A 288358-nucleotide genomic window follows, 5' to 3' on the forward strand; every position below is an offset into this window, starting at 1 on the left:
AAGAAAAGGAAGTGTTTACCATCTGAAAATAATTACAGAGAAAATGGAAGAAAGACAACTATATTTAAAGTAAAGATCCTCCATGACAGCATGGGTAGCACTAAGCATCTATGGCCAGATGACTTGTCTGATTTGGTAATAAATTGTGTACACAAACCTTCCACATGACTCAGTCTCTGTGTTAAGGAAACAATCTCAGAATCCTACCAGTCGTTGCTGAGATTAACCTTCACGTGCAGACAGAAAAATGCTGTGGAATTTCTTTATCATTATTATTATTATATTATTTATTCAGTTTTCATCAAATTATTCCATAATATATTTTCAAATTTAGGAAAAAGTTTAGTTCAAACAACAAGAAATTTTGAAAAATGAAAATATTATCATATTTTACGTAATGAAATAAAAAAATGGTTTATGGCACGGAACTCTGTACTGTTTTGTCTGTCTGCTTTACTACATATGTATTATCATATTTCTTTCATTAATCTGTATCCAGAGATTAAAGAGTATAACCACATCGGACTTAGTGGAGAAAGTGCCCTCCATTAATTGGCATATACTTTTTCATATTCAGCCTGTAATAATTTGTATTGAGGATTTTTTTTCCAAGTTTTGCAGGTTCATATTAATGTTGTAATGCAGAAGATGATATATTTGTAGAATAAATAAATCTTACACCTGAAATGTTTTTTATAGATCTTTCAGATATAACTGTCACTTATTTCCATGTCAGATGCCACAGATTACATGCTCTAAACAGAATAGTTTTGCTTATGCAGATTAATTTTCCTTTTGTGTAATAGAATTTCCATTAACACATTTAAATGAAGATAAAATAAATGAAATTCCTCAACAATAAAAAATTTTCACTTGAACATGAGAGCAAGATTTTTCTTTTCTGCAAGGTCCAATTGATTGCAAAATTAAAACCGAAAATCCGAAGACGCTTTGTGCAGTGTCTCTAATATGCCCATCAATCGCGTCATATTGCACTTGTCAGTTACAAGCGCACAATGAATGTCTAAAATATGCCTAGAATAACAGTCTCCCACCAAGCGTGAATTTCATGCTGTCTTTTGATTTTTCCATGCTGAGATGTGCAATGCAGCCAAAATTTATTAATGAATGAGTAATGTGTGCAGTGACACTTTCGTGAGGGACAGAAAAGTGCGGCAATGGTGCAGGAACTTCAAAGCAGAACGTACAGGTGTTCATAATAGAGGTAGTCAGGGAAGGAAGCAAGTGGCTATTGATGATATTATTCAGTGAGTGTATTAGAGGAATTGGGAAGATTGTCAGTTCACAATTTCAGTGTTGAATGATTCATTTCCCGAAATTTTGAGGACAGCTCTCTGTGCCATCATTAGTAAGAGACTTCAGCACCGGAAACGCAGTGACAGATGTGTTCCAGAGATGCTGCCTGACCATCGCCAAACACAGCGAATGAGCACCACATTAATGTTTTTCCAGCACTGCCATAATAAGGTAGAAGATTTTTGGTACAAAATTGTCACAGGAGACAAAAAATGAGTCCATTTTGAAAAGAAAGACAAAAAACAGCAATGCAAACAGTGAATGCATTCTCATTCCCGAGTAAACCAAAGAAATGAAAGTGAACCTTCTCCATCAAAAAGTGTTTAGCTACCATGTTCTGGGACTGAAAAGGAGTTTTGTTGCTGGAATTCATGCAATGTGCATAACCCATCAGTGCAGCCTCATATAGTGGGACTCCGAGACATCTGTGAAGGGCAATTCAGAACAAGTGAAGAGAATTATTGTCATCAGGCTGCGTCCTTTGTGACAATGCTCGGCTGCACACTGCAGATACAACAAAGACACTCCTGGAGCATTTTTGAAGGAAAGTGTTTGGTCACTGCCGTACAGCTCAAATTTGGCTGCCTTTGATTTTCATCTCTTAGCTCACATGTGTTGCTGGTTAGTAGGACAGCATTTTTGCACTGACAACACGCTACAGACCAGTGTAGAGAATTGGCTAAAAGCACAGGTGGTTTTCTTATATGACAAAAGTATGGAAAGCTGAGACCACACTAAGTCAGCAGTGACTATGTAGAGAAGTAGCTGGAAGCTGTAGCTAAATGTTGCAGGTAAAACATATTCATTTTCTCTGTGGTTTCTGTGTCACAGCCTATCTGATTTATTTATTTTTTGTGAGGGAGCCTTGTATTTCTTCTTCAGCCTCTGTATATTCAGCACCTTACCACGCAAAATAACTGTACTGTGACATGCAGCAGTAATACATTTTATAACACTCATGTGCTGTTGCAGACAATAATTTATTTAGACAGTCAGACAAGAAGTGAACATTTTGGTTAACCTGAAATATACAGTATAACTACAATGCTTTTACATACCATTTTTAATTGTTACAATAAAATGCACTAAAACTTGACACAGCACCCATCTTCTTGTGATCGCTGTCTGTTGGCCAGTACATCAAGGTGACTGGCATTGCAAAATTGCATAACAATTGAGATAGACAATACCAATTTGTCAGGATCTGATAACCTCCACAAGAAATGGAGAAATAAATACATGTATGTGAATGTATTGAAAAAACTGGTATAAATACATTGAAATATAAAAAGATAAATATTTACCTGATGAAGCTCAAGCAGAGAAAACCACAGGGTTACTGGTGGCATTTGTGATGCTACAAAACAATGAATATATTATACACTATAAAAGACATAACATTGATATTTGTACACACTAATACATATTCATGTTAATATGTATCAAATGTACTGCATTTGCATGAATGTGTCTGCATTTGCATTGAGCTTACTTCAGCTCCGTCTACTACATACTCCGCAAGCCCTTACACAGTACACGGCAGAGAGTACCTTGTACAACTACTTGTCATTTCCTTTCCTGTACCACTCACAAGTAAAGAAAGGGAAAAATGACTGCCTATATGCCTCCATATAAGCCATTAATTTCACTTCTCATATTATTGGTCCTTTTGCGAAATGTATGTTGGCAGCAGTAGCACCATTTTGCAGTCATCCACAAAGGCTGGTTCACTAAATTTTCTCAATACAGTTTCACAAAAAGTACATCTGCCCTACAGGGAGTCTCATTCAAGATCACAAAGCACCTCCATAATACTCTTCTATTGATCAAATCTACTGGTAACAAATCAAGTGGTTCATCTCTGAATTGCTTTGATGTCTCCATTTAATTCGATGTGGTGGGAATTCCAAACACTCAACCAGTATTCAATAATGGGTCTCCTTAACAGATGAGCTACAGTTTCCTAACATTCTCTCAGTAAACTGAAGGCGATTATTCTCCCTACTACCACTATTAGATGCTTGTTCCATTTCAAATCGCGTGGTAACTTTACACCTACATATTTAATCTATGTGTCAAGGAGCACACTAGCTATGCCATACTTGAATACTACTGGGCTTTTTTTCCTGCTCATCTACATTAACTTACATTTTTCTACATTTATAACAAGCTGACATTAATCAAACCAAACAGAAATTTTGTGTAAGTGATCTCATATCCTCCAACAGTCACTGAACACCACCCACCACCTTCCCATACGTAACAGCAGCATCAGCAAACAGCCACAGGTTGCCATTCACCCTGTCCATCAGATCATTATATACAAGGTATGATCAAAAACAGCAACTGCTGATGCTACAACCATTTGATGTGATTTATCTGATGGCCTGATTCATTGAGATAGGCAGCATCAAGTTGGAACATGTTCTCACTTGTCTGCCAGCTTCCACAGACACTCAAGTGAGGTTGTTTTCACTGTGTCTGTCGTGTATCATGGATTTCAAATAACATGTGAACAGCAAGTTGTGTTTCAAGTTGCAAATAAAGTGCCAAAAAACTCAAAATGTTGAAATTGCTGTATGGCAATAATGCTGTAACTCTGAAGATTGTTTACAAATGCTATTAAAAGCAGAATTGAGTTGGTAGGAGACGAACAACATTTTAGACATCCATTAATCTCAAAAACAGGAGAAAATGTGTAAAAAGCGGCAAAAACTGTTCATTCAGACAAGTGAATAACTATTTGGGATATTAACTGAAGAACTAAACATCTCTGCACAAAGCATTTTAACCAATAATTTGCAAATGAGATGAGTGAGCAAAAAAATTTTTTACAGGCTTTTAATTGATGAACAGAAGGAAAATTGTGTGTCAGTTTTCATAGCATAGAAGAAGGATTGTCTTCAATACAGATCCTGACTTCATGTCCACAATTGTAACTGGAGATGTGACTGGGTGTGACTCTGAGACAAAAATTCAGAATTCCCAATGGAAAACCAGTGAAACTCTTCACACTAAAAACACACATCATCAAAATCAAATATCAAAGTCATGCTTATTATTTCTTTCGATAATGCAATCAAAGCTCATTCCAAGAGGAACAGTTGTAAACACCGAATTTTACAAAAGCATCCTGTCTGCTGCATCCACCTTACCAGATTTAGCACCATGTAACTTCTTGTTCATCCCAAAAATTAAAACTGTGCCTAAAGAAAACATTTTGACACTGTTATTGGCATTAAGAGGACCATGACAGAGCAGCTGAATGCCCTTCCAAAAGAAGCCTTCCAGAAATGCTCCACGTCATGGACTCCAAAATTGTAAGAAGTGAATTCTGCCCAAAGACTGTACTTTGATGGAGATTCAATCAGATTACATGTCAGCTTATTGTTTTGTTCCTAATAAAATTATTCACTGCATTTTTTGATCGCAGCTCATATATAGAAAATAAGAGATGCTCTATCAACTTCCCTCAGGCACACCTGACTATACACTTGTCTGTGATGAACACTCGCCGTCAAGGACAATGTACTGGTTTCTATTACATAAGAAGTCTTTGAGCCGCTCACATACCTGGGAATCTAGTCCATATGCTCTGACCTTCATTAACAGTCTGCAGTGGGGCACCATGTAAAATGCCTTCTGGAAATCTAGGAACCTGTTATCTTTCACCCTTGATTCCAGGACATTGTATCAGAAAAGGGAAAGCTCAGTTTCACACTAGCAATACTTTCTAAATCCATGCTGATTTGTGGACAGAAGCTTTTCCAACTCAAGGATATTTATTGTATTTGAACTTAGAATATTCTCAGCAATTCTGCAGTAAACTGATTTTAAGCATATTGTTCTGTAATTTTGTGCGTTCTTTATTTTACCCTTTTTTATATATTCCTAAAAAAGAATCTGAACCTGACATATGCTTTCGCTTGCCGCAGATGCTTACATCTCGTACTCTATGGTGGTTTATGCTTCCATTCATAGTGTGGAACATATTACTCGATATTTGCCATCATTTCCTAAGTAGAATAACTCTGTTCCTTTGTCTAACAACAGAGACTGGTACAAGATTGGTGAGCCTGTGGTAATAAAAGGATGCCAGGAGGGAGGATGTGGAGCTTGATTCTTATTGGCCCAGGGGATTTTTAACACGCAAAGCAATTGTCACCATCCACTGTGCCCAAAATCTAGGTCAACAGATCGCACTGTGACCCCAAACGCATATCATCATCTGCCTCCTCCTATCAAAGCCGGAGATATGTGTAGGCTGGAGTGTTCTCTGTATCCCAGGTAGCTGTTCCAGTCATCCATTGTGGCACATACATCGTGTGTCCAGAGCAGTTACATTACTGATAAGAGATGGTTGGAAGTGTTGTCTTCTCCTTTGTGATAGGTCACACCAGAATGTTTGGCTGTCAGACAGGTGTCTGTGGATCAGAGTCTGGCAATGTCGTTCATTGTTCAGTGACAAGTGATCGCTACTGGGAAAGGTAATATTTCTGTGACTAGTTTCAAGTGCTATCATGACGTTACAGGGTAACAATTGAGGGAGAACATGGAAAGTGCATATCTGGTACACTGTAGAAACTTTTAAACTTACATTTGTTAACATATCACATTGCGTTTCTCTTTTGATTGTGTTTTGGGAAATGATTTTGATTTTCAGGTACTCTGTTGTATGGGAGAACTTTCTTAGCAGCAGTAATATGTTAATAATGTTTCATTTTCTAGAAGACATACTAGATTTTAGAGGCCAAAGAATTTACTATCACCAAATATATATAACTTTTATCAGCCTGAAGACAATATTCCACTAACAGTCATCCCTAGAGAACTGCACCACACTACATCTTGCCAAAATGTCTTACCTCAGTAATTATGGTATATATACTAAGTAGGATAGCTGTGCTGCTGATGTTCCATCTTACTGTGTTGTATCGACCTTGAATGATGAGGCTCTGGTAATGAAAGGAGCAGGAGGGAAGGGCTTGAGAAAAATTAATAAACCTGATATGAAATTGTTGTTATATGAAATACTCCCATGGTTTCACTGTGATGAATGGAGCATATATGACAATTAGATTTATACTTTGATAGAGGGGGGGGGGGATGGGAGGGGAGGGTGAACTTCATTCCTAATGGCCCAGTGGGTCGCCATGTTTCCAGGGGAGGAGGGCCAGTGACCTCGGCATACTAGAACAATGGACCTTTTGTTCCAGAAAAGATACTGTCATTCAGTGACTTTACCATGTGATGGAGGGGAGGGGTATTATCTTATCTTGTCTTGAGATAAGAGAACAAAAGTCCTTTGTCCCAGAAATGGTGCTTATACACTACTCCTGGCATCTGTTAATAAATGTTTCAGTCTTCTTAACTCATAGCAATGTGCCATAATAATTTAGTTTCTGGCTTTACGGTTTATGACTCTTAACTTCTGGCCATTTCATTGTGGTAACACTTGATTACTTCATGTTCCACACTCTCTGTATCGCTTTCTGGATAACATCTGTAAGTTCTCATTGCATTTGGGTTGAATGTGCCCATGTTGGTTGCACCAGTAGCATTTGGGTTTTGCAGTCCAGTGCTTGATACCATCATCTTTTACACTTTCCCAAAATTGTTATTGTTTTATATTCAGCATTCATGTCCCATGGTTTATCAACAGTGATAACAAAAATTTTGGAAGCTCTTGGTGTCTTCTGCCTTTATGGCTTTTGGTAGCCATCCCCCCCTTGTTCTCAATTATTAACTACATCACAGACAGTTAATTTAGCTTTAGCTTCTCTGGTAACTATAGACCTGAGGTACTGGGATAGGGGTGGTTTTTTAGTTGTTTGGACTATTTTGAACACTGTGTTCATATTTGTAAGCTCAAAATGTCTTATTTACTGGTATAAGAGCATCCTTTGCACCAATGCTTCTGATGTCTGAACTACTATTTGAATTCATCTTACCTGAATACAATATTATACAATCTTCAGAATAATGCCTGAACTACCCCCAAAGTTCCTTCTTTCCTTCAAGTATTTCTTCCTCTGGTGGGTTCTCCTTCAACTTGTCTGCCCTAGGCAAGTTCACCAAGTTTCTACTGGCCTCTTGGGATGGCTTCTTCATAAGTTATTCTGAAATAGAGAAGTTGTGATTTGTTGGAAATGAATAAGGGTGCAAAATTTAAGGATTCAGTTAAAAAAATAATTTATTTTCCCAATAGTTTAATCTTATTCGGAGACATGTCTGACAGTGGCTGTACATCTTTGCAAATCAATGAGTGCACCCTACCTCTCTATATTACAGGCCTTTCCAGCAACTCCTGGTTCTACCTTTTGCAGTCAGAGATGAGAATTCTATTACAGCTGGTTCTGACTAAACTTAGTAGTAGTGGAGCATTACTAGTTCAGCTCCAGCCAGCATTGTTGCCTGATCTCCTCAAAGGTCCTCCCTCCCTCCACTTGATCTAGCATTATCCCCTCCTCCACTCCCCCTTCTCCACGCAATCCTCACCTCTACCCCTACCCTCTTTCCTCCTCCTCTCTAGGCTTATGTGAGTCTGCTCGCTCATGGTCTGTACACTGTAGTGAAAGGATCATAAGGCACCACCAGTTGTAGCAGAGATCAGCCAGTCAGAATAAGAGAGGAAAACAGTATTATCCAGTTCCTCTCTCACATTATCTGAACTCTCATCCTCTACCCACACATGACATGTGGCTCGGCCTGTTACACATTTATGTGGAATAGAATTGCCAATGTGATTTGCTTTTAGGATTGAAGGTATGGTTCATAAACAATAACAAGGAAATAGTGTAACAAATTTTCTTTATTTATTCACAATGTTTACTTTGGTAGCAATTGTTTTGTGTAATATTTGTTAAAAAATGCTTGTAATGTTAGAGACTCAAATTTTCTCACAACATATAATGCTTTTTGACATCAGTTTTTCTCTGGTGGCTTCACGACTAGAAACTTATATACATACAGAGATACTTTTTTCACACTAATACCTGCGACATGAAAAGCTAAAAAGAATCTATATACTATGTTCTCCATGGCAGCGATAAGGTAGTTACTGTTGTCTTGGTAGCTGAAGTGGCCAATAAGTACAATGAGCCATCTTGAAAAAGATAACACATTAGTACTTTTATTTACAATATGTACACTGAATAACTGAGAGATATGTAACTTTGAAATGCTGTAAGGCAGAGTTATATGTAATGAGAGTAATGTTTACAGAAACAAATAGTCTCAAATGCTGACACACTCCTTATAAGACACTGCCATGTAGTATGTTTAGTAGTGTCATGCTGTGTCGGTGTACTGTTTTCATTGCAGTCTTCTATACTAATGTTGATAAGTTTGTAAGCTCATTGAATCTCTGGGGAAAAGCTCTGAATTGTGGTTGCTTAAAAAGAGTGGCTGGCCAACCAGTCACAAGTGGTGAGGCCATGTGAATTTCTTGCCCTCTGGCAGCGTGTACGTCTGGCACCCCCCCACCCCCGCACCCCACCCCACCCCCATCAGAAACAGTAATGGAAGAGTGAGCTCGCCTGACAACATGCCCACAGGAGGTTTAAAAGTGTAGCTGTGAGCAATGTGTGGCACAACATACGTGGTCAGTGAAGATGATTTTGATACCACAGTTATGATACCCTCTTTGATACCACTGTTTTTCAATAGAGACTTCTTTTGATACAGTTATCATTTGTCAATGCAGTTGTTTCAATGCTACAATAATCTTCTTTGATAACACACTTTCTTTTTACATGGGAAATGGAAAATATTTTGTGCTAATATTAATACTTACTGGGATGACCAGTAACATGTGATAAAAAGAAAAACACACACACAGTATATGTGAAGGGAGTTCAATAAGTAATGTAACACATTTTGTCTCAGTCAATTTTGATTGAAAAAATGCGGAATTTGTTGTTGGACATCATGGAATATTCCCACTTCAGGCCCTACAACTTCATGAAGTCTGATAGGTGGTAGCACTATATGTAAGCTTTAAAATGATGTCTATAATGGAGTTGTGTGCCAAGGAGAGAGTTGTCATTGAGTTTCTTTTGCTGTAAATCGAGAACATCACAGATATTCACAGATGCTTACAGAATGTCTATGGAGACCTGGCAGTCAACAAAAGGATGTTTAGTCTTTGGGTGAGACATCTGTCATTGTCGCAACAACATCACGCAAACCTGTCAGATCTCCCGTGTGCCGCCCTGCCAGATGGAGCTATGATCACAATCAACACCTCGCTGCTCAGTTGGGCATCTTTGCTGATAGTGCTGACACGCTTATCCATCATTCAGGGTACTCAAAGTTGTGTACCTGCTGGGTTCCTTGCCATCTAACAGAAGACCATAAAAAGCAATGAATGACCATCTGTGGACAATTGCTTGCATGTTACGAGATTGATCTTGACAGTTTTTTGTTGAATGTCATCACATGCAATGAAACATGGTTTCATCACTTTAAGATAGAAACAAAATGGTAATCCATGAGGTTGCGCCATACCTCTTCTCCGAATAAGAAATTCAAAGCCTTGCCCTCAGCTGGTAAAGTCATGCCAATGGCCTTCTGGGACTCTGAAGAGGTTGTTCAGTTTTATGCCTTTCCTCATGGTGTGACGATCAGTTCTGAAGTGTATCGTGCTACCCTCAGGAAATTGAAGAAAAGACTTCAGCATGTTCATCATGACAAAAATGCAAATGAACTTCTTCTTTTCCATGACGCTGCAAAGCCTCATACAAGTACATGCGCCCAAGAGGAGCTCAAAAAAATTAATTGGATTATTCTTCCCTATCCAATCTACGGGCTGGAACTTGCACCTTCTGACTTCTATCAGTTTGGCCCAATGAAGGATGCACTCCACAACAAGCAGTACATGGATGATGGGGAGGTTATTGATGCAGCAAGACATTGGCTCCAACATTGAACGGTAGAGTGGTACCTTGCGGGCATACACGCCCTCCCAGTAAGGTGATGTAAGACCATCTCACTGAATGGAGGTTATATTGAAAAATATGGTCTTGTAGCCAAGAGAGTGAGAAGTAATATGGTGTATTGGAATCCTGAATAAAACCAACCTGCTTTCATAAAAAGAAAAATGTAATGTATCACTTACTGAATGTTCCTCATATAGGCACATATGGTGTGCAATCAACTCAGAAGTGCACATATTACACATAAACAATATATACCCACACATACAGTGTTCAATAAATTCAGTCACACACCTATTACTCGATGACAAATAGCTCATACTATTCCACATACATTCACACACAAACATATGCTGTATACAAATAAATGCACCCATTCTCTCACTATTATCCAAGTGAATAGTGAGAGTACAGGAGGGCCTTGATGCCATCCTCACAAATGAGCTGTTTGTCATGATAGTGCAACAAATGAACAACTTTCATTTGCAATGTAGGGTGTACCACATGGTCTCATGATTGGATGCTTACTTGGTGAACCTTGTGCAGAGGAGGAGGAGGAGGTACTGCACTGCCAGCATCACCAAGCAGGCATTCATTGTAGTCACCAGTTGTGAGAGCCATTGAGGCCACACGACACACACCCTTTGCCCAACTTTGAGTGGCACCTGTCACTGTACAGCAAATGCACATTTTCAATCTGAGGCCTATAAATTCCATAATCTGTGACCCATTCACCTGATTTTTCATTAGATTGCTGACCTTGTTTACAGGTGTCATGCCATACGGATTATCAGCTGCAAATCCAGACTTATCAAGTCACTTGGGGTGGCACCTTATTACTTCATATGGATCACACCTCTTCACCCAATAGATGAAGCTGTATGCATCCATATAAAGTAACTTTGGATCTGCAAAATGAGTTCTTGCAAACCTGTGATGAAACTGGTACATGTAGGGTTTGGATAGGTATAATAGATACGTACCTACGTAAAAAGATTTTGTGAACTCTGTTGAATCCTTAGCCATCTCCAGAGTGAGGAATTCTTCAGTGAAGATAGTAGCCTATTTAAAATTTGGCCCGGTGATATAATTCCTTGTGCTGTAGCCCCCCTTAGAGTGATAAACTATGTGAATTTCACATAGGTTCCTCAAACTTGCCATTGTCTTGCTAAAAATTGCATTCTATATTACTTTTAAAAACTATTTTCCAATGTCACAGTTTGTGATAGCCCTTAGGTCAGTATCAACATCAATATAGCCCTTCAACCATTGGGTTCCTTCAAGAACATAGCACATGTGACTCTAATCAGTTTCATCCCCAACTTGATGCAATGCTGGAGGTATCTGTTGTGCATTACATATCTCTGTTTCTCCCCAGTATTGTCACCAGCTTGGGGACGGAACCTCCACACAGAACTAGGCACTCCGGACATAGTGGCAAATCAGTGCAAACTGTCATGCTATGCCACTTCTGCCTCCTACACCAGAATCCACAGTCCCATCCTTGAATTCACCTAATCCGATGATTTCTTGATTGGGCAGCCATTGAAACCATCTAACTGGCAAAATTTGTTGCATATAATTTGTTTACATCCAGGCAGAGAATGTAACTCAAATTATTGGATCTTTACATCTACACATATGCTCTGCAAACCACTCTGTAGTGCATGGCAAAGGGTATGTCCCATTGTATCAGTTATTAGAATTTCTTCCTGTTTTATTAACATATGGAGTTCAGGAAGAATGATTGACTGAATGCCTCTGTGCATGCAGTTATTACTCTAATCTTATCCTCATGACCCCTATGATATATAGGGGATTGTAGTATACTTCTTGAGTGACCATTTAAAGCTGGTTCTTGAAACTTTGTTAATAGTCTTTCTCGGGACAGTCTTGGGAGAGTCTTCCAGTTCAATTCCTTCAGTATCTCTGTGACTCTCTCCTATGGATCAAACAAACCTGTGACCATTCATGCTGCCCTTCTCTGTACATGTTCGATGTACCCTGTTAATCCTATTTGGTATGGGTCCCACATACTTGAGCAATTTTCTAGAACTGGTCACATGAGTTATTTGTAAGCAATCTCATTTGTAGACTGATTACATTTACCCAGTATTCTACCAATAAACCACCTGCTTTACTCACAACTGAGCCTATATGATCATTCCATTTCATATCCCTACAAAGTGTTACACCCAGGTATTTGTAAGAATTGGCCGATTCGAACATTTGGTTGGTTGATTTGGGGGAAGAGGACCAAACAGTGAGGTCATCAGTCACGTCACATTAGGAGAGGATGGGGAACCATCCCAGCATTTGCCTGAAGCAATTTAAGGAAATCACGAAAACCTAAATCAGGATGGCTGGAAGCACGTTTGAACCATCGTCCTCCTGAATGTGAGTACAGTGTGCTAACCACTGTGCCACCTTGGTTGATGATTTGAACAGTGACTCATTGATGTGATTGTCATAGGATACTATGTTTTTTTGAGGTGCACAATTTTACATTTCTGGATATTTAAAGCAAGCTGCCAATCTTTGCACCACTTTGAAATCTTATCAAGAACTGACTGAATATTTATATGGCTACTTTCAGACTGATAAATAACTGCAATAAGTATGAAGTTACTATTAATGTTATATGCAAGGTTATTAATATACAACATGAACAGCAAGACTGCCAATTTGCTGGGGATCTTGGATCCCAAATGACAGGCATAACTTGTTCCAACATGTGCCAAAATCAGCAGTTGGTTGCATACTGTTCCCCCAGTGGCTGTTGGAATAGTATCTTCAACATGTTGAATGAGGTCCTCAGGCACCTGGTGTCCTTTCCTGCAGCTTGTTACCATTTTGCTAAGTGGTACCATCATACGCCACATTTGAACTGCCAATGATTAATACACCCCTACCCTACTGCATTTGCCTCCTCTTGACACTGGACAAAACAGGTTTCCCCAAAACAGATGAAATGAGTTCCCCTGGCTCAGTTTCAGTGAAAGACAGTACCTCAGACTTGTTGGTTAGGGTGATCGGTACAACACGTGAGTCCTCCCTGGTCCCCGTCCATCCTGTATAGGATGTCTAGATCTATCAGGGCAATTTGCAGCTGCTTATGAACATTAGCCACCCAGCATTTTAGCTGGTGCATTGTAGTACAGGGAAGTGAAGAAGTAATTTCAAATTAAGTCTGCCGATTATCTTTTAATCTGTTGAGTTAAGAAGTTGCTAATTCTCTATAAGAGTTGAAGAAAATACACAAAACGGGATTTCTATTAAGGCAACACAAAAACCTGTGGTAAAAATTACTAGTTGCCTAAAATGTTTTGAGGTTAATTATAGTTGTTAACAAATTTGAACAAGATTTAATTTATGATAAATGTAGATAATATATTGGCATACTCCTCTTTAAGTGCAAACTAAATCTAATACAATATGTTAGTTAGAATATCTACTATAGTAACTAAATCACAAACGCTGATTTACTATAAATTGCTTGTAGATTATGCAAATGACAATGGCAGCTTCCAAAAATTCTCCAAAATGCACTTTTATTTACATTGATATACTGAGAAATTCGGGGGTGATGTATTCTTTGGCAGTAATTGTGAATCACAAATACTAACTTGCTACAAAACAAATTACATATGTAAAACACTCACAGCAGTAACTTATGAAAATATAATTCTGTAACCGTCCAAAAATTCTCAAAAATAACATATTTCTCATGCAATTATACAATTAAATTAGAAACCAATTGTTTTGAATGTGAATAGCCTACAGTTCCAAAAAAATTTAAAAGAGCACAATTAAGTTAAGCCTAGAATTAACAATCACAGTATGAATTTATCACCCCACTTGTGAATGTTCAATATTTCACAACGTATTACAACACAAATGAGCACTGATACAATCAATGAAAGATTATCAATGCAAACGGTAAAAAATGCGAATCTAGAACTTCATATTGGCACAAAAATCTTGTACATGCGATGTGTTGAGTGCCTCACTTATTCATCAGTTATTTGCCTCGGCATGCCTATGGACACATTGGCAAAGCCACTGTGGATTTCACCTTCAAAAAAAGGATAATGTCAATATCCTCAATAGTTCACTGTTGACACATGTCTTTTTCAACATGGCCTCCCACAGAAGTCCTGGCACATGTGCTAGAAGGCTGGGTCCACCAAGTATGTGGTCATGCATACTGTCGAGGTGTCTGCATTGTGCATTCCTGCCAAACATTCACCGTATGTCCATACTCAGCACCTGTTATAGCACTTCCTGTAAGATTAATGATGAATGCAGTTATGACAGGCTGTGTGGTTTCATTGAGTCTCCATACCAAATCCAGATCATTTTGGAAGACTCTCTTCTTCATCATGAGCTGAAACCTTGCATGATTTAAAATATGCAGCATGAATGATGCTCATATCCTCCAAATGCATTGTTTGAGCAAGCTTCTGAAGCAGTCCACGCACAAAATATAACAAGTCTAGGAAGCAGAATGTAATGTTCTTGGTGTTATGCTTGGAGAATGAGATGTATTTTTCAACACTTTTGGCCAGGATACTAAGCTTGTCATTTTTTAAGTCATTATAAGCCAAGTTCTTAACCGTGAAGTGAGCATCAAATCTGCTCACATCATGGACGAGAATATGTATGTGTTAAGGTAGCTGGTATTTTAAGCTGCATACATGTAGTGTTGCACTTTGGAACTTTCCTGTTAGATGTCAGTGGTCAATGCATGAAGTTTCCATTTGTCTGTATAAAGAGATGCCACAAATATGACAGTCAGCTGCTTTCTTAAATAAATCATCATTTTCCTGGGATATGGTCATGGCAATTTTTGTGCAATAAATCTCAACACCCCCCACAAGTCATTCGAGCTCAGAGAGCAACCACCTCGTAGGATTATCCCCAGTGTATGAATCATGCTTAACTACTTTGCTGCACATTGTGCTCTTCTTCTGGCTTGCTTTCTTCCTCCTTCAGGCCATAAACATGACCTGATATATGACGTTCATTCAAATGAAACATGGTCAGTGTGTCTACTTTTGCCTCACTCGTAAGGAGGCACCACATAACTGTGGGTATGGTGGCGCCATCTATTGGTAGAGAGACTGACGCGTGCACACCGTTTGATGTTGCATAGTGCCAGTGTGGTTTCACGCCAAAGAGAAGGTGATCATACAAGATATCGTCCACTACTGAACATGCAGGTGAGTAAGCAGGAACAATGGGGAGTGATTCAATTTTTGGTGGCAGAGGGAGGTGGAGGCCCTTAAATGTATCAACAGATGAATGCTGTGTATGGTGAGTACAGTCTGAGTTTTTCAGATGTTGTGGAATGGCGCAAACAATTCCTTGAGGGGCGTAAGGCACTGGAAGATGATGCTCATCCTGGAGAAGCTCATTGTGTCATCACATCGGGAATGGTTGGGGAAGTGAATGCTTTAGTCTTGAACAACTGCAGAATCACTGTGGACGAGATCCTTTGGTTAATGGGTATTAGCATAGGCCATAATGCTTCAACACTTGAACTTTCGAAAAATCTGTGCGCAGTGGGTTCCCCACTAACTGACTGCCGAACAGCGCAACACTCGACTGGCACTGTCTTTGTGTCATCTGCAACGTTATCATGAGGAGGAATATGGCTTTTGGTCACATATTGTCACAGGTGACGAAACATGGTGTCACCATTTTGAACCAGAAAGCAAGCGTCAGAGCAAGCATTAGAAACATGTGACTTCACCACTTCCAAAGTAATCAAAGGCCGTGCACACCAGTTCTGGGAAGGTCATGATGCCTTCTTTTTTGACCACAAGGGCCCACTGCTTGTCAAGTTCCTGGAATGGGGAACCACCATCAATGCTCAGTGTTATCAAGCCACTTTAGAGAACCTTAGACGAGCCATCAAGTCGAAACGCCAAGGCGTGTTGTCCAGTGGCATTATCCTCCTGCATGATAATGTGCACCCACACATTGTCAATGTGGTAAAGATGACATTGCAGAAGTTTCAATGGAAAATGCTGGAACATCTATCGTACAGTCCTGACCGTTCACCGTATGACTTTGATGTGTTTGGACCTGTAAAACAAGCTATTTGCAGACATTGATTCGCTATGGATGGTGAAGTGTGTGACTGGGTCCGGGCCTGGGTCCCACAGCAGGCTACTAGCTTCTTCAAGGATTGAATCAAGTGGCTAGTGTTGCAATGGGATAAATGTGGCAAAAGTTTTGACGACAATTTTTGGGTGTGTGTACTGTGTATAACTACATTTTTGAGTTAATGTAACTGTTACTGTCACTTTGCACTAGTGACCAGGTTTTATTTGAATGCTCCTTACACTTGGATTCAGTCTCTCTAATTTAAGTATGATGTGAAGTTTAATGGGAAAATCAATGCCATCAAATTTATAAAATCCACATACTTCATCACCCATACAATATGTACACGGACGCTACATATTTCATGTAATTTCTTTCACAAGCCAGAACTGCAATAATCATAATCTTTTTTTAGGCATTAATATAGCCACATTTAGCAGCTATATCCTCCAGAAGCAGGATGTAGCTAGACCCCTCACATTTAATGTGTCAAAAATATGTGAGTTTATATTGAGTTGGAGAGTATGTGTTACTGAACCCTCTGTCCAGCATTTCAGAAAATTGGCCCTGTACGACTCTCAAGGTAAAAGTTCAGAACCACACAGTAATTAAGGTTCTCCATGATATCATGCCACAATTCCCCCCTTCCCCCAAATTAGACAATGCTTTTCTCCAATGTTGTTTTGGGGGTACATGAGTTCGCAGCACAAAACTGCACCTCACTGGTCTCACATGTTATTGTATGGTAAGTGCGATAACTGTGACTGAAACACTTTCCCTTCTGTGCATTGAAATATGTGGTTGGCTTACTTCGTGTCATTCATGTGTAACATGTTGTTGTGAGTGTTTGGTTACATTTATCAGATTTTACAGCCATCACAACATTAATTTGTAAAACTATGAGGCTTTGCAAAATATGATAAATTTATGGTGAAGAGACAACTTCTTGAGTAATACAAGATCTTAAAACTCTGCGTCCATAGCCGAGTGGTCAGTGCAATGGATTGGCATACAGAGGACCCAGGTTCATTTCCCGGCAGTGCCAGAGATTTTTTCTTTGGGAGAGGACTGGTACAGGGTGCAATCAGCCTCATGAGGACAACTGGGAGACTACTCGACTAATTAGTAGTGATTCCAACATCAAGAAACCTGAGAACAGCTAGGAGAGTAGTGTGGTGACTACATGCCCCTCCATCTCAGGTCAATGACACCATAGGCAGAGAATGACATGGCAGTCAGTCAGGCCTGATTGGCCCTTCTATGGCCAGAATGTGAAACTTTGTTTGACAAATGTGATGTCCTTAGGTTAGTTAGGTTTAAGTAGTTCTAGGGGACTGATGACCTTAGAAGTTAAGTCCCATAGTGCTCAGAGCCATTTTTTTTCTGTTCCTTGGACACTTATTTCAATGTCAGCCATTTTTTCGTTCGTGCGAGGATTTAGAGAAGGAACTGCAGTGCGGTCTTCCTCTGTGAAACACCTTTGGAAAAAGGTATTTAGTATTTCGGCTTTATGCGTGTCATCCTCTGTTTCAATGTCATCATCATCCCAGAGTGTCTGGATATGCTGTTTCGATCCACTTACTGATTTAACGTCAGAACTTTCTAGGATATGGGTGTGGAGACAACCTCATGAATCCATGAACCCTGCATGTCATATGACTCTGACAGGTGACACGTATGTAAGCATCCTGTCAGATCACCTGCACCCATTCATGTCTATTGTACTTCCACGGACTTCAGCTATTCCAGTAGGACAATGCGACACCCCACACGTCCAGAATTGCTACAGAGTGGCTCCAGGAACACTCTTCTGAGTTTAACACTTCCGCTGCCCACCAAACTCCCCAGACATGAACATTATGGAACATATCTGGGATGCCTTGCAACGTGCTATTCAGAAGAGATCTCCACGTCCTAGTACTCTTACGGATTTATGGACAGCCCTGAAGGATTCACAGTGTCAGTTCCCTCCAGCACTTCTTCAGACATCAGCTGTTTCCGTGCCACGTCGTGTTGCGGCACTTCTGCGTGTTCGCGGAGGCCTTACACGATACTAGGGAGGTGTACAGTTTCTTTGGCTCTTCAGTGTATCCGGTCTGTGTGGCACTCAACTGTGTGGTTATCAGCGCCCATACAAATTCCCAATCTTTGCACTGTCCAGTTCCGCCACTTTCTCGAATGACGATGAAATGATGAGAACAATCAAAATACCCAGTCCCTGGGCAGAGATAATCCCCAACCCGGTCAGGAATTGAACTCAGGGGCCGCGAACCAGAGGCAGCAACGCTGGCCACTAGACAATGAGCTGCGGATATGAATTTTGAGGTGGCCAGTTTTCTGAACAGCCAAAATGCCACCAAGTAGTCCACCGTTGGAAAGAAAATATTTCGCAGTGTAGCGCGAATACATTCATCAGTAAAAGTTTTGCTCATCCAGATAAATCATGCGCCAATCGGAATGTCACCCCTGACATTGTTTGTAAACAAACACACAGTTACCTACGAGTAGAACACCGCACTCTTAGCGATTTTCTGATAGGCTACCATCGAAGTGATGCCTGCTCGAAAGAGTAGTGCTTCACTCATCTTACGACATTACTCGTATGAATACTTCAAAAGTGTAGATACCTACTCATATTGATACTTTTTTGATTTTTTTATGCAAATGAATGCCGATTACATATGGTATACTACCTGACTGCTTATTTTATGCAGTCGAAAACAACACATTAAGTGGTACCTTTATTTCTTTATTAATGACGATCCTTAAACATAAAGTTCACCGGTTGGAAGGTTTCCCCAACAGGAGCATTGTGTAAATATTTAGGAGACAACTTATTTCTATTCTGAGTCAGAGTTGCACAAACTTTTGAAAATAAATACCCACGAGGCCCACGTGTTGCAACGACGATGAGTCATTGTTGAGCATATGTATACAAACTTGGGAAAATGACCTTCGTGTGTTCCCATTATGAAAATGAATTTCTTTTTAAAGATATTACAGGGTTTGACAAACAAGTAAATGCTTCGTCACTTTGATGTATTTCCTGTTTCTTTTTTGCGGCGGTGCGCTAGTTGTTAATAATGTTTCCGAAAGTCGTAATCGCGTGTTACAGTAGACGAATCAGGATCTTTCTGTGATTCACTTGGGCTACTTGGTGCTTACGAATCATAAGTTTCAGTTTTTGTGTGGCTCGCCCGCATGCTGCTGGATCTTGAAAATGCAGGTTTGTAAACCTTGGGTCGAACAGAGCGGCAATGGCTGCGTAATCATCTGTTTCAGTTAACTCATACTTTTTCTTCAGTTCACTCAATAAAATGTCCTTGCATTCATCGACAGTTGGTGGGACTGATGCAATACTAGTAAGTTCTGTTGCAAAGAATTAATCATTAGTGTAAATTTGGATTCTGTAACATACTTTTGTCCAGACACTTGTCTTGTGACTTATCCGTAAGACTTTAATAAAACTGTAAGTTGGGTGAGTGTCTATCTCCACAGCAGACACAAGCAAACAGTCGCTTATTACTCGAATATGCGTGTAAAAGGAGTTCAATACAAGTACTTCACCTTCGATACCGAGTAGGTATCTAAAGAATGATTCGATTTTAGAAGTACTTGGTATCGAGACAAAAGCATCGAATACCTTCCTGCCTTTACTTCTATCGGAACATCCCTATGCACACTAAAGGACTGCAGAATTAGTTCAAATGGAATAGTAGAGTGAAATTCCATCATGCCATCATGGACAATCACGACGAACGATCGAGTTCGCCTCATCACTTTCGTCGCAGAAGTCTTGTCTACCAAGGAATTTGCAAGACGTGTACACCAGAGTCAAAGTTATGTGGTGCGAAGGACACGGAATTGGTTCCAATTGATAGGTGGTGCTGTAGACTTACACCGCATAGGCCGTCCACGTTCGACAGGTACACGGGAAGATCGATATCTACGACTTTTAAGTCAAAGGAACTGTGGACTGAGTGGTCCAGAGCCGAATTCGGTATTCCGAGAAGCTGCAGAATGCCTTGTATCGCATCAGTTGTTAGGAGTCGATTGCATGATACGAATCTCCATTCCCGACGATCTCAGCGAGTACCACGTCTTACACCACACCATGGACTCCGTTCCAAATGGCAAGAAATCATTCAGAATGGACACTCCAGGACTGGCATCGGATGTTATTTACGGATGAAACTCGGATCTATTTGTACCCTGACAATCGCAGATAAAGTTTTTAGAGGGAATCCGGTAATATCTAACGCCTCCAACACTGTGACCTACATATGCAACAAGGTGGTGGTGAAGTGAGGTTCTGTGGTGAGATAACATGGGTGGAAGGTATCTTCTCGTGGTTATTGAAAGCAGTCTCAGTGCTCTTGTGGTGCAGGGACGAGATTCTGCGACCAGTAGTGGAATCGTATCGCCAACGTTTTGGTGACAGTTTCTTCTTGATGGGTGATAACTCGTGTATTTATCGTGCTGTTCTAGTGAACCCGTTTCTTCAGCATTCTATGATCACCAGAATGGAACAGCCTACCTGTTCCCCGGACAAGAATCCTATCTAGAATGTGTGGGATCGACTGAAACGAAGTGTTTTTGGACGTAGACAAAGACCACATATTCTGTACAACTTGCGCAGAATAGCCACTGAAGAGTGGGACAATTTGGACTCGGGCTGGCTTGATGGTCTCATCGATGGTATGCCACAATGAATTCAAGCCTACATCCGAACAAGGTGACGTTCCGCCATGTACTGACATTGCTCAGTAGTGCTGTGAAGAAACCACCATGGGAAACAGACGATTCTGTCACTACACAAATGTTTGATTTTCTGATTTGTTGATCTGAACACATTAAAATACGCGCAGCTCAGAAACAATTTTTGTTTTCTGTATTTCGAAATAAAGGTGTGCTGCGAAACTTTTTTATGTGTATTTTTCGAGACGTCATCTCCAAGATTTATACTCGCAACTTAATTTCTCGAGGTTCAAATGGCTCAAATGGCTCTGAGCACTATGGGACTTAGCTTCTGAGGTCATCAGTCCCCTAGAACTTAGAACTACTTAAACCTAACCTAAGGACATCACACACATCCATGCCCGAGGCAGGATTCGAACCTGCGACCGTAGCGGTCGCGCGGTTCCAGACTGTAGCGCCTAGAACCGCTCGGCCACTTCGGCCGGCTTCTCGAGGTGATAGCTGAAACTTTATTACTACCCATCGTAAATGTGAAATACCCAGAGCAGCATGCTCGGAGGTCAGTTGACTGGCAAGTGCGAAATGGCCCTAAGGCACATTTTGTATCCCTTTCTTTTCTTTCAGAGCATCCCTCCTCAGTTGCCTGTCTTCTTGCAGGCAAAGACCTACGGCTGGGAAAATCTCGTGTTCGCTTCTAGAGATGGAGACGCACCTGGTATTAAGCAAATGTTTGTGTTAGATAAGGCAGTGCAACGTCAATGGCCGATCTTTGTGGAAGCCCAGCGACACATGCCGATTCGGCTTCAGATAAACGAGCGTGCCTACCGGCGTCTTGGCGAATGTGGCTCTACAGTTGCAGTGGCGTCTCTTCGCATCTGCAATCATGCCAGGATTTGAATTGCGCGACAAATGAATTACCGCACCACAAACGTAAATAATTTTATTTTGAGACTCTTTAAATCTTGCGAGTGACGCAAAGTTCTGGACTTAACATCTTCAACTCTTCCACCGAGTGTGAATTAACAGTGATGGCAAACGAGCGACTAACCCGTACGCACGGAATATCCAGGCTATGTTACCAAGAGCAACAAAGAGGTAAGGAAACAGATTTCTTAGACTGCCAGATCTCGTTACGGTTTTTTTCATCGTTCTTCGATTTTAGTTTACCCTACATGTTGGCTGACTGTCTTTTTGTTTACAGTTACAGTGCTTGCGATGACTATTCTTCCAGCCTTATTCTTCCAGCCTTATTCTTCCAGTTTAATGCGAGATGAACTCGGTTCTTTCACAGTTATTTTCTATACAAACGTTAGTTTTCTGTCCTTTTAGTACCACCTGTTAATGTCTATATCCATTGCAGAGAAAACACAGCTGTCCTAAATCTGAAATTTAGTTTTAACACCGGATAACTTTCCTAGGAATGATCCAGGGCTGGCGTTAGAATGTGTAAGAGCAGAAAAATAATCCGGTGCCTAACTAAATAGAAATCAATCTTCAATAAAAAGCCTGGGCCCTGGAGGCCCTCACTGAACCTGTGGGACTGTTTTAAGAACACATACGTACATATAACTAGTGGTTAAATTAATACAAAATACTACGGTTTTGCATGGAAAGCACGACCAATACATCAGACACTGCAGAGCAAAACGTATTGTATTATGTACGTGCAAATGTTTTCATATTTACGAACAGATTTAAATTCCATCAACTTATATTACACTTTAATGAAAGCATCAGAAAAAATTAATAAAAGTGAGGAGAGTATTTTAATTATCAAGTAGGTTAATTTTTAGTCATATGGAACGTGTAAGTTAGCGTACATAGTATGTACCAATACGCTTGTAGGAATTTTAAACATCACGCCCTTGTCAGGTTTTGTTTTCGCATACTAACTGAACTGCAGCGCACGTTTTGACAAGTTCAAAACGTTTTCTGGATTCATATGATGATGATACAAGTATTTAAAGCATGTTCATTAGCAAACGAATTGCCTCAAAACTAACTTTTTGTGTGTTGAGTACCTTTTAAGTTACCCTCTAGATAAAAGTGTTGCTTACGCGAAAAGTTTAACTAATTGACATCTACAACTTCTTCATTTCGTCGTTTCAAAACGATTTTCGGTTTGTAGAACATGTGGGCGACACTGCAGACAAAAAAGTTTACATTTCAGACATTTTAAAATGGTTTACGTTTACACTTTCGTTTACTTGAGATGGCGGCCAGCCGGCTGAGCTACTGTCGGTCAGCCTGTACTATGAACTACAGTAGAGCCCCACAGGTTGAGAGAAACTTTTGACAAACCGATATTACAGCACCGAATACGCCGAATCCGTGCAAGTGTGGACATGCAAAAGTTTGCTTTGTTTGTACAGCGTTATTTGTATTGTCGTTACTCATAAGTCAGAAGTAGTCAGAATCAGTCGAGTTGAATATCTGCTGCACGCTCTCCTTTGGTTCAAATGGCTCTGAGCACTATGGGACTTAACATCTGAGGTCATTAGTCCCCTAGAACTTAGCACTACTTAAACCTAACTAACCTAAGGACATCACACACATCCATGCTCGAGGCAGGATTCGAACCTGCGACCGTAGCAGTTGCGCGGTTGCGGACTGAAGCGCCTAAAACCGCTTGGCCACCTCGGCCGGCACGCTCTCCTTTGCTTCGGAGTAGTGTAGGAAGTTACGTTTTTCTTATTGTTGCATCACACAGTTTTAAGAGTTTGTTTATAGTAAAAACAAATGATCCGTATGGAAAAAGGAGTCACAGTGCTTCATCCGGTTATCAAAAACGAAAGCGTAAGGCTGAAAAAGACAATACTGCTAATAAGGGACAGACTTTGTTACCCTTTGTGCCATTCGCTAACCAGCGGTGTCGGGGGAGTCAGATGAACGTGGAGATGACGTTGAGGCTTCAATAACTGATACTGAGCAAGATCAGGATTCTCAGAAACAAGATATATCTTTAGTTAGACAGTTCCTCTTATAACTGACTAGATGCAGTGCCTGGCTTTGCCCGGATGTTTAATATTTTCCATACAAACTGGTTCAAATGGCTCTGAGCACTATGGGACTTAACATCTATGGTCATCAGTCCCCTAGAACTTAGAACTACTTAAACCTAACTAACCTAAGGACAGCACACAACACCCAGCCGTCACGAGGCAGAGAAAATCCCTGACCCCGCCGGGAATCGAACCCGGGAACCCGGGCGTGGGAAGCGAGAACGCTACCGCACGACCACGAGATGCGGGCCATACAAACTGATTGACCCTCTGCGTTGTTGATATTCACAGTGAATGCAAGCTGCCTGGGAAACTGCTGTCGTTTTAAATCAAAGTCTATATTGGAATCATTGTGTATCAACGGAATGCCACGAATGAGTACGTCTCTACCTGCGGCGTTCATAAAAATCAGGTTCTAGACTTCCGGTTCTGACTTTCGCAACAGTCAAATAAGATATGCGGCCGTAAATGAGTTCAAAACTTTCGCTTCCGGAGAAAGTTGAGTTGTGCTTTGTTATCAGTATTAGATAAATAGGACTTCGACATTTCCGTTAAAATTCGGTAGGAACTAAATGATTTTATATTAGCATTTTTAATTCATTTCTTCAAGCATATTTTCGCAAACTTTGTATTTTCCCTGTATGAAAAGAAGATTAGTTGCGCTATCTGTTGTTACATTTTGCAATAAGTGTCTCATTATGTTTTTGGAAAATTCGTCTTCTATTGTTTCAGTTCAGTTTTCACTGTTCATGTACGGCTGTGTTGGAGCACGACTCGAACTGTTGAAACAGTTTACGTCACAGTTAGGGCAATCGCGGATTCTGTTAAAAGCTTTTGATCGGACCGCGATCTAGTGACTTTTGTTGGTACTATATCCACGACCTGCCTTAGTGTTTATAAGGCACTGCGGAATATAATAACAAAAATAACTGAAACACCGATTAAAATATTTTCTAACAACATAAACCAATCAATGAATAAGAGTATAGGAATTACCGTCAGCCAACTACATCGCGTCCTACCTCACTGACACCTTCACCGTTCCAGACGACCCCCACTTCGATTACTCATTGTTTCCGACAGTCAATGAGAGTATCAATACTTCCCTCCCAACCCTCGCTACTAGTTTCCAGCACCTTGACAACATTCCACAGACAGAACTCAATACTACAACAACTGTGTAAGACATTCAACAGACACTCCATCACAAAGCGACATAGCTCCCTGTTAATGACTGCATCACCTACGGACACCTGAAATAATGCCCTCTCTGCTTCCTGGAAATCCTAGCCACCCTTTACAATGTAATCCTGCACAAAGGTTTCTATCCTGAGCCGTAGAAAACCTTCCGAACCCCACCCCCCCTCTTCCTCAAGCCGAGTAAACCGGCCACTGACATTCCGCCTACCATCACATTAGCCTCACCTCTCTGTTTAGCAAGGTTTCTGAGTCCATCCTATGCCGATGTATCCACACTACAACAATACCTATCCGGCCGAGAGGTTTTAGGCGCTTCAGTCTGGAACCACGCGACCGCTACGATCGCAGGTTCGAATCCTGCCTCGGGCATGGATGTGTGTGATGTCCTTAGGTTAGTTAGGTTTAAGTAGTTCTAAGTTCTAGGGGACTGAGGACCTCAGATGTTAAGTCCCATAGTGCTCAGAGCCATTTGAACCAATACCTATCCATTCTTGTCCAGCAGAGTGGCTTCCGTCTCAATTTCTCCGATGGCCAAATCCTATACCTTACTCACCTCCTCTCCCATCATACCAACAACCGCAAATCCGTCATTTTTGTCTCCCTAAATCTAGAGAAAGCTTATGACAATGTATGACATTCCAGGCTTCTCTTTAAGCTCGAGATCTACGCACTTCCCATAAACTATGTCCGCCTCATCGCCTCCTTTCCCTCTAACTGTCCGTCTTACGTCACCATGAACAACACTAATTCCTGCATCTTCCGTCCCATTGCTATTACCTCCAAGGCTCTGACCTCCCTCTACCCTAGCCTCCGAAAATCCGAATGATCCCTCCAGCTCCACCTCAATCAATTCACTTGCTGGTGCAACCAAAAGCTCCTCAAAATCAACCCCATCAAAACCCGGATAATAGCTATAGGCCGAACCACCTGCAGTTTCTACCCCATGTCGTAACTTACCATTTATAAACCGTCCTACCCTGTTAACTAACACTGTAAAATATCTCGGACCAACACTCGATCCGCGACTAACATGGGAGCCTCATCTATTAACCATTCAACAGAAAGCCCACAATAGCCAAAAATTACTAAAACTACTAACTGGCCTAACATGGGGATCATGGGGATTTCACCCTTCCACAACCCTCCACATGTATAACGCCCTCATCCCACCCATCTTCTGCTAGAACAATGTGGCATGGTCTTCGGCTCCTCCCAACTTGTATCACGCCTTACAGATCCTTGAACGTCATGCAATCCGCATAGACTTTACAATCCGCTTGCCCTTCTCCCATCTGCGTCGTTAACCAGCTTACAAAATTCACCAGCCTATTCGTCCTGCTTGAACACCTCCGAATACCCTATGTTACCCGTAAACTCGACACTACCCACTCCCTAGTTTCCCTGCTGCTCAGTGACGTTGGAACTGTACCATGCCTCTACTACCACACCTTCCACATATTTTCCCAACAAAACTATTATCGCCTTCTCTTACCTGGCGATGAAATCTGTCCTGATATATACCTGTCCTACCAGATCTAGGAGATCCCTACCACCCACCCCCTGTCAGACCTCCCTTCCCCTCCAATCCTCTCGTCCGCAGCTCGTCGTCTTGCGGTCGAGTTCTCACTTCCCGAGCACGGGGTTCCAGGTTCGATTCCCGGTGGTATCAGGAATTTTCACCTGCCTCGAGATGACTTGGTGTTTGTGTTGTCCTCATCAATTTATCATCATTAATGAAAGTGGCGAGATTGGACTGAGCAAAGGTTGGAAATAACCGCGCAGTTGAGCGCCCCACAAACCAAACATCATCATCGTCATCCAATCCTCTCCACTCACTTCTTAAGTCTTAGTTCGAAACCACATCCCTCTGCACTCTTCTTCCATCAATCCTCCAAACATCCAGCCACACTCGTATCCTGCAACACACTAACTTCAAATAGTATGTTCCCTTGAGACTCTTATCCCTGACATTCTACAACCACCAATCTCTTCTCTCATCTGCGTATTTAATCAGTCACCACATGGGCCTTTCCATTTTACTTTATGCAACTGTCTATCTGTTTTTGTACATTCGTGTGTGACACTCATGCCGGCCGGAGTTGCCGAGCGGTTCTAGGCGCTTCAGTCTGGAACCGCGCGACCGCTACGGTCGCAGGTTCGAATCCTGCCTCGGGCATGGATGTGTGTGCTGTCCTTAGGTTAGTTAGGTTTAAGTAGTTCTAAGTTCTAGGGGACTGATGACCTCAGATGTTAAGTCCCATGGTGCTCAGAGCCATTTGAACCATTTTGTGACACTCATTTTACATTCATCTGCGCCTATATTTTAATTACTCACCAAATCAGCCTTTTATATTTTAATTTATGCAATTGACGATTTTTTTATTGAACAAAATGTTTATTTTTGTCAACCGCCATTTCCAGCTTTTATAGCATGTTTTCTACAATTGTACTCTCTCATGGCTGAAGAGCGGCAACTGTATCCGCTGACAGCCAACCCTCTGCCCATATGGGGCAGGGAAAGGGGGGGGGGAGGTGAGGAGGGGGGAAAATAACAAAAGAAAAGAAATTGCAGTCAGTTTACCACGACGTGTTTCATTTATTAGGCACTTAATTTTTCATTTATTTTCTTCATTGTTTCATCTGAATGGAGAAATGTTTCTCCTTGTATATATATATATATATATATATATATATATATATATATATATATATGTGTGTGTGTGTGTGTGTGTGTGTGTGTGTGTGTGTGTGTTTCAAGTCAGATTACGATATCTTATGAAGACAGTGATTTTCCTCTTGTCTTGAAGGTGATAGTTAGCTTCCGACTTTAGCTCGTGTTCATGGGACTGCTGTCGAAGCAGGGCAGATAGGCTAAACCTGCGTTCTACAATTGTTGTAACCAGCGTTGAGTGATACATTTACCATTCACTATTCTGTGTTATTCTCATGGCCTAGAACCCACGCATCAGGCCTACCAAGACACCGTTATTAGTCTTCTTAGAGACGCGAGATTTTCATCGAAGTGGGCGTCCCAGTTCAGAATGCAATATGAGTGGAATCTGCGTGGAGGAGGAATGCACACAAGATAGTGAAAGTGATAGTAACGAAGTCGTTCCATAAACTGAAGATTTTTCATGGCTAGATTGAGGTGGAATGAGAAGCTTTTTGATTTCGATATAGGTCTGTGGACTAAAACAAAGTGCTTCAGCAGTTTGGAGGTAGAAGAAACTGTTAGGCAAGGTCCTGAGGAAACGCCGGAAACAATTCCGCGGGAACTAAAATGTAATGAACCTTTCTCTTAAAATGTGTTTGAGCTCATCTTAAAAAACGGGGAAATTTCAAAAATGGACTGGCTTTATTGAAGCATTGTACTGGTTTGCTTGCCCATTGTTTTCGCGACACATAGATGTCTCTAAGTGTGTATGGCGCAAGGTTACGGCCGGGGGTTATCAAGACGCTAGAAAAAGGCAAAACAAAAAGGGAGTGAACATAAAACAGCGCTGACCACAAAACGTCTTACTTAGAATAGCGTACATTAGAAAGTGCTTTAAGTACTAGTTGAGCCACAGAAAATCATCTCGATCGAAACGCTATAAGAGAAGGGCATTCTTGGGTCGAAGTATTGCATTGCGTTAACGAAAGCGAATCTTTTTCCCGCAGAAAGGTTTAGCTTTGAGACGAGATAGTAATTTAATTGGTTATCGTCAAAATGGCAGTTTTTAGGGCATCTTAGAGTTTTTGGAGAAGTCTTATCCAATTATGCTAGAACATTTAAGAAATGTTGAAGCGTTGCAACAAGGAAGAAAACGCCTTGGTCATCATCCGTCACGCGATTTTCAGAGCGAATTTATTGAAGCAGCGCAGCTGAAGACTTTGTTCGCCAAACCATTTTAACAGAGGTAAAATGTGTATAGACGAAACTTTATGTCGTATAAATGCACCTGTAAGAGAAACTGGAAAGTTATGGTGTACACTGTAGTGACACAAGAGGTCGCTGTTTCACCTGTTTTATTTAACATCGCCTCAGAGTAGATAGATAGAGAATTTAGTACAACTAATCTGTAAGAGATTTAAGTGCAGGAGGTGAACATAGATCTACGCAGATGACGTAGTATTAGTACACAATTCCAAAACAGAATTAATCAGGATAATGTAAAATTATTTCACAACCACTGAGAAAACAGGATTACGTGTCAATGAATAAAAGGCAGAATAAGTAAGAAAATCCGAAGTATTGCACCTTTGGTAGCAGACTGATTCACTTTCAAGACTATTGACCGCTTCAAGTACTTTGGGAGTCTTTTAGTATGAAGAATAGTACGGATATAGAAATAGATGCTCATCTAGCAACAGTGGATAAAACACTTTTTATTTTTATGAAAATCTTAATGAAAAGAGCACTCAGTGTTGACTTCAAAGTTCGTTTGTATCAATCGACTAAAATACCGGTAACATTACACAGTTGTGAAGCGTTAACATTTCGAATGAAAGATGAAGAAAAACTTTTAATATTCACGAGAAAAATAACAAGAAAAATATTTGGACCGACATGTGACGAAAACAACATGGACTGGACGATAAGAAAAAAATGAAGAATTAATAAGCTGCACAAACCACGTAACATCGTCGAAGTGCTACAGGAGAGAAGTTTGAACTGGGCCTGCCATAGAGCAAGGATGGTGGAGAATAGACTATCTGAAATAACATTCGGTAGGACAACAGACGGTGCGAGGTGAAGAGGAAGACCCAGAAGAAGGTGGAGAGATAACATCCGGGAGGGCACAGCGAGGACGAACATCAACAAAGAATGCACAAACAGTGCGCTCGGCAGAAAGAAATGGAAGAGGCTCGTAGAGCATCCGTATGGTCGCTAAGATCCTTGCCACACTTAAAGTAAAGTAAGTAAACTATAATAAATACTTTCTCTGTTATGGTAGATGCAACTCTTGATGAAGTCCAAAGAGAGTAAAATGTTTTTATACAGTCCTTGCTGAAGAAAATCAACTTAGAATTAAAGACTGGTTACTCGACTTTGTTGACTGTGAGCAGAAGACTGATCGGTCAGTTGCTACAATGAATTGCGATGATCTGAAACGTTGTGGCTTGCATCTTCCAGACTGTAGTGGGAAGGGTTATGACAGTGGTAGAGTATCTACGTAAGTGACATCTATCATGGAGATCAAGCGCATATACATGGTGGTCCATTGATAGTGACCAGGCCAGATATCTCACGAAATAAGCATCAAACGAAAAAACTACAAAGAACGAAACTCGTCTAGCTTGAAGGGGGAAACCAGATGGCGCTACGGTTGGCCCGCTAGATGGCGCTGCCATAAGTCAAACGGATATCAACTGCGTTTTTTAAAAATAGGAACCCCCATTTTTATTACTTATTCGTGTAGTACGTAAAGAAATATGAATGTTTTAGTTGGACCACTTTTTTCGCTTTGTGATGGATGGCGCTGTAATAGTCACAAACGTATTAGTACGTGGTATCACGTAACATTCCGCCAGTGCGGACGGTATTTGCTTCGTGATACATTACCCGTGTTAAAATGGACAGTTTACCAATTGCGGAAAAGGTCGATATCGTGTTGATGTATGGCTATTGTGATCAAAATGCCCAACGGGCGTGTGCTGTGTATGCTGCTCGGTATCCTGGACGACATCATCCAAGTGTCCGGACCGTTCGCAGGATAGTTCAAAAATGGTTCAAATGGCTCTGAGCACTATGGGACTTAACATCTATGGTCATCAGTCCCCTAGAACTTAGAACTACTTAAACCTAACTAACCTAAGGACATCTCACAACACCCAGTCATCACGAGGCAGGGAAAATCCCTGACCCCGCCGGGAATCGAACCCGGGAACCCGGGCGTGGGAAGCGAGAACGCTACCGCACGACCACGAGCTGCGGACCGCAGGGTAGTTACGTTATTTAAGGAAACAGGAAGTGTTCAGCCACATGTGAAAAGTCAACCACGACCTGCAACAAATGATGATGCCCAAGTAAGTGTTTTTGCTGCTGTCGCGGCTAATCCGCACATCAGCAGCAGACAAATTGCGCGAGAATCTGGAATCTCAGAAACGTCGGTGTTGAGAATGCTACATCAACATCGATTGCACCCGTACCATATTTCTATGCTCCAGGAATTGCATGGCGACGACTTTGAACGTCGTGTACAGTTCTGCCACTGGGCACAAGACAAATTATGGGACGATGACAGATTTTTTGCACGCGTTCTGTTTAGCTACGAAGCGTCATTCACCAACAGCGGTAACGTAAACCGGCATAATATGCACTGTTGGGCAACGAAAAATCTACGATGGCTGCGACAAGTGGAACATCAGCGACCTTGGCGGGTTAATATACGCTGCGGCATTATGGGAGGAAGGACAATTGGACCCCATTTTATCGATGGCAATCTAAATGGTGCAATGTATGCTGATTTCCTACGTAATGTTCTACCGATGTTACTACAAGATGTTTCACTGCATGACGGAATGGCGACGTACTTCCAACATGATGGATGTCCGGCACATAACTCGCGTGCGGTTGAAGCGGTATTGAATAGCATATTTCATGACCGGTGGATTGGTCGTCGAGGCACCATACCATGGCCCGCACTTTCACCGCATCTGACGTCCCCGAATTTCTTTCTGTGGGGTAAGTTGAAGAATATTTGCTATCGTGATCCACCGACAACGCCTGACAACATGCGTCAGCGCATTGTCGATGCATGTGCCAACATTACCGAAGGCGAACTACTCTCTGTTGAGAGGAATGTCGTTACACGTATTGCCAAATGCATTGAGGTTGACGGACATCATTTTGAGCATTTATTGGATTAATGTGTTATTTACAGGTAATCACGCTGTAACAGCATGCGTTCTCAGATATGATAAGTTCACAAAGGTACATGTATCACATTGGAACAACCGAAATAAAATGTTCAAATCTACCTACGTTCTGTATTTTAATTTAAAAACCTACCTGTTCCCAACTGTTCGTCTAAAATAGTGAGCCATATCTTTGTGACTATTACAGTGCCATCTATCACAAAGCGAAAAAAGCGGTCCAACTACGTACTACACGAATATGTAATAAAAAATGGGGGTCCCCGTTTAAAAAAACGCCGTTGATATCCGTTTGACCTATGGCAGCGCCATCTAGCGGGCCAACCACAGCGCCATTTGGTTTCCCCCTTCAAGCTAGACAAGTTTCGTTCTTTGTAGTTTTTTCGTTTGACGCTTATTTCGTGAGATATTTGGCCCGGTCACGATCAATGGACCACCCTGTATTAAGCGGTGCTCTATCATTCGATCTTTGTGACACCCACACTGCGGAGAGTTGCGCGGATTTAGTGAATTTTTTTTTTAATTTCTTCGAAAATAGATATTTTTTTCGTTCTTGTTCGCAAAGATGAAAAGTTTTAAAATAAAATACTGGATCGTCCGTTTACGAGTTGTCGGTAACGAGATGGTCTGCACGCACAAATGCCGTCCGTACAAATGCTAAGAATATGTCTGTATTACAATGATGGTTGAAATTGCTTATAACTTCGTTTTACTCCAAGGCAAGTAATGAACTAAGGCGCATTTAGAAGTATCTGAAGTCATTTCAAAGAGTCTTGATGTGTTCATTGTAACACAAGGTATTAGCTGCAATAAATATACTTAACGATCTGCTTCAAGCAAGGGAAGCCACAATAGACGTAGAAAGTAGCAATATCAAAGGTCTAGAGGAATAATTTCATAAACTGAGAAATAGTTGGAATTACTATTTACGCGGAAAGTCGCAAGGTAGCAGAAATTTTGGAATACCACATGACTTGAACGAATCGTCGCAATCAGGAACGGAAGGGCGAAAGAAAAGGTGTTGTAGACTAAACATCAGAAGAAGATTTAAACTGAGCCCAGAGAACAGTTTTAAACAAAATTTTTTAAAGTTATTCTAGATGCAGTTCTAGGTGACTTAACCACAGTGACCGAAAAAATCGAAACACCAAGAAGGAGTTGCGCGCCGTAAATGAAAGTTGGTAGGCGTGTTTCTACACGTGAAAGATGACGTATATTCAAATTTCAAGTCAGTCGCATAAGAGTGGTGCTAGCAGCGCCACTATGAGGATGAAAATCAGGTTTGCTTTAAATACACGCTGTAATGGTTGTGAGCGTTAGCGTCTTGTGAGATCGTACGTGGTGAGTTGATGTTAGTCAAGAATGGCTTTAAGGTGAGAAGGATGCCATTATGAACGCCTCACTGAGTTTGAACGAGGTTGTGAACAGGGTTACGAAAAGCTGGATGTTCCTTCTGCGATACTGCAGAAAGACTTGGCGGGAATGTCGCCACTGAACGTGATTGCTGGCAGCGGTGGTAACGAGAACGTACGCTGTCAAGAGGACTGGGCTCCGGATGGTCGAGTGGCACTAGTCAGAAGAAAGGCCATCTGTTCAGCGTATGGCTGCGGTGCGTCGTACTGCACCCGCAGGAGCAATTTGAGCAGGAGATGGCACCACAGTATCACAAAAAACTGTTACAAATTCTGATTTGATCCATTATAAATGGTTTTTGAAAGCCTGCGACTGTAGATATAATAGGTTTGTTTATAAATAAATAAATCTTCTGCTACCAGTCACGATTTTTCTTTATTTTACTATTCGCACGACGCGTTTCGAGAAATAATTCCCATTTTCAAGTGCGTTTTTTATGTGTGTTAAGCCATTTCTTTTGATGTTGTCAGTGTGTGTGAGTCTGCTTCATTTTGTTGACTTTTACTGTAATACATAAGAAACGCGATTTTTAGTTGGGTATCAATTCTTTCTGTGAGGTTAGTGGCTAAAGTTTGAGAACAATTTGTACTTACAGTTTTCTAATGGTCCATTTGTGTAGAGTCTCACACACACTTAACATCATACACAACTTGTACACTTTACACATCGAAAATATCTTATATAAACAAAACAGTTACAAAGATCTTCTTACAGGTAGTTCACAGAGATAACATTATAGGTCTTCCACAGATTATGATATGCTTTTGTACAGAGGTTATTTATCTTAACAATTTGGCTTATGAATTACTTATATTGATTTTACAGTTGTGCTTATTTCTATGTTTTACTATTTTTATTTAAGTATATTATCGAAACATCTGAAGAAATTCACTGATTCACTTTCAAGTTTTTCATTTAATATTTTATCTTCATATTTTCTGTGATGTGAATATATCTCCAGTTCTTCAAGCAAATCCATTTTATGTCCTTTATTTAGTCGGTGGAGTACTTTGACATTTTGCTCTATTTTTCCAATTGGGTGCCCTGTATTATGTATTTGTGTTGCTATTGCTGATGTAGTGTGTTTGTTGTGTGTGTATGCTCTAATGTGCTCTGTGTACCTGGTGTTTACCTGTTTGTTTATATAAGATATTTTCGATGTGTAAAGTGTACAAGTTGTGTATGATGTTAAGTGTGTGTGAGACTCTACACAAATGGACCATTAGAAAACTGTAAGTACAAATTGTTCTCAAACTTTAGCCACTAACCTCACAGAAAGAATTGATACCCAACTAAAAATCGCGTTTCTTATGTATTACAGTAAAAGTCAACAAAATGAAGCAGACTCACACACACTGACAACATCAAAAGAAATGGCTTAACACACATAAAAAACGCACTTGAAAATGGGAATTATTTCTCGAAACGCGTCGTGCGAATAGTAAAATAAAGAAAAATCGTGACTGGTAGCAGAAGATTTATTTATTTATAAACAAACCTGTTACAAATTGTTTACTTCAACGACACCTCCGAGCCAGGCGTCCTGTAGCGTGCGTTCCACTGATCCAAAACAACGGCTATTTGTGGCTTCAGCGGCGTCAGGCGAGAGTTCACTGGAGGTTAGGGTGGAGGTGTGTTGTGTTTTCTGATGAAGGCTGGTTCGCCTCGGTGCCAGTGATGGCCGTGTGATGGTTAGAAGGAGGCTAGTTGAGAGCCTGCAACCACACTATCTGCGTGCTAGACACAATGGATCTACACCTGGAGTTTTGGTCTGGGGTGCTAGGGTGCTATTTCGTACGACAGCAGAAGCACTCTCTTGGTTATCTCACGAACCCTGACTGCAAATTTGTATACGTCAGTCTGCTGATGAAACCTGTTGCGCTGCCATTCATGAACAGCATTCCAGGATTTTACAAGAGGATAACCGCTCGCCCACATACCGCTGTTGTAACCGAAGTTGGTCTGCAGAGTGTCGACGTGTTGCCTGGGCCTCCTCGGCCATCAGAACTGCTCCAGTCGAGCACATAATTGTGGGACATCATCGGACGACAAATCCAGCATCATCCACAAACAGCATTAACCGTCCCATTATTGGTGGTGGTGGTGGTGTGTTGGGGCTTATGGGCGCTCAACATCCAGGTCATCAGCGCCCTGACACACATTAAAAGGAACGAATGTGGACAGACCTAAGAAAACTAAAGCACGCACTCAAAGAAGCAGGAAAAGAAGGAAAATGCTACATAAGAACGTAAAACCTAAGGAAAGGAGAAACATAGCAACAAGAATTTCACAGGAAATTGTTATTGGCTGGCCACTTACATAAAATATGGGCGAGCTTGTCACACAGTGAGCAAATTAAAATCCTCTCCCTAAAATCTTTGTAAAAACATTTGACAGGGCTCAGAACTTTAAAACTTTAACCACATTCGTCCGAGTGTTGCCTAAAAGAGATGGCAGGTCCGCTGGCAAGTCAGCCGCGACCCCCTGGTCAAAAAATAAAACGCAAGCCAATAAAACGTGGCGCACAGTGACCTGGACGCCGCAAGCACCACACATTGGAGGGTCCTCTCGCCGGAGCAGGAAGCCACGCGTCATAGGGCTGTGGCCTATTCGAAGCCGAGTGAGGAGAACCTCGTCCCGTCGATGGGGCTGAAAGGAAGTACACCACACACGCGTTGTGGGCCTGACTATACGGAGCTTATTGTCAGCCACTTCCAGCCACACATCCTCCCACCGACGCATGACCCGTGAGCTCAACAGCGAGGTGAGTGCGTGCAAGGGGATAGCACACTGAGATACTTGTGGGGCGAGACACGCCTCCTTGGCTGCGAGATCTGCCCTTTCATTCCCAGCAATGCCGACATGCCCCGGAACCCAGCGGAAAGCTACAACCTTCCCCAGTCGCTGTAGTCGGAGGAGGGCATCCTGGATGGTCTGGACAATTTTGTCTGCCGGGTACAAACGTTGCAATGAGTGAAGGGCACTGAGTGAATCGGAACAGACAAGAAATTTAGGAGAGGAAGAATGTCTCATGTGCTCCAGTGCCCGCAAGATCGGAAACAATTCTGCATTAAAGACAGTAAAAGTCTGAGGCAGTCGGACCTTGAGGACACGATATGGAAAAACAACTGAGCAACTAACAGAATCCCCTCGTTTCGACCCATCCGACCGGCTTGAACTCCATCACACAAACTGACATCCGGCACCTGTATAACACAACGCAAGCATATTTACATTCTTGCATTCAACATTCTGGCAGTTACACCGTTTGTTAATGTACGAGCATTTCACGTTTACAATGGTTTATCTGGCGCTTACAGTAACCCGTCAACAGAACACAGCATGTTCTTCTCATTGGAGAAACGTCTACAGACGTTAAAGTAACCTCTGGCGTGCCACAGGGGAGTGTTATGCGACCATTGCTTTTCACAATATATATAAATGACCTAGTAGATAGTGTCGGAAGTTCCATGTGGCTTTTCGCGGATGATGCTGTAGTATACAGACAAGTTACAGCATTAGAAAATTGCAGCGAAATGCAGGAAGATTTGCAGCGAATAGGCACTCGGTGCAGAGAGTGGCAGCTGACCCTTAACATAGACAAATGTAATGTACTGCGAATACATAGAAAGATGGATCCTTTATTTTATGATTAAATGATAGCGGAACAAACACTGGTAACACTTACTTCTGTAAAATACCTGGGAGTATGCGTACGGAACGATTTGAAGTGGAATGATCATATAAAATTAATTGTTGGTAAGGCGGGTGCCAGGTTGAGATTCATTGGGAGAGTCCTTAGAAAATGTAGTCCATCAACAAAGGAGGTGGCTTACAAAACACTCGTTCGACCCATACTTGAGTATTGCTCATCAGTGTGGGATCCGTACCAGGTCGGGTTGACGGAGGAGATAGAGAAGATCCAAAGAAGAGCGGCGCGTTTCGTCACAGGGTTATTTGGTAAGCGTGATAGCGATACGGAGATGTATAGCAAACTCAAGTGGCAGACTCTGCAAGAGAGGCGCTCTGCATCGCGGTGTAGCTTGCTGTCCAGGTTTCGAGAGGATGCGTTTCTGGATGAGGTATCGAATATATTGCTTCCCCCTTCTTATACCTCCCAAGGAGATCACGAATGTAAAATTATAGAGATTCGAGCGCGCACGGAGGCTTTCCGGCAGTCGTTCTTCCCGCGAACCAGACGCGACTCAAACAGGAAATGGAGGTAATGACAGTGGCACGTAAAGTGCCCTCCGCCACACACCGTTGGGTGGCTTGCGGAGTATAAATGTAGATGTAGATGTAGCTGTAGATCTTGCAATGTTAATCACGTAAATATTTTACTTAAACAAATGTATTCCCAAAATGTCATCACTCTACTGTAATTATTTTTTGGTGCCGCGTTTTTTTCCGTCAGGATATAAGTTATTCCGCCATAGACGACATGATGGACACATATGGTTTTCTATGAAACTACTTAAGCCTAGATGTTTGTAGTGTAACAAGAGCGCGTAGAAAGCGCCATCTTTGAACAGCGTATGTATGTCGTGCAGGTAGCCGGAACGGGAGCCTGTAGGCGCAAGCATAGCTCTCCAGTACCTCGCGTGGCCTGCCCCAGCGCTCTCAGAGACTGACTTGCACTTAACGGGGTTTTCTGGACTAGAAGTTTAAAAAAAATCGATTTTTGTTGCATATTTTGATACCTTATACTGTGGAGAACACGCATTCGAAACCGTTTTGCCAGCAAACTATTGCATATACGCTACTGGCCATTAAAATAGCTACACCACGAAGATGTGCTACAGACGCGAAACCGACAAGAAGAAGAAGCTGTGATTGCAAATAATTAGCTTTTCAGAGCATTCACACAAGGTTGGCGCCGGTGGCGACACCTACAACGTGCTGACATGACGAAAGTTTCCAACCGATTTCTCACACACAAACAGCAGTTGACCGGCGTTGCCTGGTGAAACGTTGTTGTAATGCCTCGTGTAAGGAGGAGAAATGCGTACCATCACGTTTCCGACTTCGATAAAGATCGGATTGTAGCCTATTGCGATTGTGGTTTATCGTATCGCGACATTGCTGCTCGCGTTGATCGAGATCCAATGACTGTTAGCAGAATATGGAATCGGTGGGTTCAGTAGGGTAATACGAAACGTCGTGCTGGTTCCCAAAGGCCTCGTATCACTAGCAGTCGAGAGAGGCATCTTATCCGCGTGACTGTAACGGATCTTGCAGCCACGTCTCGATCTCCGAGTCAACAGACGGCGACGTTTGCAAGACAATAACCATCTGCACGAACAGTTCGACGACGTTTGCAGCAGCATGGACTATCAGCTCGGAGACCATGGCTGCGGTTACCCTTGATGCTGCATCACAGACATGAGTGCCTGCGATGGTGTACTCGACGACGAACCTGGGTGCACGAATGGCAAAACGTCATTTTTTCGGGTGAATACAGGTTCTGTTTACAGGTCGCATCCGTGTTTGGTGACATCGCGGTGAACGCACATTAAAAGCGTGTATTCGTCATCGCCATACTGGCGTATCACCCGGCTTGATGGTATGGGGTGCCATTGTTACACGTCTCGGTCACCTCTTGTTCGCATTGACGGCACTTTGAACAGTGGACGTTACATTTCAGATGTGTTACGACCCGTGGCTCTACCCTTCATCGATTCCTGCGAAACCCTACACTTCAGCAGGATAATGCACGACCGCATGTTGGAAGTCCTGTACGGGCCTTTCTGGATACAGAAAATGTTCGACTGCTGCCCTGGCCAGCACATTCTCCAGATCTCTCACAAATTGAAAACGTCTGGTCAATGGTGGCCGAGCAACTGGAACTGTTGTATCGCGTTGAAGCTGCATGGGCAGCTCTACCTGTACACGCCATCCAAGCTCTTTGACTCAATGCCCAGGGACATCAAGGCCATTATTACGACCAGAGGGGGGTGTTCTGGAACTGATTTCTCAGGATCTATGTACTCAAATTGCTTGAAAATGTAATCACATGTCAGTACTAGTATAACACATTTGTCCAATGAATACCCGTTTATCATCTGCATTTCTTCTTGGTGTAGCAATTTTAATGGCCAGTAGTGTAGTATGACAGTTAGGTGAGAGATGAGAAAACTTGGACTTCATGGTCAAATGGCTCTTCATAAGCAACACATCATACCGTAAATCCCTAACGATGCCCCACTTGGTATAAGGAGAGAAAACATTGGACGATTGAACAGTGGAAAAACATTGTGTGGAGTGACGAATCACAGTACACAATGTGACGATCCGATGGTACGGTGCGGGTATGGCAAATTCCCGGTAAAAATCCTCTGCCAGCGTGTGTAGTGCCAACAGTAAAATTCGGAGGCGGTGGGGTTACGATGTGGTCGTGTTTTTCATGAAGGGGGCTTGCATCCCTTGTTGTTGGGTGCCTGGAGCACTTCGTAAATCTCGTTCGAGTGCACCGACTCCTACTGGGCCACGTAGCTGGCTTCTTTACTGTCAGTAGACGCGCGGTGCTCTGAGCGTACAATGCGGCCCACGTTACCATGCGGTCTTGGATGCCTTGCCACGGTTCGCGCGGCTCCCCCCTTCGGAGGTTCGAGTCGTCCCTTGGGCATGGGCATGTGTGTTGTCCTTAACGTAAGTTACTTTAAGTTAGATTAAGTAGTGTGTACGCCTAGGGACCGATTACCTCAGCAATTTGGTCCCATAGGAACTTACCACTAATTTCCAAATTTTCCGCGTCGTCGGTCGGAGACAGTCAGACCTGTATACGAAGACCTATCGAGCGACACTTTTCTGGAAAGATGTGTTGGCGCGAAGACTCAAAACTAACGACTCGCTAAATTCGCTGATTTGGGCGCTTTCGCCGAAACACATATATTCCGGTAAAGAAGTAGTCGAAATTGCAAACAATTGGGCTACACTTGTCGTCAAGACGGCTTCATGGGTCATGCACAGACAATGAATGCCATGAGCATTCAACTTGGCAACACAGCGTTCAAATTTTACAGAAGGCGCAACGTGGACCGCCTTGTACGCTCAGAGTTCCGTGCGTCTACAGCCAGTAAAGAAGCCGGATATGCGGCCCGGTACGAATCGGTGCACGCGAACGAGATTTGCGAGATGCTCCAGGCATCACAGACTGATGGTAAGTCCCAAAAAACCGAGGAAAACCCTTCCCAAAACTTTAAACGCGATTTCCTAAAAGTCACTTCTTTTTGATGGGTGTTTGGATTGCCGTAAGACTACTCTGCCGATCTTGGCGCTGTAGAGCTCTCTAAAAGTTAAATAATTTTCAAAATATCGATTTTGATGTACGTTTGAATGCCCAAAAAAGTCGATTTTTCTTACTTTCTTTTCAAATGGTCGACTATTGTGAAAAAATGACATTTTTGGGTGGTCTGTCGCAGACCACCAAATTACGTGAACCAGTTCCACCTCCCCCCCCCCCCCCTCCGGATTTTGGCGCTGTGGAGCTATTTTTGCAGAGAACTGAACTGGCTATGGTCGGAATCTCCAAAAGTTAAATAATTTTCAAAATATCGATTTTGATGTTAGTTTGAATGTGCAAACAAAATCGATTTTTCTTACTTTCTTTTCAAATAGTCGCCTATTGTGAAAAAATGACATTTTTGGGCGGTCTGTCGCGCAGACCACCCAATTACCTGAACCAGTTCCCCCCCTCCCATGCTGATGCACGGCGTGGATTACGAAAGATCTTCGGCGCTGTTTTGTTTAATAACCCCTTAATATTTTTTGAGAAAAAAATTTAATCGAGGTAAAGGACAGATGAAGAAAAGGATATAAGCGTTGTTTGACATATATTTTGATTTCACCTCTATACCAGAAGACGCCCTTCAGCAGGTGCTAACAGCGTATGACGGACGGCGGGTGTCGTGAATTCGGAAGCCCAGGACCCTAATCAGCGACTCAGTGTACAGCCAAGGAGGCGGTACTCGGGTGTGTCGCAGGCAGGGGAAGGCCCTAGCCCGTCTACATCTTCAGCAGTCACGGGGGTAACCCAACGACAGTGGCAACTTGTAATGGCTAACGTCCAGCACAGCCGGCTGACTGCGGTCTCGGAGGCGAAGTCCTCTGTTGGCAGCAGGCAGCACCTCACGATTCGCCAACCAAGTTATACAGTAACTAGCGAAACTCTCACTCCACCGGAACCAGTGATGCAAATGAGGTGACCAGACACTGAGGCTTCTGAAATGATCGTATTTAAGCTGGGCGTAACATAATCTTGGCTGACAATGCGGTCATTTGCCCTCAGACGTGTCTGCGGACTTATTCCCATCGTGGTGCCTCAATTATTGTCAGTTCCCCTTGTCTTCGCGCTTTACGCCAGTGCTAGAATGCAGTGAAGCGGCTGAGCTCGGAGATTACATGTCATGCTGCAAGGCTCGCAGAATGACACACTGGATGTTGTCATACGACACCGTTTGCAGTCCTTGATTACGGCTCAACTTACGAGCGGCGCCCTGCCTTCCGCATCATTGGCATTCTCTGCGTGCCCAGATACCGATTGTGACATGCGGCATGAGCCGAGTCTGATTCTCTGCTGCCTGCGCCAAGTAATAACTACAACAATTCATGTGCGCACCCAGGAGTTGGATCTGCTGTGTACTATCCTCCTTTCTTCAAGTAACGCAGATTCCACGATTTCCACAGAATAAGTCCAGGTAGTTTCCACTTTTCAGAGCAACTAGTGTCAATTACTCTGACAAATGAGGACACAAATTTTCGACTTGCTGCTTTTCTTTACAGTAACATAAGTTGGTGAAAGTATCTGAATGACATTAAGAATGTCACCAAGAAAAGTTTACAGTAAGACCCCCTTCTATGATACTGTATTCGGTGTGGTACATATATAAATAATGGCTACAAATTAATAAAGTTAGGATAGTGTTTCTACAACTGTTCGATTTCGCAAAGTAATATATGATTCAGCTTGAGGAGTACTCAGGGAAAATACTGGATCGTAAGTGAGATCAGTCACCATCGATGGTCTAACTGTGAGTGGTGAACTCTGCGTAAGGGTAGACAATGTGTTCGAAGAAGCGGAAGAAGCTCATGACGTTAAGGAAAATCCGGTCCTTCTCGGCTTCGTCCAGTTGCTCGCCCAGGAGTAGCAAGATTTTAGGTCTGTGATCTCTTCTACATCAGTCACAAATGTTTCTGAAATCAGGGGGGCATACACTGAAAAACATCTAGTCAGCGTCATCAGCTGGTGACACCAAGCGTCTTTTTGTTCCGGTAAGTTTTTCATTTCCAGTTTTGGCTTGTATCGGCAGCAGATGAAAAAGAGAAACACGAAGCAGCTCTGCACTACGCGTAGCAGGCCATAGCCTCGCGTGTGGCACGACGCTCACACAGTAGTCACGGCCAACCTCCAATACATCTCGTGTATTTTCTTGAGAACGGAAAGAGGTATCGCTCTACTTCCAACGTTAAAAACAATTTCGAGATGTTAGCTAAATTTCGCACTTAGCAATGTATGACCTAAAACCGACCAAAAGAACTGGCCAGTGACTACATTCTTCTATGTTTCTGGTGTTAAACAGCAGTATACTATTAATTTCTTGCTTTCACTGTATTTCAGAAGAAGTTAGATTTCATTGTGAATCTGTTGTATAGCATTCAGCGATTTCAAGTGTTATGTTATAACTCTTGGCCCTGTGAACTAATGTTTCATGAACGGTACAGATCTACAGTAGTTTCTATTTGATTAGCTCATGTTCTATAAAATGCACGTAGCGTCTCTCCTGTTATTTTACATATAGTAAGTTAAACACTCAACAATTCCATTTTTAACTTTTATTATATTTGACGTGCACGTCTGGTCAATAAGCAATGGGTCATATGTTTCGTTTTTTTAATTACAACTGTTTTCGTCAAATGCTGTTATATGCATAATCTTCATGTATTGATATCTTATATAGGTCATCTGTAGCTCGAGCCCTACATTCTGTTTAACGTTTTTAAGTCTTTACACACGCAACTACATATTTTGTTTAACAATCACATGCCTGGATTAGGTGAAGTTTCTTCTTTTCTATTTACCTCTCAAAATATATCCTTAGTTGCTGAGCCTCTACTGCCTTTTAGCTAAGGAGTTACATTGATAAAGAAAGTTCTTCATCACTATTACATAGATTTGTTACCAACATTCCTTAAAGCCAAATTTGGGTACATGGCTGGTTATGCTGTGGTTATTTACACCCCTCCACTTCGTTATTGTATCAGTATTATTGATATACTAGGCTCCTAATTAAGCACTTTTTACTGACTTTATTTACATATGGCGTTTTCCTCTAAATGCATCGATATTTTACAGTAATGGTTCATTTCTGTAATTTTTTTTATCATCGAACTGGGGACCTAGAAACGATGGAGAGGCTTCGTCCCCGCCGTAGCCACAACAGGCTACAGCAGTCCACTCACCCCACGGCCGCCCCACACCGAACCCACAGAAGATAGGTTAAGGAAAGGCAAACCTCCGTTTATAGCAACTGTAGACTTAGAGAAAGCTTTTGACACTGTTGACTGCAATACTCTGTTTCAAATTCTAAAGGTGGCTGGGGTAAAATACAGGGAGCGAAAGGCTATTTACAATTTGTACAGAAAACAGATGGCACTTATAGGAGTCGAGGGACAAGAAATGGAAGTAGTGGTTGAGAGGGAGTGAAACAGGGTTTTAACCTGTCCCCGATGTTATTCAGTCTGTATATTGAGCAAGCAGTAAAGGTAACAAAAGAAAAATTTGATGTAGGAATTAAAGTCCAGGGAGAAGAAATAAAAACTTTGAGGTTTGGCAGTGACATCTGTCAGAGACGGCAAAGAACTTGGAAGAGGAATTGAAGGGAATTGACAGTATCTGGAAAGAAGGATACAAGATGAATATCAACAAAAGCAAAACGAGGATAATGAAATGTAGTTGTTTAAATCAGGTGACGCTGAGGGAATTAGATTAGGAAAAGAGATACTTAAAGTAGTAAATGAGTTTTTCTATTTGGGAAGCAAAATAACTGATGATGCTGGAAGTAGGGAGGATATCAAATGTAGACTGCCAATGGCAAGAAACGCGTTTCTGAAGAAGAGAAATTTGTTAACATGAATACAGATGCAAGTGTCAGGAAGTCCTTTCTGAAAATATTTGTATGGAGTGTAGCCGTGTATGGTAGTGAAACATGGACAATAAACAGTTTACACAAGAAGAGAATAGAAGCTTTTGAAACGTAGTGCTACAGAAAAATGCTGGAGATTACATGGGTAGATCACGTAACTAATGAAGAGGTACTGAATAGAACTGAGGAGAAGAGAAATTTGTGGTACAACCTGACTAAAAGAACGGATATGTTGGTAGGACACGACCTGAGGCATCAAGGGATCACCAACTTCGTACTGGAGGGAAGTGTGTGAGTGGGGGGGGGGGGGGGGGTAAAAATCGTAGAGGGAGACCAAGAGATGAATACAGTGAGCAGATTCAGAAGGTTGTAGGTTGCAGTAGTTACTCGGAGATGAAGAGGATTGCAAAGGATAGAGTAGCATGGAGGGCTGCATCAGACCAGTCTTTGCACTGACGACCACAACAACATGACGAAAACACTTTGTAAAGATCTTTGACCTACTCCTCAATATTTTGTACAATTGTAACACTTATACCTCTGATCTCCTCTTCAGTACTGGCCTGTTTACGCATGTTATTATTACTTTTGCCTTTAAAATTTCTGTGTGTTGTACTGGAATTCGTGGCATGCTCTACATATGAGACGTGGTCATTATTAAAGTAATGAGAGATGTGAGGTTGTGGTTTTAACTGTTTTAACCTTGTAAATATTCATGTATATCTTGTACTTCCTTGGAAAAGAATTTGTACATTTCCTGTATACTACAGGTTTAATTTTTAATGTTTGGATAGAATATGGTCTGTGACTGAAACCAGTCGATATTTGGGTTTTGAGTAAAAAAGCAGCTGATAGTCAAACATGCATTTTATACACTACATCATCCACTGGAAACTTTTCAAAATATGCCTCGTAGTATACTGAATTGTGAAGTATCGGAATAACTATGGACAACTGCTAAAAGAAAACAAGTTCATGTCAAGCTGTATTATGGGAGTATAAGATGTGACAAAACTTTTTTTGCCGAATAGTTTCCTTACAATCGAATGAGAAAGCCTGCATAGCGAAGAACACAGACGAATCTAAAAACTGTGGATTATAATTATTTACGCAAAAGGTAAAACCTTTACTGAGAAACTAGGTACACAGACTGATGCAGCGTTGCTTCATGTACATAAAACAATTTTTTTGAAGGCACTTATGATGACTAGAAATTTATATCGTACAATACAGTTGCTTGGAGCAACCAGCACTTCCTGTTGCATCGGGTGATACGTTAGAGATAAGTGTCGAAGTTGTATCACTGTTATCCCACTGTGTACCAGTAAATCGTTTCACCTGCTTCCATCAGTAGGGATTTCTTCTGTGTAGTTATCGTAAGACATTGCGTATCGTATCGCGTATTGTATTGCCTCAGTGGTAACAGCACCTAACATTGCAAGTATCTCAAATCTGATCCTCAGGCACAGAGTCCTGACACGATTCAGTCTTGTTAAATTGATCTTTAAACTCACAAACATATTTCCTGCTTCTGCCCTTTCTTTCTCCCCCTTGGGACAAGATGGTTCCACCACAAGTGGCGACGAGCCGTCATCCTCACCATTCGCTACACAGCTAGCATCACCGATAGCTCCCTGATTCCTCTACATTCTCCGTAGTATCTACCTTAAGATTATCGTCTGCAGTTCCACTCTGCACGACGCAAAAATCAATAGCACATGTACTTCCCTGTATCTCGGGTTCAGGGTCTAACGCCTGAAAACAACAACTATCAACACTCAATGGCGTAGATAATACTGCACCTAAATCAATATCACTCATCACCTCCACTTACTGTCCGCCCGTATAGCTGAATGGTCAGCGTGACGGACTGCCGCCCTAAGGGGCCAGGGTTCGATTCCCGGCTGGGTCGGGGATTTTCTCCGCTCAGTTACTAGGTGTTGTCTTCGTCATCATTTCAACCCCATCCGGCGCGCAGGTCGCCCAATGTGGCGTTGAATGTAGTAAGACCCGCACGAAGGCGGCCGGACTTGTCCCGTAAGGCCAATGACGCCAAACGCTCATTTCCATTATTTACCTCCATTTACTTCCGTACAACATACACTTACTTCGTTTGGCACTTCAGACTTCGCATTTCCACAAGATATTTGAGCTGACACTTATACACTCCTCTCTATTACTTCCACAATGTCAGTACTGTTCGTATCAAGCAAATTTTGCTTGGACTTTCAACCTTCGATTCCTGACACCTGGTCTCAGACGAACACTTTTCAGTCGTAATTCCTCCTCACAATGACAGCTTGTGCTATTGCTCTCACGTTTTTGTATCCACCAACCACCTCATTACTTTCCTTCCCTCTCTGTTTCCTCTAAAGCTACCTCCGCTTGCTTCTGACAAGCAGTGCCACTATCTCAGCGGTTCCCAGCCATGGAGATAAAATGAAATTTTCTGAGGTGTGAAAACTAAATGATTCGATTCTATTTCAGCCACGAAACTAAATTATTTTTAAAACATCATCACTATTTTCTAAGCCACTGATACTGGTTATATAAGTTATAAACATTTACTTTTTTTCAATTAGTAATGTTAATGCAGCGGAAGTTACAGGTTCAAAATGTTCAAATATGTGTGAAATCTTATGGGACTTAACTGCTAAGGTCATCAGTCCCTAAGCTTACACACTACTTAACCTAGATTACCCTAAGGACAAACACACACACCCATGCCCGAGGGAGGACTCGAACCTCCACCGGGACCAGCCGCACGGTCCATGACTGCAGCGCCTAAGACCGCTCGGCTGATCCAGCGCTTACAGGTTCCTCACGTAGTCCACCCGCTACACATTTGTGCTTTGCCCCGCACATCGCAGATGATAAAAGACATTTAAGTATCAAATGCTAAATATCTCAAGAAAATAGCTTTTCTTAGTTGTAGAGAGTGCGTTCAGTAGTCAAAGAAATTGCTTCATTACTCGCTTCGAAAAAGATAAATGAATTAAATGACAGCACAGCGCAGTAGTAACAACATAAAGGCCACTATAGTGCTGTACACAGTATTATTATTATTATTATTATTATTATTATTATTATTATTATTATTACTGTTACTATTATATTTTATTGGCTGTGGTCCAATTACTGCCATTTCAGAAGTAAGGAGTGCAGCAGTCAAGTGATTTACAAACAGTAAGGACAGTGCACACATTTTAACTAGGTTGATTTTAAATGGGGCTGCAATGTGCCGATCAAGCAATTGCCGCAATGGACAGGAGTAATGCAGGTTCAAATGGCTCTGAGAACTATGGGACTCAACTTCTGAGGTCATCAGTCACCTAGAACTTAGAACTACTTAAACCTAACTAACCTAAGAACATCACACACAGCCATGCCCGAGGCAGGATTCGAACCTGCGACCGTAGCAGTCGCGCAGGTCCGGACTGAAGTGCCTAGAACCGCTCGGCCACCGCGGCCGGCGATGGTCGAAGTAGAGAGGATATAAAATGTAGACTCGCAATTGAAAGGAAAGCGTTTCTGAAGAAGAGAAATTTGTTAACATCGAGTATAGATTTAAATGTCAGGAAGTCGTTTCTGAAAGTATTTGTATGGAGTGTAGCCATGTATGGAAGTGAAACGTGGACGACATTAATTTAGACAAGAAGATAATAGAAGCTTTCGAAATATGGTGCTACATAAGAATGCTGAAGATTAGATGGGTAGATCACATAACTAATGAGGAGATATTGAATAGAATTGGGGAGAAGAGGAGCTTGTGGCACAACTTGACTAGAAGAAGGGATCGGTTGGTAGGACATGTTCTGAGACATCGAGGGATCACCAGTTTAGTATTGGAGGGCAGCGTTGAGGGTAAAAATCGTAGAGGGAGACCAAGAGATGAATACACTAAGCAAATTCAGAAGGATGTAGGCTGCAGTAGGTACTGGGAGATGAAGAAGCTTGCACAGGATAGAGTAGCATGGAGAGCTGCATCAAACCAGTCTCAGGACTGAAGACCACAACAACAACAACAACAACAGCCAGTAGATTATGGTCAGAGTCTACATCTGCCCATGGAAATGTTTTGCACTTTAAAACCTGGTTTCGTAATCTCTGACTTACCATTAGGTAATTTATTTGAAGCCTTTCGTTATCTGCAGGTATGTTCTATGTATACAAACTTCTTTGACGATTTTAAACCAATTGTTAGCCATGACTGAATTGAGTTCGGTGAAAAATTCTGCCACGCAGCTTCCGCTTCTGTTCCACTCCCCCAGCCCATGTTTTCCTGTTTTTCCTTGCCTTTCTTTCCCTGTTACCGAATTCCAGTCCTCCATCACAATTAAATTTTTGTCCTCCTTAACTATTTCAATAATCCCTTGTATCTCAAAATATATTCTTTCAACCTTTTCATCTTCTGCAGAGCTAATAGGCATATAAATTTGGACTATTTTGGTGGGTGTTAACTTGATGTCTTTCTCGGCTACTATAGAGCGTTCTCTAAACTATTCATAGTAGCTTACCAGTATTCCAACTTCCTTATTCATTGTTCGACATACTCCTCCATTATCCCTATTTGATTTTGTTTTGATAACCCCGTACTGACCTGACAAGAAGTCCTGCTATTCCTGCAACCGCGCTTCCCTGGCGCCCACTATATCGAACTTATACCTATTTATTTCTCTTTTCAAATTATCTAACCTACCTACGCGATTAACAGATTTAACATTCCACGCTGCTCCTCCTGAGTAGTCGCTACTCTGAGATACTTATGTGGGACTACTTTGCCTCTGGAATATTTACACGAAGACTGCCATCATCATTAAGGAGACATTGTATGTCCTATGCGAAAAGTTAAATTATCGAATTTTGTGACCCATTATCTTGGAAACTTTTTAAGACACCAACTTACAATTTTCCATAATTATTGAATTCACCTTTCTACATACACTGAACTAGAATTATTACTAAAATTATATTATGGGGCATGTTATCTTTTTTCTTTAAACACTCGATTTTTTGACAGACTTTTGTCAATAAATGGACATAAAACCAAAAAATCCTTGATATTTTAATTAGTCTAGTTCCGTATATGTTGAATTTCACACTTGACATACTGTGAAAATTTCATGTCTCTATCAGCACTTTTTTAGAAAATGGTTCATTTATTGCAAAAAATGTAGTTCAGAGATATTGAGGTTTAAAACTTTCTTTATTACAAATTCTTATATAGACTTACATTTCTGCATCTTTTATGCACTAGAATTGCCCTGGTACATAGTCTGTGACTTCTTCAGTGTCACAACAGCCCAGTTCTTGCCGCTTCCATTTCTTTCTTGCTTCTTTTGTCATTTGCTGAGCAACTAACTCTGCTTCACTTACACAAAGCTCATCCATTTCCCGCAGTCCTTTAACTGTGTTCTGTCAAAATCTATTACAAGTACATTAAGTAAGCAAGAAAGCGTCACAGAGATCCTTTCAAGGATTAGTTAATGTTTGCTCCGACACACGCAAACAAAATCATTCCCAGGTTTTTCGAGGTCTTCCTACATCTCTTTTCCCATTCAGCTTGTAGATCAGGCTCTTTTGGGGAATTCTGTGACTTGGCATTCTCAGTAGGTGTTGTCTCTAATCTTTTGTCTCAAATCTTCAGGATAGTTTTGAAGTTTTTAACTCATGTTGAAAGTGTTTAGTAACTCTATTCTAACAACTTCATTTCTAATCACATCTCTTCTTATGCAGCGCTTCGTCCTCCTCATGAACTTCAACGCTTAAAAAAAAACAGCTTTCACTTCTGTAGGACAGACAGCATCCGCCATCACTTTACAGAATTCTTTTGTTTTGAATGTTTTGCTAATGGTACCACACACAGCTTGGAATTTGTGTATTTTATTTTCAGTAACAGAGGCAAAACCAAAACTTACAGCAGAACTTAAATAAGAGATATGAGATACTTGTTGCTAAACTGAATTTTCCGAAATTATTTTTGATTTGAATGGATATTTTCTTCGAAATTCCTTATTTTCGTTTTATTACTACAGATTGTAAACCTTTATTTTTGCACATTTCTTTCAACTGGTATACTGCAGTTTGGAGGTTATCTTCATTCTTTTGAATAATAATAACGATAACGTCTGCAAACAGAACTAAATTCAGGTATTCTTCATACGTTTTCTTAACTCCTTTGTTTGCTTTACATTTCCGGTTACGAAGAACGAAGTCAATGTAAATATTAAAAAGGGTAGGTGATAGTCCACACTCTTGTGTTACATCTTGGTTAATAATTGTTTCTTCTACTTGATTTGTATCCGTGTTTATTACAAACATCATGATAGTAAAATTAGAGAGACTGGATCTTACACGGAGGCTTACCGTTGATCTTTCATTCCGCGAACCATTGCGACTGGAATATTACAAGAGGAAAGGGACAGTGTTACATGAAATACTCTCCGTCACGTACCTTAATGTGATGTAGATTAAGCCATCTTCCCGTTACATTTAGGTTTGGAGCCTGAGAAGAATGATTGCTTAAACGTTTCTGTGCGTTCTGTAATCGTGTAATCTTGTCTTCGCGGCTCCTACGGAAGCGGTACTTGGGCTTTGCAGTATGTTCCTACATTCCTAACTTAAATATGGTCCCTGAAACTTTGGAAGTACGTTTCACAGAATAATCAGCGTCTATATTCAAGTGTCTGCCAGTTCAGTTTTCTCGGGCTCTCCGAGTCGATCACCAATGCGTCAAGAACTTGTGACATTTCTAGCTGCCCCCCTTTGTCTACATTCAATATCCCCCGTTAGTCCTAACTGGTACAGGTCCCGCACGCTTGAGTAATACTGAGAGATTTTGTAAGCAACCTTCTTTGTAGACTGATTGCATTTCCCGAGCATCTTGTCAATGAACCAAAGTCTGCCATCTTCTTCCCTGAGACTGAGGTTAGGCCTACGTGATTGTTCCATTTCGTATGCCTATAAATTGGTAACCCAGGTATTTGTATGCGTTGACCAATTCCAATTGTGATATTGCAATCATGGGATAGGCCCCTACTACTTTTTTTCGTTTTGTAAAGCATACAGTTTTACATTTCTGATTATTTAAAACAAGTTGACAATCTTTGCAGCGCTTGAAAATATTATCAGGATCTAACAGAATGTTGTGCGCTAAAAGATAGACAATTCAAAGGAGAGCTTATCACGGTCCCTTAGAGGCGCCCCAAATCCCCAGAAACTTATCAGTGACATCTGTTCCGAGTGACATATTACGTCAGCGTGGTTCGTGAAATAGTTGAATGTTCGATTATGGAGAATGCAGTTTCCGATGTGTGTCATATCAACGAAGGGCAGTTGAGTTCGCTCCCGAAAAATTGCTTTCATTACGAAACACTCTTTGCTAATTGAGAAAGTAAATAGAGAAGAACCATTGGCCACTTCTTGCAGATAAAGAGAATCGCTCACTCTGATGTGATGCTAGTGATCTCGGTGTGCTATGGTTTAGCGATGTAAAGTGATTTCCGACCACATTCCTATTATTTAACCGAGGATATGAAAAGAAGAGTGGCAAGAAACTTGATGGTTGAGAGGCTGTCATTTCCATAATGTACAACCTGCCCTTCCCTCTGCTCTCTCTCCCTGCGATAGATGATATCTAAGATCAGATTATCAGAGAAACTTCCCTCGCAATCTCCACAGACCTGGCATTACACGCCCCCCAACTTGTCTATGCGACACAAGATCACAAAATTATTAAAATCGCTGCTCTTCAAAAACCTTTTTGAGTCCCAATAACACACAAAAAAATTAATTTTAGAAGTTTTCACAAAATGAATTTTTATTATCGTAGTAAACAACGAATACAACAAATAAACAATAAGATGTTTTAAGGAGGAGGTTTCACTTTGGAACCACTGGGACATGCAGTTTTCAACCACCCATCATTTCATGAAATATACTTGAAAGCAGTTTCACATTTTTGCTAGACATAACCACACATCTTAAAATTTCCATGCAACCATAATGCCTAAAACAAATTACACTTCTCAACAAGCAAAACTAGGCCTAAAATTTAATAAACGTATATCAAAAGTACATACTGCTCCAGAGATTTTATTTCGAAACCTCTCCTAAAATAAGTAGTACAAACTCAAATTTACGTTACAGTAACTTAAGATACCCGTAAGTTTCACTGCAATAATCTCCCAAATATGATCACTACGAAGAAAAGCACGTCACCGTCTCCTGTAATCACGTAGCACAATCTCCACGGCTACCGTTGCTCCAAATGCTGTGACTGCTACAATGCACTAGATTCGTAGAAGTACCTCATTGTGTCAATAGACGCGTCCCTGTCTTGCAGTAGTATTGGTGATTTCATGTGAAAGCCTCTAGTACTTACAAAGATTTAATAAAATGGTGGTTTCAGGTAGAAACCACTGGTAGAGTGCGCGCAGAATAATACGGCCAGTAGATGCGCAGTCGTCAGGGCAAACGTGGATAGAGCGTCAGTGGTGGAGGTTGCAGGCAGATGGTCAACACACTGTAAGGAAAATTCTGAGCTCATGAAGATAAGTGTCGTTCTAAACTGAAGCCTATGCTCAGATTTTACGTAAATATTAAGTGGTGCCCCTCCACACCCACACTTGCATGGTAACCATCGAAGAAGATCAACTGTCAGCTCTGCTTTGGTTAGTGTCTAAAAAGAATTCCGCTGAAAATACAACAACGGCAGCGATTTATTTTCGCCTCATGTTAACCATTTGTAACTTTCAGAGAAGCGTCATGAGCGGTGAATTTTGAATAAAACTTACACTTCTCTTGTTGCCATGTTGAAATTTGCTTCTTTACCACAATATACGTCGTGCAGATGCAGTTGTGAGAGAATTCTGAAACAGTGGTTTATTAAGTTTATTAAGTGAGGAACTGAGGACAAGTAAAATCAATAGATTACGAGAAAGCACTTCCTTGCTATAAAAATAATGTGTAATTTCTTCATATTAACAGAATATTCCGTGGTTCTTGGTAGAACAATATTACAATAATAAATGAAAAGCACCAGTTTGCTTTTGTTCTACAATATTATTTTTATTGCTAACCGGTTTTCGGCTTACAAGGCCATCTTCAGGCATTTACTGAGTATTATCACCAAAGAAGTTAAATGTTAGCAGACAACATTGGAAGAGAAGTAACACATCTAGAGTGAAGTAGAAACATACAGTGAGTAACATCTTTGCAGTGAAATAGTAAAAACTGAACAGTACATAAATAACAATGGAGTTGACAGGAAAACCTTTAGCACAAAATAAGAATAGCATGCCTACATAACAGTTTCTATTGATAAACAAAACTATTGAAATAAGATAAAATTAGTACTAGGCAAGGCTGCATCAAGAGGTATGAAACATGGAGAGTAATACACAACCAATTAAAAAAGAAGAGACAGTTGTCAATGTAAATACAGAATACACGAGGAACTTAAGCCATATCAATACAATAAACAGAAATTAATAAATGCAGGAAAATTGAGGTGTTTGAGGGAACCTACAGTTTGAGAGTGTGGTGGTACTGCATTTTAACATTAACAGTATAATCAAAGCAGTGGCTGTATACCAGTTTACATTAAATAAATGAGCAAAGTAAAATATGAACAGTATTTGATTAGACAACTACAAGTGGAGTTAAACATGGACAGTAATACAAGTACAAGTTAAAATCAAACCCTTAACTATTGAAACTACAGCATATGTGGAATACAAAGACAACTGCAACAAATAAAACAACTTAATGACTACAGGAAAATGGGAATATGTAGGAAGAGAGAGTGTGGGAAGCAATGAACATCAAAGATGATTATATGAAGTTTAGGAGAGGGGAAGTGTTGAGTTGTGTCTGCAGACAGTGGATGGGGAAGCAGGTGGGGCATAGAGGAGGGGTATAATTTTCCGTTTTTGTTTCCTGTGCAAGAAATGGTGTACTATACCATTTCTAGGTCAGGTATCACAGACTATAGCCAAAGCACTGAAATCCTGCAAGTATAGGGTTTCCTACTATGTCAGGAACACTACAGCCCAGTGTGTTTTTAATAGCAAAGATAAGATCCAGTTATTAGCCAACATTGGGGTATACAAAATCACCTGTTCTGATTGTGACAAATTTTACATTGGTCAGTCAGGCAGAGACATATCAACTAGGCTGGCTGAACATGAACGCAGCTGGAGGTTGCAGAATTCAGACTCTACATTTGCTGAGCATGTACTGAGTGAGGGTCACAACTACCAGCCAGTGTCCCATGTACTTCACTTAGCAAACAAAGGCCATAAACTCAACCTGCTGGAAGCCCTGGAAATTAACAAACATCTTGCTCACAGTCCAGATCTCATCCTAAATGACCAGACACAACTCAACACTTCCCCTCTCCTAAACTTCATATAATCATCTTTGTTGTTCATTACTTCCCACACTCTCTCTTCCTACATATTCCCATTTTCCTGTAGTCGTTAAGTTGTTTTATTTGTTGCAGTTGTCTTTGTATTCCACATATGCTGTAGTTTCAATAGTTAAGGGTTTGATTTTAACTTGTACTTGTATTACTGTCCATGTTTAACTCCACTTGTAGTTGTCTCATCAAATACTGTTCATATTTTACTTTGCTCATTTATTTAATGTAAACTGGTATACAGCCACTGCTTTGATTATACTGTTAATGTTAAAATGCAGTACCACCACACTCTCAAACTGTAGGTTCCCTCAAACACCTCAATTTTCCTGCATTTATTAATTTCTGTTTATTGTATTGATATGGCTTAAGTTCCTCGTGTATTCTGTATTTACATTGACAACTGTCTCTTCTTTTTTAATTGGTTGTGTATTACTCTCCATGTTTCATACCTCTTGATGCAGCCTTGCCTAGTACTAATTTTATCTTATTTCAATAGTTTTGTTTATCAATAGAAACTGTTATGTAGGCATGCTATTCTTATTTTGTGCTAAAGGTTTTCCTGTCAACTCCATTGTTATTTATGTACTGTTCAGTTTTTACTATTTCACTGCAAAGATGTTACTCACTGTATGTTTCTACTTCACTCTAGATGTGTTACTTCTCTTCCAATGTTGTCTGCTAACATTTAACTTCTTTGGTGATAATACTCAGTAAATGCCTGAAGATGGCCTTGTAAGCCGAAAACCGGTTAGCAATAAAAATAATATTGTAGAACAAAAGCAAACTGGTGCTTTTCATTTAGTATTGTAATTTCTTCACTGATGTTGTTCCAGAACATACAGCATTTCTCTTTTCACTAGCTATCGAGGGCCGGGAAAAATTACATTATTTCATCGAAAATGTCTGTAGCTAGCGGAATAACATGGTAGATAGTGAAATTTCACATAATAGCATTATGGAAAAATGTTCTCCTCCTTGTATGTTGCCGGCCGGGTGGCCGAGCGGTTCTAGGCGCTACAGTCTGGAACCGCGCTACCGCTACGGTCGCAGGTTCGAATCCTGCCTCGGGCATGGATGTCTGTGATGTCCTTAGGTTAGTTGGGTTTAAGTAGTTCTAAGTTCTAGGGGACTGATGACGTCAGAAGTTAAGTCCCATAGTGCTCAGAGCCATTTGAACCTTGTATGTTATCATTTGCCAAAATCTCATTTCGATATCTCAAACCATTTATGAAATACGAGCAATGTAATGGATATTTCATTCTGGCTTTATCACTGGCGAGTGCGAACGCAAATGAATACGCTACAAAAGCCCAATTTTCTCGAGATTCGTGAAAGATAGAGACCTCCACCCAAGTCTAAAGAAAAATTAAATACTTTAGCTTAATTTCATATGCAGCAATATATTACATGCACCAAACGCAAAATCATAGTGACTAGATTTTTCATTGTCAATGTTTTCGAATTTTGCGCAGTCTTACTCAGCTGCAAAAATCACAATAGCTATGACCATTAACGAAATGGTGGGCAGTTCGTAATGAACCTGATATATAAAGCTGTAAGTAAGGTAAAAATGAAATATTTTTACTGAATAGTTTCTGTAAAATCGTGTGAGAAAGATTACAGGGCGTGCACCTCGATTCTGTGACCGCAGCGCGTTGCCAACCGGCCGAAAGTGGCCTGTGTTGGGCTTCCCTGCCCAGCAAACGAATGGAATTGCCCAGCGCTTCGGACGGCAACTGGTTTCTGTACATCGACTACTGTATCCCGAGTGGACTCTGCTCAAAAGTTCAAGGATGAGATAGATAAAATAACATAACATACTAACAACTCGGTAGAAATGGACTAAAGTGCGAGAGCGTGTAGCCAGATGTCTCCCAGTTGTGCACTGAAAGCTGGATGCCACATGGCGGAAGGTAAGCGCGACTAAACCGAGTCCTGCAATACGAAGCACTTGAAGAAACGGTTGAAGACTGTGTGTCAATTAGCAAGCAGTTATGGTGTACTGTAATGGTGTTGTTCATTATAATAAGGATCAGAACCAACATTTGGATGACTTCACGAAGGAAGAATCACTGGGAAACTGGAAGAGTGAAGCGTGATGAGTGTAACTCAAGAGTTTGGTACTGCTCAAAGCCTTATTTCTTGTGCATGGGGAGCATTTCAGACTATGGGCACTGCTGTCCAGAGGAGAGGAGGTGCTCGACCATGGTCAACTACATAGTGCAGTAGGCAAGAGGGGCCCATGTCAAACAACAGGTGCAATTTCAACCACAAGTCACGATTGACAGTGGCATAGTGACTCCAAGTGCGTGGTCTCTTTGGCTAATAACCAGCACTTTGTGTTCCATCGACACCCGCACATCAGTGACACCATCCGAGATGGTATTAAGAGCATAGGAACTGGACCAGGGAGTGGGGTCATGTGCTCTTCTTGACTGACAAGTGAGAGCAGATACAGTCTGCGTAGTGTTTCTGGACATACCCTCATATAGCGAGAGATGGGAATGCGTAATGCACCCAGCAACAGTGTCAGCATGATCGTTTTCGTAGCCCAAGTGTTACGTTGTGGGAAGGCATAATGTTGCAAAGGTGTACTGACTTGCAAATCTTTGAACATGGTACACTCGTCATTATGGTGACACTATACTCCTACCCCACGTGTGTCCTTTCAGGAGAGCGTTCAGTCCACACTTCATTTTTATGGGTGAGAATGCACGACCATTTAGAACAGCGCAGACGGAGCTCTTGAAAGGGGAGGATATTCGGCGAATGGACTCACCTGCCAGATCCCCTGAATTAGGTCCCATCGGGCATCTGTGAGATGTGTTGGGGAGATGTATTGGAGCATGTGGATGTGCACCAACGACCATCCGGCAGTTGCCAACCGTGCTGGTGGAGGAATGGAATGCCCTACCGCAAGAACTCCTTACCAACCTTGTGGCCAGCATGTGGACATGCAGAGTATGCATTGCTGTCAGTAGTGACCACACATCCTATTAAGAACATTGCCCACAGATTAAAACCGTGTGCCGGACCGAGACTCGAACTCGGGACCTTTGCAAAGGTCCCGAGTTCGAGTCTCGGTCCGGCACACGGTTTTAATCTGCCAGGAAGTTTCGTATCAGCGCACACTCCGCTGTAGAGTGAAAATTTCATTCTAGAAACATCCCCCAGGCTGTGGCAAAGCCATGTCTCCGCAATATCCTTTCTTCCAGGAGTGCTTGGTCTGCAAGGTTCGCAGGAGAGCTTCTGTGAAGTTTGGAAGGTAGGAGACGAGGTACTGGCGGAATTAAAGCTGTGAGGATTGGGCGTGAGTCGTGCTTGGGTAGCTCAGTTGGTAGAGCATTTGCCCGCGAAAGGCAAAGGTCCCGAGTTCGAGTCTCGGTCCGGCACACGGTTTCAATCTGCCAGGGAGTTTCATATCAGTCCACACTCCGCTGTAGAGTGAAAATTTCATTCTAGTAACATTTCCCTCCTTTTTTAGTGTCCAGGGGACCCACATTTTCTTAATTTTATTGGCTTTTTGTAGCAAACAAGACAGCCAAGGAGACCATCATGTATCACGTTGAATTCAGTGTAATTATTGTCTTTCAATAAAAGTGTCGTTTCTGTTTGTCTTATTTAGTATTGCTTTCAGTCTCCTTCTGTACTATACTGTAACAGTTCTTTCTATGTACGGTCCAAGTTTCATCGAGCTGTGTTACTTGTGTTACTGTGTTACGCATCACGTGTAAGTTACTTTCCTTCTTAAGTTTTGCACACCAGTATACTACTCTTCGTGGGGTAACTGAACCACTAATTTCTCACTTCTCTCTTTTTTAGTCATTGTCTATGATCATCGAACATTCCTAGTATAAAGAAATGAAAACAAGATAACAAAATAGCTCTTCAATAATAAGTTAATTAAGATCGTTTAGCAAAAAAAAATAATTTCCTCTTTGGTTTCGCAGGTCTGTATCACTAATGTAAGGATACAAGACTTTACAGAGAGACCAATTCTTTTCAATGGACTATTCTGCAATTCTTCTGACAAAAAACTGCTGCCGGTATTTACCTTAGTATATCAAATTGTGATATCTGACGGCAATAATTACCGTTTTTATGTAAATTTCCTTTCCTTTTCATTTTGTAAAAATGCTGCAGATAACTGCAAGCTTTAGGTTGTAAATAAGTAAAATTCACTTTAAATAAAAAATAGGCCTACTCAATTCAAATTATTTTCCTTTCAATAAATTCTCCTCAAATCAGAATTTATTATTACCTTTCGGATACGTATGTTAATTGAACTCCATTAGTGCATTAACACAATGTACCATGAACTTTTCGTTTTCGCAGTCAGAAAAACCTAAACTTTTTCCTCATATGTGCTACATAAGTTGATCAGATTGGTTATCATTTTAATTCGTTTTTATTATCACGTTATGTAAAAATGAGGGTCTTGACAATACACCTGCATCTTTTCACCGTTCCTGGCCATCAGCTCATAGATCACAATGAATGAACTAGGAAAATCCACATCAAGGGAAAAAGACGAAACTATGTTGCCATGGTTCCCCGTTATCGCCACGTGAATCAAGGAAATTATTTGAAATATAATTATCCTAAATACTTTGAAATTTTAAAATATTAATTTTATCTGTCGTCCTTTAAACGCAAAAGATATCAACATTATTTGGCAGTATTTATGAGAGTACATATCCCCTTCCCTAGCTTAATGACACAAGCCTTTAAAATCAATTTTCATAACTGTATTACATACCAGCAATGTTAGCTAGCTGCATGAATTTAACGACATTTCCTTCAAACCTATTGGTCCAACGTTCCAAGTCTCCTTTACCACCTCGTATGCCACCTACAGATGCATTACTTCATTTCATCCAAATATGTATGTTATGACATAAGTTGCTTTAAACACGTGGATAACTACAACAGGAATGTAAGTTACAATTTCCTTAAAACAAGTTATTAATATCTTTACTCATTATGGATGAAGTTCCCTCAAATATCGTTATTTACATGTTATTTACAGTCGAAACAAGGCCCCGGGAGTAGACAACATTCCATTAGAACTACTGACAGCCTTGGGAGAGCCAGTACCGACAAATCTCTACCAACTGGTGAGCAAAATGTATGAGACAGGCGAAATATCCTCAGACTTCAAGAATATAATAATTCCAATCCCAAAGAAAGCAGGTGTTGACAGATGTGAAAATTATCGAACTATCAGTTTAATAAGTCACGGCTGCAAAATACTAACGCGAATTCTTTACAGACGAATGGAAAAACTGGTAGAAGCCAACCTCGGGGAAGATCAGTTCGGATTCCGTAGAAATGTTGGAACACGTGAGGCAATACTGACCCTACGGCTTATCTTAGAAGCTAGATTAAGAAAAGGCAAACCTACGTTTCTAGCATTTGTAGACTTAGAGAAAGCATTTGACAATGTTGACTGGAATACTCTCTTTCAAATTCTGAAGGTGGCAGGGGTAAAATACAGGGAGCGAAAGGCTATTTACAATTTGTACAGAAACCAGATGACAGTTATAAGAGTCGAGGGACATAAAGAGAAGCAGTGGTTTGGAAGGGAGTGAGACAGGGGTGAAGCCTCTCCCCGATGTTATTCAATCTGTATATTGAGCAAGCAGTGAAGGAAACAAAAGAAAAATTCGGAGCAGGTATTAAAATCCATGGAGATGAAATAAACGCTTGGAGGTTCACTGATGACATTATAATTCTGTCAGCGACGGCAAAGGACTTGGAAGAGCAGTTGAACGGAATGGACAGTGTCTTGAAAGGAGGATATAAGATGAACATCAACAATAGCAAAACGAGGATAATGGAATGTAGTAGAGTTAACTAGGGTGATGCTGAGGGAATTAGATTAGGAAATGAGACACTTAAAGTAGTAAAGGAGTTTTGCTATTTGGGGAGAAAAATAACTGATGATGGTCGAAGTAGAGAGGATATAAAATATAGACTGGCAATGGCAAGGAAAACGTTTCTGAAGAAGAGGAATTTGTTAACATCGAGTATAGATTTAAGTACCAGGAAGTCATTTCTGAAAGGATTTGTATGGAGCGTAGCCATGTATGGAAGTGAAACATGGACGATAAATATTCTGGACAAGAAGAGAATAGAAGCTTTCGAAATGTGATGCTACAGAAGAATGCTGAAGATTAGATGGGTAGATCACATAACTAATGAGGAGGTATTGAATAGAATTGGGGAGAAGAGAAGTTTGTGGCACAACTTGACTAGAAGAAGGGGTTGGTTGGTAGGACATGTTCTGAGGGATCAAGGGATCACCAATTTAGTATTGGAGGGCAGCGTTGAGGGTAAAAATCGTAGAGGGAGACCAAGAGATGAATACACTAAGCAGATTCAGAAGGATGCAGGCTGCAGTACCTACTGGGAGATGAAGCAGATTGCACAGGATAGAGTACCATGGAGAGCTGCATCAAACCAGTCTCAGGACTGAAGATCATAAGGACAACAACATGTATACATTCACATCTTTATAAGTGGTTCATATTTCCAAGATTGACATGTGGTTCAGCATAAAGCTTTCAGTGGTAATCTTAAATCGGTACTGCATTCTACTTTTATTTTTAGGCTAACCTACGTGCAAGAGCTAACATCGTTCTTCAGTTTTAAACACCTAAAGTTTCGAAGTTTATGTTACTGGTATTCAGTATTGTGTACACAGGTGATGTGCTTGTATTGCAGAAATCTATTCCTCCCATTTCTTAGCTAGAAAATAATATACCTTTTTCTTAATTGCTTTATTACAAGCTTAGTCAAACGCAAATGCCGACAGCAAAAACGTTAGGTAGGCTGTGTTACCACTATGCCGACCCAGGGGGTGTGGGGTTGGCTACATTATCAGAATGTTGAATAGCTGAGGGCTGAGGCTGGGTCGCAGGCCGATGAACGCCCAGAAACAAGTGGCTGTCAAAATCAATAATTTATTTTCTACTTGTACATCAGCAGTGCGTCAATACGGGGAGACGACCACACTCCTACCCCACAGAAAGAGCGCCGGTTCCTAGCCATGCAGCTGCTAGTCACTGCCCAGCTGGCTGCAACACGTGCTTGTGCCCTGCTTTGCTGACACCTGCACTCAGTGCCTGGCATGCATCCCTGATGTGTGAGCCATAGCACCACGGTCAGTGGCATGTAGAGAAAGACAATAATCTTGAAGAGGTAGCGACATCTCAGCCTGCCCATGGGCAGGCTGGAGTCTGCCTCATACTGGAGTGCGTGGCACCAGATCTGGACAGCGGACTTAGTGCATGAAGCTAGTACTGCAACAGAGACTCGAACCGGTATCTGCTACTGGCAGATCCATGTCGCCTCCTTATCTGGCGTAGTCTCATAGTTTTAGTAGATCACTGGTCTGCGAATGAATCTGTGACAAAATCGACAGCTATTTATTCCAGACAGTAACACACCTGTTACACCACCGAAACCTAAAATGGAGAAATCTGCTTGCCTGCACTGCTGTGCAGTGCCAATGTGTGGGCAGATTACACCAAGTCAGCCTAGCCTGTCTCGTAATAAATCAACATTGTTGTTGCCTTAACCCAAATGACAATATGCTGTGCTCACCAGTTATCAGTGACTAATGAAATTTTTAACCCCACCTTCTCACAGATTTTGCCCTTGAAACGGTACATCTACACATCTACATTTATACTCCTCAAGCCACCCAACGGTGTGTGGCGGAGGGCACTTTACGTGCCACTGTCATTACCTCCCTTTCCTGTTCCAGTCGCCTATGGTTCGCGGGAAGAACGACTGCCGGAAACCCTCCGTGCGCGCTCGAATCTCTCTAATTTTACATTTGTGATCTCCTCGGGACGTGTAAGTAGGGGGAAGCAATATATTCGATACCTCATCCAGAAACGCACCCTCTCGAAACCTGGACAGCAGAGTCTGCCACTTGAGTTTGCTAAACATCTCCGTAACGCTATCACGGTTACCAAATAACCCTGTGACGAAACGCGCCGCTCTTCTTTGGATCTTCTCTATCTCCTCCGTTAACCCGACCTGGTACGGATCCCACACTGATGAACAATACTCAAGTATAGGTCGAACGAGTGTTTTGTAAACCACCTCCTTTGTTGATGGACTACATTTTCTAAGGACTCTCCCAATGAATCTCAACCTGGTACCCGTCTTACCAACAATTAATTTTATATGATCATTCCACTTCAAATCGTTCCGCACGCATACTCCCAGATATTTTACAGAAGAAAATGCTACCAGTGTTTGTTCTGCTATCATATATCATACAATAAACGATCCTTCTTTCTATGTATTCGCAATACATTACATTTGTCTATGTTAAGTGTCAGTTGCCACTCCTTGCACCAAGTGCCTATCCGCTGCAGATCTTCCTGCATATCGCTGCAATTTTCTAATGCTGTAACTTCTCTGTATACTACAGCATCATCCGCGACAAGCCGTATGGAACTTCCGACACTATCTACTATGTCATTTATATATATTGTGAAAAGCGATGGTCCCATAACACTCCCCTGTGGCACGCCAGATGTTACTTTAACGTCTGTAGACGTCTCTCCATTGAGAACAACATGCTATATTCTGTTTGCTAAAAACTCTTCAATCCAGCCACACAGCTGGTCTGATGTTCCGTAGGCTCTTACTTTGTTTATCAGGCGACAGTGCGGAACTGTATCGAACGCCTTCCGGAAGTCAAGTAAAATGGCATCTACCTGAGAGCCTGTATCTAATATTTTCTGGGTCTTATGAACAAATAAAGCGAGTTGGGTCTCACACGATCGCTGTTTCCGGAATCCATGCTGATTCCTACAGAGTAGATTCTGGGTTTCCAGAAACGACACGATACGCGAGCAAAAAGCATGTTCTAAAATTCTACAACAGATCGACGTCACAGATATAGGTCTATAGTTTTGCGCATCTGCTCGACGACCCTTCTTGAAGACTGGTAGTGGCGCTTCACGGTGAACAACCACGTAGCATCCCAGATGTGATCCATTGGGTTCAGATCAGGTGAATTTAGTGACTAAGACATCACCTAAGTTCACTATCATGCTCTCAAACCACTGATACACGAATCTCTCCTTGTGGCATGCACATATATCATACTGTAAGATGCCGTCACTGTTGGGGAAGACATCAAACATGAATGTCCAGGCAGATGTTCATATAGTCCACAGAAGTCAAAGTGCATCTGCTGACTAAATTGATCCAATCGAAATCCAGGTGAATGTCCATCATAGGATACAACTGTCTCCACAACATTCAGAGCACTCTACCAATCGTTCAGTTCCTCGATAACGGAGAAATCTGCTCCTTGCTCATGGACCCACTTGAGAACTTCTCTGTGAACTTCCTCATCATCGCAAAATCTGTGACTGCTGCACTCAGTTGCTTGGGCATTGTCATCTGTGATCAGTGTAATGGCATTCCTTCCTGATCAGCATCATCCACGTCTGTGTTGCCTTGGTCAAATTGTGTACTGTAACGTGGTCCTTTTTCCTCAAAACTGTCAAGCAATATATTTTGCGGCATAATATTCTCATCCTCTTGCTCAATGTAGTCTCACTTTTAGGCTGCATCACGGCTACAGACAGTATTCGGTATGTCCAGAGACCGCCCAGCTTATTGCCTATTTTCTTCCCTTGAGGGTTTGCTATTTTCTGCAGATCTGAAAGCGTCCAAGCTGGCTGGGACGAGACAGGTGGTTACTTGAAGGGATCGGGGAAGTTATCATAAAGTTGCAGTGCTGAAGCCTCAGTCACAGCGCAGGTAGCAGAGGAAACAATTCACTTCGCTCCTGACCCCGCTCTCCATCAGGTCGGGAGGACCGCCTAAGAAACAGTATTGTTGGCACTTGGGAAAAACCTTTTAGAAAGATAAACATCTAAGTCAGCTGCAGCCTGTCAAAGATGCAGTGGCGTGAGAAACGTCGTTGACCCAGCAGTCATGCTGTGGAAGAAAGTTTCGTTTAAACTTTTGGAACAGACAGCCCCAGTGGTTTATTCTACACTGAAGAGCCAAAGAAAATGGTGCACCCGCCTAATATAGAGTAGAGCGAGTGCCGCAATACGACATGTCATGGACTCGACTAATGTCAGAAGTTGTGCTGGAGGGAACTGACACCATGAAACCTGCAGGGCTGTCCATAAATCCGTAAAAGGGCAAGGGGGTGGTTGCAAGGCATCCCAGATATGCTCAACAATGTTCATATCTGTGGAGTTTGGTGGCCAGAGGAAATGTTTAAACTCAGAAGTGTGTTCCTGGAGCCACTCTGTAGCAATTCTGGACATGTGGGGTGTCGCATTGTCCTGCTGGAATTGCCCAAGTCCGTCGGAATGCACAATGGACATGAATGGGTGCAGGTTATCAGACAGGACGCTTACGTAGGTGTCATCTGTCAGAGTCGTATCTAGACGTATCAGGGATTCCATATCACTCCAACTGCACACGTCCCACACAATTACAGAACCTCCACCAGCTTGATCAGTCCCCTGCTAACATGCAGGGTCCATGGATTCAGGAGCTTGTCTCCACATCCGTACAGGTCCATCTGCTTGATTCACTTTGAAACGAAACTCGTCCAACCAGGCAACATGTTTCCAGTCATCAACAGTCCAATGTCGGTGTTGACGGGCCTAGATGAGGCGTAAAGCTTTGTGTCATGCTGTCATCGAAGGTACACGAATGCGTCACGGCTCCGGAAGCCCATATCGATGATGTTTCGCTGAATGGTTCGCTCGCTCACACCTGTTGATGGCGCCGCATTGAAATCTGCAGCAATTTGCGGAAGGGTTGCACTTCTGTCACGTTGAGCGATTCTCTTCAGTCGTCGTTGGTCCTGTTCTTGCAGGATCTTCTTTCGGCCGCAGCGATGTCGGAGTTTTGATGTTTTACTAGATTCCTGATATTCACGGTACAGTCGTGAAATGGTGGTACGGGAAAAATCCCCACTTCATCGCTACGTCGGAGATGCTGTGTCCCATTGCTCGTGCGCCGACTATAACACCACTTTCAAACTCTCTTAAATCTTGAAAACCTGCCATTGTAATAGCACTAACCGATGTAACAAATGAGCCAGACACTTGCTGTCTCACGAGTATATAGGCGTTGGCGACCGCATTGCTGTATTCTGCTTGTTTACAAGTGTAAGCTCTCCTATTTGTAAGCTTCGGAATCAACCGTTGAGCGGGAGAGATTTTCTGGCCTACTCCCCATGCCTCAGTACTATTGATCAGTAATAAAGAAATCCACCGGAGTGTTCAACCTTCTTATAAAATTATTACTGGACGGAACTCGAAATGTCTGCTAGTAATGGCTGGCGAGATTCCGGCTCTGGCAGGAACAGCCAAGTTTCAGAACATTAAGTTAGAGAGGACTGGGCGTGAGTCGTGCTTGGGTAGCTCAGTTGGTAGAGCACCTGCCCACGAAAGGCAAAGGTCCCGAGTTCAAGTCTCGGCCCGGCACATAGTTTTAATCTGCCAGGAAGTTTCATATCAGTGCACACTCTGCTGCAGAGTGAAAATCTCATTCTGGAAACATCCCCCAGGCTGTTCTTTCAGGAGTGCTAGTTCTGCAAGGTTCGCAGGAGAGCTTCTGTGACGTTTGGAAGGTAGGAGACGAGGTACTGGCAGAAGTACAGCTGTGAGGACTGAGCGTGAGTCGTGCTTGGGTAGCTCAGTTGGTAGAGCACCTGCCCACGAAAGGCGAAGGTCCCGAGTTCGAGTCTCGGCGCGGCACACTGTTTTAATCTGCCAGGAAGTTTCAAAAATCGTTCTAGCTTCTCTGTTGGCAGAGATTTCTTTATTCCAAAAGCACTGTCCCAAAAAATTAGCGCTCGTCCGTTCCTGGTCACTTCCTCGGCCCAAATCCAGGCTCGCAGAAGAAGAGTTAAAATGACCCAGACTGCTTCTTAGTGGTTTGCCAAAATACAGCACTCTTAAACAAAGAGATACCTCCGCTTGGTGGAAACTCCGATATCATTGCCGAATAAAGTGGTTTATGATGGGTACCGTAATAGGCAATTCCTGCCTAATACCTGAAGATGAAGATAAAATGGTTTATAGTTCTTTATGGAAATGTTATGAATAAATGAAAAACAAGACTTTTTAAGGTCCTCTGCAACAAATCAGAGCCCCGTCCTTGCTCTTGTAGTCCTTGGTCACGTTCACGATTCTCATAATCATGTTTTATCTGTATCATCTCATTCACCTGTGCCAAGATTAGATTTTACAATTATAATCCTTTGTCAAGTATTAAATGTTTATTCAGCTATATCAGTGGCTAATTCATATGTTGATGCTCTACAATGATAAATTTGATAGTCTTAGTGACCACTTAGTTCTGTTATGGACAGATTATCCGTCCTTTTAGTAACATACTTACGTCTGTGGTGTGGTACCAATAGTTTCATGCTTGAATCGGCCACCCGTATTAATTATCGTTTCAGCAAGACTTTTCCGTTTTCACAACACTATCATTTCCTTAAAATGAATTTGCCTGATCTTATGGGATACTTCCCTACCCTGTAGGTTGTAATAGTTCTGGCTTTACAGCCATCATATTCAGCTACTGGAAGCTGTTCTTAGAGCAGCTGAGAAGGCAGCAGTGGGTAGATGACGTAATGTGGTGTGAGATATCGGTTACGGGCGATTTATTCGGTATGTTTATCATGAGAAAGGCCGCCTAAATCGTGGTTCTTCTCCGCGATTGGCTGCTGTGTTCGGAAAGTGCGAAGAATGGAAATTATTTGTGATTTATAAGGTGGATTATAATTGTGCAGTTTCTTGTATTCTGCTAATACAAAGCGAGTGGCATGAAGTAAAAAAAAGGAAACAATTCAAAATTTAATTATTTATGCAACACCAGTTTCTCGCTAATAGTTTATTACAGCTTCAAGATAACGGATTCGCGACATACTTGCTGTTTTCTGCGCAAGAGACAACAGTTACAGAAGACTACAAGTTGGTGAACATTATTCAGAACTTACCCATTCCACTCAAGGCTTTGGAAGCAACTAGGCACCTCACGTGTACTGTAAACTTAGTACAAATGAGACCAGTGACACGTCATCTACGGCAACACGGAGAAGGTATGAAGGGAGAAAATTTCGATGGAAGAGATTTATTGTACACACATAAATCCCTCTCGCCATCTGTGTCTCTCTTGCACTAGCCATAAGGTCTCCAAAGATCAGCCCACAGCAACTTAGCGGTATGCTAAACAGCACAACCAACACCCCACAGTACCATTTCATACAGCTGGTCGTGACGCTGTATTTGGTCCATATACCACATATTTTATGGTGAATCTGCGTACAATGTAGACGTTTTGCCCACAGGAACCGTACCGGTACTGTCCTACGGGCTTCGAGTTTGGAGTACATTTCCAGTTGTTGCGCCATTTCATTCCCACACTGTAATGCACCTGTTTACCGAACTGCAGTAGAACTGTGTCTGCAGAAACTCAGAACATATATTGTCTTCTGACAATGCACTATTCTTGTTGTTCAGTAGTCTGAACGTGGGATCATATGTGTAGTTTACTTTTTTAAGATCTCCTCGTGAAAGATACACAAAATGACGAAACGACCACTCTATGGGCACAAGTTCACTTGGGAAGCCTTATAATGTCGGGAAGATGTCTAACTGACATACTCCAGAACGTAATATATACACTGAAGAGTCAAAGAAACTAGTACACCTGCCTAATATCGTGTAGGCCCCCCGCGAGCACGCAAAAGTGCCGCAACACGACGTGCCATGAACTCGACTCACGTCTGAAGTATTGCAGGAAGGAACTGACACCATGAGACCTGCAGGGCTGTCCATAAATCCATAAAAGCACGAGATGGTGGTTGCAAGGCATCCCAGATGCGCTCAACAATGTTCATGTCTGGGGAGATTGGTGGCCAGAGGAAGAGTTTGAACTCAGAAGAGTGTTCCTGGAGCCACTCTGTAGCAATTATGGAAATGTGGGAGGTTGCATTGGCTTGCTGGAATTGCCCAAGTCCGTCGGAATGCACAATGGGCATGACTAGATGCAGGTGATCAGACAAGTGCTTACATACGTGTCACCTGTCAGAGTCGTATCTAGACGTATCAGGGTCCCATATCACTCCAACAGCACATGCCCCCACACCATTACAGCGTCTCTACCAGCTTGAACAGTCCCCTTCTGACATTCAGGGTCCACGGATTCAGGAGGTTGTCTTGATACTCATACAGATCCATCCGCTCGATACAATTTGAAACGAGACTTTTCTGACCAGGCAATATGTTTTCAATCATCAACAGTCGAATGTCAGTGTTGAAAGGCTCAGGCAAGGTGTAAGGCTTTTTGTCATGCAGTCATCAACTGTACACGAGTGGGCCTTTGGTTCCGCAATCCACATCAATGATGTTTCGGTGAATGGGTCGCACGATGACACTTGTTGATGGCCCAGCATTGAAATCTGCAGCACTTTGCAGAAGGATTGCAGTTCTTTCACAACGGACGATTCTCTTCACTCTTTGTTGGTCCCGATCTTGCCGGATCTTTTTTCGGCCGCAGCAATGTCGGAGATCTGATTCAGATGGCTCCAAGCACTATGGGACTTAACATCTGAGGTCATCAGTCCCCTAGACTCAGAACTACTTAAACCTAACTAACCTAAGGGCATCACACATCCATGCCCGCGGCAGAATTCGAACCTGCGACCGTAGCAGCAGTGCGGTTCCGAACTGAAGCGCCTAGAACCGCTCGGCCACTGCGGCCGGTGGAGATTTTATGTTTTACCCGATCCCTCATACTCACAGTACACTTATGAAATGGTACACTCATCGCTACCTCAGAGATGCTGTGTTCCATCACTCGTGCACCGACTACAACACCACGTTCAAACTCACTTAAATCTTAATAACCTGCCGTTGTAGCAGCAGTAACTAATCTGATAACTGCGCCAGACACATGTTGTCTTATAAAGGGTGTTACAAAAAGGTACGGCCAAACTTTCAGGAAACATTCCTCACACACAAAGAAAGAAAATATGTTATGTGGACATGTGTCCGGAAACGCTTACTTTCCATGTTAGAGCTCATTTTATTACTTCTCTTCAAATCACATTAATCATAGAATGGAAACACACAGCAACAGAACGTACCAGCATGACATCAAACACTTTGTTACAGGAAATGTTCAAAATGTCCTCCGTTAGCGAGGATACATGCATCCACCCTCCGTCGCATGGAATCCCTGATGCGCTGATGCAGCCCTGGAGAATGGCGTATTGTATCACAGCCGTCCACAATACGAGCACGAAGAGTCTCTACATTTGGTACCGGGGTTGCGTAGACAAGAGCTTTCAAATGCCCCCATAAATGAAAGTCAAGAGGGTTGAGGCCAGGAGAGCGTGGAGGCCATGGAATTGGTCCGCCTCTACCACTCCATCGGTCACCGAATCTGTTGTTGAGAAGCGTACGAACACTTCGACTGAAATGTGCAGGAGCTCCATCGTGCATGACCCACATGTTGTGTCGTACTTATAAAGGCACATGTTCTAGCAGCACAGGTAGAGTATCCCGTATGAAATCATGATAACGTGCTCCATTGAGCGTAGGTGGAAGAACATGGGGCCCAATCAAGACATCACCAACAATGCCTGCCCAAACGTTCACAGAAAATCTGTGTTGATGATGTGATTACACAATTGCGTGCGGATTCTCGTCAGCCCACACATGTTGATTGTGAAAATGTACAATTTGATCACGTTGGAATGAAGCCTCATCCGTAAAGAGAACATTTGCACTGAAATGAGGATTGACACATTGTTGGATGAACCATTCGCAGAAGTGTACCTGTGGAGGCCAATCAGCTGCTGATAGTGCCTGCACACGCTGTACATGGTACGGAAACAACTGGTTCTCCCGTAGCACTCTCCATACAGTGACGTGGTCAACGTTACCTCGTACAGCAGCAACTTCTCTGACGCTGACATTAGGGTTATCGTCAACTGCACGAAGAATTGCCTCGTCCATTGCAGGTGTCCTCGTCGTTCTAGGTCTTCCCCAGTCGCGAGTCATAGACTGGAATGTTCCGAGCTCCCGAAGACGCCGATCATTTGCGTCGAACGTCTTCCTGTCGGGACACCTTCGTTCTGGAAATCTGTCTCGATACAAACGTACCGCACCACGGCTATTGCCCCGTGCTAATCCATACACCAAATGGGCATCTGCCAATTCCGCATTTGTAAACATTGCACTGACTGCAAAACCACGTTCGTGATTAACACTAACCTGTTGATGCTACGTACTGATGTGCTTGATGCTAGTATTGTAGAGCAATTAGTCGCATGTCAACACAAGCACCGAAGTCAACATTACCTTCCTTCAATTGAGCCAACTGGCGGTGAATCGAGGAAGTATAGTACATACTGGCGAAACTAAAATGAGCCCTAACATGGAAATTAAGCGTTTCCGGACACATGTCCACATAATATCTTTTCTTTATCTGTGTGTGAGGAATGTTTCCTGAAACTTTGGCCGTACCTTTTTGTAACACACTGTATAGGCGTCCCAAATGCAACGCCTTATACTGCCCGTTTAAATATCTATGTATTTGGATACGCATGCTTTTTTGGCGCTTCGGAGTACAAGAAAAGGAGCAATAATTACACTGGAGAATGAACCACTCATATTTTGTTGCCTTCCCTCATTGTGGTTTCAATACGGTAGATCTGGGAGCGAAAACCTCTCAGTTCCCGCGGAAAACATTGTTGAAAACTAGATATGATATTGTGGTCTGCACTTATTTCCAACTTGATATTTTAAGCCTATGTTTTGAGGATGTTTTTCACAACGCGTCCTGGGTCTATCACTCAGATCACTGTGAAATGTTTCAGGAACGTTTATTTCAACATTCTCAGTGACCACGTGTTGCCCTTTCTTTTGCATTTCATGACGGATAAGCTGTCAACACTCCCATTTTCCAGCAACTAACAGTGCTGCACACTTGCGTTCCTCGTCTAATGAACTCTTTAGCAGCCTATTGCACCGCAACTGGCTCACTAAATCACCCGCTATTAATCCTGTATAAAATTCATGGGACTACTTGGGACATCTTGTAAAACCCAATAATTAATACCCATGCAGTCTGATAGCTCAGTGGAATCTGATCATCAAAGATTTGCTTCAGCTGGACATGGCATACCCGAAGAAACATGTACGCTCTCTTGTTCGCCGAATTGAGGCCATTATCAAGGCTAGAGTCGGAGAACACGGTATTAGCATGACGGCTAATTAATGGGGGAGTAATCTTTCGTTCTTTGTGCGTATTTACCAGTGTGCATGTGACGTTTCAGACATCTACTAAAATAGATGAAAAAATAAGAAGTAAACCAAAATATAAATATAAACAGTGCTCGATTGAAAATGTGATACACTGTGTGATCAAAAGTATCCGGATATCCCCGAAAACATACGTTTTTTTTTTCATATTAGGTGCATTGTGCTCTCACATACTGCCAGGTACTCCATATCCGCGATGTCAGTAGTTATTAGACAACGTGAGAGAGCAGAATGGGGCGCTCCGCAGAACTCATGAACTTCGAACGTGGTCGGGTGATTGGGTGTCACTTGTGTCATATATGTCTGTAAGCGAGAGTTCCACTCTCCTAAACATCGCTAGGTCCACTGTTTCCAATGTGGTAGTGAAGTGGAAATGTGAAGGGATACGTACAGCACAAAAGCGTACAGGCCGACCTCGTCTGTTGACTGACAGGACGGCCGACAGTTGAAGAGGGTCATAATTTGTAATAGCGTTACATCTATCCAGACCAGTATACAGGACTTACAAACTGCATCAAGATCCACTGCAAGTAGTTTGACAGTTACGTGGGAGACGAGAAAACTTGGATTTCATGGTCAAATGGCTGCTCATAAGCAACACATCACACTGTAAATCCCAAACGATGCCTCGCTTGGTGTAAGGAGCGTAAACGTTGGACGACTGAACAGTGGAAAAATATAGTGTGGAGTAACAGATCACAGTACACAATGTGGCGATCCGATGGTATGGCGTGGGCATCACAAATGCCATGTAAAAATCCTCTGCCAGAGTGTGTAGTGCCAACAGTAAAATTTGGAGGCGGTGGGGTTCCGATGTGGTCGTGTTTTTCGTGGAGGGGGCTTGCACCCCTTGTTGTTTTGCATGGCACAATCTCAGCACAGGCCTACATTGATGATTTAAGCACCTAATTTTTTCCCACTGTTGAAGAGCAATTCAAGGATAGCGACTGCATCATTCAACATGATCGATAAACTGTTCATAATGCATGGCCTGTGGCGGAGTGGTTACTTGACAATAACATCCCTGTAATGGACTGCCCAGCACAGAGCCCGGACCTGAATCCTATAGAGCACCTCTGGGATGTTTTGGAACGCCGACTTCGTGCCAGGCCCACCAACCGACATCCAAACCTCTCCTCAGTGCTGCACTCTGTGAAGAATGGGCTACCAATCCACAAGAAACCTTCCAACACCTGACTGGACTTACACCTGTGAGAGTGAAAGCTGTCTTCAAGGCTAAGAGTGGGCCAACATCATTTTGAATTCCAGCATTATCACTCGAGGACTCCACGAATTTGTAAGTCATTTTCAGCCACGTGTCCGGATACTTTTGATCACATAGTGTACATACTTCATCAGCACCTCAGTACACAATCATACCAATACCTCACATCAGAGAATAAATATACCTGTCATGTCATCATAAACAATCCTATCCTAGGTATACCATTCATACAGCAAAACAGTAGCGCACTCTTATGTTGTTGTTGTTTGCCTCATGAACAAGCACCCACCACTCTGCTCACAGTTCAGTTGTATCATTATACATGTAGATGCCTACATGAATCCATTACGTGAGAGTATGTGAAACTCTCATATTTGGATTTCCAATGTGTGCAATTGCATATCAAAAATGGTTCAAATGGCTCTGAGCACTATGGGACCTAACTTCTGAGGTCATCAGTCCCTTAGATCTTAGAACTACTTAAACCTAACTAACCTAAGGACATCACACACATCCATGCCCGAGGCAGGATTCGAACCTGTGACTGTAGCGGTCGCGCGATTCCAGACTGTAGCACCTAGAACTGCTCGGCCTCTCTGGCTGGCAAATTGTATATCGTTTACGCAATCTCTGTAAAGCCTACAAGTTGACCTTCTAGATGTAATTGCTATATTACTCTATTAATTTTGTGCATATTCTTTGCATAGTGTGTAACAGGTGTAAGCACAGGTATTTTTATATGTGTTATTTAAGTATGTATACACATAAGTGTGTTGGTTGTTTTTTCTCTGTGTTAAGCAATCTGCCCGCAAACACATCATATAATTTACTACTTGATGTTTCCGGCATGGTCATAACTGCACCACTATGTAAATGGACTACGCCTGCAGTACAGACTAACCATTTTGTGTCCATGCATCCACACTTCAATACCTGACGTGCTGCTCAGGATAAAATAAGCATTGATGGCTTGCTCTTGTCACTTGTACTTGTGGCTACTAACCAACCTAAAAACATACTGCTCTGAATAACTGTAATTATTAATGTGCAAATGTCCACTCCCGGTAGCTTAGTGGTCAGCGCGACAGAATATCAATGCTAAAGGGCCCGGTTTTGATTCCCAGGTGGGTCGAAGATTTTCTCCGCTCAAGGACTGGGTGTTGTGTTGTCTTCATCATCATCATTTCATCCTCATCGACGCGCAAGTCGCCGAAGTGGCATCAAATCGAAAGACTTGCACCTGGCAAACGGTCTACCCGATGGGAGGCCCTAGTCACACAACATTTACATTTTTTTAATGTGCAAATGAAGTAAATATTGTTGTAATGTTATTCAGTACACTGTCTTCAGTCATCAATAAAAATACCTTTACTGATGTCCAGTACACCCTGTATTTTAAATTACAATATAGACCATTTATACAACCTTTTAATTGTACAGAATTGCTACGTATGTTAACCAAAGCAATGTTTACATATGTAACTGTGAAAAATTCTTGCATCAAGACTGAACTAATCACTGAATATAAAGTGTACCTCTGTAGGAGTTTGGAACAACAGAATATTATTTTAACACTTTATACTGATTAGTATGTTTGGCCTAACACCTGTAATTGATAGACATACAGAATAAATGTATATCATAGCTGAAAGTGATCTGAATCTGTGCAAAATAAATAAATACTCACTGTTTCTTGAATGCATTCAACAATGTCTGAAACCGGCCCTAAGGATGATACGGCTTACCTATGCAACAATGGAAACATAGCTAGATCCTGCAGTGCATGTCTACCTTGATAACAATCATCTTCAATAAGATGAGCTGGAAAAATCACACTTTTTTCGATAGTACACAAATAAATCTCACTAGGTGCAATGCTAATAATACTTAAAAAGTTCTGAACAGGCAAGTGAGATGTGAAGGCTCAATAAAAGTAACATGAAAACCATAGTAGTTTTTTTGTGTATTAACCATGAAAGACTAACATGAAAATAATTAGAAAATTTGCACTGATTATCATTTTTATTAACAATTACTGTAATTTGATTATAAAAAAGAAAGCTCACGAAGCGAACATTTTTGACAGAACTTTCTCTTACATTCAGTACTTTAAAAAGAAAGCGGCAAAGAGTGATGTGATGCTTTCCTTATTTCATGCATATTATGAAATGCTTAAACCGATAATGTTCTAATAGTCAAAACACAAGTTACAACATTGAAAAAGCTTTTACTGACAACGCTCCCTAAACATGACATTAAGTTTCCTGCAATATGCGAATGTATAGGCAGATATTACTTCATCTGATATGTTCCAAGCTGTAGCAACTGCATTCCAAAATCAAGCCTCCACACAAACACAGCCAGGACAAAACTTTCAAGTCTACCAATGCTGGACAAAGAATTGCTTGCCAACACAAACTGATTATGCTACAACAATATAAATTTGGGCATCCAAATAGTCTCCACTATACCTGTACTCAGGAAATATACTTTCTGTGGCAAATACTAGAAATAAAACTGCCATCCCTCATACTATAGGAACCTTACAAATTGCTCTCTTTTTTTTTAAAGAAAAGCACTTCCTGCTGTGACTCTCATTAACATTTCCCCAAAAATTGATGGATAAGGTCAGCTTTCCCCTTGGCAACCAGTAAAGCAAAAGCTCCATCTTCTCCCAGTTACGCTTCTTTCTCTTTTGAGTTCTCTTTGAATTATGCTATTTTCTGTTCCCTCATTATCATTGTTTTCCTCATTCCTCTTTCTCTTCCTTTTTCATCCTTTTCTCGCATGTCCATTGCTGATAGTGGTCATAGCTAAAATCTGCTTTACCGTCATTTGTATTTAGTGTTGTACTTATCTTGAAAGAATATAATGTTTATATTTATCAGTGCAATGCTAATTTATAAATGCTTCTATTTCCCTGGGCCAAATTGTGGAACTAATTAAAAAGTTAAAGTAGATAATTTTGTTACATTGATTATTTGTCGTAGGCATTAATGTTTGATTTCTGTTACAGGCTTTGGCCCAACAAAAGCAGCCTCGTATGTAATCATGCTGTGTTTATTAACACTTCCTATTCATTCTGATCCTTGTCTCACCAAGAAAACTTGCTCGGAATGTATACAGACACCAGACTGTCTGTGGTGTTCTGACCCAGTAAGTATTTATCATCTAAGAAAAACTACGTTCATAGAAGATTTAACAATATAGCTAGCATATTTAAAAGATAACTAAATGAAGCAATACTAATTAGTAAAGTATGAGGCTTCTTAGGTAATGTCAGTGACAAGTTCGATCTATCGTCATCTAAATGGTTCCTTGATAAGCCACACAGCATTTATAACATGTAATTCACTCTTCATAGCAGTGCTAGTTATCAGAAGCTAGAACCACCTTCTGGCTGTGTATTCAAGTCATTTTGAAGTGGTTTTTTGTCAGGAAGGGAAAAACAGAGCAATGGAATCGATAAGGAAGCATCATAATAGCAAAAATTGTAATCTGTCGACATATACAATAACAGAATCAAAAATGTTACAGTAAATATGAGGCCCATTTATTAGTTATAGGGAATGTGTGGTTACAGACTGCCACTGACTTACTGGGAAATGTTCTCCTAGTTGGTACGAATGTATTTGAAATGTAAATTTTACGGTTAAGTAAACAAGATCAGTTTTTCCAAAACTTCTCTGTAAACTAAATAATAGCCCTATATACAAACTAGACTGCCAAATCAATTCAAATTACAAGCAAAGTATGAGAGTATGCATGTAACTGAAGAAAACACCAATGACAGCGAATTTAATAAGTACTTATTTTCAGTTCTGCGAGGTAATGATTATTATGTGTAACTTTTCCATGAGCTGAGTCCACTGGTTGAGTATGAAAATACAAGGCTACAGTGGTAGACTGGCCAACAGCTCATGACACTGTTATCTCGCTAGAAAGGAGAGTCACTGGCAGGGATGAACTGGGCGATGGCTGCTCTACGGGACGGCCACTGTGGTCCGCTCTCAGCCAAAAGAAGCTGAATTCAGCAAGTTGTAAACCAGCATTCTGAGATGCAGTGGAAAGAACACTTTATAAAAAGATAGGGATATGCATATGGATAGACAAACATGAGATACTCACAAGGAACCCCATGAGTGCGAGGTTGCAGAAGGCCCCACGTATTGTCTACCATGGAACAACAGTACTAGCTACTAATGGAAACAGGAAGCAGGACTGGACGACTGGAGGTATCCAGTGGTGAGCATAACATGAGCTACAGAGCTGAATGACAATGTAAACAAATGAATTTTACTTGTGTACAAAACAAAAAACTGGGCTGGCAGCTGGTCACCATAGGGTCTAAGTCAATGCCAATCATGACAAAGGACAAACAACATGATCAGCTTGACTGTTCTCTTAAGTATGGGTATCTGCATATTCTAGCAACACTGCAGGCTACAGAAGTTCCTGGAGGAAATCTTGTCTTCTGTTTGAACTTTTCTGTGATGTCTCGACAAGTGGTATAGCGATAAATGGTGTATCGTCTGAATGCAACATCTGTTATTTGAGACAAGTTATTGCCAAAATTTTTATATCTCGTAACAGTTCTGTCCAAAAACGTTTTTACCACAGGTCTCTTGACATACTGTCTGCTTCTGAATACCACATGCTCCAGAGCTCTCCAGGATCCTTTTGCTGACACCCAAAAGCAACAAGTACAGTGACGCTGGTCTCCTTTGCCCTTTGTCGAAAGCGCCAGTTACCACTCATTGCTCTACAGAGTATAAACTGCTTTACTCCTGTTGAATGATGCATCACAAAAAAATTCAATTGCATTTCACGCTTGACAGCAACGCAGGCAGAGGACCTGTTTTAATATGATGAGTATTGTTTTAATACTGTATTACATTAATGTGAAATACAAGAATATGGTTCCAAATTAATTTTGTAATTTTTGATCAAATTTAAATACCTCGCCACATTGTTTAGCATTATTATTATAGCTTTATGTCTCATTATTTTCCTTTTGGAGACGATTCTTCAAGCAATGATCTGAAACAAAATGTCTTTTTCCACTGATCTTTTATGGTCTTCCAGAGTGGAAAAACGCATGTAATTGATATATATGAGTGTTACCTCCTGACGGCCTAAAAGGCAACATTAGAAATTACCTATATCTAAGGCATTCAATTAGATTTAATCCACAGCTCCCCATTTTTGAAGCTTTGTGTCATGGAAGGAGGTTGTTAACGCTGATGTCACAATTTCAGCATAGGGATAGCAAAGCTAGTGACATTAGTTTCGCTTATGTAGCATACAGCATGTGAAACATTGAGGTATATTTGCAACGATTACAATTTCCACAAAAATCGACTAAACACTTATAAGGAATTCCTTGTGTGCGAGATACCCCACATATTGACTACCACAGTATTGGCTGCTAGTGGCAGGAGTGGGACTGCAGGTATCCAATGGTGAGCACAGCATGAGGCTATGGAGCGTAGTTGAATTGCTTAGCCGACGAGTCTCACAAAAATGAAACAATGGAAAATCCATGACGGAATATAACAATATAATGGAAAGGATAATTGCTACTCACCATATAGTGGAAATGCTGAGTCAGAGGTAAGCACAGCAAAAAAAAAAAAAAAAAAAGACTGTCACAAAATAAGCCTTCGGCCAACAAGGCCTTTGTGGCCGGCCGGAGTGGCCGAGCGATTCTAGGCGCTTCAGTCTGGAACCGCGCGACCGCTATGGTCACAGGTTCGAATCCTGCCTTGGGCATGGATGTGTGTGATGTCCTTAGGTTAGTTGGGTTTAAGTAGTTCTAAGTTCTAGGGGACTGATGACCTCAGAAGTTAAGTCCAATAGTGCTCAGAGCCATTTGAACCAATTTTTTTTTTTTTTTTGGAACAAGGCCTTTGTCAAAAATAGACAAACGTACGTGTGTGTGTGTGTGTGTGTGTGTGTGTGTGTGTGTGTGTGTGTGTGTGTGTGTGTGTTGTCTATTTTTGAGAAAGGCATTGCTGGCAGAAAGCTTATTTTGTAACAATCTTTTTTTGTTGTGCTTATCTGCGACTCAGTATCTCTGCTATATGGTGAATAGCAACTATCCTTCCCATAATACAGTCTCACAAAAATGTTGCAGTACTAGTGGAGTTGATACAAAAGAGAGTAGTGGCAATGATAAACAAAGCAAACGTTGCATTATATCTACTACAACAGCTGCCAAAGTTGACATTTAGAAAAATGAGAAAGACGTGCCAGACGAAATACTAGCATTACTTCAAGGTGTCAGTGGAATGTGTGTTGTCATATATGCTCAACTGTGCAGACAATGTACGTGAGGAGTACAATACAATGTTGAGGATACGTGTTTAACAAGTGAAAGTGGAAGTGATATTGACACAGGTGTCGAGCCATCTCCAGTGAAACATAGTAAAGAACAACAATTGTTGTCCAGGGAGGGGGTGCTAAACATAATTACGTACATGGAAGATCATCTGCTGCTTAGTAAAAAATAAGAAAAGATTATGAACAGGTTTCAAATACTCAAGTCTGCAACAATATGACAACATAGTGCATAAGAGAAAATGTGGATATTCAAGGGAGGACAAGGTGTACTTGTTACAAAAACTGGTGTTTGGGCATTTCAAGGATGCCTGATATATTTTATAAAATATCCATGATAGTGATCTATTACGTTATGCACATCAAATTGCAGGCGACATAGATTACAGTGACTTTAAGGAAAGCATTGAATGGATGAATAACTTCAGACAATGCTACAGAACTGAAAGACATAAAGTAACGAAATTTCAAACAATGCTTCAACTTGACGATGCACAGCATACTGTGGAATTGCCCCAAAAATTTGTGGATGAGGTAAACAAACTTATCCTTTCATGGTGTAAGGAATTTGTTTTCAGCTCTGACAATCCGAATTTTAGGAAAAAATGTGTATGAAATTAGAAGTTCCAAGAGAGTTGTATCAAGATTAATTTACATCAATTCCATAACACATTCATACACAAATATGTCGAGTGTTAATCTGGCTGGTAAATTGGCTGGAAAGTTATTTCCAGTGCTGTGAAAAGTCGGAGGCGCTGGCCCCTACAATTCTTTCTCGTTTCCGTGATGTTGCAAGGGCAGTAGCGAATATTTATGTCACAGCAAACAAGAATGGGAAAATGGGCATAAGAGAACTACAACTATGGTATGAGCACTGCTTTCAGCCAATAGCTGGTCAAAATGACTTGCTTTTGCTTGATTCCTGATCTGTGTATAAAAATCATATTCCTTTAGAGCATGTTATCCCTCCTGAAAAGTACGTGACATTGCAATTCATACCACCAGGAACAATGAGACAAACTCAGTCTCTGGATGTTTGTTTTTTCCATGCCTACAAATATATTATCGCACTGTCTGAAGCTACACCTTAAAGAATAGCCAGTTTCACAATTAGATCCATGAGATATTTATTTTCTGTCACCCTCCTGGTGCACATGGTGAGTCATTACTTGTCATAATTGTTAACACAACGCTTCCAAATGAGCCTTACTAAAGATTGAACTTGCGACCTCACACTCAAGGGATCCCTTGTCAGAACAGAGAGGAGTCTGCTGGATTCAAAGGAGGTTAGCAGTAACTGATATGTAAGTTGTGTAAGCGGTCCCAGGATTGCCTCATTAAAATTAATTTTGTAGTGGGGATCAAAACTGACAAGTGCCTACATGCAACTGTTATCGTTGGCCAAGACGTGAAATCAAATTCATTGTTGGAGAGAATTTCCGATTTCTTTCCCCACTGTAAGAGTGAAATGTGTATCACTGGTTAATCACAGCAGATTTTTTGAGAGAATGCAGATTGCTAGTATGAACTTGGAACATCCACAGTGAGTAGCTAAAGAGAATCCACTGTGTCAGAAACAGAAAAAAATTTTTAGAAGAAGATGATATGAACACTTCATCTTAGAGCTTCAAAGAGGGAACACTTCAAATGCACTTCAAGCAGGCAACCCTTTGGGTGATGGTCGTTTTCAGTCTCTGTTTCAGGGTGAATCACAGATGCTGCATCTGAGCTTGTTACTTGAAGCTACTATTGCAGCAAATCTCTGCATTTGAGTGTTAGAATGATGGTAAGCATGTGCATTGTTTGCACAGGTCATGATGTGGACATGAAGTTATTTGTTTCAGGTTAGGGTCTTGCTTTTCTGAGTTAATTCATGCACTCATCTAGCTGAACTCAACGTGCACTTTGGCAAAGGTATTGGTGTTCATTTGTGCTTTTATGGGTCTTTCCTTTAGTCTGTTAACTAATTCAACAAACATTGGTGATTTAATGGACATAGCAAATTGTATAACATTATTAGCACTTCCTTTGCAATTCCACCACCCTGTGCCAAGGTATTATTGTGTAAGTCCAATAATCCATTTAAAATCATTGTGAGTTTAATATTTACTTGTATAATCTGTTCAGTGTTTGTAGTCAAGTCCATGTGTTCTAGCAATAAAACAGGACTTTATTGTAACCTTTAGTTTAATTCCATAGTCTGATGAGATCCTGTCTCATTATTTCTCAGCGATTATTGACTGAAATGCTACACACTTCACTTTTGAGAAGACTCTGGACATAAAACTCAAAAGAATCGAGTCACGTGACTTTAAAGCAACTACTCGACCTATCCAGTTTGGACCATACGGGGGAGTGAGAGGTCTTACATCAGCAACAAAATGTGTTGGTGTCCCATCATGCATGTATCACATTCCCCAGTCAGGGACCACAGGTGAAAGTTGAGTCCACTATGATGGGGATTTACTTGAAAAGTGAATATTTCAGATAAATTTGTACTTCCTGGGACAACATTTACTTACCAAAAGTGGCGACCTGAAGCCACGCATTTGCAATTACCTCACAAAAACCTCATTTGCAGTCCCATGTTTACTATAATGCTTTTGCTTTTGTTATCGTTCTTTGTCCCCAGTCAGTTTTCGCTATTAATTATGATACACCTTACATTTGCCAGACTTCATAAATGTATAACATAGCATGCCAGGGTGCATTTATGTGGTGCAACAACTGCTCATGTGCAATATTTTTGGGCTTGCATGAGATACTTGTTTGCTCTCCTTAAAGACACAGTTATTTGCAGATAACTTTATAACTGCCAAAACCACAAGTCAATTTTCATTTGATTATTGATCTGCCCAGTCTCATTTTACACGGCTTGGTGTGTCATAGTTTGACATTCTTGGTCCATTAAATTTGTTTCTGTATCCTATTCTAAAGTCCACATTTCATCACTTGTAATAAATGTTTCAAAGTATGAGGATCATAATCAACCTACTTCAAATCATCGAGGGACATTTAGTTTCTGTTGTCCTTTGTTCCTGAGAAAGGTGCTTCGGAACCATTTTTGCATAGAGTTTTCTCATTTCTAATTCATTTTCCAAAATCTAATATGCGGTGATTTCAATCAAAATCCTCTGTTTTCCAATTGTTCTTGCAGTTAATAGACGATCATAATGCTCAGGTTTCCTGATTCCATTGGTACTTTAATCAGTTCTTGATCTTACTGTTTCTCTGTTTTAAAGCTTGTCTTAAGTCAATTATTGAAAACTTTATATTAGTTAGTTCCGCCACAAAAGACTGAAACGCTGTGTGTTATACATGGGAGATAAAGAGACTGAATACCCTTTGTCTATGTACGTAGTGATGAAAGATCACTGAAAAACTTTACTAAGAAGCCTATATTTTTCTCCCATATACAAGGACAGACATCATGCATAACATTTTTTGGGAAGTTTTGCAGAAGAAATTCAATATTCAAAATTAACTCCATCACAATCTTTATCGTCTATTTCAAAATCAGTCAACAAAACGGCCCCTGAACACCTACATTGGGAGTTGCTGATCATCACCCCATGACGGATGGTACTAGAATGGTTCATGCCTTACAAAACCACTTTCTGCTTCAACCAAGCTGCTCACTTCCAATATACAAATATACACTGATCAGCCAGAACATTATGACCACTGACCTACTGTCGATATAACCTGTCCACGAGATAGCAACAATAACTGCTACTCAGACACAAAATGGTTCAAATGGCTCTGAGCATTATGAGACTTAACAGCCAAGGTCATAAGTCCCCTAGAACTTAGAACTACACTACTGGCCATTAAAATTGCTGCACCAAGAAGAAATTCAGATGATAAATGGGTATTCATTGGAAAAATATATTATACTAGAACTGACATGTGATTACATTTTCATGCAATTTGGGTGCATAGATCCTGAGAAAGCAGTACCCAGAACAATCACCTCTGGCCGTAATAACGGCCTTGATATGCCTGGTCATTGAGTCAAGCAGAGCTTGGATGGCGTGTACAGGTACAGCTGCCCATGCAGCTTCAGCACGATACCACAGTTCATCAAGAGTAGTGACTGGCGTATTGTGATGAGCCAGTTGCTCGGCCACCATTTACCAGATGTTTTCAATTGGTGAGAGATCTGGAGAATGTGATGGCCAGGGCAGCAATCGAACATTTTCTGTGTCCAGAAAGGCCCGTACAGGACCTGCAACATGAGGTCATGCATTATCCTGCTGAAATGTAGGGTTTCGCAGGGATCGAATGAAGTGTAGAGCCACGGGTCGTAACGCATCTGAAATGTAGCATCCACTCTTCAAAGTGCTGTCAATGCAACAAGAGGTGACCGGGACGTGTAACCAATGGCACCCATACCATCACGCCAGTTGATATGCCAGTATGGCGATGATGAATACACACTTCCAATGTGCGTTCACCGTGATGTCGCCAAACACGGATGCGACCATCATGATACTGCAAACAGAACCTGGATTCATCCGAAAAAATGACGTTTTGCCATTGGTGCATCCAGGTTCGTTGTTGAGTACATCATCGCAGGCGCTCCTGTCTGTGATTCAGCGTCAAGGGTAACCGCAGCCATGGTCTCTGAGCTGATAGTCCACGTTGCTGCAAAAGTCGTCGAACTGTTTGTGCAGATGGTTGTTGTCTTGCAAACGTCCCCATTTGTTGACTTAGGGATCGAGACGTGGGTGCATGATCCATTACAGCCATGCAGATAAGATGCCTGTCATCTCGACTGCTAGTGATATGAGGCCATTGGGATCCAGCACGGCATTCCATATTATCCTCCTGAACCCACAGATTCCGTATTCTGCTAACATTCATTGGGTCTCGACCAACGCGAGCAGCTATGTCGCGGTACGATAAACCGCAATCGCGATGGGCTACAATCCGACCTTTATCAAAGTCGCAAAAACGTGACAGTACACAATTCGCCTCCTTACACGAGGCTTCACAACAACGTTTCACCAGGCAACACCAGTCAACTGCTGTTTGTGTATGAGAAATCGGTTGGAAACTTTCATGTCAGCACGTTGTAGGTGTCACCACTGGTGCCAATCTTGTGTGAATGCTCTGAAAAGCTAATCATTTGCATATCACAGAATCTTCTTCCTGTCGGTTAAATTTCGCATCTGTAGCACGTCATCTTCATAATGTAGCAATTTTAATGGCTAGTAGTGTACTTAAGCCTAACTAACCTAAGGATATCACACACATCCATGCCTGAGGCAGGATTCGAACCTGCGACTGGAGCGGTCGTGCGGTTCCAGGCTGAAGCGCCTAGAACCGCTTGGCCACTCTGGATGGCAACTCAGATACAGGCATGGTGCATGTATCAGTGAGTGTGCTGTCAATATGTAGACTGGGAAAGGTGCGCAATCTATCTGAGTTTGACTGAGGGCAAATTGTATGGCACAGAGGCTTGACATGAGCATTTCGGAAACTGCACTACTTTTTGGGTGTTCAAGGTGTGCTACGGTGAGTGTTAACACATGGCAAAACCAAGGTTAAACCATGTCCAAACGTCGTGGGGTTGGGCGACCACACCTCATAACATATGTCGGACGTTGTAGGCTGGGCAGACTGGTAAAACAGAACAGGCAGCGAACTGTGGCAGAACTAACATCAGGCTTTAATGCTTGGCAGAGAACAAGTCTGTTTGATCACACAGTTCATCAACTACCCATTAAGTTTCCAAAGTTAACACCATGGCTTCGGCAACAACAACTGAAATGGATACGTGACCATCAGCACTGGATGTTCGCACAGTGACAGAGCATTGGTTGGTGTGATGAATCACGATACCTTCTTCATCATGCTGATGTAAGAGCACAAATCCGTCGTCTTCCAGGGGATCATCTCCTTGACACCTGCACTGCAGGATGGAGACAAGCTGGGAACATTCACATGGGATCCATGGTTCCAGTGGAGCTCGTGCAAGGCACGATGGTGGCCAAGGAGTATTGTACAGAGGTTGCAGACTATGAACATCACTTCATAGTGATCATGTTTCCCAATGGCAAGGTAATAAGTGATGTCACAAGGCCAGGAGTGTGATTGAGTCATTCGCAGAACACAGTGGCGAGTTCCTGTTGATGTGCTGCCCCCCAACTTGCCAGATCTAAACCTGATTGAACTCATTTGAGATGTGACAGAACATGGCATCAGAGCTCATCGGCTCCTCCCTGGAATTTATGAGAAATAAGTGACTTGCCCTATGTACAGATATAGTGTGAACTCCCTCCAGCAACCTACCAAGTCCTCATTGATTCCATGCTATGATGCATCACCACTGTTATCTGTGCCAAAGGTACTAGGTAGATAGTCATCACGTTCTGGCTGATCAGTGTACTGTTCCAAAGACTGGCCTAATCTATTTAAACTGTACACAAACTGGAAAATAAATTCCTAAGTTTCGTATGGGACTCGTCACTACTGCTGTGGAGGCCGAGCTGCCACTGTCAAGGCTGAGTTGACACTATCATTACAGTAGGCCGAGTTTGTGAGTTTGTGAAATGGCTTCTGGTGCAGTACACCACTAAGACAATTTCTCCCTGCAACTGTTACACAGCTATACCCCTGGGTCAATTAACAGGATAGGAGAACGAAGGTTCTTCAACACTCCAACAAATTAGTAACAAAGCCACACAAATGAGTTAAAAGGTTCACTTATCTTTGTGACTTGTTGAATAGTGAAGTCTGCAGCACTGCATGTAATATAACACCAAAGAGGACCTCAGTGGCTAAGTGCAAATAATCGTAGGCAAACTTCACAGTACATACCAAATGCAATTTTACAATAACCATCTGTTCTCTTCTAAGAGTTCACTAAACAACATTCCCTGTCTAAGTCAGACCTGGACGATGATCTATAACCGAGTGGGCGACTGCTGGTCTTCTGTGTTCCGAGTAGGCTTCTGTCCATTGTCGTCCAGTCACTGGCGGATTGTACTTGGCTGGCAATTGGCCGAGGTGAAGTCGATATTTCATCCTCAGCGCCACCCATGGCGCTGGTGGAACTTGCACAAATGACTAGTCTCTATGGCACTGACACCAGATCGTGTCTTTGTGCCTGTGGTGCTTTTGGCCAGGCTGTGTCTTATTCAGACGACACAACACTAAGATTTAAGTTCCATATACAATTCCAAACAACTATTTGTAATGATTATATTACTATTGTTACAGCACTATTTTAAAAAGTTAATTTTTATTTTAGCATAGGAAAGTAATAAATGCATGTATATTACACCAAGTTTCAACTCTATATTTCCTCTCATTGCTTACAGTAGTTTGAATTACTGAGGATTTATCCTGCTGAATGGAACTTACAAGATTCTCTCTAGGATTATTTACAACAGGCTAGTTCCATACGCAGAAGAGATTCTGGGAGAATATCAGTGCAGATTTCGACCTAAAAGGTCAACAACAAATCAGATTTTTGTGCTGTGGTAAATACATGAAAAGGCATATGAGTGTAATATTGAGCTTTATAACCTCTATGTAGACTTCGAGTGGGCCTTCGATAGTCTTGATAGAGCAGAAATGCTAAATGATTTGCTACTGCTTTTTAATCTGACTCTTGAAGCAGTCATTCAAAAGCTTCAAATGTCCAATTACACTGGCACACAGTCAACCCAGATGAGTGCATATGCTGATGATGAGCAGTTATTAGTATAAGAAGAGTCTCACTAGAGAGAACAATAGGTGACCTGAAAAAAGCCATATTTCCTAGAGACCTGCTTTTAATGAAAAGGGGACTAAATACATGAGCTTCACCAGGAAGTGAAACAATAACTTGTATAAACTATCAGCAGCTGATTTCAGTTTTGAACATGTGTAGAACTTTATCTGGGGTCTAATATTAATAGGACAAATTCCACATCAACCAAAATAAAACAGTGCATCCTAAGTCATAATAGAAGCTTCCAGAAGTTTAAGAAATTATGAGCCTCTGAGTTGTAAACAGACAACTGAAACTTCAGATTTATAGGACCAGTTGTTACCTATGGATGTAAAACATGGACACCAACGAGTTCTGACGGAAGTAGCTCAGGATATTTGAACGAAGGATACTGTGCAAGATCTATGGGGCAGTTCAGGAGAACAATGGTTTCTGGAGATCCAGAACAAACACTGAGCTGGATCGCCTCATACAAGGAGCTGACATTGTAAGAACAATAAAGAAAAGGAAATTGGCCTGGCTTTGACATGTCCTTATGATGGATAATGGAGAAACAACTAAAAAGGTTTTTGAATGGAGACCAGCTGGAAGAAGACAGAGGGGAAGACCTTGAAAGTGGTGGATAGATGATGTGGAAGGAGATATAAAATAAATCAGAATTAGAGTATGGAGGAGAACTGTGCTGGAGAGATGAGATGAAGCAGTCACATATCATTAGAAATAAAACAGTCATTAAATTTTGTTTTTTAGATCAAGCTGTACCTGCCCTTACATCCACAAATAATGTTTTGTTCTAATTAGCTCTCATGGAAAATTAATTTACAGTCAAACTCTGCCCATTGCAGTTCGTAACTATCCATGCCATTTGCAGTAAATTGTAATGCCATGTATGATAAATTAGACTTTTTTTTCTTTTTGTGACGTAATTGACCACAGGAGTGACATCCAAGAAGTTAAAAATGAACTATTAAATTGCCTACTGGCCAATTTGCTGCTCTAAAACAGCTTTCAGCAGCAAAATCTATTGCAATCACTTAAAAAAAAACATGAGTTGAGTTATTGATATCCGTAATGAATGACTACAACAGATTAAGTTATACTGAATTTTGGAAAAAAAAAAGAAATACACCTAACTTTGCAAATTCACAGCTTCCCTAAGGTGTCCAGCTGCTATGGTGATCAGCAACAGAAAAAAATGAACTCAGTTTATGCCATGCAGCCAGCGGTTTAATCTACATAATTTTAAATTAATTTTATTTGTACAGGTCATTATTTATATCGTATAATTCTTAAACATGTGAGCAGCATTATGTCGATGGTATATGTGGATCTCTCAACTGACATTGTACAGGGGATAGGCAAAATAATGTGAACACCTGTACTTACTTGGGAATGGTTTATTAATAAGGGGTTGGACCCCCATTTGCCCGTAATACAGAGGCAAATTCTTCATGGAATACTGGCATATAATGATTTTATATTCTTCAGTGGAATGTTATACCACTCTTCAGTCAGGACCTCTTCTAACTCCTGTAGTGATGAAGGAGGCAGAAACATGCTCCAGAGTCTGCACTCCAATACTGCCCACAAGGGTTCAATAACGTTGAAGTCTGGGGACTGTGTTGGGCAGAGAAGAGGCTGCAGTTCAGTTGCGTGCTCCTCATACCCTGGCTGTGTGAATTGGTGCATTATCATCCTGCAATATGAGATTATTGTTGGGGAATAACATCTGAATCATGGGGTGCACCTGATCACTTAAAATGATCACATAATCGTTGGCTGTAACACGCCCTTTGAGAGAAATTATGGGACGAACAGGAGACCATGACATGGCTGCCCACACCATCAAACTTCCACTCCCATGCTTAACCATTGGAAACAAGCAATCAGGACTGTAGGCTTCTTTTCGCATTCTCCAGACATAAACTCAGCCCAATGTCGGAAATAACGGAAACATTGACTTGTTAGATCATATATGTGTTTCCACTGATCACCCGTCCAGGATTTATGTTCCTGAGACCATATTTTATGCTTCTTTGCATTGGTTGTCATCAGTAAAGGTTTTGGTATAGCAGCTTGTCCATGAATATTCACTGTATGGATTTCTTGGCAGTGTTTATAGATACAGCGTCTTAAATATGGCTATTGAACTCTGCAGTCACTTAAGCCACCATAGTTTAGTGTTGTTTTGACACAATTCATGTTAGCGTGTCATTTAGTTTTGATTCACGCCCTCTATTATGTTTACATGATGATGTCTTTCCATGGTTTATGTAGGCTGTCATGATTACTGAAACAATTGCTCTTGAAACATTCAATAAGTTGGCTGTTTTGATTACTGATGCTCCAGTTAATTGGGCCCCCACAATCTGTCCTCTGCAGAACTGTATTAAGTCTTTCGCTGCACAGCGACCTCAGCCTCTGAAAGCAAATACAAAGTGTGCACTACTTGTAAACAACCTGCACTTCTGCCTAGTCCATACTGAACATGCACAGTCCAGTGCAAAGTGCAACACTACTGCTCACATTATTTTTCCTACCCCTTTATCTCAAGGGTGCATCACTAGGGTGTATAGAGTGCAGGCAGGGAGGGCAACTGGCCCTTACCCCATACCCTCCTTCTCACACAAAAAGTCATTTTCGCAAATTGAATTTACATCCTGCCCTGAAACATAGGCAGATATATCAGTTCTATATCAGTTCGACAAAAGCGAGTATGCACAACGGATATTTGCTAGATACAAATGTGCCTATACCCATTCGTCTATTTCCGTGCTACTGCTTGCTAATGGTAGTCATTGCACGCTATTACTATTCAACACTTGCCTGACAGAAGCTGCATTAAAGCACAAACGTGGCAACATAAAAACAACAAATAACATTTATTAAGAGTGTATGTCCAAATGGTACTTTACTTTGATACAATATGATGCATGGCAGTTGATGTCTTTAACCTAATACATTATACACTCCTGGAAATTGAAATAAGAACACCGTGAATTCATTGTCCCAGGAAGGGGAAACTTTATTGACACATTCCTGGGGTCAGATACATCACATGATCACACTGACAGAACCACAGGCACATAGACACAGGCAACAGGGCATGCACAATGTCGGCACTAGTACAGTGTATATCCACCTTTCGCAGCAATGCAGGCTGCTATTCTCCCATGGAGACGATCGTAGAGATGCTGGATGTAGTCCTGTGGAACGGCTTGCCATGCCATTTCCACCTGGCGCCTCAGTTGGACCAGCGTTCGTGCTGGACGTGCAGACCGCGTGAGACGACGCTTCATCCAGTCCCAAACATGCTCAATGGGGGACAGATCCGGAGATCTTGCTGGCCAGGGTAGTTGACTTACACCTTCTAGAGCACGTTGGGTGGCACGGGATACATGCGGACGTGCATTGTCCTGTTGGAACAGCAAGTTCCCTTGCCGGTCTAGGAATGGTAGAACGATGGGTTCGATGACGGTTTGGATGTACCGTGCACTATTCAGTGTCCCCTCGACGATCACCAGTGGTGTACGGCCAGTGTAGGAGATCGCTCCCCACACCATGATGCCGGGTGTTGGCCCTGTGTGCCTCGGTCGTATGCAGTCCTGATTGTGGCGCTCACCTGCACGGCGCCAAACACGCATACGACCATCATTGGCACCAAGGCAGAAGCGACTCTCATCGCTGAAGACGACATGTCTCCATTCGTCCCTCCATTCATGCCTGTCGCGACACCACTGGAGGCGGGCTGCACGATGTTGGGGCGTGAGCGGAAGACGGCCTAACGGTGTGCGGGACCGTAGCCCAGCTTCATGGAGACGGTTGCGAATGGTCCTCGCCGATACCCCAGGAGCAACAGTGTCCCTAATTTGCTGGGAAGTGGCGGTGCGGTCCCCTACGGCACTGCGTAGGATCCTACGGTCTTGGCGTGCATCTGTGCGTCGCTGCGGTCCGGTCCCAGGTCGACGGGCACGTGCACCTTCCGCCGACCACTGGCGACAACATCGATGTACTGTGGAGACCTCACGCCCCACGTGTTGAGCAATTCGGCGGTACGTCCACCCGGCCTCCCGCATGCCCACTATACACCCTCACTCAAAGTCCGTCAACTTCACATACGGTTCACGTCCACGCTGTCGCGGCATGCTACCAGTGTTAAAGACTGCGATGGAGCTCCGTATGCCACGGCAAACTGGCTGACACTGACGGCGGCGGTGCACAAATGCTGCGCAGCTAGCGTCATTCGACGGCCAACACCGCGGTTCCTGGTGTGTCCGCTGTGCCGTGCGTGTGATCATTGCTTGTACAGCCCTCTCGCAGTGTCCGGAGCAAGTATGGTGGGTCTGACACACCGGTGTCAATGTGTTCTTTTTTCCATTTCCAGGAGTGTATGTAAATAACTTTGCTGTCTTTTGACAGTCTATGATATATAACAGATAGTAATGTTGCAGGTACTCTTAACAGTCCAAGTTCTCTGTAAATAGCGACTGCTATGTCGAGAGGTAGTTTTCAGAGTACTGTGCTGAGTGGGCTGCAAGCACTAAACAAAATCTTCACCTGAGCCCACACTACATCTGAAACCGAACTTATTCCTCAACAGCCGATCATTGTTTTCAGGTCACTATACTAAACTATTTTATATCATTTGCTTGAATATGTTTTGAAGTGACAGTGGCTGGCAATATTGCCAAGTTGTCTTTCATGAATTGAGTGTTGGCAATACTGGCACTGTAATTATTGCACTGAATTTTATACTTCATTGATTATAAGCTGTTGTATAAGTGATGCCGGTAGTTAGTCAGAACTTTAGTTTTAATGCGTCTCTTGAAGTGTTAGTATCTGTGTGTTTAAGTAAATGAGAGTCAAACAGTGGCAGTAGTCAGAATACTGAGAACAACAAACATTAAGTACAGTACGAGTAGCATTGTAGTACCGTTAGCCAATCTTTTGGAAAGCCTTAAATATATGAATAAAGCAGTTGCAATGGTATTCATCAATTTAGAGAACAAAAATTGTGATTTGCTGTACTATATTTTACTAACAAATTTGTTCACTTTATACTTGTGTAGCAAATGCTACATAACTCGATATTCTCTGATGTGGTGGCAATTAACTCATTTTCTTTTAATGCAAGAGATATCATATTTCATGGAGAACATTTAACTAATTGATAACTAACAGAGTAAGATCAATTTGTCACATAAATGCATCTCTTCCGTTTTGTAAACCCTGGTTACCAGTTTTGTGGAGGCCGAGTTGCCACTGTTGTAAAGGTAGGCTGAGTTTGTGAGTTTTTAAAACGGTTTCAGGTGCAGTACATCTCTAAGATAATTTCTCCCTGCTACTATTACACAGCTATACCTCAAGTTCAGGTAACAGGATAGGATCTCTAAGATAATTTCTCCCTGCTACTATTACACAGCTATACCTCAAGATCAGGTAACAGGATAGGAGAGCGAAGGTTCTACAACACTCCAACAAACTAGTAACAAACTCACACAAATGAGTTAAAAGGTGTATTTAACTTGGTGACTAGCTGAATCATGAAGTCTGCAGCACTGCCTGTAATATAATAGCCGGCCGCTGTGGCCGAGCGGTTCTAGGCACTTCAGTCCGGAACCGCGCTGCTATTAAGGTCGCAGTTTCGAATCCTGCCTTGGGCATGGATATGTGTGATGTCCTTAGGTTAGTTAGGTTTGAGTAGTTTCTAAGTCTAGGGAACTGATGACCTCAGATGTTAAGTCCCATAGTGCTTAGAGCCATTTGAACCATTTGTAATATAACAGAAAAAGGCCCTCGATGGCTAAGTGCAAATAATCGTAGGTAAACTTCACAGTACATAGCAAATACAATTTATAACAACTATTTGTTCACGTCTAAGAGTTCACCTCCTCTGTCTAAGTCACCCTTGGATGATGATCTATAACAAATTGGGTGAGATCTGCTCTTCTATCTTCCGAGTAGGCTTCTGTCCGTTGTCGTCCAGTCATTGGTGGATTGTACTCGGCCAGCAATTGGCCAGGGCAAAGTCAATATCTTCAACCACAGTGCCACCTGTGGTGCTGGTGGAAATCGTGCCAAGTGGCAAGTCTCAATGGCACTGGCACCAGCTCGCATCTTTGTGTCTGCGGTGCTTTTTCCCTGGCTATGTCTTTTTCAGATGACATAACTACAATAAATTTTGTATGGGTATTAGACACCATAAAACTGCAAAAACTCCTGTACTAGTATTCACAATTTTTCATTGAACAGCTATGGTACCACTACATAATCTTTCTAGTTAAAAAATCATTACTGTGGAGAAGAATGGAAACAGCCATAGGACAGTGGGAAATGGCCGACAGTATTAAGCCTGCCTACACTTGTTCTTGTTGGGCACTGTAAGGCAACCAGTTTTGGATAGAAATGAAGCTAGCCTTTGGTGCAATAGGAGCTGTGTGTATATAGTGCCCCACGATTATGGAGAAAGAGCAGCCATTCATAACACTTAATGCTGAGCTGACAATAACCCAGGCAGAATTAGCATGTGGGAGATCTATGGCCTGCAGAGCAGCAAAGTTAAGAACAGAGTAGATGACTGAATTATGATCAAACCTGCCACATCAGGCAAGAGGTTCACGAGATGTTGCAAGTCTGCTAGTAGTCTAGATGTCTCAGACAGCTTCACTGCTCCGGAGATTGTAGATGAAAATTTACGGACAAGCCAAGCACTCCAGGAACACATAAGATAAAAAATACAAGCTAACATTAGCAGTAAGTAGAGGGATAAAAAGACCAAGAAAGCCCTGCTAGTTAGTAATCATGAGAAAGGTATTAACAGTGTTTTAGAAGGTTCTTTACAGTGACAGTATTGGTTTGCCTATTACTTTAAGAACAGAAAGCAGAAGGTAATTCTCCGCAATATTGAGAGTGGTAGTGATGTTCAGTCCCAATGGGGCACTGTTAAGTGGGGCGTTCCCCAAGTGTCGGTGCTGGGGCCACTGCTGTTTCATATTTATATAAATGATATGCCTTCTAGTATTACAGGTGATTCAAAAATATTTCTGTTTGCTGATGACACAAGCTTGGTAGTGAAGGATCTTGTGTGTAATATTGAAACAGTATCAAATAATGTAGTTCATGAAATAAGTTTGTGGCTTGTGGAAAATAATTTGATGCTAAATCACAGTAAGACTCAGTTTTTACAGTTTCTGACTTACAATTCAACAAGAACTGATATTTTGATCAGACAGAATGGGCATATTATAAGCGAGACGGAACAGTACAAGTTCCTAAGCATTCGGATAGATAGTAAGCTGTTGAGGAAAGCCCATGTCCAGAATCTTGTTCAGAAACTAAATGCTGCTTTATTTACCATTAGAACAGTATCTGAAATAAGTGACACTTCAACACGAAAAGTAGTCTACTTCGCATATTTTCATACGCTTATGTCATATGGTATTATTTTTTGGGGTAATTCTTCTGATTCAAAAAGGGTATTTTTGGCTCAAAAATGGGTTGTTCGAGCTATATGTGGTGTAAGTTCGAGAACCTCTTGTCGACCCCTATTCAATAGTCTGGGAATTCTGACATTGCCCTCACAGTATATATTTTCTTTGATATCGTTTGTTGTTAGCAATATTAGCCTATTCCCAAGGGTTAGCAGCTTTCACTCAGTTAATACTAGGCAGAAATCCAATCTGCATGTAGAATGCACTTCCTTGACTCTTGTGCAGAAAGAAGTGCAGTATTCTGCTGCATCCATTTTCAATAAGCTACCACAAGAACTCAAAAATCTTAGCAGTAGCCCAAACTCTTTTAAGTCTAAACTGAAGAGTTTCCTCATGGCTCACTCCTTCTATTCTGTCGAGGAGCTCCTGGAAGAGCTAAAAAATTAAGCAAATTCCAGTGTTACATTGTTGATTTTCTTTATTTAAACTTATGACTTGTCACCTGAATATGTTTTTTTATATTTCATTTTATCTGTTTCTAATATCGTGTTATAATTTCATGTATTGACTCGTTCCATGACCATGGAGACTTCTCCTTAATTTGGTCCCATGGAACAATAAATAAATAAATAAATAAAAAATAAATAAAGACAGTATTCCATGGATCGTCCCTCTCATTATAAACTATTTTACTACCCACATAGCTTCCCAATTCACTCTTCAGCCATTTAAGGGGACCCTTATCTGCATTTATTCATCCACTCATTCAGTTATTCATTCTGTTTATACATCCCATCCAAAAGGAGAGCCTCTAGTGATATGAAATGAAAGACAGTCTAGATTAAAAAAGAGAACACGTCTTAAAATTTACACTGTAAATGGCATTGACAGTAAACTATCATTATACTACTTGATAATATTTGTGCTTCCACCTGCTAAATAAACCCTAGTAAATTAGCCCAAAACCATTTATTGTAGAGGAAAAAATCTGCTGTACCCTTCATGTATAAAATAGCTGGTGTTAATCGCCCATTGGTAACTTAATATTTCCTTAGTTATTGAGAGGAAGTAGTAGCCTACATTGCTGTAACCGTGACAAGAAAGGTCACAGGGTTGCCACTAACGAAAAGGTGTTGGGACTGAACGGGAGCAGCCCGCAAACAAACAAGATGGACGAACGGGAATGGAAGGACAAGCACGACGACAGACTACCAAGCCAAACACCAAGTTCAACAACAAAGTATTAAGCAACGGGGTCACAAGAGATAACCTCATTAAATCAAAACAATGCCCACTCGTAAATGGGAAGTAAGCACATGCAATGTAAACACGATGTCTGTAAGTGAGATATCAAGTGACTCAATGCGAATATCAGACTGCTTCACTGAGTGAGAGGCAGCTGCCTAAATACATGACAGCGTATGTCGTTATTGGCTGCTAGGACCATGTGCTCCACGTAGATGCCCTCACGATAGACTTGGGACCAGAAGATTGCGCAGCCACGGCTTATGGTGCGACTGCTGCAGAGACCTCTAGAGGTCATTGAGTTCCATGTCATCTGACGCGGATTCAAAACCTGCGGCACTCTGTACCAGATACATCTGCACAACATAGGCTTGTTTACAATGCATTACTATTTACCATTTACAATGAACACCTATTATCAAATGGGTGAGTCAGGAAGAGAGATACATGCTTTGAGGGGTGATAGTATTAGTGATTCTCAACACAAACTGTCACACAGACATATGTCGTATTCCGAATGGTTTCTGAGATAGAAAACATTTAATTTAGATTGTTATTTATTTTCTGTATTATTCAAACACTGTCATTGTTTACGATGTACCACAGAGGTGCAGAGGAAGTTGTGACAAACAATTTGATACAGGACACTTGTGAGCTATCAAGTTGGAAAACTGCCTGAAATTGGCCTACAAAAACTACCTAAGCTACAGCGCACATGCGTCTTGCAAGATTTTCGGTATTCTCATGATCTCTTTGTGCAAACTATTAGTTGTAGAGAAAAATGAATAGGACCTTTTTTCTAGAAACTTAAATGTAGTTCTATTTTGTATCACAATACATTGTCACTGGAGGGTTAAGTTTTTGAGTTATTTAAGAAAACCATACAAAACTGATATTGAATTAGTTCTATCTTGGAAACAATTCGGAATAAGGTGCACGTCCATATAAACTTTTTTGTCAGAATCACTGATACTATCATCCTTCACAGTGTTTATCTTTCCTCCTGACTCATCTTGCATAGCTTTGACTTAGATAATCAGAAAATTTATGGAACCAGTGGCTATCGCAGATTCAAGGGTAAGGATAAAGTAAGAAAAAATGGGTTGGAATGCGGTGACTGGCAGCAGTTATTTTTTGACATCACCTTTGAATTAATATTAGGCTCCTTTTTCCCTAAGCTATGCCATGTATGTATGGGTGGTGTAATTTTTTATTGTGTGTGACAGGTATTTCTTTTGTGCATACTGACAATGTGTATTGAAAGTAGTAATAAAAGTTTGTATTTATAAAAATATATTGTACAAAGTAAAAAATAAATAAATATATTATTTGTTTTTCTTGATTCTAAATTTTTCTCTGGCAGTTAACTAGACATTTAGCTCTAATTTTTTTAAGGAAAAAATAAACCTGCATCATTGCTCAAAACTCATATTAAACTGTAGGTTTTCTTATGACTGGCTGTTAAGTGTTCTCAGGAGGTATGAAAGTCGAAACAAATTTATCAGTAGATATAATGCTACGGTAATAGTAGTAACAATTTACAGCACATTGCATAAATACTTCATTAGGACACCAATAAACATCAATCTAAACTGTCCGATAAAAATAATGAAGCATCCAGACGATATGGTTGGCTGTCAAAATAACTTCGTACACATACATAACATTGGCAGGTATGTACATGATTAGGGTTCTAATTCTCTGTGATAGGTAGAGTGGCAATCAGACTGCATTACTATTGTTTGTGTTGTTACCTGGCTTAGTAGGCTATGTAAGAGGCGTTAATGATGTCAGACATTGAGAGACATGGAGACGCAGCATCATCATGTGAGACTTTGTTATCAGCAAGTGACAGATTTTGAAAGGATCTCCACTGTGTGTCTCCATTCAGTATCAGATTAATGGGGTATTTGGATGTAACAGAGGCTCAATGCTGAACGGAATGGGAATGTGAGGGCAGAAATACTCATCGTTGAGGTTCTGGTTAGCCACATCTGACTATCTCAAGGGAGGATCACTGTACTAAGTAGCAATTACATCATAACACTTTCACATCTGCACCTACCATCTGAGAACAAGTAATAGACACACTGTAATATTGTGTGTTGTCCTACACCTTTGGTCGGAGACTAGCTCCAGCTGGACAAGGGAATTACTCCCCCTTGCATGTTGTTGTTATTGTTGTGGTCTTCAGTCCTGAGACTGGTTTGATGCAGCTCTCCATGCTACTCTATCCTGTGCAAGCTTCTTCATCTCCCAGTACCTACTGCAACCTACATCCTTCTGAATCTGCTTGGTGTATTCATCTCTTGGTCTCCCTCTACGATTTTTACCCTTCACACTGCCCTCCAATAATAAATTGGTGATCCCTCGATGTCTCAGAAGATGTCCTACCAACCGATCCCTTCTTCTAGTTAAGTTGTGCCACAAACTTCTCTTCTCCGCAATCCTATTCAACACCTCCTCATTAGTTATGTGATCTACCCACCTAATCTTCAGCATTCTTCTGTAGCACCACATTTCGAAAGCTTCTATTCCCTTCTTGTCCAAACTATTTATCGTCCATGTTTCACTTCCATACATGGATACACTCCATACAAATATTTTTAGAAACGACTTCCTGACACTTAAATCTATACTCGATGTTAACAAATTTCTCTTTTTCAGAAATGCTTTCCTTCCCATTCCCAGTCTACATTTTATATCCTCTCTACTTCGACCATCATCAGTTATTTTGCTCCCCACATAGCAAAACTCCGTTACTACTTTAAGTGTCTCATTTCCTAATCTAATTCCCTCAGCATCACCCAATTTAAATCGACTACATTCCATTATCCTCATTTTGCTTTTGTTGATGTTCATCTTATATCCTCCTTTCAAGACACTATCCATTCCATTCAACTGCTCTTCCAAGTCCTTTGCTGTCTCTGACAGAATTACAATGTCATCAGCGAACCTCAAAGTTTCTATTTCTTCTCCATGGATTTTAATACCTACGCCAAATTTTTCTTTTGTTTCCTTCACTGCTTGCTCAATATACAGATTTAATAACATCGGGGAGAGGCTACAACCCTTCTCACTCCCTTCCCAACCACTGCTTCCTTTTCATGCCCCTCAACTCTTATAACTGCCATTTGGTTTCTATACAAATTGTAAATAGCCTTTCGCTGCCTATATTTTACCCCTGCCACCTTCAGAATTTGAAAGAGAGTGTTCCAGTCAACATTGTCAAAAGCTTTCTCTAAGTCTACAAATGCTAGAAACGTAGGCTTGCCTTTCCTTAATCTAGCTTCTAAGATAAGTCGTAAGGTCAGTATTGCCTCACATGTTCCAGTATTTCTACGGAATCCAAACTCATCTTCCCCAAGGTCGGCTTCTACTAGTTTTTCCATTCGTCTGTAAAGAATTCGCATTAGTATTTTGCAGCCGTGACTTATTAAACTGATAGTTCGGTAATTTTCACATCTGTCAACACCAGCTTTCTTTGAGATTGGAATTATTATATTCTTCTTGAAGTCTGAGGGTATTTCGCCTGTCTCATACACCTTGCTCACCAGATGGTAGTGTTTTATCAGGACTCTCCCAAGGCCGTCAGTATTTGTAATGGAATGTTGTCTACTCCCGGGGCCTTGTTTCGACTCAGGTCTTTCAGTGCTCTGTCAAACTCTTCACGCAGTATCATATCTCCCATTTCATCTTCATCTACATCCTCTTCCATTTCCATAATATTGTCCTCAAGTACACCGCCCTTGTATAGACCCTCTATATACTCCTTCCACCTTTCTGCTTTCCCTTCTTTGCTTAGAACTGGGTTTCCATCTGAGCTCTTGATGTTCATACAAGTGGTTCTCTTATCTCCAAAGGTCTCTTTAATTTTCCTGTAGGCAGTATCTATCTTACCCCTAGTGAGATAAGCCTCTACATCCTTACATTTGTCCTCTAGCCATCCCTGCTTAGCCATTTTGCACTTCCTGTCAATCTCATTTTTGAGACGTTTGTATTTCTTTTTGCCTGCTTCATTTACTGCATTTTTATATTTTCTCCTTTCATCAATTAAATTCAATATTTCTTCTGTTACCCTAGGATTTCTACTAGCCATCGTCTTTTTACCTACTTGATCCTCTGCTGCCTTCGCTACTTCATCCCTCAGAGCTACCCATTCTTCTTCTATTGTATTTCTTTCCCCCATTCCTGCCATTTGTTCCCTTACGCTCTCCCTGAAACTCTGTACAACCTCTGGTTTAGTCAGTTTATCCAGATCCCATCTCCTTAAATTCCCACCTTTTTGCAGTTTCTTCAGTTTTAATCTACAGTTCATAACCAATAGATTGTGGTCAGAGTCCACATCTGCCCCTGGAAATGTCTTACAGTTTAAAACCTGGTTCCTAAATCTCTGTCTTACCATTATATAATCTATCTGAAATCTGTCAGTATCTCCATGCTTCTTCCATGTATACAACCTTCTTTTATGATTCTTGAACCAAGTGTTAGCTATGATTAAGTTGTGCTCTGTGCAAAATTCTACCAGGCGGCTTCCTCTTTCATTTCTTACCCCCAATCCATATTCACCTACTACGTTTCCTTCTCTCCCTTTTCCTACTACCAAATTCCAGTCACCCATGACTATTAAATTTTCGTCTCCCTTCACTATCTGAATAATTTCTTTGATTTCATCATACATTTCTTCAATTTGTTTGTCATCTGCAGAGCTAGTTGGCATATAAACTTGTACTACTGTAGTAGGCGTGGGCTTCGTGTCTATCTTGGCCACAATAATGCGTTCACTATGCTGTTTGTAGTAGCTTACCCGCACTCCTATTTTTTTATTCATTATTAAACCTACTCCTGCATTACCCCTATTTGACTTTGTATTTATAACCCTGTATTCGCCTGACCAAAAGTCTTGTTCCTCCTGCCACCGAACTTCACTAATTCCCTCTAGATCTAACTTTAACCTATCCATTTCCCTTTTTAAATTTTCTAACCTACCTGCCCGATTAAGGGATCTGACATTCCACACTCCGATCCGTAGAACGCCAGTTTTCTTTCTCCTGATAACGACGTCCTCTTGAGTAGTTCCTGCCTGGAGATCCAAATGGGGGACTATTTTACCTCTGGAATATTTTATCCAAGAGGACGCCATCATCATTAACCATCCAGTAAAGCTGCATGCCCTCGGGAAAAATTACAGTACGGCTTTAGTTTCCCCTTGCTTTCAACCGTTTGCAGTACCAGCACAGCAATGCTGTTTTGGTTAGTGTTACAAGGCCAGATCAGTCAATCATCCAGACTGTTGCCCCTGCAACTACTGAAAAGGCTGCTGCCCCTCTTCAGGAACCACACGTTTGTCTGGCCTCTCAACAGATACCCTTCCGTTGTGGTTGCACCTACGGTATGGCTATCTGTATCGCTGAGGCACGCAAGCCTCCCCACCAGCGGCAAGGTCCATGGTTCATTGCATAAGCTGTCATTAACCATAACACTAATGACTGTGCCTGAAGTTGTTCTGTGACCAAGAAGCATGGACTGCTAACTAAGAGGCATCTCATTGTGTTCGGTGATGAATCACGGTTCTGCACTACCAAAGATGAGCGTTGTCAACGAGTAAGGTTGTGACATCATTGGAAGTTCCATTCTTCCATTTTTTTTGGATAGACATGGCAGTGTTACTCCTAGTGTCATAGTGTGGGGAGCCATCAGTTACGATTGCAGATCATGGCTGGTACAGATTGAGAACTCTGGTGGCACAAAGCTACATCATGGACATCATCTGTCATTGTGTGGTACTTCACATGCGACATTACCGTGGTGCCATTTTTCAACAGAACACTGCTCAGCCACACATGGCATGTGTGTCCATGAACTATCTGCATGATGATGAGGTACTTCTTTGGCCAGCAAGATTCTCAGATCTGTCCTTGATAGAATGTGATCAACATGGACATCAACTTCATCCCAGTGTCAGTATCTGGGATATTAAAGACTAGGTACAGCAGTTGTGGGGCCATCTTGCCTCAGGAGAGGATAAATGGGGTTATGACACTCTTCCCAATCGAATCAGTGCAGATACATACAGGCCAGGGATGGTGCAATGTCATACTGATAAATGGGCTCATACTGCCAAGTTCTTTGTATGTTCGATTCAATTTTGTAATCTCTGAAATAACATCATATACCCTATCAACCCATGAAGTTTCATTACATTTTGTCCTCCCCTTCTCGGTGCTTCTCTTTTTTTTTCAGGTAGTCTAATCTCCTATATCATTTGTAGTTTATAGCTAATGAGGTAAGCCGCAAATGAACCAGTGCATGACACTGTGAGATGTTATATACCCTTTCACTAGAGCTATGAATTATTGCTTCTGTAATGTATTTAGATAAAGATATATAATTCTGGAATACACTGCACATGCAAGAATGTGTCACATTTATCAGCAACATTTTACTATTTACACATCAGACATGTATGTCAAGCAGTAGTAGATAGTGGCATGGTATTTGTCTCTTTACAGAGTATACAAAGTTTCTTACTTACACATGAATTGTAAGATACTTTTCACTCAGACGCAGACAAGATATTTTTCCTAGACCTCATTTATTTTCTAGAATTGTTTGATTTAAAATGGGCTTATTTCCACATAACAGTAAGTACTTACAATGTACTACTTAGGACTTACAACTCCAGGAAAGTGTTACTTCATATTCAATATCAAATCTATCTCAGTGGGTCAGTTTTGCAGTAAATACATTGAATTGTAGTGTAATTTCACTGTACTGTAGTTTTTAAGATCCTTATTGCATGTGAAATGTGCAAGAAAACCATTATAGTGATGTAACAACTTTCTTTGATACATTTTAAAATTGAGTGTCCTTTTCAACTTCAAGTTTCTCTGTAAGTGCTTTAGTAATTCTGTGTATAAAAATTTTTCATATATGCATACTACAGTACTGGTTGCACAATTATAGACACTCAATGGAACCCACCGATGTTTCAACAGTTCTGTTGGCATGGAGATATGTGCAGATGATTTCATCTTCAACCCACAAAATAAAATTGTAGTAACATCAGGAGATGTTCTGAGCAGTTTCTCACCACAAAAGATCTCTGCAGAGCTTAGAGCAAGTAAGTGTTAGTTATTAACTGCTTTGAATTGAAAATGATATGTAGAGCTTTGTGACAGTTTCACAGCAGAATGTTATGATACTTAATGAATCTTGTTTGTTTTCTTTTACTCAAATTTAATTCCATTGTGAAATAAAGTTCTATTATGCCCTCACTTACAGAATGTCAAGAAGATTAAGATGATAGCAACATTAGTTTTATATGTGTAGTAGTAGTAGTTAAGTTTACTGCCTGACCAAAAAAAGTGAAACCCAAGAATAGTAGGAGAAAACAAATTTGTAGTTCATGGTGTGAGAGAGTATGTGGAGTTATTTCAGTGATTACCAAACTGAGGCATATTTACAAAGAACTTGTGAACATGTGCCCACTTATCAATGTGAGGCTGCACACTCTCTGCCTGGGTGCAAGATCTGATTTGATTGGGAAGTGTGTCACAAAGCCATTGTATCCTCTCATGAGGCAATCTGGCCCACAACTGTTGCAAATGGTCAGTGATATACTGGCACTGAGATGGAGTAGATGTCTGAGCTGGTCCCACATGTTCTATTAGAGGCAGATCTGGGCATCTTACCAGCTATGTGAACACCTCAACATCACGCAAGCAGTTCATAGACAAGAAACACCATGTGTGGATCGGTATAGCCCTGTCACATGCGAGGTGACACAGGAGGATGGAGGATGTCCATGATGGACCATATTGTTATGCTGTCAGAATTCCTTCAATCACCACCAGCCATGACCTCAAGTTATACCCAACAGTTCCCCTCACTATGACACCAGGAGTGGCACCACTGTGTCTGCCCAAAATGTTAGAAGAATGTGACCTCTTCCGATGTTGCCACATACTCATCAATGATGGTTATCCAGGGTAGTGCAGAGTCATGATCCACATCTGAATGAAATACAATGCCATTCATCAGCAGTCCATGCTTCCCAATCACAGCAGCACTTCAAATGCAGCCAGTTCTGTTGTGGTGTTAATGGCAATTATGAATGTGATGGTAATTCCCTAGTCCAGTTGCTGCTAGTCCCTGATCAATGGTGTGTGATGATACAGAATGTTACAAGGAGTCCATTACTTGTTCCTGAATGCCAGGCACAGGTGTGAAGGGGTTATGGTATGCTTGGTGCACAACAGAGTGATACTCCCTGTGGTGGTTAGATGTGGTTGACTAGAACTCACGTTCTGTTTCAGTCCAACATTGATTTGCTGTCAAATCAAAATGCCCCACAAATCTGAATGTTGCTCAAGTTGATCTGCTGACCAGATGGACACCTATAATAAGGCCCCTGGCAGTCTCTGTCAAGTGTTTATAACACAGTCTCACATGAGTATGTGGCATCTTCCACATCCTTCACCGTGATCACTCAACATGTGATGCCATTCATACCCCTTATATACCCTACCAAGCCTGGTAACAATACTAAACATGAACAAAACTAATGCACCCTAATGGCCATTCTACCTGTAACAAAGGAGTGCAGTTCTAATCATTTATATACTTGCTAATGGTGTGTGTTTGTATGAAGCTACGTTGACATCCAGACATGTCTTCTGGGTGGCTAACTTATTGTATCAGGCAGTATATTTTATTTCACGTACTGTTGATACAAAACCATCCACATCAGCATGTGTGAACTAGTATCCTTTCAGTCTGTCAGACTGCTAAACCATCAGTTTGTCAGCGAAGTCTGAATTTGTATATAAGTCATCTACTTTCTTTAGTTTCTTTTTTCTCTTCTAAAGGTTTTTTTTCTAGCTCTGTGTCTCCACATATGTTTATCTTTGACATACCATAGAGTTTACATACTTGTTCCAGGGCTTTTTTCAGTCTTGGAAGCACCTCTGCAGCTCACTTTTCATTAAAGTGCTTGCTTCACTTAACACAAATATGGCTTTATTCATAAACTCTGAACAATAACAGAAATGTCTCTCATGACTCCACACATGACAAGACAAAATAATCACACAGAACAACTGATGTGTGTGGTACAAACTAAAATAACATACTGAGGGTGAGTCAGCACTGCTTTGTACATATATAGGCGTGAATCACTGGTAGACAGCACAGTGAAAACCATGCCATATGAATGCTTCTTATAATCAGTCTCTAATGGTCGATCCATGCTGCTACATTTGGTGGTTGACTTAAATACACACACTTGGCAACACTACTCTCAGTGCACTCAGTCACATGCTCTGGTAGCAGGATACAGCACACTTGTCCCTCATGCAAAGAGGGGGTGCCCACATGACAGAGGAAACGTCGGCAGCCTGCTGAGAGACACATTCATCAGACCCAGAGTGGTGGCAGCAAGTGCTGACGGTGGGGGCAGGATGATGTGCCAGGTGGGCATCAGAGCATAGAGATGGAACGCACAGAGACAAGGGCATGCCTGAGGGTGGTGAGACTGCACAGCACCCAATAACAGCACCAGGGATGAAGGTGCCATCGCCATCTCTGCACCATCAGCAGCAGGCAGGTTCCAGTGCGGACAAGATGGGGCTGGACCCACCAGCAATAATGGCTGAGGCTATGATGGCAAGGAGGCCGGTGGACATCGCCTGACCAGAATGGCAGGCTGCAGCAGTGGACCTTAGGCCAGAGATGGACTTGCACCAGGAAGCTGGAACTCCAGGATGCCGCACATGGAGGAGGCAGCCAATGGGACAATGGTGCCTCCACAGCATGCAACAGTGGACACGAGGCAGATGGTGGCAGGACAGCCTATGGAGAGGGGAACCACACTCACAACCCCTTAGCTTCTGGTGTTTAATGGGGCCACAACTGATAAAAATGGCACACCACCAGCCCAATGGGCATATCAACAGCACAAAGATGGTGTCCCTGGTGGTGGACAACAGTGGCTGGTATACACTTAGGCCAGTGACCTAACCCTCATGTTCACACCAGAAATGCTGGTGTGAAGCAGCTGGACAAACATGACTGTGGCAGGTGTGGTGCAGGCTGCAGAGGGTGGAGGAGAGTGCATAGCTGTCGGTCATGTAGCAACTCCGTTGGGCTCTGCTCCCCCATAGGTGTGAAGCAACAGGTGCTCAGAAAATGGAGAAGGGTGAAGTCTGGTGAAGAATCCACAACAAACTTTTTCATTTGGGACTTGAAAGTTCACACTAATCATTCTGCCTTGTCATTTGATTGAGGGTGGTATGGTGGAGCCCTAACATTATGAATACCATTATGGGAACAAAAAAATTGAAATGTGTGAGAAACCAGCTGGTGAGGTCTTCCATGGACAACAGCAAAACACTGTCAAAAACAGAGAGGCAGTACTAAGGTGAAACTTGGAGGCATACAAAAAACATGAAATTTCTGGAGAGCATAGACTATGGCAAGAGCCTCTTTGTCCACCTGAGAGTAATGCTGCTGGGCTAGAGAGGGAGAGATTCAGAGGCGAAAGCAACAGGTTGTTCAGAGCCATCAGCATATATGTGCACTAGGACCAAGCAGAGGCCATACTGAGAGTCGTGAGTTACCAAAATTATGTGCTGGTCCAGAGAGAATGTAGCAAAACAAGGGGCTGAGAGAAGTTTAGATTTCAACATTTGAAAAGCAGGTTTGCAATCTGGGCTCCAACAAAAAGGTACCTTCTTGTGTAACAAGGCATGCACATACACTGTGAGCTATGTGACAACATGTTATATTGCCCTGCTGGTACAAGCCGTTGTGATGAGGAAAGACAAACTGCACATAGGGGTGGAAATGGTCTCCAAGGGTAGCTGCATAGTTGTGTTGATCTATTGTGCTTTCTAGAATAACAAGATCGCCCAGGGAATGCCAGAAATACATTCCCCAGCCCAGAATTGTTGCACGTGTTTGCTTTCAAACATGTCATGCGGTACATGACGATGGCCATCTTTCCGAGTCATCTGAAAAGGCACCATGTTTTCACTCAGTGGACATCCAGTTGTGGTACTGGCATGCAATTCCTAGCCTATGGTCAGTATGGATGCTTGAACCAGGTGCCCCCTGTGGAGGACCATATCAGCAAAGTTCACTGAACAGTCATTGAGGAGACACTGTCAGTAGCCCCTTGGTTCTTCTGGCTGGTTAATTGCTCAGCAGTTGCAGGTCTATTTGCTCATATGTATCTCCACAGCTGTCATTCCTCCCTTCATCTATGGCCCATGGTGCAACACACGTGCCTGGGCACCAGTTTTGAATAGCACCATTTTGCCATGCACAGTATCCTTTAACCACAACATCATGCAAATGGTTTACAAACTTAGAAATTTCAGAAATGCTCCAACCCTCAGCCCAAAAGCAAACAGTCATGCCCTTCTGGATGGCAGATAAATTGCTCAGTGATGCTACCTGTTGCCTGGGAGTGGTTATTGCACATTGACGGCAAACATAGGCTCTGATCACATTCATATGACTGGACCTTGTATTTGTCATTCAAGCTGCCTGTTTTCTAGACTTCTTACCAAATATTCCCTAGGTAGGTTGTAACTGCCTGCATTGCAGCCTAATCTGTAGGTCTGTATCTTTTGTTTACCAATTCAGGACTTGAGTTTACTATGATTCCTTTCAATACTGACATTGATATGACATGCCATTACTAATTTTTCTCACAGTGTAAGAACAATGTGGGAAGATGTTATCTATGACTGTGTTCCTGTTTTTCTCTGCTCTATTTTAAGTGCAATGTGTGTCTCAAGCAAATCTTTTACTGTCCTCTTTTCCAGAGAGTCAATCAGAAAGTTCATATTGAAGTGACCACATGAAATCAGCTTGGTATTTCACTTAATGATTGGACTTAGCAGAGTTGCATGCCACTTCCAAGTTTGCTTTTGGTAGTTGAGAGTAAATATCTCTTTAGCTGCTTGGCTACTTTGCTTTCAATGAGTCTCACTGAGTTTAGAATTTTTGTAACTGCACGTTTTGTTGTATGCCAAACTTTTTCTTATCAAGCTTTATCTTGTTTTGCGACTTTTCCCAACATTTTTTTCAGAAAATTGCCCACATTTCTTGATTCTTCCTAACTTTTGGGCATTAGTACATTTTAGAGAATAGATATTATAAATAATATATCCCTATACATCTTTTTATTTAAAAGAAAGGTCTCGGTTCAAACTAACAGCTCTTTTCATTGAAACAATAATCAAAGGAGGAATTATATACAAAAATACTTTAGTGCAGAAAATTGTATTCCAGAGCACACCTAGTCAACAACTTGCCAACTACTACAAAAAGTTACTACAGGTAAAGTACAGTTTGTGTGGGGTCCAAATGATTTATTAGTAGCCAAAAATTCTAAATTTTTGAAATTTTCAACAAAGTCAGTCTTTGTACACATTTTTTAAAGTTTCACATAATGATGGTACTTTGGCACATTCACAGTGCATTAATGGGATCTATGTACATAAGCACTGTAAGCCAACAATATTATGAAAAGATTAGATTGCTACTCACCCTAAAGATGACTACATTGAGTCGCAGACTGGCACTACAAAAAGACTGTGACACATTGAGCTTTTAGTCAAAGCCTTCTTCAGAAAGGAAAAGAAAAATGTACACCATTCAGCAAATACACCTCACACACACGACTACTGTCTCCAGCAGTTCTGTCCAGAATGCAGCAGTGCAGCATTGGACAGAAGCAATAATCTGGAACGAGGCAGGGAAAGGGCAGGTGTAGCAGGGTATAACTGGGGGAGAGAAGTCACTACTGCCTTGCGGAACATACAGGGACTAGATTGTGGCAGGACAAGGCTGACAGGAACAGCATCAGGAGGCTGTGGAGAGAGGCAGGTGGGGGGGGGGGGGGGAGGGGGGGGGGGGGGAGCAAAAAAGAGAGGAACAGAAAGGGGAAAAGACTGTTGAGTGCATTGGTAGGGAGTTGCACACAATGAGGGTGAGGGAACATGAATTGAAAAGAAAAGATGATTTGAGGAGTGGTGAATGTATTGTAAGAATAACTCCAATCTGTACGGTTCAGAAAAGGTAGTGGTGGAATGGAGGATACCGATGGCCAAGGTTGTGCTGGATGCTATGCCACAGTGTGGTCCACTTTGCTCAGGGCCTTAGTTTGGCAGTGGCCATTCATTCTGGTGGACAGCTGGTTGATAGTCATGCCAATATAAAAAGCTATACAATGATTGCAGCAGAGCTGGTATACGACATGACTGCTTTCACAGGTGGAATGAGAGAGGAGGGCATCTCTTGTCATGGGAAATATGCTGCTGTCAGTTTGCAGGTCATGATCTAAAGAGAATCTCAAATACACTGGCAGACCAACAACATTAAAGATGTTATATAAGGAATCATTTGTGTTTCACATTGCTACTTACAGTGTGTAGTCTTGAGTGAGGATGGTTACAAGCTGTCAGTTGAGTGATTTTGATGAAGGGCAGCTGACTGATCTGTGCCAGGTAAAAAGGTCACCACTGCTGTGAGTGTGACAGAAGTGGAACAAAGTGACTGAAGAAAGCTCATTAAATGCAATGAGCAGTTTGAAGACACCACCTAATAAGGAGAGAATGAGATGTACTGGAAAATGACAGTTATGCTAAATGCGGATTAATGTTTGAGGCATGTATCACTACCAGTCCAAGAACATAAATGAACATGTGCATGGTATAGTCAGTTTCTGGGGGAATGGTATTGTGCTGAAATGATGATGATGTTTAGTTTGTGGGGTGCTCAACTGCACGGTCATCAGTGCCTGTACAAAGTCCCAATTTTTACTGAATCCAATTTTTACACAGTACAATCTAGCCACTGTCATGAATAATGATGATGATGATGAAATGATGAGGACAACACAAACACCCATTCCCCAGGCAGAGAAAATCCCCAACTTGGCCGGGAATCAAACCCGAGACCCTGTGTTCCAGAGGTAGCAATGCTAGCTGCTAGACCACGAGCTGTGGACATTGTGCTGAAATACTGGTTTATCTACTACGCAATGGGCCCTAGCTTCATTTTCAAATTTTGCAAATTGTTGAGACACAGCAGGAAGGCATTACATGAATGAACTGGCTTGTGAATTCAGGAGATCTGAATCCTGTAGAACCTGTGTAGGTCTCCCACAAGAAACTTGTTAGGTATGAGATACTATCCTTCAGATGCTACAAGACTTTGGTCATGGACAGAAATCTATTCCTCTAATTATACAGTATATTTCACAAAAGGTTTGGTAATCATGTCAGTGTGCCCAACCTAGAATTTCAGCACAGCTATTTTCATATAGTAATGCTGTATGCCAACCATTGCAACAAAAAACATAAGTATCAAAAATTTTGTGGATTTTCAGAATAGTATCTTATGTTTAACACCAACTGATTTGAGAACTGTTTTTACCTCTTTATGTGCCAGCCAGCCAAAAGGAGAAAGAAATGTGAGGGAAAATTGATTGATTTGATTGTAGAAGCATAAGGTGAGGTACTGAAGGAGTATCTTTGTCATTGTACTCACATTAAAAAAATTTTTGCATCATCTCGGTTCCAAGACTCTGGAATCTGTACAGAAAATTGGAATAGAGATCAACATAAACATCATTTCCTCCCTTTTTACTGCTCATGAAAACCACACATTGCATGTTATACCACCATACAGTGAGACCTTCAGAGGTGCAGGTCCAGATTGCTGTACACACCGGTACCTCTAATACCCAGTAGCACATCCTCTTGCATTGATGCATACTTGTGGCATACTATCCACAAGTTCATCAAAGCACTGTTGGTTCAGATTGTCCCACTCCTCAATGGCAGTTCGGTGTAGATCCCTCATAGTGGTTGGTGAAACAGCCCTATTCAATCTATCCCAGACATGTTTGATAAAGTTCATGTCTGGAGTACATGCTGGCCACTCTAGTCAAGCTATGTTGTTATCATAAAGGAAGTCATTCACAAGTTGTGCATGATGGGGGCATGAATTGTTGTCGATGAAGATGAATGCCTTGCCAACACACTGCCAATCTGGTTGCACTATTGGTTGAGGGATAGCATCCACGTATTGTACAGCTGTTACTGCACCTTCCATGACCACCAGCAGTGTACATCTGCCTCACATAATGCCACACCAAAACAGCAGGAAACCTCCACCTTGCTGCACTCACTGGACAGTGTGTCTAAGGCATTCAGCCTAACTGGGTTGCCTCCAAACACATCTCCGACAATTGTCTATTTGAAGGCATATGCGACATTCATCAGTGAAGAGAACATGATGTCAATCCTGAGCGGTGCATTCAGCAAGTTGTTGGGCCCATGTGTACTGAACTGCATGGTGAGGTGGTTGCAAAGGTGGACCTCAGCATGGGCATCAGGAGTGAAGTTGCGCATCATGCAGCCTATTGCACACATTTTGAGTAGTAACACGACGTCCTGTGGCTGCATGAAAAGCGTTATTCAACATGGTGGCATTGCTGTCAGGGTTCCTCTGAGTCGTAATCCATAGGTAATGGTCTTGGGCGGCCTGAGCGAGGCATGTCATTGACAGTTCCTGTCTCTCTGTATCTCCTCCATGTCCAAACAACAACACTTTGGTTCACTACGAGATGCCTGGACACTTCCCTTGTTGAGAGCCCTTTCTGTCACAAAGTAACAAAGTGGACATGATTGAAACATGGTATTGACCATCTAGGCACGGTTGACCTACAGACAACATGATCTGTGTATCTCCTTCCTGGTGGAATGACTGGAACTGATTGGCTGTTGGACCCCCTCCATGTAATAGGCACTGCTCATGCATCTTTGGGTGGGTTTTATGACATCTCTGAACAGTCAAAGGGACTGTGTCTGTGATACAATACCCACAGTCAACATCTATCGCCAGGACTTCTGGGAACTGGGGTGATGTGTGTATATCATGGTAAGAAGAATAAAGTCATGAGCAACTAACTGGGCTATGGTTATTGATATCAATCACCTGCTCATCCTTCATGACCACACACCCTACCACTGCTCACACTGAATGAAATCACTTGTACATTTGTAATTGATTCAAGTTTATGTTAAATCCTCAAGTGCTAGCATTATCAAACCCTGGTTTCTTACAGTGAGAAGTACAGAAATTAACTTTTGCTCTTTATACAGCACATGTAATGAACAACATGTACAACACTTCTTGCTTCATTTTTATCTTTTACATTGCAGATCAGAAGCATTATATAAATTTTACCTACGAAGTGCAGAATTTGCCACTAGATCTCTATGTACTGATGGATCTGTCTGGCTCAATGACTGATGATAAAGATAAATTATCCAGCCTTCAGCAATCACTAGAAGAATTTATGAACAACATTACATCAGATTACAGAATTGGATTTGGCGCCTTTGTGGATAAACCCACAGCACCATACATCAGGACACACGAGGACTGGTAAGAATATAGAAGTCATGTCTGAGAAGCTTGGTGAATAGACTGGTATCTAAATGGCAATGATTGTGGCTTGGCTACATCACAAGATTGAAAAACAAGTGGTTGATGGAGGAATCATAGAATTGTAACAGAAAAGTGATATAGAGAAGCTGAGGAAATCTCAAGTGAAACTGACCTGCAGTCTCACAAGTATTTACTGAAATTGGATTGCACCTATTCCAGCCAAGTAATCTTGGAAGTATTTAATGTTCTCTCTGCCAGAAAGAACCAAAATTCCTGAACAGTAGAGGTGTTAGCAATGAGAGATTTGTATTTTACTTCATTTTACTCTTAAGAATAAAGAACAGAAATTTAAATCTTCAATATGTTCTTCATAACATTCAGAATTCCCATTAGCTTTGCATGCACTGCTAAGTGTGTTATTTTTCATTACTTTTAAGGATAAAACATCCATGCAGAAATCGAAGTGTCCCTTGTGATCCAGCTTATGAATTCAGAAACCACTTGAGCCTACAAAAAAATATCACGTTGTTCACTGTAAGTTGTTCTAAACATTTTACTTTCTGTACAGTGTGTAAATAGATCTGCATCTTTACCCATTGTTAAATACATTTTACAGGAAACAGTTCGAAAAGTGAACATGTCTGGGAACTTTGATGCTCCAGAAGGAACTTTGGATGCAGTCCTCCAGGCTGTCACATGCACAGAACGCATCAATTGGCGCAACAACTCTCGCAAGGTGGTGTTGGTAGCCACGGACAATGGATTCCACATAGCTGGTGATGGCAAGGTCTGAAACATGTTTTCATTTTGTGAAAGTTGTTCTCGAGCAGTAATCTGTACTAATGACCATAAAACAAAAGTTCTTCAAGATCTGTTGTGCTAACCAAATAAGTTTTATATTCAACATACAGGTGGCAGGAAGAGAACCACCTACCACAGAAAATAGTGGCTCTTATTGAACTAGCTTTCTAAGCACATAGCAACTAATCAGTTCTGTCAAAGAGCAAATTGGAACTGTGACAAAACAGTGTTGGCAACAGAGATAAGTGACAGTTAACAATAATTTATTAAAATAACTTTACTTAAATATGATGATGTTGACGGTCCCTCACAAGGTTGTTAAAATTCAGTAACTATGAAACTGGTTTATTCCTGAAACCAGTGAATAATGACTACTTAAACTAGTAAAATATCCAGTCTTGCTCTGCTGGCAGTGAAAGTAGAAGTGTCTGGCACTATCTTCTGATACACACACACTGCGGGACTTAGCAGGTACTGTGACACTACGAGACACTGACAGAGTGGAGCTGTGTGCACACTCAACCCTCGCAATAACAAGGCGAGGGGGACTTTACATCCACCTTTTAAAAATATTGCAATCTATTCAGGTACTTTACTTTTTAAAATTTTCTAAAAAATATTTATTGTCTTTAATGAAGTCTTCTTCCAGATTCTATTATGGTTTTACATTTTTCGTTTAAGCTTAATCAGAAAATTTGAGTTTAAGGGAGGTGGCCATAATGTCTCTCCCCCTTGTTAGTTGATGTGACTTCCCACAACGGCCTTCTTACTCCACAAATAATAGCATTATGTGACTTTAGAACACATGGAAATTATATTTCTCTGGGTTGACAGCAACACTGGTCTCAACAATGATTCATTTTCCTTTGGTTTTTTATTGTTTCCTGTTTACTGACACTTAGTCCAGTGTTAGAAACAACTGGGATTGAAAATATATCAACAGTCCCTTACTGACAGAGAAATATCACAGATTTTGGAAGACTCTGCAGATTCTCAAATTGAATTTGATGAAACTGATGAATTACTGAATGAACCTGAAGAGGAATGTGTTGTGCACGAGGATCTGAACAGTGATAGAGCACCTACAGACACTGAAGATGAACTCTGGGCACCTGAAACTGATGATGCAGCTTACAAGGTTATGACAAATATATTATGAGTACTGGAAAAATTTATAGCTCCAAACCTCCTCACATTAGAAGTTGAGTAGCAAAAAACATAGTGACAGAAAGAGAAGGCGTAAGAGATGAAGGTAAAGTAGGAACAATAAGAGAATCATTTCAAAAGTTTTTGTCTCCAGAAATTTTCAACATCATAACAAAGCATACCAATGAAGAGCCATGGAGGCAGAAAATATCTAAGACAGACAGACTTGAACCCATGGTATATATAGAGCTACTTATTATTATGGGGAAGGAAAGTGGCAGTAAGTCATCTGTTAAAGATTTATGGTCCTACACCTCAGGAAGGTTTGTTTATATCATGAGCCAAACCAGATTCCAGCAGCTTACTGAAATAGTAAGATGTGATGACAGAGAGTTGCAAAGCAATTGCTGCAAATATGATAAGTTTGCTGCAATATGAGAAGTTTTTGACAAAATGAATGAATTACTGTCAAAATATTAATCTGTTGGGATGCACACTGTTATTGATGAATTGTTGTCATTGTTCCATGGCAGGTATCCTTTCAAGGTCTTCATGAAGGTAAAACCTGGTATATAAGGTGTACTTATATGCATGCTCACAATCGCTAAAACTAGATATGTTATCAGTATGGAGCCTTATTCTGGAAAAAGAAATGATGATACACAACAATCAAATTCTGCTGCAGCTGTGGTCAAATGCCTGGTGGTTCCTACACATAATTCAGGGCAAAATGTCACCACAAACAGATATTACACTTCAATTGATTTGGCCGAAGATATATGGAGGAATCACAAGCTAACTCCTGTGGGAATATTACAAGCTAATAGGAAACATATACCTCAAGAACTGAAAGACATCTCAAGATGAGAATTATATTCTAGTAAATTTGCTTTCACTGAAACTAGTACTGGAAAATCACAATTGTTTCTTATATCTGCTGTGAAAAACCCAAAATAAATCTTCTATCATCTCAATATTAGGACACTGCAGTTAGTTCACCTACTGACACTAAGAAGTAAACAGTTATAAATTTATATTATAAGGAGACTAAAGGTGGCTTTCACATGATAGATCAAATGGTGATGAAATATTCAACTAAAAGGGCTACAAGAATGTGGCCGCTGTCTGTTTTCTATACTCTTGTGGACATAGCAGCAGTGAATAGTTATACACTATTTTTGTTGAACTTCTTGGACTGGAATAAGAAAAAACTTAATAAGCAACAACTTTTTCTTCAAAAACCGGGACTACAGCTCATGATACCATACATTGAAGAAAGGGCTACAAATATTGCAGGACTGATAAAGCCTGTAGTTTCAAGTGCAGAGGGTATTCTTGGATGGAAAATCAGGCAGAAATTCGGTGCAAAGGAAGCTGATGGAGGTAAAGGTAGATGTCATTTATGTGTTAGCGAAAGCCATTCAAAAGCAGAAAAGTACAACAAAGTGAACAAAACAACCACAAACTGCAACAATTGTAAGAGATACACATGTGGTAAACACAGCAAGTCTGAGGTAGATTCTGAAGAAAGTGGTGAATAATTCTTCTCACAAAACTATGTTATGTACCTAAGCTATTTGTATGTTACCTCAAGTTTTTGTAATATTTTTAATTATAGTAAAGTGTACTTCAGTAGTACTATGATGACTTTTACTACAACTCTTTCTCAAGATAATTAGACTTAATAAATTTAAATGCTGAAGTAAGTGAAAGATACAAAATGCATTTTTGAAAACAGTTTTAAAAGAAATATTCAGGTTCTGGGTCCTGATTATGCATCAATAGACCTTTCAAAAGTATGTTATTAATATAATTCAAGAACAATTAATAAACTTTATTTATTTTAAAATTTTTCTTTTATGGTGGGCACAAAGTACCCCCCGCCATCCCCCTTGGTAATAAACATTACTGAAAATGGCTTGGTACAGCGAGGGTTAAATCTGTAGTTTCAAAATGAATGTTCATTTGCAAACTATTTGCGCGATGTCAGGTGGAAGCAGGATATAGTCCCTGTTATGTGCACCCTTTGTGATGTCAGACCATAATTATGGCAGATAGACAGGACTATGAATTATGTGTGGCAGAAGCATAATATGGTCTGTTATGTACGTCTTCTGTGGCATCTGACCAAAATTATGTGACCTCAAGCTGAAAAATGGCCTTACCTTGTGGTTCCCTTGATGTGTATGGCTGCATACTGTATCTATCAAGGGACACAGGAAGATTAATGAAGAAAGACTGTGCCTTAGTGATGTGTTACAGACTGAATAGTAAAAAGGGAAGACAGGAACAATTTATATGCTTGGCACACCAGGATGTGTCTGTTTAACCTGCCTGAGATAATCTTTGTGAGCACAGCTGCAAAATTTATTTATCCAGACTATCTACTAGGTTTATGTGACACACAGCAGTCATATCATAGTGAAGGAGGATGTCACAGCAAACACACTCACCAGATGCATTTTCTTCACACAATACTCGCTGCTCAACGAAAGTAGTATCTTAACCATTGTGAGTGAACCCACTAGCAGTGTGATAACTTCCTGCTGGCAAATGACTCACAGTTTAGCCTGCAGTGTGATTCTGCCCATTTTTTGATCTGAAGTGCCTGTGGAACAGGATACAAAAATCTGCTGGCATTCAGAGAGGGACTGATGTGATGGTGACAGAGTTCACATCTTAGATGAAGTTTGTTAGGGTGTGAATGACATCACATGATCTGATTTTCTTTCTTTGCACCAGTATCACTTTGAAACATGTCATACTGGTGCCAGGGCATCTTTTAGTACACTCTTTATTACCATGTTCAACATTTTGCACACATTTTGTAGGTTCTTTAACTTAAGGGCTTCAGAGTACCTTATAATCATGGGAAGGTTCATTGAGATTTCATTGTATAAATGTTGACTTAAACTGCATGATTACTTACTCATCACTCAGCATTTATGGATGTTGAATGTCAAGTGACACTCTCAGAATCTACCTCTAGCACCAACATAACTTAACTTTTTTTACACAGTTATCTTCAACTCTCAACTGTCATAGGTCATACATGGCTTCATCCAACCACTGCTTCTGGAGTCTGTCGAATTGGCATGTTCCATTAGATCCACTGGCCATCACAGACTATACTCAAAAGTTTTCAGGCTTGAGAGAGACATATCATTGAGAATGAATTTTCACTCTGCAGCAGAGAGTGCACTGGTATGAAACTTCCTGGCAGATTAAACCTTTGCGCCAAGCCAGGACTTGAACCTGGGACCTTTTTCTCTCACAGAGCTGTGAGGATGGTCATAAGTCATGCTCAGGGAGCTTTGTTTGTAGAGAACTTGCCCGTGAAAAGCAAAGATCTCAGGTTTGAGTCCCTGTGTGGCACACAGTTTTAATCTGCCAGAAGTTTTATGTCAGTGCACAATCTGCTGCAGAGTGACTATTCATTCTGGAAACAGTCTCACAGGCTCTGGCTAAGCCAAGTCTGAGGAATATCCTTTCTTTCAGGAGTGATTATCCCGCAAGTTTTGCAGGAGAACATCTGTGAAGCCTGGAATGCAGGAAATGTGGTACTGGCGGAAGTAAAGCTGTCAGAACAGGTTGTGAGTCGAGCTTAAGATAGCTTAATTGGTCGATCACTTGCCCATGAAAGGCAAAGTTCTCAGATTCAAGTCGCAGTCCATCATACAGTTTTAATCTACCAGGAAGTTTCACATCAGTGTGCTTTCTGCTGCAGAATGAAAATGCTTTCTGGAAACAGTTCCCCAGATTGTGGCTAAGTCTTGTCTCCACAGTCTCCTGTCTTCCAGCAGTGCTAGTCCCACAAGTTTCACAGAACGTCTGTGAAGTTTGGAAGGTAGGAGACAAGGTACTGGAGGATGGAGAGCTTGTGCTTCGGTAGCTGAGTTAATAGAGTACTGGCCCACAAAAGGTAAGGGTGCCAGGTTCAAGTCACATTCTCACATACAATTTTAAGCTTCCAGGCCTGTTAATATAAGAGCACATTTTGCTGCAGAGTGAAAATTCATCCTGGAAACAATCACCCAGGCTGTGGTTAAGCCATATCTCCCCAATATCCTTTCTTCCGGCAATGCTAGTTCCACACGTTTCACAGGAGAACTTCCGTGAAGTTCAGAAGATAGAAGATAGGAGATGGAAGTAAAGCTGTGAGGATGGGCCACGAGTTCTGATTGAGTAGATCAGTTGATATAACAATTGTCTGTGGAAGGCAAACGTAGTGGGTTTGAGTTCCAGTCTGGCACAGAGTTTTAATCTGCCAGAAAGTTTCAGTGCCTGTGTTGTCTGACAAAGTTGCCCTGCCTGCATCTGGTGGACAACATTACATTGTCAGTCATTTACACAGTTCTTGAGTCTTCTTTCTCCACCAGATATCTATATCTGGCACTGCGCCAATGATATGCCTCAAAATGTTCCAGTAACAAATAATGGTTTCTTATCTTCTTCCTTTATAGTAGTCATGGCCTTCAGTTTTAAAGTAGCACTAGAGTAATCATTATTTACATGGCTTTATTTTAGGCTTATTGGAGATATAGTGTAAGTTCATAGTCTGTTTCATACTGAAGTATGTTCTGGATGTGTCAGTAATCTATTGCTTCATCATCAGCTTTTTCTATAGCAATAACACAATTTATGGAACATAGTACTTTGTAGAGCAACACATAGGACACAATTTTGCATAGCAGTGAACATACTGACTAGACGACACTAATACAGGACACAGAAGAGGCTGAGCACTCATTTGCAATTGCTTAAATAATACTGTTTCCTGGGCAGCCCAGCAGAGCACGCCAGGGGAGTTGACACAGGTGGCTTCTATAAGCTGGCCTGTGAACTGTATGGACACACAATCTCTGAAATAGTGCACGCCGTGAGTGAAGGTACATCTCTCCTCCCTTCTAGGGGATAGGGAAACCACATACAGACAGGCACTGAAAAATACATGGTACAGAAAAAAAGCACTGGTACCGAAAAACCACTTGTACTGTGGAAAAAAGCACTGATCTCACAAGGCCCTGAGATTACGAGTCATGGAAAATACCAATGATGGAGCTGACATTCATTTCATTTCCCAGTGATAATGACTACTGCAGCATGTAGCAGGCAGGCACTGGCGGGTAGGGGCTGTCTGGTACACCATCTCCCCTCTCATGAGAGGCAGTAGAACAGGATTTGGGCCAGCATCTCTTTAGTGACATCCTCATCAAAGTCAATGAAGACATCGGAAATGACAGCCGCACAGAACCTAGCAACACAGGCAGCGAAGGCGACTGTGGCATCAAGTGCAGTGAATGCTGCACTGGCAACGGTGGTCAAAAAGTGGGGCTGAAGGCAGGAACCCCAGACAGTGATCTTCCAGGCAGTGACTACCGCTGCAGCATGAACTGGACCATCTGCAACACAGGAACAGGCATCAGCAGCAGCGGGGGAGGTGATGGGCCCTCCATGCATGGTCACAGCTGGTCAAAGTGTTGCAACATCTGCCCATCAGGAGTGTGGATGACACACAGGCACCAGCCCAGTGGCGCTCAATGATGGCAGGAACCCTGTTTGGCTGGCAGCCAAAACCACGAGCCCAGACAGGCACACTCGGCCAGAACCGTTATGGAGCCAGCGACACCAGTGGACCAAGTGTCAGATGCAGCAAGTGAAGGAGGATCTGTGGGTGGCATCCATGTAGCAGCTCTACCAGTTTCTTGTCCTCACCAGAGTGAAATGGTACAAACTCAAAAAATGGTGTAAAGCAGCTTCAGGAGACCTGCTGGATACATACTTCCGCATCTGAGTTTTAAATGTCCAAACCATGCGTTCAGCCTCACCATTAACTAAGGATGAAACAGGGGAGGTGACATGGCTAACAGGAGGCGGAGATTATTGTTTAATGTCCCATCGACGATAAGGTCATTAGAGATGGAGCACAAGCTCAGATTAGGGAAGGAAGTCATTCGTGCCCTTTCAAAGGAACCATCCCAGTATTTGCCTGAAATGATTTAGGGAAATCATGGAAAACATAAATCAGGATGGCCGGAAGTGGATTTGAACCGTCGTCTTCCCGAGTGCAAGTCCAGTGTGCTAACCACTGTGCCACCCTGCTCATTGATACTGCTGACAGCACTAGCCTGACAAAAAGAAGTACATTCTTGAGAAATAAACAGTGAGCCATTATTAATAACCATGGTATACGCAAAAACCTTAGACAGGGAAAAAATAGTGGCCACTGTGGATGTGGACAGACAACATGCCACATAGGAAAACTTGGAGTAGGTGTCCATTATAGTGAGCCAATACTGATTTAGGAAGTGTTGTGACTCGCCGATTATTCAAAATGCCACCGCGCAATTATGCACGTCCTCTACATGCGGCGCTGTCTGCCAGCCAGGCAGCAGCTGCGCCACCTAAGCGGCCAGCCGAGCAGCGGCCGCTAGACTGAGACTCAGTGTTTAATCGAATGCCGACTTGTACACAGGTCAACTTACTCAGTGACTTATATGTGTGTTGTGTTGTCCGAAAATTGTGTTAAATTTGAAGATATAAAAATTGGCGACGAGGATGGGATTTTTCCTTTTCACCGTTGACTCACAGGGTTCCATGGCTACTGTCGAGCAACTATTGCAAAATCTCCTTGAACAGCAAACGCTTCTAACAGCGGCGATTCGCGATTTCGTCGCGGCGTCAAATGCGAGGCGTTTCTCGTCGTTGGCTGTACCTCCTTTTCCACCTTACGACGAGACGGCGGAAGACTGGTCTGATTATGAAAAACGTCTTCGACAGCACTTCTTGGCATTTCATGTCACGGACGAACAACCATGTAAGTCTCTGTTCCTTTCCTGGATTTCACCTCAAATGTATCGGTTGTTGTCGCAATTGGCTCCTTTGAAGGATCCTGCGTCTTTGTCCTTTGCTGAAATGTGCTCCCTTCTGTCTGTCTATTTTCAAAAGCAAACGCATGTGGTAGCCTCTCGTGTTGCCTTTTATCGTTGTCAAAAACAACCAAATCAGTCCTATCGCGCTTGGGCTGCTGAACTTCACGTCCTCAGTCGAAAGTGTCAATTTGTTACTGACGTTCACAAAGAATCCTATGCCGATTCCATGGTATGGGATGCTATTATCCGGTCGGCGCCCGACAAAAAAGTTCAGCAACGTGCCCTTCAGTTGGCGAATCCGACTCTCGATGAAGTTCTCTCCATTGCGCAGTCTTTTGTAATTTCTCGCGCCGCTGGGGCGCAAATAGAGGCGTGGGGTGACGTCGGGGAAATACAACCTCTGTGCGCTGTTGACGACGCGTGCGGCGCATCCCCGCCGGCCGACGTGGCCGCAGTACGCTCCCACGCGCAGCCGCGGCCTAGCCGTAAACAACCCACTAAGAAACTGCAGCAATATCCCCGGCAACTTCCTTCATGTCCGCGGTGTTTTACAAAACATTCACGCGAGGATTGTCCCCAACATTGGGCTGTGTGTCACAATTGCAAAAAGAAAGGTCATGTGTCTTCCGTTTGTAAATCCGACCGCATACATGATGTTCATGAACATGACGCTGATTCTGAGTCTGTGTTGTCTGTCAATTGCACTTCTTCCCTTTCAGGGAAGTTATTCCTCACTGTACAAATCCTTGGTCGAGATGTTCGCATGCAAGTGGATACCGGTTCTGCTGCCACTATAATTAATTCTCAGACGTATCTTCAGCTGGGTTCTCCACTCCTGTCCCCTGTCACTCGGCAATTATGGACGTACAATAAACAGAAGATTTCTCTCTTGGGACAGTTTAATGCTGAGGTATCTTACAAATCCGTCGTTTGCACTGTTCCCATATTTGTGGTCGACCAGAGCACCGCAGAAAATCTTTTTGGTTTTGATGCCTTTCGCGTTTTTGGGTTCTCCATAGATGACTCTGTCAATATTGTCTCTGATGCTATTTGTTATGCTCAGCTGGATTCCTTGTCGACGACATTTTCGTCCCTTTTTTCTCCTGGGTTAGGCCGTGCAAACGACTTTGGAGCTCATATCACTCTCAAACCCACTGCTCGGCCTAAGTTTTTTCGGGCTCGGCCCATTCCTGTGGCCCTTCGTGATCGGGTAAAATGGGAGTTGGATCGTCTCACTGCTTCAGGGGTCTTGCTTCCTGTCACTTCCAGTGAGTGGTCCTCTCCTGTTGTTGTAGTTGCTAAGCCCAATGGTGATATTCGTCTCTGTGGTGATTTCAAAGCCACTGTAAGTGCTCAATGCCTCATCGACACTTACCCTATGCCCCGTCCTGAAGAACTGTTCACTAAACTCGCTGGAGGACAGTATTTTTCTAAAATTGACCTGTCGGAAGCTTATCATCAACTTCCTCTCGACGCTACTTACCGGCAGTTTCTGGTCCTTAACACGCCTTTCGGCCTCTATCAATACCAACGCTTGCCATTCGGGGTTGCTAGCGCCCCTGCTCTTTTTCAGCGATTCTTGGAACAATTATTGCTCCCTGTCCCGGGGTGTATCAATTACATGGACGACATTGTTGTCACTGGCTCCACCACTGAAGAACATCTCCAAAATCTCCGCACACTTTTTAATGTCTTACAGACTGCCGGTCTTAAGTGTAATCTTCAGAAATCACAATTCTTTCAGGCATCTATCACATACTTGGGGTTTCAACTCTCTCGGGATGGTATTCGTCCGCTTCAACACACTGTTGCTGCGATCGATGCCCTTCCTTGCCCTACATCTGTTAAGGAACTGCAGGCTTTCTTGGGGAAAATAGCATACTATCACAAGTTTTTACCATCTGCGGCGTCGGTGGCTCAGCCGTTGCATTGCCTGTTGCATAAAAACGTGCCTTTTCACTGGTCCGCGTCATGTGACGCGGCTTTCCGGAAATTAAAGACTATGCTGAAACAGGCCCCGTGCCTGGCTACTTATCGACCTGGCCAACATCTTGTACTTGCCACAGACGCCTCTCAATACGGGGTCAGTGCAGTCCTTGCGCACCGTTTTTCTGATGGTTCGGAACAACCCATCGCTTATGCCTCCAAAACGCTCACGGATGCCCAACAAAAGTATTCTCAAATTGAGAATGAAGCTTTGGCCATCATTTATGCTCTTCATAAGTTTGGTGTTTTTCTCTATGGCTCAAAATTTCATCTTGTTACGGATCACAAACCGCTTGTTTCCTTGTTTCATCCATCAACATCACTTCCCGACAAGGCTGCACACCGCCTCCAGCGTTGGGCTCTTTGCTTGTCCCGTTTCAATTATGAGATTCATTTCTGGCCAACGGCTCAACATGCGAATGCTGATGCTTTGTCTCGCCTTCCCATGGGTCCTGATCAGGCATTCGATAGGGACGAACTTTTGTGTTTCCACCTGGATGTTGCCGAGCAGCGGGTTGTGGACGGGTTCCCCATCACTGGGGACAGGCTGGCGGCTGCTACGGGTTCTGACCCTACCCTCTCCCGGGTTTTACGCTGTATTCAGAAGGGTTGGCCATATCGCCCGTCCGCTAAGACTTCTGATCCGTTGCGGAACTACTACACTTTGCGCTACCGCCTCACGGCTAGGGATGGGGTTATCCTCCTCTCCACTGACAATGCTTCGCCGCGTGTTGTGGTACCTGCGTCTTTGCGTGCTTCGGTCTTGCGCCTCCTTCACCAGGGGCACTGGGGTGTGTCTCGCACAAAATCTCTGGCACGCTGTCATGTGTACTGGCCTGGCATCGACTCTGACATTGCACACATGGTCGCTGCCTGCGGCCCTTGTGCATCACAGGCCGCTGCCCCGAAGTCATCTTTGTCACCGTGGCCTTCGCCTGAGAAGCCCTGGGAGTGCATTCATGCTGACTTTGCGGGACCCTTTATGGGTACTTATTGGCTCCTCGTAATTGACGCCTATTCTAACTTTCCTTTCATTGTCCGTTGCACGTCACCTACCACCGCGGCAACCACCAGTGCTCTCGCCCGCATTTTTTCTTTGGAAGGCCTCCCCTCTACTCTTGTTACTGATAATGGTCCGCAATTTGCCTCTTCCGACTTTGCGGATTTTTGTGCTCGTCACGGCGTTACGCATGTCACGGCCCCACCGTTCCATCCACAATCCAACGGTGAGGCTGAACGACTGGTCCGCACATTTAAGGCTCAGATGCGGAAACTTCTGACTTCCTCTGCTGCTGATGACGTGCTTCTCCAGTTCCTGGCGTCTTACCGTTTCACCCCCATGGGCGATCACAGCTCGGCTGAGCTCTTACATGGCCGACAGCCCCGCACGCTACTTCATCTTCTGCAGCCTCCCACCTCACGGCCGCGGGTGCATTCACTTGGCCGGTTCACCGCCGACGACCTCGTCTGGGTACGGGGATATGGCAGGCGGCCAAAATGGAGCCCGGGCCGCATCTTACGACACCGTGGCAGATGCCTGTATGAAATCCAGACGGACGCGGGTGTTGCAGTGCGTCATTCGGACCAGCTTCGGCCTTGGGTGCCAGCAACGCCTGTTCCGAATGCCGCCACACCACCTTTGGCTCTACCTGATGCTCGGGATCTTGGCATCTCTCAATACTCACAACGCAGCCCTTCGGCCTCGTGTGCCAGCAACGCCTGTTCCGAATGCCGCCACACCACATTTGGCTCTACCTGATGCTCGGGATCTTGGCATCTCTCAATACTCACAACGCAGCCCTCTCACCGTCATCGCGATGCCAGCACCAGAACAGACGCCACCAGGAGACGTGCCCATGCAGGAACCAGAGGACCGTCCTCTGTCAGAGTACATCTACTCGCCTCCTCCTCCAACAGACTCCGACACATCGCCCATGTCTCCTGTCATATCAACTGGACTTGCCGCAACGGGCAGATTGGTGCAGGGGGCCCCAGCAGATTCAACCCCTACGTCTCCTGTCATCTCGACCCGTTATCATCGGGGACATTTCCGTCCGTACGGGAAGCCTCCTCCTCGAGACTTTACGGTGAGTCAAACAACGCCTATGGACGTTAGCCATCTCCAGGACACCTCCATCAAGACCAGTGCAACAATTTCAAAGGGGGGAAAAGTGTTGTGACTCGCCGATTATTCAAAGTGCCGCCGTGCAATTACGCACGTCCTCTACGTGCGGCGCTGTCTGCCAGCCAGGCAGCAGCTGCGCCACCTAAGCGGCCAGCCGAGCAGCGGCCGCTAGACTGAGACTCAGTGTTTAATCAAATGTCGACTTGTACACAGGTCAACTTACTCAGTGACTTATATGTGTGTTGTGTTGTCCGAAAATTGTGTTAAATTTGAAGATATAAAAGGAAGACCTACCAAAATCAATATGTAGATGCTCCCATGGGCACTATAACATTGGCCTGGGTGGAAAAGATGCCCGCAGGGCCACCTGATGCTGAACACAGTGAGTGCAAGTGGTGATAATCTGCATAATGACCCCTGGAAGACTGGCCAATACACAACCAGCAGGGGGAAGCTTCAGTCTGAGGGGCCCCCAATGATTGACCTGTAGTAGAAGCTGCAGTACATTACAGAATAAGGAAGTGGGAATAAGAACCCGGAGAGCAGTGTCCTCCATAACTGATGAAAGAACCCTGTCAAACACAGAAAGGCGTTGCTGGTGGGAGAAGTAATTACACAAGGGATATGAGGCATTGTCTGGGGATTTTTTGGCCAATCATGCTGCACGAAAGAGATGACCTGACTAAGTGCAGGACCTGTGGCGACAGCTGATGCTGTTTGGCATTATTGATGGGAAAACCATTGACATCATTGTGGTTCTCAGTATCTAAATAGAAACAAAGCAGCTCATCCAGATTGAATGTTGGATCTGACCAAATCAGAAGGAAAGGTAAGGCATTGGCATTGGGCTCTTGTGCTATCAGCTGGTAAGGAGAGGAGGAGAGCCGACCTCTGCAAACAATGTACTCCCTTGTCTGGCATGGAAGCCAAAGGGCTACAAAGACAACCAATGGCTTATGATCCATGAGTAAATGGAACTTAGAACCATACACGAAGATGTGAAATTTCTTGAGGGCGAACACAATCACTAAAGCCTCCTTGTCAATCTGAGAATACCACTGTTAAGAGAGATTTAAAGTCTTAGAAGCACAAGCAATGGGTTGTTCAGAGCCGTCCGCACATTTGTGCACCAACACCGCACCAAAGCCATGCTGAGCGGCATCTGCAGCCAACATGAAATGCTGATCCAGCTGAAAAGTGGCTCAACAGGATGTAAATTTAAGCAAAGCAAATGCTCAGTCACTGGCTGTGGGCCAGAAAAAGGCACATTTTTATGCACAAAAACTTATGGTAGTATACAACTTTACCTAGAAATGCCAGCAGTTCTTTAATGGAGGTCGGCCACAGCAAAGCCGCAATTGCGTCAACATGGTGACCCAATGGCTTGACCCCTGTGCAAGAAACCTCAAAACCAATGTAATCAATTGATGTCTGAAAAAGTTGAGATTTGGCAAGATTGCACTTGAGACCTACAGACTGCAAAACAGAAAACAATGATCGGAGATTACTAAGGTGACCTTCGGTGGAAGAATGCAAAACAACAATATATCCTAGTTAACTGAAGCAGCCAGGCACAGAGGCTGTCAGCTGTTCTAAAGAAATGCAGAAAAATTGGAGATGCACAACTGATGCCAAAATTTTGTTGCAGAGCAAAAGGTGTATTGAAAATGAGAAGGCACCTAGTGGTCTCATCCAAGGGGTCCTGGAGGTACACTTCCAACAACCTTGGAAAAGAAGTGGCTACGTGATAATTTTGCGAGTGACTCATCCCAGCAGGGCAAAGGATATGTATCTATCCCAGACTGTGCATCAATTGTGTGACACTAAAGACACCACAGAGATGAAGCTTACCTATCACCTTCTCAACAATGACCACTGGTGAAGCCCCACAACTGGAAGAAATAGGCTGAATGACATTGAGTGATGTCAAATGAATGGATTTGGCCTCAACAGAGTTGCACAATGTGACAGACACCTGCCCATCTGACAAAAATGATGGCGAATGGACTCTTTCATGGTAATATGGGCCTGAAATCTGGTAGCACAACCTAAATAAGGGGAAAACAGAGATCAAAACTTAGACCAGGGGGCTCCAGTTGCTGATATGGAATTGATCTGACACTAAATTTACCTCCTCAATGGAGAAACCGAAAGTGTTAAATGGATCCAACAAGAACAGGTCTGTAGTATGGGACTGATCCACTACAAGGAAGGTAAGATGGTGAACAACAGATTTATAAGAGACAGGAGTGTAGCTAACTGACTTCTGTGAAACCTATGTGAGGGAAGGGAAATCCAAGTCCATATATATTTATGTGTTTACTAAAGTCACTGCAACTCCTGTGTCCACTTGCATTTTTAGTGGTTTATTAAATACAAATTATTAATAAACAATTTGTTCAGAGAGATAGTCACTGTAGAGATACAGTTTATGTCCATCAATACTTCTGCACTTACCATGTTTGAAGAGGAGTTACACACCAATTCAGCGTGGGCTTTCTTTCAACACTTGTTGCAGTGCTTTTTCATGGACTTCCCTATCTGGTGCTAGATGAATAATAACATCACATACCATATGATCAGCGTAGGATTCGTGATGGATACTATGATAAATTTACAACTTCTCAAGCCTTGAAATTCTGCAGCCCAGGCTTTGCAAGATTAGTTTGGGCATTTCTGACAACAGTAAAATTCTACATGCATTGCAATGACATCTGTTCTGTAACAGTAATAGGTTGAGAGAGGCTTGCACATTTCATCAAATGATAAGCTGACTGCATCTTGCAAAGATGCAAGTTGGCACAACAACTGATAAACACGTGGCGAAATCCAGGAAAGAAAGAAAGCCCTACACAGGTTTGCATTGTCCATGCGAGGAAACTGAAAATGTGTCTTGTAGGAGTGCCAACTATGAGCTGATTCATCACATGCTGGAAAGGGTGACCAAGTTTTCTACAGCAAGAACAAACACAATTTATGGAACATAGTACTTTATAGAACAACAAGTAAGATACAGGTTGCACATCGCACTCAACACATTGACTGGGCAACAGTAACATAGGGTACAGAATAGGCTCAGTACTCATCTGCAATCGCTTAAATAATATTGTTTCCTTGGCAGCTCACCAGAGCACACCAGGGGGCCAACTCAAGTGGCCACTATATGTGAGCCTGTGAATTGTATGGATGCATGATCTCTGAAAGGGCGTGTGTCAAGAGTGAAGGCACATCAGTTTTAAATGGTAGGTGCTCAGAAATGTTTTGGTCTCCACTCTATACAATCAAGAAACCAGAGGTTGCTATGTACTGCTCTGGGCACTCCCATGTATAAGCCATCATTTTCATCTTCTTAGTATTAATTTACAGGCCAGTTTTGCTTTTGTTTTAGGTGCTCTTTGCCTTGACCACTTAAGCTCCAACTGTATGACAGATGTGAAACCATCTGCAAATGTTATGGATTCATCCATTCATGTCGCCATCATTCTCATTTTGCTTCATTTCTGGATGACTCTTTAAGTACTATGTTACACAGTATCAGTGAAGTGACACCACCTTATTACAATCTTCTGCATGTGTAGAATACCTTTGATACCTCAGCCTAGAACTTCATCTTTGCTCTTATTTCTACAGCCATATGTCACAGAGAAATCAATACATGTTGCCAAAACATGTTTGCTAAACTCGCTGTACTTCTTCCAAAGTTGTCTCTTAGTATATATCTCTGCAACTGATAATCTCCACTCACCTGTTCAGTAGACTGAGCAAGGTGGTGCAGTGGTTAGCACATTGGACTCACATTCAGGAGGATGATGGTTCAAACCCATGACCAGCCATCCTGATTGAGGTTTTCCATGATTTACCTGAATTGCTTTAGGCAAGTGCCAGGATGGCTCCTTTGAAAGGGCATGGCCAACTGCCTTTTCTCACCCAATGGGACTGATAACCTTGGTGTTTGGTCCCCTTCCTGAAACCAACCAACCAACCTATTCAGTACATGATACCTTTTTCTTTAAAACATGTATTAGCATGTTGTTAAACTAACCTGCTCAAAAAACATCTTGCATCACCCTCATGACTTGCATAGTTGATGCTTTTATAAAATCAAATCTTCTCTGTAAATACTCTTTTCACTACTGTAAATCATTATGCACAAGCATCTCTTAAAGGAAGCACAGTAAATATGCATTCTGAGTGCAGTTCAGTAGAGTGTGGAGGCTCCACTTGTGTACAGAACAATCTTATTTGAGTACTGTAACTTACCACTCACTTTCCACAGACAATCACTTAAGAACAAATTTAAAGTAAAATTTGTACATATCTAAAGGCAGAAGCACTAAGGTACACAAATAAAAGGTACAGATCTTGGGTAGCTTTTCAAATGCACTTCCTTTTTCTAGGTGTATGAAAAACGTGCACACAAACACACAGTCGACTGAGCACAATATAGAGACGTGCATGTGCATGTGAGTGACTGTGGGTGTGCTTTTGTGCATGTTTTTCCTACAGCTAGAACACAGAAGTGCATTCCAAAATCCAACCAAGCTCTGTACATTTTGTTTGTGTACCTATCGACAATGCAGCACTTCTGCCTTTCAGTCAGTCGACTCCTTTAATTCCTAAATAATTTGTAATTTTCAACCAGAACTTTCTGTACATTATCTGTACTTATCTAATTCATTTGCAACTTTGTAATCCTTGTCAGAATTCTCATTTCCAGGCATTCATGTGGTTCACATGATCTAAGGCAGTGGGCTCAACTGCCATGTAGAAAATTGTTCGCATTGTATGCATTTTCGATATATTTAATTTGTTGGGACACCATCTATTATTTGCAAAACTTTTTAAATCAGGCATCAAACACAATCATTCCAGGGTGTTTCACTATGTACACTACTGTATGAGCTCCCCCAAAGAACATCCACAAGCAGCTCGATCTTAGAACTCGCTTATATGATGACGTGCTTGAGTTGAGCAGTATCAAGACAGGCTTCTCTGACCTGTTTTTCACCCTTACAGTCAACATTTTGGTGACAGGTTCATCTGTCAAGGCTATTAGCACCACCCAGGGAGCAAGTGTAGCTTAGTAATGCAATGGAGATGGTGAGTATTACTTTCGAGTAAAATAGAGCCTTCTGGTGAGTAAGATTGGATAGTCTCTTGTTAAGCTTATAATTAATGTAGGGTTATAAGAATTTATGACTCTTTCAACATTACAGGACTTTATTTTAGTTTCTGAGTTTGCTTAAACTGCATCTAATTTGTTTTATTTGCTTGTGAGTGTAAACTGTCCCTTTCGGATCAAAAATGTATTTGCCTCACTGAGAAGGTAACTGTTGCTCACAAACATGTACTTCCATTATCAGCTCCAGTGTATAACTTGTGAAAGTGATACACTATGTAGTGCATTGATTTATTTATGGAAATTAGAAATAATATGGATACCACAGGAATATGTCTTGCATTGATTTACTCATGAAAACTGATTAGAATGTTGATAACAGAGCAACACTTGAAAAGCATTTATTATGCACTGTAATGGTTTAGTAAACATAAAACATATATTATCTTAGCACAATGAAACATCACATTTGTTGGCTTAGTTGTATCTTCATTTTTTAAGAAACATTTTACTGGGAAATGATTCACTCTAGCAGAAATTCTGTTTTCAGTGAATTGTAAAGTCCAAATTTGCAGTTACCTATTACTGATTATCTTTTTTACATACTAAATTGGACCTCAATGCAAATAACACAGAATATATCATAATGTAGATACCAATTACAGCAAGAAAACAAAATAGAATAATAAAACACAGAACTGTGAAAAAACACTAAACATGCAATATAATAATCTATTCATTTTACAAGTTTTAATAGCAGGCAAGATAATGTGTTCAAATTATAACATAATATTTTGTTACAGTTAGGAGGCATCATAATTCCAAACGATGGTGAATGTCATTTAGATAGTGAAGGCTACTATTCTATGTCAGTATCACAGGACTATCCTTCAATATCTCTAATTACTCAAAGAGTTCAAGAAGAATCTGCTCATGTAATTTTTGCTGTGACAAGCAATAGAATTGAAGTGTATCAAGAACTGGAGAAGTTATTACTGGGATCAAGAGTTGAAGTTTTATTGGAGGATTCTTCCAACATAGTTACACTATTGCAAAATCAATACAATGTAAGTAATGATGAATTAATAACAAATAAAGAATTCAGTAATACTATTTCATTAGGTCTGTAAACAAAATGTCCATGTCATCATGTAATTCTGTCTTTACAAGTATTTAAGTAAAGTTTTGTCCTGTGTCCATTTTGTGTTACTCTTAAACAATTTTAAATATGTATATTACATTTGTTATGTTTCATCTTACACTCTACTTGTGGGAAAGAAAAATTACATTCCATGGAGAAAAGTGTCACTGTTCACGCTGTGTGTGGCATCAGGCTCTGCACTCAACGTGCAGAAACAATGTATCAGCACTGTAGTCATGTTTTCTGTCGAAATGAGTCAATGTAGAGAACTAAATGAGTTCACACAGATCAGGACTGAAGGTGCCTTTAAATCTGGCCAATCTTTCAGAGACATTTCTCAGAAATTATGTGTACACAGACTCCCTGTTAGCAGTATTACTATAAAATGCTAAAAGGACAGAAGCACTGTATCTGATTGTCACTCTTGTAGTGCAAACACATTGATAGTTTCATAGATAAGAACACATTACTACCACAATTACTACAGAAATGACACTGAACAAGTCAGTTTACAGCTACATATGCATGATATGTCAATATTTGTGACTGCACGAAGCCTATTTACTTGCACTGAAATAGCACAATGGCTTAAATTTAATGAAATAGGACATATTAGTCTTTGACATTAATTGTGTTGCTAGTGAAATATTTTTAAACTCTACATCACAAGTAAACATCTTTGTCTTCTATATTACACATAATAACAGTTGTTAGTTGAAAATTTATCTGCTGATAAGAATGAAATATTCAGAAGATTCTTGTTTCCATTTCATATTGGTTGGCTGCCTGTTACATATTTTATGATATTGGACAAGTGATTAAAGATATTTGGAGGTATTATTGCAACATACCACAATGTCTCAGCAACAGTCATTTAAGTGATTAAGACTTCATTCACAATATTTAATTTTTCTAAACTAAATATATATCAGGCAGATATAAATATAAAATATCTACTTACATGCTTCAACTGCAGTTTTGTAGTCTATATCAAACTCTTATCTCCTTAACTCCAAAAACATCAAGAAAACATATGAATCTTATGGAATATGTTCACAGTCTTGTGTTGAAAATTGTAGTTTAAATTGTAAAGTCTTCCATTTATTACATTCACCAGCAAACTGTTTGTTACATGCAGTATATTTTTTACAGTGACACACACTCTAAGGCTTATTCATTTTCAATTCCAACAACTCATTTTCATTATCTCGTTCACTTTCAATTCCAACAACTCATTTTCATTATCTCTTCATAAGCTCAACCAAACACTGGCGCAATGACAACACACTAAGCGGTACTGCTGTACCAACATTGTAACTGGTCATGTTACAAATAAAATTAAAATGTTGTAGCAACTGACATTTAATGTTACGAGTTTTTGAAATACTTTTCAGATCAGATACATTTTCAGTAATTTACAGTTACACTGAATATACAGGATTTTACAATGCTTTTGCACTGTAAAATCCTGTATATACAGTGTAACTGGTGTTAAGTGCAGATATTTCTATTGGTGGCTGAAGACAGTGTTGCGAAAAACACTCCATCAGGATTTGCTTCACTTGAAAACTAATTATTATAGTTATTAGGAGTAGCATGCCTTTAGGTTGGAAAAGAACTCCAAGTACACGTGGCAAGACCAAGACATTAATGCTTATTTTCCCCTGGGCGGGAGGACAGGTATTGAAGCGTGGACACAAGGATGCAAAATGGGTAATTTATACTAACAAGTGTAGTCCATTTAATGGTGCAGTTACAAACATGCAGAAAACATCAGGTCACAAAGTTTATGATGTGCTTGTGGGAAGACTATTTGACACAGAGAGAAAACAACCAACATACTGATGTGTGTACATATTAAGATACCACAATATAAATATAAGTAATATCTGCACTTTTATCTTCACACCCTGCGTGTGTGTGTGTGTGTGTGTGTGTGTGTGTGTGTGTGTGTGTGTGTGTCCAGTCACAACCACCACCTATGTCTGACATCAGCATCCAGTAACCATTAACAGATTAACAGTGGAGGTTATATAAGGCATGTTGCAGGCCACGGAAAATAGTGCAATCGTTGTCGTAACACAGAAATGGTATGATTTAACTGACGTCCAAAAGGACATAATCTTGGCTTTCAGGCCAAGGGTGAAAGCACTTCTGAAATAGTCAAGTTTGTGAACTGTCTGCATGCCACCATGGTTACAGTAGGAGGTGTGTTCAAAAAGTAAAGGTGACTATATTTTTATGAAAAAATATTTATTTATTCAAAATATTCATGTTGTCCCCTTGAAAGTAATCCCCCTCAGATACAGTACACTTGTGTCAACATTTCTTCCAATCCTCGAAGCAATTCTTATAAGCATTTTTTGGTACAGCCTTGAGTACTTCCAGCAATGCACTTTTTATTTCCTCAATCGTTGAGAATCTTCATCCTTTCATACGTCTCTTCAGTTTTGGGAACAGGAAAAAGTTGCAGGGAGCCAAATCCCATGAGTATGGTGGCTGAGGCATGATTGTCATGTTTTCTTTGGCCAAAAAATCTCTCACAAACAACAATGAATCAGCAGGTGGCTTGTCATCATGCAAAAGCCATGAATTGTTTTTCTACAATTCCTGACGTTTTTTGTGTATTGCTTGTTGCAAACAGTGCATAACATCAAGGTAAGACTCCTTATTAACTGTACAACTTGGAGGCAAAAATTCATGATGCCATGGTAAAACAGTGAGCAAAACTTTTACATTTGATCGAACTTAGTGTGATTTTTTCAGTCCTGGCTCTCTGAGATGCTTCCTTTCGGACAACTAGCCTTTGGTTTTGACATCATACCTGTAAACCCATGTTTTGTCACCAGTTATGACACTTTTGAGCAAATGAGGATCATCACTGATGTCATTCAAGAGCTCCTGAGCGATGTTCATGCTACGGTTCTTCTGATCAAAATTGAGAAGTTTTGGAACAAATCTGATACACGGCTCATGCCTAAAACATCCAAAAAAATTGCATGACAAAAGCTGACCGATATGTCAACATCCTCAGAAACTTCTCTTATGGTAATCCGACAATTTTCCAAAACAATCTTCTTTACAGTTTCAAAGTTATCATCTGTTGTTGATGTGCTGGGGCGTCTTGAGCAAGGTTCATCATTGGCATCTTCTCAGACATGTTAGAAGAGCTTGTACCACTTGTCAACATATTTTTTTACTTAGAGCAGACTCACCGTACACCACTGTCAACGTTTCAAGTGTTTTAGAGCACTTGATTCCATTTTTCACACAAAATTTGATGCAAATGCTTAGCTCCATTTTTATAATATTTGAAAATCACCGAGCACACTAAAATATGTCTAATCTTTCTATCTGTCAAAAACAAACATAGTATGCTGTACACTTGAAACTGTAAAAATATGTTTGGAACTTGCGTACAAAAAAAAAAAAAAAAAAAAAAAAAAAAAAAAAATTATAATAGAATATAATAGAATGTACATATGTACATTGCCTGTGCAATTTGAAAAGTCACCTTACTTTTTGAACATCCCTCCTATACAGCACATGGTAAAACGGCGATATCCAAAACTGGCACTGAGGCAACTGCGGTGCACCATGGGTCATAGAAGACAGGTGGCCTTTTCAGATGAATCATTTTTATGTTCCATCAGACAGATGCCATTGGTGTGTACAGCATTAAACATCTGACAACAAAAACTATACATGAATTATGTTTTCACTGCATTCCCTGGGTAATCTCATCATTCTGGAAGGCACAGTGGATCAACACAAATATCCATCTATCCTTGGGAGTCATGCCTATCCCTGCATGCAGTCTGTTTCTCTCCAGCTTGATGGCACATGTCACATATCTTGCAGAGTATGTGTGTGGTTCAGAGACCACCAGGATGAGTTTGACATACTCCCGTAGCCACTAAACACCCCATATTAAAATCCAATCAAGATTCTGTGGGACCACCTTGATCGGGCTGTTTGTGTCATGGATCCTCACCCGAGAAACCTAGAGCAGCTGGCCATGGCACTGGACTCAGCATGGCTCCACATCCCTGACAGTACTTTCCAGAAATCATTTACCCCCTTCCTACACATCTTGTAGTGGTCCACACTGCAAAAGTTGGTTTTCAGGCTTTTGACAGGTGGTCATATTAATTGTCTGGATAGTACATAACAATGGAAAAAAATTGCAACACCAAAAAAAAAAAAATTAATGTAGAGTAACAAAATTTTGGAAATATGTTTGTCTAGGTAACATATTTAAATATATCTGAAAAGAAAGATGATGAGACTTACCAAACAAAAGCGCTGGCAGGTTGATAGACACACAAAAAAACACAAACATACACACAAAATTCTAGCTTTCGCAACCAACGGTTGCCTCGTCAGGAAAGAGGGAAGGAGAGGGAAAGACAAAAGGATTTGGGTTTTAAGGGAGAGGGTAAGGAGTCATTCCAATCCCGGGAGCGGAAAGACTTACCTTATGGGGAAAAAAGGACAGGTATACACTCGCACACACACACATATCCATCCGCATATACACAGACACAAGCAGACTGCAAGATCACAGGTTAATGTAAGTAAGAGATAAACCATTGCCAATGTGAAATGCTCGTACATTAATAACCAGTGCAACTGCCAGAATGTTGACTGCAAGCATGCAATTACGCATGCATTGTGTTGTACTGATGCCGGATGTCAGTTTGTGGGATGGAGTTCCAGGCCCATTGCACTTAAAAGTCAATACAGGGACGGTTAATGCTGTTTGTGGGTGATGCTGGAGTCATCATCCAATGTTGTAGCATATGTGCTTGACTGGAGACAGATCTGGCGATCGCGTAGGCCAAGGCAACATGTTGACACTGTGTAGAGCAGTTCGGGTTACAACAGTAGTATGTGGGTGTGCATTATCCTGTCGGTAAATCCCTCTGGAATGCTGTTCAGGAATGGCAGCAGACAGGTTGAATCACCAGACTGACATATAGATTTTCTATAAGGATTCTGTTGTCATATGCAATCACACCCGAGACAGTAATTTCAGGTGTAGGTGCAGTGTGTCTGACGTGCAGAGAGGTTGGTTGTAGGCTCTCAACTGACCTCCTCCTAACCAACACACAGCCATTGGTGGCACTGAGGTAGAACCACTTTTAATCAGAAAATACAACAGACCTCCACCCTGCCCTCCAATGTGCTCTTGCTTTATGGCACTGAATTCAGAAATAGCAGTGGTTTGGGGTCAAAGGGATGCACGCTACAGGGCATGTGGCTCATAGCTGTCCTTGAAGTAACCAATTTGTAACAGTTTGTTGTGTCACTCTGGTGCCAACTGCTGCTCAAATTGCTGCTGGAGATGCAGTATCGTGTGCCAGAGCCATTTGCTGAACAGTTTGGTCTTCCTTCTTTGTAGTACCATGGAGCTGTTCAGAGTCCAGTCTTCTTCCAACCATACTTTCTCTTGACCACTGCTGCCAGAAATCATGTACAATGGCTACATTCCTCCCAAGTCTTTCTGCAGTATCACAGAAAGAATATCCAGCTTCTCGTAGTCCTATTACATGGCCTCATTCAAACTCAATGAGGTGTTGATGATGGCAGCTGTGTCACCTTGAAGGCATTCTTGACTAACATCACCTCACTATGTCCAATCTCAGACATAACAACCACTCACAACTTTACAGCATGTATTTAAAGCAGTCTCATAGTGACACTACTAGTGCCACTCTTAAGCAACCAGCGTGTAATTTTGATAGACAACATCTTTCGTAGAAACACCAAACAACTTTTGTTTATGTCTCACAACTCTTTTGTATTGCAATCTTTTTTCTGTCAGTGTGTGTGTGTGCATGTGTGTGTGCGTGTGTGTGTGTGTGTGTGTGTGTGTGTGTGTGTGTGTGTTGTTGTGTGTACATGTGCTTCACCATTGTTGCTAACATAGTTGCTTATTTCTATATAATATAATGTGTCCCATACTGAGTTATACATGCTATTAACTAATGAATGTGCCCAGGTAGCAAGAGAACAATGAAACATTATTAGTCTTCTGTACAAATACAGTAACAGTTTCTTAGAAGGTACAAGCCATCTTCATTATGCTAGCTGTAGTAATTGGCATTGCACTGGTCTGTCCTAGTAGGGTGTCACTAATGTACCTAGGAATTTTCATATGTGGATAAAGTCCATGGCTGATTCACTCGCTATGACTTGGCAGTTTGAAAACAGCATGGAACACAGCAGGTTCCAATTGGAGGGCCTCTGGCATGGCCAGCATAAGGCCTGAAGTGTACTGAATGCTTGGCGTAGGAATTCTAATTGAGGAACCACTTGGTGTGGTCGAAATTAAGCATAGAGAACCATGAACTGTGAACTCCTGGTGTTGATTCCTTGAGAGTGAGCAGGTGACCTTCCATAAAGCTGTTGATGGCACATGACGTATGGAACCAACACGGCATACAGTGAGTGTAGCGTCACTGGGTACCATGGAGGCCACTGCACTTGTATTCCACACAATTGCATTGTTGGCATAATGGACAGGCAGCAACCTACAATGCATCACTGTTGGTTGGTGGCTAGGCTGTAAGGACTGCCAAGGGCACATCATAATATATGATTTTTTTGAATAAAATTACAGGATCTATAACTGCAATAAATTATAGTGTAAACTGTCATAAAATGACATATACATCTTAGAAATATGAAAAATACGAAATTTTTTCACACTAATCTGTCTTGTCAAGTGCATCTACTACTGAGAACTGTAGTGCGAAAAAATTTAATTAGATTGGCAGAACAACATCCATCTAATGACAAATTCAGTACCTCATGCCTCAGAAATCTTTAATGATGTTAGAAAGAATTCTGCTTATAGCAAGTAAAATTGTTGTTTATTAAAACACAACTGGTTTCGTAGTTTCAAGCTGCATCATCAGATGAACCTATGTGGTAAAAAGGAAAGTACGGTGTCACCACATTTTGTGGATATTAAAATTAGTAAAGGAATGTCTAAAATATACTCACAGCATTGAAAGATAATATGCATACCCATTGCTCCTAGCCAAAATTTTCTATTCAGAGAATATCATCAGTACTATGGTGAGTGAAAGGTAATGAAGATGTGCCCCATTCTTTAAAATTTTCCTGCATCTACAAAGAAAAAAGAAAATATTTTATAGTGAGCAGGAGCTAATTTTTTTTTAAAAAAAAAGAGGCCAGATTGGCAATAAAGAATTGTCACTGCTAACATGATTAGGCATGACACATGCAAGTTTCTGTGTGAAAAGAATCAGATGGCAGTGTCTTACCAGTGTGATTCTTTCCACATAGAAACTTGCGGTTGCCATGACTAATCATGATAACAGTGAAAATTCTTTATTGCCAGTCTGGCCCCTTTTTTAAAAAAAGATTTAGCATCTGCTCACTATAAAATATTTCCTTTTTTCTTTTTAGATGCAGGCAAATTTTAAAGAATTAGGGCACATCCTCTTTTGCTTTTTACCATGTAGGTTCACCTGATGACGTGGAATGAAGCTGCAAAACTGGTCATGTTTTAATAAACAACAATTTTACCATCCATAAGCAGAGTTCTTCCTAATACCATGCCTTTCAACAGCTGTGGTTGCCTGGAATATAATTTAGTTTTAAATCTTTAATGAGCTGTTGGACACCATAATTATATTACAGGAGAGCTCCCCTCCCTTTCCCCAGAATTCCACACATAACATGTTGTAAGTGTTATTCTGACAGCATCCTGATGTGGTTGTAGTACTATTACAGAAAAGAAAAGAAAATGAACATAATTTTCAAGAAGTTGTTACATAAGAAATGATCTGAATTGAAAGCTCATTACAATACTCTTACACATAAATTAACACTAAGCTGCTTATTATTGTCTTCCACAACTGACACAGTTACATTTGATTTGATAGTCCTTTGCAAGTTTGATCCATAAGTTGCATCTTGTTAGACATAGGTTGCTTACATTTCCTTATTTTTCGAATTTCCTCCAACAGTTCAACATCATATCAGGACAAATGTCAGCTAACACAGTATCACAGATGTAAAAAATATTCTTAATCTCAGAAAGGCTGAAGGTAAGAGACCAGTTAAATCTTCAAATGACATATGCAGGACAGTGGAAGTAAACATTTACAATAGTCTTGAGGTTTTAAAATTGAATGTCTTTTATAATTAACACATCTTTTTTTTCCATAGTGTGAACAGTGAAATTTTCATAAACGTCACCCAAATAGAAGTTCTACTTCAGCCAATAGAAGTTCTACTTCAGGCGTATAAGGACATTGCTTAAGTAATAGTATTATACAACAGTGAAAAAACAGCACCCTGTAGACAACAGTGATCATGTATGGGTGAGACCTAAAAACAAAGATGATGTGACTTACCAAATGAAAGTGCTGGCAGGTCGACAGACACACAAACGAACACAAACATACACACAAAAAATGTGTGTATGTTTGTGTTCGTTTGTGTGTCTGTCGACCTGCCAGCACTTTCATTTGGTAAGTCACATCATCTTTGTTTTTAGGTATATTTTTCCTATGTGGAATGTTTCCTTCTATTTTATATATATATATATATATATATATATATATATATATATATATATATATATATATATATAAAAACAAAGATGATGTGACTCACCAAATGAAAGTGCTGGCAGGTCGACAGACACACAAACAAACACAAACATACACACAAAATTCAAGCTTTCGCAACAAACTGTTGCCTCATCAGGAAAGAGGGAAGGAGAGGGAAAGACGAAAGGATGTGGGTTTTAAGGGAGAGGGTAAGGAGTCATTCCAGTCCCGGGAGCGGAAAGAATTACCTTAGGGGGAAAAAAGTACGGGTACACACTCGCACACACACACATATCCATCCACACATATACAGACACAAGCAGACATATTTAAAGACAAAGAGTTTGGGCAGAGATGTCAGTCGAGGCAGAAGTGCAGAGGCAAAGATGTTGTTAAATGACAGGTGAGGTATGAGTGGCGGCAACTTGAAATGAGTGGAGATTGAGGCCTGGTGGATAACGGGAAGAGAGGATATATTGAAGAGCAAGTTCCCATCTCCAGAGTTCGGATAGGTTGGTGTTAGTAGGAAGTATCCAGATAACCCAGACGGTGTAACACTGCGCCAAGATGTGCTGGTCGTGCACCAAGGCATGTTTAGCCACAGGGTGATCCTCATTACCAACAAACACTGTCTGCCTGTGTCCATTCATGCGAATGGACAGTTTGTTGCTGGTCATTCCCACATAGAATGCATCACAGTGTAGGCAGGTCAGTTGGTAGATCACGTGGGTGCTTTCACACGTGGCTCTGCCTTTGATTGTGTACACCTTCCGGGTTACAGGACTGGAGTAGGTGGTGGTGGGAGGGTGCATGGGACAGGTTTTACACACAGTGGACTCACAGTGAAGAAGAACTCCAGAATTTCCTCTCCAACCTCAACTCCTTTGGTTCCATCAGATTCACCTGGTCCTACTCCAAATCCCATGCCACTTTCCTTGATGTTGACCTTCACCTGTCCAATGGCCAGCTTCACACGTCCGTCCACATCAAACCCACCAACAAGCAACAGTACCTCCATTACGACAGCTGCCACCCATTCCACATCAAACGGTCCCTTCCCTACAGCCTAGGTCTTCTTGGCAAACGAATCTGCTCCAGTCCGGAATCCCTGAAGCATTACACCAACAACCTGACAACAGCTTTCACATCCCGCAACTACCCTCCCGACCTGGTACAGAAGCAAATAACCAGAGCCACTTCCTCATCCTCTCAAACCCAGAACCTCCCACAGAAGAACCACAAAAGTGCCCCACTTGTGACAGGATACTTTCCAGGACTGGATCAGATTCTGAATGTGGCTCTCCAGCAGGGATACGACTTCCTCAAATCCTGCCCTGAAATGAGATCCATCCTTCATGAAATCCTCCCCACTCCACCAAGAGTGTCTTCCCGCCGTCCACCTAACCTTCGTAACCTCTTAGTTCATCCCTATGAAATCCCCAAACCACCTTCCCTACCCTCTGGCTCCTACCCTTGTAACCGCCCCCGGTGTAAAACCTGTCCCATGCACCCTCCCACCACCACCTACTCCAGTCCTGTAACCCGGAAGGTGTACACAATCAAAGGCAGAGCCACGTGTGAAAGCACCCACGTGATCTACCAACTGACCTGCCTACACTGTGATGCATTTTATGTGGGAATGACCAGCAACAAACTGTCCATTCGCATGAATGGACACAGGCAGACAGTGTTTGTTGGTAATGAGGATCACCCTGTGGCTAAACATGCCTTGGTGCATGACCAGCACATCTTGGCGCAGTGTTACACCGTCCGGGTTATCTGGATACTTCCTACTAACACCAACCTATCCGAACTCCGGAGATGGGAATTTGCTCTTCAATATACCCTCTCTTCACGTTATCCACCAGGCTTCAATCTCCGCTAATTTCAAGTTACCGCCACTCATACCTCACCTGTCATTCAACAACATCTTTGCCTCTGCACTTCTGCCTCGACTAACATCTCTGCCCAAACTCTTTGTCTTTAAATATGTCTGCTTGTGTCTGTATAAGTGTGGATGGATATGTGTGTGTGTGCGAGTGTGTACCCGTCCTTTTTTCCCCCTAAGGTAATTCTTTCCACTCCCGGGACTGGAATGACTCCTTACCCTCTCCCTTAAAACCCACATCCTTTCGTCATTTCCTCTCCTTCCCTCTTTCCTGATGAGGAAACAGTTTGTTGCGAAAGCTTGAATTTTGTGTGTATGTTTGTGTTCGTTTGTTTGTCTGTCAACCTGCCAGCACTTTCATTTGGTAAGTCACTTCATCTTTGTTTTTAGATATATTTTTCCTTCGTGGAATGTTTCCTTCTATTATAACCATATATAAAAACTATCCAATCTCCTGGTTTCTCACCTCCGGAAAGGCAACTCACTCACCCTTCACAACCTTTCCAGCAAACCTCAACCACCTCTCATTGCACACAGACCCAGTCTCTCCCATCTACTCAATCTCTCACTTCCAGCTCCACTCCCTCCAGAACCTCAAAATTCCGATCAACACAATCTGGCACCACAACACCCTAATTCAGTAGTTAACCTTTCCTCCAAACCTCTCTCCCAATCCGAAACCTCTGTCCTATCCAAAGGCCTCACCTTCAGCCCCACTCCCAGATTCAACCAAACTGCCCTCGTCAAAGATTTACTGTCCTACACTCGTACTCTCTGCTGGAAGTATCACTTTGCCACGAAGAAAAATGATCCTAATCCTACCCCTAATGATCCAACTCCCCAAGACACTATCCAAATTGAACCCTGCCTGGAACAGTTCCGTCCTCCGTCACGGCGGGACCCACCTCCTCTTCCTCAAAATCACCCTCTCCAAACCTTCCAGGATTTTCTGACTTCCAGCCTTGCCTCTCAATCCTTCTTAAAAAACCTTAATCCTACTTCCAACAACACCACTGCTGAAGCCCAGGCTATCCGTGATCTGAAGGCTGACCGGTCCATCGTCATTCTTCCGGCGGACAAGGGTTCCACGACCGTGGTACTTGATCGTCGGGAGTATGTGGCTGAGGGACTGCGTCAGCTTTCAGACAACACCACATACAAAGTTTGCCAAGGTAATCCCATTCCAGATGTCCAGGCACAGCTTCAAGGAATCCTCAGAACCTTAGGCCCCCTACAAAACCTTTCACCTGACTCCATCAACCTCCTGACCCCACCAACACCCCGCACCCCTACCTTCTACCTTCTTCCTAAAATTCACAAACCCAATCATCCCAGCCGTCCCATTGTAGCTGGTTACCAAGCCCCCACAGAATGTATCTCTGCCTACGTAGATCAACACCTTCAACCCATTACATGCAGTCTCCCATCCTTCATCAAAGACACCAACCACTTTCTCGAACGCCTGGAATCCTTACCCAATCCGTTACCCCCAGAATCCATCCTTGTAACCATTGATGCCACTTCCATATACACAAATATCCCACACGTCCAGGGCCTCGCTGCGATGGAGCACTTCCTTTCACGCCGATCACCTGCCACCCTACCTAAAACCTCTTTCCTCATTACCTTAGCCAGCTTCATCCTGACACACAACTTCTTCACTTTTGAAAACCAGACATACCAACAATTAAAGGGAACAGCCATGGGTACCAGGATGGCCCCCTCATACGCCAACCTATTCATGGGTCGCTTAGAGGAAGCCTTCTTGGTTACCCAGGCCTGCCAACCCAAAGTTTGGTACAGATTTATTGATGACATCTTCATGATCTGGACTCACAGTGAAGAAGAACTCCAGAATTTCTTCTCCAACCTCAACTCCTTTGGTTCTATCAGATTCACCTGGTCCTACTCCAAAAACCCATGCCACTTTCCTTGATGTTGACCTTCACCTGTCCAATGGCCAGCTTCACACGTCCGTCCACATCAAACCCACCAACAAGCAACAGTACCTCCATTATGACAGCTGCCACCCATTCCACATCAAACGGTCCCTTCCCTACAGCCTAGGTCTTCGTGGCAAACGAATCTCCTCCAGTCCGGAATCCCTGAAGCATTACACCAACAACCTGACAACAGCTTTCGCATCCCGCAACTACCCTCCCGACCTGGTACAGAAGCAAATAACCAGAGCCACTTCCTCATCCTCTCAAACCCAGAATCTCCCACAGAAGAACCACAAAAGTGCCCCACTTGTGACAGGATACTTTCCGGGACTGGATCAGATTCTGAATGTGGCTCTCCAGCAGGGATACGACTTCCTCAAATCCTGCCCTGAAATGAGATCCATCCTTCATGAAATCCTCCCCACTCCACCAAGAGTGTCTTTCCGCCGTCCACCTAACCTTCATAACCTCTTAGTTCATCCCTATGAAATCCCCAAACCACCTTCCCTACCCTCTGGCTCCTACCCTTGTAACCGCCCCCGGTGTAAAACCTGTCCCATGCACCCTCCCACCACCACCTACTCCAGTCCTGTAACCCGGAAGGTGTACACAATCAAAGGCAGAGCCACGTGTGAAAGCACCCACGTGATCTACCAACTGACCTGCCTACACTGTGATGCATTCTATGTGGGAATGACCAGCAACAAACTGTCCATTCGCATGAATGGACACAGGCAGACAGTGTTTGTTGGTAATGAGCATCACCCTGTGGCTAAACATGCCTTGGTGCACGACCAGCACATCTTGGCACAGTGTTACACCGTCCGGGTTATCTGGATACTTCCTACTAACACCAACCTATCCGAACTCCGGAGATGGGAACTTGCTCTTCAATATATCCTCTCTTCCCGTTATCCACCAGGCCTCAATCTCTGCTAATTTCAAGTTGCCGCCACTCATACCTCACCTGTCATTCAACAACATCTTTGCCTCTGCACTTCTGCCTCGACTGACATCTCTGCCCAAACTCTTTGTCTTTAAATATGTCTGCTTGTGTCTGTATATGTGTGGATGGATATGTGTGTGTGTGCGAGTGTGTACCCGTCCTTTTTTCCCCCTAAGGTAAGTCTTTCCGCTCCCGGGACTGGAATGACTCCTTACCCTCTCCCTTAAAACCCACATCCTTTCATCTTTCCCTCTCCTTCCCTCTTTCCTGATGAGGCAACAGTTTGTTGCGAAAGCTTGAATTTTGTGTGTATGTTTGTGTTCGTTTGTGTGTCTGTCGACCTGCCAGCACTTTCATTTGGTAAGTCACATCATCTTTGTTTTTAGGTATATTTTTCCTTCGTGGAATGTTTCCTTCTATTATAACCATATATATATATATATATATATATATATATATATATATATATATATATATATTTAAAAAGAAAGATGATGAGACTTACCAAACAAAAGCGCTGGCAGGTCGATAGACACACAAACAAACACAAACATACACACAAAATCTAGCTTTCGCAACCAATGGTTGCCTCGTCAGGAAAGAGGGAAGGAGAGGGAAAGACAAAAGGATTTGGGTTTTAAGGGAGAGGGTAAGGAGTCATTCCAATCCCGGGAGCGGAAAGACTTACCTTAGGGGGAAAAAAGGACAGGTATACACTCGCACACACACACATATCCATCCTCATATACACAGACACAAGCAGACATTTTATATATATATATATATATATATATATATATATATATATATATATATATATATATATATATATATATATATATATACGTGTGTGTGTGTATATATATAGTTAAATAGAAGGAAACATTCCACGTGGCAAAAATATACCTAAAAACAAAGATGATGTGACTCACCAAATGAAAGTGCTGGCAAGTCGACAGACACACAAACGAACACAAACATACACACAAAATTCAAGCTTTCGCAACAAACTGTTGCCTCATCAGGAAAGAGGGAAGGAGAGGGAAAGACGAAAGGATGTGGGTTTTAAGGGAGAGGGTAAGGAGTCATTCCAGTCCCGGGAGCGGAAAGAATTACCTTAGGGGGAAAAAAGAACGGGTACACACTCGCACACACACACATATCCATCCACACATATACAGACACAAGCAGACATATTTAAAGACAAAGAGTTTGGGCAGAGATGTCAGTCGAGGCAGAAGTGCAGAGGCAAAGATGTTGTTGAATGACAGGTGAGGTATGAGTGGCGGCAACTTGAAATTAGCGGAGATTGAGGCCTGGTGGATAACGGGAAGAGAGGATATATTGAAGAGCACGTTCCCATCTCTGGAGTTCGGATAGGTTGGTGTTAGTAGGAAGTATCCAGATAACCCGGACGGTGTAACACTGTGCCAAGATGTGCTGGCCGTGCACCAAGGCATGTTTAGCCACAGGGTGATCCTCATTACCAACAAACACAGTCTGCCTGTGTCCATTCATGTGAATGGACAGTTTGATGCTGGTCATTCCCACATAGAAGGCTTCACAGTGTAGGCAGGTCAGTTGGTAAATCACGTGGGTGCTTTCACACGTGGCTCTGCCTTTGATTGTGTACACCTTCCGGGTTACAGGACTGGAGTAGGTGGTGGTGGGAGGGTGCATGGGACAGGTTTTACACCGGGGGCGGTTACAAGGGTAGGAGCCAGAGGGTAGGGAAGGTGGTTTGGGGATTTCATAGGGATGAACTAAGAGGTTACGAAGTTTAGGTGGACGGCGGAAAGACACTCTTGGTGGAGTGGGGAGGATTTCATGAAGGATGGATCTCATTTCAGGGCAGGATTTGAGGAAGTCATATCCCTGCTGGAGAGCCACATTCAGAATCTGATCCAGTCCCGGAAAGTATCCTGTCACAAGTGGGGCACTTTTGGGGTTCTTCTGTGGGAGGTTCCGGGTTTGAGGAGATGAGGAAGTGGCTCTGGTTATTTGCTTCTGTACCAGGTCAGGAGGCTAGTTACAGGATGCGAAAGCTGTTTTCAGCTTGTTGGTGTAAGGGTTCAAGGATTCCAGACTGGAGCAGATTTGTTTGCCACGGAGACCTAGGCTGTAGGGAAGGGACCGTTTGATGTGGAATGGGTGGCAGCTGTCATAATGGAGGTACTGTTGCTTGTTGGTGGGTTTGATGTGGACGGATGTGTGAAGCTGGCCATTGGACAGGTGAAGGTCAACGTCAAGGAAAGTGGCATGGGATTTAGAGTAGGACCAGGTGAATCTGATGGACCCAAAGGAGTTGAGGTTGGAGAGGAAATTCTGGAGTTCTTCTTCACTGTGAGTCCAGATCATGAAATTGTCATCAATAAATCTGTACCAAACTTTGGGTTGGCAGGCCTGGGTAATCAAGAAGGCTTCCTCTAAGTGACCCATGAATAGGTTGGCGTACGAGGGGGCCATCCTGGTATCCATGGCTGTTCCCTTTAATTGTTGGTATGTCTGGCCTTCAAAAGTGAAGAAGTTGTGGGTCAGGATGAAGCTGGCTAAGGTAATGAGGAAAGTGGTTTTAGGTAGGGTGGCAGGTGATTGGCGTGAAAGGAAGTGCTCCATCGCAGCGAGGCCCTGGACATGCAGAATATTTGTGTATAAGGAAGTGGCATCAATGGTTACAAGGATGGTTTCTGGGGGTAACAGACTGGGTAGGGATTCCAGGCGTTCGAGAAAGTGGTTGGTGTCTTTGATGAAGGATGGGAGACTGCATGTAATGGGTTGAAGGTGTTGATCTACGTAGGCAGAGATGCGTTCTGTGGGGGCTTCGTAACCAGTTACAATGGGGCAGCCGGGATGATTGGGTTTGTAAATTTTAGGAAGAAGGTAGAAGGTAGGGGTGCGGGGTGTTGGTGGGGTCAGGAGGTTGATGGAGTCAGGTGAAAGGTTTTGTAGGGGGCCTAAGGTTCTGAGGATTCCTTGAAGCTCCACCTGGACATCAGGAATGGGATTACCTTGGCAAACTTTGCAAGTAGTGTTGTCTGAAAACTGACGCAGTCCCTCAGCCACATACTCCCGACGATCAAGTACCACAGTCGTGGAACCCTTGTCCGCCGGAAGAATGACGATGGATTGGTCAGCCTTCAGATCACGGATAGCCTGGGCTTCAGCAGTGGTGATGTTGGAAGTAGGATTAAGGTTTTTTAAGAAGGATTGAGAGGCAAGGCTGGAAGTCAGAAATTCCTGGAAGGTTAGGAGAGGGTGATTTTGAGGAAGAGGAGGTGGGTCCCGCTGTGACGGAGGATGGAACTGTTCCAGGCAGGGTTCAATTTGGATAGTGTCTTGGGGAGTTGGATCATTAGGAGTAGGATTAGGATCATTTTTCTTCGTGGCAAAGTGATATTTCCAGCAGAGAGTACGGGTGTAGGACAGTAAATCTTTGACGAGGGCTGTTTGGTTAAATCTGGGAGTGGGGCTGAAGGTGAGGCCTTTGGATAGGACAGAGGCTTCGGATTGGGAGAGAGGTTTGCAGAAAAGGTTAACTACTGAATTGGGGTGTTGTGGTTCCAGATTGTGTTGATTGGAATTTTGAGGTTTTGGAGGGAGTGGAGCTGGAAGTGGGAGATTGAGTAGATGGGAGAGACTGGGTTTGTGTGCAATGAGAGGAGGTTGAGGTTTGCTGGAAAGGTTGTGAAGGGTGAGTGAGTTGCCTTTCCGGAGGTGGGAAACCAGGAGATTGGATAGTTTTTTAAGCCATTCTAATTTGCGGTTGGCCTGTAGGTGGATGCTCTGAACAGCTGGTGTGGATGTGGGAGAGGAAAGATTGAGGACTTTTATTAAGGATAGGAGTTGACGGGTGTGTTGATTGGCTGAGTGGATGTGTTGGTGAAGGATTAGGTGGGTGAGGGCAATGGATTGTTCAGTTTGGAACTGGTATAGGGACTGATGGAAAGAAGGGTTGCAGCCAGAGATGGGAACTTTAAGCGTGAGGCCTTTGGGGGTGATGCCAAATGTCAGACAAGCCTGAGAAAATAAAATATGGGAGTGTAATCTGGCTAGGGCGAAGGCATGTTTGCGGAGGGAATGTAAATAAAACTTAATGGGGTCGTTGTGGAGGTGTTGTGAGGGTGACATGGTACTAGAAGGTGGAAAGTGTAACATGAGGCTGAAATGAAAATGAAAATAAATATAAAAATATATGGGGAGAGATAAAGGTGAACTAGAAAGCAAATGGAGATCTGGTGTGAAAAAAGGCGAAAAAGAGTTGGTTAGAGGTGGGCTATGTTGATCCTGTGGTGAACTTGTGTAGGTAGACAACGATGTGCATAAAGGTTAGGTGGTTGTGTTGCCGCCAAAACACGTTAAAGGGTGGAGAAATTCGGGAAAATTTCGAAAAAACTACGTGAGGATGTATTAAAAGGAGTGGTTTGGTAGTGGCAGATTATGGAAATGAGGCTAACAATTGTCTGATGAAGAAATAATGACGTTAAAACCTGTGGGAAGCGGCTAAAAATGATCGGTGATGTGAGAAAAACAGAAATGGAAATTAAGCAAAAGTTATTAAAACTAGCTGAAAAGGTTGTTTAATAGCTGAAAGGAACTGTTTGTGAACTAGAAATGGTGAATTTTATAGCAGCGGTAGTGTTGAAAGCGGAAAAAAATTTTTTTTGGTTATGGTTTGGAAGTGGGTTACTTATTATTACGTATTAAGTATTATTGAGTATATATCGGCGGGATAAAATTGTATAGTGGATTACGGTAAAAAGGAGAGGGTGAATACAAAGTGAAACTACTGGCAAAAACAGAAGGAGGAAATAAGACGACAGAAAAGACTTCGAAATGTAACAGTGACAATAACAAACGTAATTGTTGGGTTCAAATTAATGATATGAATATAATAGAGGGAAACATTCCACGTGGGAAAAATATATCTAAAAACAAAGATGATGTGACTTACCAAACGAAAGCGCTGGCACGTCGATAGACACATAAACAAACACAAACATACACACAAAATTCTAGCTTTCGCAACCAACGGCTGCTTCGTCAGGAAAGAGGGAACGAGAGGGAAAGACAAAAGGATGTGGGTTTTAAGGGAGAGGGTAAGGAGTCATTCCAATCCCGGAAGCGGAAAGACTTAGGGGGAAAAAAGGACGGGTATACACTCGCATACACACACATATCCATCCACACATATACAGAAACAAGCAGACATATATATCAGGGAAACATTCCATGTGGGAAAAATATATCTAAAAACAAAGATGATGTGACTTACCAAACGAAAGCACTGGCAGGGCGATAGACACACAAACAAACACAAACATACACACAAAATACAAGCTTTCGCAACCAATGGTTGCTTCATCAGGAAAGAGGGAAGGAGAGGGAAAGACGAAAGGATGTGGGTTTTAAGGGAGAGGGTAAGGAGTCATTCCAATCCCGGGAGCGGAAAGACTTACCTTAGGGGGAAAAAAGGACAGGTATACACTCGCGCACACACACACACACACACACACACACACACACACACACACACACACACACACACACACACACATATCCATCCGCACATATACAGACACAAGCAGACATCCTTTTGTCTTTCCCTCTCCTTCCCTCTTTCCTGATGAAGCAACCGTTGGTTGCGAAAGCTTGAATTTTGTGTGTATGTTTGTGTTTGTTTGTGTGTCTATCAACATGGCAGTGCTATATATATACAGGGTTATTACAAATGATTGAAGCGATTTCACAGCTCTACAATAACTTTATTATTTGAGATATTTTCACAATGCTTTGTACACACATACAAAAACTCAAAAAGTTTTTTTAGGCATTCACAAATGTTCGATATATGCCCCTTTAGTGATTCGGCAGACATCAAGCCGATAATCAAGTTCCTCCCACACTCGGCGCAGCATGTCCCCATCAATGAGTTCGAAAGCATTGTTGATGCGAGCTCGCAGTTCTGGCACGTTTCTTGGTAGAGGAGGTTTAAACACTGAATCTTTCACATCACTATGCGTGAAACTTGCCCGCACGTGTTCAACCGTTTCTTCGCTCACTGCAGGCCGACCCGTTGATTTCCCCTTACAGAGGCATCCAGAAGCTTTAAACTGCGCATACCATCGCCGAATAGAGTTAGCAGTTGTGGATCTTTGTTGAACTTCATCCTGAAGTGTCGTTGCACTGTTATGACCGACTGATGTGAGTGCATTTCAAGCACGACATATGCTTTCTCGGCTCCTGACACCATTTTGTCTCACTGCGCTCTCGAGCGCTCTGGCGGCAGAAACCTAAAGTGCGGCTTCAGCCGAACAAAACTTTATGAGTTTTTCTACGTATCTGTAGTGTGTCGTGACCATATGTCAATGAATGGAGCTACAGTGAATTTATGAAATCGCTTCAATCATTTGTAATAGCCCTGTATATCTGTGTGTGTGTGTGTGTGTGTGTGTGTGTGTGTGTGTGTGTGTGTGTGTGTTCATCTGATGAAGTATTGTGTCAAAAAGCTGAGCAATACTCATCAGTCTACTTTAAAACAAGCCTGTCTCACCTATGTGGTGAACAGCAATCTATCCTGATTCATGTTGTTGTCATTATGTCACACACAGCATGCAAGGCTAATGTTGTCTCAAGGAGACAGACTAAATATGACAATAGGCCTGGAGGTTAATTAGTTTTGTTTAAATGTAATCACCTTGCCTATCTCCTTTATTATTATGAACTTTTCACTTTCTTGTTCAAACGGAGGATGTAGCTTTGTTATATACATTGCTCTTGTCTTCAGCCTGAAGACTGATTTGTAGCAGCCCTTCACATCAATTTATGCTTTGAAAGCCTCTACATCTCTGTGTAGCTATTACAATCTGCATCCATATTAACCTGTGTCTGTTATCATGCCTTGGTCTCTCTCTACATACAATTCTTATATTCCTCCACCCCCACCCCCCCTCCTTACTTACACACACACACACGTGTGTGTGTGTGTGTGTGTGTGTGTGTGTGTGTGTGTGTGTGTGTGTGTGCGCCCATTCCTGCCATTACTAAATTGACTACCTTGATGCCTCAGGATGAGTCCTATCCAACAATCCTTTCTTTTAGTCAAGCTGTACCACAGATTTCTTTTTTTGTTGATTTGTTTCAGTACTTCTTCATTAGCTGTTCACTCTATCCCTCTAATTTTCTGCAGTGCTTTATAGCACCACATTTCAAAAACTTCTATTCTCTTCTTGTCTGAACTGTTTATCATCCATGGCTCACTTCAATACATGGCCACACTCCAGACATATATATTTTAGAAATGCTTTACTTGCCGTTTCCTTCTTTTGCCATAATCATTTATTTTCCAGCAGAATAAGAAAACTCATTTACTTCTTTCAATGTCTTATTTTGTAAACTAATTCCCTCAGCATCACCTCACTTAATTAGAGTACATTGCATTTTGCTTGTTGTAGTTTATCTTATAACTTCTTTTTAAGATACTATCCATTCTGTTCAACTGCTTTTCCAAGTCCTTTTCCATCTTTAACAGAACTGCAATATTACTGACAAACCTCTAGCTTTAGTTTCTTTCCCATGAACTTTAATTCCCTTTCCAAATATGTCCTTGTCAGATTCTTCTCGCAGTATCTCATATCTTCCCTCTCATATTCATCTACTTCCTGTTCCCATAATATTGTCTTCAGCTTTGTTTACCTTGTATAGCCCGTCTATATATTTCTTTTCCCTTTTAGCCTTTCCTCATTTGCTTAGCATTTACTTACCACATGAGCTTTTAATATTCATAAAAGTGCTTCTGTTCTCTCCAAAGATTTCTTTAATTTTCCTCTATGTGGCATATCTATTTCCTATCATCACACATACTTCTATAGTTCTGCATTTCACATCTAACCATTCCTGCTTTGCCATTTTACACTTTGCCTCTAGCCATTCTTGCTTTTCAATTTTGGCCTCTCTGTCAATCTCATTTTTTAGATATCCGTTTTGCCTCTTGCTTGCCTTATTTACTGCATGTTTATGTTTCCTTCTTTTATCAGTTAAATTCAATACCTCATGTTTTGACAAAGGATTTCTACTGGGCTATGTCTTTTGGCCTATTTGATCCTCTGATCCCCTCAATGTTTCATCTATCAAAGTTACCAATTCATTTTCTAATCTGTTCTTTTCCTCTGTTTCACTCAATTGTTGCCTAATGCTTCATCTACCTCTTGTTCTGCCAATTTATCAACCTTCCTCTCCTTGATTTCCTATATTACTGTAGTTTCTTCAGTGTCCTATTGATTCTTCAACAAACTGATGTACCACCAGTATGGCAGTAGGAGACTAGAAAAGACTGATAATGACACTATCAAAATTATACCTTATGAAAACAGGCAGGTAAAAATGCATTGGAGTTTGTTTGAGAAACTGAACACTGTATTCTGAAGTAAATTCTCGATATGTCTTAAACAGAAAGCCTACAACCAGTTTACAGTAGCAAATAGTAATTATCTCTAAGATGACAGACATTCTCAATAAGATATTTACTAGATAACAAGTAAATTAACTTACTTTTCAGTAACAATAATATTTCCATCAATTTTAGGAAATTTCTGCATCTGTTGAACTGAAAGATGATGCAGAGTATGTATCTGTAACATACAATCCGAAAGGACCAGATGGAAGTGTGTCAGAAGGTAATAAAATATCAATGCTGAAGAGTGGTGATATAATCAATGTCACAGCAGAAATTATTGTGAAAGACCCACCAAATATGAATGATTTAATGTGGAAAGAAAATTTTCATATAATGGCAGTTGGTATAAGGGACAGCATTGCAGTGGATTTACAAGTGTTCACTGACTGCCCTTGCAGTAAGGTAAGTGTGACTATAAATTCTTATGGTACAGTTTTATGTGCAGTGGTATAGAGTTTACATATCATGCTAGAGGAGCACATCAAGAAATCTATAACATAGCAGATAACATAGTTGGAAACAACAAGTCCATCAGTACACAACCACAAGAGTGTACTTAGGATCTGACTAGAAGATGGCAACTCATGTTAGTTTCATGGTGAATGATGAAATAGTTTTGATGTCTCACAACAAATGCCTCTGGGTGCATTTGCTACTAGTTAGTAACAACTACATGTTCAAGTTTTCTTTAAAGTGATACTGAACTTATATGTATTTTTGTTTGTGAGGCAGAATGCAATCCCAGGTTACAAAGGTGCTTTTATCCAGAGGATGAGGGGAAGCAGGGGAGGGGGGAGGGGGGCAGCTGCCTTCCTCTGGCTCTCGCTGAGTTATGTCCTTCTGCCCATAATCAGTTATCCCTTAACCCATTTTATAGAATGGTCTTTTACAAAGATTATTAGTACATCACTTCAGAATTTACATGAATTGTGGCAAAAAGCTAGAAACTCGAAAACACATGTTTCATTTTTAAACAAAAGTGATGGATCATAATGCTGTATAATAATAGTACCACTTCATAAGTGAAAAGAACAGGCAGAATGGACCACTGAACCATCTTCCAGACAACATTTTTATATAACTGTGCTACAGGATTACAACAAACATGCACTGTGGCTGTACATGTAACAATAAATCATTCATAACTGGTTGGTTGGTTGGGGGGGAAGGGAGCAAACAGCAAGGTCATTGGTTCCATCGGATTTGGAAGGATGGGGAAGGAATTCGGCCATATCCTTTCAAAGGAACTGTCCCAGCATTTGCCTGAAGCAATTCAGGGAAATAATGGAAAATCTAAGTCAGGATGGCTGGACACACGTTTGAACCATCATCCTCCCAAATGGGAGTCCAGTGGCTAACCACTGTGCAACCTACACTGTCATTCATAATTAATCATTAAAATGTTGGGAAGATAGAAAATATCAATGTGATATCTAAAGTAACCAAGCTCATCAGTTTTTAAGACTGCAGGACGTTACCTTTCCAGTGTTTTTCATCACGTTGTTTAAACATCATGAGCACTAGCTTAGTAGAGAATTTGTAATCAACTATTTAAAAAATCAATGAAGTTATAATGGTTTACCACTCATCTTGCTTTTTCTTTCAGTGTCCCTTCTCGAAACAAAAGATGGTTTGTGGCCTCCAGTGTATTGTTTCTGGAAAACAAATGTTGATGGATATTTTCCCAAATGAAATGGCAAATAACAACAATGCAGCCATAAAATGTTTAATGATTAGGCTCTTACCTTTCAAAGTTATATAAAGTGCCTGAAGAATCAAAGAGCATTACATATTTATTTCTGTAACAGACAAAGTCGAGTCATTTTATAAGCCAAATCAGTCATTTTAATGTTTGCCACAGCATATAAATGGAATTGCAAACCTTGTAATCCTGCCAGATATATTGATGGATCAGTTGATGCAATTATAGATATATCCAGTGAGATCATTAGGTGTGGTGCAGAGTGACACATGTGCCAACACCAGGCCAGGTTGATAAACAACAGAAGCAAATTTGACTGCTGCAGACCATCTCAGCCTCACTTGTCTCAGCTCGCTGATGAATACTATGTGCTCTCCAGTGGACTTATTTATCTCGACGTACCATCTCCATATGTCTTATCAGGAAAAAGAAAACTGGCATTCTATAAATTGGAGCATGGAATGTCAGGTCCCTTAATCGGGCAGGTAAGTTAGAAAATTTAAAAAAGGAAATGGATAGGTTAAAGTTAGATATAGTGGGATTTAGTGAAGTTCGGTGGCAGGAGGAACAAGACTTTCGGTCAGGTGAATACAGGGTTATAAATACAAAATCAAATAGGGGTAATGCAGGAGTAGGTTTAATAATGAATAAAAAAATAGGAGTGCGGGTAACCTACTACAAACAGCATATTGAACGCATTATTGTGGCCAAGATAGACACGAAGCCCACACCTACTACAGTAGTACAAGTTTATATGCCAACTAGTTCTGCAGATGAAGAAATTGATGAAATGTATGATGAGATAAAAGAAATTATTCAGGTAGTGAAGGGGGATGCAAATTTAATAGCCATGGGTGACTGAAATTCAAGAGTAGGAAAAGGGAGAGAAGGAAACATAGTAGGCGAATATGGATTGGGGGAAAGAAATGAAAGATGAAGCCGCCTGGTAGAGTTTTGCACAGAGCATAACTTAATCGTAGCTAACACTTGGTTCAAGAATCATGAAAGAAGGTTGTATACATGGAAGAATCCCGGAGATACTAAAAGGTATCAGATAGATTATATAATGGTAAGACAGAGATTTAGGAACCAGGTTTTAAATTGTAAGACATTTTGAGGGGCAGATGTGGACTCTGACCACAATCTATTGGTTATGAACTGTAGGTAAAAACTGAAGAAACTGCAAAAAAGGTGGGAATCTAAGGAGATGGGACCTCTATAAACTGACTAAATCAGAGGTGGTACAGAGTTTCAGGGAGAGCATAAGGAAACAATTGACAGGAATGGGGGAAGAAATACAGTAGAAGAAGAATGGGTAGCTCTGAGGGATGAAATAGTGAAGGCAGCAGAGGGTCAAGTAGGTAAAAAGACTAGGGCTAGTAGAGCTCCTTGGTTAACAGACAAAATATTGAATTTAATTGATGAAAGGAGAAAATATAAAAATGCAGTAAATGAAGCAGGCAAAAAGGAATACGAACATCTCAAAAATGAGATCGGCAGGAAGTGCAAAATGGCTAAGCAGGGACGGCTAGAGGACAAATGTAAGGATGTAGAGGCTTATCTCACTAGGGGTAAGATAGATACTGCCTACAGGAAAATTAAAGAGACCTTTGGAGTAAAGAGAACCACTTGTATGAATATCAAGAGCACAGATGGAAACCCAGTTCTAAGCAAAGAAGGGAAATCAGAAAGGTGGAAGGAGTATATAGAGGGTCTGTACAAGGGCGATGTACTTGAGGACAATATTATGGAAATGAAAGAGGATGTAGATGAAGATGAAATGGGAGATACAATACTGCATGAAGAATTTGACAGAGCACTGAAAGACCTGAGTCAGAACAAGGCCCCGGGAGTAGACAACATTCCATTAGAACTACTGATGGCCTTGGGAGAGCCAGTCCTGACAAAACTCTACCATCTGGTGAGCAAGATGAATGAGACAGGCGAAATACCCTCAGACTTCAAGAAGAATATAATAATTCCAATCCCAAAGAAAGCAGGTGTCGACAGATGTGAAAATTACTGAACTATCAGTTTAATAAGTCACAGCTGCAAAATACTACGACGAATGCTTTACAGACGTATGGAAAACTGGTAGAAGCCGACCTCGGGGAAGATCAGTTTGGATTCCGTAGAAATATTGGAACACATGTGGCAATACTGACCTTACGACTTATCTTAGAAGAAAGATTAAGGAAAGGCAAATCTATGTTTCTAGCATTTGTAGACTTAGAGAAAGCTTTTGATAATGTTGACTGGAATACTCTCTTTCAAATTCTAAAGGTGGCAGGGGTAAAATACAGGGAGCGAAAGGCTATTTACAACTTGTACAGAAACCAGATGGCAGTTATAAGAGTTGAGGGACATGAAAGGGAAGCAGTGGTTGGGAAGGGAGTAAGACAGGGTTGTAGCCTCTCCCCGATGTTATTCGATCTGTATATTGAGCGAGCAGTAAAGAAACAAAAGAAAAATTTGGAGTAGGTATTAAAATCCATGGAGAAGAAATAAAAACTTTGAGGTTCGCTGATGAGATTGTAATTCTATCAGAGACAGCAAAGGACTTGGAAGAGTAGTTGAACGGAATGGACAGTGTCTTGAAAGGAGGATATAAGATGAACATCAACAAAAACAAAATGAGGATAATGGAATGTAGTCGAATTAAGTCGGGTGATGCTGAGGGAATTAGATATAGATATGAGACACTTAAAGTAGTAAAGGAGTTTTGCTATTTGGGGAGCAAAATAACTGATGATGGTCGAAGTAGAGAAGATATAAAATGTAGACTGGCAATGGCAAGGAAAGCGTTTCTGAAGAAGAGAAATTTGTTAACATCGAGTATAGATTTAAGCGTCAGGAAGTCGTTTCTGAAAGTATTTGTATTGAGTGTAGCCATGTATGGAAGTGAAACGTGGATGATAAATAATTTGGACAAGAAGAGAATAGAAGCTTTTGAAGTGTGGTGCTACAGAAGAATGCTGAAGATTAGATAGGTAGATCACATAACTAATGATGAAGTATTGAATAGAATTGGGGAGAAGATGAGTTTGTGGCATAGCTTGACAAAAAGAAGGGACCGGTTAGTAGGACATGTTCTGAGGCATCAAGGGATCACAAATTTAGCTTTGGAGGGCAGAATGGGGGGTAAAAATTGTAGAGGGAGACCAAGAGATGAATACACTAAGCAGATTCAGAAGGATGTAGGTTGCAGTAGGTATTGGGAGATGAAGAAGCTCGCACAGGATAGGGCAGCATGGAGAGCTGCATCAAACCAGTCTCAGGACTGAAGACCACAACAACAACAACAAGCCTTCATTTCTCTTTAGTCCAAAAAGAATCAGGATCTGTTATATTCTGTGGTTTATCTGTACTTCATTGGTGTTCAAAGAACTTCTGTTGATGAAATAGAAGACACACAATAGTGGGAGTTGGGGTCATTTGGAACTACAGTCCTCTGTGTCTCAGAATAGGACTTACTAGGACACTTTGCTGAGTGGTACAACCAAGGTGGACAAGCAGTTTTCTTAGCTTTGGAAACAACAGCTTAATCAATAGCACAAACTCATCCAGAAGCTGACAACTACACCATTTGTGAGATTTTTTATTATGTACAAACCCACAGGCTTATAATCATGTGAAAAAATTGGACCCTTTGTTTGAACCATCAATACTGCCCTTGCCCATTATTAACTAACTTTTAAGTGAACATTTTGCAACAAAAATGTATATGATGGCTACTCACTTAAGAGTTCCTCCAACATTGTAAGGCAACATCAGACAGTTACATATCATGGCTCGTAGACCTTGCAGGACCTGAGTAGAAAATGGAAGTTTATGTCTTCTTGTGGAAATGGTATGAAGAATCATTAATATGTGAAGTACTGGTCATATTAGCAAAAGTTTTTGCTGAAGCATTAAGACAGTGATATCCTTCTTTAGCTGAATGGTTCAAATGGCTCTGATCACTTTGGGACTCAACTTCTAAGCTCATCAGTCCCATAGAACTTAGAACTACTTAAACCTAACTAACCTAAAGACATCACACACATCCATGCCCGAGGCAGGATTCGAACCTGCGACCGTAGCGGTCTCGCGGTTCCAGACTGTAGTGCCTAGAACCGCACGGCCACTCCGGCCGGCGTCTTTAGCTGAAGTTTTGCTTATTGCCAGGGCTCTTAAGATTTCACAAGCAGCTCAGGCTATCTTTTCCACAGAATATGATATATCAGAACTGTTATCTTGAATAGCAAATGCGACATGATCTAGTAAGCCAGATGTCAAAATGCAAAAGTCTCACGCAGTCCAGGTAGAAATGAAGCAGCCCTGCTTGACTGGTCAGACAACAGGCACTGCATCATGACAGTTTTTGCACTCAGTCTCAGCAATATTTTTTGTGGACAGCCCAGTTATACTTGATGTCTTTTCTTTACATGCTGTATATAGTTTCCTACATTACAATGATGTCTATTAACGATGTTTTTGCCAGGATCGCATAACAGTGGTTGTCAGAATTGACCAAGTCATCATCAGTCGAGTGCAACAGTGAAAATAAACTTCACAAATTCAGTGGCAGCACAGTGCCACCCTACACTGTTAGCAATGGTTTATCATATTCCAATTTTATTCCTTTTTTATGTGGGGAACTCAGTCTAAATTATTAATCAGCCTATTTGTCTCTGATTGGGGCCTCCAGCTTTAAAATAAGTAGCAGCTAAGCTATCAAGTTATGTTCATCCTGAATTTCAGATACTAGGCTGGGTAGTTGTGGAATTAATGTATAAGCAAGTTATCAGAATCCTTCTTTGTAGTGGCAGAACCCTCAGCAGAAAAATAATTTTTGCCTCAATACATAAACACTTTCTGGGTGTTCTATCCAATATTTGTAGATGTGAATCCAATTGCCCCCTTATTTTCTACAGGCTTCTAATTTTTCTGCCCACTTTGCACTAAAACAGTTGGTAATGGTAAAATTTTTCAGAACCCACCCAATACCTTTGGCCTTTCAGGATGAAGTCAGAGTAGAACTTATCACTTAGAGGAGTTATAAGAGCTGTCCCAGATTCCTTATAGCAGTTGGGCAAGACCTTTTAGTTATTGTTCACACAGCAGGTGGTGCATTATGCCTTTGTGGGTATGTCCCCTTCCACATCCTAATGATTTATTTTCAAATTTGGCAGGGGTCATTATGACTCTAAGATTCAGCTTTCAGAAGATTATTTTCGACTGCCTTTGAATGAGGCTTCTAAAGCTATTCTAGTGTTAGATACTCCTTATGACCTCCATTAATATAACAGGTTACCTTTCAGCATTGCTAGTGCACTAGCAATCTTCCGGAAGTTTCTATTTATTTATTTATTGTTCCGTGGGACCACATTAAGAAGAAGTCTCCATGGTCATGGAACGGTAATCAATATTCTAGAACAAACTATTGCCAACATTCCACAATGTGTCTGTTATCTGGGTAATATATTAGGTTGGTACTTAAGTTCATAGCATTTTTGTTTTGCACATTGGTGTCATGGTTGCCATAGGTTTATTTCTCAATTGTAATTTTTTATTTGTAGTTCACTTTTGCTATTTGAGTTTGCATTTTGTCATTTAGAGATAGTTAATGGAGATGTGGACTCTAGAAAATGGTAAACAAAGTGTAAAAATCAGAACATTTCCAACATATTCTGCTGTTTGAGTTTAGTCGAGGGGTGGCAGCAGTAGAGGCACCGGAATCATTTATGTCGTTTGTGAGGATATTGTCATTAGACAGAGCAGAGCAAGAAATTGGTCATCCCATTCTAAGGAGAATCATTTTGACATTAATGACTCTCCACATTCAGGAAGACCTTTGGGGCTTGATGACGGTTGTTTAAACGCATTAATCCATACTGATCCACGTCAGTGTATTCGAGAACTGGTAAATGTGATGAATGGTAATCTTTCCACCAACCATTCCTATCCTTTATTGTTACTGATGACAAGAAATGGTGCTTTTTGATGAACATTAAGGAAAGGACAGGAATGGTTGAGCCAAAAAAAAAAAAAAAAAAAAAAAATCGGCAACTACCTGTACAAAGAAACGTGTGCCACCCACCCATATTCTGCTACACTGACAAAAAACACTATACAGGAGTTGGGTTGGGAAACCATTCGGCACCCACGTTATTCACCTGACCTTGTGCCCCAGGTTTTTTTTCTGCTCTTTATCAAACGAACTTCAAAGAACTTCTTTCCAGATGAAAATGCACTCCAAACATGGCTCAATGAGTTCTTTGTCTCAAAGCCACGTGATTACTACAGTCACAGAATTGAAAAGTTACCCCAATATTGGCAGACTGTTGCAAACAGTGAAGGAGAATATGTTATTAATGACTAAAGTCTCTGTTATGTGTATCTGTTGTGTTCATTAAACTTACAAAAAAATGCTATGAACTTATGCACCACCCTAATAGTAGTGACAAGAAGAAGTCAAGAGGAGCGTATATTGAATCTCCAGCAAATATTTTCAGTCCTCTTGAAAGCCAGGTTTAAGTGCTATTCATCAAAATGCTCCTTCTTTCAGCGTTCTATTAATTATGCAGGATATATCATTAGCCTGGATTGCCTTGAATCAAAGTCAGAGAATGTGGTAGGTATCTCCCATATACCATTACCAAAAACTTGCTGGTTTTTATGTGTGAGGTTACGTATATGCCCAATGTATTCCCCCAAAAATTGTCATGATAGCCCATACATTGAATTAACTTTGTAGGAAAGTGATCCCTTCCCAGTGGTCCACAGATTGCCAACAAGCATTTTTAAGCTGAAGCAATGTCTCCAAACTGCTCCATGCATAACCTTATATCAGCCACATTTTCCAACTGTCAGTCACTGATGTATCGCCATACATAACAGGGGCCATCCTGTTGCATACAAACCCAGATAGTTTGGAACAGTCTTTCACATTCACTTCTAAGATGTTGACCATACCACAACAAAAATTATTCACAGATAGAGAAGAAGGAATTGGCAATTACTTTTGATATCCAGAAGTTATGCGTGGTAAAAAATTTCATCTGGTCTCAGAGAATAAGTCATTGTTGTCCATATTTGGCCGAACGTCAGAGTTTCATGAGTGGATATCTCAGGGGTTACAATGGTGGGTACTTTTCTTATCAAATAACCAGTATTCAATTAATTATCATATATCAGCTTATCACACAAATGCTAATGTGCTGTCAGGATTCCCTTGGAGTGTGGGTCATTAATTTGATAAGGAGGAGACTGTCTAGTTCCAGACTGATTCACAGTAAGAACAGTAGTTTCCAATCACTTCCAGAGATTCTGGAGCAGCCACACATAAGGATCCACTATTCACCAATCATATAAATTGGCTGACTGCAAGCACTTCCTTCAGCAGCCTTTGTGGAATTTAGCTTTTGTTTCTATTCCATGACACCAGGCCCTTACTCTTTCCCAATGCGTCCTGTTGTTAAAACATGATGACTGCCAGGGTTGAGTTGGCGACTCAGGAGGTTCTGCACTTGGTATGTTGCAACTCCTGCAACACTTCCACTGGGACATTTCCAGAATGAAGACTATTGTCTAACAATATGTGCATTGATTAAACAATGGAAAATCCAGGATGGAATGTAACAATTTTAAGAAAAGGAAAGTTGCTATGTACCATATAGCAGAGATGCTGAGTTGCAAGGAGGCACAACAAATAGACTGTCGCTGTAATAGACCTAGATGCGAGACCTGTCCCATACATCTTCCCTCCACCATGTACTCCAGTCCAGTCACAAACATCACCTATCCCATGAAAAGCAGGGCTACCTGTGAGATCAGTCATTTGATCTACAAGCTAAGCTGCAACCGCTCTGCTGCATTCTATGTGGGCATGACAACCAACAAGCTGTCTGTCTGCATTAATGACCACCAACAAACTGTGGCCAAGAAACAGGTGGACCACCCTGTTGCTGAGCACACTGCCCAACATGACATCCTTCATTTCAATGACTGCATTACAGCCTGTGCCATATGAATCCTTCCCACCAACACCAGCTTCTCTGAATTGCACAGTTGGGGACTTTCCCTGCAATATATCCTGCGTTCCCCTAACCCTCCTGGCCTCAAATTTCATTAGTTATTGTTCTCACCCATCCACCCCCTTCCCTGTTCCCATTCCAGCACTACAAGCTCTCATTCCACCATCGCCTATAATCTTTTTACATTACTGCCCATTAAAATTGCTATGCCACAAAGATGACATGCTACAGATGTGAAATTTAACTGACAGGAAGAAGATGCTGTAATATGCAAGTGGTTAGCTTTTCAGAGTATTCACACAAGGCTGGCGCTGGTGGCAACACCTACAACATGTTGACATGAGGAATGTTTCCAACTGATTTCTCACACACAAACAGCAGTTGACAGGCATTGCCTGGTGAAACATTGTTGTGATACCTCATGTAAGGAGGAGAAATGTGTACCATCACGTTTCCGACTTTGATAAAGGTTGGATTGTAGCCTATCACAATTGTGGTTTATCGTGTCGTAACATTGCTGCTTGCGTTGGTCGAGATCCAATGACTGTTAGCAGAATATGGAATCAGTGGGTTCAGGAGGGTAATACAGAATTTCGTGCTGGATCCCAATGGTCTCTTACCACTAGCAGTCAAGATGACAGGCATCATGGCTGTAACGGATCATGCAGCCACGTCTCGATCCCTGAGTCAACAGATGGGGACGTTTGCATGACAACAACCATCTGCACGAACAGTTCAATGATGTTTGCAGCAGCATGGACTATCAGTTCGGAGACCATGACTGTGGTTACCCTTGACACTGCATCACAGACAGGAGCGCCTGCAATGGTGTACTCAACGACGAACCTGGGTGCACGAATGGCAAAACATCATTTTTTCGGATGAATCCAGGTTCTGTTTGCAGCATCACGATGGTCGCATCAGTGTTTGGCAACATCACGGTGAATGCACATTGGAAGTGTGTAATCGTCATTGCCATACTGGCGTATCACCTGGTATGATGGTATGGGGTGCCATTGGTTACACGTCTCGGTCATCTCTTGTTCGCATTGGCGGCACTTTGAACAGTGGACATTTCATTACAGATGTGTTACGACCCATGGCTCTATCCTTCATTCGATCCCTGCGAAGCCCTACATTTCAGTAGGATAATGCACAACCGCATGTTGCAGGTCCTGTACGGGCCTTTCTGGATACAGAAAACGTTTGACTGCTACCCTGACCAGCACATTCTCCAGATCTCTCACCAATTGAAAACATCTGGTCAATGGGGTACACGCCATCCAAGCTCTGTTTGACTCAATGCCCAGGCGTATCAAGGCCTTTATTACGGCCAGATGTGGTTGTTCTGGGTACTGATTTCTCAGGATCTATGCACCCAAGTTGCACGAAAATGTAATCACATGTCAGTTCTAGTATAATATATTTGTCCAATGAATACCCGTTTATCATCTGCATTTCTTCTTGGTGTAGCAATTTTAATGTGTATTGGCCACATATAGATGAGGATGTTGTGTGAGTGGCTCAAAAATGTCAGGGTTGTCAGTCACAGCAGTCGGCACCAAACCTACCAGCCATACCCTATGCCTATCCAGCTTTGGGATCAGATGCATGTAGATTTTGTAGGCCCATCCATGGAGCCATCTGGTTAATTTTGATAGATAAATATTATCATTTCCTATATGTAATAAAAATTCAATAGACTATGATGGAAAATACTACTAAGGCCCTTGCAATTATTTTTTCTAATGAAGGAGCTCCACAATCTCTTTTCACAAATAATGGACTGCAGTTTACTCCCATTGGATTTTAATGGTTTTGCACCACAATGGAATAAGCATGCTACCACATCTCCATTTTACCCTGCATCTAATGACATCATAGAATGTTTAGTGAGAATGTTTAAGAGGCGGATGGAAAAATTTTGATTTCCACTCCTATCTATACTGTACTTATGTCCGTTTTATCCTTAAACTGGGCAATGCCATTCTAAGATCAAAGCCCAGCAGACCTTTTAGATGGATGCTCGCATCTTTCCATGCCTGACTTGGTGCAGCTTCATCATCACAATAAGAAGAAGAAGAAGGGGTATGCACATTTGGACATATGCCTAGCTGTATATGTGGTTCCATCTACACTCAGCAAGGCTGCCAGCTGGTCTTGGTGACCACACTTAAGAAGTCTTATGGACTGGTGGTATAACCAGCTCTCTTTGCAACATTCAGGGCAAACTTTGCCTTTGGATTTGCCACACCAATGGGGACAGCCCTGTTGCCCACTCCTAGGACAGGCTAAAGCAGGCATAGGAACTATAGCCAACATCCCAGGATGCAGATGCCTAGCATTTATGATTCTCCAACTGCCATCCATGACTCCTAAGAATCTGGACCTTGATGACATCATAGGAGGGCCTAAATCTGTGCCAGGTCTGATGTCAGACCCACAGCCCACTCTGGAACCAGAACCAAGGTGTGGTCTCACCTACCATCACCTCCTGCATCTCTGATGTCAGATCCGGGAACTGTTCCTCAGCCACCAGCAGCATCAACAGCCACACTCTGGCCTCTGCAGCAAGCCATGTCCATCTCATTCTCCCCCACTGCAGCTTGGATGGTTCTGGCCCTATGGCCCAACTCAAGGTGGGAGGAATCTTGTAATCCCACACCCATTTCGATGGATCAGTTGATATAATTGTGCATGCGTGGAGTGAGGCCACTAGGGTGCCATAGAGTAATACATCCACTGGTGCCAGGTCACATGGGTAAAGGTCGGTGGCAAACGTAAGTACTGCCATGGCCTGTATTGGCCACATTTGGCTCAGCTCACTGATGTGTAACACATGCTCTCTGGTGGACTTATTTACATGGACCTTGTGATATTTGATTATTTTATAGACACTGATTTGGACTTTGTTTTTCTCTCCTTTGACATCTGGCTTGTACATGGACATGTCTATTTTTCTAATATATGATGATTCTCCATTTGACTGCAGATTGTGCCGTCTGTGAGAGAACCGACACTTTGTGCATGCTTCTGCGTTGGACAAATGTATAGTGTTCTAGTGTTCTCCAGTATTAAAATTTGATTTATTCAGTAGATCTCCATAGTATTTTAATGACTAAGAGGTATTCACCTCCAGAAGTCTTTGTTTCTGTTTAGTTCAAGAAGAGTAAGAATCTATTATATTCTGTGATTTATCTATACTTAACTAGTATTCAATACCACCTGTGTTGTTGAAGAAGCAGACTTGCAACACTAGGTTTTATGAAAGATAAATAATACTATGACCACCATTCTAGTCTACTTGTCAATATTTTATTGCTTGAGAAGGTACACTAAACATACCAGAGTAACAAGTAATAAGTGTGTCATTGTAAGCATCCTTCCTAAGCATATCCCAAGAAAAGTAACTGAATATTGCAAAATTGTCACAGAAGTATCAATTCAGAAATTTCTGGTCACCAACACAACTGCAGTTGATTCGGGGAGAAATGAGAGCTACGGAAACGTCAGTGGGAAAATGGCTGAAACAGTCTGGTATTACCTCATGTGCAGACAGGACAAGATGCTTTGCCCCAAATAGGCAACTAAGGCACTGCCGATAGTGAAAGCAAAGCTCTCTGAATGAAGATCCTCATCATTTCTGGTACATCCTCAAAATGAGAAGTGTGTAGCTGAGATACCACATTGACAACATAGATTCAATGAAGGAAAAAGAACCAAAACAGCAACAGATTTTGTTGATCATTTTCTGAGCTCCCGTAACAGGTATCACAAAACTTGTGGTGTTTTATGACCTCCATAGAGTATGTATTTGTGTTGGTGCTGATGGGTTAGTTATATCAATGTGGAAGGTTAAGGAAATATTAAAATGCTACAGAATTAATGCTATCGAAAGGAAAGTCACGTGATAAAACACCTAATCCCCACAACATCCTGGAGTCTGAGTGACATACCCCACTGTTCTAACCTTCCCCAGCCCATCCCTCTTTCCTCTCCAATGAATGAGCTGATAGTTCTGAAAGTTGGACTAGATTTTGGTATTTCACGTGTTTTGGAAGTGATTGCGATTTTGACATGTTTATTTTCGAGCACTGTGGGATGTTGTAACCCCCTCAATAATGTAATGTGTGGTAATGTGTGGTGTTGTGAATTTATGCGCTGTTCCATATACCATACACATTAGAAAACTTGTGTTAACTGTAAGACTGATAGTTGATCCAGATTTCTCCCAGGTAACTCTGACAGAATAATTTATAATACACTATTTAAACTAGTCCTTATTCACTTAAAACTTCACAGATACATTCAAAATTTTCAAACTGACATCTGCAATAAAATATTATCTTTCAGATTAAATGTACAGAAACATAAATTCCTATATCTGCATACTATATAAAGTAAGCAGCAACAAATATCATTATTAACTGATTATAGGACCAACTACAAAACTATATACAGGTTTCTGTGCTTTTACAACTACTAATCTGTCATTAAAGGTATCCAGGTGTTTGCACTACAGTCCAGGAGGAAACAAACTACAGATATTCTACTGTAGATGTATTTATTCTTTCACATATACTCTCTGACCCTTTCCAGCTAAGAGCCTTGGGTATGTCATATTTTTCTGGAAACAAAAATTTTGTTGAATGTAAACTTACGCCTTATAAATTTCTGGCAGTGGTTTGATGCTTTAAATTACATGAGGAATTATTTACAATGAATATAAAGAATATGTACAGTAAGTACTAGATCCCATACAAAAAAGTATAGTAGTGTATCCACAAAAATGTGCTTTTAATATCTTAGGTTTATGTATCTTCCTAGTAATTGCTCATGCTATGTGTGCATTTTTTTCTTGTGGATCTGTTTTATATTGTCTTCAAAGAGCATACGTCATCCTTTTATTTCCTTTAATATGTTATGTATATTATAGAACAAAACCTGCCAACTTGATCAGGAATACTCACTGACAGTTTGAGCATGCCGTCCCTTATACATTAATTCTGATACTCTTATGTTGTATGTTAGTATAAGTACTTGTTGTACTGACACAATGGTATCTCTCCAGGAATGGCTCTTCAAAAGAAAATGATCAGCCAAAGAATTTCCTTGAACTTATAATGAAAGTATTGGTTAATGCTTTTTTTTAAAAAAATACATGAAACACTATTGTTTGTGATGTGCTTTTACATCCATTTCTAAAATTTATTTCCAATCATTTATAATGCTTTACCATTTTTCCCTCTTCATATGTTAAAGGGCAGTAAAATCATTTTTTTCCTTTTGTACTTTATGGCTAATTCTGTGGTATCTAGCAACACTAAAAATTCTTTCTTGTTTGTTAATTTGAACCTATTTGTTGAGTGATGTTATACCAAACTGTAAGTATTAACATATTTGTTGAATGAAACCTACAAACAGTAATTTTCATTTTACCTTCAGGAAAAGAAGCCTAATGCCTCTGAATGCAATGAAATGGGAACTCTTGTATGTGGGAACTGTGCATGCAATTCAGGTAGATTTGGAGAAAGGTGTGAATGCAATGGTACAGATATTTTAGATGATGAAGAAGTTTGTCGTAGCAGCAACTCCTCTGAAATTTGTTCAGGACGAGGACGATGCATTTGTGGAAAGTGTTACTGTGAAGAAAAAGAGGTAATGGTCTTTCATGTACACCAAATGCTGTAAAATGTCTGTAACATAATGTTTATGCCAGTAACACACATATAAAATATTTGACAACAATAACTCCAACAACAAATCACTGATATCTCAAATTTAATAGTTTCAACTATAATGGGTGCCATTCAGGGTATCATTTAAATTTCTTTTAGTGACACACTTCATAAAAGAAGTACTCGTTCCAAAGGTTGGTTTGAACTATACAGTGCCTTACAGACATGTCCTTTTTTATGTGGTATGCTCTTGCCTCCCAACAACCTGAAAACTGATGCACCCAATCAGTTGTATAGGAATTTACAATTTAATATATACTCCAAACCATGATTCTTTTTCCATATATAAGGCATTGCCAATGGTGAACAAACTCCAACTGTCAGAAATATGTTAGATATAGAGTACTAAAAATAACGTTGTGATTGAAGTGGAGGAAAATGTATTAACATATATTAATATAAGGGGCAGGGAAATGAGACAGTTGGGAAAAAAGTTAGTAAACTGTTTATTATTAAAAAAGTAACCTTTATGATCATAACTACATTTATCCCACTGTGAGACAAGACTGTCAGTGCCTTCATGGAAAAATGTTTGCAGTTGCTTATGCAACCATGATTATCTGAAGCAAATTGACAGCCATGAATGTCTTTCTTCATGGCTCCAAAAATATGAAAATCACATGGGGAGAGATCGTGACTCTATGGAAGATGTGTAAGGGGTTCCCAGTGAAACTTCTGCAAAGTAGTCAAAACAATTTTGACAACATGCACGCCATGAGGGAAGACATTTGTTGTCATCGATTTGCTTCGGTCAAAGAGGTGCATGCTTGGGTACAATCGTCATTCAACAGGCAACTGCAAAGATTTTTCCATGAAGGCACTGACCATCTTGTCTCACAGTGGGGTAAATTTATTAACAGTTATGGTGATTACTTTTGACATAATAAATGGTTTACTTACTTTTTCCGTCTGTCTTGTTTTCAGTTGACTGCAACATATAAAAATCAGTCATCCTGTTATCTAGAGGTCAGCAAGTTATCATACAAACAAATAGACAATGTGACCAGATTGTTACGTACCTGGAGTTTCCATTGTTTAATAGATAAAGTGATACTTTTTAAAATCAATTGATATGTTTCACATCTTAATGAGGTTTCATTTCATTACCCTCATCAGTGAATAAAAATAATTAACTTTTTGACAGTATTAACAAGCAATAAAAAGGTTTAGATAAGGTGCCAGAGTCTTATTGTAAGCAAATCTGCTCCACAGATTGCAGGGCCCTTGTCATACAAAGCCAACTTATCATTTAGTGAAGTGCAGCTTTGGGGTAGTATAGCTGTGCTTTGGCACCACTACTACAGCAGAGAAAGAAAGAGAAATGTAGAGCAACTGCACATAAAACATTGTTCCTGAGTATGTGTTCCATGAGTTGTGCAGCACATGCTCTCATGGTAGTTTTCTGAAGCTTAGAGCCAACTCCAGATTGACCTGTCTACTCTTGTAAGTGCTGTGTATAGAGGCTAGAGCATCTGTCTACAGTGTTCCTATGGAAGAGGAAGAGCTAAGATTGCTCAGATGCAGAGCTTGTGTTCTATCCTGTTAGAGAACAGTAATGCACGGAACCTACAAAAGCACAATTCTGCCATCTAGTGACAATGGTAGAATACATCCTAGGCTGAGCCTTCCTTTAAAGCAGTGTTGTCATCTTGCTGCAAGTTAATGATACTGCATTTGGAATCACAAACTAATTCTTAATTATATTGAACACAGAAATAATTCACTTAAACTTCCTTATGAATAAAAATATATGGTTTTGAATATAATTATGTCATTAGATTTTGAAACTAAGAGGCACCATTTCAATATTTGTGTGTTTCACAGCAGTATGGTTATTGGTACAGAACAAAAAACTAACATATTCACCATGTATTGAGCCTATGCCATCTAGGTTACACTGGTTGAGTACAAAACCACAGTCAAGTATTCATGTTTGTGTAATATACGAGGGCTATCCACAAAGTACATTACGTTTTGGAATTAAAAATAAATAAAGCATTGGAAATTTTTTTATTATATACAGATGAAAGCCACACTTAAATACTACTTTTCTACATAGTTGCCATTTAAATTAAGGCACTTATCATAGCAATGGACGAGCTTGGAAATTCCTTCATCGTAAAATTCGGCCGCTTGCGCCTTCAACCACATGATTACCTCTTGTTGAAGCTGTGCGTCATCATCAAAACGCTGCATAGCCAACCACTTCTTCATTGCTGGGAATAAGTGGAAATCGCTCGGTGCCAGGTCGAGACTGTACGGCGGATGAGGAAACAACTCCCACTTAAAAGATTCGAGAACTTCACGAGTGGCATTTGCCGTGTGAGCTCGGGCGTTGTCGTGAATCAGCAAGATCTTTGAGCCCAACTTTCCCCTGCATTTACAAATGTCTGCTTGTGTCTGTGTATATGCGGATGGATATGTGTGTGTGTGCGAGTGTATACCTGTCCTTTTTTCCCCCTAAGGTAAGTCTTTCCGCTCCCGGGATTGGAATGACTCCTTACCCTCTCCCTTAAAACCCAAATCCTTTCGTCTTTCCCTCTCCTTCCCTCTTTCCTGATGAGGCAACCGTTGGTTGCGAAAGCTTGAATTTTGTGTGTATGTTTGTGTTTGTTTGTGTGTCTATCGACCTGCCAGCGCTTTTGTTTGGTAAGTCTCATCATCTTTCTTTTTAGATATATAGCCTTTAAATGATATTTATAGCTGAATACAGAATTTGTGTTAGTTTGAAAATCAACATAAAATTATATTTATTTGCAGGGTGTTAGTGGTGACTATTGTGAATGTGATGACTTTTCCTGTGAGGTGGTTAATGGTAAGATATGTTCAGGCCATGGCAGTTGTAAATGTGGTACATGCATTTGTGTGTTGCCATGGACAGGAAAAGCATGCCAGTGTTACAATAACACTGATTTATGCAAATCACCAATAACTGGAAAAGAATGTTCAGGCAATGGTCACTGTGAGTGTGGCAAATGTGTGTGTAAGACTACAGATGGACTTCCATATTCGGGAGATTTTTGTGAAAAGGACCCTGTAAGTATGAGAAAGGATGGCAAATATATTTGGTGTTAATGTTAATGTTACTGTATGTGTTCATAGCCACTGCTCAAATTATTAATCCTCTTGCTAGGGGTTGGAAGCTCAGGTCGCCAATTTTCCGTGTTTGCAAGTGTTTTTTTTATTTTTTATTTTCTTCATTTTTTAAAAATCTGTCTTCTCCAAAACACAATGCCTGTTTCCTTTTTTATTCTTTACTCAAAAATGTTTCCACACCTATGTATCATCTTCAGTGATTCTTGTTTTACATCTGAAATGGCATTAATTTTTAAGTTAATGCAGTTGCAGAAATAAAACAAATCTACTGAAATGGCACATAGGTTGTGATGAAGCAATCTGGGATATTTTTTACTTCCCCTTCTGCCTACTTAAAATTCATGTTTTTTCAGTTTTAACTAATTAGCATTAACATACGCGAATATAATCTGCATTGTCATAAAAGAGAAAGTTGGCTCTCAGTTTTAAAGAATATAACACCAGATCTAATTTGTGATTAGTTTTATGGATGTAATTGGTTTTCTAATTAATTTCAACTATCCCCCCCATGAACCATGGACCTTGCTGTTGGTGGGGAGGCTTGCGTGCCTCAGCGATACAGATAGCCGTACCGTAGGTACAACCACAACGGAGGGGTATCTGTTGAGAGGCCAGACAAACGTGTGGTTCCTGAAGAGGGGCAGCAGCCTTTTCAGTAGTTGCAAGGGCAACAGTCTGGATGATTGACTGATCTGACCTTGTAACAATAACCAAAACGGCCTTGCTGTGCTGGTACTGCGAACGGCTGAAAGCAAGGGGAAACTACGGCCGTAATTTTTCCTGAGGGCATGCAGCTTTACTGTATGATTAAATGATGATGGCGTCCTCTTGGGTAAAATATTCCGGAGGTAAAATAGTCCCCCATTCGGATCTCCGGGCGGGGACTACTCAAGAGGATGTCGTTATCAGGAGAAAGAAAACTGGTGTTCTACGGATCGGAGCGTGGAATGTCAGATCCCTTCATCGGGCAGGTAGGTTAGAAAATTTAAAAAGGGAAATGGATAGGTTAAAGTTAGATATAGTGGGAATTAGTGAAGTTCGGTGGCAGGAGGAACAAGACTTCTGGTCAGGTGACTACAGGGTTATAAACACAAAGTCAAATAGGGGTAATGCAGGAGTAGGTTTAATAATGAACAGGAAAATAGGAATGCGGGTAAGCTACTACAAACAGCATAGTGAACGCATTATTGTGGCCAAGATAGATACGAAGCCCACACCTACTACAGTAGTACAAGTTTACATGCCAACTAGCTCTGCAGATGACGAAGAGATGGAAGAAATGTATGATGAAATAAAAGAAATTATTCAGATAGTGAAGGGAGACGAAAATTTAATAGTCATGGGTGACTGGAATTCGAGTGTAGGAAAAGGGAGAGAAGGAAACGTAGTAGGTGAATATGGATTGGGGCTAAGAAATGAAAGAGGAAGCCGCCTGATAGAATTTTGCACAGAGCACAACTTAATCATAGCTAACACTTGGTTTAAGAATCATGATAGAAGGTTGTATACTTGGAAGAACCCTGGAGATACTAAAAGGTATCAGATAGATTATATAATGGTAAGACAGAGATTTAGGAACCAGGTTTTAAATTGTAAGACATTTCCAGGGGCAGACGTGGACTCTAACCACAATCTATTGGTTATGACCTGTAGATTAAAACTGAAGAAACTGCAAAAAGGTGGGAATTTAAGGAGATGGGACCTGGATAAACTGAAAGAACCAGAGGTTGTACAGAGTTTCAGGGAGAGCATAAGGGAACAATTGAAAGGAATGGGGGAAAGAAATACAGTAGAAGAAGAATGGGTAGCTCTGAGGGATGAAGTAGTAAAGGCAGCAGAGGATCAAGTAGGTAAAAAGAAGAGGGTTAGTAGAAATCCTTGGGTAACAGAAGAAATATTGAATTTAATTGATGAAAGGAGAAAATATAAAAATGCAGTAAATGAAGCAGGCAGAAAGGAATACAAACGTCTCAAAAATGAGATCGACAGGAAGTGCAAAATGGCTAAGCAGACATGGCTAGAGGACAAATGTAAGGATGTAGAGGCTTATCTCACTAGGGGTAAGATAGATACTGGAAAATTAAAGAGACCTTTGGAGATAAGAGAACCACATGTATGAACATCAAGAGCTCAGATGGAAACCCAGTTCTAAGCAAAGAAGGGAAAGCAGAAAGGTGGAAGGAGTATATAGAGGGTCTATACAAGAGCGATGCACTTGAGGACAATATTATGGAAATGGAAGAGGGTGTAGATGAAGATGAAATGGGAGATACGATACTGCGTGAAGAGTTTGACAGAGCACTGAAAGACCTGAGCCGAAACAAGGCCCCCGGAGTAGACAACATTCCATTGGAACTACTGACGGCCTTGGGAGAGCCAGTCCTGACAAAACTCTACCACCTGGTGAGCAAGATGTATGAAACAGGCGAAATACCGTCAGACTTCAAGAAGAATATAATAATTCCAATCCCAAAGAAAGCAGGTGTTGACAGATGTGAAAATTACCGAACAATCAGTTTAATAAGCCACAGCTGCAAAGTACTAACACGAATTCTTTACAGACGAATGGAAAAACTAGTAGAAGCCGACCTCGGGGAAGATCAGTTTGGATTTCGTAGAAATACTGGAACACGTGAGGCAATACTGACCTTACGACTTATCTTAGAAGAAAGATTAAGGAAAGGCAAATCTACGTTTCTAGCATTTGTAGACTTAGAGAAAGCTTTTGATAATGTTGACTGGAATACTCTCTTTCAAATTCTAAAGGTGGCAGGGGTAAAATACAGGGAGCGAAAGGCTATTTACAACTTGTACAGAAACCAGATGGCAGTTATAAGAGTTGAGGGACATGAAAGGGAAGCAGTGGTTGGGAAGGGAGTAAGACAGGGTTGTAGCCTCTCCCTGATGTTATTCAATCTCTATATTGAGCAAGCAGTAAAGGAAACAAAACAAAAATTTGGAGTAGGTATTAAAATCCATGGAGAAGTAATAAAAACTTTGAGGTTCGCCGATGACATTGTAATTCTGTCAGAGACAGCAAAGGACTTGGAATAGCAGTTGAACGGAATGGATGGTGTCTTGAAGGGAGGATATAAGATGAACATCAACAAAAGCAAAATGAGGATAATGGAATGTAGTCGATTTAAGTCGGGTGATGCTGAGGGTATTAGATTAGGAAATGAGACACTTAAAGTAGTAAAGGAGTTTTGCTATTTGGGGAGCAAAGTAACTGATGATGGACGAAGTAGAGAGGATATAAAATGTAGACTGGCAATGGCAAGGAAAGCGTTTCTGAAGAAGAGAAATTTGTTAACATCGAGTATAGATTTAAGTGTCAGGAAGTCATTTCTGAAAGTATTTGTATGGAGTGTAGCCATGTATGGAAGTGAAACATGGACGGTAAATAGTTTGGACAAGAAGAGAATAGAAGCTTTTGAAATGTGGTGCTACAGAAGAATGCTGAAGATTAGATGGGTGGATCACATAACTAATGAGGAAGTATTGAATAGGATTGGGGAGAAGAGAAGTTTGTGGCACAACTTGACCAGAAGAAGGGATTGGTTGGTAGGACATGTTCTGAGGCATCAAGGGATCACCAATTTAGTATTGGAGGGCAGTGTGGAGGGTAAAAATCATAGGGGGAGACCAAGAGATGAATACACTAAGCAGATTCAGAAGGATGTAGGTTGCAGTAGGTACTGGGAGATGAAGAAGCTTGCACAGGATAGAGTAGCATGGAGAGCTGCATCAAACCAGTCTCAGGACTGAAGACCACAACAACAACAACAACAACATCCCTGGTTAGTACCTTTTGTTACAGGGTGAAATCAATGATTGTTTTGTAACTTAAATTATATTGTTGATGTATAAACAAATATAATTTCTCAACTAATTGTAAAAATTTTGGGGGAACAACTAATACTAATCTCAAAGGATCTATTTGGCTCTGTTTGAAAACAAGTTACCAAAGCCAGCCCTTAATTAATTCCAAAGTAATTAACAGTTTTGTCAAAAGTATTGTTTGGGTAACTATATATGTCAGTTTCATGATTTAAACAAATAATTCGGCCTAACTCTTGCAGTAGAAGAAACTGTTAAAAAGATGCAATTTTTCAATATATTCAGTTAATTTAATGAGTTAAGTTTTAATTGTAATTTCTGTAAATTTAACTTAAAACAATGTGTAGTTTCAGTACCTATTATTGTGATGATATGTAAGGGTCCAATTTTTGGTCATGAGACAATCAGACCACAGCTGAGTTTCAGATGAGGAACCTGTGTTAGTTAGAACAATAACAATGCATCAACTTAACAGTGAAATAAGTGTTACACCAATAGGCCATGTTTCAAGGCAATGACAGTGTCTGTTCAATTTATTTAAAAGACTGTGAACTGTGTGCTTAGGCTTTTACTGCTCATAGAAGTTCAACAGTAAACTATTGTAGCAGTATGTGGATGTTCGCCTGAAAACTATTAATGAGTCTTATGGAAACTTTAAACAATAGTGTACTGGCCTTATATTAAATGTGTATATGGGGGGTTGTGAAAAGTGAGAGTAAACTGCTGTGAAACACAACAGTGCCTCTGTTGGCTACATCATTTAGTAGACAGTAGTTGCACTTACACCCTTAATTTTTCAGCCAGTACGTCGACACTGGGGACAACCTACAAAATCAACAAAGTAGGCGAACCGCTACAAGGTTTCAAAGCATCTTTTGCTGAAGAACACATAAATGAAAAAAATTATATTTAGCTTAAGATGGTGTGTTTAAAAACCTGAAGCTGGAATTATCACTGTTAAAATCTATTGCTGTACTGGTACTTGCTGACTGATATAACCACTAACAACTATTCATCTTTGTTTTATTTTATATAAATTATTTTTAAATACAAAGATAATAGTCAACATAAAATTCTTAATATTGTCGAATGACATACAGTTACAAAAGTTACACTTCTTAAATAACTTAGAGTATAAAAATTGTAAATGAAAGTGACCTGATTATCAACTGCATGTCATAGTTATGATAACTGGTATCTTATCACTGAAATTTGAAGAGATGATATACTACACCAACTACACACGTCAGCAGCAATATGGATATTTATTATTCCATGTAAAAACTAATACTTCATTTTCTGACATAACTGTGCTTAAAGACATGATGTGTACAGGGGAATAAAATACATGCAACTTCTCCCATGCAGACAGGTCACCAGCAATTAAAGAAAGAAAACCTTGAATTAAAATGATCTGGTCATCCACAATGGACAATGGATTTGGGGTCAACATTCATCCTGCTCCCTCTAGAATACCCAGGTGTTGTGAAACATCAACAAACTTTGGTCACACTATAGAAAAGTACAGATGTCAACACTGTCAAAGAAAAGGTTACAAACTTAATACAGGATAAACAAAAATCAAATGTAGGCCTTGGAACATTCTCTCACTTTATGTCCTCCAATGCTGTGGTAGTGTTGAGTGAGGCATTAAATGTGTATGAGCTTGACACAGTAGCACTCCAAGACATAAGGCAACCAGGAGAGGAATTGGACAAACAAAAAAAACCAAGTAACTCATTCTGCAACAGAGACAGAGACGGAACTAAAATCAAGTTGGACCATAGTGCCCAGTAGAATAAGGGCCAGAATCTTGGACATTAGAACACTAAATGAGGCAGTCTACATGATGAGACTTGAAGGAAAGCTCAAAAATAAGAATGGTATCTCATTATGTATCAACAGGAGACAAGTATGAGAATGGTAGTTTCTATACCACCACTGAATCAATAAACAAAAGAACATATTTGAATAAAACTCAAAATCTTTCTCTGAAAAGTAAATGTGTAAGTAAGTTGTGAAGATTTAGGAAGGCCTTGCTTTGAACCCTACAATCTGTATGGCAACTCAAAGGGTAATGGAACGAATGTGATTAATAATTCTAGTTACAGTCAAGAATCTGAGGGTAGGCAGCACCTACTTCACATAGAAAAACACTTATAAAATTACCTAACAGTGGAAAATCCAGGATGAAATGTAACAATATTATGAAAAGGATAGTTTCCAGAATGAGATTTTCACTTTGCAGCGGAGTGTGCGCTGATATGAAACTTCCTGGCAGATTAAAACTGTGTGCCCGACCGAGACTCGAACTCAGAACCTTTGCCTTTCGCGGGCAAGTGCTCTACCAACTGAGCTACCGAAGCACGACTCACGCCCAGTACTCACAGCTTTACTTCTGCCAGTACCTCGTCTCCTACCGTCCAAACTTTACAGTAGCTCTCCTGCGAACCTGCAGAACTAGCACTCCTGAAAGAAAGGATATTGCGGAGACATGGCTTAGCCACAGCCTGGGGGATGTTTCCAGAATAAGATTTTCACTCTGCAGCGGAGTGTGCGCTGATATGAAACTTCCTGGCAGATTAAAACTGTGTGCCCGACCGAGACTCGAACTCAGAACCTTTGCCTTTCGCGGGCAAGTGCTCTACCAACTGAGCTACCGAAGCACGACTCACGCCCGGTACTCACAGCTTTACTTCTGCCAGTACCTCGTCTCCTACCTTCCAAACTTTACAGTAGCTCTCCTGCAAACCTGCAGAACTAGCACTCCTGAAAGAAAGGATATTGCGGAGACATGGCTTAGCCACAGCCTGGGGGATGTTTCCAGAATGAGATTTTCACTCTGCAGCGGAGTGTGCGCTGATATGAAACTTCCTGGCAGATTAAAACTGTGTGCCCGACCGAGACTCGAACTCAGAACCTTTGCCTTTCACGGGCAAGTGCTCTACCAACTGAGCTACCGAAGCACGACTCACGCCCGGTACTCACAGCTTTACTTCTGCCAGTACCTCGTCTCCTACCTTCCAAACTTTACAGTAGCTCTCCTGCAAACCTGCAGAACTAGCACTCCTGAAAGAAAGGATATTGCGGAGACATGGCTTAGCCACAGCCTGGGGGATGTTTCCAGAATGAGATTTTCACTCTGCAGCGGAGTGTGCGCTGATATGAAACTTCCTGGCAGATTAAAACTGTGTGCCCGACCGAGACTCGAACTCAGAACCTTTGCCTTTCGCGGGCAAGTGCTCTACCAACTGAGCTACCGAAGCACGACTCACGCCCGGTACTCACAGCTTTACTTCTGCCAGTACCTCGTCTCCTACCTTCCAAACTTTACAGTAGCTCTCCTGCGAACCTGCAGAACTAGCACTCCTGAAAGAAAGGATATTGCGGAGACATGGCTTAGCCACAGCCTGGAGGATGTTTCCAGAATGAGATTTTCACTCTGCAGCGGAGTGTGCGCTGATATGAAACTTCCTGGCAGATTAAAACTGTGTGCCCGACCGAGACTCGAACTCAGAACCTTTGCCTTTCGTGGGCAAGTGCTCTACCAACTGAGCTACCGAAGCACGACTCACGCCTGGTACTCACAGCTTTACTTCTGCCAGTACCTCGTCTCCTACCTTCCAAACTTTACAGTAGCTCTCCTGCGAACCTGCAGAACTAGCACTCCTGAAAGAAAGGATATTGCGGAGACATGGCTTAGCCACAGCCTGGGGGATGTTTCCAGAATGAGATTTTCACTCTGCAGCGGAGTGTGCGCTGATATGAAACTTCCTGGCAGATTAAAACTGTGTGCCCGACCGAGACTCGATCTCAGAACCTTTGCCTTTCGCGGGCAAGTGCTCTACCAACTGAGCTACCGAAGCACGACTCACGCCCGGTACTCACAGCTTTACTTCTGCCAGTACCTCGTCTCCTACCTTCCAAACTTTACAGTAGCTCTCCTGCAAACCTGCAGAACTAGCTCTCCTGAAAGAAAGGATATTGCGGAGACATGGCTTAGCCACAGCCTGGGGGATGTTTCCAGAATGAGATTTTCACTCTGCAGCGGAGTGTGCGGTGATATGAAACTTCCTGGCAGATTAAAACTGTGTGCCCGACCGAGACTCGAACTCAGAACCTTTGCCTTTCGCGGGCAAGTGCTCTACCAAATGAGCTACCGAAGCACAACTGACGCCCGGTACTCACAGCTTTACTTTCATATCAGCGCACACTCCGCTGCAGAGTGAAAATCTCATTCTGGAAACATCCCCCAGGCTGTGGCTAAGCCATGTCTCCGCAATATCCTTTCTTTCAGGAGTGCTAGTTCTGCAGGTTTGCAGGAGAGCTACTGTAAAGTTTGGAAGGTAGGAGACGAGGTACTGGCAGAAGTAAAGCTGTGAGTACTGGGCGTGAGTCGTGCTTCGGTAGCTCAGTTGGTAGAGCACTTGCCCGCGAAAGGCAAAGGTTCTGAGTTCGAGTCTCGGTCGGGCACACAGTTTTAATCTGCCAGGAAGTTTCATATCAGCGCACACTCCGCTGCAGAGTGAAATTCTCATTCTGGAAACATCCCCCAGGCTGTGGCTAAGCCATGTCTCCGCAATATCCTTTCTTTCAGGAGTGCTAGTTCTGCAGGTTTGCAGGAGAGCTACTGTAAAGTTTGGAAGGTAGGAGACGAGGTACTGGCAGAAGTAAAGCTGTGAGTACCGGGCGTGAGTCGTGCTTCGGTAGCTCAGTTGGTAGAGCACTTGCCCGCGAAAGGCAAAGGTTCTGAGTTCGAGTCTCGGTCGGGCACACAGTTTTAATCTGCCAGGAAGTTTCATATCAGCGCACACTCCGCTGCAGAGTGAAAATCTTATTCTGGAAACATCCCCCAGGCTGTGGCTAAGCCATGTCTCCGCAATATCCTTTCTTTCAGGAGTGGTAGTTCTGCAGGTTCGCAGGAGAGCTACTGTAAAGTTTGGAAGGTAGGAGACGAGGTACTGGCAGAAGTAAAGCTGTGAGTACTGGGCGTGAGTCGTGCTTCGGTAGCTCAGTTGGTAGAGCACTTGCCCGCGAAAGGCAAAGGTTCTGAGTTCGAGTCTCGGTCGGGCACACAGTTTTAATCTGCCAGGAAGTTTCATATCAGCGCACACTCCGCTGCAGAGTGAAAATCTCATTCTGGAAACATCCCCCAGGCTGTGGCTAAGCCATGTCTCCGCAATATCCTTTCTTTCAGGAGTGCTAGTTCTGCAGGTTTGCAGGAGAGCTACTGTAAAGTTTGGAAGGTAGGAGACGAGGTACTGGCAGAAGTAAAGCTGTGAGTACCGGGCGTGAGTCGTGCTTCGGTAGCTCAGTTGGTAGAGCACTTGCCCGCGAAAGGCAAAGGTTCTGAGTTCGAGTCTGGGTCGGGCACACAGTTTTAATCTGCCAGGAAGTTTCATATCAGCGCACACTCCGCTGCAGAGTGAAAATCTCATTCTGGAAACATCCCCCAGGCTGTGGCTAAGCCATGTCCCCGCAATATCCTTTCTTTCAGGAGTGCTAGTTCTGCAGGTTTGCAGGAGAGCTACTGTAAAGTTTGGAAGGTAGGAGACGAGGTACTGGCAGAAGTAAAGCTGTGAGTACCAGGCGTGAGTCGTGCTTCGGTAGCTCAGTTGGTAGAGCACTTGCCCGCGAAAGGCAAAGGTTCTGAGTTCGAGTCTCGGTCGGGCACACAGTTTTAATCTGCCAGGAAGTTTCATATCAGCACACACTCCGCTGCAGAGTGAAAATCTCATTCTGGAAACATCCCCCAGGCTGTGGCTAAGCCATGTCTCCGCAATATCCGTTCTTTCTGGAGTGCTAGTTCTGCAGGTTTGCAGGAGAGCTACTGTAAAGTTTGGAAGGTAGGAGACGAGGTACTGGCAGAAGTAAAGCTGTGAGTACCGGGCGTGAGTCGTGCTTCGGTAGCTCAGTTGGTAGAGCACTTGCCCGCGAAAGGCAAAGGTTCCGAGTTCGAGTCTCGGTCGGGCACACAGTTTTAATCTGCCAGGAAGTTTCAAAAGGATAGTTGCTACTCACCATGTAGTGGGGGCACTGAATCACAGACAGGCACAACAAAAACACAGTCACAAAATGAGCTTTCAGCCAAGAAGTCCTTTGACGAGAATAGGTAACAGTTACACACACACACACTTGACTCTCTGTGTGTGTGTGTGTGTGTGTGTGTGTGTGTGTGTGTGTGTGTGTGTGTTTTTTGTCTATTTTTGACAAAGGCCTTGTTGGCCAAAAGCTCATTTTGTGACAATCTTTTTGGTGTACCATCTGCGACTCAGCATCCCCACTGTATGGTGACTAACAACTATCCCTTTCATAATATTGTTATAAAATTACCTAGTATTCATGTGGCCAAACAACTCAAACCTAAATCACTTCCTGGTAGCTACCATACGTAAAAGCACAGTAGAATAAGAATATGAGATGTAGTAGATATGAAGTGTAGTAGTAGGTTCAAATCATTTTCTGCCATTGGCACATTCAGAAGAATGGAACAATGGACTGAAGAATAAGAATTCTGGATTTAATGCAAATGTTGATTTGTTGGATGAGAACGCCATTAAACAATAATTCTCAGTAAAAATGCACAATATTTTTTGCTATGTAATGACTTCTATATGTGGGAAGAGGATATAACAGACATGTGATCATACCTCAAAGAAGGAATCCTGGGAAGCCATTAAAGCCATCAAGAAGTGAACAGAAGTCTTGAAGCTGGTCGGATGCAGAGAAGCTGCAGAATGATGAAATAAACGAAATAGAAATAGCTTACCAGCACAGGAGCTAAAACAGTGAAGGAATCAATATGACACAGCTGTTAGGTATGAAAGAGGAAGACCAGGGAGACAAGGAGAAACTCCCCCGAGCAATAAAACAAGAGGAGCTGAGGAAGGTAGAACAACTGGAGACATAAGAAACTTCTTCGAAATGGCCATGAGCTTCAAGAAATTGTACGGTGGAAAAAATGAATTGTTTCAAGACAAAATGGGAATGCTCAAAGTACATGAAAAAAGGTGCTTGAAGGTTGTAAAAATATTTCAGTAACCTGTGGAATACTAAGACAACCACCACAACTCACAGAAAAGAAAAGAGGAGTAAATTCAGAAAAAAAGTTGGTAAGGGATGAAGTTGAACCAGCACTGAAGGAAATTATGAAAGTTTTGAAGAAAATAAAAAATGGAAAGACACCAGAAATTGACTGTAAACAGACAGAGGTTGTAACAGAAGGTTGAATATGAATGCTTGAAAAAGTGCATAAATCAATAATTTGTGTATAGAGAATGGGGAAAATCCAAAAGGATGGAAAATATTAGTCATATGCACAATCCTCAAGAAAGCATCAGATATACTAATTACAGAGTAATTGCACTTCTCAATCTGGCTTATAAGATTCCAAGTTTACTAATACTGAAGTGGCTCATGCCATAAATAAAAAAAAATTAAAAAAATTAAAAAAAAAACACTCTTAGTTTCCAGCAAACAAGTTTTGAAGATGAAGGTCAGCAATTACATACTATAAGTCAAAAATTTGTAAAAAAGATGGAATAATGAAAGAGTGACACATTGTTTCTTGGTGACTTTCAAAGAGTATGTTATAATATTAGAAGCAAGCAGTCTGGAAAAAATGGCGTGTGCTATAGTAAAGTGCAGTTTATCTAGCTGATATGGGTGTGTAGGTCTATAGGTGACAGTAAATGGTGAAATGTCTGATAGACTCAATGTACATTCAGGAAACCAACAAGATGACAGGCTTTCTCTCCTCCTGTTTAATCTGATGACAGAAAGAGCTTCAAAGGAGTGACAAACTTGGGTATGAACATTTGACTAGGCTGAACATAACTATTTGAACCTATGGTGGTGGTGTTTTACGTATAGGCCAGGGTGATCACAAAATTTTAATAAGAAAACTACAAAATTCCACAGACGAAATCATGTCTTCACAATAGAAAACAGAAGATCACATTAGCAAGTGATACCAAAGGAATAAAACATTGATTAAATTTAGTGCTCTGGTAGCAACGACAGCTTTACCCCAGTTAAGCAGCTAGTCAAACTGTGTTTGGATGACATACTGGTATGTAATTCCATGGTGCTTCAAGTTTATGGCAGAGTTCATCAGTCATAGTGGCTGGTTACAGGTGATGTGCCACTTTTACACCAACCCATTACCAGGTTATTTTCAATGGATGATATATCTGGAGCATATGACGGCTAGGGAAATGGTCATCCTGTGTTCAAGTTAAGTCAGCACAGCACAGCACTTGCATTATCTTGTTGAAAGATAATATTAAGGAGACTGAAAATAGCCACTGGCCTTAACATGTCAGAAATGTAAAATCAGCTGTGCAATTACCATATGCAAATCAGAGATGATCCTATTGTGTGGCACCCTATACCATCATGCTAGGTGCTGGACCCATATGAGAATAAATGCAGTCCAGCAATGTTCAATCTCATCGAGACCTCCACACAAGGTAACCTCATGCTGTATGCACAACCATGACTCATCTGCAAAGATTATGTGGTGCCACTTCTGCACCCCACAGTACTGTTGGGCACTCCTCTTCTGTCATGCCTCTTTCTAGTGCCGTGTCAAGGAAACCTGCAACAAGTTCATAATGTTCACAGTCCCTGGGGCTCCAGACATCTCCTGATTGAAGATGCAGGATGTGGCTGTAAAACTCAGCATGACTACATCAACAGTCCTCTCAGGCACCATTCACGTGGGTTGCTGGGATCCAGCTGAGTGTTGAGTATGGCCTCTTGAACCCACTGATCCCATATCTACACGACAGTTTGCGAGGTGCTGTCCAGTGGGAGGAACCCATTGATTCCATATCTATATGACAGTTTGCGAGGTGCTGTCCAATGGGAGCAGCAATATCGCAGAACAATAAACTGCAGTCTCTGCCACTGTTGAAGTCTGCCTCATACTGCTAAATGTTCTTCTTGTTATATGAGGCCTACTACTATCTTGTCACAAACAACAAACATCCAAATGCAGTCTCCAAATGAGAAACATGCTACAGATGGTAGGTAGATTCTCTTTTTCCTGAGTATTTTTGCAGTTGTGCTGAAACACTAATCATGTGTATATCCAAGCATATAGTATACTTCATGCAACTTTGACATTATTGCATGTTGTCTTTAAAGGTATTGCAATATTAATGGCCAGCAGTGTACAAACATGATGTACAAGAGACTCTGGAGAACTCATCAAAGACTTTGATTTTTGCTGATGGTACTATATAGGGGTCTTTCTCATTTTCCTTCACAGGCTTGGCATGTTATTCTGAATTCATCAATGTTAGTGGTAGAAGGTGGCCAAATATCCTTCCTGTTGCCACCTCTTAACCCACAGGATGGAATTTGTGTATGCTATCTGTCTGCATCTAGTGTTATCCCATGTGAAATGTGAGAACTTTTCTAAATGTTTATGAATTATGAAACTGAAGTGGGACATTGTTACCAGCCCAGCATTCACCTAGATGGATGTGGAAAACTTGATGATACTAATATAGCGATAAAGGGACCAAACACATCCATAACAGGCACACCCAGGAACATGTTAAAAAATTTATAACAAATTGAGATGGCACCTATACACGGATGAGTCAACTAAGAAGCACTTAGAAATCACTCTTAGTTATTTGACCTGTAGACAAAATTGTTAGCATATGGTGTATTTTTTTTAAACAATGCTGTCATTTGGTGTAATCGGAAGTGTGCAATAAGACAGTTATGAACATCACACAGAAGCCCCTTCAGGGACTCTGAAATTTTTGCTTGCATACCAATATATTAACTCCATGATAGTACTAGTCATCAGTAATAATACTAAATTTTTGATGAGGTGTGAAATTCAGAATTAGTAGAAAAATTTCTACCAGCAGACATTTGGTGGAAACAGGAAATCCTCAGACATTTCAAAAGCAAAGTAAAAGAGCACCTTATTTGTCATTTCTTTTATGACTTACTAGAATTTACTAGAATATTTGATCTCAGGGGACATAAATTCTGTTAAGATAAATGCTCATATGAAACATATTTTAACTTTACCAGTATACAGATAGCTAACCATGGCATCTCATAATAAATATGAGATAATACATGAAAGGAGCAGCTGAGTAGTATAAGAAGTGAAACAGTAGATTTTTTCTCAGAATAATTGATTTGCTTCTAACATAAATTTCTAAATGAAACTAGAATTAACTTCCATGTTAGTAGGTGAGCACTACTCATAAATGGTTGTTAATATATTTCACAATGTAACCTGTAGTGACTGATTCTGCCATTTATGATATAACTTGACTCATTCTACCTCCCTGACATCTCTCTTTTATGATGGATCGATGGGAGATGATGCGTAAATAAGGGAGTGAATCCACAAGAAGTGTGACATTCACATGCACCAAGGTTGCAGGCAAGGAACTTTTGATATGTAAAGAGTGATGTTTGTGCAAATGGAAGTATCATTGGTGACAGGTAGCTTTGATAATCACAGACATTTATATTGAACTGCCTGTATGGTCATGGTCAACAAAGGAAGGCAACTGGTTGAAATGAGGTGGACCAGATGAATCAGATTTTAGGATGGGTATTGAGTTGCTGAAAGAAAAATCTGAGGGTGTTGTCCTTATTACAGGACTACAACGAGATGACAAAAGTCATGGGATACCTACTAATGTCATGATGAACCTCCTTTCGCCCAGATTAATAAAGCAGCTCGACAGATGGACTCAGCAAGTTGTTGGAAGTCCCCTGCAGAAATATTGAGCCATGCTGCCTCTATAGTTGTCCATAATTGCGACAATGTTCCAGCACAGAATTTTGTGCACAAACTGACATCTCGATTATGTCCCATAAATGTTCGATGGGATCTGGGTGACTAGACTGCAAATGTTAAGTGAAGGTCATCAGCCACTGCATTGTCCATGGTGAGAGATAATGTCCAAAATTAGGCAGTCCTGGCACACTCTTGACAGTGTGGATCTCAGAATATTGAATTCCCTAATGATTTCCAAAATGGAATGTCCCATGCGTCTAGCTCCAACTACTAATCCACATTCAGAGTCTGTTAATTCCCATTGCGCAGCCATACTCATATCAGAAAGCTTTTCACAGGAACCAACTGAGTCCAAATGACAGCTCTGTCAATGCACAGCTCTTCTACACCTTGTCTACATGACACCACCACCACCTGTAGATGTGCATATCGCTATCCCATGGCTTTTGTCACTCAGTGTATATCAAAAGGATGTTTAGAATTACACAAATGTAACTTTGCAGTGTTGGCAGGAGCTGTAAGAAAATAAGATTCATCAGCCATCTTTAGTCTGTCATTCCAGTTATAGTCTCAAAAGATGATTAATTGTTGATATTTAAATAATGGCAGGTATTAAGACTAAAACAGGAGCTACACTAGCTTTTGTTAAAATCCAGGATGTATTATGTTAACTTATAAATTAGAAATGTTATTGTAACTTTTTTATCCTTGTTGTTGTTGTTGTTGTTGTGGTCTTCAGTCCTGAGACTGGTTTGATGCAGCTCTCCATGCTACTCTATCCTGTGCAAGTTTCTTCATCTCCCAGTACTTACTGCAACCTACATCCTTCTGAATCTGCTTAGTGTATTCATCTCTTGGTCTCCCTCTACGATTTTTACCCTCCACGCTGCCCTCCAACGCTAAATTTGTGATCCTTTGATGCCTCAGAACATGTCCTACCAACCGGTCCCTTCTTCTCGTCAAGTTGTGCAACGAACTCCTCTTCTCCCCAACTCTATTCAATACTTCCTCATTAGTTATGTGATCTACCCATCTAATCTTCAGCATTCTTCTGTAGCACCACATTTCAAAAGCTTCTATTCTCTTCCTGCCCAAACTATTTATCGTCCATGTTTCACTTCCATACATAGCTACACTCCATACAAATACTTTCAGAAATGACTTCCTGACAATTAAATCTATGCTCGATGTTAACAAATTTGTCTTCTTCAGAAACGTTTTCCTTGCCATTGCCAGTCTACATTTTATATCTTCTCTACTTCGACCATCATCAGTTATTTTGCTCCCCAAATAGCAAAACTCCTTTATACTTTAAGTGTCTCATTCCCTAATCTAATTCCCTCAGCATCAACCGACTTAATTCGACTACATTCCATTATCCTCGTTTTGCTTTTGTTGATGTTCATCTTATATCCTCCTTTCAAGACACTGTCCATTCCATTCAACTGCTCTTCCAAGTCCTTTGCTGTCTCTGACAGAATTACAATGTCATCGGCGAACCTCAAAGTTTTTATTACTTCTCCATTGATTTTAATACCTACTCCGAATTTTTCTTTTGTTTCCTTTACTGCTCGCTCAATATACAGATTGAATAACATTGGGGAGAGGCTACAACACTGTCTCACTAACTTCCCAACCACTGCTTCCCTTTCATGCCCCTCAACTCATAACTGCAATCTGCTTTCTGTACAAATTGTAAATAGCCTTTCACTCCCTTTATTTTACCCCTGCCACCTTTAGAATTTGAAAGAGAATATTCCAGTCAACATTGTCAAAAGCTTTCTCTAAGTCTACAAATGCTAGAAACGTAGGTTTGCCTTTCCTTAATCTTTCTTCTAAGATAAGTCGTAAGGTCAGTATTGCCTCACGTGTTCCAATATTTCTACGGAATCCAAACTGATCTTCCCCGAGGTCGGCTTCTATCAGTTTTTCCATTCATCTGTAAAGAATTCACGTTAGTATTTTGCAGCTGTGGCTTATTAAACTGATAGTTTGGTAATTTTCACATCTGTCAACACCTGCTTTCTTTGAGATTGGAATTATTATATTCTTCTTGAAGTCTGAGGGTACTTCGCCTGTCTCATACATATTGCTCACCAGATGGTAGAGTTTTGTCAGGACTGGCTCTCCCAAGACTGTCAGTAGTTCTAATGGAATTTTGACTACTCCCAGGGCGTTGTTTTGGCTCAGGTGTTTCAGTGCTCTGTCAAACTCTTCACGCAGTATCGTATCTCCCATTTCATCTTCATCTACATTCTCTTCCATTTCTATAATATTGTCCTCAAGTACATCACCCTTGTCCAGACCCTCTATATACTCCTTCCACCTTTCTGCTTTCCCTTCTTTGGTTAGGACTTGGTTTCCACCTGCGCTCTTGATATTCATACAAGTGGTTCTCTTTACTCCAAAGGTCTCTTTAATTTTCCTGTAGGCAGTATCTATCTTACCCCTAGTGAGATAAGCCTCTACATCCTTACATTTGTCCTCTAGCCATGTCTGCTTAGCCATTTTGCACTTCCTGTCGATCTCATTTTTGAGACGCTTGTATTCCTTTTTGCCTGCTTCATTTACTGCGTTTTTATGTTTCCTCCTTTCATCAATTAAATTCAATATTTCTTCTGTTACCCAAGGATTTCTACTAGCCCTTGTCTTTTTACCTACTTGATCCTCTGCTGCCTTCACTACTTCATCCCTCAGAACTACCCATTCTTCTTCTACTGTACTTCTTTCCCCCACTGCTGTCAATTGTTCCCTTATGCTCTCCCTGAAACTCTGCACAACCTCTGGTTTAGTCAGTTTATCCAGGTCCCATCTCCTTAAATTCCCACCTTTTTGCAGTTTCTTCAATTTTAATCTGCAGTTCATAACCAATAGATTGTGGTCAGAGTCCACATCTGCCCCTGGAAATGTCTTACAGTTTAAAACCTGGTTCCTAAATCTCTGTCTTACCATTATATAATCTATCTGATACCTCTTAGTATCTCCAGGATTCTTCCATGTATACAACCTTCTTTTATGATTCTTGAACCAAGTGTTAGCTATGATTAAGTTATGTTCTGTGCAAAATTCTAACAGGCGGTTTCCTCTTTCATTTCTTACCCCCAATGCATATTCACCTACTATATTTCCTTCTCTTCCTTTTTCCTACACTCGAATTCCAGTCACCCATGACTATTAAATTTTCGTCTCCCTTTATTATCTGAATAATTTCTTTTGTCTCATCATACATTTCATCAATTTCTTCATCATCTGCAGAGCTAGTTGGCATATAAACTTGTACTACTGTAGTAGGCATGGGCTTCATGTCTATCTTGGCCACAATAATGCATTCACTATGCTGTTTGTAGTAGCTTACCCGCACTCCTATTTTTTTTATTCATTATTAAACCTACTCCTGCATTACCGCTATTTGACTTTGTATTTATAACCCTGTATTCACCTGACTAAAAGTCTTGTTCCTCCTGCCACCGAACTTCACTAATTCCCACTATATCTAACTTTAACCTATCCATTTCCCTTTTTAAATTATCTAACCTACCTGCTCGATTAAGGGATCTGATATTCCATGCTCCAATCCATAGAATGCCAGTTTTCTTTCTCCTGATAACGACATCCTCTTGAGTAGTCCCTGCCGGGAGATCCAAATGGGGGACTATTTTACCTCCGGAATATTTTACCCAAGAGGACGCCATCATCATTTAACCATACAGTAAAGCTGCATGCCCTCAGGAAAAATTACAGCTGTAGATTCCCCTTGCTTTCAGCCGTTCGCAGTACCAGCACAGCAAGGCCATTTTGGTTATTGTTACAAGGCCAGATCAGTGAATCATCCAGACGGTTGCCCCTGCAACTAATGAAAAGGCTGCTGCTCCTCTTCAGAAACCACACGTTTGTCTGGCCTCTCAACAGATCCCCCCCCCCCCCCCCCCCGCCCCCCCGTTGTGGTTGCACCTACAGTACGGCCATCTGTATCGCTGAGGCATGCAAGCCTCCCCACCAGCGGCAAGGTCCATGGTTCATGGGGGGAGGTTTTTATCCTTGTCATACGAAAATTAGCATTCATGCAGTAGGTCTGCACATATATCAGAATACTTGTAGACTGCTCTAAAAAATAGGTATTATCATCAAACATATATTTCAGGTTAGTGGTTCCAAATGTGATACTCTAAGGGATTGTGTTAAATGCATGGTTGACAATGAAGGAATCAAGGATCGGTGTGTAAACTGCAACTTCACTTTCACACTGACAGAGAGTGTTGAAGGTATCACAATTTCCATATTTGAAACTAAAATACAGACTTAAAATGTCTATTGTCACTCACAATCTACTGTTTGTGTGTATTTCAGTCAATGAAGAAAATAATGAGGTCCAGTGCTTCATAGAAGATGAATGCAAACGTTCATTTGTGTACTACACAAATGAAATGAATGGGGAAGTAGTGGTACGAGCATCGAGGAATGAAATCTGTCCTCAGAGGGCCAACATAGCTTGTATGTACTGATCTCCACAACTTTAAAATTGCTCATTATTTCAGATTTTTATTTCAACATTAAGTATCCCAGTGTGTGCAGCTTATATATCTACAAAATCGTACACACTGCTGTTAGGCATCCACATCCCCTCACAGAACAGGGAAGTCTGAGGATTGCCCACTTTGTAAAGCAGGATAAGTGGTGACCTGTGATAGATCTGACAACAGAGTTCAGTGATAGTGCAGGCATAAATGTTTTGGAGCACAATATCCAGTGCACATTGTTGAACGTGGTGCTGCACAGCAGATATGTACATGTAAAATGTGATTTATTAGTCTCATTACATACATTGTACAGATAATATGATTGTTGCACAGGAGACACATCAAGTTTAGCAAAAATATAATGTATAATTATTTACAGAATTTTTTTACACTATTTTAAGAATAATGCCAATAAATACAACACTACAATATTTACTATAAATTAACAGTTTACCAAGTTCCTTTGTTGTACACAGACGACACTGCAATATAGCTATTGATTTTTATTGTTCAAAGTGTCAGACTGTCTTCCATGAATTCTTCAATGGTGTAGTAACACTTCTCTATTAAAATAATATGGAGTAAACTTTTCAATGAACCAAGGTCCATTGTTAATATGTTTCTTCCTTTTAATTTGTTATATACTTTTAGGCCCATGTACAGTGGTGCCTGAGCATAAAGCTTTAAGTGATGTAAAGGAAATTTGAAGTTTTCCTTGTGACGAGTACCACAGCTATATGTTTCCATATTGGCCCAATGCCATCATCAATTACAATTGCAGTGACTACGAGGTCTTTGAGATTGGGCTGTAGATCAATGGAAACGTGTCATTTGGTCAAATGAATCATGTTTCTTGTCAACCCAGGTTGACTGTCGTGTTGAGTACACCAATACACTAGCACAGTGTCTGTAAAGTTCGATGTAATTTTTCTTTCAGACATGCAAGCATGCATTGCAAAGCCAAGGCAACCTGATGATAAAATGAAATAAGTAATTCTCTGTGCAGAAATCACATAATTGTGTGATGGGAAGCAGACACTGGGACATATGGAAATTTCAGCCTGTTTGTGAAGCACACCCAGATGGGGTTGGGTTGTTTGGGGGAGAAGACCAGACAGCGAGGTCATCGGTCTCATCGGATTAGGGAAAGATGGGGAAGGAAGTCGGCCGTGCCCTTTCAAAGGAACCATCCCGGCATTTGCCTCGAGCGATTTAGGAAAATCACAGAAAACCTAAATCAGGATGGCCAGATGCAGGATTGAACCATCATACTCCCAAATGCAAGTCCAGTGTGCTAGCCACTGTGCCACCTTGCTCGGTCATGCTCAGATAGCTGAAGCAGGTGATCACTCATGTAAATCAGGAAACCTGGGTTTGAGTGCCAGTCCAGCACAAATTTTCATTTGTTTTCAGTAAATTATATAGCTGTTGTGGTAGCATATTTGCAATTTGTGAATACATCTCATGATTTAATATGGCTATCAATCCTCAGCACTGTCTGTTCCTTTGGATATGTAAGCATTTCTGAAGAAATAATGCATCAAACTTTATTGACACTGCCAAATACAGACACTGGACTAATGTATTTCATATAAACCTTTCATTGATCTTCATCCGTATTATTGTTAGGTCAATTTTTAGGTCATTTTAGGTAATTTTTTTGTAATTTGGAGTTCTCTTGTATCTTCCTGTAATCTATTTAATGTTGGTGTTACTATTCCACAGTTGTTCTATTATTCTCTTACTAATTATGTTTTCTGGTGTTCTGATCAGACGTCCAAAAAATGACATGTGTGTCTTCCTGACTGTGTTTATTACTGGTTCTATTTTTTTGCACACTGTCTCATTTGAAGCTAGTCTCCTATGGCTATTTACTTGATATTGTTTACTTAGGTATGTCCTAATTAATCTTCTTTTTATCTTCACTATTCTGTTAATTTCTGCTGTATTAGCTGTTTTGAAGATGGTTTCAGCTGCATATGTTATTTCTGGCATTGTGACTGTTTTATAAGGTTTTAATTTTGTGTATGTGTTTTTGATAATGTAATTTGCTTTGGTAATTATATGGTATGGTATGATAGCCCATCATACCATACCCATAAAGAGGGTTTTGATTTGGAATTGCAAGGGTTTGGTTCAAAAATATGGGTCCCAAAAGAGAGCATTGCAGCAATGGACTGCTAATGGGATTCAGTGAAACTGTTGGGAGCTGTGTGCTGAACTGGTCAAGACTGGCCAGAATGTTATAGAATCTTCCAGGAGATTTGAGAATGTTCAGTTATGTTATAGAATCTTCCAGGAGGTTTGGAATATTCACTTATGTTATAGAATCTTCCACAATGTTTGAGAATGTTGTAGAATGTCCAGGCTATTTGAAAATGTTCTCAGATGTTCCATTATCCTGTTGTGGTGATGATATGTTCCAGTGATGGTGAGACATGTGTCAGTATATTTTTAGAAATGAAATGTATTAGGAGTGAAAAGCATATTTAACTACACAAAGGAAGAGAATGGATAGACTGAGAGAAAATGTAACAGAATAACATTGAAATTAAATTAGAGGTGAGAATTAATTAGACACTCCGAAAGCAGACACAGAGGTATTGCTGAATAAACAAGATTATGAAGTGAACTAAGCGGAGTTCTAATGTGTGAAGTTTATGAAAGACAGTGACTGCAAGTTTATGAACAGAGCATTAGTGTAGGACAAGTGCAAAGCTGAAAGAGTAGAGAATACAGTGTGGCATATGAAGCGTTCTGTTCTGTAAATAAATGAATAAGTGAGCTACAAAGTATTTTATTTCAGAATAGGGTATTGTTGAATACTTTAGAGAATTTAAGTGTAGTTTTAGCATTCAAGAGTATTTTTGATCATGAAATACTAACATTTTTATGATTTTTTTAATGTTCATTTTTACAGTCTTCTTGAGTGATGTAGTATGTTCTCAGGAAACAAATGAAAATAAACACCAAGTGAAGTGAGTCTTTTTCAACTAGTTACACAGTAAAATATAAAGAGAGGCAATAAAGGGAGGGACAAGAGAAGCATGTGGAGCTAGAGAAACCTCTTATAGCTACAGCGATGGGCATATCTTATGCCTCACCCTCCTTCCAGTGGGACCATCAGTTTGATACTTCTCTCTGCCACCATCTTTACTTAACTTTATGGGCATAAACCCTAATTCTTAGTTTTCTCACTGGTACATTTTTCTCATGCACTTCTCCTTGCTCAACTCCTTCACTCTGAATCCACAACATGAAACTACCTGTCTCCACTTGGGTGAATTTTCTATTATTTTTTATTCTTGTACTCTTACCATGCCCTATTTACTGTTCTAGTTTCCCTGCCCATCTTTCAATTTGTATCACACATCTTGACTTGCTCTGCACCATTCAAAACAACCACACCATAGTAATTTGAGGCTGTAGGTGCTTTCCCACATGTGACTGCATCTGTTTTCTGTACTGGTTCATGTGTTCAGTCATTCATTTATCATATGATGTAGATCATTTCATGAAGAAAAATATCCAGGGCCGTCAAACAAGTCAAAGATTATGTTGAAAAGTGCAGGAGCTGTAAGAAAATCAAATACTTACTAGCTATTGTCAAACTGGTACAGTCTGTTCATACTTTCTGTAACTAAGTTTAACATAATAAAATTAACCAGTACCATTATTTTGAAAGAAAAAATACTCTTACTTTTGTAGATGCATTACACATTTCTTACCTTCCTAATGCTAGCTTAATGATTAATGGAAAATCTCATATAGAGACGTGAAACAAATACTAACAAAGAGATAGAGGGGCTGGCCAGTACTTACCTCAGCTCAGTACAGCCGATAGATACACACAAAACAAAACCGAAAATTTATGTTCCTAGCTTTCGGAACAAATGTTCCTTCATCAGGGAGGAGAGAGGGGAAAGAAAGGGAAGAAGGGAAAGGAGATTCAGTTACTCACAACCCAGGTTATGAAGCAACAGGGAAAGGAAAATAGGGAGGGTAGCAAGGATGGAGGCATGGTTGTCAGAGGGAAGCCAAAGATATTCTACTGTAAGTACTGTGCCAGCTTCAAACCAAAGAGGATGCATACAGAAGTAAAGAGGTATATAGTATAAAGATAAACACAACTATGCAGGATGAAAAGATGCGTGAATGGCTAAGAGGAAAGGGAAAGAGGAGAAGACTGAAGAGTAAATGGGAGTGAGGTTGTTTAACGTAGGTTCAGTCCAGGGGGATGGCGGGATGAAAGGATGTGTTGGAGTGCAAGTTCCCATCTCCGCAGTTCAGACCAAATCTCAACTATAACCACAGTCAAATGCCACATATCGCCAGTCCCAATTCAGTCCTAAACCTCTCATCCAGATCCCTCTCTCCTCCAGAGACATCTGTTCTGTCAAAAGGCTTAACCTTTAGCCCCACGCCTAAATTCAACCACACTGCCCTGGTTAAAGATCTCCTCTCATTCACCCGGAACCTCAACTGGAAATACCACTTCACTACCCAAACACAGCCCCCAAATACTAGACCCAGTGTTGAACCCTGTCTAGAACAGTTCCGACTGCCTTCTCAAAGGGATCCTCCTCCCCTCCCCCAAAACCATCCCTTGCAGACATTTCAGGAATTCCTCACATCCAGTGTTGCCTCCCAGTCCTTCTTGAAGAACATCCCAACCACCCCCAACATCACCCCAGCTGAATCCCGTGCCATTAAGGAGCTGAAAATAGACCGCTCTATTGTCATCCTCCCGGTGGATAAAGGCTCCACAACTGTCATACTTGACCGTGTGGAGTATGTGGCAGAAGGACTGCGTCAACTCTCCGACACCTCAACCTACAAAGCTGTTACCCAGGATCCCATTCCCTCCATCCAGACTGAGCTGCAAAAAATCCTAAGAATCCAAGGTCCCTCACAAGGCCTCACAACGGCTTCCATAGAATTACTCACTCCACCTGAGCCACGTACCCCTACCTTCTACCTATTACCCAAAATCCACAAAGAGAACCATCCTGGCCGTCCCATTGTAGCAGGCTTCAAAGCCCCAACCGAACGTATCTCAGCTCTGGTAGACCAGCACCTCCAACCTATCACCCGCAGACTCCCATCCTACATCAAAGACACAAACCATTTCCTAGAACGCCTCAAATCCATTCCCACTCCTCTCCCACCTGAAACCTTTCTTGTCACCATAGATGCTACATCCCTTTACACAAACATCCCACATACCCATGGTCTCTCTGCCCTTGAGCACTACCTCTCCCAACGCCCACCCGAAGATCTTCCAAAAACCTCGTTCCTCATCACACTTACCAACTTCATCCTCACCCATAATTACTTCACTTTTGAAGGCCAGACCTACAAACAAATCAGGGGAACGGCCATGGGAACCAGGATGGCTCCGTCCTATGCCAACCTCTTCATGGGCCGCATGGAGGAGGCTTTCCTGAAGACCCAACAGCTGCTTCCCCTGGCCTGGTATAGGTTTATAGATGACATCTTTGTGGTCTGGACTCATGGTGAAGAAACACTCCTTAATTTCCTCCATAACCTCAACTCCTTTTCGAATCTGAATTTCACCTGGTCCTTCTCCAAAACCCAAGCCACCTTCCTGGATGTTGACCTTCATCTTGTTGAAGCTCACATCCACACCTCTGTCCATATCAAACCCACAAACAAACAACAGTATCTTCACTTTGATAGCTGCCATCCATTCCACATCAAACGCTCCCTTCCCTACAGCCTAGGTATTCGTGGCAAACGTATCTGCTCCAGTGACGAATCCCTCAACAATTACACCAATAACCTGACCAGTGCTTTCCTCTCCCGCAACTATCCTGCAGACCTTGTCCACAAACAGATCTCTCGAGCAATACATTCCTCCCCGTCCAACAACAATGTTCCTACCCCCAGACCACACAGAAGCATCCCCCTTGTCACCCAATATTATCCTGGCCTCGAAAACATCAACAAATTACTCCGCCAGGGATATGATTTTCTCAAGTCAACCCCTGAAATGAGATCATCCCTTGACAAAATTCTCCCCACACCACCCAGAGTTTCCTTTCGTCGGCCCCCTAACCTCCGTAACATCCTTGTTAAACCCTACAATATTCCCAGACTACCTTCTCTACCCAGCGGTTCCTACCCCTGTAACCGACCCCGCTGCAAAACCTGCCCCATGCATCCCCCCACAACCACTTACTCCAGCCCTGCTACTGGTAAAACGTACACAATTCAAGGCAGGGCCACATGTGAAACTACACATGTCATTTACCAACTGACATGCCTGCACTGCACAGCCTTTTACATCGGCATGACAACAACTAAACTGGCTGAGCGCATGAACGAACACAGACGAACTGTCCGCCTAGGAGATGCCCAATACCCAGTAGCGGAGCATGCCCTGCAGCATAATTCTAGGGACCTAGGAACCTGCTACACCGTATGTGCCATTTGGCTTCTCCCACCCAACACCAGTCCCTCTGAACTGTGGAGATGGGAACTTGCACTCCAACACATCCTTTCATCCCGCCATCCCCCTGGACTGAACCTACGTTAAACAACCTCACTCCCATTTACTCTTCAGTCTTCTCCTCTTTCCCTTTCCTCTTAGCCATTCACGCATCTTTTCATCCTGCATAGTTGTGTTTATCTTTATACTATATACCTCTTTACTTCTGTATGCATCCTCTTTGGTTTGAAGCTGGCACAGTACTTACAGTAGAATATCTTTGGCTTCCCTCTGACAACCATGCCTCCATCCTTGCTACCCTCCCTATTTTCCTTTCCCTGTTGCTTCATAACCTGGGTTGTGAGTAACTGAATCTCCTTTCCCTTCTTCCCTTTCTTTCCCCTCTCTCCTCCCTGATGAAGGAACATTTGTTCCGAAAGCTAGGAACATAAATTTTCGGTTTTGTTTTGTGTGTATCTATCGGCTGTACTGAGCTGAGGTAAGTACTGGCCAGCCCCTCTATCTCTTTGTTAGTAATGCTAGCTTAATATATATACAAGTGCAAAAAAATAAAAGCTATCTAATACACACATCAAAAAAAGGTTTGCACCATCTTTGTTCCAAGAGTTCCAGAACCTGTACAGAAAATTGGAATAGAGATCAACATAAACATCATTTCTGCCCTTTTTATTGCTCATGAAAACCACGCATTGCATGTTGTACCATCACATAGTGAGACCTTCAGAGGTGGTGGTCCAGATTGCTGTACACACCAGTACCTCTAATACCCAGTAGCACGTCCTCTTGCACTGATGCATACCTGTATTCATCATGGCATACTATCTCCAAGTTCATCAAGGCACAGTTGGTCCATATTGTCCAACTTCTCAATGGTGATTTGGCGTAGATCCCTCAGAGTCTTCGGTGGGTCACGACGTCCATAAACAGCCCATTTCAATCTATCCCAGGCACATTCGATATGGTTCATGTCTGGAGAACATGTTGGCCACTCTAGTCAAGCGATGTCATTACCCTGAAGGAAGTCATTTACAAGATGTTCATGATGGGGGCGCAAATTTTCATCCATGAAGACGAATGCCTTGCCAATATGCTTCTGATATGGTTGCACTATCGGTCAGAGGATTGCATTCACGTATCGTACAGCTGTTACGCTGCCTTCCATGACCACCAGTGGCGTATGTCGGTCCCACTTAATGGCACCCCAAAACATCAAGGAACCTCCACCTTGCTGCACTCTCTGCACAGTGTGTCTGAGGCATTCAGCCTGACCGGGTTGCCTCCAAACATGTCTCCAACAATTGTCTGGTTGAAGCATATGCGTCACTCATCGGTGAGGAGAACTTGATCCTAATCCTGAGCGGTCCATTTGGCATGTTGCTGGGCCCATCTGTACCATTCTGCATATGTGTCATGGTTCCAGAGATGGACCTCACCATGGACGTGGGGAGTGATGCACATTTTGTAGCCTATTGTGCACAGTTTTGATTGTAACATGACGTCCTGTGGCTGCACGAAACCATTATTCAACATGGTGACATTGCTGTCAGGGTTCCTCCAAGCCATAATCTGTAGGCAGCAGTCATCCACTGCAGTAGTAGCCCTTGGGTGGCCTGAGTAGGCATGTCATCAACATTTCCTGTCTCTCTGTATCTCCTCCATGTCTAAACAACATTGCTTTGGTTCACTCCAAGATGCCTGGACACTTCCCTTGTTGAGAGCCCTTCCTGGCACAAAGTAATAATGTGGATGCGATTGAATCATGATTTTGATCATCTAGGCATGGTTGAACTGCAGACAACATGAGCCGTGTACCTCCTTCCTGGTGGAATGACTGGACCTGATCAGCTGTTGGAACCCCTCCATCTAATAGGTACTTCTCATGTGTGGTTGTTTACATCTTTGGGCAGGTTTAGTGACATCTCTAAACAGTCAACGTGATTGTGTGTGTGATACAATATCCACAGTCAATGTCTATCTTCAAGAGTTCTGGGAACCGGGGCGAAGCAAAACTTTTTTTGATGTGTGTACCATAACAACAGAGGCTCATTTGCAATGAACACTGGCACTTATCCTGCAGCTAATAGTAATCTTCAATCTCTTGAATCCATGAGAGTGTGCTGAAAAATAATGCCTCCATTGTTTTTATGTGAAAACTCGTAAAGCTTTTTAAATAAAACAAACTTTATTAACATTCTACATCTTTGTTTTTCATTTCGCGTATTTATTTCTCAATGTAGTCACCTTGTCGGTGGACACATTTCTCCACCAAGAGACCAGTTGGTTGACATATTACTGCACATTGTTTGACTTTGTTAATGGAGCCATAACCTCACCTGTGCTTGCATCATTTCATCACTATCAAAATGAAGTCCACGGAGGTGTTCTTTAAGTTTCGGACACAGATGAAAATCGGATGGGGCTGTATGGAGGATGATTGATGACAATGAGCCCACAGAATCAGATTGTTGGAGATGGCGAAGTGTACATGTGTGGCTTGGCACTGTCATGCTGAAGGAGAGGGTGCTCCATCTATGGATTAACTCCATGAATTTGTGCTTTTTTGTGAGAGATTACAACACGTTGTTTTTCATGCACTGATATAATTGTGTTACACACCAACATGTTACATGCCACAATTGGGAGACCTCTAGCACCAAAAGTTTGCAAGTTGCATCAGCAAAATGGGAAATGAGATTGGTAATATTTATGACACATAATAAATCAACCAATACTGAGAACAGAATGAAACAATTTGGAGGCATTACTTTTCAGTCCAAGCTCGTACATAATCAGATAACTTGTAGAATGAGTGGCTGATAATTAAAAATGTTAATTTTGTTTTGAATTTACAGAGATCACCAATTTCCTAGTTTGTCATATAGAGCTTGTTGAGAACCTTAATACAAGAACATAGAAACCCATCCGAACTCTAGGCATGGCAGCAAAGTCTATGTGAAAATTGTTTCTCTGTATTTTATGTGGTTACGTAAACAACAGTTCAAATGATTTTTCTTTTATTTCTATTATTAACTGTTATTTACAGTAAGAAGCACCTTCTGGGAGGTAAGTGTTGTAATTCTGAGAGCTCTGCAAGATGTACACATTTTTACTGCTGAATTTTGTTGAATGAATACTTCCATTACTTTAGCTGCAACACCCCATAAGATAATTCTGTAAGTCAACAGGATGTCAAAAGATGCAAAATAACAAAACACCCCAGTCTTCAGTACAACATGCTGAAACATACTTATGAGTGTAAAATGTATCCAGGTGAGGTTCTTCATTAGTTTTAGATGTTAAATGAATGCATGGTGTCTGTTCTTTTGGACACGACTGAGAGAACATGCACCATACATTTACATAAATGATTTGCCTCGACTGATCACGAACTGACCACCTTCAGTACAGGTGCACAATCACGTTCAACCTCCTGTGAAAATCTCAAACTAGTAAGCATGGAGGACAAGGACTGAGACAGTGGCTAGGTGGTACTCAGTGGGAGTGTGGGTCAGCTGAGACGGGTGCTGAAATAGTCTGCGCAATTGCAATAAACAGTGTCCAGATGGCACAGCAGTTAACACAATTGCCTAGTAGGCAGGAGATCAAGGTTCAAGTCCTGGGCCAGCACATATCTTCGTCATTGCCACTAATTCTATATGAAGTCCCGATGCAGCTGACATCAATTATTCCTTCCCTATCCTTTCGACCCCCTCCATCTTCAATTTATATAATGTTTCACAAGAACAGACACCATGTGTTCACATAACTGATTCACCTCGATGGGCCATGAATCCACCACTTTCAGTGTGGATGCACAATTACATTCAATGTTGTGAGGGAATCTCAAAGCAGCGAACATGGAGGACATGTTCGGGAACCCAGGATTTGTTGCTTACTAGGCTGTTCCGTTAACCACTGCACTGTCTGGACACAGTATTTATCGCAACTGTGCAGACTATCTCCGCACACCTTTCAGCTGACCTACACACCCACCAAGGTGGCACTCGGTGGGTGTGTAGGTCAGCTGAAAGGTATGGCAAGATAGTCTGCATAGTTGCGATAAATACTGTGTCCGTATAGTGCAGTGGTTAACGGAATGGCCTAGTAAGCAAAAAATCCCGGGTTCAAGCGCCAGTCTGGTGCACATTTCACACATCACCACTGATTCTGCATAAAGATCTGATGCAGCTGACATCAATAATTCCTTCTCTGTCCTTTCCTTTCTCCCCCTCCACCTTCAATTTACATAAAAGTTTCAGATGTGTTGGCTCTATCTATCCTGCTGGTCCCCTAAGGAATTTTGCAAATGGTGATTTATTTTTGAAATAGGAGGCTACTTTTATTTGTTTGAAACTATTTAATGTGACTCTTTGTAAAAGAAAGGCTTAAACCATTGGCTGTGAACCATTTGCAGGTCTGTACAGTTATTGTGTGGTCTGTCTGTTACGGTTGAATTTAGGCCCCTGATTAGCATGTTAATGTCATCACTGAACATGAACAGTAATTTAGTCATTGAGAAGTTTATTTATGTTGGCTAGGAACAAAAGGACTTCACTACAAAACTTACTGGACTCCACATTTCAATTGTCCCCATTCTGAGTTTAATTTTATTCATGTTATACAATTTCTCACTTGTACTTTTTGCTGCCCATCATTGACATACAACTGCATCCATGCAGATGTGTCTATCTCCTACTTGACACCTCCTTTAAATGATGAGTCATAGTCTACAATCATCCCATTGTTTGTATTCCACACAGGATTTTCCATTATCTTATTAAACTTTAACAGCTGTTGGACTTCCACTCATTGAGAATGTGATTGGAAAATTAGGTGATGAAGAAACAATGGAATTTATACCACCAAAATAACTGTTGTTAAAGAGAAGTTACCACAGCTGGATAAAGTTGGAAGAGAAAAATAATCATGGCCTTGTTGAATGAATCATTTTGATGTGAAGCCTGCTTCTCTCCAGAGTGCCTCATAGAATGAGGAAAAGGTACACAGCAGAAGGTGATCGATCCATCAGCTGGGACGCTAAGCTCATTACGCCAACTGATGTTATACAAGGGGAGTAGGCCATGTTTCTACCCTTTCTCTTCTACCCGCTGTTACCATTAAAAATTCCACTACACGCTACACACAACCATCACAGTCACCAAAAATAATAGTTGCAGTTGAGATGCAGCTCTCATAATTCACCAAGGAAAGTTTCTCACTGGGTTGTGAGTAATGAACATTTTTCTGATTTAGATTGTTGCACTTTATAGCTAAAAATTCCATAATACTGTACTTTATTTTAGCACAGGAATGTAATGTAAGAATGTATGTTATATTTACAGCTCAAAAAATGAAATTAGAGCTGTTTTTTAAATAGTGTATTATACATTTGATATTGTATCAGTTAATAGATTTTTTAACATTTACCTACGTGCCACATGTAAGCATACAATTTGAAATGGTTATTTCATTAAGACTGTGACAGGATTATTTTTAATTTTGCAGTGATATCTGGAATTTTTCTTGGAGCAACTCTCCTGCTGGGAATCATATGTCTCATTATATGGAAGTTGGTGACCAACTATTATGATCAAGTGCAGTATGCAAAATTTGAAGAAGAAGCAAAAAGAGCCAGAATGAATGCAGTAAGCTATTTATGAGTTTTATATTTCAATTTTCTAATTTATTAGAAATATGTATCCCTAAGCATTCGTGGAAAAGTAAAATAAGACTACTTACTGATGGTACTACAATTCCATTGACATATATGGAAGGTGGCTGAATTTCAAGTTTTCAGAAACATCATCTCTTTCTTCTACAGCTAGAAATAGAGGAGGATAAACAGAAGGGACTGAACTTTCTCCAGCTGGTTTTTCTTCTCTTAAATTTCCTCTTGCATTAACATCTTTCATTTATAATTCTAGAATAATGACAAACTGTTGTGGAAAAGCAAATGTTCAGTCTGCAAGCCTGAAACTGTACTTTTTATGTCAGTAAATAACCTTTATATTTCATTTTACTTCAGAGAGGTGTATTCATACATTCATATTTTCTTGGAAATTTGTTCTATATACTTTTACTTTTGATTTATTTGCTTTTTATATTGCCTCCTGGTATCTGTGGCCTCTAAATTTTTCATCCAATACTGATGCCATTTCCATAAAAAGAAAAGAACATATTACCCTATTCTATATACAAAAGGCATTTACTTAACCACTTATTAGTAAGTTGGTGATTAAGTTTGTAACATTTTTGTTTTGCATGTTGGTGGTATTCTGGTTGGTATAGATTTATTTATTGATCATCATTTTCTATTTCACTGTTGCTATTTGAGTTTACATAATGTCATTTGAAGACAGTGAGTGGAGGTGTGGATGCTAGAAAATGGTATGCCAAGTGGAGAAATCGAAACAGTTCTGACATACTCTTTTGTTTAAGTTCAATATAGGGGTGACAGCAGTGGAGTCAGCCAGAAACATTTGCACCATGTATGAGTATAATGCCACTGGACAGAGCACAGCAAAAGACATTAGTGATTCAGCACATTCAGGAAGAACTTAAAGTCTTTGACGAAGATTGTTAAAATGCATTAATCCACAATGACCCACATCAGTGTACTCGAGAAATGGTAAATGCGATAAACCGTGATCATCCCACAATCATGTGACATTTGCATCCAATGGGGAAGGTTTAAAAATCAAGTGTATAGGTACTGCATGCTTGAAGCCAAAATCACATGTGCATCTCTGCTTGCTCGTTATCAATTGGCTCATGTACAACACTGACCATTCCTGTCCTGTACCATTGCTGGTGATGAAAAATGATGTCTTTATGCTAACATGAGGAATATAAAGAAATGGCTGAGGCAAAACAAAGTGGAAACCCCCCCTTACAAAGACCTGTGTGCATCCACAAAAGATAATGTTGTGCATCGTGTACTATGAACTGCTTCCCCAAGGTGTAACCATCACTACTGACATTTATTGTCAACATCTGAGTTATCTTGCAGACACAGTCCAAGAACAATGACAAAGAATACTGTGTGAAGTTATGCTACTCCACGATAGCACCCACTTTATTCACCTGGGACTGCAGCCTCAGATTTTCATCTTTTCCACTCTCTATCGAACAGTCTTCAAGGAACTTCCTTTCTGAAAAAAAAATTCACTCCAAACTTGGCATGACATGCTCTTTGCTTCAGGCCCCCGTGCTTTCTACAGTCACCGAATCAAAAATTTATCCCACCATTGGCAGAATGTTGTATGAAGGAGAATATACTATTGAGGACAAAAGTCTCTGTTATGTATATTTGTTTTGTTCATTAAAATTATGGAAAGACACTATAAACTTATGCCCCAACACAGTATATTGTCTCCCCTCACCCAATCAAACATGCATAATGCCAGCTGACAAAGGATCAGTTTTCTGACACTCAGCTCTTATCTCTGTAACTGCTTGTCTTTGACACCCTTTTATAATCTGTTGTGTCCTAGCCACCTTTCTTCAGCATTTGAATGAATGAGATTTTCTCTGGAACAGTATTTCCTTTCATAGAGAAGATTCACTTATTATATTTTCTTCTTTAATCCAACAACTGATTGCTTCTGTCTGATGTTTCATTGGCCTTTTCCATTTATTACTTTTGTCAAAGTTCTATGCTAGCTATATTTGAGCATTTATTTTTGTTTGATTTTGTTCTTCATTGTATTTTTTTTACAGTTCAGTAGAAGGCAAGAGTTATCTTGTTGTAAAGAACAAATCTGCCTTGGAACATGATACACTATGATGGCAGATGTTCCAAGGCATTTCTGTTTATATCTGTATCTGCCATAATGGCGTATCAGTGCAATTGTTTTATTTCAGCTTACATTCTTACTTTTGCAGCTCTGCTTCCAGTATTGTGGTAATCAAATATTCTGGAATGTTAACTAGCTCTTTACCAATAAGTAAAGCCATTAATAACCTTGATGGCTGGTGTGAATAGAGCAATACTTTACTAAGAATCATAATATTGGCTACCTTCCTCTGTCCTGGGAACCAATTTAATCATCAAGTTACTGGAGAGGACGTAAGACTTAACACTGAATCTGAAACAAAGTGTACCTAGGCAGCGGTGATTGCAAGTCCAAAAACAGGAAAACATAGAGAACCAAGTACGGATTAAATGCCAAACCTTTGCACCTGTAACACTGAGCCTTTACATCATTTATCAATAAATCAACTGAACTGCATTGGTTAACAAACTTATCAATAAGCAATTCCCAATCTGTGTCAAATTTCTTGGCTGTTCAAAGTGCAACATTACTTTGTTTCATTATCTGATTACACATATTATGTCTTGTCACAGAGAAGGAACTTCAGGGATGTGGAATACATCAAGAAGTACATCACCAGAGAGAATCTTGTCTAGTGTCTCACCATAACTGAGGTCACTTGAAAGACCAGGATAAATAATTTGTCATGGGACAGGTAGTGTCAAATGTAATGATAACTTTGACAACATTTCTTCATCTTGCTCTTCCTCCTCCCTCTCTCTTTTTTCCTTCTAAAGTTTTTCTATAAAAAGTCTTAATTATGTTTTCACAGTTTCAACAGGAAGCTTTCTGAATTCAAAGATTTCCTCCAGACAGAACATATTAAGAATTGTTTCCAGCAACTGAGTAAATGACCTCTGTTACAAACTGAAAACAAGTACAATATATTCAGTATTCCCCCCGTGAACCATGGACCTTGTCGTTGGTGGGGAGGCTTGTGTGCCTCAGCGATACAGATAGCCGTACCATAGGTGCAACCATAACGGAGGCGTATCTGTTGAGAGGCCAGACAAATGCGTGGTTCCTGAAGAGGGGCAGTAGCCTTTTCAGTAGTTGCAGGGGCAACCATCTGGATGATTGACTGATCTGGCCTTGTAACACTAACCAAAACAGCCTTGCTGTGATGGTACTGCGAACAGTTGAAAGCAAGGGGAAACTACAGCCGTACCGTAATTTTTCCCGAGGGCATGCAGCTTTACTGTATGGTTAATGATGATGGCGTCCTCTTGGGTAAAATATTCTGGAGGTAAAATAGTCCCCCATTCGGATATCCTGGCGGGGACTACTCAAGAGGACGTCGTTATCAGGAGAAAGAAAACTGGCGTTCTACGGATCGAAGCGTGGAATGTCAGATCCCTTAATCAGGCAGGTAGGTTAGAAAATTTAAAAAGCGATATGAACAGGTTAAAGTTAGATATAGTGGGAATTAGTGAAGTTCGGTGGCATGAGGAACAAGATTTTTGGTCAGGCGAATACAGGAATATAAATACAGTTATAATAGAAGGAAACATTCCACGAAGGAAAAATATATTTAAAAACAAAGATGATGTGACTTACCAAATGAAAGTGCTGGCAGGTCGACAGACACACAAACAAACACAAACATACACACAAAATTCAAGCTTTCGCAACCAACAGTTGCCTCGTCAGGAAAGAGGGAAGGAGAAGGAAAGACAAAAGGATATGGGTTTTAAGGGAGAGGGTAAGGAGTCATTCCAATCCCGGGAGCGGAAAGACTTACCTTAGGGGGAAAAAAGGACAGGTATACACTCGCGCACGCACACACGCACACACACACACACACACACACACACACACACACACACACACCTATCCATCCACACATGCACAGACACAAGCAGACATTTGTAAAGATGACTCCTTACCCTCTCCCTTAAAACCCATATCCTTTTGTCTTTCCTTCTCCTTCCCTCTTTCCTGACGAGGCAACCGTTGGTTGCGAAAGCTTGAATTTTGTGTGTATGTTTGTGTGTCTGTCGACCTGCCAGCACTTTCATTTGGTAAGTCACATCAACTTTGTTTTTGGAATATAAATACAAAATCAAATAGGGGTAATGCAGGAGTAGGTTTAATAATGAATAAAAAAATAGGATTGCGGGTAAGCTACTACAAACAGCATAGTGAACGCATTACTGTAGCCAAGATAGACATGCCTAGTACAGTAGTACAAGTTTATATGCCAACTAGCTCTGCAGATGACAAATAAATTGAAGAAATGTATGATGAAATAAAAGAAATTATTCAGATAGTGAAGGGAGACGAAAATTTAATAGTCATGGGTGACTGGAATTCGGTAGTAGGAAAAGGGAGAGAAGGAAACATAGTAGGTGAATATGGATTGGGGCTAAGAAATGAAAGAGGAAGCCACCGGGTAGAATTTTGCACAAAGCACAACTCAATCATAGCTAACACTTGGTTCAAGAAGGCTGTATACATGGAAGAAGCCTGGAGATAGTGAGATTTCAGAGAGATTATGTAATGGTAGGACAGAGATTTAGGAACCAGGTTTCAAATTGTAAGACATTTCCAGGGGCAGATGTGGACTCTGACCACAATCTACTGGTTATTAACTGTAGATTAAAACTGAAGAAACTGCGAAAAGCTGGGAATTTAAGGAGATGGGACCTGGATAAACTGACTAAACCACAGGTTATACAGAGTTTCAGAGAGAGCACAAGGGAACAATTGACAGGAATGGGGGAAAGAAATACAGTAGAAGAAGAATGGGTAGCTATGAGGGATGAAATAGTGAAGGCAGCAGAGGATCAAGTAGGTAAAGAGACAAGGGCTAGTAGAACTCCTTGGTTAACAGAAGAAATATAGAATTTAATTGATGAAAGGAGAAAATATAAAAATGCAGTAAATGAAGCAGGCAAAAAGGAGTAACGTCTCAAAAATGAGATCGACAGGAACTGCAAAATGGCTAAGCAGGGATGGCTAGAGGACAAATGTAAGGATGTAGAGGCTTATCTCACTAGGGGTAAGATAGAAACTGCTTACAGGAAAATTAAAGAGACCTTTGGAGAAAAGAGAACCACTTGTCTCAATATCAAGAGCTCAGATGGAAACCCAGTTCTAAGCAAAGAAGGGAAAGCAGAAAGGTGGAAGGAGTATATAGAGGGTCTATACAATGGCAATGTACTTGAGGAAAATATTATGGAAATGGAAGATAAGGTAGATGAAGATGAAATGGGAGATACGATACTGCGTGAAGAGTTTGATAGAGCACTGAAAGACCTGAGTCGAAACAAGGCCCCGGGAGTAGACAACATTCCATTAGAACTACTGACGGCCTTGGGAGAGCCAATCCTGACAAAACTCTACCATCTGGTGAGCAAGATGTATGAGACAGGCGAAATTCCCTCAGACTTCAAGAAGAATATAATAATTCCAATCCCAAAGAAAGCAGGTGTCGACAGATGTGAAAAGTACCGAACAATCAGTTTAATAAGCCACAGCTGCAAAATACTAACGCGAATTCTTTACAGACGAATGGAAAAACTAGTAGAAGCCGACCTCTGGGAAGATCAGTTTGGATTCCGTAGAAATATTGGAACACATGAGGCAATACTGACCCTACGACTTATCTTAGAAGCTAGATTAAGGAAAGGCAAACCTATGTTTCTAGCATTTGTAGACTTAGAGAAAGCATTTGACAATCTTGACTTGAATACTCTCTTTCAAATTCTGAAAGTGGCAGGGGTAAAATACAGGGAGCAAGAGGCTATTTACAATTTGTACAGAAACCAGATGGCAGTTGTAAGAGTCGAGGGACATGAAAGGGAAGCAGTGGTTGGGAAGGGAGTGAGACAGGGTTGTAGCCATTCCCCGATGTTATTCAATCTTTATATTGAGCAAGCAGTGAAGGAAACAAAAGAAAAATTTGGAGTAGGTATTAAAATCAATGGAGAAGTAATAAAAACTTTGAGGTTTGCCGATGACATTGTAATTCTGTCAGAGACAGCAAAGGACTTGGAAGAGCAGTTGAACGGAATGGATAGTGTCTTGAAAGGAGGATATAATATGAACATCAACAAAAGCAAAACGAGGATAATGGAATGTAGTCGATTTAAATTGGGTGATGCTGAGGGAATTAGATTAGGAAATGAGACACTTAAAGTAGTAAAGGAGTTTTGCTATTTGGGGAGCAAAATAACTGATGATGGTCGAAGGAGAGAGGATATAAAATGTAGACTGACAATGGCAAGGAAAGCGTTTCTGAAGAAGAGAAATTTGTTAACATCGAGTATAGATTTGCGAGAAAGTCATTTCTGGAAATATTTGTATGGAGTGTAGCTATGTATGGAAGTGAAAGCTGGACGATAAATAGTTTGGACAAGAAGAGAATAAAAGCTTTCGAAATGTGGTGCTACAGAAGAATGCTGAAGATTAGATTGGTAGATCACATAACTAATGAGGAGGTATTGAATAGAATTGGGGAGAAGAGAAGTTTGTGGCACAACTTGACTAGAAGAAGGGATTGGTTCGTAGGACATGTTCTGAGGCATCAAGGGCTCACCAATTTAGTATTGGAGGGCAGTGTGGAGGGTAAAAATCGTAGAGGGAGACCAAGAGATGAATACACTAAGCAGATTCAAAAGGATGTAGGTTGCAGTAGGTACTGGAAGATGAAGAAGCTTGCACAGGATAGAGTAGCATGGAGAGCTGCATCAAACCAGTCTCAGGACTGAAGACCACAACAACAACAACAACAACAACATATTCAGTATTGTTACTACATATCTTATTTTTTAAGTGTTTTTCTATAGAATTAGTGAAGAACGTAAGTAGTTGAAAATGTTCATTGTAACAGTATTAACTGAATTATAGCTTGTTTGGTGTCACTGTTCTGTAAGACCTTTTGTTTGCAGATGGAGAGTCCTCTCTACAAACCAGCAACATCAACCTACAGGAACCCACTGTACCATAAGCAGGCTGACAGTTAACTTACTCTATATGTAATACAATAACTCTCTCTCTCTCTCTCTCTCTCTCTCTCTCTCTCTCTCTCTCGCCGTGCATGTGTGTGTGTGTGTGTGTGTGTGTGTGTGTGTGTGTGTATGTGTATGTGTGTTGAGAAGATTAAATATAGTAGTTTAATGACTGTGTAATCTGTTGTACTAATCGGACTTTCAAGTTCACTAATCAGGAACCTGGAAAAAATATTGTGAATTTAAAATGCTTTGAAACCTCTTTTAACTAAAATCTATTGAATAAATATGTAACATACATTTGTGGATAACACAACATGGCAGTATTGAGATACATACTTTTAGCCATGTTCGATATTTTTTCTGTAAATGTGATGTATGCTTTTCATGTACAGTTATCATAAGCTTGCAGAAAATACAATGTATACTGGTTTGTATTGTGTACAACAAAATTTTTCAAAACAAAACGCCATCCATTGTTTGTTTTATAAAGTTTTCTGTGTATCTGCTATTGGCCATTTTCAACTGTAAGGCCATTATCTACATTTTCAGCTACATCTACATGTCTTCTCTGCAATTCACATGTAAGTGACTGACAGACGTTTCACTGAGCAACTTTCCTCTATTTCTCTACCATTCCACTCTCAAACAGTGTGTGGGAATAGCAAACACTTAAATCTTTCCGTGCAAGCTCTGATTTTTTGTATTTTGTTATGACAATCATTCCCACAAAAGTGTGCGGGAAAAGCAAACACTTACATCTTTCCGTGCAAGCTCTGATTTTCCATATTTATTTATGACAATCATTTCCCCATAAGTAGATGGTGTCAACAAAATACTGAAGTTGAATATTGAAGGTACAGATATCCCTATGCATCATGCTGCAACAGATGTTGCACAGACATATTTTGTATGTTTCTTGATGACTCTACAGTTGAAATTGGCCAATAGCAAATAAAAGGAAAAATTTAATAGCCTATAATGGACAATATTTTCTTTGGAAAAATATATTGAGCCAGTGGACTTGAGTAAAAACAAGATCATCTTACTAAATGTTGTATAAGCATCTCACATCTCCTGATTCAGCTTTTAAAACTACACTTTGCCCTTTTTCTTGCACCTAAACTGCAGGAGTGTTAATTATTATGAATATTCATCTGTAAACCTAAAATAAATTGATAGTATTTATGGAAATAAAATCTTTTTGTACAAAAAACATATGGGATACAGCCATTTTCCGCCTCTCTCTCCATTATCAACTTCACTAACTTTTTATTTTTATCCGTCCCCACTTCAGTTATATGTATAGGTACATGAATGGTAATTTACTCTGTTTTATCTCTCATTATCCTACATCTTCCATGGCTCCCGTGCTATTCCCTGCTCCTGCATGCATCTTAACTTTATGCACCTACCTTCACAGGCACTTGAGTGAGTTACACACGGTCCTTTCTCTGCTGCCCCTCACCCTCATTAGCCCTATTCCCTTTCTACCCTTCTGTTCCATCATTCTGAGAAATTTAGCCCTAATGTTATTTATTTTTTTACTGGGTGATTTCCACAATAAGCACATGTTTTTCAGAACTTAATCCAAAAACTGAACAAACACATATTTTTTTCAGTGTCTTAAGGCAAACTACAAATTTGTGTTTAGCACTCCAAAGAGTGTGTGTGTTGGGGTTTGTGGGCGCTCAACATCGAGGTCATCAGCGCCCTGACACACATTAAAAGGAACGAATGTGGAGAGACCTAATAAAACGGAAAAACACATTCAAAGAAAGCAGGAAAAGAGAGAAATTACTACATAAGAAAGTTAAAGCTAAGGGAAGGGAAAACATAGCAACAAGAATGACACAGGAAAGTGTCATTGGCTGGCCACTTACATAAAAGATGGGCGAGCTTGGCACACAGTGAGCAAATTAATATCCTCTCCCTAAAATCTTTGTAAAAACATTTGACAAGGCACAGAACTGTAAAACTTTAACCACATTCGTCCGAGTGTTGCCTAAAAGAGTTGGCAGGTCCGCTGGCAAATCAGCCGAGGCCCGCTGGTCAGAAAATAAAACACAATCCAGTAAAATGTGGCTCACAGTGACCTGGACACCGCAAGCACCACACAATGGAGGGTCTTCTCGCCGGAGCAGGAAGCCATGCGTCAAAGGGCTGTGGCCTATTCGAAGCCGAGTGAGGAGAACCTCGTCCCGTCGACGGGGCTGAAAGGAAGTACACCACACACGCGTTGTGGGCTTGACTAGACGGAGCTTATTGTCAGTCACTTCCAGCCACTCATCCTCCCACCGACACATGACTCGGGAGCTCAACAGCGAGGTGAGTGCGTGCAACGGGATAGCACACAGATACGTGTGGATCAAGACACGCCTCCTTGGCTGCGAGATCTGCCCTTTCATTCCCAGCAATGCCGACATGCCCCGGAACCCAGCAGAAAGCTACAACCTTCCCCAGTCGCTGTAGCCGGAGGAGGGCATCCTGGATGGTCTGGACTACTTTATCCGCCGGATACAAATGGTGCAATGATTGAAGGGCACTGAGTGAATCGGAACAGACAAGAAATTTAAGAGAGGAAGAAAGTCTCATCGGCTCCAGTGCCCGCAAGATCGCAGACAATTCTGCATCAAAGACAGTAAAAGTCTGAGGCAGGCGGACCTTGAGGACACGATCCGGAAAAACAACTGAGCAACCCACGGAATCCCCTTGTTTCGACCCATCCGTAAAAACAGCTACATAGTCGTGGTGCTCAGATAAAATAGCAGAAAATGCTGCAGTAAAAACGGTGGCAGGAGTGCAATCTCTCTTGTACTGCAATAAATCTAAAATCACACGTGGCCTCATTAGTAACCAGGGTGGCAGGCGGTTAAAACCCAGGAGTTGGGGTTGGACAGACTCCACACCGAGGGACTCAAGCACACAGTGCACTCTGATCCCAAATGGCAACGTAGCCCGGGGACGGCGGGAAAAAAGGCGATCCAGAGGTGGAAGGGCAACAAGATGGTGAGCAGGCGAGCTGGGAGCTGCAAGAAACTTACAAGCTTGGCGCACCAGCAGGAGCTGCCGCCGGATGGTAAGTGGCGGTTCGCCAGCCTCAGCACAGAGGCTGGGTACGGGACTGGTCCGATAAGCACCCGTAGCCAGTCGAATCCCAGCATGGTGAACAGCGTCAAGGATCCGCAAATAAGACGGCCTCGCTGACCCATATACTGTGCAGCCATAGTCCAGACGTGAGCGCACGAAAGCTCGATAAAACTGAAGGAGACGCGCCCTGTCCGCTCCCCAAGACCTGTGGCTGAGGCACTTGAGGATGTTCAGTGCCTTCAGCGTTCTGACTTTCAAGTCACGTAGGTGTGGCAACCATGACAACCTGGAGTCAAAAATGAGGCCCAGAAACCGCACTGTGTCTCCAAACTGTAGGACAGTATCCTCCATATGCAAGGCAGGCAACGTAAAAAGACGACGAGAACGATTAAAATGAACACAAACACACTTATCGGCAGAAAACCTAAAACCCGTCTTTGCAGCCCACTCCTCTAACCGCCGCACCGTTAGTTGCAATTGACGGCTCGCGGATGCAACACTAGAGGAGGAACAGAAAACAGCAAAGTCGTCCACAAACAAGGAGCACTGTACTGGACTCCTCACTGTAGACGTTATACTGTTGATAGCTATGGCAAAGAGGGTAACGCTTAAAACACTGCCCTGGGGGACACCGTTCTCTTGCTCAAAGCGATCAGACAGTGTGTTACCAACGCGGGTCCGAAAAAACCGCTGAGACAGGAAAGACCGAATGAAAATAGGGAGGCGGCCACGAAAGCCCCATTGATGCAGTTGTGCAAGAATACAGTGTCTCCAAGTAGTATCATATGCCTTACTGATATCAAAGAAGATACCGATACAGTGATGCTGACGGAGGAAAGCCTGCTGAATAGCCGCCTCGAGGAGGGTCAGGTTGTCGACTGTGGATCGAAATTTTCGGAATCCACACTGAAAGCGGCTAAGGAGCTGTCTGGTCTCTAGCAGCCAGACCAGACGACGGTTAACCATCCGTTCCAGAGTCTTTCCGACACAGCTAGTCAAGGCGATACTACAATAACTACTGGGACATGTGCGGTCCTTTCCTGGTTTGAGGAGAGGGATGAGGATTGCCTCCCTCCACGAGGTTGGGAACACTCCTGTGTGCCAAATGAGATTAAAACAGTCACGGAGGATTTCCTTTGACGCCGCTGGCAGATGTCGAAGCATGGAGTACCGGATGCGGTCGCAACCTGGTGCAGTGTCAGAAGTCTCAGTAAGAGCCGACTCAAGTTCCCACATGGAGAAAGGGGAGTTGTAGGCCTCAGAGATGTTCGACCGAAAGTTCAAATTCGCTCCTTCGACAGTCGCACGGTAGCGACGAAACGCTGGATCCTGGGTTGCAGTGGCAGTACTTTGTGCAAAATGCTCTGCCAGCGACTGAGCTATGGCGCTGGGTGTCGTTTGGAGGCATCCCTGGTTCAGGACTGCAGCTATTGGTAAACGGCTGCGTTTACCGGAAATCCTCCGGATGGCTTCCCATACCTTTGTGGAACAAGTGGATCGGTTGATGGAGTCCAGAAACTCCTGCCATGACCTTTTCTTGCTCTCTTTAATGACACGGCGTGCCCTGGCTCTCGCGATACGAAAGGCGGTAAGATTGACCGCTGTTGGGCGGCAGTTAAATCGGCGAAGAGCCGCACGCCTGTCACGGATGGCTGAACGGCACTCTTCTGTCCACCAAGGCACAAGGCGCCACTTACGAGTGCCAGAAGACTGTGGTATGGACAGGTCAGCAGCATGGTGGATCACAAGCGTGATGTGATCCACCCATTCCTGTACGCTGTTGTGTCGGTCAAAGACAGCCAACCGAGTGAACAGTGGCCAGTTAGCCCTGCCAATCATCCACGATGGTGGCCGCTGCTCCAGCAATACATCATCCAGGAGATGAATGCGGATAGGGAAGTGATCGCTGGAATGTAGATCGTCAATGACCTCCCAGTGAACGGAGTCAGTGAGGGTTGGAGAGCAGAAAGATAGGTCAATGGCTGAGAATGACCCTGTAGCACTAGAGAAATGAGTCGGAGTACCTGTGTTGAGGATGCACAACACTTGAGATGTTAGGAGGCTCTCCAAAATTCGACCTCGAGCGCAAATAGAAGTGGAGCCCCACAGGACATGATGGGCATTGAAGTCTCCCAGGAGGAGAAACGGGCGGGGGAGTTGGTCGATAAGGTTTGTGAGAGCCTCTAAGTTCACTGCATCCAGAGGGGGTAAATAAAGGGAGCAAACAGTAAGCCTACGACCGGAATAAATTGCAACTGCAACTGCTTGCAGGTCAGTATCCAGGGGGAGAGCAGAGGAGTGGTGGTCATTATCGACAAACACGGCGACTCCGCCTTTGGCCCTGTCTCCAGTCAGGTCATCTTTGCGATACAACCTATAGCCCCTGAGTACAGGAGCATCAGATTGTTTTAGATGTGTTTCCTGTAAACACAAGCACAGGGGGCGTTGCCGTGCTAGGAGGTGCAGTTCCTCCACATGTGCCCGGAATCCATTCACGTTCCACTGAATAATGGGAGCCATCTATCGGGGCAGGAGTACCTTCAGTCGCACTTTCTGTCGGGGAGGAGAACCCACAACAGGTGGAGGCTCAGTTTTGGGGCGAGACGATTGCCCCAGTCTGGCATCTACCTCCATCGCCTCAGAAGAGGAGTCGAGAGAGACGTCAGAGAGAGTGACATCCACATCAGCAGACTGTACAACTTCAGTCTCCTTTAGCGGGCGAGTCTTCACCTTTGGCTTGTGCTTCGATTTTCTGGCCTGAGGTGGCATTGGAGCCAAAACCTCAGAAGCAGTAGGGGGTGTAGAAGCGCTAGGCATGGCACAAGACTGGACCTGGGAAGGGGCAGGAAGTTCCATGACGTCAGCTACCACGGCCTGGTCAGAAGGCCGGGGAGGAGCAGCAGGCTTCACAGGAACAGCAGCAGCACATGTACATTGACAAACACAGGTGCTAGTGCTGACAGTAGCAACCTCCGTTTGTGTAGCGGCATCAGTTTTCAAGACTGGCTGTTTCAGAACGGAAGAAAAGGAAGCAGCGAACGTGGGCGGCTGCAGGGACTGGTAAATTTTCTTTGCCTCACCGTACGGGATGCGTTTGGTGGTTTTAAGTTCCTGGATCTTCCGTTCCTCAAGGAAAACTCTACATTCCCTACTCAACACAGGGTGATCCCCAGAGCAGTTGACACACTTGGGAGGAGAGGAGCAAGCAACTCCCTCATGAGCGGCTTTACCACATTTCCCGCAAGTGGCTTCCCCTTTACAGCCGAGAGTAGTGTGGCCAAAGTGTTGGCATTTAAAACACCGCATGGGATTGGGGTAATAAGGCCGTACACTGAGACGTAGGAAACCTGCCTTCACATGGTCTGGCAATTTGGTGCTGTTAAACGTAAGAATAAATGAGTCAGTTTTTATGAGAGCACCATCCACCCGTTTCATAACGTGTTGCACGTCGACAATTCCTTCCCGGGACCATTCAGACTTCAGTTCGTCTTGGGGGATGTCGACAAGATCTCTGCAAGTCACAACACCCTTGCTGTAGTTCAAGGTGTTATGAAATTCAGTCTCTATCGCAATCTCCCCAAGAAATTGTGCCTTCTGAAGGTTCTGGACCTGCTGGAAGCTAGATGTTTCAACCAGCAAGGTGCCATTGCGCAAGCGCTTTACAGACTTTAACGTGCCAGCAATACCCTCTAAGCCCTTCTGTATATAAAATGGCGAAACTTTTTCAAAACTCCCATCTTTTCTTTTAATTATGAGAAACACATTCTGAGAAGCAGAATGCGTTCTGTTACTAGTACCTGAATTAGGAGGACTGGCTACACGAGCCCTCTTGTTAGATTGGGTGTTAGAACCTACCAGCGGCCCACCCTTTCCGCTGGGAGGAAAAGAAGAAAAGTTCGAGGGTTCCATCTCGATCCCACGAGCAGCTAGGGAACTAAAGGTACGCTCAGACAGAGCCCCGCATGCCTGAGTAAGCCCTATACAACTGGGGTGTGGCAGGTGCCCCAGAGGTTGCCCGCTTGCGACTGTTCCACCTCAACAGCCATACATCTCATAGGCGCGGAGCACACCGGAAGATTAAGGGTTTTTTATAGAGGTTTGTTCCATCCTCGCGATCCGGGCGGTCAAGCCAAGATCCCCATTCCCTGAGACACACAACGTTCCACCGCCGCGCCGCACGGTGGTCGCTGAAGTGTACTCAGAGCTTACGGTGACGGGGGACAGGTGGCGCTTACCAGTCCCCAGCTCAGGAACCCCGGGGTCGCCAAGCCCGTACCCAGCAAATGAATGCTGAGCCCCTGGGGGCCACTCCAAAGAAGTGTTGCTGTTATGTTGTTATAGTCTTCAGTCCAGAGACTGGTTTGATGCAGCTCTCCATGCTACTCTATCCTGTGCAAGCTTCTTCATCTCCCAGTACCTACTGCAACCTACATCCTTCTGAATCTGCTTAGTGTATTCATCTCTTGGTCTCCCCCTACAATTTTTACCCTCCACGCTGCCCTCCAATACTAAATTTGTGATCCCTTGATGCCTCAGAACATGTCCTACCAACCGATCCCTTCTTCTGGTCAAGTTGTGCCACAAACTTCTCTTCTCCCCAATCCTATTCAATACTTCCTCATTAGTTATGTGATCTACCAATCTAATCTTCAGCATTCTTCTGTAGCACCATATTTCGAAAGCTTCTATTCTCTTCTTGTCCAAACTATTTACCGTCCATGTTTCACTTCCATACATGGCTACACTCCATACAAATACTTTCAGAAATGACTTCCTGACACTTAAATCTATACTTGATGTTAACAAATTTCTCTTCTTCAGAAACGCTTTCCTTGCCATTGTCAGTCTACATTTTATATCCTCTCTACTTCAACCATCATCAGTTATTTTGCTCCCCAAATAGCAAAACTCCTTTACTACTTTAAGTGTCTCATTTCCTAATCTAATACCCTCAACATCACCCGACTTAATTCGACTACATTCCATTATCCTCATTTTGCTTTTGTTGATGTTTTTTTTTTTTTTTTTTGTTTGTGGTTTTAGGGCACAAAACTTCTATGGTCATTAGTGCCCAGCCCGTGACTTAAGACAGTAAAAAACCGAAATTGAAAACCAGCAGCAATGGGAACAAAGTCAGAAAATTGGAGAAACTAAAAATAGAGGAAAGCTTAAAAATCTGCTACAGAAAGGGGGTGGTTGTCCCCAAAAAAAGCTTCAAATGACTGACGTCATTTCACTGTCACTAATAAACTGGAGAACGCGGTCGGCTGAGCGCGTGTCATCTGCTAAAATCGACGATAAATCAGGCGATAGCTGTAGCCGGGAGCGTAACGGATTAAAATAGGGGCATTCAATTAAAAGGTGTCTTACCGTCCACAGCTGAGAGCAATGGGGACAGAGTGGAGGAGGATCACCGCTTAAAAGATGTCGATGGCTAAAACGACAGTGCCCTATCCGGAGTCTAGCTAAAATTACCTCCTCCCGACGACGCGTTCGGGAGGAAGAGGTCCAAGCGCAAGGAAGGGCTTTCACTTCCCGCAATTTATTACGGGGAAGTGCCGACCAATGCGCATGCCATAAATGAGCAACTTGGCGACATAAACCGCTCCGTATATCGGTGAAGGGAAGCGACTGAATAGCTGGCCGAGGAAGAGAGACTGCAGCCTTGGCCGCCATATCGGCCGCCTCATTCCCACAGATACCAGCGTGTCCCGGGAGCCAGAGGAACGCCACCGAGACGCCCCCCAGGTGGAGCAAGCGCAGACAGTCCTGAATCCGGTGGACCAGAGGGTGCACAGGGTAAAGAGCTTGGAGACTGAGGAGAGAGCTGAGAGAATCGGAGCAGATAACGTACTGTATCCGCTGATGGCGGCGGATGTAGTGGACAGCCTGGAGAACAGCGTAAAGCTCCGCAGTATAAACCGAACATTGGTCGGGAAGCCGAAAGCGATTTGGGGTGTCGCCAACAATATAGGCACTCCCTACACCTAACGATGTTTTCGAGCCGTCAGCGTAAATAAATGTGGCGTCCGTCATTTGTGCACATAGAGCAGCAAATGCCCGACGATAAATAAGTGTAGGGGTACCATCCTTGGGAAATTGACAAAGGTCACGGAGCAGGCAGATCCGGGGACGGAGCCAAGGCGGTGCTGTACCCCAAGTTGTCAAGAAGGTTTTAGGAAAGCGGAAGGAAAGAGAATGGAGCAGTTGACGGAAGCGGACTCCCGGGGGTAGTAGGGAGGAGGAGCGGCCTGCATACCCTACATCAAAGGAGGCGTCGAAAAAAAGGTCGTGGGCTGGATTAGCAGGCATGGAAGACAGATGGCTAGCATAACGACTCAGGAGGATTGCTCGCCGATTGGACAGCGGAGGTTCAGCAGTCTCAGCATAAAGGCTTTCCACAGGGCTAGTGTAAAAAGCTCCAGACACTAAACGTAATCCACGGTGGTGGATAGAATCGAGACGCCGAAGAATAGACGGCCGAGCAGAGGAGTAGACTATGCTTCCATAATCCAATTTCGAGCGCACTAAGGCGCGATAGAGGCGGAGAAGGACCACTCTGTCCGCTCCCCAGGAGGTACCATTCAGGACACGGAGGGTGTTAAGCGATCGCAGACAGCGAGCCGAAAGATAGGAAACGTGGGAGGACCAGCATAGTTTTCTGTCAAACATAAGACCCAAGAATTTAGCGACGTCTGAAAACGGAAGGTTGACAGGACCTAGATGTAAGGAGGGCGGAAGAAACTCCTTACGTCGCCAAAAATTGACACAAACGGTCTTACTGGGTGAGAAACGGAAGCCAGTTTCGATGCTCCACGAGTGGAGGCGATCGAGACATCCTTGAAGACGTCGTTCAAGAAGGCTGGTCCGTTGAGCGCTGTAGTAGATCGCAAAATCGTCCACAAAGAGGGAGCCCGAGACATCATGAGGGAGACAATCCATAATTGGATTTATGGCGATGGCAAACAGTACAACACTCAGCACGGAACCCTGGGGTACCCCGTTTTCTTGGGAGAAAGTACGGGAGAGAGTAGTGTTCACCCGCACCCTAAATGTGCGCTCTGCCATAAATTCGCGAAGAAAAAGGGGCAGCCGGCCTCGAAAGCCCCAAGAGAACAGTGTGCGGAGGATGCCTGTCCTCCAACAGGTATCTTATGCTCTCTCCAGATCAAAAAATATTGCTACCGTTTGGCGTTTCCGGAGAAAATTGTTCGTGATGTAAGTGGAGAGAGCAACAAGATGGTCAACTGCAGAACGATGCTTTCGGAATCCGCATTGGGCAGGTGTTAAAAGACTGCGGGATTCCAGCCACCAAGCTAAACGGTAATTCACCATACGCTCCAAAACCTTACAGACACTACTCGTGAGAGAAATGGGACGATAGCTAGAGGGGAGATGTTTGTCCTTTCCAGGTTTTGGAACGGGAACGACAATAGCTTCCCGCCACCGTCTGGGAAAGGTACTGTCGGTCCAAATTCGATTATAAAGGCGAAGGAGGTAACGCAGACTATGGGTTGATAAATGCAGCAACATCTGGACATGGATTCCATCCAGTCCTGGGGCGGAGGAGCAAGAAGAAGAGAGGGATGTTGGAGTTCCCGCATGGAGAAAACAGTATTGTAGCTTTCGTGATTTGGAGAGGAGAAAGCAAGATGTCGCACTTCTGCTGCACGTTTCTTCGGGAGAAATGCTGGCGGGTAATTTGAAGAGCTCGAAATCTCAGCAAAGTGCTGACCCAATGAGTTACAAATTGCGACGGGGTCCACTAAGGTATCATGCGCGACAGTGAGCCCAGAGACCGGGGAGAAACTAGGCGCGCCTGAGAACCGTCGAAGCCGACTCCAAACTTCCGAGGAGGGAGTGAAGGTGTTAAATGAGCTAATAAAGAATTTCCAGCTTGCCTTCTTGCTATCGCGGATGACGCGACGGCATCGCGCACGGAGCTGCTTATAGCGGATACAGTTGGCCAAAGTAGGATGGTGACGGAAATTGCGTAGAGCACGTCGCCGCTCACGTAGTGCGTCACGGCATGCCTCGTTCCACCAAGGAACTGGGGGGCGTCGGGGCAATTCGGAGGTGCGTGGTATTGAACGTTCCGCAGCTGTAAGAATAACGTCGGTAATATGTGTGACCTCATCGTCGACGCTGGGAAAGCGACGGTCATCGAATGTCGCGAGAGACGAAAAAAGTGTCCAATCGGCTTGGGCAAATTTCCAGCGTCGCGAGCATATATATGGCAGTGCAGACTGCAGCCTAAGGACACATGGAAAGTGGTCACTCGAGTGTGTATCATCAAGGGCGAACCATTCGAAGCGCCGAGCTAGCGGAACAGTACCGACCGCAAGGTCCAAACGAGATAAATTTGTCGTGGAGGCAGACAAAAATGTGGGGACCCCAGTGTTGAGGCAAACTAGATCCGCTTGGTGGAAGACGTCTAGCAATAGAGAGCCACGTGGACAAGGATGAGGAGATCCCCAAAGCGGGTGGTGGGCATTTAAGTCCCCAACCAGCAAATAGGGGGGTGGAAGCTGACCAAGAAGATGAAGGAGATCAGCTCGTGCCATTGGTGTGGATGATGGAATGTATACAGTACAAAGAGAGAAAGTGTATCCAGAAAGGGAAAGACAGACGGCGACAGCTTGGAAGGAACTGTTTAAGGGGATTGGGTGATAATGGAGAGTATCATGGAGAAGAATCATGAGTCCTCCATGGGCTGGAGTGCCTTCAACAGAGGGGAGGTCATATCGGACGGACTGAAAGTGAGGGAGAACAAAGCGGTCATGGGGACGCAGCTTTGTTTCCTGAAGACAGAAGATGACCGGCGAGTAGGAGCGTAAGAGGACCGACAATTCATCCCGATTGGCTCGAATGCCGCGGATATTCCAGTGGATAATGGACATGGGGTGAAAAGAAAATGGAGGAATGTGACCAAAGTTGCTGTCAACTCAAAGACTGCTCGGAGCTAGCAACCGACAGCATGGAATGGCATTCAGCCGAAGGCAGAAGATACTGATCCATAGGTTGGTCAGGAGCAGTCCCTGCCACCAGCGATCGGCCGGTTGACCGGCCACCAGCAGTGCGCCTCGGCGACACAGAAGATGGCCGAGGGCGATTTCCGCCAGGTGGTGCTGTAGAGGGGGCACGCCTTGGCAGAGAAGGAGAGGAACTGGGTTTCTTTGTAGCCTTCTTGGAAGAATGTGGTTTAGAAGAAGAAGGAACCGATGGTTGTGAAGGTGCGGTACGTAAAAACTCTTCACGAGTGTGCTCTTTTTTCGAAGACTTGGCGTCCGACTTTTGGGCTCGAGATGTAGCAGAACCCGACGAAGGGTGAGCCATAGAGTGGGCAGGCGAAAGTGGTGAGGTTGAACGAGCGATCTTTGCACTGGCCGATCTGACGACCGTGGTACTAAAGGTGAGGTCGCAAGTCTGCGTGGCCGCCTCCTGTGTTGGCCGAGGAGAAGCAAGGACAGTGCTGTATTTTCCTGTCTGAGGCATGGTGGGCTTGCGACTGGCGAATAATTTTCGAGCAGCAAAGGTCGACACCTTTTCCTTCACCCTTATTTCCTGGATGAGCTTCTCGTCCTTAAAAACGGGGCAATCTCGAGAGGAAGCAGCGTGGTCACCCATACAGTTGATGCAGCGAGGGGATGGAGGTGGACAAGCACCCTCATGGGCATCCTTGCCACACGTAACACATTTGGCTGGATTGGAACAGGACTGGCTGGTGTGATTGAACCGCTGACATCGATAGCAACGCGTAGGGTTTGGGACGTAAGGGCGAACGGAAATTATCTCATAGCCTGCTTTGATTTTCGATGGGAGTTGAACTGTGTCAAATGTCAAGAAGACAGTGCGGGTTGGAATGATGTTCGTGTCAACCCGTTTCATTACTCTATGAACTGCCGTTACGCCCTGGTCAGACAGATAGTGCTGAATTTCTTCGTCAGACAATCCATCGAGGGAGCGTGTATAAACGACTCCACGCGAGGAATTTAAGGTACGGTGCGGTTCCACCCGGACAGGGAAGGTTTGGAGCAGAGAAGTACGCAGCAATTTTTGTGCCTGGAGGGCACTGTGTGTTTCTAACAACAGGGTGCCATTCCGTAATCTGGAACAAGACTTTACAGGACCTGCTATTGCGTCGACACCTTTCTGAATAATGAAAGGGTTGACCGTGGAGAAGTCGTGACCTTCATCAGACCGAGAAACAACAAGGAACTGTGGCAACGATGGAAGAATCGTCTGTGGCTGAGACTCAGTATACTTACGTTTGTGAGCAGACTTAGTGGAAGGTGAGGAAACCATTGCGGAAGAATCCCCCATGATTACCGGCGTCTCCGATGGCGCGCTCCTCCCTTGTGGGGGCCCTCTCTGAGGGCACTCCCGCCTTAGGTGATTGTTCACACCTCAGGTCACACCTCCCGACAAACGGACGGAGGGACCAATCGGCATTTTCGGAAGGTATCAGCTCGGGTAATCACCCCTCCCTGGGCCTGGCCGTTACCAGGGGGTACGTACGTGTCCTACCTGTCTACCCGGGGCGGGGAATTACGCGTTACCCCGTCACCTGCTACGGCATCGGGGAGAGGCTACAACCCTGTCTTACTCCCTTCTTAACCACTGCTTCCCTTTCATGTCCCTCGACTCTTATAACTGCCATCTGGTTTCTGTACAAATTGTAAATAGCCTTTCGCTCCCTGTATTTTACCCCTGCCACCTTCAGAATTTGAAAGAGAGTATTCCAGTCAACATTGTCAAAAGCTTTCTCTAAGTCTACAAATGCTAGAAACGTAGGTTTGCCTTTCCTTAACCTTTCTTCTAAGATAAATCGTAAGGTCAGTGTTGCCTCACGTGTTCCAACATTTCTACGGAATCCAAACCGATCTTCCCAGAGGTCGGCTTCTACCAGTTTTTCCATTCGTCTGTAAAGAATTTGTGTTAGTATTTTGCAGCTGTGGCTTATTAAACTGATTGTTCGGTAATTTTCACATCTGTCAACATCTGCTTTCTTTGGGATTGGAATTATTATATTCTTCTTGAAGTCTGAGGGTATTTCGCCTGTTTCATACATCTTGCTCACCAGATGGTAGAGTTTTGTCAGGACTGGCTCTCCCAAGGCCGTCAGTAGTTCTAATGGAATGTTGTCTACTCCGGGGGCCTTGTTTCGACTCAGGTCTTTCAGTGATCTGTCAAACTCTTCACGCAGTATCGTATCTCCCATTTCATCTTCATCTACATCCTCTTCCATTTCCATAATATTGTCCTCAAGTACACCGCCCTTGTATAGACCCTCTATATACTCCTTCCACCTTTCTGATTTCCCTTCTTTGCTTAGAACTGGGTTTCCATCTGAGCTCTTGATGTTCATACAAGTGGTTCTCTTCTCTCCAAAGGTCTCTTTAATTTTCCTGTAGGCAGTATCTATCTTACCCCTAGTGAGATAAGCCTCTACATCCTTACATTTGTCCTCTAGCCATCCCTGTTTAGCCATTTTGCACTTCCTGTCGATCTCATTTTTGAGACGTTTGTATTCCTTTTTGCCTGCTTCATTTACTGCATTTTTATATTTTCTCCTTTCATCAATTAAATTCTATATTTCTTCTGTTAACCAAGGATTTCTACTAGCCCTCGTCTTTTTACCTACTTGATCCTCTGCTGCCTTCACTACTTCATCCCTCAAAGCTACCCATTCTTCTTCTACTGTATTTCTTTCCCCCATTCCTGTCAATTGTTCCCTTATGCTCTCCCTGAAACTCTGTACAACCTCTGGTTCTTTCAGTTTATCCAGGTCCCATCTCCTTAAATTCCCACCTTTTTGCAGTTTCTTCAGTTTTAATCTACAGGTCATAACCAATAGATTGTGGTCAGAATCCACATCTGCCCCTGGAAATGTCTTACAATTTAAAACCTGGTTCCTAAATCTCTGTCTTACCATTATATAATCTATCTGATACCTTTTAGTATCTCCAGGGTTCTTCCATGTATACAACCTTCTATCATGATTCTTAAACCAAGTGTTAGCTATGATTAAGTTGTGCTCTGTGCAAAATTCTACCAGGCGGCTCCCTCTTTCATTTCTTAGCCCCAATCCATATTCACCTACTATGTTTCCTTCTCTCCCTTTTCCTACACTCAAATTCCAGTCACCTATGACTATTAAATTTTCGTCTCCCTTCACTATCTGAATAATTTCTTTTATTTCATCATACATTTCTTCAATTTCTTCGTCATCTGCAGAGCTAGTTGGCATATAAACTTGTACTACTGTAGTAGGTGTGGGCTTCATATCTATCTTGGCCACAATAATGCATTCACTATGCTGTTTGTAGTAGCTTACCCGCACTCCTATTTTCCTATTCATTATTAAACCTACTCCTGCATTACCCCTATTTGACTTTGTGTTTATAACCCTGTTCCTCCTGCCACCGAACTTCACTAATTCCCACTATATCTAACTTTAACCTATCCATTTCCCTTTTTAAATTTTCTAACCTACCTGCCCGATTAAGGGATCTGACATTCCACGCTCCGATCCGTAGAACGCCAGTTTTCTTTCTCCTGATAACAACATCCTCTTGAGTAGTCCCCGCCCAGATATCCGAATGGGGGACTATTTTACCTCCGGAATATTTTACCCAAGAGGACGCCATCATCATTTAATCATACAGTAAAGCTGCATGCCCTCGGGAAAAATTACGGCCGTAGTTTCCCCTTGCTTTCAGCCGTTCGCAGTACAATACCCCTCCGTTGTGGTTGTACCTACGGTACGGCTATCTGTATCACTGAGGCACGCAAGCCTCCCCGCCAACGGCAAGGTCCATGGTTCATGGGGGGGGGGGCTCCAAAGAAGATAGAGCAATAAAATAAAACAGACTCCTCAAAACTTTCCAGCAAAATAAAGATTCACATAAATAGAAAAAACCATGCTACAACTCAACTGAGCTTGCTTTTTGAACTGGAAATTAGTTCAGTGAGTGCTGTAACAGCATTCAATGGCATGACGAAGAAACGTATGTGTTGTAAACATCTCATAATGCATAAACAGGAAAAACAAACAACCAAAGTATTTTCGAAAAACTGAGATGCAGCTTGTATTACAATCAATCAGTTGATCAGTGGACAAATGTGATAAGATATTAACTGTTTACTAAATCCCTGTTATTTACAAAGGACATGGGAGTGGGAGGGGCTGGGGGGTGGGAGAGGGGGACTATAAATTTCTGAATTCCAAGCGACACTTATTCCCGTAATTTTAGAGAAACTCAGCAAGAACGAACAATATCAGGTCACCAGTCTGAAGAGGAAGGCCTTGTGACTATGAGGTATGGAGAAGATACGTCATTTGTAGCAAGAAAAACAAGCAGAAGGAACCGTAGTATTGCTGTCAATAAAGCTATGTGTTGTTATCTACATCCTTACTCTGCAAACTATGGTAGAGGGTACTTCCCATTGTACTATATATTAGGGTTTCTTCCCATTCCCTTCAACCTTGGACTGCAGGACGAATGACTGCTTAAATGCCTTTGCACACTATCTGTCCACAAAGTTCTAAGACTGAGATCATTCCTGGCCTGTAAGTGTCATCAGCACAGTAACTGCGGTGGCAGCTTGGACTAACATGGTCATAGGTTCGAATCCTGCTTCGGGCATGGGTGTGTGTGATGGCCTTAGGTTAGTTAGGTTTAAGTAGTGCTAAGTTCTAGGGGACTAATGACCTCAGAAGTTTGCGTCAACATTGTTGTGTCACAAATCGCTATGGAGCAACATTCCTAAATCAAGAGTTCAGTAATTCTCTGAAATGATTTGAAGAGAAAAATGTGTGCACAGTGTAGTGCACACCTTGAGTTTGAACAAAAACTATGATGGAAGGACACCTACCACAACTTCATTGAAACACAAAATGTGCGCAATTCTTTTCTGGAAACAATTATGATGTGTGACAACGCTAGGTGTTATCAGTACAGACCCAGAGCAGAAACACAAAGTGCAGAGATTCACATGATGGATCAAAGCATTGACGTTATTTGAGCAAATGCGATGTGCAAGTTGAACATTCCAAAGAACTTCTCTAAGAGTTTCACGTTGTTTTATGAACATTCTATGCATCATACTCAAGTGAGAGGAGACTATGTAGAACACCTAAAACATTAAAACTACCATCTAAACTTTTCTCTATCTTTATTAATCCAGTCTCAAAACCTTTTGGACTGACAAGCTAAATTTTGCCCCCCCCAGAAGTGCTCTCTAGGTGATAAAATACATTTGTGCCAGCACTTTTTCTGATTTCTTGAATAATTTTGGCATTTTAGCCCCTCCACTGTTAGTCTATTCCGGCCCCCTACGGGTATGATATGTAAGGGATTGCAGTGTATCCCAACATCCCTCACTTAATACTGGTTCTCAAAACCTTGTGAGCTTTTGTAGGTTTTATATCTTCAAATTTAACACATTTTTCGGACAACACAACACACATATAAGTCACTGAGTAAATTGACCTGTGTACAAGTCGGCATTCGATTAAACACTGAGTCTCAGTCTACCGGCCGCTGCTCGGCTGGCCGCTTAGGTGGCGCAGCTGCTGCCTGGCTGGCAGACAGCGCCGCACGTAGAGGACGTGCGTAATTGCGCGGCGGCACTTTGAATAATCGGCGAGTCACAACACTTTTCCCCCCTTTGAAATTGTTGCACTGGTCTTGATGGAGGTGTCCTGGAGATGGCTAACGTCCATAGGCGTTGTTTGACTCGCCGTAAAGTCTCGAGGAGGAGGCTTCCCGTACGGACGGAAATGTCCCCGATGATAACGGGTCGAGATGACAGGAGACATAGGGGTTGAATCTGCTGGGGCCCCCTGCACCAATCTGTCCGTTGCAGCAAGTCCAGTTGATATGACAGGAGACATGGGCGATGTGTCGGCATCTGTTGGAGGAGGAAGCGAGTAGATGTACTCTGACAGAGGACGGTCCTCCGGTTCCTGCATGGGCACGTCTCCTGGTGGCGTCCGTTCTGGTGCTGGCATCGCGATGACGGTGAGAGGGCTGCGTTGTGAGTATTGAGAGATGCCAAGATCCCGAGCATCAGGTAGAGCCAAAGGTGGTGTGGCGGCATTCGGAACAGGCGTTGCTGGCACCCGAGCCCGAAGCTGGTCCGAATGACGCACTGCAACACCCGCGTCCGTCTGGATTTCATACAGGCGTCTGCCACGGTGTCGTAAGATGCGGCCCGGGCTCCATTTTGGCCGCCTGCCATATCCCCGTACCCAGACGAGGTCGTCGGCGGTGAACCGGCCAAGTGAAGGCACCCGCGGCCGTGAGGTGGGAGGCCGCAGAAGATGAAGTAGCGTGCGGGGCTGTCGGCCATGTAAGAGCTCAGCCGGGCTGTGATCGCCCATGGGGTGAAACGGTAAGACGCCAGGAACTGGAGAAGCGCGTCATCAGCAGCAGAGGAAGTCAAAAGTTTCCGCATCTGAGCCTTAAATGTGCGGACCGGTCGTTCAGCCTCACCGTTGGATTGTGGATGGAATGGCGGGGACGTGACATGCGTAACGCCGTGACGAGCACAAAAATCCGCAAAGTCGGAAGAGGCAAATTGCGGACCATTATCAGTAACAAGAGTAGAGGGGAGGCCTTCCAAAGAAAAAATGCGGGCGAGAGCACTGGTGGTTGCCGCGGTGGTAGGTGACGTGCAACGGACAATGAAAGGAAAGTTAGAATAGGCGTCAATTACGAGGAGCCAATAAGTACCTATAAAGGGTCCCGCAAAGTCAGCATGAATGGGCTCCCAGGGCTTCTCAGGCGAAGGCCACGGTGACAAAGATGACTTCGGGGCAGCGGCCTGTGACGCACAAGGGCCACAGGCAGCGACCATGTGTGCGATGTCAGAGTCGATGACAGGCCAGTACACATGACGGCATGCCAGAGATTTTGTGCGAGACACACCCCAGTGCCCCTGGTGAAGGAGGCGCAAGACCGAAGCACGCAAAGACGCAGGTACCACAACACGCGGCGAAGCATTGTCAGTGGAGAGGAGGATAACCCCATCCCTAGCCGTGAGGCGGTAGCGCAAAGTGTAGTAGTTCCGCAACGGATCAGAAGTCTTAGCGGACCGGCGATCTGGCCAACCCTTCTGAATACAGCGTAAAACCCGGGAGAGGGTAGGGTCAGAACCCGTAGCAGCCGCCAGCCTGTCCCCAGTGATGGGGAACCCGTCCACAACCCGCTGCTCGGCAACATCCAGGTGGAAACACAAAAGTTCGTCCCTATCGAATGCCTGATCAGGACCCATGGGAAGGGGAGACAAAGCATCAGCATTCGCATGTTGAGCCGTTGGCCGGAAATGAATCTCGTAATTGAAACGGGACTAGTAAAGAGCCCAACGCTGGAGGCGGTGTGCAGCCTTGTCGGGAAGTGATGTTGATGGATGAAACAAGGAAATAAGCGGTTTGTGATCCGTAACAAGATGAAATTTTGAGCCATAGAGAAAAACACCAAACTTATGAAGAGCATAAATGATGGCCAAAGCTTCTTTCTCAATTTGAGAATACTTTTGTTGGGCATCCGTGAGCGTTTTGGAGGCATAATCGATGGGTTGTTCCGAATCGTCAGAAAAACGGTGCGCAAGGACTGCAGTGACCCCGTATTGAGAGGCGTCTGTGGCAAGAACAAGATGTTGGCCAGGTCGATAAGTAGCCAGGCACGGGGCCTGTTTCAGCATAGTCTTTAATTTCCGGAAAGCCGCGTCACATGACGCGGACCAGTGAAAAGGCACGTTTTTATGCAACAGGCGATGCAACGGCTGAGCCACTGACGCCGCAGATGGTAAAAACTTGTGATAGTATGCTATTTTCCCCAAGAAAGCCTGCAGTTCCTTAACAGATGTAGGGCGAGGAAGGGCATCGATCGCAGCAACAGTGTGTTGAAGCAGACGAATACCATCCCGAGAGAATTGAAACCCCAAGTACGTGATAGATGCCTGAAAGAATTGTGATTTCTGAAGACTACACTTAAGACCTGCAGTCTGTAAGACAGTAAAAAGTGTGCGGAGATTTTGAAGATGTTCTTCAGTGGTGGAGCCAGTGACAACAATGTCATCCATGTAATTGATACACCCCGGGACAGGGAGCAATAATTGGTCCAAGAATCGCTGAAAAAGAGCAGGGGCGCTAGCAAACCCGAATGGCAAGCGTTGGTATTGATAGAGGCCGAAAGGCGTGTTAAGGACCAGAAACTGCCGGGAAGTAGCGTCGAGAGGAAGTTGATGATAAGCTTCCGACAGGTCAATTTTAGAAAAATACTGTCCTCCAGCGAGTTTAGTGAACAGTTCTTCAGGACGGGGCATAGGGTAAGTGTCGATGAGGCATTGAGCACTTACAGTGGCTTTGAAATCGCCACAGAGACGAATATCACCATTGGGCTTAGCAACTACAACAACAGGAGAGGACCACTCACTGGAAGTGACAGGAAGCAAGACCCCTGAAGCAGTGAGACGATCCAACTCCCGTTTTACCTGATCACGAAGGGCCACAGGAATGGGCCGAGCCCGAAAAAACTTAGGCCGAGCAGTGGGTTTGAGCGTGATATGAGCTTCAAAGTCGTTTGCACGGCCTAACCCAGGAGAAAAAAGGGACGAAAATGTCGTCGACAAGGAATCCAGCTGAGCATAAGGAATAGCATCAGAGACAACATTGACAGAGTCATCTATGGAGAACCCAAAAACGCGAAAGGCATCAAAACCAAAAAGATTTTCTGCGGTGCTCTGGTCGACCACAAATATGGGAACAGTGCGAACGACGGATTTGTAAGATACCTCAGCATTAAACTGTCCCAAGAGAGAAATCTTCTGTTTATTGTACGTCCATAATTGCCGAGTGACAGGGGACGACAGGAGTGGAGAACCCAGCTGAAGATACGTCTGAGAATTAATTATAGTGGCAGCAGAACCGGTATCCACTTGCATGCGAACATCTCGACCAAGGATTTGGACAGTGAGGAATAACTTCCCTGAAAGGGAAGAAGTGCAATTGACAGACAACACAGAATCAGAATCAGCGTCATGTTCATGAACATCATGTATGCGGTCGGATTTACAAACGGAAGACACATGACCTTTCTTTTTGCAATTGTGACACACAGCCCAACGTTGGGGACAATCCTCGCGTGAATGTTTCGTAAAACACCGCGGACATGAAGGAAGTTGCCGGGGATTTTGCTGCAGTTTCTTAGTGGGTTGTTTACGGCTAGGCCGCGGCTGCGCGTGGGAGCGTACTGCGGCCACATCGGCCGGCGGGGACGCGCCGCACGCGTCGTCAATAGCGCACAGAGGTTGTATTTCCCCGACGTCACCCCACGCCTCTATTTGCGCCCCAGCGGTGCGAGAAATTTCAAAAGACTGCGCAATGGAGAGAACTTCATCGAGAGTCGGATTCGCCAACTGAAGGGCACATTGCCAAACTTCTCTGTCGGGCGCCGACCGGATAATAGCATCCCGTACCATGGAATCGGCATAGGATTCTTTGTGAACGTCAGTAACAAATTGACGCTTTCGACTGAGGCCGTGAAGTTCAGCAGCCCAAGAGCGATAGGACTGATTTGGTTGTTTTTGACAACGATAAAAGGCAACACGAGAGGCTACCACATGCGTTTGCTTTTGAAAATAGACAGACAGAAGGGAGCACATTTCAGCAAAGGACAAAGACGCAGGATCCTTCAAAGGAGCCAATTGCGAAAACAACCGATACATTTGAGGTGAAATCCAGGAAAGGAACAGAGACTTACATGGTTGTTCGTCCGTGACATGAAATGCCAAGAAGTGCTGTCGAAGACGTTTTTCATAATCAGACCAGTCTTCCGCCGTCTCGTCGTAAGGTGGAAAAGGAGGTACAGCCAACGACGAGAAATGCCACGCATTTGACGCCGCGACGAAATCGCGAATCACCGCTGTTAGAAGCGTTTGCTGTTCAAGGAGATTTTGCAATAGTTGCTCGACAGTAGCCATGGAACCCTGTGAGTCAACGGTGAAAAGGAAAAACCCCATCCTCGTCGCCAATTTTTATATCTTCAAATTTAACACAATTTTCGGACAACACAACACACATATAAGTCACTGAGTAAGTTGACCTGTGTACAAGTCGGCATTCGATTAAACACTGAGTCTCAGTCTAGCGGCCGCTGCTCGGCTGGCCGCTTAGGTGGCGCAGCTGCTGCCTGGCTGGCAGACAGCGCCGCACGTAGAGGACGTGCGTAATTGCGCGGCGGCACTTTGAATAATCGGCGAGTCACAACAGTAGGATAGTTGCTATACATCTAAAAGCATTTCCATGACATTCACTCCTGGGTCAAACAAACCTGTCATCACTCATGCTGCATTTCTTCATTTATGTTATCACTGTCTGGTAAGGGTCCCTCAAATGTGCAATATTCTAGGATAGGGCACTTGAGTGTTTTGTAAGCAATCTCATTTTTAGGACGTCTACTTTTCCCCAGTACTCTATTTATGAGCTTAAGTCTGACACATGCTCTACTGTATGCAATCATTACCTGCTGTAACCCATATATTGTTGTGCCTAGATGCTACTATGACCGACTGATTGCAATTATTACTTGTTGACATGGGATACCATGTTTTGGCATTTCTTAACATTTAAAGCAAGTTGCACATTTTTGCACCAGTTTACAATCTCAGCCCCAGATCTACCATATTTCCAAACCATGGCAAAAACTTGGTAGTGGAAGCCCCTCCTTGAGCATTTGAGATAGAATGTGAAAATGGAAAAAAAATTTTTTTTCAAAAATATGTTCATTTTGTAGCGCACATTTTTATGAAGAGGTTGATGTATAAGACATATATGTTTGAGAAACTGTGAAATATGTTATTCGGTCTTAAGTGTGCCGAAGTACAGGCCCACTCCTCTTCACTCATCGTTCTTCTGTTGCATGTCACTGTATTTCACTCAATGGAATTCAAACATGTATATTTTGTAATGGAAGTCATCAAACCTATATTCAGGACAGTAGAAATTAAAATGCCCTGTGGTGCCTCTCCTACTCCCAGTCGGCCGATTTGACATCCTACCCGGCAAAAAAAGAATTCACAATTAATTATGGATGGGGTTACTTGTGACCAGGAGAATAGGAACTCTTCAGTACATTTGCACTCTTTACTGCCTATTACCTAATAACTTTCTCTTTTGTGTGATATAAAATTAAATATAGGAAACATAAAACCAGTAAAGACAAGAGACAAGCAAGACAAAATTGTCTGCACAAACAAAGTTGGCACTCAGCACTGTGGCTGATGGGAGCAACAGTAAATGGGAAATTCCTTTATGGTCTCTCCCCTTAGCCACTGCACCAAGTGCCAACTTTATTTGCACATGTAGTACACATGTCTTCAATCCTCAGATCCCAGTATGCTTTTCTCTCTAATCCTGCTACACCTTTACATGGCGTGTTTTCCTTTCTGCAAAAGAATCTATTACCTCATCAGTCTTCGTCAAATGGTTTGCTACATGAAAAATCAAAATGTCATTGTCTGATACTGAAAAATCTGTTAATAAGCATAGTACCCAAGACTGGTATGGTTTCTCAATTTGATTATGTCTAATTTGTCACTGTCTGCTACATAAAATGAAACAGGCCTTTCTAATGCTGCAGCAATTGTAACACACGCCAAATAAGCGAGCCTGTTTTGGTGCAAATGGTGATTTTTATGTACCTCAATTACATTATAACAAGACCAAACATAATTCACTAAGTACCAATATCAAATGCCTTTTAGGCCTACTACTACAAGCAAAATGTTTTATGTTACGAAATAGTTTCTCATTTCATTCCTATGCTCCAGTTTCTCAAGTATGAGATGGAAAAGTAGTAGTACAAAATTTTTATATAAATCTGGAATCGTCATATTCTTCCGTATAATTTGTGTGATGTCCCCATTTCTTCTCCTTCCTCATTCTAGCAAACAGTCGTGCCATCTCTAATTCTGTAGCTATTCCTACCATTGTCAAAATATATTCTCAGGTTAACTTCACTATCCTTGCCATAATCAAGGATACGGTTATCCCACGTTTATTCTCTGGTTAGACCATTATTATGCATTCGTACAATGAGTTTTCCAAGTTATCCTGAGAACAATTTAAAGCAGCTGCTAACTGGAAACTGTACAACTGGTAGTGTAGTGATATGGTAAAAATTTTCTATCAAACTTTCATTTTCTTGGATACACTGTTATTTCTGTTAGTCGTCTATTTCCATTCTGATAATCTGAGTCCATGGATTTTGCTAATAATTATAACAACACTAATCATTCACACACCCAATCAATCACACAGACAAATAGCAATTGGCATTCACTCGTTTGAATTTATTTGGCTCAGTTTGTATAGCCCCATCCCCTTTTGTCTGCGGGAAAGTTTTTTATTTCTAGATGTGGCAGGGATTCCTCTGGCACAGACATCATGTACACTAAGCACAGATTCAAAAATCAGCTTATGATTCGTTCAGAAAAAAAATTAGAAAGTGTTCCAAAATGTTAAAGAATCAGTTGTAATTTGTTTCAAAATCATATGAATGATTGACAGATCAACATGCAGTGGATGCTAGGTGCTTTGTGAAGAAGGTTTTCTACTTCAAGAATATAAATTTGGCGCCCCCCCCCCCCCAAAATTGACACCAGGGACAGATACTCCTGTTTGCAACCCCCCCCCCCCCCCCCCAAGATCTGGGCCTGCGCAATCTTATCAAAATCTGACTGTATGTTTGTGCCATTTTTCCTGATACTGCTTCACTGTGGACAACTGCATGATCTGCAAAAAGTCTGCCATTAATGTAACTGCCATGCCACTAATAAGCAATATGAACAGCTATGGTGTGACTACAATTCCCTCAAAGTACTTCTGTCAATGATGACCAAACTCTCAGCCTAGTCACAAACTTTGCTTCATATTTATTTACTGTCAATTCTATACCATTCACCAGACATGACTGAACAGACAGCGTCATGTGTAATACCAGAATGGTAGATGCTCTTACCATAGCACAAAAAAGGCAAACATCCTACACACATTTAGGGATGTAAAAGAAGGGAACTAGCTTTCCAAGTTGTCTGACAGCTTCAAGGGCATTGAAATCGAAAAATCTTGACATATTCGGAGTTTCTTACTCAAGTAGAGTAACATGATATATGTCATATCATATAACATTACACACACCATCATGTCACCCAACATGACATTTGTCATGTTGTGCTATATGACACAATGTGTCATTACACATTCAGACGCATGCACCGCCACTCTGGAAAGCTTCCTATTATAGGCGCACTCCCACTCTCAGTTACTTCCTGTTGTAGATGCATTCCACTCTCTAGAACCAAATATATTTGTATCTATTTGTCCTTACACCCCTCAGGATACATTTAGCAGGGGATGGATTTGGGGGAGAAATGTTCTCCTCGGGGAAGAAAAATCAGCCTCACCCAGAAATCCAAAAAATTGTTTTAATGACACATCTACCTGATTGCTTTGATCCATGGCTTTCAGGATATCAAGCAAGATAACCAAGGATAGGGAAGAACCCATGTTGGTTGATATGGAAGAGGTCATTCTGTTTGAGCATATATTCTAAGATTTGACTGCATACGGATGTCAGTGTTACTGGAGGACTTCTGCTACCCTTCTTCCAGATGTGTTTGATGTATACTTTATTCCAACAACTGGACACAGTAGTTCAAGGGATTTTCTGTATGCTCTGGTTAGAGGGGATAACTCAGTGACAAATTCTATATAAAATCTGACAGGGATTCTACTGGCTCCTGTGTAAATTTAGCACCTACTGCTGTTTCACAGCACCGCTGACACAAATATTTATATGATTCAGCTTCACAGTAATGTAACAGACTGAGACAGTACTTCTGAACCTCCCTTTGTAAAGAAATGTTTGAAAACTGGGTTCGCCATTTCTGTTTTTGGTTTGCTACCCTCACTTCCACCTCCTGTGTCAGCTATGAGTGTCAAGATACAAACTTACCATCTCTCTATCTCTATCCCTCTGCTTTGTTTTCCACCAGTTGCTGTTCCTTTAGGAGTTTTGTTACAATTGTTGTATACTGTGCAGGATCCCTCCCATCTATTTCTCTAAACTGAGCCACAGTTTCTCTACATTTTTTCCCTCTTTCCGCACCCATAACTGGCTCATGTTCACTGATACTAGATTCAATGTGGATATCCTCAAAAAGGTTAGGTCTATTTGTTGCCACTGGTTCCAACAAACCGTACATCTGCACAAGAAGGTTTTTCCCAACATTTTGTGCCCATAAATAGGGAGACATGTTGCATTCATGGGGTATTATGTAGTTTTTCTTTTCTTTACCAAACAGAACCTCGAGGTTCCATTAAGCTGTAACTCTACTCTCTGCCAAGCCTAACTCTTTAATCTTGAACATATGCATGTACTTTGACCCCTGTTGTATGATAGGAGGAAGTATTTGTTGTGGCAGTATTTTTTATTTATTTATTTATTTTTTTTTATTTTTATTTTTTTTTTTTTTTGTCAGTTGCTCTTTGACTTTGGAGATCCCACTTTTCAACAGTGTAGTTAAATATGTAACGGACTGTGGTGTGGAACAACATGGTTGAACATCAAATTTTTCAACGGGATGCAGGCATTACTATGACACATATTTCAAAATCAGTGTTGTTATCATGCAAAAGCAACAAACAATTGTTCAGCTTCAAAGAAATATGGAGCCACAGAGGCCAATGTTTAGAGGTCGCAAAAGAACAAAGGACATTTACAAAATGCAAAGTCAACTAGACAAGCTTTCAGCGGCCCATGCAGTGGATGTTTCGAAAATATCGAAATGGAAGTAATAGCATTTATTGTGAAAAATGTAAAGAATGCCATTTCCCACAATATTTTATGAAATAAAGCATGTGAATTAGCATATGAATATGGTGTCCAATATAAAGCCAGCTCTTGGTACGTATAAGGATTAAGCAACATCATGGAGATGTACTGTGGTGTCAAACTTTCCTTGCTCAGTGTCTTCCAGCATCATTCGTAGAGAAATTGGTCAAGTATCAGTGACATGTTATAAGACTCAGAAAGAAACATGCTTATATCTTCGGGCAAATCGGAAACACTGGCGAGATATCTGTTTACATCGATGTGCCATCAACTACAACAGTTGAAGAGAAAAGTGTCAAAAGTTATCGGTATGCACTATGGTAATGAGAAATCATGAATCACCATGCTGTTGTGTGTGCTTACTGAAGGTAACTTTTTGCCATCTGGTATCATATTTTTTGATCCATACAAATTAGAGCAGAAGGCCAGGTGCTCTCCTACAGAATAGTGCAAAGTTGACCCTTGATGCCTTCAAGAGACACCTAATACCAGCAGTGATGGCAGAAATCCTAAAATGAAACCAAAATCTTGTCGTTCCAAAAGGCACAACTTCACAAACACAAATGTGGGATATGGTGGTGAATAAGACATTTAAAGACCATCTGAGGCAGCTGCACCAAAACTGTTTACTTCAAGGTCATCAAACCCTGACCCCTACCGCATATGTGATGAAACCTTCAGTATCTCTAATTGTGGAATGAATTTAGACTACTTGAACATGCACATTCAGTGCACCAATTGGGAACAGCCTTAAGGGGTGCTGTGTAACAAATGCATTGGGTGTGAAGGTTGTCTACTATGTGAAGAACTGCAAGATAATTATGACAATGGCGTTCCAGTGAGGAGGACTAAGTGGCATCGTATCTGACTGTGGGAGATCTTTACCTGATTTTATTTTTTGTGTACCGGTAATTTCATTGTCTACTTCACTTACATGTAACAAGGTAACCATTTATAAATTTTCAAAATAAACCAAATGTGTGCATAAATGCTTTTTATGTAATCCCTTGTTTTGAACAATGGGAAGTCATCTCTCATTTGGATTCACCTTGAATTCAGAGATACCTGGTGTTAGCATCGTAACTGGTATTCTAAACCATCCATTCTTAGTAGTTTTCAAAGTATTATACAGCATGTCTTGGCATGACCATCACTTAAAAAAACTGTAATCATCCTAATCAATTCTTGGATTTTTGTCTCCTCTAATAATGACAGCCTAATTGGGAACATGCACACTGGCAAGCTGGGGTTTTCTAAGTTTTCAGTTACACCTGGGGGTGAGATGTGATCGACAGAAGGACCTGATTATAAATGTTCACCCTCAATATTGGGTCCAGCCAAATCAAGAAAACAGCTTCAGTTTTCTGTCTCACTGGATCTGAGTGTTTTTATGCATGTAATGAATACCATCTCCATTTTCCAGTTAACCTATCCTTTTCATAAGCTCTTATATTTACTACAAAAATCTCACTGCAGTCAGGTTCATGTTTTAGCCAGCTTCTTCTTATGTGTGTTCCACAGCTTTTTATGAGCACTTCAAACTCTGTGACTTTGTTTAGTATGCTTTAGTTGATAACCAGGAGTTTAATAATCTCATCTGTGCATCTTGCACAGCTATCATTATATGGAATGGATGGATAGACATCACCTAAAAATCCTTGAGAGCACCAAAATACAGTCAGCTAACTTTCTAGCAGCCTCCGAAGTGTAATACACCCAACTTTTACAGCAATATGACACAATTCTAGGAAGTCACAGCCACGCTTGTCAGAGAACCTTCAAAGTATCAACTTCCACTCATCTCACAACCAGGCTAGATATTGTGAGCATCGTTGAAATACTGTAAGCAGGGCTGGTGTTCTCATGCCTCCCTGCCAATTGCTGGAATGATCCAATTATTTACCTTGCAATCTAGATGACAGAGATTCTTTCTAACATGTACTACAACCTGCAGCTCTTTCTATCCTGTTCCTTCACTGACAGCCTCAATGCATTCACAGTGTATGTACATGATCTTCCTTCCCCTTGCTCTCATTTTCCCAGTTGTTATTCACCGTATATTTAAAGTTTCAGCGTTTCACACTCCCCTACCCTCTCATGTTCGATCTCCCTGACACAGTACGCTTTACTACTGCTCAAATGGTCCCATTGGCCCTGTTTCAATTTCCTTTGGAGACAGTGCGTCAAACCTGTTGGGAAGGGGGATCAGTGCAGTATTGACACCTGCCTCTACTGAACCGAATCCCTATACGTAATAGTGTCAGTAACTCACCAAGCACAACTGCTTATCAGCAGCAACTACCACATCCCATACCCAAGAACAGCATTCACAGTGGGTCTGCATTCTGACTGGTGAAATGAATTTTGAATCAGAAAACAGCTAAGGCTTAACTTGAAATAAAGCTCGAATCTTTTTTTAATTTCAAGATCTTGACACTACAAGAATTACAACTTCCCATTTCGAACTGAACCTATAATGACTGAGACAGTAATTTGTTTTGTAACAAGAGAAAAACCTGGGAAAAATTTACAGCTTCCTTGAAGCTATTCAGAAGTTTCTGCCTGGAACTTTTGTTTTGTTGAGGTTATGCTAATAAAAAGTGAAATTTTATGAAAAACGGAGATAACAGAAACTGCTGCTGAAAGGGGAAACTAGAACACATCATCAGAGTTGTATTGGGCACACACAATATTACATCACAGCATTTTACAGTCATGAACTATCAAACTCTTCCCAAGAACAAACTGGTCATTAAGTGGAAAACAGTGGAAGTACTGTACTGATCACATAAGTACTTACTGCAATTATAGGAAAAAAACATTTACCAAACAGGATATTGCTCCATAAGTTTATAGAATACGCAACTGCAGATCACAACTATTGACTCACAACAAAGTATGTTACGCCAAAATATTGGAAGCTTCTGGAAATTCCCAAAACTGTGCTTTTAATCACATTGATATACACTAAATTTAGGGTAATGATTGTATATCACTCCAAAAATTTGTAACTTTGCAACTGACTACATATTGTGAGTTTTATGTAACACTCAATGTTTGATTTATCTTGACAATCTTTTGATACAATCAATGAGGTATAATTGGGGAGGGGGGAGGGGTGTAAAAGAATTTATCAAGTCTTTTTCTTTACTATACAGTCTTGAAAAAACGAATTAACAAATACACAAAAATTATTATTTAGCATAGCATAAACAATAAATTAGGAAATGGCTAGCCCTGCCGTGACAGTGAGGTGCCACATGCCACATACAGATGACACACTACTGGCAGGAACTCAACAGTTAACATGTTCCATTAACCCAGTTCTCAAAGTAGTCATATTTGTCAACAAAAAATCTGATATATCCAAAAAATCTGACATTCTGAATTCAATCTGTCCAGGCAGTTTTCATATAATTGTGTCAGAGCAAGTTTTGTCTCATTTTTCATTTATATAACAGAAATTTCTCCAAAAATTTCAGATTGCTCATTACCTCCACCATTACAGTAGAATAGAGAAACAAGTGTATGTTTACTGAACTAAGGTTCTCTTTGAAGTTTTCACTTGTTTCTGATGATGTGTCACATGGCTAGTAAATGGATGGCCAACTTTTAGACTACTACTGACAATCTAACTGTAGCAGTGCTTTTCAGTTTCTGCACTCTCTTCAAATTCTTAACAACTTCTGGCTTTCAAAGCTTTTCCTAGAACAAGACAATTGATAATAGTACCACAATCATAAACACCAGACTGAACAAGGAGATAAATAAATATGTGCCAGGACAGAACAACCAACATCAAGAGGACTGACAATTCAAAGTAATTCATACTTGTTAGTAAAAGCTCCAGAAAAAACTGACTTCATGATTATACTTCATCTTTCCATTCAAAATCAGATATTGAAATCAAGAAATATTTATTTTTAGCCTTGCTGGATGATTACTTAACTGACATTCGGTCTCATCATTAGGAAGACAATTAGGAAATGTTCTTAATATCTCAGTGAAAACCAGCACCCATTGCCCATGCCTTTTAGAATAAGGGTCATAGTTTGGAAATAGGTATGGTGAATTTCCGCTAAATGTGTACACATTAAAACTACTACTTGGTCTGTAAAAATCTATATCCATACAATTTTGAAGAACACATACTCAGGTACTGAACATACATTCAAATGAGGAGGAGGAGGAGGAGGAGGGAGGAGGAGGAGGAGGAGAAGGAGGAGGAGCAGCAGCAGCAGCAGCTGACGGCAGTGTTGCTGCTGTTGTTAATAACAACAATAATAATAATCATAATAATAAAATAACAAACAAATATCTGTTTATTTTTGCAGTGAGGCTTATTTTTTGAGGGTACATTAAGTAATCATATATTAAAATGACAGTACAAATCAAAATTTTTTATCATTTATAATAAACAAAACCTTTAATTCTTTCAAATGATTGTAAACTTGTGTTGCATATGACTGAACCACTGATTTACACAGAATAAGTTGTTCATTTATTACATTATAGCTGCAAGACTCAACGCAACAGGAATATAATTTTATTCTTGAACTCATAACCATCACACATTTATTAATATAGATTGACAAGCTTTACATGCAAACACATACATACCTATTGTAGGCCATCAGTGTTAAAATGATTGATATACAGTATATTATCAAATGTATTTAAAACACTTGTGAACACATAATTACAAAGCAGTTCGTTTACATGATTAAATATCAGTGACTAGACATAAGTGCAGCACTTTTCACATTTAGTATGGAATGTGAGTTGAGATTTGAAAAGAAAATCTGTTATTAAAAAAGACAACTTTTGCCCCAGCAAGGAGTGCTTGATACATAACCAATCATAGGAAACATACAATGGTACCATCAAATACATTCAAAGTAACTGGGAGAATAGAAAATAAAAATGGGGGAAGAAGAACCTCTTCCTGCGATACACGTGACTGTACTGGTTATTTGCTACTGTTCAATAACATAGTTCTCAATATATAGCAAAATTTAAGTAACTCTTTAGAAAACTTAACTTTTTCGTAGCAGCCACACAAAAACTAGGCCACTGCCACAGTATACAAGCACTAGATATAGGTATAAGAATTCACAGGAACTGAACCAACAAAGACAATACCTACAAAGAAATAAATTACCTAATTTTCAGCTCTTAGTCAAGGTATGTATCAAAAAACTGTAGTAACAACAATGTTTCCCGAAACAAACTCAGTCTATTAAGATATATAGAATGTGTCCACCAGAAACAATCATTATAAATTATAGTACAATTATTATTTTAAACATTGAAAAACGTTACTCCTATCTCCACACATCCAAACTGCAGGCACATACACAAAAATGATAATTACATACCAATGCATCCCTCATTGTACTCACAGCACAAAGCAATTCAGTCACACAAGTAAATTATTAGTTCTGCAGACAACGGAGGTAACTAAGAGTCCTATTTATGTTCAGTATCCTAACCACTAAACTTCATTTTGTTCTAATCTGTACAATAAGGCATGAAGGACACCACTGTTTTTTGTAGACAGTAACAACAACCAAAATGAGAGTCACGACCTGTCAGACTAAGACATCTTGGAGCATGGCGAGGAAGATTCACCATGTGCGAGATCCATTTTAATGTTTGACTTGTGTTTTCACATACAAAAAAATTAATCACTAAATTATAGGGATGATTTTGAAATATCAACTCCTGCCACACTGCACAAAATGCAAAAATATAGGGGGTAAAATGCAAAAACATATAGGGGTTAAAACAGACAGAGTTCTGCCTCTCATCTGTGCCCAAGAGTATTCTACCTTCAATTACAAGTACTGTTAGGGCAAACACGCACACAGATGTTACATGCTCCAAGGCAAAGATAGAACTAAGTAACACTAAAACAATGATTATTATTTCCACTGACTAGCACCAGAGGAAAGTAAAAGGATGTGTTCCTTGCAAAGCAATACAGCCAATCATTTTATTAGCATTACTAGCAAAATGTCACCTTATCACAAAATCAACAGAATTGTGCCCCAAATATGAGTACTTCACACTGTCCACTAGTACTGCAAGGGAATGTCTGGCTGTTACAACAAAAACAGAAAGTGAGAGAATCATTCGTTAATATTTCAGCCCATTTGACTCAGATTTCAGAACCATAGAGATTATAGCTGACTTACTGATATTGGGGGTGAAGTTGCTGGTCACAGTAATATTTTCTTGTATAGCCAAGATGATCCATTCTTACCCCTGCATTGCGAGGGCATACGGATTGTAAAAAGAGATTTTAATACCACTGCAGACTATCTGGTAGACATACATGGACTCCATTACACAGTTTCCAGTGAAACTTAAGAGGTGTACCATACCAGAGTAGCTTTTTCTTGAACAAATTTCCCAAGCTGTAGGTAAATTAAATCTGCACCTTATCTCAAGTAATCACCAGTTCTGGTTGTTCTTACTGCCAACTGCATAAATCTTACTTCAATGTACCCATGCATTACTTATCTGCTAGCACCTGCCTGTTTCGTATCTTTGAACTTTTCTTGTCATTCATTTTTGCAGCTTCCGCTGTCACCACTTGAAAGGCAAACCACCTGACGCATCAGAACTGTTATTCATACATTACGACTTCAATACTGATCTCTGAAACCAACCTGTACAATACAATTCTTAAGTAAATGTGTCCCCTATTTTTCATTTTAGGAACCCTCAATTCAATGCATCACTGTGTGACACTTCCATTTTCATGGAGCAATTGCTGCAATCAAAAGTGTGCAGTGAAGATACCTGGTTGGAACAACAGTAATTTGTTATTGAGGTCACCCCAGTTATTTGACCCTATGGCAAACCTCCGCTGGAAACTACATCACAAGATGTCAGTAATGTAAATATTTGACAAGAACAACAGTGTGACATAAGATATGACTTAGTTAAAACTAATGTTTTACATTACAAAGCTTCAATGATTAATATTGTAACATGTTATAGTAACATTTTCAAGTTGACATCTAGTATGATATTGTACAGGATGATATGAAAATGTTTTTGTAATATGAAATCAATATTGTCAAGTAATCTTTATCCTGTTACGCTTGTAAGTAGCGTGTACATTTTCAAAATCAGGTGAAAGCCTACTGTGCAAACATAATAATTTTTAAACAAAGTTGAAGCAGTAATTTTATAGCATGTCACCCAGTGTTACAAAAATCAATTGCTACTGTCAGCAATGTCAAAATGATTATTATTTCACCACTGGTTCCGTTGTTAAACAAAGAATACAAATTCTACAGCAAAGCAATAACAACAGCACCATTTTAAAGATATTTATGTTTTTACAAGAATTGACAGAAAACTAGTGTGTGCTCACGAACACACAATAGGCTTTTATTTTCGATCTCTTCTGGGTACAATGGTGGTTAAATATATATTGAGGATTGTAATCAGACAATTATCACTGTTTCAAAATTTCAGTGCTTGCTTCATTAATGCAGATCTCCAGTTCTTGTACGAATAATTTATAAAGCAAGTCAATATCTGAAAGTCTGAAAATAATTTTCTGGAGTATACTTTATTATATAATATTATGCCAAAGTAATAATGTAGATGCAGATGAAGATGTTTAAAAACTATAAAAATGATTGTATTTTGTATTCCATAACAAATGTGTACACTGAGCATATTTCGGATACAGTAACGATCTTAGCCAACAGGGGAGCGAAAACAAAAGATTCACATAATCTTTTTTAGCAGTAATCATAATAGATACTTCACCAAATGCCTGCACCGTACTGCGAGAATTTAACAGAAATGGAAGAAAGCAAGAAGCACTGACATGATTTTTCATTTTATCCTTCAAGTTTTCTGTTTTGAATATGATTACTCTCTGCAGAAAGAATAAACTGAAGCTAAAATACAAACTGAAGCTATATAACTATTAGTTTTTCATATGTGATCTTTATTAACAATTTTTCCCCTTGATATTTAACTGCCAACTGTAATAAAGTAACTCAACTATCAATTATTTTTCAAAAATTTCCACAGTTTAGCGTAACAGCCATATCGATTGTATAACCATAAATTTTCTACTCATGTGAGACAGCAACACTATAATTTTTATGTACGTATGTGTGTATATACACAGGTAAATATATATCTCTCTAAACATACAAAACTGAATTTTAACACATAAAATATAATTTAATTTTTTCAATAGGTTTTCAACTTTATAACAATTCTTCCTGTAATTTTATTAACACTGTATCAGATTATATTTCATCTGTGTGATAGATTCCCTTCACAATATTACACTAAGATAGCTATTTTTAGCTATAAATTATCCTAATCATGTTTATTTTAAGTTATGAATGAACCACGATCCATTCAACATCAAGCTGCTGTTTCTCTGAAGGCAGATCTTCTCAAAATTGGACCCAATTGGAATTTGCACTGGACTGGGAAGGACTGAAAAAATTCCACATTTTTTTTCAGTGAAATGCTTTGGCATAATAAATATGTTGTTCTGTACATGTACATAACAAACTATTCCTGTGAGTAAACAAAACAAAGCATGCCAATATGTCATCTTATAAGCCCCCTAGTTTCATCCATGGAACACACTAGCTTGCTGCATTTCCAAGACAGACACACAATGCTAACCAATCAAATGTGCATAAATGTGAGACCACTAAAGGTAACTAAGGAGTCTTCACACTCATTTTTCAAGTAAAGCGTAAGTGGGAGCACTTATGGAATTTGCGTTGAAATTTTACATTTATCAGTCAGGTGTGAGGCCAGAATCATTTCATTTTTTATAGACCAGAATTTCTTTGGTTTTGTGATAAATCTTTTGATACAATTCTGCCGTGTTAGTCAGTGAAGGCTTTAACACTGCTCTACAGACAGCCAAATAAAACTCATTTTAGAGTATCCCTATCTTAGCTCTATGCTGCACAATAGCAGTAGGTGTTTCTTTATAGAGGTGATAATGTTTTTATCAATAAAAAGTAAGCTAACAGTGCAAGTTTTACATTTTTCTGAGTAAAGAAGGTCATTGGGGTTCTATGGCTAGTACGTTATCGAATGTATGGCAGATTAAAGGGCCAAACTACAAGGTCATCAGTCCCTCATTCAAAGCGTAATTCCACAGCAAACAGTGTCCCCAATCCCAAGCAAATACTGCCTATTTGGTGTTATATGGCGTACAGAAAATAGTGGGGCAGGGACATCCAGAACATTAACAATCTTAAGAGTTAAAAGTAATCACAGGAGCTAGTGAGAAGATCAGAGGCTGATGTGCAGTGGGGCACAACTGGTGGAGAGAGTCACTCTTCACAAAACTCTGTATCCTTGACACGAGCATACTGAGAGGAAAGGCCAGTTGGCCCTCCCTCTGCCATCTCTCTGCCACTCACTCACTCATTCACTCCCCCCCCCCCCCCCCCTCACTCCCACATTTTCTGTGTCCCTGTCCCTGACCCTGGCCTTCCATCAGCAGGGAATACAAGGTTAAGAAATTCTTAAGACTCTGTGTTTTTCAGACTGCTGTAAGGATAGGACACACTGCAAGGATGTGAGCCATGTCGGTGAAGCACTGCAGTTTCAATGGGTAAGGAGGAGAGGTTGTCTCATTGCACAAGACAAAACTGTCAGACAGGTGTCACTAATATGACGCTCGAATAAGGCTCTTTCCAGCACAAAAGGAAGGAGCAATCAAACACTGCTGTGGCCTCCTTCATGAAGTGTAGTTTGTTCCAAATGTGATGGGTCACAAGTCTCATATATGCTCACAAATTAGTGCCCAGTATCCCTACTATTAATGCTGCCCACATGGTCACTTCATCGATCAGCTACCTCATTCCCTGGTAGTTCCATATGACTTGGATCTAGATAAAAACAAATGAGCAAGCAGCAAAGCTGAGATTGTAAAGGAAGCTGTGGACAGTGTTCATTACCTGGTGGTGAGGGTAGCATCAGTCAATAGCCTGCAGACTGTTCATGGAGTCACTGCATACCAAAAATCAGCTGCCAGTTTTCATCTTGATGAAAATGCGTGTTCTAGCACCATCCACGAGTTTGGCTGTGAATGTGTACGGGGATCTGGTAAACTGTTGCACATGGCCTTCAATGTGTGTGGAAGCTTATCAAGTCTTTGCTGCACTTCTAGAGCTATGACTATCAATCATTTCAGCACTATGGTGTTCGTCGAGAACTCACAAGAAGCTACCTCAGGAAACAGGTCGAAAGTCAAAATGGATGTGTGATCTTGCTTAACACCAGGGTGGACCTACTCCAGGTTAATTATCAGAGGAATTTGTTCAACTGGGAGGAAAAAATAATCACACAATTCAAATGGCTCGCGAATTGGCAGAGGCAGTTGCATAATTGGAATAGCAGTTGGTAGTGTTGAAACAGCAGAGGTAGGAACTTATATTCTGTCAAAAGACTGAAAATGGGACTTGTATACATGGTGCCAGTACACAGCCTTGCCCCACAATGAAGAATTGGATCTACCCATAACAAAGACGATGGTGTTGCCAAACCATGTATTTGACATCTGTTGCCTAGAAGCAATAAGACCAATGCCCTATTGTGGTGTGGCACAAGCTGTATGGCTGTATGGCTAAAAATTTAGAGAACTTAATGCTTTTCTGTGAAACATATTTTAAACTAGCTGGAAAGTGGTCCATGGTGCACAGATCATCATGCACAGAGAACTGTATCAAGTTAACAAGAATGGATGTAGGAATTACGAGGTCAATGATCACAAACATGCTGTCAGCTGCACTAAAATGGAGTGTCGCCTAATCTTAAAAACCTCTTGTGTGCATCCCACACTCAGTCAGCTACCTGAGTAGCAGCATCTGATGTGTTCCTGTCTGTGAAGGTGTACAGCATCTGTGGTTCCTGTCTCCTCTGCAGAAAGTACAAAGTCTGTCATTTCCCATCCACTTGACTGCAAGTGGCATGTCAATGGTGGATCTAGATGTCATACGGCGAGTGATGGTACTCCTTAGGGAAATGGCAGGAAGGGACAGGATAGGACACCATGTGCACAGCATGTATGCCTGGGGGCCTCATCAGCATGTTGAAGAGTAAACAATGCCTGTCATCTGGGATCTGAGGGCATTCTTGGGTCACTCCAGTGACTGGCAGAGAAGGCTGAGAAGACTAGCCTTGTTTATGGAGTTTCAAAGTAGCTCACAATTTGCAGCATTGTCCCCAGAACTGATTGTGGCCCTTTGGTTCTGAGCGAAGTGGAAGGACTGAAACACACATTTGAAAGTTCCTACAAGCTAAGCTGCAACTTCCTGGACTTGCACCATAGGGTTTAGAACTGGAGGTGCTCCTAATTAGGTCAGGTGTGCACTACACACCAGATGCTGCTACTCAGGTAGCTGACTGACTGTGGGATGCACACAAGAGGTTTTTAAGATTAGGCGATACTCCATCCAATCCAAGTAATGACAGTTGTAGGAAACAGAAGTATCAGTGTAAGATCAAAAGAAATGCCTCCAACAAGTGAGAGTATTAAAATCTTAATAGTTAACTGCTGAAGCATTCGCAACAAAGTGCCAGAGTTTGAAGATCACTTAATACTAGGTACAAAAAGCTGGTTGAAACCTGAAAGTGGTAGTGAGATTTTAGGGGAAAATTTAAGCGTATATCGAAAGTACAGACAAATCCACCAATGTAGAAACTGGAACTGCCTGTGAGAGTGTATGGACAAGACTAAGGATCAGGGTTGGGCCTAAAATGCTAATGGTATCCTTCTATTGCCCAACCGACTCATCTCCTGATGTAAGCAAAAACTTTTAGAGAAAATCTCTGTTCACTTATAGGTAAGTTCCCAATCATACTGTGATCGTCTGTGGAAACTTTAATCATACAATGATTAATTGGGAAAATTGCAGTTTTGTTCATGGTGGGGGTGTGGTAAGATATCCTGAGGAACTTTACTAAATGCCTTCTACAAAAACTACATAGAACAGATAGGAACTCAAGATGGATCTAATTGCAACAAAAAAGACATGTCCTCTTTGAGGATGTCCTCATCGAAACTGATATCAGTGACCATGACGCAGTTGTTGCATTAATGATTACCAAAGTACAAAGGAAAACTAAAACAAGCAGAAAGACATAAGTTCAGTAAACTAGATAAAAAAATCTGTATTGTCATATCTTAATGAGGAACTTGAAACATTCAGCACAGGGCAGAAGCATGTAGAGGAACTCTGGCTCAAGTTTGAAAGAATAATTGACCATGCACAGAATTGACATGTGCCCAGCAGAACAGTTCATAATTGGAGGGAACCTCCAGGGTATACAGCTACTGTAAAGAAACTTCTGAAGAAACACAGATTACTACATAGTAGGGCTATAGATAGAGAGATGCTGGATGAAATGCATTTGGTTGTCAAAAAAGCAATGCATGTTGCCTTCAATTAGTACTGTAGCAGAATATTGTCAAGTGATCTTTCACAGAACCCAAAGAAATTCTGGTCATGTATAGAGGCTGTTAGTGGCTCCAAAATTAGTGTCCAGTCCTTAACAAATGAGACAGGAACTGAAATTGAGGCTAGCAAAGCAAAAGCTGAAATGCTGAAATGCCTAATTCCATTTTCAAATGGAGCCAAGAGAATTTCCCCAATTTAATCCTCACACCACCAAAAAGACAAATGAAATAACTATTAGTGTCAGTGGTGTTTGGAAACAGCTGAAATCATTCAAATTGAACAAAGCTCCAGGGGCCGATGTAATCCCTGTCAAATTCTATAATGAATTTGCGGCTGAGCTAGCCCCTCTTCCAACTGTAATCCATCATAAAGCCCTCTAACAAAAAGCCATGCCCAGGTGTTGGAAAAAGGCACAGATCACACCTACCTACAAGAAGGACAGTAGAAATGATCCACAAAACTACGATCCAATATTCTTGACATCAATTTGTCGCAGAATCTTAGAACATATTATGAGCTCAAATATAATGAGATATCTTTAACAGAATGACCTCCTCAATGCCAACCAGCCAGGATTTCAAAAACATCGATCATGTGAAACCAACTAGCACTTTTCTCACATGACATAATGAAAGCTTTGGATCATGACAACCAGGTATGTGCTCTATTTCTTGATTTCTGAAAAGCATTAGACTCAGTACTGCACCTACACTTGTTGCCAAAAGTACAATCATATGGAGTATCAAGTGAAATTTGTAACTGGATTGAGGACTTCGTGGTACACAGGACACAGCATGTTTTCTTGGATGGAAAGTCATTTTCAGATGTAAAAGCAACTTCAGGTGTGTCCCAGGGAAGTGTGTTGGGACCCTTGCTGTTCACGTTGTATATTAATGACCTAGCAGACAATATTAACAGTAAAATAAGGCTTTTTGCAGATGATGCAGTTATGTATAACGAAGTAATATTTGAGAGAAGTTGCATAAATATTCAGTCAGATGTTGATAAGATGTCAACATGGCACAGAGACTGGCAACTTGCTCTAAACATTTAGAACTGTAAAATTGTGCACATCACAAAAAAACATCAATATCAATGAGTCACTGCTGGAATCGGGTGACTCATACAAATACCTGGGTGTAACACTTTACAGGGGTATGAAATGGAATGGTCACGTAGGTTCACTCATGGTAAAGCAGGTGCTAGACTAGTTATTGGTAGGATACTGGGGTAATGCAATCAGTCTACAAAGGAGATTGCCAAGATTGCTTACGTATCACTTGTGTGACCAGTTCTAGAACACTGGTCAAGTGCATGAAACCCATACCACATACGACTAACAGTGTATATTGAATGTATATAGATAAGGGCACAAATGGTCACAGGTTTGTTTAATCTGTTGGAGAGTGTCACAGGGACACTGAAGGAACTGAACTGGAAGACTCTTGAAGTTAGATGTAAACTATCCCAAGAAATTCTATTAACAAAGTTTCAAGAACCGGTCTTAAATGATTACTCTACAAAGATACTACAACCATATATGCATCCCTGACATCGGGATCATGAAGATAAGATTAGAATAATTACTGCATGCAAACAATAATTCTTCCCATGCTCCATACACTAATGGAACAGGAAGAAACCCTAATAACTGATGCAATGGAACATACCTATTTCCATGCACTTCATGGTGGTTTGCTGAGTGTAAATGTAAATGTAGACCATCCATAGACACTCATTACTATGAATGTCTGTGCATAGAGAACCCTCCTATACTCTCTCAGGGGTGGCAAAGAATTTGCAGTAGGAATGATAATTTTTGAGGGTAAGGTACTGATTTCAAGAGAACCACATTTATTGTAGGGCTACACAGATTGCCAAGTAGAGTGACAATAGCTGAGGCAGTTCAGAGAGGTTGCAATAATATGCAATATAGTTCCACCAAATGATTGTACTGTGGGTGTTGTGGTGGAGGGGAGGGGACTGACAGGTTATGCCCCACAATCATCATTTGGCCCCTGTTAATATCTACAATATCTACAAACTTTGGTTAAGAACCAGGTGAGGAGGGAGGGGTCCAGCATAACAGCAACACCAGATTCACCTTCACATGTAAGTTGTTCCAATTTTTTTTTTTTTAAGACGTTTAGTGCTGAGGGTGTTTATTCATTTTAAGATCAGGTAAAGGGGAAGAACAAACAGACCTCTAATCCACAATGCTCAGCTCCTTCCGTTACTGGTAGGTGTAGGGACATGACCCTGTACAATTCTGGGAGGAGGCTTTCCCAGAGCGTATCCTTCTATTGGAAGACACCAGAGGAGCGTGCTGCCTCTCCAGCCGATGCTGGTGGACTGAGGAGCCCTGTATGAGTGTGCTGATGGGTTGGGATCATCTGAGCACGTGTTGCAAAGCCAACTATTCTGACAGTGTGAAGGTATTTACACTACTTTATAATGTTGATGTGCAACGATCGATTTAGTGTCTTATATTCTGAAATGTTACACTAGTTTTTGTTAATTGTGTACATTGGTGAGTAAGTGGCATTCACCCTGGCAGTTAAAGAAGGTTGGAGTGCATCCATAAAGTATTCCATAGTGTTGGGTGTATCAACGGTTACCACAGATGGGCTCATGAGACCACTGGAATGTTATGCAGCAAATGAAAAGGCGTTGAAACACTCTGTTATTAGTAATACATACGGCCTGACAACGCAATGGTAGTCCATCCATAATATTTACTTTGTTTTGGGAATGTGACACTAAAATGATAGTTAAATGAACAAGGGAGCATTTGTCCTGTCTTTTGGCTCTTTATAAATATGGAGGCATAAAATGTAACTCCCCTCCCATTCCATGTTAGTATCTAATTCCTTGTCCAATTGCAGAATCAAGTCATGGTGGAAAATCATCCTCTGCACTATGTTTAAGATTTATGTAAGGGATAATAGTAACTGGAACACAACTAACAGACACACACACAAAAAGTAAATTTCACAACTGAACAGTCCTCTGCTTCAGTCAGGAGAAACATGCTCTGCATCTTTTCTAATACTGATACCTCTCCAAATTTATCCTCAATGTCTGTTGGAACAAATGGGTCTGTTTTTGTTAAGTACAAACTAGGTACTGTAGGGAATATTTACCTCTATTCCAATGCTGCTGCTATTTCTCCCACTGCAGAGCCAAGTGCAAGAAGACTGTAGTGCTGAAATAGCACCACAATCACCTAATTACCATTTCTATGAGGAGACTACTAGGGCTTCATGGCCATCAGCTTGAAAGAGAGTATTCCATTTCACTGCAGATTATCTGCCAGGGTGTCACCCATTTCAACTGAAAGTGCTGTTTAGGAGTTTCATAACAGCCACCTGGCACGGCATCTGAGCCGGAAGGAAGGTAAATGTTACATGGTTTAACATGGAGAGTTTGCAGCTTTGGCGATGACAGTTCTTCCCTCCCCTCATCTTCTCTATCATTCTCATGACTGACTAGCTATCTGTTGGGTATTGGATATATAATTGGTGATTTCCCAGTAGCAGAAATCAAGATTGTCATGCAAAGATAATTACTAATGTGAAAAGATGATTACTAACGTGCCACACTGGGTGCCCTTCCTGGCACAGTTCGTACATCAAAAGGATGATGAATGCCCGTAGGTTTGATCATCAATGCCCTTGGTAAATATGAATGTGAACGTGACTATTCTATTTACTGATCAAAGAGGTCTTTCCTTACAAATAATGATACTGTGGATGTGTATTGTAGAAATATATGAACAGGTTTTTGACAATGTCATACTTAGGTGGGCAATGAATGGCTGCCCCTCTGCGTAAGACCTGTGGGGAGAGCAAACACCCACCAAATGTCAATTACCCATTTAGTACTGTCTCAAGTTAAGAAAGTATTTTCAGCAACCCTGGCTAAAACAAACACAAACTTACTACTTAAGTAATTAGAACAATTCATAATTTAAAATAAGACATATATTAAAATAAAAAACAAAATGTGTGTGTGTGTGTGTGTGTGTGTGTGTGTGTTTTAGAGAGAGAGAGAGAGAGAGAGAGAGAGAGAGAGAGAGAGACCATGCATGCTTAAGCATATGTTCCACCACTTAAAGTTATGGCAGTCTTATAAAATAATACTGCGTAAAATGAAGTTACTTGGATAAAAGCACTAAAGCTTTCTCGAGACACATGAGGCTAACCATCAATATAAAAAATGGAAAGGAACCAATAACACAGTCATTGAACACTGCTCTCTAACACTGATTCCTCACAAAACTTTAAAACCCACACTACACTCGTCCAATTATCATTTAAAATAAAGGAGATACCTACAGCCACAATATTCAATGCTAGCTGATCAGCATACAAACAATATTTAGTTACAGTTTCACACCTATTACATTAACATCAGATGCATTACATTCTGGAGGATCCTAACACAAAGGAACAGGTTACATGGGTCAATGGGTAATGCTATCCACAGAGGTAAGGTGAGCTAAGCTAAAATGATCCGCTTGACTTGATGGAAGTGTGTCACTGTTTAGTAGTCTGTTTAACTGTCCAAAGTTTATTTTCACTCATTTCCAACCACTCTCTTTCCCTTATGCCCATGACACTGGAGATTCTTTGACCGATTAAGTTTTAAGACAGGGGTGTCCAAACCTATGGACTACATGCGGCTCAAAGCAATTATTAAAGCAATCCAAGAAGTGAGAATATATCACACGATCAGAAAAAAATTATTCATAAAATTCCATTTGTGTTAATTGAAAACTGGATGACAAATTGATTATATTCAATTTGAAAGTCACACCACATGATGCTATTCTCTCACTGGTCAATTCCCTTCCCCCCTCCCCAGTGGTTGTTGTTAGTGCTAAGTAGAATATATTACTTTTAATACAAAAATACTTTTCATCTTCTTCTTCTTCTTCTTCTACCGGTGCTGTCCAGGTAAGCTAAAAGGTTGTACACCCCTGCTTTAAAGGCATGTCACACGCTTAGGAGTGATAGCAATGACTCACTAGCTTTGACAAGGATGCTGGGGGTAGGGCTTGTTCTGTAAGCCACTGTTTGCAGTCTGGTGTGTGCATGGTGTATTGTGTCCAAAATCTTTCAGTACAGAGGTGACGCTGACCCATAAATTGTATGCTCAACCGTCTATATGGGAGTGGACAAAGTTATAAAATTATTGTAGACTAGATCTGTCTGCAACCCAGACCTTCCCACTGAAGTATTTTAAAATGCCTAAATCTTTAAAGTGATCATACTTTTAAGCTCCTGCAAGTGTAGAAGCCATGTGAGTGTTTAATGAAATATGAGGCTCTGATACCCGACTGATTAAACTGGAGAATGATGCCATTAAAACCCGCCTTATCCGTACAAGCTTACAACCTCTAGTGCCTTAATCTTAACTGCCTACTTGTTTACGCAAGACAGCAGGGGGAGCAGGAGGAGTAGTACATAATAAAATAATCAAGAAGTCTTCACTGGACTGTTCGGTGAGTCAGGTATGTTATCCATAGCATCAGTGGTGTCTCCCACACAGCTATCTCCACAAAAGCCAGGTTGTGTAGGGTACAATGATACTTCCTGAACCCACACTGGAAGGACTAACTAGTTTCTTCCTCTCTAACAACCAAATTAGACAACAAATTACTGTCTCTGACACATGCACACGCACGCACGTGTGCGCACCTGCCCGCCCTCACACACACACACACACACACACACACACACACACACACACACACACACACACACACACACTCTCTCTCTCCACCACCCATGTATTGCGGGTTACTTAGCTAAGTATATGTTCCACTGAGAATATTGCCCAAAAGAATTATTGCATCACTTTTTCTTTGAGGTGGGTAAACCTTACCCACATAGTAGAACTGTGCTGAAATAGTTCCCTCATTGAGTGCTGCAGACATGACTAGTTACTACAGTTCTGTGCTTTTTGGAGAAACTGGAGCCTTCAGTTTCTTCACCATTAAAGATATGCGAAACCATGGCTTTGCTTGTTAGTATACAGTTTGGGAAATTAGCCATCCCATTATCCTCATTTTATTTGTGCTGCAAGCTGAATGTTTTTCGCAGCTTTTGTAAACCGTATTTTCTCGAATCTAAGCCGCACTCGAATCTAAGCCGCACCTGAAAAATGAGACTCGAAATAAAGGAAAAAAAAATTTCCCGAATCTAAGCCGCACCTGAAATTTGAGACTCGAAATTCAAGGGGAGAGTAAAGTTTTAGGCCGCATCTCCAAATCGAAACAAAGTTGGTCCATTGCAATATGATAGACAATTTAGGTCGAATGAATGACAATACAGCTACAGTAGTTTGGTTCGAGTTGTAAGCTTAGCAGTTAAGCTTTACCACGGTAGCCATTGCTATGCGTCAGGCGCTCCGTCCGTATTTATACGGATACCCTTCCTTTTTCACGTGCTTCGTCTGGTTTGAATCGATAGCTTATTTTGCTTTGATCTGATAAATGCCGTTTTCTTTGTTATAGGTGTTTGCGTCACTCTTAAGCTGAAAATGCATTACTGCACTGAGTCATGCATTGTTTGTCGCATTCTGATAGTGCGTGTTTACGGCCAGTCGCGGCTCGCGGCATGGCTTGCTTTTGTGCACGCTACCGCCGCGTACAATTAAAAAAAGAGAGAGAGAGAGAGAGAGAGAGAGAGAGAGAGAGAGAGAGAGAGAGAGAGAGAGGAATCGTCTCATTAGCGAAACAATGGCAAGAGACTGCTATTTGTTGTTACTTACACTGCTGCTTTCTTTGATAATGATCAACAAGAATCAAATAATAGACTGCGTATGATAGAACATGTTCTGAACGAGAGTTTGTGAAAATTTTTCTCCGTTTGAAAATCTTTGCGGCCGGTTTTTTATTACATCAAATTATGCGCAGAAATTACAGTCATCTTAGATTTAAAAATCTAGTCACTTGCCGTGCTTCATTTCTGACTGTATCACTATTAGACATAAGAATAATACGAATATAAACATGACATGATATGTATATTCTTCCACGTTTGCTGTTGTCTCACTCTATAGTTTCGTAGTTTATTAGGCAGACAGGATTTAAATGAGATAGCAGCAAACACGAAAGAATACATGGCAAAATGTTTATATTCGTATTATTCTTATGGTGAAGAGAATACTGTATGTGATTCAAATTTCATCAGGTTCCTATTAGCAACCATCTCTTCTCACAGATAGGAAAAAATTCAGAACGTAGAGTTGGCCATATTGACAAACATCCCAAACAGTCTTGCCAGTCAGATTTTCGTAGTACACTGAAATTGTGCTACATTCGAAGATGAACAATACGGAATTTGTATTTACTTCGTTGGATAATGTATGAAAATGCAGTGGTCGAAACTTGCGGCGGAGAAAAAAAATCTCGTCTTCCACTTTTTAAAAAAAAAAATTATTTACTGACGCAGAGGTTTTGGCGCCAGTATTTATCTTTGTGCCTACAAAGTATGCTTGCGTAGTGCTACATGTATTCGCCGGCAGAACTTAGTTGTGGCGGCACGTACGAACATTTTTCATAACTTCCGCTAGCTTTGCACTCGATTCTAAGCCGCAGGCGGTTTTTTGGATTACGTAAACCGGAAAAAAAGTGCGGCTTAGATTCGAGTAAATACGGTACTCCTTTAATGAAAATATCTTATTTATTCTGATTCTGTGCTGTGGCCGATTAATGAGATGCTGCATTATGAGCAGCAATTCAAACAGCCACCATCTTAATTTCAGAGTTTCAGACACTTGCTGTATTAGTGATCAGCCAAATATCAGTGCACGCAACAGAACACAGCAAAGAAACATCTGAAGCTGCGAGGTGCAAGGGCCTGCTGCAGAGTAGAAAACATCACCAAGCAGTAGTCTACCAAGAAATTACTGACTGATGGCAGACAGTACACATGGACAAGGACAAGACCAAAGCAACAAACAATTAAGTGCAAAGTGGAAATCTTTGTCACAATGATGTCTGAGAATAGTAACCAACAATATCAGATGTGAGTACAGAACTGACTGACCGTTCACTGGGCGGCTGTATTTATATCGGCCGCAAGGAACACTACTACCCAGCGTATTCACACGGAGGGACAGGTGGCGTGCTCACATTATGGCGAGATTGTCATCTAAACAGCCATCTCGGTCCATTACTTACAGTGGACATTCAACTTTTATGGAGCCAGATAGCAGAAAGCTAATGTGCTATATTTGTTGTATGTCTTATCTACACTTGTGTATTCTGAAAATATGTAGTTTCAGTAATACCGTGCATTACAGATGTCTCCAAAATGCCATTCTTTTTGTATAGTTTGTTGTGCTACTGTGACAAGAAATCCAATAACCATACATAAATATGGTACTTAACACAGGTTAGACTTGAAGAACAGAAACGGAAGTACTGCAAAGGTCCCACATCTGCCCATCACATTCCCACAGAAAGAGTTATGAGACCTCTGGGGGCACTTTGGAAGAAGTGCAGATTCACTCTAGCACAACAAAGGGGAAATGTTCAGGGCAAATGACATGTATTACCACAAATTTTATCTGCTTACTCACCCAATTATCTACTTTAAGCTTTTGACCATAAGTACCTTCAAATTCACTCATTAGAATCTTCGAAATCAGTAGCTTACCTTGGTTGTGTTGTACCTGCTGCAGCAAATTCACCCCAGTTAGCTTCTGGAGGTGTTGCACCATGAGATGATGAAACAGGCAAATCACACAGAAGATCATTTCCAGCAGTAGGTCTCGGCTGATGAGATGGAGAAGAAACAGGCGTCACTCGTGACGCATTTGCTGGAGCTCCTGGTGGTGGCCCGATTTTAACTCCACCAGGAGGAGGTGGGAGGATACCTGTGCTGTTGCCACCAACACCACGAGGCTTTGGCCTACTTGATACTTCAGTCCCATCTTTCTTCTGAACAGTGAGAGAAAATGCATTCTCAGAACTAGTTTGGCAATGTCTGACAAATTACATTTATTAGATAAAAAAATCTAATCACCAAGCAGCAGCAGGAGAACACACACACAAAAACGTTTAACTTTTACAAGCTTTTGGAGCCAGTGGCTCCTTCTGGCAGAAAAGTTGGGGAAGGAAGAGGGGTGACAGAGAAGTTGGTGGAAGGAAGAGGGGTGACAGAAAAGGACTGGATAGGTTTAGGAAAGACTCTTTCCTTCTCAATGCTTTTGGTAGGTCTCCTCTGACTCAGGGTTCTGGGTGACTTTTCTGAACTGTACCCCTTTTCTTAAACCTCTCCAGTCCTTTTCCTTCAACCTTCTTCTTTCCCCTTCAACTCTTCTGCAGAAGAAGTATCCACTGGCTCTGAAAGCTTGATAAAGTTAAACCTTTGTGTGTGTGTGTGTGTGTGTGTGTGTGTGTGTGTGTGTGTGTGTTCTCTCCTGCCACCACATGGTGAGTACATTTTTTTATCTATCCATTTACATTATATTGTTAACAATTGATTATTTTGATTGTTAAATTACATTTATTGCCATATGAGTAGCAATTATGCTAGAATTTAATCCCAATAATGGGTAACACAAGCAATGTGTACTCATTTCTGCATAACATTATTATTAAATGTAATAAGATATGTGGGCTGAAAGAGAACTGATATTCATATGGGCAATGAAGAACATCTGAAAACTGTGAAACTTAAATATAGAATTCAATACCTAAATATGTTATACTGCAAGTCATTAACATTTTTTTTCTATCTTGATTTCCAAAAGATGTACAGACTCAACACCAAGCTTCCAATGTTGTGCCGCCATACTAGCAGGGGACTATTTGAGGCAGGGTGGGGGTGGAGGGAAGGATTTCTTGGCATCTCTCAGTAATGACTTTTCTTTCCTCTCGACTATAGTGTAATTCCAACTTTTCAATATTGATATAATTTATAAGGACTAATATTCAAGTAATTAACACACTCTGAAATACTGAGTATTTTAAATGTTTTTGTTTATAAACCTCAATAAAACTGAATTCCAATGTTAGGTTAAAAATACAAAATTCCCTATGATCTTACAAAATTCCTGAAATTCCCTGAAATTTTCCAGATTTTTCAGGTAAAATGTAATTCCTAGAGAATTCCAGGCTTTCGAAAAGAATCACCACCCCACACCAGTTAATTCTGAGGTGTATACTGATAAAAATACATCCATGTCAAATCATAAATATGAGAGGCAGAAAAATTTAAAAAACAGAAGTAGGCTGGAGGGATCTAAATCCATATGGAGCATCATCTATTCAAACAAACAAGGCCAATAGTTTTTATATTAACAATGACAATTGTGTGTTTAAATGGGCTATACTACTCTGTCATCAGCCCATCCCTTTCAAGAGAGAAACATATATGAAGGTAATAAACAAGAAACGTGGAGACTTGGCTGTTCCAACAATTTAAGCAAGTCAAAGAGTTGGAAATGGGCGTGATAATAGTTGCAACACGATAGGTAAAAGAAAATAGAGAGAACTTATGCAGTATCTTGCACATGAGGGTCTAAAGGAACAACGAGGTGGGGGAGAGGGGAGAAAGTAACCTGCAGTCACATAGAGGGTGGGAGGAGATGGGGGAGGGGGGGACATGGCTCTTCCCCCACAACCACTGCTAACAGTTAAAGTGGAGCAGTATTATAGTCTAGTGTAAAAATTGCTCTCCCTTAGGAAATACAACACTCTAGTAGTGACTGTCATCATCCACAAGCATCTGAGGTAGTAAGGTAGGCAACTTGAGGGAGTGCCACAGATTGGCCAGCATAGCGCACTCAACAAGAACATGTGCTATCATCAGTAGATTACCGCAGCTGCAATGAGAAGGATCCTCCCGACACAGAAGGAACTTGTGGGCGAGTCTTGCGTGACCAATGCATAGTCAGCACAACAGAATACCATCTTTCCAAGAGGCCTGGAAAGATGTGTCACACATCAATGAACCCTTTACTACCTCTCAACTTGTTTTGAGTCATAGTAGCCTGCCATTCCAATTCCCAGGGCCTCAAAATATTGCATCAAAGTTGTTATTGTAAGCTGGTGCCCAGCATTCTTACATCAAGTTGATCTCCTATAGTTGCATCTTTAGCTAGATGGTTGGTGAGTTCACTGCCTGGAATGCTTATGTGTCTCAGTGTCTTTCCAGAGCTGTAGACATCCATCCTTGGCGATCACAAGATTTTTGGAATAGCACAGGAGTATGCCTTTTAAGCAGCTCACGGAATCACTATAGATCATTGTGGCCAGTGATTTGACATACCGCAAAGCCTGAGATGTGGCAACCAACTCTGCAGTGTATACATTGAGAGAGAATGCTTCTCATGCCACCTTGCAGAATAATCATGCCTCCACGACGACAGGTGTCAGAGAAGGGTACAATCAGCATCCTTCTTGGGGCCACAAAAGAGGTCCATCCATATCACAGGACAGGGGACAGACCACAGGGGGTGTCGAGAGAGAGCTCTATGAAGACAGACTAAAAGAGGCTGTTTGAGGTCCTTCAGTAGGGTATAGAGTCAGAACCCAGATGATCTTCCCAGTTTTGGGTGATGCGCGAACAATCTTGACTGTTGGTTGTGAAAGAGAGTTGAGTGGCATGGGTGAGTGTGCATCCGACAGATTGGAACCGTGTAATTTGCCTGAAGCTGCTGTCATCTAGCCCACAGTGGTGGGTCACAGACTTCCAAGAGGAGACTGTCAACAGGGCTCATACGGAAGGCCCCCACTGCCATTGCACACCAGTGTGGTGAACAGGGTCCAGCAAGCTTGGTACGGATGGTGCTGCCAACCCATAGGCCAAGCGGTAAAATCAGTACTTTGTGAAATCTCAGATGAACTATGCGAACTGACCCCCACAAGAGGTTACTAAGAAATCAGAGAGCATTTAGCTTATTCATACAAGTTGCATTGAGCCAGAAGACATGCGACAGCCAAGTTAGCTTGTTGTCAAATAAAATACCTAAGTACTGAAAAGCTTCCATCACAAAGTAACTGGTCACTGAGATAAATTCCTGGATGTGGGTAAGCAGTCCGTAGTCTTCAAAAATGCACAACTTGTGATTTTGCAGGAGGAAACTGACAACTGTGATTCATGGCTCAATCATGTACTCTCCAGACAGCTCCCTAAAGTTGGCACTCAGTGGAGCACAGTGATGCACAAGTGTAGCAAAGGCAAAAATCATCCACATACGGCAATGGAGAGAAACTGTGGGGCCCACTGCATTTATGGTACCATTGATGCTAATACCAAACAAACAGTGCTATGCTGAGGATTGATCCCTGAGGGACTCTAGTTTCCAGTACACACTGGTTGCTGGTAGTCAAAAAAGTCAGAGACAGGAAATTCTGGATAAAAATGGGTCAACTGCCCCAGAAACCCCCCTCATGAAGTGCAGATAAGATATGATGTCACCAAGTGGTATCTTATGCCTTCTGTAGGTCAAAGAAAACAATCAGATGTTGGCAATCCGTGAAAGCACTGCACAATGCAGTTTCCCGATGAACCAGATCTGTTGTGGACTGGAAAATCCAAAAGCCACTTTGCAATTGTGATATATGCCCTCCAGCTTCATGGCACCAACAAAGAAGGCAGTTGACCACTCATTTGATTAGCTTACGCAGCCCATTCGTGAGAGAGATTGGCTGTTAGTTTAAATATGTGGGTCCTTTCCCAGTTTCAGGACAGGAATAATAATAGCTTCCCACCACTGAAATGGAAATTCTCTTTCCCACCAAATATGATTAACAAGCCCAAGAATACATTTCATGCTACAAGCATGAAGATGTTCGAGCATTTGGTTGTGGATTTTGTCAGATCAAGAAGCCGCATCTCAACACACTGCCCAAGTGCTGCGAGGCTCCCATTCACTAAAAGGAGCACTGTATGACAGAGCGCCATGGGCATGGAAGGATAGCATGTGGCATTCGATATGATATTTCTGGGTCAGAAAATGAGGATGGTAGTTACTGCAAGCAGACATTTCAACAAAGTGTGATGTAACACATTCAGCAAGTACCACAGGATCAGAGAAGATGTTACCACTGACATGGATGCCACAAATGTAGTGGAGTTTAGTCCATGCTTGGGATGATTGAGTGTGGGATCGCATAGACGATGCATATTGCTCCCAAGATTCCAGCTTTCTTTTCTTTATTAAAAACTGCACTCTCACCCAGAGTCTCTTGAATACTATTAAATTATCCACAAAGGGATGGCATGTGTGCCATTGAAGTACCCTGCAGCATTCCCTGATAACTGTGGCTGTATCTTGAGACCCCTATGGCACCGGCAGCCGTCAAGAAGATCCGGAGGAGTAGGGTATCATTTCTGCTACAGCATGAATAACACTGTCAATAGTATCCTGTACCACTTTGTCAATACCTATCGCACAACTGGCTGCAAAAGTGGCTGTGGAGGAGGAAGACTGCCAGTCAGCTTTCTGAAGTGGCCAACGTGGAGCATGCTCCAGATATATGAGAGTGGAGAGGGAGAGAATGAAAGGAACATGGTTGCTGTTACAAAGATCACCATGGACACACCACTGAATCAGTTTTAAGACACTCAGGCTCCAAACTGCAAGATCAATAATTGAGTATGTACCATGGGCCGCACTGAAATGTGTTGCAGCTCCAGTGCTGAGTAGGCAGACATTCAACCCTGACAGGAGGTGTTCTAGTACTCAGCCTCTGCGTTACAGTGTTGCAGTGCCACGAAGAATTATGAGCGTTAAAGTCTCCCAATAACAGGAACGGAGGAGGTAGCTGTTCCACTAACTGTAACAGCTTGTTACACTGGAATGATCCATTTGGGGGTAGATAAGCATTAAATATTTTAATCCGAATTGACAGGTAGACACTAATGGCCGAAGTATCTAGTGCAGCGGTAAGTGGCACCTCCTCACTGGAAGTATCAGAGTGTATAAGAGTACAGAGCCCACCAGACACTTTCTTGACTTGAACATGATTGGTACAGTAGGACTTGTAGTTTCTCAGAGGAGGGATGTGTGTTGCTGTGAACGGTGTTTCCTGAAGTGCTATGCCGACAATGGAGTAAGTAGCCATTAAATGAGGAAGTTCAGTCAGGTGGCAATAGTACCCATTACAGTTCCATTGAAGGAGCACTGGCATTGATATTAGATTTGAGAAAGTGGCAAACGGAAAAGATGGGTGCAATTATTTCGCTGCCGGATCGCAGTCCACCTAATTGTGCGATCCAATGTCAGTGTGCATGGGCTCGACTGCTACAGGGATGGGGACCAGAACATTTGAGGCATCAGAAAGTAGTTTATCATTGTGCTTATCCTTCTAATCCTTGTGAGACATTGATTTATGTGAATATTTCCCCATTTTATCTTCCAGGAGCGAAGAGGACTGTAATTTCCCTCAGCCTGCAGCCCATGGCTGTTGGTCCTTGTCTTGAGATGTAGCAACTTGAGAGGTGTCATTCCTGACAAGGCCAGATGATGGCAAGGCATCTTTGGCCTCACCAATGGTGTGGGAACCACTGGTGCTACAGGTGTAGGGTACGAGGGAACTGACATTCCCTCCACCAACTGTAGGGCAAGCCCCAGAATACGACCATGGCCAGGAGAGGCCATGTGAGACCTTATTGCGTGGGTATGGACTGTGAGACAACAGTCTTAAAATTTGAGACTGTATCAGTCAGATGCAGTCTTTCAAACTTTTTCTTCACATCTTGATAAGACAGGCAGTCAGGCATTTTATACTCATTAATTTTCTTTTCCCTCTTGAACACTGAGCATCACAGTGAATGAGGAGGATCCAGTTCTGGACATATAGGAGGCTGGTCACAAGGGCTGTCCTCATCCATCCACATGCCTTAGAGATAGCCTCATCAGAAAAGCAGAAGGATATGTATCCGTACCTTAGGCACCTAAAACATCTCATTGGAGGAGGAAAGTAAGGCCTGACAATACACATATGGGCCATGCATTACCTTAATCTTCTCAGGCAAAATGTTGCCTTTGAAGGCTATGTCAAAAGCTCCAGTATCAACTCAATTATCCTTGGGTCCCCTCCGGATGTAGTGCACAAAATGGACTCCACACCATGCCAGATTGGTAAGCAGCTCTTCATCAGTTTGTAGTGTTAGGTCCCAATGGAGGATAACACCTTGAATTATACTGAGCTCGGTACAAGGAGAAATGGTGGGATATCTTTTATCTTGGCACAGACTTTAAGTGCCCACAATTGGTTGGCGTTGATATTTTGATCAGCAAAGATCCATTTCTCATCTCCTCTACTGCTGCAGCCTCCCAAACCAATGTTCACTATTTTCAAAGAAAAACAGTGGCTTCACTGTAGTGAAACATCTGCCGTCAGTTCGGGAACAAATCAAGACTTCGGTACACTCTCCACTTCCATTTCTCCTTACCTAACTCACATCTTGAGGCATGGTCAGAGAGGGAAATGCCATAGGAACATGAACTCTGTATTAAAATCGCTGTCCGTTAACTGCTGAGATAGCCGTGTTGGCATGGCCACCATTAAATTTGATCTGTTTCATTGCGGATCATCAGCACCAATGCCACTCACTCCGCTCAGAGGCTCTCCCGGTGGGCGCCACACCACCAAATCAAAGGCCCCCTGGCACAGCAGCCATAGCCTGGAGTCCTGGTACCCCAAAATGGAGATAGGTACCTACTCCTTCACTGACATGGGGAACTACAGCTCAGGCATCGGTACTGTGATCCCTGCGGCTACCACCAAGAGGATACTACATGACAACCCCACCACGACAGACTGGCTACTGCAATGGATCTCGGGTGCAAAAATGGATCTATCTGATTGGTAGGTGCAAAAGATAACAGTGCACAGTGGAGCATTAATGCATCACAGTAAAGTGTCCTTTCCCAAACAGTCCGCACTTCGGTAAAATTTGGAAAGTAGAGGTCAAACACGAAATGGGGACCAGAATTTAAAAAGCCAAAAAACATAAGGGGGAAAAGCATTAAAAAAGTAAAAAGAGCAAAAACCTATAGAAGTACAATGAACAGTCAAAATACCAAGGTAAAAATGTGACCAAATAGAGAGACTCCTATTAATCACCTCTTACTACTGGCAAGGAATGGCCACTGGTCTACTCTAGCCCCTGACACTAAAGGGTAAGTTTTTATATTTACCCATAGAAAGGCTATCACAGTATCTGATGCACATGCAATTAATACTATATCTTAACTAGAATTAATCTGCTGAGCTGTTAAATGAATACCTTAAGAGGCTGAAGATTAAATTACAAGCAAAAGCAAGTTTCTCACAGAACATGAATTCATGTAAGGATTGTAAGTGATCGTCAGCCATTCATAAACTGTGAAAAGTCCATTGTAAAAGCTTACATAATGAGTTTTGACAGAGGACACTATATAGAAACTAAAAATGCGGAGTTTATGGCTGTACAGCAATACAGGTGGTTTAATTTTAATAGTAGAAGTAAAAAGTAATGAAATGGCATGAATAAACATTCTCTATTTTCTTTTTATTTATCTTTGCTATTTCTAGGCAATGAAACTACCTTCACAAAGTAAGTTAATAACACCACCAAACAAAATATTAGTCATTCCTTTAAAAGGGCTGATTGCTTTGGAGTCTTGTAGATCCCATGCCAGGCAGTCATAATCCTCCACCACTGGCATTACCCATGGCGGTGAATTGGTTGGCCGTATGGAATCAGTACAGTAAGATGCATCTACATGGTGGAGATGTGATAGAATTGCAGAAAGGACCTACCATGCTTGGATGTGTCCATAACCACACTGAATGAAAATGTCTGTCCAAGCTTATTTAGGGAAGTATGCTGTTGTACGCTGCACTAGCCTCTTCGCCGGATGAAAGATGCTACCCATGATTTTTTGCCTCTGTCTTTGGGAACAGAAAGAAGTCACACGCAACCAGGTCAGATGAATGTGGCAAGTTTGCAATTCCCCAAGAAGTCCTTGTTCTGGCAACCGTGTGGGCTGCAGCATTGTTGTGATGCAGAAGAAGTTGTCTATGCCTCAAATTTGTGAGCTGTGACCTTCATGTCGTAATAACTTTTGGCAATATCATTCACCACTGACAGTGGGACCTGTGTTCAAGGTGTGATGACCCATCTTGGTGCAGAAAGTTACCACCATCTTTGAAATTTTACCTGTAGTTCCTCACCTGGAAAGTCTCGTACTGAAGAATTATAATGGTACATCCATGTTTCGTCATCTGCGTCAATACTGTAGATGTCTTGGACTGCCCTTTATAAGATTTTTCAAGCATAAAATTATAGCAATTTTTGTTTCATCTTCAAGAGACTCTTGACCTCTTGAAATTTCACGAAACCAATCTCCGATGCTGGCCCCAGAAGATCCAGATTCACCAAAAACGCATTGCAGAAAATAGTCACATTCTTCTGTATTTAACTCCTTTTTGTAGTCATAACACATCACTGAACGAAAATCATGGCACAAGAGACTCATCTTGCACGTTGTTGTCAGGCTCAGCACTGCCTGCATCCTCATCCACCATTTGCAATACAGTTTGAAATCCAGTGAAGAAACCCCATTGTAATCAGACTTCCAGTTTAAGAGCTGCTGGAGAACTTCAGCACAGCTCACACATACACCTATGTCTATATTCTGCAAACCACTGAAGTGCATGGCAGATTACACATACCACTATACCAGTTATTATGGTTTCTTCCTGTTCCATTCTTGTACAGAAAATGGAAGAATGATTGAATGATGCTGTGTGTGCTCTGTACTTAATCTTGTCCTGAAGGTCCCTATGTGAGCAATAAGTAGGGGGTTGTATCATATTCCTAGAGTTCTCATTAATCCATTTCTTGAAACTTTTTAAGTGGTCTCTCTCTCTCTCTCTCTCTCTCTCTCTCTTTTTCTCTCTCTCGGGTGCAAAAACAACTGGGGTCACATGCACCCAAGTCAAATCAAAACTATAGAACATGAAGACAGAGAGGAGTCCCAATTGACGGAAGAGAAGACAGCTAACAACAGGGACGTGGAGAAAGGGCTAAAAAAAGACACCATACAGAAACGGATGTCCAAAACTAAAAATTAAATGGCCTTTGCCATACTGCTGTGGCAGATAAAAAGTAAGACGCGGTCGACAGCCTGCTTATCATTTGCTAAAACGGCAAATAACTGAGTCGCCAAAACCAAACGGGAAAGTAAAAGGTTAAAAAATGGACTTTCCATCAGGACGTGACGGACACTTAAAACTTGAGTGCAATGTGTACAAAGTGGTGGGGTAGCGCCACTGTGTAAATGACGATGGCTAAAAAGGCAGTACCAATACTCTGCTGAGTTAAAATAACCTCCTCCTGGCGGGAGGTCCGAGAAGAGGTCGTCCAAGCCACTGGGAGAGGCTTAATAAGCCAGAGCTTATTCCCGTGAAGATAGGACCATTGGCAATGCCAAAGGGACACCACCTCCTGACAGACAGCAACACAGAGATCATCAGAGGGAATATAGGTACTCGCAGGCTGAGGTAGGAGGACTGCAGCTTTGGCAGCAGCATCAGCAACCTCGTCTCCTGGCAGTCCAACATGACCAGGAACCTACAGAAACATCAGACTGGCTCCACCAAGAGCGAGCAGATGAAAGTTTTCCTGGACTCACTGTACTAAGGGATGGGCGGTGTACAGTGCACATAGACTTTGTAGGGTGCTGAGCAAGTCTGAGCAGAGAACACAATTGAAAAGGCTGTGTCACCGGATGTACTCCGTGGCCTGATACAAGGCGAAGAGCTCGGCTGTAAATACTGAGGAGTGTGCTGGAAGCTGATATCAAAAGACACGGGTGCCAACGACAAAGGCACACCCGACCCCACGGTCAGTATGAGAGCCATCAGTGTACATACAGGTACTATCGCAAAGTTCCATGTGAAGGTCATGAAACTTAAGGCGATAGACCGAGGCTGGAGTAGTGTCCTTAAAAAGGGAATTAAGGCCAAGGTTAGCATGGGCCACTTCACGAAGCCAAGGTGGTGAAGGGTTCACGCACAATGGGAAAGGTGCAGGTAGTGTCAAGTTAAGCTGCCGTAGCAAGTGCTGAAAGCGGACTCCGAGAGGTAACAGAGGAGGACAAGCCCCATACTGATGATCAAAGGAATCATCAAAAACGGAGGCATAGGATGGGTGGCCACGCATGGCAGACAAACGGCATGCATACCTGCTGAGGAGAAAGTCACGGCAGTAGGACAGCGGTAGTTCAGCAGCTCCAGCATACAGACTATCAATTGGGCTGGTGTGAAAGTCACCAATGGCCAAACGGATGTCACGATGGTGGATAGTGTTGAGACAGTGTCAGAGGGATGGGCATGGAGACGCATAAACATAGCAGGATTTTCCTCTGCTACACTCAATTTCAGTTCCTGTCTCATTCACTACGGACTGGACACTACTTTAGTGCCACTAGCAGCCTTTACATGTGACCAAAATTTCTTTGGGTTTTGTGAAAGATCATCTGACAATAGTCTGCAATGGTAGTCACTGAAGGTCTCATGCAACACTCTCTGGACAGCCAAACATGTTCCATTGTGCATATCTCTACCTATAGCCCTATGCTTTGTTTTACACCTATTATGTAGTAATCTGTTTCTTTGGAAGTTTTCTTCACAGTAAATGTATACCATGGAGGGTTCCTTCCCATCATGCAGGGCCAACTATTCTTTTAAACTTGAGCTGTAGTTTGTCTACGTGCTCCTGTCCTGTGCTGAAAGTTTCAAGTTCATCATACATTTCTGGTTTCATTGACACTCCAGCATCTTATTGCACTTTGACTAGGTCACTAAATCATCCAATCTTAACCCCACAGAAAATGTCCGAGGCTATCTGGAACAGTGGATGAAACATAGGAATCAATATCCCTGCAGCTTGACAGTGCTAAGGATCCAGTCAACTGGTTTCAGCTGGATATGGCATACCTGAAGAAACTTGTGGATTCTCTTCATCATCATATTGAGTCTTCTATCAATGCTAGATGTGCTGTTACATAGCTTAGTATGTCATCTCCCACGGTTGACCTTTTTTTGCCAGTGTTCTTACTCTAGTTACAAACTATTATGTAATTTTACTACTGATTTCTCTGTAGGACATATTTCTGAAACATAATTATGTGCTGTATTGCTGAAAGAAAATTCAGTCACAAAACTGAAACAGTAGTGAGACCTCAGGGCACAGAAACAGTAATGTCAGATACATGTAATCTTGCAAGGAAGAATATGAGAAAAGCTGCATGATACTTCTAATTTGAATGTTACTAAGAAGCATATTTCCGACCACGTAATACCTCATATGTACACCAGATTTGAAAAATTAGATAAAAAATTTAAAAATCTTGACATAAAAACTCCGGCTTATACAGAGGTTTATCAGTTATCTTTCTTCCTGCGAACCAGTCACAACTGGACCGGGGAAAATGAGGAGTGATAGTGGCTAGACAAAGTACATTCCACCTCACACCATAAAGTGGCTCACTGAGTACAGATGTAGATTCCATAAAATAAGAAAAGACTGAAAGGCAATGTAATGGAAGGTTAGAAGATGACATTCGAAAAAATGTAAGAACGGTATGGATACAATGGTGTGCTTTTGACAGTTCAGCCACATGTCTACATGGCCAGCAGTGGACATCAAATGACCAATGATTAGTACAACTACCTTTCCTTTGTAACTTATTTAGTAAAACATTTCTATTTCAACTATGTACTAACTCACCTCATCTGAATCACTGTTATGATGTTCCAATACCACGCAGGAATTAATCTCACCTTATTCTGACTCTCAATGCTTACAACTGTAATATAACGACTTCAAAGAGCTTGTATGAATGGAGAAGAAAAGAATGAGTATGAATCAAAGATTTTCTTCCCTCAATAAATGCAGTACACTACAGGTGGCACTGACAATGTCCTTTGTTTTGGTGGCTTCTCTTTTGCTGCTGCACACAATGTGCTGTATAGATCAACACAAAGATTCAGTCTTAACAACAAGCCACAGCAGCTTTCCGGATGAAATTGCCCATTCAGCAATTTAGTGTGCAGCAGAATGAGCTTTTGATGCAGATTAAAACCAAATAAAACAGATCCCTGTATGGTTAGTGATATAATTTCAATAAAATGGGAAAATTGGAGACGAATGCCAGAGGCTCAAGCCACGAGGCACTATTCAGTCCGAGAAATTTTACATAAGAAAGAGCAGACAATGTAGGATGTGAAAACTTATTTCAACACAGGCCTATTCACTGATTCAGTTAAGAGATTCACAGTATTTTCAATTTGATGGAGAAATTGTTACTGCGAAAGCCCTGTCGATTAATCATGTTTCTCAATATTACATTGCATCTTAATAACATAGATGTAGCAACTTCCCTAGCAACACATTAACTGCAAGTTCTTTCTGCATAGATATTTGTTTGCACAAAATAACTTCCGGGCTGAGAGGCCACGGTTTATGAATTAAAACATTGCCTGATGTATTATCTCCCAAATACAGGAGACCCCTTTGAGGTAAAAAGCAACTACCTAATGATAGTTGTGTGGAATATCAAATAACCGAACACAATTATACTATATTGTGAAGAAAGATCACCATATAGGTGAAAATATGGAATTTCGCCAACACCAACACTGAAGAGCATGTGATAACAATACAACAGAATAAAACATTCTCTATTGAATACTTGGACGTCTGTCAAATTTTAATGTCCCACTGGAAACTGTGCATCAGCTTTACCAGGCTGGATTGGGGAAGTGATGGCTCACAGCTTTGCTACCAGTATTGCGGACACAAATAGTTGGTGCAGTCAACCTGTCCAATCAAGGCTTAGCTACAAGTCTGCGAAGGTTCAGACAAAGATTTCTCGGTAGTTCATGATGGATAAAATTCACTGTTATACAGAATCAGAAAATAATGTTTAGTGGGAGTTAGGAGCACATCACAATCATTTCAGTTAATCTAACATTTGGACAGCTGTCCATACGCATAATTCTTGAGGGAGCGAAAAAAACTGCACCCAAAAGCAAAGCCACTGCACATGCAGATGTAGCTGACCAAAGAGAAAATGCGGAAAAGACTAGTCAATTTCATCTTGAGGAAATGGTTGTGGCTGTCAGTTACAAATAAGGCTACTATGCCACATGACATATTGGAAATCCCCAGATTGTTTATCATAACTAGCCACATTGTTTGCAAGGAACTCTGAACAAGTTACAAGGTTTAAAAGCAAGTTTCCTAGAATAAATTTCTTACATATACTATTACACTTATCAGCTATTAGTGATTTACATCTTTAAAATATGTTCTCAATCAAAAGTGACTTCCCATGTTTCAATATAAATGTTTTCTACTTTTGCAGTGGGTCACATACTTGTTTCCAAAATTTCCACAGTTTTCACAATATGTAACTTGTTTACAGTATAGTTAAGGGAAAAAAATGATCAAACTACGATCTGTCAAGCAATGTGCGTGACACCAGTAGGAACAGACAAGTAGCTACAGTTAATAATTCTTTTAGCCATAAACAAGATAAAAAGACTAGATGTGCTATTTCTCTCTATAGGCAGCATACATTTAGTGTGTACTGTACTGACATAAAAAGAAATTAAACTGTTCCCACAAATATCTACAGTTACAACACTTTAAATTTTATGAATTCAAATAGTGTATTGTGGGACTTTACTGACCAGACTAACAACAGCAAATATTCAACATGTATTGAATTAATAATGGGTAGTTTCTTCACTCAAGGCATTAATCTTAAAACAATGCTTCTAACTCACAGTTATTTTCATGTTTATTTTTATTGTTTCCCCCTCCTTGAAGCGAAGGTCTAATTCTTGTTTTGGATCTTCTTTCTCCTTCTCAATTTCTTCCGATTTTTTGAGCCATTTGAAATGATCCTGTAGAGCAACATTCATGTCAAAGCTGTCAGATCTGTCACTAAATCCAAGTCCGATAAAAGCTGCCCTTCCTGTGCAAAAGGAAAATCAGTTTCAGTACTTCCAAACGCAAATAAATACTGCTAGTAAACGAATATTATTTTCGTAACCTACCGCTGTCATCTTGAATTCTAATGACAAAGTAGCGTGAAGAATCTGAAACAGCCTCTATTGCAATTCCAGGATAAGCATCAATGGGGCATTTTGCGAATAATTCGCCTGTATTTTTATCTTCCAGCTTCAAAATACAATCATTTCCTTTCGACACCAATCTCATACGACCTGTCCATTGAGGTTCATTTAGATTCCAGTCAGCTGCCCTAGATGAATAAAGTATGTTAAGGTGTTGCGAAGCAAATCATACCATACACGTAATAAATATTTTACTACGAATTTCAACAACAATAAATCTATAACTTGTCTGTCAATTCCATTAAGTTTGTTTCTTACACATGCAATTCCATAATATTAAACATAACGACTATTAAAACTATAGTAAGTTTTCTCTAGTTTATTCATTTTGAACTGACACAGCTACGAACAGCTCACAAAGAATTTGGTGAATGATTTTAAGAGACGCGCATTAATCATAACATACAGTATTACCTGTAACCTCTATTTGTTGTCCTTGGAGGCAACTTATACACAAAAACTTCTGACTTAACTAACAATACGCTTTCGTATGTATCCATTATATACAGACTTTCCAACACATACACAATACTTCGTATCACTGACGAAGCTTCATAGCTCGCACAGGCGTATCGGAATTTTCAAATATCTTTGCTTATGACGTTGATCTGTCAGACGCGTTTCTCCCAAAGATCACCACAACTCATCAGCAAAGGGAAGGAAGGAGTGAAAGAAGCTATACCAAATTACTGCGCGAAAGGTAATTACATGAATAACTCCACGTGGATCTGTTGTATACTAGTACTATATTGACCTCTAACTTCTCATTTTCCTCCATTGATAAAGGAAAATACGTCTTTTATTTATTTTCTTGCAACAGAAGCAGGGCAGTACAGTACTGCATATAAGCCTAACCAATTGAGCCAAGCACCTTTCCGTTGGGAACCGGTGTTTCATTATCTGCGATTCTCCATCTGTAACCACAAGAACAAATCACAAGGAAGCAGGTTCTGCTGGTAGTAATCAACAATGCTGTACGGAAGTTGCTCCCTGTCTCGTCGTAAACTAGTAATAATATTAGTAGAGTTGTATGCAGTAATACATGTTGTGGTCTTCAGTTTTAAGACTGGTTTGATGCAGCTCTATATGCTAGTCTGTATGTAATGTAGTACAAATTAGAAGTAAATAAAGAAGACTCCAACTTATGATTGTTTTTAAATAATTAGCGATGATATATGCGCCACTACCAAACGATCTATCACCGTTGTTTAACCACATTTCACCAGAATATAATTATTAATGTTAAGAAATAATTTGCAGCATTTGTATTCTGTTTAGCAATCAGAAGATGCTTCCATTATGTCTACCACTCACAATAGCATTAGAGCATATGTGCTTCCATAACAATTTGGCATTAATCCATAACTCACGAGGTGTTGTCTCTCAGACCACACGAAAATTTTCGAACACGCTCTCCAAGGTAAATTGCGGTAGAGTGCTTCTATATCTCACCTACACTACTTAAATCGACAACTCAACAATGTTTTATTGTGGGTTTCATTGCCTTCTTTGTTTCTCACTGACATGTATTGGGGTCTCCCAACTGCACCTCGTGAATCGTAAACTACATTCTTATTTTCTAAGTATAGCACAAAATGTATTTGTGGGGGTGTGTCAATTTTAACAGTCCTAAGTTTGATGAAATTGTTAGTTGTGATATAGATAAAGAAAAAGACGGAGGAATCAAAGTTTTTGCAATAGCAAGTGATCAGTTCTACTGACAAACAGAAGTATGATTCAAAGGAAGAATTGCTGGACAATTGTGCTGGCACCTTCCTGTTTCTCACGCTTGATCAAGGTTAATATCAAATGCGTTTTGAGCTGTGACAAAGGAAAATGTAGATACCAGCAGTGAATGTCAGTTTTGGAGATTTTCTTTTTGTCGTATCTTGTGGAGTTCTTATGTACAAGTTTAGGCCCTGGAATTTAGTTGTATGTGAAAATGTCCTGCTACAAAGACATTACAATTTTGAGAATATAAAATTCAGTTCTCTAACAGTTTCTTGGTTTGCAATATTGAAAAAACTGCATGAAAGTATGTGAATTTGTATGATAAAAAGTATTCAATGCAATAAAATAAATGATGAGTAATTAAGCAAGACTGAAATAACTGTAAGAATAGATCTTATATATGAATTAAAATTTTTTTTAAATGAATTGCCCCCTAACTCTCAGATTAAACATAGGGGTCCTAGAGACCACACCTCACAGCATGCCTTACGGAAAAGTCACCTGGTAAGTTAATGTTAAAACAGTTTGCAAAGGAAAGACTCCTTGTACTTAGTTTATTTGTAGTTATTTTATTTATAAGGTCTGCAACAGAACTGTCATGCAGAAATCTTGTACGCAGTAGATCAATCACCAAATTATGTAATTAATCGATTTAGTGTGTCCAAAATTATTTCTGTGTGATACATGCCATCCAGAGTACAAAACAGTGTCAAACAAGGCGTAAACATGGTAGGAAATATGTGCGAGTCATAATCAAACAGGCATTACCTTATTTCCCATAATTACAGACAAATGTGTACTTATATATTTTGTATTATCACATGAATAATGAGCGCTAAACAAAATACAGAAAAGTACAGTACATTCTTGCATAATGTTGTAAAATATAGTTCAAAATGTTAGAAGAAGAATATCCTAGGACAATCATTCACGCAAAACTGCTCCAGAAAAAATATTATAGATATTTTTGGCTGCATTCAATATATGTAACATGATACTAATATGTAGTTACTAGCTATTAACAAAACACATATGAAACTGGTCTCGTAAAGCATAAACAGAACTACATGATCTCTTTTTTAATCTTTGTGTATCCGAAAATGTATTAGCTGAGTGGTTTTGAATGTGTTCCTCTTTTTCATAGGTATATAGCCTGCAGGAAGTTATGTAGAAGCATTCTGCTTTGATGACAACTTCTTTAGCATCAATTTGTAAGTCTATTGGTCGTAAAAAAATTCGCCACCTCTGAATGAGAATTCTGAGAGCATTTACCAGCTCATGCTATGCCCTCCATAGATAGTTTTTTATAAAACGATCTCTCAAGGCTGCAATTTGGGAAAAGGGAATATTAAATAAACCTGCAATTTAAACCTTTCAACATCTATTAACACATGGGGCACACAGGAGCTTGCACCCGTCAACAACTTCAGAGGCAGAATACATTTTCCTGTATAAATCTGCAGAAAAATCAGAATTTTCAAAAATAGCGCATCACTGTGTCTGTCACAGCCCCCACATCGATAACTAAAAAAGTTGTAACCGTGATCAGTGAGCGTAAACAAGGCAATTCAAAAAAGTTTTTGGGCTAACAATAACTTGAATTACTCTTTTTAGGAAATTTATCCATACATGTTTCCGACAGTTCCTTGAAACTAATCTCAGTTTTCTTCCACTTTTCTTCAGGTTGGTGGGGTAAATACAGTGGCTGTAAAACATTGTATAGTTGTTCACATACGTTTTACAAAATGGTTCAAATGGCTCTGAGCCCTATGGGACTTAACATCTGAGGTCATCAGTCCCCTAGAATTTAGAACTACTTAAACCTAACTAACCTAAGGACATCACACACATCCATGCCCGAGGCAGGATTCGAACCTGCGACCGTAGCAGTTGCGCGGTTCTGGACTCAAGTGCCTAGAACCGCTCAGCTACCATGGCCGGCTCATACGTTTTACACTATGCTGGAGGTATTTGTTCTTCATACACAATAGGAGAGTGCACCTGTTTGGTGTGAATCACAAGTAGTCAAATATCTTAAATGAGATATACTTTCTATAAGCTACTATTAATTACATCACTTTAAATAAATACAGCAATTGATCTATATTTTGATTGATAGATGAGGCTGCAAAGGGAATGTGGAAAAACTAAAGAGACCCCTGTAGTAAACACCCAAAGCTTGAAAGAGGAAGTACATGTTCAGAAATAAATACCAGGATTAGCCATCGACTGGCACTTGGAAATTCTTTGCGACACACTTTCCCATCAAACAACATCATCTAATGTCGAAGTGATGGCAGAGTTACTGCCTTACGACACAGAGTGCGAGGATGACACATCCAGTCCTTCTGAAGTGCAAAACATACGACAATAAAGCTGAAGCGAAAGGACATAAACCAAGTCTTAGCTGCAGTTTCAAGTTATCTACAGGACAAAGAATTTAAGAAGACACCAAAGCTCAACCATGTAGATAGTTTTCTTTCTGAGCGATGCACATACTTTTAAAACGTTTCCATTTCATACACAAAAGATTTTAAAAATGAAATTTTCTCAGTTCTTTGGAGAGGCAGAACTCTACCCATTAGATAAGACATTAAGGGTACAATCTCCTGTGACCACTGCATAAGAGTGCTCAGTCCACAGGAACACTGTTGCTGAAATATCTAATGATATGAACTTTGTATGTGTACCTTTAGAACTTTCATCAGTGAGACAATTGTATGAGTCAGCACAACGTCATTTTAATTGAATGAGCTGGCAGCAGAAAAAGAAATAATTGTATTTGAACAATTGACAGGAGTTATGATTTGTTGGCTGCTTTTGTGTAATACTCATATTAAATTTTTCATTAATAATTTATTTTATTATTTAGTCATAGACTCATTCTGCAACATTGTGAGCGAAAAGTATTGCTCATCTTTTCCACTCGCTGTCGAAATTTTTATATTTGAGTGTTGGCTCTTATCCCAGCAGCAGTTCTCACTGAATCAGCCAAAAGGAAAGATGTTTAGTTAGAGTCTGGATACACATAACGTGTTATTTGTTTTGAAATATGATAGTATTAATGACAGTTTTTTTTGTTGTAGCTGAATTTTATTTTCAGTTCATAGTATTAACTACAATTGTGATACATAGCTGTAAGTGATATGTCTCATAGACTTAAAACATGTAGTTACAAAAACAATAGCTGAAACGATAAAATGAATGAAAAGATAATGTGCTAACCTTAAACAAACTGACAGTCTTTCCTGCTACCCAATCGGATTCTTCCATTTTGTTGCAATTTTTGCAGTACCTGATTCAATAAGGTTGTAAAATGTTTATGTTCAGTGAGTGGAGAGCTTCGGTTGGTGGGGCAAGATTACTGGTGAAAAAAGGATTTAAATAATAATAATAATAACAATAAATTTAAACTTGGTTTCAAGAAAAATTATCTCTTCTATTTTCTCCTTGTTTTCTTTGCAGTTATGCTACTAAGATCTGGAACAAGGGATTGGCTGATATCAATTTTTATGTTCAAATGTGTTTGAATTCCTAAAGGATCAAACTGCTTAGGTCATCAGTCCCTAGACACACTACTTAAATTAACTTATGCTAAGAACAACACACACACCAATGTCCGAGGGAGAACTCGAACTCCAGAAGGAGGGGCCACACATTCCGTGACACAACACTTCAAACCAAGCAGCCACTCAACATGGCAGCAATTTTTACAGCATTTTTAAATTAGAATCATAAATACTTGAACGCAATCTAGCTTTCATGCAAGACAAGACAGAAAAAAAATCTTTCAGATATGCATATCGAACCAAACATAAAAATAATCTTTGACAATTCTCCGTGCAGGTCAGAAAATTATTCTTTCTACAAATTCTGGTAGAATTCGAGCAAACTTATGGTTCTGGAAAATAAATCCTTTCGGTGATCATTGGTCTGCAACTTGATTAGATCAAAATGTAAGTCAGGAGGTCCACTTCCAATTGCTATCGAAAAGGGCCTTACAAATACATCAAGTACTGTCTAAAAATGAGTACTTTCCTGTAACAAAGACAAAAACAAATGTTAATAATTTGGAAGTAATGTATAAAGTTGCTTTGGAGAACTAAATGGCGATATGTTTTAATAAGTAGGTACTGTGTTCAATTGTTTTTAATGTAATGGTACACTCCTACCTGTAACAAAATCGACTTTATTTTGCTGTTAGTGATATATCAGTACATTACCTAGAATTGTTCACTAAACTCATTTTCAAAGGATTGTAGCACCTTGAGTACTTTTCAAAGTGCTCTCCTTCCCACAGAGACGTTATCAAACAAAACTGTAGTTCCATTTTGAATAAAGTACTATTAAAAAAATGTCATATTAAAGGTAAAATTTACATATCGCTTACCTAGCTTAGGGAAACGTTGTGTTCTTTTCTCTGGAAGGTTGTTTTTGAAGAGATGAAGTTTACATTGGAATACTTTTACTTTGACAACTATATTGTTGATGAGATTTTTTATTTCCGTAGATTCAACTTTGACAATTTAGGATGTCTGCTAAAAATCCAAAAAACCGGTTTCTCATTCAAGGTGATGTAAAAGTGGCCCTGGGCATCCTTTGTCTCCCAAAAGCTGAGCCACTAAATGACATAGTCGAAAAACTCGGGATATCACTTTTTCTTTGCTCAACCACTGTACCTCAGCATGTTCTGAACACCCCTCTTCGAATGAAAGGAAAAATACTTTAAACTCATAATGTATGAGGCCGTGAGAACGAATATAGTTGATAATATGCATCACTACAACTTTTGCACAATGGGTGTTTTGATGTGCAAAACAATGAACAAAGATAAATGTTACACTTTTCCTTCATAAGGCCCACAAACCCGTTAGTTAACCGCTCATTGATGATGTCAGCAGTGTGGCAATGGGGTTTCTGGGACAGTTGTAATTTATTCAAGATGGTGGACCCTCACTCGCTGGGAAATCCCCAGCCCATCGGAGGGTCCCTCTCACCTCCCCCTGTGAGAAATTCCCAGGCCTCCTCAACCCCTTCCTCTCTAAAAATGGCAGGAAATTCAAAAATCGATGCAAAATTCAAATTTTTGTTGTTGTTAATTCGAAGTTTGGTGTAAATTCAAACGCTAATTACATTGCAATGTAGACGATATGATAATAATAATAGCCCGGGAAAAGAATAGGCCTCCGGTATGTTCTGCCAGTCGTAAAAGGCGACGAAAAGAACAAACCACTAATAGGGCTAACCCCCCTTTTAGTGTGATTACTTGGTTCAGGACAGAACTAATGAAGCCTCGGACAAGCGCTGTCATGGTTGGGGACGATGCTTGAACAGTATGCCTGTCCACAATGGTAAAGACAATGCTAGCCAACTGGAAAATAATTTAAATCGAAATAGAGGTGTTTTGCAGGATATGCTTCCTCCAACCACTCTAGAAGGAAAACAAAGACAGAGGATGAGATGGTCAGATGAAGTTAACCGACACCTCATGTTCTGTTATTACCAAGCAACAAACTTAGGAACCAACACAACTGGATACAGATCACAAGTATACACAACATTTATTACCAGATACCCAGAATTAAAATTTTTAACAGAACAACGACTAGCTGATCAGATCAGTGTAATAATAAAAAATAACAGGATACCCCAGTCAGAATTAGAAAACATCAAACAACTAGTACAACAAATACTAGAACAAAATAATGTGCAATCAGAAGAAGAAGAAAATACAGTAATGGACTCAAACATCCCAGAGCAAACAAACAAATAACAACACGCATCAATTAAGCAATCAGAGGAAAACGAAATCTTAAGACAGCCACCAGAACAAGCACAAATAGAACATGAAGTGACACACATGTTAGATATAGAAGAAAAATTTCAGCTGACATGTATAGAATACAGCCCGCATCTCGTGGTCGTGCGGTAGCGTTCTCGCTTCCCACGCCCGGGTTCCCGGGTTCGATTCCCGGCGGGGTCAGGGATTTTCTCTGCCTCGTGATGGCTGGGTGTTGTGTGCTGTCCTTAGGTTAGTTAGGTTTAAGTAGTTCTAAGTTCTAGGGGACTGATGACCATAGATGTTAAGTCCCATAGTGCTCAGAGCCATATAGAATACAAAAACACAAATACAGACATTAGACCATTCTTGCACAGACCACCAAATAACCCACTAGTTGAAACAACAATAACAACTATCAACACAATCATACACAACAAAATAAATGAAAATACAACTATGGAAAAGTTACAACTACTGGTTTATATAGGTGCAATCACTACACTAAATATACACACTAGGCAGAGATCAGAACAAACCAACACACAGAAGAAACCCACAAAACCAGCATGGCAACACAGGCTACAGATCAGAATAGAAAAACTGAGAAAAGACATCGGACAGCTAACACAATTTATAAGAAATGAAATGTCAGAAAAAAACGAAAAAGATTAGGTAAAATCTCACAACAAGAAGCGATAGAGCAATTAGATGAAAAGAAGCAGAAATTACAAGCATTGGCCAAACGACTTAGAATATACAAAAAAGTGAAAATAGAAGGAAACAAAACCAAACATTCAACATAAACCAAAAGAAATTTTACCAGACAATAGATAACACACACATTAAAATAGACAATCCACCAAGCATTACAGACATGGAACACTTCTGGAGCAACATATGGTCAACCCGGTACAACATAACAGGCATGCACGGTGGATACAAGCAGAAACAGACACATACAAGATGATACCGCGGATGCCTGAAGTGATAATTTTGCAACATGAAGTCACCCAAGCAATTAATTCTACTCACAAATGGAAAGCTCCTGGAAAAGATAAAATAGCAAATTTCTGGCTAAAGAAGTTCACCTCAACACATTCACATCTAACTAAATTATTTAACAGTTACATTGCAGACCCATACACATTCCCTGATACACTTACACATGGAATAACTTATCTGAAACTCAAAGATCAAGCAGACACAGCAAACCAAGCTAAATATCGCCCCATAACATACCTACCAACAACATACAAAATATTAACTTCAGTCATTACACAGAAATTAATGACACATACAACACAGAACAAAATTATAAATGAAGAACAAAAAGGCCGTTGCAAAGGAACACGAGGATGTAAAGAGCAACTGATAATAGATGCAGAGGCGACATATCATGCTAAAACTAAACAAAGGTCGGTGCACTACGCATACATTGATTACCAAGAGGCTTTTGATAGTGTACCCCACTCATGGTTACTACAAATATTGGAAATATACAAAGTAGATCCTAAATTGATACAGTTCCTAAATATAGTAATGAAAAATTGGAAAACCACACTTAATATCCAAACAAATTCAAATAATATCACATCACAGCCAATACAGATTAAGTGTGGAACATACCAAGGAGACTCATTAAGTCCTTTCTGGTTCTGCCTTGCTCTGAACCCCCAATCCAACATGCTAAATAACACAAATTATGGATACAATATTACTGGAACATACCCACACAAAATCACACATTAGCTATACATGGATGATCTAAAACTACTGGCAGCAACAAACAACAACTCAACCAATTACTAAAGATAACAGAAGTAGTCAGCAATGATGTAAATATGACTTTTGGAACAGACAAATGTAAGAAAAATAGCATAGTCAAGGGAAAACACACTAAACAAGATGATTACATATTGGATAACGACAGTGACTGCATAGAAGCGATGGAAAAAACAGATGCCTATAAATATCTAGGATACAGACAAAAAACAGGAATAGATAATACAAATATTAAAGAAGAACTAAAAGAAAAATATAGACAAAGACTAACATAAATACTGAAAATAGAATTGACAGCAAGAAACAAGGCAAAAGCTATAAATACTTATGCTATACCAATATTGACCTACTCATTTGGAGTAGTGAAATGGAGTAACACAGACCTAGAAGCACTCTATACACTTACACGATCACAACGCCACAAATATAGAATACATAACATACATTCAGCAACATAAAGACTCACATTAAGCAGAAAGGAAGGAGGAAGGGGATTTATCGACATAAAAAACCTACATTATGGACAGGTAGACAAGAAAATTCTTTCTAGAACGAGCAGAAACTAGCAAAATACACAACGCAAACACTCATATAAATACATCGGCTACACCATTAATTGCCCCCTCTGTTTATTGATTGGATAGCCACTGAATTGCTATTTATTTTTTTAATGGTATAATAATAATTATGAAAAGGTGGCAATTTTATCCATGCACTGATTTTACTCTTTCAATAGTTGCGAGTCAGTGATAGTGCAATGCTGTTCGCTTTGGAGAATACACATTTTATAAGAATTATTTAGTCCAGGAAACACTTTTGCGATCACGGTTGCGATTTAGACCATATTTGCGTAATTGTACTGATTAAAACTTATCGTTTCCGAAAGACGCAGGTTCGATTAAAGCTGTTTGCACTTTTGCGCGTATAATGAAAATATTCATAACACGTCGCGTAACAAAAAGAAACATGCGAATCACAACCGTGATCAAACGAAGAAAATATATGATAACATAAATGTTCTTCGCTGTTATTCAGGACAGGCTCAGATTAGACCTTGCAATTTTTAGTTATAGGAAATGACAAGACGTTACACTTGGGAGATATTTGTTTTGAATAAATTGTATTTACCTTCTCTCTCTCTCTCTCTCTCTCTCTCTCTCTCTCTCTCTCTCTCCTTTTTACAGCCTTTATACCTTCACATCGATTAAGGAACTTTTCCTTCTCTACCGACCAGTACGAGAACAAAATTCAGACTCAACAAAATGTCTTACATCGAATTATTACATGCTTAACCCATAACAATCATATATAGTTTCGTAGTACAAACAATGCTAATTTATTCCGTGCACTTGGAAGTCTTTGATACGCTGAGCACAAAAATGAAAATAATATGTTTATAATTACATTTTTAATATCATGAATACTTCTTTAAATCATGAAAATAAGGTTTGACATCTTCATAATATTAATTTTCATCATTGTAGCACTACATTGCCCCATTTGGATGTATAGTCACACTTGTTTGACTGGAGATCCAAGCAGGCTTATTTTCCTTGTCTGTTCTGTTTAAAGTTCACTGTGTTCTTTCGCTTGGAAGCATGTGCTTTGTTTACTTTTAAGTCTCAGGGATTTTGAGTTACGCTCCCCCATTCGGGCAAAGGCCAATGGGAAAAACCCCGGAAAAAAAACGACGGCGGAGCGAGCACATCTTCCATACCCTCTTTTTTAATTTTCAACATTTGAATATTCACTTCGTATGACATTTAATAATGGTACAATTTCGTGATAGTGCTGCTGGTGATGACGGCTGGCGATTTGGTGTACTGCAACACTGATGTCTCGGCCCATCAGGTAAATCTGCGATGGACTGCGATGACGTGGCAGGGTGCGGCAAGGGATGACAGATGATGTCGCTGCAGTATGCTGCCCTCACTGACACGTGTGCTCAGCATCCCAGCATACAGTCACATGAAATTCAAACAGCAGTATCAGTTCCTTTAATCAACATCTAAATTACATCATATTCAACGCACTCTTTCACTCAACAAGAAGAATGTGTTTTTTTTGTGAGGTGTTCGACTGTTTGTGAGTTTCTTTATCATGATGCAAGTCCATTCGTCCTTCCGACGTAACTGACTATCTGCAATTAAAGGTTCATGTAATTCCGTTCCAACATTGATACAGTTCTGCAACGTGTTTAATGATATAGTCAGTAGCAGTTCCCAACACTGTTAAGACTCACCATTGTTGCTGACTGATCGATAAAAACATTTGCTCTTGATTTTTAGTTTGCCTGGAATGTTACGTCCACGCATGTGGTCCCAATAACACTCTGAATATTTGGCATTACTAAACACTCGTAGCACAAAATTTGAAAACGAAATCATGGTCACACAACACACTCATTGAGCGTCCACTTTTATATTAAATTCCACTCTTTCGCTAGTGAAATAAAGTTTGTACGCGTGGAGGATAATGTTAACAGGAAGTCTTTGTTCATAGGTCATCTGTGACATGTTCACTCCACCACTTAGTCACTTGATCACAGTTATCAAGTCTGACAAGGTAAATGTACTTGTGCTACCCATAAGAATGTCTTTACACAGTCTAGTTATATAATGATAAATAACTGAATGATTGTACATATCAAATGAAGTACATAATTGTAGTCATTTACAATATAAAAGCAAATCGTAAGTCATATATTTTCTCGAAAAGGTGCTCCTGGACTTACAAAGAATTGTGTAGTGATAAACACAAGTCTGTATATGTTTGTCCGTGTAATGATCTGTTCAGTCACGGACAACATGTTGTTCGACCTGGTTTATAGCTCATGCAAGTCTGAGCACTAACTTACGGTGGAAAATTTGTTAAACCTATACGTAACTCGCGTAAACTTTACATGTTGTAAGTGTATCCTGTACACAGTCTGAAAGCAAAAAAGGACATAACCTGCTCACCCTAGTGAGTTCAAAATAGTTAACAATCAACAAAACGAAACGTTTATTTTCTAAAGTCACTATATCCTACTGTGGTGTGAAATATGCAGTTCTGTTCACTGTTCATAGTTTCACACGCATAAGTTCCTGAAAGTTTACTAAATCTCAACAAGTTTGTATTATGTTTGATTAAGTCTCTTAGGGTGGAATCATCTTGAAGCAATTCTTCTTCTCCTTGCTGCAGCTCGGCGTCCTCTTCTCCGTCGAACTGGAGCTGAAATTGTCTTACAACTAATTGGTATTCTGAGAGTCTCTTCCTCCAAGCAGTACTGATGCTTCCAATGTTGTATGTTCCTATTCTCCCACACGCCACATCGCCGTCTAATTTCTTTTGTTACTGCTTCGCTTTTCACTCTGGGTACTGAGTATGTTCGATGACAGTAAATTTCATGGGGAAACACTTGCATGTCATACAAGTAACCTTTAATTAGTCCACATTTTTTCAAAAATACTTTACGATAATTAGTGAGTGTGTCTAATAATTGCTTTTGTTGCAGACTGTCAAGACCAGAGGATTGTTGTACTTTTTCTACTATTTCAGAGAGGTGGATATTCTCCTTGTCCTTCACATCTTCCACGACCGGGAATGTACTGCACCTGAAACTATCTTGAAACCGCCACAAACGTGCGCGAATCGGTTCTATCTTTAAAATTTGAGAATATTTGCCATGCAATTATTTGGTCTTTACCAAGTATAACCTGACTCTCGTGTCACCGAAACACATGCTGCATTCACCCATCCGATATCAATTATAGTTTCTGTCTCTCGCAAAATATCTATCCGAGGAGACAGTTCACAGCTAAATTCTTTACAATAAGGAAGGTGCACTCTTTGGCTCCCATTCCAAAATTAATACAAATCCGTGTCTGTTCCCGAACTAGTTGGGCTTTCTGACTAATGGCTCCTGTAACTCGACAATTAGTGACTGGAAAAACCGGAATCTTTCTAATCTTCTTTAAGGGAAGAAGGAACGATTCATTCAGCACAGAAACAGAGGCTCCAGTATCTAAAATCACCATAGTTTGAATACCATAAATATCACAAACTATAGCTGCTTGTACAACTTCCCGTTCAAACAAATTGCACTTCTTCCGAAAATCTTGACATAATTCCTCTCATATATCGACTCCGTCTTAACATCTGCTTAGTTGAACTACGTTGCTGAGCAACATCAACAGAATTATTCCTACATACTGCATTTTTCGCGTCGTTCGACCCGATCGCTGTTGATTCTATGCGACACACATTCTCATTGTTACTACAGCTGGTTGTCTGCACGCTTGGTTGCTCGTTGTTACTAACATCATTCATGCAAGTGCCCCCTAGACACCCTGCGACTGACACACAGGAGCAGAATGTCGTCGCATCTAGTTTGCCTGACTGGTACTGGTTGATGGTTGCGGTTCACTTACCTCAATGATCTTGATATTTTGATTCGCTGGTTGCCATGGCTGCGCATTCATATGCTGCTGCATGTTATTTGACATATTTGTATTGTAAGGGAGTTGTACATGATTGTTGTTGTGATATTGTGGTGGCCTAGGCTGCTGCCATTTCTGTTGTGCATTACTCTGTGTTGACCAGTTATGTGGTGGTTGCATGTTTTGCTGATTATTTGAAAAATTACCGTTATTGTAATTGGCGTTAGCTCTAAAATCTCGTTTCCGTTTCTTTGAAAAGTTTCCGTTATTGTTTTCTCCACTATTGTTCTGTGGATGATAATTGTAATTCGGTGCACTACCGTACCGTCCACTTGTGTTCATACTCTGGTTCTGCCATCCTGAATAATTCGGACTATTCCAACGATTTTGATTCCCATAGTAGGTGTTTCTATTACTATTGTTCTTGTGGTTTCGCCCATTGCCATTACCATTACCATTATTCGACGAATTATTCTCATAATGATGTCTGTCCTCATCGATAACCAAATTTAAAGACTCCAGTACAGATAGAAAATGTTCCACGTTGTCTTCAGGAATGTGAAACAATTTCTCCTTTAGATCACGCGGTAATTCCTCCTTTAATACCTTTAAAACATCACTCTCAGGAATTGGTGTGGATAAATATTTCACTTTGTCCAGATACTTTTCGAAATATTTCCGCAAAGTACCGCCTTTTCTATTAAATGGCTCAGGACTATAAACTTCTTTTCTTAATCGTTCTTCTACCCCACGCGACCAATATTTGTTTAGAAAAGCTTGTTCAAATTCATCGAAGGAGCTGCACTGTTCAGCTTCCTGTGTCGCGAACAACGCTGGCTCCCCTTGAATATGGGTAATGGTAAAGACAATTTTCTCCCTTTCGTTCCAACTTTTTGGCATTATTCTGCGGATCCCTTTGATAAACACAATTGGATGGGGTCCGTTCTTATCATTGGTAAATTTCTGAAAATGTGAATTCTTCACTAAAGCATCCTGAGTCACTAGTGATTGTGTATGGTCTTGAGAAACGGATGTTACTCCACATGCTGGATTGAAATTATTGCCCATCTGCCCCCTACTTTCAGTTAAAGTCGTTTCATAATGATCAGGGTGTGTTTCTGTGATACTAACACACTCCGGTGAACTGTTATGAGATGTTAGCATATGTGTTTCATTAAGCACTTTCTGCACGTT

The 288358-nt window shown here is 41.4% G+C and overlaps 2 protein-coding genes and 1 non-coding gene across 3 annotated transcripts; 2 read left to right on the plus strand and 1 right to left on the minus strand.

Annotated features, from left to right (window-relative positions):
* The first annotated feature begins 22053 nt into the window (after positions 1–22053).
* LOC126175744 (integrin beta-PS-like) lies at positions 22054–210867 on the plus strand. Its single transcript, XM_049922699.1, has 14 exons — positions 22054–22157; positions 76686–76825; positions 103373–103529; positions 112648–112873; positions 113314–113410; positions 113493–113663; positions 131729–131992; positions 154016–154288; positions 169052–169264; positions 172105–172380; positions 191205–191325; positions 191411–191554; positions 203558–203697; positions 210759–210867. The coding sequence occupies exons 1-14, from the start codon at positions 22091–22093 to the stop codon at positions 210831–210833; spliced, it is 2364 nt and encodes a 787-aa protein (XP_049778656.1). The 5' UTR covers positions 22054–22090; the 3' UTR covers positions 210834–210867.
* Trnas-cga (transfer RNA serine (anticodon CGA)) lies at positions 58418–58492 on the plus strand. The gene has a single exon. It is a non-coding gene; the product is annotated as a tRNA-Ser (tRNA).
* Positions 210868–242115: 31248 nt separating the features above from the next.
* On the minus strand, positions 242116–274046 carry LOC126175745 (NECAP-like protein CG9132). The gene is made up of 5 exons (XM_049922700.1): positions 273863–274046; positions 273371–273576; positions 273098–273288; positions 258954–259237; positions 242116–246292 (listed from the first exon to the last, which is right to left on the minus strand). The coding sequence occupies exons 1-5, from the start codon at positions 273946–273948 to the stop codon at positions 246250–246252; spliced, it is 810 nt and encodes a 269-aa protein (XP_049778657.1). The 5' UTR covers positions 273949–274046; the 3' UTR covers positions 242116–246249.
* Between the last annotated feature and the right edge of the window lie 14312 nt (positions 274047–288358).

This window comes from Schistocerca cancellata, chromosome 3 (assembly GCF_023864275.1).
Source record: "Schistocerca cancellata isolate TAMUIC-IGC-003103 chromosome 3, iqSchCanc2.1, whole genome shotgun sequence".
NCBI classification, from domain to species: Eukaryota; Metazoa; Arthropoda; class Insecta; order Orthoptera; family Acrididae; genus Schistocerca; species Schistocerca cancellata.

Coding starts and splice junctions, on each gene's coding strand:
- LOC126175744 (XM_049922699.1), top strand. CDS start 22,091: ATGGCAAACGAGCGACTAACCCGTACGCACGGAATATCCAGGCTATGT. Junction 131,993..154,015: donor TATTGCAAAATCAATACAAT/GTAAGTAATGAT, acceptor CATCAATTTTAG/GAAATTTCTGCATCTGTTGA. Junction 191,555..203,557: donor TCAGAGGGCCAACATAGCTT/GTATGTACTGAT, acceptor TTAATTTTGCAG/TGATATCTGGAATTTTTCTT.
- LOC126175745 (XM_049922700.1), bottom strand. CDS start 273,948: ATGGATACATACGAAAGCGTATTGTTAGTTAAGTCAGAAGTTTTTGTG. Junction 273,289..273,370: donor TAGAATTCAAGATGACAGCG/GTAGGTTACGAA, acceptor CCTTTTGCACAG/GAAGGGCAGCTTTTATCGGA. Junction 259,238..273,097: donor AAATAAACATGAAAATAACT/GTGAGTTAGAAG, acceptor CTCACTGTTCAG/AAGAAAGATGGGACTGAAGT.